Here is a 267,490-nt window from a genome sequence, read left to right as displayed (position 1 = left end):
CTGTGAAATGGGGTAGTGTCCTGTGGCTACCACGGGGAAACATCCCATGTCATCATCACTTCTTCATTTATTGTTGTTGTTGTTGTTGTTCCTGAGGTCGATCGGGATATAATGGAACAACCTTTCCCTGTTGGAGGCCTCTATAGCGCAGTGCGTCGAGCTGTCTCCGGGAAAGGTGCGGGGCCTCCGATAAGAATTCTATGCAACGTTCTAGGCCTCTGTCTGACGATTCTTCTCTGAAGACGTTTGCTTCTTTCTCAATGATGGACAGTTTTCGGAAGCGGTTGGGTATGGACACGATATCATGCACCCTAAAGACTCTGGTGACATGGCCTCCCCAGAAAATTGGCGGTCAATAACTCTCTTGAACTGCGATTATGAGGTTGTGACCTCCGTGCTAGCCAGCAGAATGCAAAGTGTGCTTCCGTCGGTAATCCGCCACTCTCAGTCCTGTTCTATGAGCGGACGCATAATGTATGACACTTTGTCAGGCAGAGGGAGCTTTGTGAGGGACGTTCTACACTATGCTATCCCCTACGCCTTAGATGGCTGCGTGTTCTCGCTCAACTAGAAGAAAGCGTTCGACAGTGTTCCCCACCCATATGTGGTTCTTGTGCTGGAGACTTATGGCTTCCCGGAATGGTTCCGCAGTGCTGTTCACAAGTAGTATCACAATCGTCGCAGCAGCCTGTACCTCGTGCACCGTTTCTCTCGAGAGTTTTGTGTGACCAGGGGGAGATTTGTACAGTAACCTGAGTAGTGTATTTCAGTTATGTATCTTAAATACTTTTGCGAGCAACTTGGTACCTTGCAACTACTTTCAGTGGCTTTTTAAATGACTTCTACTCACTTTCCAAGTTACTTTGAAGATACTTCTCTGTGCGTGACACGGATGTCGAGCGAACTATTCTTTTTTGTCTCGGCAATGCACTTTGTGCGGAACATATGCTTCAGGGTCTGAGATATTTGGGATATTCACTTCCCTGTTGGGAAGGGGTAGCGTGTAGCGCCTCGCGTTTGAGAGCATACATGAGGCGATGTGTTGTCCTGAAGAGTATGCGGGTAAACCATTGAAACCCCTATCAGGTAGGATAGAAGAGCCTTGGCGAAAGCCGTACCGAAAGACGCGTAAAATATTAACTATCTATGAGGTTCAAGTAAAGATAGGGAGAAAAACGACCCGTCGTTTCTGTATGGTATTTGTTCGAATCTATGTCGAGCGCCTGTTCAGTATTGTGAGTAATGTGTTTTAACAAGCCGGGCCCGGCTATCGGACAGTAATTTTAGAAAGCACCTGCTCGTGTGAGCCAATAAAGCTGTTTGCTAATGCAATTTTCGACTTCGCGCTCTTCGTATTTCTTTGATAGCGAATGTTAACTGTGACGTCAACGTACCTTGAAAGTAACGAGTTACATTTAAGAGTATTTAATACTGTACCTTAAATACTTTTCAAGATTTGGTATTTGGTAACCCAGTAAGTTCCCCCCACCCTCGGCACTCAGTAACTTAACTTAAAGGGACCTTGGAGAGATTCCCGAATCATCTTGGGCCGCGGTGGAAAATGACTCTCAAGGAGGCCCGTTCTCTGAGATTTGTTCGATTTCTGCCATATTGCATTTGTAGAGGAGATGGTGTTCCTCCACATGAGTGCTAACCGGCGATGATGGGATGTCCCAACGGGCAGATGGTCGCGGCCTCACGCTAGGATGGTGCCGGTAGAACTGGCTTCCAGGCGCAGTATAGTGCGTGGCACCAGAGGTGCGTCGTTGTTCACGGGCCGCCACATCACTCCCCCACCCCCCTCAGACGCGGAGCGGTGCATGCGGTTACGGTCCGCGTCGATATCATGAAGAGGAGAATGAGGACGCGGCAGCAGCTGCGGGATGGCGTGAACAAGAGCGCTGCGATCCGGGCGGGTCCAGAGATGAGGTGTGGGTACTAAGGGGTTGGTGCTTGAGCAGTTGCTGATTGCGCTGAGTGGCTTCTGAGTGCGTTGAATGATTGTTGCAGATCGTTCATTGTTGTTGAGTGGGCGACAGTACCGCGACCGGTACGAGTGAGTGAATTCACGCACTCGTACCGGTCGCGGTACTGTCGCCCACTCAACTAATGCCAGTTGTCGCCAGAGAATATCCGGGGAGGACCATCGTGCAGCAGGTGGAGCCCGGAAAGTGAGGTTGCTGTGATCCCCCTGCGGAACAGGGGTCCCAGTGCAACTTACATGAAGGTGGTTCGCTGCTAGTTTGCCGAAAAATTTAGGATGATGAATGGCCGAATTACGCCGAACATGGTTATCGTTGTTCGGGTAAGCAAATGTATAGAGGAGATGACGTCCCTCTACATGAGTCCTGACCGGTGATGATGGAATGCAGATGCAGATGTTCGTGGCCTCACGCTAGGACGGTGCCGGTAGAACTGGCTGCCAGGCCGCCACACGTTCAACGCGGGCCCATCCATGTGCGCGCGTGTGTGTGGGCGCAGTTCGCGCGCTAAAAAGCTCCTAGCAGCTGTTCGACACTCCCCCCACAAGCAGCCTGACGTCACTTGCATCATTTGCTCGCACGAATGTTACATGAAAGCAATCTGCCAGTGGGGATTGTTACTTCCTTCTGACGTTGCATCGAGTTTCTCTGTCGCTTCGGCTGCGGTCGCGTCGCAGCAGTCGCCCTTCTTTTGGCGTGCTTTTTAGTTAATTCTAATCAATGCCCGATTCACACTCGGTGAATGTATTCGCGCTCAGGAATGCATTACGTTTGCCTACAGATGTTTCGTGGATTACATCATGGTCCCTTTAGATACTTTCTCTGGTACATATTATCTTTTAGAAGTGTGCCAGGGAAGGTAGGTACATCTAGGCTGTCATGACTAGCCTTATTCGCCCTATACGTATTGATCCTTTGTTCTCGAATATAGACACCAACGATCATATCCACGGCCTAGCTATACCTCGTTTTGGCGGTTGGAATGTGGCTGCCTATGCAGACGACGTGACGGGATGCGATCACCGATGTGTTATGTGCCTACGAATCTTGTCCGCTGCTCTCTGATGGGCAAGTAAACTATCAATCGTCTAACTTCATGCCTCCTAGGAGCTCAGCGCCGTATACATACCCATATTCTGCAACGCACTACATCGCTGAAAAATTTGAGTGTATTTTCTTTAGAGACGTGGCCCGGCAGCTGAGAATGGACAAGGGCTCCTGACGAACTAACGGCGAAATGTGAAAACGCAAGATCCTACGTATATGATGTTAAGTATCGTGAGCGAGCATATGTTGTCCGTAGTATTTGTCATGCCGCTTGTGGCATCTCAGGCGCGTTTGTATCGCTTCCCATGTAGTTATTGCCAGAATACGCACGTCATCTTGTCCTTCTTTTGGATGGAACGGAAAGGGCCGATTTCTCCCGCAGTGCTCTCCTTGCCCGAGTTTGAAGGCAGGATTGACTTGCTGTATTTCGACCTTATGGATCGCAGCACTGCCTTAAGCGCCACGTTGCATACCCTCCTGTGCAGAGAAGGCACACTTGCGAAAGCGTCACTGCAATATTGGACTGAACCACTTGCAGGACGTTCTGCTACAGGTCCTACCGCCGGTCTACCATGTCGCAAGCAACGGCCCAGCGTTTCCACACCGCTGTTGATGCCCTGAGAAAGATGACAGGAGCTGAACTCTGACAAGCCCTGTTTTCCAGCGCAAAAAGAAAAAGGAACAGCGCTGCTTTCTAGCATTATGGAGAAAAGTGCTCTGTGTGAGAACAGGCCTTTGGCCTGGCATCGTTGGATCAGGCGTGCGGTGCGATCTGCAACACATAGTCATAGTGTGTAGTGTAGTTGTGTGCGTTAGTTACCAGCAAGAGCGCGAGGCTCTGGAGCACGATATGCTTTAAATCGATCACCAGCCATCGATCTATCATACGCTCCTCGTCCCTTCTGGAACTCCACGACAAGACCTGCCTCTCGTGCAAATTGTAGCAGACTAATGTAATCTAATCAGAATTACCTCATCACCCTTCAGGTGGAAATGGGGCAGAGGCCAGCAATGATGACGGAAAACATTTTTCACATCATCATCATCTCTGTGTGTATACGCACACGCATGTGTATGTGTCGTGGAACGCCGTAAAAGCATGAAGCGTTCCGTGAAGTTTTGTCGCCAAATCGTTCTTGCGTGACTCAGTACAATACAGTACAATCTCCACAATGTTCCGTTATACAAAAGAAGTAATAGTGAGTGCTTGTGAGTACGTGTGGGATACTTCCGTGTGATTCACTTTGGGCGGATGTACTGGCGCAGTCCAAAGTCCAGGCAGAATTTATTAGATACGTACAGACGTATCTCGGTATCTGTTAATAACTGACGAAATATTCGACGCCAACTTAAGAAAACGCCGCCAGGGTTGTCCTGTCGCAAGCATCAGGTATTGTCAGCGACTCTTGCTTACGAGTCACTCGACTTCCTCTCGCAACAGGAAACTTATATTGGCAACAACGATGATTCGAAGGGCAGTTAAGGCACTCTCGGTAGTCCACGTCTTCCTCTTTGGGCATGAAAATCCGGATTTTTGCCTGCAATGAAAAACGAACAGATTTATCACAACTAATGGTCAAACTGTACATTTCCCCAATTGACTTAACGCAGGCGACATAGGCTGGAGGACACATATTAGAGTTAGGTGTTTCGAAAGAGGCTGGACTGCTGACAGCAAGCGCCATGTTTCAGCACGTTTCTCCTCTCTCATTCTTCCGGAGTTGTGAGAAAAATTCCTGTCCATGCCAATTCCATGCACTAATGGGAGCACAAAGCACGCCCAAATATAATTCTTCACCGTACCACCAGACCCACGTGCTATACCGAAAGTCGAAAATTTCCAAGAAACAGGGAATAGAATGGGGACGGCAGTATCGAATAAGATTGATTGATTGATTGATTGGGGTTTTTTGGCGCAAAAGCGACAAAGGCCATAGAGCGCCAAAAACAGTGTGTATGTGAATCAATATGAGAGTAAAAATTAAAAGTAAAATGATGACATTAAGAACAAAACATTGTGTATCGTGTAAAATGAAATACTAAGAAGTAAAAATTTTACAACGTGCCAGCCAAGCCAATATCCTGTAGGAAGTTAAAAACAGTCTCGAACTGAACGTATCGAATAAGAAATAGCGTCTAAGAATTCACATGCGAGGTTGTGATGAGTTACGCAAGGTGCAAGAATACGCTGTATGCACATACTTGGTTGCGATGTTGACTCTATGAACCACCGTGGTATGTCTGAGGAGCTGCCAAATATCTCGGACGCAGGAACCCCGAGGAAGTTTATAGGTATGTTCTGTTGCTGGAGGTTTGTTACCACGAAGGTACGGGAGCTTTTCTGGGATTTTTCATCTTCGAGAGTATCTGGCTTCTCTACACGGGTTGCACTGACTGGTGCCTGGGGATTAACGTGCAGTTTAGAAACGATGCATTTATAATACAAATACTGGACATTCACAACAAGAGACCCTGAACAGTGTGACCTGCACAGAATGGATTTTTACGCCAGTACACGCACTGAAACACTTGTAAAAAATAAGCATGCAACGAAATATGCATTGCAATGGCTCTGTCTGGCCGACACTGCATAACAATATCATCTTACGTACCTGGGTAGGTTTGCATTCCGCATTGGGAAGAACCCAGGTCACAAGAATCCCGCAGAGAGCTACAGTTATCAACAGTTTTGTATCCATTTTCTGCAACGTGCCTAGGAAGAGGGGGAGAGAAGAGACAGCATACATATTAGCTGAAAATGTATGAGTGCAGCGCGCAATCCTGGTGCGCAAGAGACCTTTCAATCCCGCGGGTTAGAAAAGCTTCCTCCATGGGTGACGTGACGTTCTGCTGCCCAATAGCGAAGCGCGCGCGCCTTCTTTTATCTTTCCTTCCGTTTGTAGTTGTATTTTGCGTTACCCGTACTGCGTCACGACATGTCGCTCTCGTTAGCAGACGATTATCGGCAGCCAATAGAAAGCAGTCCACTGACTTGACGTCACCGCACGCCTAGCGAAATCCCCGTTCTTGTAAACTCATTTTCTCAGGAAATCCGCTGTTTCCAAAGGAAATATTTTGCGTACCCAGCCCCTGAGCGCAGCATGTTGATATCATATGGTAAAAAAGAAACAAACATGTTCGAAGTACCCTCCATGCTCATTTAAGTCTGCGTGCGACCCACATACTTTGAATTTAATTATCGTGTGTTCCCTTTTCTGTTCGCGACATCCAAATTAAAATTTTAAACTGGGTCATTCCTTCATAGCTGTTTGTTGCTACACAGACCGCATTCGTGGTTACTCATTAAGAAAGAAAATATATCATGGTTACTCATATCGCGATAATGTATACAGCAGAATGTATTACCTTAATATACGAAAAGTATCTATTTATATGGCCAGCCTAACATTCTCTCGAAGAGAGTGCGTAACTACAAGACGGCTAATTACCTAAAATTCATTAGGTGCCTCTTTAATTAGGGGATTTCATGCAAAAGAGACAATTCTAGTTGAAAGCTATTCCATTTATAAAGAACCCTGAAACTAACGTGCATGTGCCTTGAAAAGTTGAAATATCCATCTCTGAATTTTGTTAGCGCATCAGCCGAAACCTTGCCGGTCGGGAGCGCAGGGGACAAAGCACACATTCCAATCCAGAGGGTCACGTGCTTTGGAACAATGGAGGTCGTTGGAGTAAGTGCTCCCCAGCTGGCCAGTTCAACCGCTTCGCGGTCCAGGTATGGGCCTCTGTCTGCGAGTGTAACGCGTTCCTTAGGTGGTTTGGTTTCGGATCATTCGTATACCGCAAATCGGAGACGAATATCACAGGAAAAAAAAAAAAAAGATGTTTTTTAACGAGGGTTGTCTCCCTTTCCGCTATCTAGCTTTTGCCTGAAATTCTCTAGTTAAAGAGTTGCTTAACGAATTTTAAGTACATAGCCATCTGGTAGCAACATATAGTCTCTTCGAGAGGATGACTGCCTGGCCGTATAACACAACTGCAAAAGCGACATCTATGCTACTCTCATAGCTTTTTTATTGAAAAAAATCTGTAAAGGATAAAAAACAAAACGCCCTGTATATGATTAACTATACCATAAGACAATTAAATTGTGCCTGCAGCGATGACATAGGACCGTGAAAAAGTGACCGTGAAAAATCACTTCTCTGGCTTGATGAGCCAAGTGTAACGAAGGTAAAAAGTGCGCAGGACGAGACAAGGTACCAAACTGTACAATATGAGAGAGAGAGAGAGAGAGAGAGAGAAAGAGTAAAACAACGAGTAATTACAACTTTTAGTCCCCTAGACAGCTATTACTCCCTATTTTAGTTCCCTAGCCCCGACGTTTACTCCCCAGGACTGCAAATTGTCATTGAACTTCGCGAATGGTCTTCCGAATTCAGTCTACGTAAATATGTGCTCCTGGTCAATTTGATGCCATAAGGTGTATAACTCAGTCAACTTAGAAATTTTCCACACATAGGAAGAAACAGTTAACGCTTCTTTCTTCGCGATCTGTGCCCGATGTACGTTCGCAAGATTTTATATCGCTCGATATATCACGGTTGACGGTTTGATTCAAAGCATTTTCATGCATGCACATGAATACCTGGGACTTTTACAACAGAACGTGCAATCCAGTCCACTCTGTGACATTCATTTACTCCCGAAAGGGACTATTTCTTGTGGAAATCCATTTAGTCCCCAAAAGGAGTAAAATTACTCCTTTTTTCCTTAGAGCGTATAATATATTATTTCAGCTCTTGCCACATGTAACGTAAAACAGTTCATTCAGCGCATAATAAAAACAAGTTTTTCCCTTCAAAATGCGTCTCAAAAGCTTACCTTCAACGCAAGAGTTGAGAGCTACGTAGACACTTAACACGGTGTTCACGCATCAGCCAAGGTGTGGCTTATATGCGATACACGCGTACGCTCCCGTAATCATTCACTCCCGATTCTGAGTGCGTGGCATCCGGGCAGTAACAAACGCAAGAGTTGTATGACGTCACATATTAAATAAATTACCAGCTGCTTAACCAGATGATGAGATGCGTGAGGAACATTTTCTAGATGAATAACGGTTTACGGTGAAGCTCAGCGTCATAGCATTGGAGCGAAACGTTTTCGACATCCATTCTCTCTTACCCTGTCAATGAGTCATAAAGCTTTACGAGGCACCGCTGTGAAAGAAGAACAGTCTGGACCTAATTTACATGACGAGCAATACGTGGGTTTATAACGCGCTCACTTAAACGAAGCGTTGACGCGACGAACCTGTTCGGAAAACTTCTGTCGTTGCTCAACGATGTCCCTCAAGTAACGGAGAACAAGAAGGTGCTGCTCGTTCGTTCTTGAGCACCAAACGGCTCTGCTCACGTGTTACGACACGTCTTTATCACAGCGTGACGCGTTTTACGCATGCTACAAAGTTGATCCTATGATTACTACTTGGCATCCACGAAATGACCCGCCACGTAGCAGGAACAGGAAAGATGTCTAAGTGCATATATCATTTGCGTTGTTTGCATATGCTCCAAGCTTGAAACAGTGACTCGACTCCTCAGGTATATTTATGCTTCTTACGTTCGTTGACATTTTGATGTCACTGTCAACGCCGTTCCTTTTGTGCGTATTTCAGGGGACTTCTATTTTCGTTTTTTTTTTGTCTTCTTTTTCACTTGTTTCACGTGCACACTGCTGAGGAGATCAGCATATGCTAGAGGGAACATTTTTCCAAAATGGACTATGTCCTACATTACAGCAGAAACCTGCTGCTGGCCGATCTCACGTCAGTTCAGGTAGGGAGGTCCCATTGACCTCTTGGATTTTTATTTTTTTATATTTAGAATCTTATTGTACATGATAACTAACAAGGGTAAAATGAAAAAGTTTTACGGAATAGTTTTCGCGCAAAAAAAAATCCAGAAAATCCGGCCCTGAATTCGAGTCTTTCAGTTTTGCCGTGTTTGCACGCGTATATCTCCTGAGTCTTAAAAGATACTGCAGTGAAACTTTTTTATGCTTTGGCATGCCTACGGGCCAGCAGTCCGAGCGCAAATTTTGGCGCGCAGGAGCAACGCTCTGTGATATAAAAAATGGCGAACATGCTCTCTCGTGCGGTTTTGTTCCAACTTCGACGCATGATTTCTCTGACTGTAGACATTCCTCGCTACTCTATTTGGTATCACTTCACTCAGCTTTGCACTTTCATTTGGTATATATATCGTGCGTACACCCCCTACAGGTATCGGCTGAAACAGGCAAATGTTAAGCTATATTTCGAAAAAACAAGGATTTTGAGCGTCTGTTTCTCGAAAAGGACCCTTTTTATTTGTTTTATATTTTGCCAGGACACGGCCCGATGTTAGACCTTTCATTTTACATAGAAAAATTCTGCTTCAAAGGGCGTACACTGACGATTAGCGCGTTAAAACGTGGCCCTAGGCTGCGTGCGTACGTGTGAGCAGTGAGTTGTGATACACTACAGGTTAATTTTGGGGGCCAAAAATACCAATCCGACATGTGCTATAGCTCAACTGTGAAAATATACTAGACGCTGTTATCCCCTAGAGGAACTTTCATATGGAATACCAGTCGCGAGCAAATGCCAATGAGAGAAAAGCCAGATAATGGAATACGTTGCTCTCATTCATTGTTTCCCATGAAACAACAAGCAGTAAAACAAGCTACGGTAAAAGAAGGAGAGCATTTCAACAGTCACCGCTGTGGAGGTCCTTTGCTGGAGCTAGCAGTCGCCGAGGTGTCATCGGAATCTATAGTTTTAAGATATCCGATAGTGCAACGGCGACCACCACCAAAAGACGTGGTTTAACAAACCAGCAACACAAATTGCACGTGTGCAAGTCTTTCGAAATTGAACTGTCTCTTAAAACTGCAGCTAATATAGAGTACCCCTGTGCAGAATGTGTTGTACGTTTGAGTTCCAAGAAGGAAGAAAAAAAAAGGAACAAAGACCGAGTCGAACTGCTGCTCTAAGAGATTGTTCGTGTACCAAGTGCGGACTGCCCTCCGACCAAGCCCGCCAGGAAAGCTAAACAAGGCAGTGAACATGAGAAGCGAAGGGGAGAGCTTTGAACCGGCTGTGCGGAAGCGTGTGAAGAAGAGTCACCCGGCTTGGGTCGAATACCAGATACTCCACACAGAGTATACTTCCAGAATAATCTGTGAGACATATCCTCGCAAGTGCTCATTCTTTCGTGCGTTTGAGCGTATGGGTGTTCGGTAGTTTCAGTGAACTGTTTGCAGCCGGAACATTGAGATGGTCGAAAGAGGTCTACCGAAATAGGGAAATTACCTTTTCAGTGTTGACTCACTCCACTTTTAGAACAACTTGCAGCATTCCTTTTGCTAAAATTTGTGTTTTTACCTCAAGTTTTTTTTAGGCCAGCAGGATCAGCATGCGCTTATACTCGGTGACTGCGCTGCAAAGCGTACGTCGCGAGTATACCGCAGAAAAAGAAAAGAAAAAAAAAGAAAAGAAATATTTCTTCAGTTTATCAAAAAAAAAAAAACAACTTCCTGATTTTTTCTCCACGCATAAATGAGGAGTTCTTCTACAGTTCTATGTGAAGCGCATATTTCTAGCTTGTTATCGACATCGAAAATTTTAACCCTGAAATGTGGGCTTCTTAAGGATTTCCGCGAATTTACGAATTTTTTACAACACCTGGATCGTTGAGAAAGAGTTTAACACTTTTTCACTATAGGCAACTCCTGAGGGGCTTCACACCTGCAAAATTTCGTTTTGGTAGATGCCGTAGTTATTTTGATAAAAAATGTCAAAGTTCGGCAAATCTTGAAGTGTTTCCCAGGATCTCGCAAATTCAAAATTTTGTTCTAGACTATTGAAATTCAGCCAGCTGGTGATATTGTCCTTCCACAAAACACGTTTCAATTTTGGGTTTCTTCGGTGCAGTGGAACGCTCACAACTCGCTTCCAGAGGGGGCACGGTTTTTGTTCCAAGCGCGAAATTCAGAGCCCCCTAGCGCCGGAACGCGTCGCTACTTGAGGATAATATTTTGGATTTGGGATACATCTACCAGCACAATGAACTCTGATTTTTTTCGTAAAAACCGGCGGGGGTCGAGCAGCATCGCTGGATCACTTGGCGTGGAATGACCCACCTGAAAGGTGTATACCTTCATAGTCCTTACAGGCACTTACTTTATACACCCTTTTAGTGCCTAGGACCATCCTTATTGATGCGCAGAAATCCCATGTCCGTTTCCCGTTGAGTAATTGGGTCGTGCTTTCAGCATGCGCTTCGTAATCATTCATGCGCTTCCGTGTCGGAACTGTTGATCGCGGCATATAGTCACCAAATGGCGCTCTGTCATACGTCTATAAATAGGGACAGACAGAGAGAGGACAAAAGCAACGAGATATATTGCAGGTTCTAAGACTCGGCGACTGAGATTAACACAAGACAGGCGAAGTCGCACTTCACCTGTCAACTTCAACGACTTCACCAGCCTTGTCTTTGCGTTTAGCTTCGTCTTCGTCAACCAGCTCAATATGCGATATTGCAGGTATAGCTCACCATATTGCAGGCTAGCAAGTGCGTGGAGAGCCCGGGTTTGCTTTTCCAGAACGGAAGGTTTCCGGGTAATACAGTGCGTGTTCTCTATTTTAGTGCTTTTGTTTATTTAGTGCTTCGATGCCTGCTTTCTGTATTTTAGTTCGCTTATATACTTAACTTCCACTTATTTATATTAACGTATTATTCCAAGTACTGTAGTATCAGGGCGTAGTGTATATGGTACACAGGGTGTTCATTTTTACCCATTATGAATTTTTTTATAAAAAAGCTATGAAAGTTACACAGATGCTTCTTTTGCGCGTGAGTTTTACGGCCAGGCTGACACTTTTTGTGAGACATTGCGCAACTGCCAGATGATTAATTAACTACAACACCTTAATTACTTTTACTTTTACAGCGGTAGGTGTTCGCGGGAGATGATTTAATTTTTTGCAAGTATTTTTTTATTAATTATTTTTTGCAATTTGTTTTAATTTTTACAAAGCATTGACAATATTTTTTAGCAAATGCTACGAATGCCTGCTGCTTAACGGCTCGTAAATATATAAACTGAATCAGATTACATAATTTGTATTTAGATAGGCACAGGCGGTCACCTGTGCTGTGATTGCTCATAGTAGTATTATATCCTGACTGAGTTCCAGGGGTTTGCCCAGTATTTTCATCTCTGTGGTGTGCTAGGATTCCATATAGGGGTTGTGATACTCCTTTCAGTTGGCTACTGTTATGTATCTTCGTAAAAAATAAATGCATATAAGAAACTTTTTGGGGTGCTGCAAGATTTGTTTTGTTTTGTTTTCTCGTTTTCTTGAGGCGAGGAGGAGCTGTTCACTTTTTATGTGACTTTTGTTGTCTGCAGCAACACACGCACACATACATTGGATGGTGATGGGGTGGGTCTGCAGCTCCATATGACCACTTAAAAAAGAATAAACTGTGAGCATGAAACACAAAAGCCGTTCGGCCTCATACTCTGCTTCATCATACAACATTTAAAAGCCAATCTCTACAAACTGTAACATGAAATAATTATTCAGTACCAACAGAGGTAACAGTGTAATAAAGCTCAAGAATCGTTTAGTTGGAGACCCAAAAAGACAAACCCAACTCCTCGTGTTGTGTGTCGCAGTATCACAACGTGTGTGTGTCTTTAATAATAATATTTGTGGTCCTCCGTCGCGAGACAACTGTGATCATTTTAAATTTACTTATCAACTTACCAACAACTGTGATCATTGATGAACTTACGAACAACATGATTATCAAGGTCATGTGCATCCGCCGATCGCATGCGTTGTTTTGATGGTTGTTTCCGACGAAGGAGATAGAAAGCATATCTGGATAAATTACTTCTAAAATGTAATTAGCAGTGATGGCCACTAACTACTTCTACAGTAGTTTAACTATAACTACTAACTACTTCGTGATGGAGTAGTTTAACTAGTAGTTCAACTACTTTTCAGGGGAGTAGTTAAAACTACTTCTTTAACTACTGCATTGTAGTTTAACTACACCTATAACTACTTAACGCTGTCCATCAACACCAATCCCTTGTAGTGTTCTTGGACTCCTAAATATGAATCACAAGCAATGATAAACTTTGGCTCAAGCCACTGCTACGACCGTGAAACACAAAGCTTGCAGCGGGATTCTTTCTGTGCCTACGCGATAAACTGAGTTGCATAATTTTTCACAGCAAATGAGGCTTCACTGGACAACGGTGTTGCGGATTTAAATCTGGGGATTTGATTTAAATCCACCAAAGGGCTCGTGGATTTGATTTGGGATTTGGTTTACGGGGAAAATATGGCGACGATTTGGATCTGGATTGAATCACATTTTTGACAGATGATTTGGATTTGGATTGAATCACAATTTTGGCAGATGATTTGAATTTGGATTGAATCACGTTTTTTTTTTTTCGACGGAATTGGATGTGTATTTGGTCAAGCTCCTGAAGGGAAATGGTTGGATTTTGACCGCTACGAAATTTGACGTTGACGGGCGGGCAGATTCTTTGTCAGTCGTAACTGAGGCCGTCTCTGTAATTACGTTTTTACAAGACATTTGGCTGAATTGCATTTCACATATATTTACTAATTGCGTATTTGACAAATATGTTACTCCGATATCCAGGTGAAAATAAAATGTTAGTGTCAATCTTCGCATCGCTATGTGGGCTGTTCATACTCTTCGCTGCAGGTGAGATTTATATGTGTTTATACCATGTCACGGGTCTTATCCAGCAAATGCATTCAGTAATTGTACCTCGTAGACATGGTCAGCTGCATGCTACAGTTATTTCGGGAACTTTAGCCCCCCGGATTCGTTGACGGATTTGATGAATCCTGATTTAAAACCGAATTTGATTTAGCACACCAAAAACAAATCCGGATTTAAAATGATATTTGTCGCCTCAAGTTTAAATCCGGACTTGATTTGGATTTGATTTGCGGTGTTCCGAAAAACATGGATTTGATTTAAATCCGATTTGACTTGTTAAATCCGTAACACTGCTGGACAAGCATTAAAAGTGAAGATTTAGTACACATGCACGACGCAATTGCTCTGCACCTCCGTTCTCATCAAACAAGTAGCTCAAGGTAAAAGTCGGAAGCACAAGCTTGCGGCAAAATCGGAAGTAGTTTGCGCCTTCAGTAACCTAACTACTGTAGTTAACTACTTAAAATAATAGTTTAAGTAGTAGTTGCCACTACATTTCTGCAAGTAGTTGGTAACTACTTTTTAACTACAATCTGGTAGTTTAACTAGTAGTTTAACTACATGTAGTTAACTACTGGCCATCACTGGTAATTAGATTACATTACGTTAAGTAAATTACGTTACCCATTACTGCAACTGAAATGTAATCAAATTACATTACAATCACCACGTAAAAGTAATGACATTACAAAGTCATCACTGCGAGCTTAATAGTAACGATTTTGAGGTTGTGGGATTGCTGACGCTGTTCCCTCGTATGGCTAAGGAGCCTACGCCAAGTAGATTCTTCCTTCCAAAGAATTCCCAAGCAGCACAATGTACTGAAAGTCGAGCGCAATAGGGGTGGACGGTATGTGTCTTACCAATGTTCTTCAGTTTCGCGAGTCTGTTCAAGACCTTCCAGCTACCCATCCACCCCTATTGCACTCGACTTTCAGTACATTGTGCTGCTTGGGTTACAGTTTCGTGGAAAACGGGCTCACAATCGTTGCATTCTCAGATGTGCTCGACGTTCGCTTGAGATATGCGTCCTTTGAATGATAAGCTGGTGCTCTTTCATTGATGCACATTGAACTCTGTCCTACATAGCACGTGCCACACTTAAGGAGGGCATAATACACAACAGACTTGCAGCAGGAAACGACTGGGTTACGGTTAACGCTGCAGCCTTTGAAAACAGAAGAAACCTCACGAAACGCGGAAATAGCGAAGTTACACTTACACGACCAAAACACCAGCGTACACTTGTTTTTTCCCCAACGGTACTCTCCCCCTATCACATGATATCTTGATGTGACGTGCCGCGACGGGTGATCTATTCCACACATCATCCCCCCTCTTTTGCACCAGTTGGCTTTAAATTGCAATTAGCTCAAAATCTGCTACGTCGGTTCTCTCCAATATTCCATACTTAACAAGTTAATTAGCAGATTTTAGTTGATTAGTCACCGGGCAGTTGCACAATGGCTCATAAAAAAGTATCCGACTTCCCGTAGAGCCAACCTGCAAAAACGGCATCTGCGTATCTTTCATAGCTTTTTAAAATAAAAAGTGTGTAAGGGATAAAAATTAACACAAGAGGGACAGACACACAAAACGGGGTAGTTAGTACAAGTTCATATCGGTATACCGCAGCAATAGACGCGTGCAAAGGAGTTAGCGCATAAAAGTGCAGGTGGTTTGTCCCTTTTATGTCCTAACTCCTTTGTCCGCGTCTATTGCTGCAGTAAGCCGATATAAAAATGAACACCCTGTACAGTGTACATAAAATTTTGTAATACTATAATATACTATAGTAATACACGCATGAGCAAACTTTCATATTGGGCAACATGTGCCTGTTTCACGAAATATATACCGAGACAGACATCGTTGTTGTGGAAGTGGTACATAAACATATATATATACGTCATGATTGCGAGACTTTGCTACCACCTCACGCTTTACTACACATCGCGCGTTCAAAGTGATCTATGGTGCTGATCGCTGACTGAACTGAACTCAGTGATCTGGCTTTTGTGAACACACACTTCTCGGTAGCGAAGTATATCTCATACGTTGAGGTGGCTTGGTGACTCACACTACGATCACTTCAGGTAGTACCACTCCTGCTTTATTGGCCATGAAGTAATCTTATCTACGTCATTATAACAATGAGTGATACTATTGAAAGCAAGTTTCTCGTCAGGTGTCCGTATATAAGTCAAGCTCATTTACAACGAAAGTCAGGGGACAGCAAAAAAAATTCGCAGTAAAGGTATTTTCGTTAAAAAGGATGTCCATTGTTGGACCTATAGGGCTCCAGCGGGACCGCAAAAAAATTTGCTGTGGTGGTATTTTCGTTAAAAAGGTGTTCGCTATAAAGGAGTTTGACTGTAGTTGTAACGGAAGCATGCAAGCGCGAACCACGTTTCCTGTGATGTGTCTAAGAACCGACTTGCTAACAGGTCGTTTTATGATACGAATTTTCCCTTAAAAGCCAGACGGGACAATAAAAAAATAGTTTTGGATGTGCCTTACCGTTTAGTGCTTTTCCTCCCCGGCGTGTGGGACCTTTCCCATGTCGGCGTATTCGTTCAGAAATTCCTCTTCCTAGCCAATACTGAAAACTCAAACGATCGCTTGGATGTTGGATAACTACATATGTGAGGCGTAAGTAATAGCCTGTGAAGCAGAAACGTTCGCGACGCTTTGTCAATTGAGAAAAGAGTGCCAACAAGCGACGCTCAGTTAAGAATGAATTCAAGTTCATTATATAGGCTACAAACAGGAAGGGGGCGTGTTGCTGTTATCTTTGAAGACTGCGCAGGAAGCTCCAGGCTTGAACTGGCAATGATCGGCAACAGGCAAGCCTAAAAGCCTGTTGCGTATATAGCGATTTGCGATTCGCCGCGATATCGAAGTATAGGAGGCGCTGCAGGCGCGCGCCGTTAGTGTGGATAACGCGAGGCAGCTGCACGCGGTTTTGTATGTTTCTACGAGTTTTTTGAAACTTTCGCAAAGACTTTTCGTTTCTTTATTTTATTTTATTTTTTTTTTTGCGTGTTCGGGTGCACGACTTATTGTACTGAAGCAGGTGTAAGCTTTGGTAATTCCAGGGAAACGTTGCACTGTTGAAGTGGAAAACTGAAAGGGACCTTCGAAGCACAGTGAGCTGTGCAACAAACACTTCACTAATGATGACTTTCTACAGAAGAGGAAGAAGGGCAACAAACAACGTTTACGACCTCAAATTTAAAAGTAATTTCATCGTTGCGAGCACGTTTTCATACATGCTCTTGAGATGAAGCTTTTACGAGTGTCCTTAATAATCCTCCTCACCTTCGGCTGCTTTTCTTAGATCTGGACCATCGACGGCTATGAAAAAACTGCGATCCCTTCGCAAAATCTGCCCAAAAGACGGCAGCGGACAGCGGAGTCGGCAGACATCAGGTACATGCGAACACCACCACACTCGCGTTGACGGCTTTCATTTTTTATTCATAATGAACGTTTTGTTATTTCGTTGCTTTTTGACCTGCAGGTACGTGCAGGTTTTGCCCAGAAACAGCTGCAAGCGGACGAGTACAGAGCATAAGGATGACACCATTCAGTACATATGGCGCTTCATGCTCACCTAGGTTGTAACTATCATTGTTATTACACTATAACAATAATAGTTATTGAGCATGCAGGCTGCGCAAGAGATTCAGGCTTTGATTTGGCACATTCATTAAGAAGCCTGATGGAACAGACATTCATGTCATGCTGTTAAAAGTTTGTTATTAGATGACCACACTGATGAAATGTACTGCGACTTTGCACTAGCGAGCAGTGGCGATGCATCGACTGAAGTATGTAAGTTTTTGCGGTATCAGCCCACATAACTATAGAAATATTTATTTATTTATTTGTGCCCACCATATGAACACGAATATTTCCGGGTACCTAGTACGTTCCCTCTTTTGGTCTTTTCTCTTTTTTTCAATGTGCCCACGTCTTCGTGTCCACATAGAACGTAGAATTCTAGAGGCTAAAAGCGTAAAGGTATTAATAGCAAAAAAATTCTGGGCAACTTCTAGCAGTGTTTGAGAACGTCTTGTGTCTTCTCTGTAGTCTTGTGAAAAAGTCCCAGTCAGTATTTTCAGATTTCTGGAGCCGTTAAACTCAAATCACCCCATAAATCTTGTACTATAAATCCTGCATCCAGTAATTATCTCAAAATAGGGTCATGTTTCATGCCAGTCATGTGTAACCAATTTTGAAGATATCCTATATTTTTATTTTATTTATTTATTTTATTTATTTATTGTTAAGTAATAAATTATAACAACAGTCACGATAATAACAGTAACAATAATGAATTAACAATGTGACTGGGAGGCCAGACAGTTCAGACAAGTGCAAAATTTAAAGTACAAAATAATATGATGATTATTTTCGTTGCGAGGAAAGGTGATGCGCTGCTGCCGATTTGAAGGATGAATGATCATGGATTGGATGCGGTTCCCTCGGGCAATGAATTCCAAAGTTTGATGGCGCGCTGGTAGAAGGAGTGAAAGAATGCGTTTGTGTGACAGAAAAATGGCTCGCACTTGTAGGAATGGTTGACACGCCTGCTCGTATAATGAGCTTGGCGAATCTAGGAGGTTAGGGGCACAGAAGAACGGAAAAGGTTATGAAATAAATCTAGTGTTTGAATAGTTCGGCGGTGCTCTAAAGGGTCGAGTTCAAAAGTGCATTTCAGACCGGTGACGCTATATAGTGGAAGAGGAGTAGTCATTGGCGATGAATCGAACGGCACGATTTTGGGCGGATTCGATGGATCGAGACAGGAAGGATTGGTGAGGATGCGAGATACATGAGGCGAATTCCAGTTTTGGACGGATGAGCGTTGCATACGCCAAACGCTTCACTTGGGGAGATGCATGACGGAGATTGCGTCTGAGGTACCCTAGACATCGGTTCGAATCATTGATAACATGGTTAATATGAGCATGCCATCGGAGGGTTGACGTAATGTGAAGACCGAGGTACTTATGACATGAACTGTTAGTGATAGGTGATTTGTATAGTATTTTATTTAGGATACTGTTGGTTCACAAGTGGACCGTTACAGGTGGCTGGACTGCAAAACTGCAACAAAATTATACGACAAAAGGGCAAGGGTGCAGGCCAGCTGGTACATGGTGAAAAAATTTGGAACCCGAGAAAGGGACAGAGGAGGGACGACACGACACGTTCTCGAGAACGTGTCGTGTCGTCCCTCCTCTGTCCCTTTCTCGGGTTCCAAATTTTTTCACAAAATTATACGAGTACATATCCACTTGGTTCACAATGGCGGTCGGAAGGCTCTTCCATTCACGTATTGTTTCTGGATAAAACGTGGATAAAAATTTAAAGTCATCCGTACGAGCTACGATGTCCTTTAAATTTCGATTATGCTTGTGTCTAGAAATGTGACAATCCGGGATCAAACGCGAAGAAAGCTGGGTTCTTTTCATCAACTGAAACAAATATTTACAGCGCTGTAACTTGAAATATTGTTCGACTCGTAGCAAATTAGCCTTGCGACATAAACCTGATGCAGATATTGTTGTGCGATAATCTGCAAAAATAAATCTGACAGCCTTCTTCTGAACCTTTTCTAAGTTATTTTTACGTATGACAAGGTGGGGCACTATATACAACGTGACACATATGTAATGGCGGAAACAAATTGTTGAACAGTGTTTTACGAAAAAAAAAATGGTGTGTGAGTGAAATATGCCAACGGAACTTGTCACACATTAAGTTGTAGAAACAACAACTTTATTACAGGATGATGACTGGGGAGTTTCATCGCCAGGGGCGACACTATACCTCATTGCTGGTGGTGATGCGGGGAATGAAATAATGAGCCCCTTCACAATAAGGATCAAAGTCCTATGGCATACAGAAAGGTGAAGAGAGGTTTGAGGGCAGAGCATTGGTGGGCTGGATGCGGCCAGGGACCAAGCAATTTTGTGAGAGAGTGGAGGAGAGAGTCTATAGCTCGTTAAGGGATCCGAAGCGTACGGTTCGGGAAGGTTGGTAGTGTGGGCAACGGAGAAGAATGTGCTCTAGATCTTCTACAGCACCGCAGTGACTGAAGTAGGGAGAGTCAACTTGCCTCAGGCGGTAACGCCACTGTGCTGTGAAAGCCACATCCAGGCGCATTCGATGAACTAATGCGGTATCTTGACGTTGTAGAGTTATGGATACCGTCTAAAATTACAGTTCAGGGGAGCATGCGCAAACATGAAATTACCCAAGTGGAATGCAATCGGAAATAGCAAATAAACTGAAAGGTGAAATTGTTCCTGGTAACGCTAATGCGGCGCATCCGCCCGGTCTAAACTAGGAGCAGTTCATGGAGCGGCCGCATAGTGGCGACGCTGTTCGATCTCGCGGCGAATACAGCGCTAGTAAATAGCGCGATATTTTCCTCCTCGCAGTGCTCGAAACCGCCAAAAAATTAGCGCTTGCGGGAGTCGAGCTCGCGTCAACTTTTTCAGCGCTATTATTAGCACTACTTTCGTGTTAGCCAATCCGGAGGCTCTTCAGTAATGACGTCGCGGAAGTCGTGGAGTGTTTCGTTTCTGCAATTCACGGCACGGCGACCGCATTGAAACCGGCGAGTCTGTCACCCAAATTGTCTGGTAATTTTTGTTCAGTCAGTTGATCGAAGTTGTTAGTTTGCATGCTGTCGAACTCCGGAGGTCGAAAATCATAACGTCGAACTATCAGAAGGCTGAAAGCCAAAACGCCGCAAAATCAGAACGCCGAAAGCCAAAAGGCCGGAAAGTCATAAAACCGAACGAACAGAAGGCCGGAAGCCAAAAGACCGAAAAATCAGAACGCGGAACTGTCATAAGGCCGAAAGCTAAAAGGAATCGAAATGAAAATCAGAAGGCTGAAAATGAAAAAGAAGGTGAACACAGGAGTGAATGACCACAGAATGGGATTGTTCTTTTCATAAGATTATGAAAAAGTTTTGTGGCTCTTGTACATACCTGGGCAAATTACTTCAAAAATGTAATTAAATTACATTACTCATTACTCCAGCTAGAATTTAATTAAATTACGTTACTCATTACCGCAACTGAAATGTAATGAAATTACGTCGCAATTACTACGAAAAGTAATGACATTACAAAGTCGTTACTTTGCCATTATTTGCATACATGTTCCCGAGTTTTGTGGAAGGCACAAGGGGCAAAAACACAAAAGTTTACGAAACTTTCCTTCCCCTAAATTCGGAGAAATGTATGCTGACAATGTAACAACAGTTACGTAGCTTGTACTCTTCTAATTGTCTCTTGTACATGTCTGGCTAGTGTGCCACGTATGAGGCATCGTTCCACAATGTAGAGACGGAGATGACACAAGGTATCACGACAACAGGAAGATTGTCTGGAGGATGGGGCCCGCGACCAATATTTCTCTAAGGCTACAAAGCGTTGACCTGAAGAACGTTTGTTTGTGGGTGTATATACCCTAACTAAGGTAATTGGCTCGTCGAAGGGAACTCACGTACCCCGTGCTGATTGAGTGCGCCACCGTTCATAGTGGGCGTTGGAATTCTTTTAACTCGCCGGTCCCCACCTCTCTGCCAAGTGCAAACACAGAACACACACTCGATTCTTTTGCAAAAAAGTAATGAGTATTGTCATTAAAATTACTGCTCAAATTTAATTAAATTACATTATAAATTACATAATGTAAAAAGCATAGATTGAAAAGTTACCCGTCAAAAAGAACTCGTTACAAGTTAAGTTACCGTGTGCAAAATGTAGCTAAGTTAATAACGAAGTTCTTCAGCCTGAAATGTAACTCGCAGTTACTGAGTTACTTAAAAAAAAGAACGAGTTACTTCCAAGTTACTTCGGACAAAGTAACTTGGAAGTAACTCGTTCTTTTTTTTAAGTAACTCCAAGTTACTTCGGACAAAGTGTCTGGAATTCCTTTCCTTAGGTGATCTGGGGTAGCCGGCCCTCGTGATGAGGGCTACAATCCCCATTTTTTTCTTTCTTTCAATCCATCAATCAATCCAATCCTACTTCGGACAAAAAATAGCATTACGCAGGTGCAGCGCGCGTGAGCAGTTGAGTTAGACCTTGAGTTGCCTGCGGAGGAGTGCAACACGCTTAGATCGTTTTCGTTTATGTCCAACAATAGACCTCTCCCTGTTTGTAAACAAATGACGACATAGTGTTCGACAGTGCCAAAATTTTGTGGAATTGAAATACGCTCGAAGCTAGAGATGAATAAGGTCGCGCCCGAAAGCCACGCTCTTGAGGGGATCACGATATGGCCCCTTAAAGGGACGCGACCCTAGGTCCTACTTTTCTTTCAATGTGAGGCAGCGACCAAGTGCCCGTTCGTGGAACCCAACCCTCTCCCTCCGATTTGTTTCGGTTTCAGACTGCCTACCAATGTCATGATGACGTTCCTCTAATAGAGGTATATTTGAACGCTTTACATCTTTACTCCCTGTGGGCGCACAATGATTCAGCTTCATTGCAATGGCAGCGGTTCTTACTTCTTGAATAAAATACTGTCATTAATTGAATATCACGTTTTATGGTAAAAAATGCCATGGAGGAACCGGAGAGAAAGCGAGAAAATATGTGGATGTGAGTGAAAAGCGAGTTAAAAGTAACTTGGAACTTAACTTAAGTTACCTTGGCAAAGTTACCTGAAAAAGGAACGAGTTCCTCTGAAAGTTACCACGGCGCAAAAGTATCGAGTTAAGTTACAAGTTACCAAAAAAAGGAACTTAGTTACAGTAACGAGTTACTTGTAACGAGTTACCTCGAACTCTGGTAAAAAGTAATGCATTGCATTACAAATTACCAGGGGGCTTAATCGCTTCATCGTCGTTACGGTCGTTACAAGCTAACGAGTGGCGGGAAATTCAAAAAGGTGGGCACGTGACACATTGCGCGTGACGTGTACCACGGCCTTCTCGTATCGCGCGAAGAGGCCGTGCACGTGTTTTATCACGTGCCCACCTTTTTAAATTTCCCGCCCTCCTTTTTGAATTTCCCGAGACTCGTTAGCTTGTAACGACCGTAACGACGATGAAGCGATAAGCCCCCAGGAAAGGTAATTCATTACAGTAATGACATTACTACCCAGGAATGCTCTTGTACTTGAAATCAAATAATTGGAATGTATAGCATTTGGTGCTCAGAAACAGACTGACCAGAGAGAGAGAGAGAGAAAGAACAGCAACAATAATCTGCGATGTGTTTACTACAAAAAGTTCGTGTCTGGCGGGTGAATGGAATGCCACTGAATGTACTCTAGAGGAGATGGTGCTTCTCTACGTTTGAAGCTTCCCCTTTTTTGTATACGTATATTCCAACCCAAACCCTAATTGCTGTCCCGAACGTGATTTGAACAAGCAACAGTCTGAACCACTTGCTCCGCAGAATAAACTTGCATAGGATCTCTATGACCAAGTCGCTTGCAACTTTATGTACCGTTCTCTTTCAAGACGTGTATGTCACCCTTGTCCCCTGACTCAGGAGTACATGCTATGATTTCTTCCAGAATGGTAAGTCACTTGTCCCCAGACCTCGGCAAAAAATCTCATGAGCGCGATAGCTCATGATACGAACAATCACGATTGCCGATCGTATCGAGTGTGAGAGTCCTACGTCCAACTCGTTTCACTCAGCATGGCAGCACCTATGCAATAATCTGGTATCACGTCGACATTGAAACGCGATTATTGTGATCGCGCTCACGCTGCAGCGAGATATCGTGCACTTTCTTTTCTTCGTCACCAGGGTTGCCAGATAGCAAAGGCAGCGTGTAGCCAAATTTTTAGCTCAAGTAGCCAAAATGTAGCCAACTTGGCATATTTTATGTAGCCAAAAAGTAGCCAACGGTTCACGGCGTTCGGGCTGTCGTATGACAACGGTTTTGGACAACGTGAAATAGGTATATATACGCCAGTTATCGTCGCTGTAATATACTTACAACGGCGAAGAAATGGAAAAAAAATCGTAATATTTATAAGAAGGGCTAGACGTAGAATGCGTGAAAAGTTGCCCATGCACGCGGTTGTTTAAGTGCAGAGCAGCTGGCTGTGACCAAATTTCAGGTTACCAATGGCCACAGTCACGCAGAAAACGTCGATCGAATGCGTTCGAAATGAAGCATTCCTACAATATAACAGAGCGAGTGTTTGGGCTGGTTGGTACATATTTCAATTAAAAAGAATTAAAGACCCCCAGTGCTGGGAAGCCAAGGACGGAGAATAAAAACGGCAAGGACCGGCACTGAACTGCAACCAAGTGATTTTTTTTTTATTTTCCGAGCAAGCCAAAGCAGACACCCCTCTCACCCCCCCAAGGGAACAACAAACGAGAGCGCGTTACGCCAAAACATGTTCAACATCTGCCCCCCCCCCCCCTCCCTATCTGTTGTTTCGAGTGCTGATAAATTCTTCAATTTTCGTGGTATAATCAATAGATGCTATACTTACGCAACTATCCCCTTCTTCCCGGATAAACTTAGCGTCCTGATGCCTACCCAGCACTCGTTTTTTTTATTCCTATTTAAATCCTGCAATATTTCGTTTGCCCTTTCTTTTTGGTTCTTTGCATTCACCTTAGCCTCCGAAGAACCAGTGAGACAGAGCTCTTCAGTTGATATGTTAAATCAATGAGAAGAAACAGTGAAACAGAGCTCGAGCAGACGCGAGAGAAACAGAGAGGAAAAAAGAAATAGAGCAGGAGAAGGGAAGGGGAGGCCATGCGCAAAGGAACATCGAGAAAGCTTGGTTGCTACTATATCCAATGACATCATGCGTGCGGTGACTTTTTTGCCGGCATGGCATCACGAGGTACTGGGACTCAGCTGGTCGTGGTGTGGTGTGGTGTGCGGGCGCCGATATTTTTGGGGTAGTAGAAAGAGACGCAGTATGTTGAGGACTGTGAGAAATGTATTTCAAAAACTCTCAGATACACTCGCTTGGGCGATGTGCGATTGCTCAGTAGGAACTCAGAAAAGTAGCCAAAAAATAGCCAAGTAGCCAACTCCGCTTTTAAGACGCCAAACCAAACCGAAAGGAGCCCAATTTGGCTACAAGTAGCCCAATCTGGCAACCCTGGCACCTCACACAGTGACACTAACGGGAACCACTGTAGGACTCAGAACGAAATGAGTTCCCTTCAGCACCATTATCGTGTGAGTCCGCACTCATCTTGTCGCCAGGTCGCAGTTTTTTTCTACATCCATCTGACGGTGATGCTCAAAGTGCTACTAGACTGACGCACTTGCTTTCGGTGCGTTTTGCATAAGGACATTTTGATTTCTATTTTTGTCGGTCAAAGTAAAGAGTAAATGCTGTAAATGTGTGGTACATAAACGGGTACCTGTGCGTCTATGTTGGAACCGCGCCTGCCACATACTCACTGTTATGTTCAGTAGGTGATTTGGGCTGGCACTGGTGGGTATGAGCGTTGATTTGGCCAAATCACTCATGTCACCCGTGCATTCAGTTTTATTGATTAGTTGCTTTGTGAGTACTTCGCCTACCACCCATCAGTGGCCTTTGATGGCCATATTTTATATGGGAAGACAATAGGCGTGAAGTGTAGCAGGAACGTCCTATGTACACTTCGAACGCTCTGAACCAGTTCTCAATCTTCAACTTTCACGTGTGTTTGTTTGTTTGTTTTACTACAAGCGTAGCTCGGAACTTATATCGGCTAAAGGCGGCATAGCTACCTGACACGGTCTGACCACCGTAGCACGACAATGTAGCGACCTTTGTCGTTATATTTGAAGTTCGCGCGCTCCAAACAGGGTGTGCGTAGGCTCGCGCAAGGGCTCGTGGCGAATCTCTGTTCGTAGTGACGCTTTCTTGACTTGTGTATCAACAATAATGTAGCAATAACGTGCGTACGCCTTCCTCACTCTCTGCATGTGCACGAACACCTGTGGCACAATAAAATTGTTACTTGTTAATCTGCCGCACTGCAGAGAACGTCAAGATAAGCCGCTGTACCTCAACAACTGACGTGTTGTTCACAGTGACGCTAATGTTTTCCGTCGGACCTTGAGATTGCTTGTCTGAAGAACCAAGCTGATAAACATACTGTTGCCATTTTCACGCGATACGGCACGCAATAGATTACATGGGCTGCTTCGAGGAAATCCAAGCAGCACAACCCAAGCAGCAAAATGTACTGAAAGTCGGGTGCAATAGGGGTGGACGGGTAAGTGGAAGGCCTTGAACAGACTCGTGAAACTAAGGAACATCGATAAGACACATACCGTCCACCCCTATTGCACTCGACTTTCAGTACATGGTGCTGCTTGGGAATGTACTGAAAGTCGAGTGCAATAGGGGTGGCCGGGATGTGTTTTATCAATGTTCTTTAGTTTCACAAGTCTGTTCAAGGCCTTCCACCTACCCGTCCACCCCTATTGCACTCGACTTTCAGTACATGGTGCTGCTTGGGAAGATTCTTCCACCTCACACCCGCGCCTGTCTTCGCAGAACGTATTTTGATCGGGTCGAATCGTTATCACATATGTGAGCGAAGGTGGCACTTGGAGTAAGCTCTTAGCCTATTCTTTTCAGGTTTTATGTCAAGCCATGACCTCAAGACTGAACGCGACCCAGCGAAACAACTACGCATACGAATAAAACAACAACTCCGCGATCACCTCTCCGCGGCCATTTTGAGCAGAGCCCTGATTAGGAGGGGGTTCGGACTCGCTCAAAAAAGCGTGACCACGCGGGAGCCGCCATCCGTTGGTCATGGAAGGCGTTGCCTTCCGTTGGCTGCTTCATTCCGCTAAACTTGACGTGCTCGTTTTCCTAAATCCATCACTTGCTATCTAAAGTCGGCGTACTATATAGCAGTGGACATTTTCCAGCAGCAGTGGACAAGCAGTGGACATTTTCCCACTACATCACTTGCTTGTGTGCTGCCGTTCGTTCGTGACTTTCTTATCACGAAACTCGACAAACCAGAGCATGGAATGGCGGGTGGTTTCGTTTTTGCAATTTCCGGTTCCTGTTGGTTCGCAGAGCAGCATGAAAATGGCGGTTCACTATGTGTATCCATTGATCTCTATAGTATAGACCGTTTACAGCAGCCAGTTGCTTCGGGCGCTAATAGATGGCGCCACAGTAGCCACGCCATTGCTTGCCTTCTGCGAGTGCCCGTGTGCCTTTGCCTATGTGAGTGCTTCCGATCTTTTTTGCCGTTGTGCTACAGTTATGTGCAAAATCTGGAAAAGCAGAGAAAAGACTTGTTCCGTGATTGAGTGTAGAAAATGTGACAGAGATCTGATTGTGTGGGACGAAGCTGTTTGTTAAACTCACGAGCCGTGGCTATCCGCAACTTTCAGCGACTACAGAGGGCAATTCGCGTTTCTCAAAATGGCGGCGGAGAGGTGATCGCGGAGTTATGTTTTATCCGTATGCGCAGTTGTTTCGCTGGGCCGCGTTCAGTCGTGAGGTTCAGTATGTTCTTCATCTTGGTTCTTCAGACAAACAGTCTCAAAAGTCCGCCGCAAAACATTAGTGTCACCACGGTGGTGTCACTGTGGACAACACGTCACTTGTTGAGGTAAGCCGACTTATCGTGACGTTCTCTGCAGTGCGGCAGATTAACAAGTAACAATTTTATTGTGCCACAGGTGTTAATGCAGAGCGTGAACAAGGCGTACGCACGTTACACAAGTAAGTGGTCCCTGCCTGACCATGACAGTAACTGTACAGACAACTTTTATACTTTCTTATATTCCAAAGACTACCTTCGTCCTTGCCCATTGGTCTTCCTAATTGATGTCATGCTACCTTGTTTGCTTCGAGACGCTGTAATGAATATTTTTTGTTACAGCGTAGGCATCAACAATGTTGTTGTTGTTGGACTCTCCTCTACGGATATGGAGCAACGGTAGGGAAAAATGTCCAAGACTAATACCTAATTGAACCTGCAAAGGCAATATTCTTGTGCAATGTCAACCAAGCTCCGGCAGTACAACTCGACAACAGACAACTTGAAGACATTCAACATGATTTCAGCAAAGCATCTCCGTGCTTCGCTCTACATAGCCTTGCGCAAGAAAAGATCCTTTAATCCAACCATGCGTCAGCTAACCTGAGGACCACCCACACTAACGATACTGACAGTGCGAATAGTGAAGCCTTCATGAGTAACATATTATCTTACTTCGTATCTAGTGTTGTAAACAAACAGTTTTCTGTCAAGTAGCATTTTACGACATTGGTCATTTTAAAATTTATAAATGCTCACTACAAAAGGCAGCAACCCCTGTCTGTTATGTTTATGAGAGTAATGCTGCCAAACAACAACTTTATTGCGAGATGATGGATGGGGAGTTTCATCGTCAGGGGCGATACCCGCCAGAACCCAATGCCATCTGCAACACCAAAGGAACAATAACAAATAAAAACATACTATGACCTGGGGTGATTCACCACTGTAGAGAAGCACACTACCCCATTACACGCCAAAGGAATCTCTATGTCAAGTCACTATATCAGTCTCCTTATTCAAAGGTTGAAGCGCAGCTCATAGTTGTTAAAAGGGATGACCAATACATTACTGAAATGACCAGAAAGTGATGCGATGTGTACTTCTCTCACATTCTCCCTCACGTGTCATCATTTCATGTGTCACAGGTACTGTGCGAGTACAATACCTAACAACAGTTTTTAGCTCTAATACAAATATTATTTGTGTTTGAGGCGTGAGAATTACCACTGCAATGTTTTTGATTATTTATATTATTTATTCAAGTCACCAGTGTACCAGGGCTTCATATAGTTATTATGAGAAGTGCAATATTTTGTTGTAGCCTGCTTTGCAAATAAATTTGGAATATTTCAGCAGCTCTTTATATTGAACAAAAAGAAAAACTCTGTGGCTTTTTGTGACTGAAGAAAGCATAAAACTTGTTTTGCAATGTTTATTTGTATTTTTGTTTTTGTTAAGCACTATCTACACATATGCACATCTAACGAACGCCAGCAGGAATGCTAGATGACACACAGGCGATAAAAGTACAAAGAGCAACAGAATGGATTTATTTGCAAATAAGCTATACATTTTGCAGTACGTCGGTGCGGGAAATGTCTTCATTTTAGCTCCTGACGAATGCAAAGCTCCTGCTGCAACATACACCGTCCACTTAAACTTTTAATAACTTAGCTCTAAATAGACAACCCGTTCTCTTACGATTGGTAGCTTGTGCTGATCGGTTCACGTGCGAACGAGTGTAAACTGACTCGTCCAACAACGGCGCAGTTGACGCACTGTGGAACACATCTTCCTGCTTTTAACTGACATTATTATTATTATTATTTCCGTGTTCAGGCTTCTTCTTTTCCTATTTTTTCGTTAGTCTATCGCGATCTTGCTTTCAGCAACTATGTGGCTGGCGTAGAGCCGTGGACGCAAGTAACGATCGCCTCGAATGCAAGCTTGAAGCGGGAGTCACCGCTGAGCTAAAACCAATCTCGCCCGCGTGGCGGCGACACTGTAGCTGAAAGTTGCGGATACAAAGACTGCCCGCGTTCCATGTGCAATGCACGGGTTTCCACGAAGAGAGAAAAACAAGCTGATTCGACAAGGGTAGGTATGGAATCTTCAGAGGAAGGATTTCAAAGCAGGAAAGCCAGCGAGTTTAAGTAATGCAACCCTCAAAGTGGCGCAGCATTTCTGTGTGAGCCCCAAACTCTGCTGTAGGCGTCGGCTGCTGCTTGTGAGAATAAACTTCCCCCGTAGTAGCAGGGGTCACGTTCCTTGCAGTTGAACGGTTCCGTGTACATGCCTTGTCAGTGCACGAAGCACTCGTGAGCCCCTTGTCTGTCCCTTCTACAACCTTGATGAGCAGTGTACAAATATGACTGCACCTGCTGCTCAAACCCGCTATACATGTGCATGTTGCCGCCAAAGTGGGCCCGAAGCGAGTCTCTGTACTGCACGTTCTGCTCCCTGTTTGTGTCGACCTGATGTCGGCCTTTAAAATTCATTCACCATCGTTCCGCTGGCACAGTACTACACCGACATGGCCGCTGTCAAACAGCTTCGTTCCCTTTGCAAATTCTCTGTAGTTCAGCGCAGGCTTTCTGCGTCCCTCTAGCTCGTTGATCATGTGGTTGCACACATCTGAAATCGACTTCATCTACTACTTCATCTACTTCATAACATAACAACCCTTACATGCATATATGCATACATGCATATATTGATACGGGCAGCACAGCGTGGAGATGGCAATGATTTAATGACCGAATGATAATGCGCGTGACATGCGCCCGCCGCTGCTAACACCACCGTCGTCGTCGTCGTAACAATATGAGAAGGATATATCTTTCTCAGGTAGTTTACCCCAACCATTGCGATAAAAAGCAAGAAATCACGATCTTACGATATTACATTATGAACGTACCCACAACGTAACGTATGCGCAACAGAAGAAGAGAAAACGCCGAAATATGTAGTAACTGGATCGTAGTAGGGCCGATCATGTGGGACGCACGAGGACAGAAATATCACTCTAAATGAAGCTAATGCACTTACCTGACCGTTCAAGTTTCGGCCAAAGCCTCGTGTCATCCTTCCATCCGGAATTCATTGCAAAAAGTTCGGGGAAGGCGTCTCTGGGTTGCACCGCCGTACTACGAGCGCCGTGCCAACAGGCATCCGAAAGAGAAAGCAAGCAGTGGCGCGCAAGGTCACGTGCGCTAAGATGGCGGCTCCCAGATACCTTTGCTGTAAACGGTCTATCAGAGCCGTATATTAAAATGGAGTCTGGCCATTGGGAGGAGTCACAAAAAGAGGCTCGACCTGTCAATCACAGTTTCGCTCCTCTGATTGGTTTGCTTTTTACCAAGGGGGGCGCCATGACACCATACTGCCACCCAAAATGGCAACGAAAACAAACACTGTGAAGCGGGGATTTCGTGACAAAACGTTTTCACAGACTAACCTGATTTTACGCTGCAAATGTACATCCTAATATAAATTTCTCGGAAATCAGTTTGAACTTATGCTCATCCATCGATAACTAACTGAAAATAATACGTTTTGTCGCCGGTGTTTCGGTGTCGCCAGTATTTTCGATGCTAATTATATTTTTGCAGCGTTATGATAACGTTCAACAGCGTGCAGCAAGAAACTACAACAGTGACGCTAATATTTAGTGGTATGAAACCATGGTACCAAAGTGGCAACACACAAAAATTATTCATCTGAATTTACAAAGGAACTCCCAACATTGTCTGAGCTTGGCATATGTACCAAAGTATCTAGCTTCTGTTTCCTTTTTGCTGTAGTACCAATAAAGGTAGTTGGGAAGCCCCAACAAGGTCTCAGATATCTCCTGCAATATCTCCATGTAGAACAGAACACACAAAACTACATGTCTAGGTGTGCTTGCCTGCCGGAACGAGAAGACATAACATCATTGAATTATCTCCACAATTCCAGCGAGATTCAAAGACAAATCAGACAGCCAGTTCGTTCATTACATACATGTCAGGTAGATGTTCCGCACGGACGGAATCAGGGGTTTTGCAGAGAAGCTACTTTCGCGACATCGTGTTCACTATGCTGTTGGCGAAGACCACACCCACGGAATAAAGAAGCAATTCAATGAATTGGCTTAATGGATATAAATGCTAAACGCTGATTTCCGATTGATTTAATGTGATCGAGTTCAAACACACATCACAGTTCAAAGTTAACAGTTCAAAGAATACAAAAACCAATTGAAGGAATTGGCCTACAGTATCAATAAAACAACAACTTTATTTCTAAGGTTAATAATGGAGAGTTTCGTCGCTAGGGGCGATGCTCTACCCCATTGCTGACCGGGCGTCATTTTCAAGGTTTTAGCCGTTTTCAAGGTATGTAGTCAATGTGTGAGACATTCACGTTCCTACTACGTAGTTATCCATGTTTTTACCCGTCTTTGCAGGCAACAGGTCTGTTGATAGGGAGAATGCAAGGCTGCTGTCAGACCGCAACCATTGGCGCTGTGTGTAAAGGGTGTAAAGGTATGCGTATACATCGATGCGTACTTCACAGTGACATGCTGCTGAAACAGTGTTTTTGAAATTGCGTTTCTTGCAGGTTAAGCGCACATGACTCGGCAGGCAGGGGAGTCCGTATTCGTGATGAGACGGCGAAAACTGAATCGCGCCGAGGTTGGGTGGCGTTATTTTTGCGCACGAAAGGCAAGCTGGACGGGACATCGCAAATCTCCAGGTGTATACGAGACACAGTGCAGCATGATCGCCGATTGTCTCAGTGCTTCAACATTTTTTTCGTCGTCGCAGTTCGGACATCGCGGGTACATGCCTTTGAGTTTACCCCTTGTGAACTGATGCTGTGTCTGTTCATGGACAGCATGTTTTCAAACCCATGTAAGCGCTCAATAACCAGTTGCGGAAAAATTCTTGTCATGTTACGCTGATATAATACCTGGTGAAGTGATACGATGCTATGACGCTCAGTTTCATACGAAATAAAGTGTTTGATCTCATGTTGCTTGTTTGTACCACTGATATGCACTGTTGTGTGGTGTTGATGTAATGTTCAGAGAACTACAGTAAGACTGGCTAAGGCACGGGGAAAAGGTCCAATAGAGGTCCGTCAAAGGCCGTCACTGACGTACGACGGACTTCTCTGGGACGCGCGCGGATGTTATTATGCCACTTCTGAGTACATCCCAAGTATGTCATCTTATGATTCAGGATGTTCTTAGGATGTTTTAATCGTCCTGAGTGTAACATTCTTTGGACGTCCTTGGGACATCGGTGGTTTACTGGGTTCCTACGGTGGACGCCATTGCCTACATCGGCTCGTTCCCCAGTTTGTCATCCCACGTGACTGCACAGGGTTGGCAACAAACGGAGCAGCCAAGCAGCTCCGCTGTAGTTAGGGGCCTGAAATCCGTCCACTAACACTGTCCGTCACCAATGAATGGCTGCGCCCGGGCGGTCACGTTCGGGGATAGGAGAATCCCATTGACGGCGCGCCAAGTACGTTCTCTAGGTTCTTCCTATATTTACTCTATGCTGATTTGAGCTCTGAGAAACGCTAAACGCCCTCTATAGTTGGTGAAAGTTGCGGATGGTAGCACCCGTTGCGGGGTAGCGACAAGTTGAAGATCTGGCGCGCTTCGTTCTCAAACAGGAGTAATTTTAACTGGTGGCGGTGTTGGTTGGGCTGGGCCAGAGGGCGCTCCTGTTTACGGAAGTCAGCGCCACTTGTGACGATAGTGCGAAGTTTTCCAAAGTAGCGTGTTCTCACATCACGCACATGGTATGTGCTGTGTGGGTATGAGAGCATGGTATGAGTGCATGGTATGGGTGCATGGTATGAGAGCCGATGGAGTAGTAAACAATGTTTATGGGAGCCGGTTGCTAGAAAGCTATGGTATCAGATTGTGGAATATGCTGCCATCCGAGTTAAAATACGGCAAGCATTTTGTGCGCAGTTTACGTCGCTATGTGATGAACAGCTCAACCAGTCTTTTATTTTGCTGTAAAATTGTAGTGTAAGAGTATGTGGGTAATACTTTTAATGTCGTTTCACTGCTTTTCAGTGTCTTTCTATGCGGCTGTGAACTAATGTTATTGAGGATGAGCTGTGGGAGTCAATACTAGCCTGTGCTAATGACACCCATAATTCCATCCCTAAGCTTTATATTTAGAAATTTTAATTCAATTCAAACAATAAACAATTCAAACAATAAAATGAATAGAGTGAGCACTATGGATACCTGTCAGTAGCCAGTAGTCGGCCCTTTTTATGATCGTAACATTCCCCGTTTTCCCTCTTTGGTTACTCGAAACCAAGGTAACCAAGGTAACATTTATCACATAGCCGTGACTGTTTCGGAAGAGAAGAATATGGGAGTCAGATCAGAAGTCATCAGAACAAAAACTTTAAAGGTGTTGCGACACCTTCTCTGATCTGTTGAAGCAATTAGGGTTCTTCGTTTTCGGGTTTTATGATTTTTCAAATTCGGGAGGGAAAATTCGGGTGCTATTTAAACACCAGAATTCAGGGAGAAATCGGGCGCTATGATCTCTGTTTGATATGTCACCGGGGAATTTTCAGGTGAAACGAGAGGCATATGAAACAAGCCACTGCTGTGACGAGAAACAATAGTTTCCGCTCGGAACTGAGGCAGTGAATGACCGCGGTATTCGAACACTTGCCCGAGCTCCACAAAAGCTCGTCTTTGATTCCTGCAGGAGGGAATCATAAAAGGAGGACAAATAGGCTGTCACAAATACCTCTCTTTCCTGATATTATGATTCACTTTTCCGACGGTTTACCGAGAACGACAAGTTGAAGGATCACAAGGATTTCGGGTAGATATCGGGTTTTACCCGAATTCCTGAAAATTTGTTCGGGGGGGAGCTATCGTGAAAAATCGGGTTTAACCCGAAAACGAAGAACCCTAAGCATAATATATATGCATCGTACTCATTATGAGAATTCTCATAATGAGTACGATGCATATATATTATGCTTAGGGTTCTTCGTTTTCGGGTTAAACCCGATTTTTCACGATAGCTCTCCCCCGAACAAATTTTCCGCCAGCAGCTGCCACCAGCAGCTTTCACACCGTTTTCACCGTTTAGCAGGTTTCACCGTTAAAAAAATAATTTTTCCTCTCGCTAGATTGGTTCGGAAAATAGGCGCAGCCGCAAAACGACGACCCACAGTGTGACCTCACGGACCCCTCTCCCCCATTTGGCTTTGGAGCACCAAGCACAGAGCGGCTTGTAGGCAGAGAAACACAACCGTTCCGTTCGAGTGTACCTCCCCACTCGCTACCAGTTTGCTGCGTCATTTTCCTCGCTTTAGTAAATCTAAATACGCCTCCGGGGTCGAGAGCACATAGAGCAGAGGCGGGCTGGTACCTGGCCTGAGCATGGAAGCAGTCGGGTACGGGCTAGGCCCGGGCGGCGTAGGACCTGGGCCGGGCCGGGCCCGGGCTGGGAATCTATAGAAGACGTCGGGCCCGGGCCGGCTGCGGGCCGTAGCAGCCGGGCCTGGGGCGGGCACGGGCCTGAAGATTAGGCCCGTGTAGTGCTCTAAGGTATACACATCAATAGCTCTGAGGCTCCTTCACCCAAATCTGATATCTACACTCTAAAAAATAAAACTCCTTTTTAGGTGTAATTGGGGTGTATTTGGGGTGTATCAATTGTTTTACTCCCTTATTACACCCTCAGGAAAAAGAATACACCCTGTTTTTGGTCTGAAATGGGTGTAATATGTGTATATCCCGCTCTGCAGGGTGTAATTTCGAGAATTGGTGTGAAAAAGGTGTAATGGCCATCAAATTTCTAACGTTTCGCTACGACAGGTCTGGCAACAGTGTGCTGTTTACTCTGTGTTCTCCAGCTATGGCGGTTGGAGTTAGTTGTGGAAGTTTTCGTGTTCTTTGGGGAGGTCGTTTGGTGAACTACAGGTCATTTGACCATCTGAGTTTAGTATGACACTGCAAGGATTATGGTTCCGGGTCTCGAACGGATGCAAGCAACAGATGCGCCGTGCCCATCGGATCGAGTAACTTGTCCGAGCGTCTTGCTGCAGAGTGCTGTTTGGTAAGTGTTGTCGGTGTATTTTGTCTTGTCTGTTGATTGAGGTGCCTTTGAAGCGGGTATTTTGAGATTATGTTTGAACCTTAAGTGAAATGCACGGATTAGATCAAAGAACAGTGCGCGTCGTGTTGTGTCGTCGCGCGTCACACGTGGTCGTTAGGCAAAGTCAAGGGGTATACGTAACAAACGAAGTTGGTGCAATTTGTGGTAGCAAGTAAGGCAGCTGGCAAGAGTCACAACTCAAGAGGCGAGAGTAGCGGGCAATGAAACCACGAGGCCACAACCCTCTGATTTCCGGTCAGATGTGCTGAGTCAATGGCTGTGCGCGTCTTCTGAACAAGGCCCTGGCAAGTTTGCGTGTTGGCGATGTCAGAATGGTGTAATTGGTAATACACTTGACCAGAAATCAGAGAGGTATGGGTTCGGGTCTCGCTACCGACACTTCGCTGACTCTTTACCGATTGCAGCTTTGTAGGGACATTGGTCTTTTAACTACACTATGATTGTGTGCTTCTTAATTTCTACGTCATTTTAGTATAATCGTCTGATTTTTAACTAGTCACAATATTACCATGGTTTTGGCGTATTATAGCTTAAGTTGCTTTTGCGCCAATAAAATTCAATCATCATCATCATTTATCGATTGTCTTACTTTCTATGTTGAGCTGCTTGCATGTTGACGAGGGCTGTGTTTGTGTATACTCTTAATTCTTCTCTAGCCTCAGCCATCTGCGTAACTGTCATGTAATTTGTATTTCGCCCTTAATTTGATTAAGACATTTCACAGTTCATTTTTTCTTTCACTACAGAGGCAGGACTTCTCTTGGCCTCACCGTAATACCTTCATCTTGGTCGACATGTTGGTGGACACTTTTATGTTTTGTATTGTGCGGTGACTATTGGTGTTGTTATTGCAGTGCATGCAGTGTATTATAGGTAATCCGAATAAAGAATATGCCTGTTAATTTAACCGTTGTGTTTCTGTTGCCCTCGGTATAACACCCTTACTGAAGGGTGTTGTCTTGTCTGAGGGTGTAGACATACACCAAAAAGGGAGTCAGTTAGGGTACGGCTAGATTACACCAAAAGAGGTGTTCAGAGAACACCCTTTCTGAGGGGTGTAGTTTTGCCAGAGGGTGTATATATACACCAAAAAGGGAGTCAGTTAGGGTATCGTCAAATTACACCCAAAAAGGAGTTATATTTTTTAGAGTGTAGGCGCTTCACGACATATTTAAGAGGAACTCATAAAGGGGATCTGTAGTGCGATGTTGCATGATGTCACCGTATTCTGTGTCAAGCACCAGAGACTCGCAGAGCAACCCACACAAAGGAAGGAAGAGAGAAATGACAGCGGTAGCTGTGGTTCGTGAACAATCCAAGGGACATCTATGAGTGCCTGGTGCAAACATTACGTGACGAGTGCCGTATCATACCCATGTCTTGGTAAATTACTTCTAAAATGTAATTAGATTACATTACGTTAAGTAAATTACGTTACCCATTACTGCAACTGAAATGTAATGAAATTATATTACAATTACTACGAAAAAGCAATGACGTTACAAAGTCATTACTGCGAGCTTAATCGTAACGATTTTGAGGGTGTGGGATTGCTGACGCTGTTCCCTTGTATGGCTATCTCAATAGACCCACGAAGGAGCCTACGCCAAGTAGCTTCTTCCTTCCAAAGAATTACAGTTTCAGGGAAAACGAGCCAATAATTGTTGCCATTCTTAGATGTGCTCGACAAGTACGCTCGACATACGCGTTCTTTGAATGATAAGCTGGTGCTCTCTAAGTCTTTCATTGATGCACATTGAACTCTGTCCCACATAGCACGTGCCACACTCAAGAGAGACATAATACACAACAGACTTGCACACACCTGGGTAATAATGTCATTACTGTAATGGAATTACAGTAATGAATGGTATTTTCTGGTAATTTGTAATGTGATGCGTTACGTTTGACATCATGTATTTGTAACGTAATTTAATTACATTTGGGAAGTAATTTTAACGACACTGCTCATTACTTTTTACAAAAGAATCGAGTGTGTGTTCCATATTGCAACTTCGCGGTGAGAGAGTCGGAACATGGAAAGGTTTTCTTGCTAAACAGGCTTTCCCTCGTTTCTTTCCCTGTTTTCAAAGGCCGCAGTGTTAATCAACGTAACCCAGTCGTTTCCCGTCGCAAGTCTGTTGGGTACTACGCCCCGCAAGGATTCCATGCCATTACATCCAACGTACGCAACGGACTTCGATCGTTATTGTGAAGGGGCTCGTTATTTTATTCCCCCCATTCCATCCAGCAATGGGGTAGAGTATCGCCTGTGGCGATGAAACTCCCCACTCTCCAAGGTCGAAAATAAAGTTGTTGTTGTTACATCCAACGTGCCGTTACATCCAAAAACGATCCGTTACGTTCAACATGCTGTTACATCCATTGTGTCACTACATCCAACGAGACGTTACATCCATTTTTGGTCACTACATCCATGTTTCATTTCATCCAACGAGCCAGTACATCCAACGAGTCATCACATCCATCGGGCCAGTACGTCCAAGGAGCCAATACATCCACGACAGAGAACACTCGGTCAGTGTTCTCGCCGGAGTTCTGTGCTTGTTACGTAGCTCCTTCCATCGACCACCTCAAACGCGGCTCATGCCAACATCGCGGTTCTGCGCTTTATTGTCGCACCTACGTCAGTGGCCCGCAAGTGTTGAGCACTCTAAGAAAAAAGGGCGTGAAAAGGTGATAACTTCTATAGCTACCACCTAGGTCAACATAGCGTCTGATAAACGGTGTAAAAAGGTGGTAAACTCAATTATCATATATCCAAATTACTACAGAAGGGCGTACTCCCCCGTCGCTCACCGAATCAGAAGCGGTAACCCTATCATTCATATGTAGCAGGTACAACTTTGCAACCTTTTAGGCACGACATATGCGACAACTATTACCTCCTGAAAGGTGTAACTGCTTCACCCTTTTTCTGAGAGTGAGATAGTTAATTCCTTAGTTGTTTTCAAACTTAGGAGGAGAGCCTGTAGGTCAGTGATCCCCGTGAGAATGTCGCTGTTCTGCACTTTATTGCCAGTGACCTCCTTCACATATGAGATAGCGTCGTGTGTAAATCACGTGGTGCGAATACAGGGATGGGAAGGTGCGCACACTGGGTCACCTGATTCCGGGAAAAACTACGGGCTGACCGACCCAGAAAGGGGGGGGGGTATATAAGTTTAATGAACAGGAGGTGGCGTCCACGCAGGGAGAGGTCAGCCCGACCTATGTCGTCTTGCTACACCCTGGTACAGCAAACAAGAAAAAAGAAAAACAACCGCAGGGCTTCGTCGCAGTGGATGCGAGCGCGGTTCTCAGCTTATACAGCGTAACCCTCAGCTGGGTGTCATGTAGGTATCGCAGTGGAGCCCTGGTAACGGCTCCCTGCTGTTTGCGTGCGACGGGGCCGAGAAGCACGGCGAACCGTGTCCCAGGCGTTGGAGGCGATCGGCGACGACAGCGCGGGCTGCACAGTACTCCGAGCAGATTAATAGGGGGATTTCGACGTCTGCTATTGCGCCAGCTAGCTGAGCGACGCTTTCCGACCCTGCACAAGTATTGCGGTGTATATGCGACGTTGAGTCGGAGCCGATGGAGCAGCGCATCTTCTGAGTGGACGAGCTGCTGGGATGGAGTGAATTGCATTGCCGGCTCAATTGACTGGATATATACGCATTGGCGCGTACAGCGTCTTCGGCAGAAACGGGTTATTGTTGCTGCCTGGTCGATTCAACGGAGAATCATTCCTCCGATTCAGACACTCCACCCCGCGCACCGAAATGATTGTCTTGTGCGGAGATAGCGACTTGAAAGCGCTTTTGACGGCCGAGTAAGTGTTTCGGGACGGAAAATTTAAGTATAAATCACCAGAATTCATGAATCCCGTGCAGTTGTACACCCTTCATGTGTTGATACGAGGAGTGTGTCACCTTGCGGCGTTTGCGCTGACCAAGCGACGTGACACAGCCGCCATGAATAAATGTTTGGTGTAATGCGTGACGCACTCCTACACCGTTTCAGCCACATGGGAACACTAGAAACCTCAGGTCACTGGATGTTCCACTTCGAAGTTGCTGCTAAGAATGCAGCAATGACAGTGTTCAGAGCTGACCGTGCGAATCAGCCGACAAAAATAAGTGACTGCGCCTTTCATTGTGCGAAGGCGATAAATGAAAAGCGGGAAGATTGCTTGAGGACCGTCTGCAGGACAATGAAGAAGTACGAGAGTGGTTCAGCGTGGTAGGGCATCTGTCCTTCCTTCCCGAACATTTCCCTCTCCCGTTCAGCGAGCATTTTATTTCCAATCCACCTCAGCAAGTATCTCCTCTTCAGAGCCCTCTGCTGCAGCACTTCATATCCTACTTCCGTAATTTTGGCTAACATCCGTTCCCGTCCGTGACGTATGGGGCCACTTTGGTAACTTCGGACTACGCACCATGAATGTGGTTGAGGGGTGGCAGAATGGACTCCTTGACCAACTCCCGAACTAGCACCCGAGTCTCGCGGAACTGCTTGCATTTTTCCAGAAGGTGCAGGAAGCCGTAAAGTACAGCCTGCGGCTTCTGCTGTGCGACCCTGCAGCGCTCAAGCTACAAGCACCACGAATCCGCGAGAGGAACGCCCTACATTCTAAAAAATATAACTCCTTTTTTGGGTGTAATTTCACGATACCCTAACTCACTCCCTTTTTGGTGTATATATACACCCTCTGGCAAAACTACAGCCTTCAGAAAGGGTGTTTTCTGAACACCTCTTTTGGTGTAATATAGCGGTACCCTAACTGACTCCCTTTTTGGTGTATGTCCACACCCTCAGGCAAGACAACTCCCTTCAGTATCGTATGCCGAGGGCAACAGAAACACAACGGTTAAAATAACAGGCATATTCTTTATTTGGATTACCTATATTACACTGCATGCACTGCCATAGGAATTACATAGTCACCGCACGATGCAAAACATAAAAGTGTCCACAAACATGTCGACCAAGATGAAGGTATTACGGTGAGGCCGGCCAAGAGAAGTCCTGCCTCTGTAGTGAAAGAAAAAATGACCTGTAAAATACCTTCAAATTAAGGGCGAACCACAAATTACATGATAGTTACACAGATGGCTGAGGCTAGAGAAGAATTAAGAGTATACACAAACACAGCCCTCGTCAACATGCAAGCAGCTCAACATAGAAAGTAAGGCAATCGATAAATGATGATGATGATTGAATTTTATTGGCGCAAAAATACGCCAAAACCATGGTAATATTGTGACTAGTTAAAAATCAGACGATTATACTAAAATAACGTAGAAATTAAGACGCACACAATCATAGTCTACTTAAAGGGCCAATGTCCCTACAAAGCTGCAATCGGTAAAATGTCAGCGAAGTGTCGGTAGCGCGACCCGAACCCATACCTCTTTGATTTATGGTCAAGTGCATTACCAATTACACCATTCTGACATCGCCAACACACAACTTCCCAGGGCCTCGTTCAGAAGACGCGCACAGCCATTGACTCAGCACATCTGACCGGAAAACTGAGGGTTGTGGCCTTGTGGTTTCATTGCCCGCTACCACTTGCCTCTTGAGTTGTTGACTCTTGCCAGCTGCTTTAAGGACCTCCAGAATGTCTGTGCTTATATAATGCACAAAAGCTGTCGGTGATTGGTCATGGTTATGTACCTCCAATAGTTAACCTCGAAAAGTAATGATGCTTCCAAAAGGTTTGCAGCCTCCTTTAGCAAACTGCCGTGTAGTGTTTTTTGCAGAAGCAGGCGTACAAAAGTTACCAGTTATCAGATGATAAATCAATCGAGAAGTGAGCAACTGCCTCTTTGAATGTCTTCTAATGTAGCAGTAATAACACGATACCTGAAGAACTGTTCTTCATTGGTCTGTTCTGCTGTGGCATACTGAAATAAGTGATGAACACATTTCAGTTTCTTCTATGCCTGCATGTGAATCCAGGTGAAATGTGTTCAGTGTAGTGCAACATTTCTATGCCTTGACAGTATCCACACAACAGCTGCAAGACACTAATGCACTTTTTGATCAGTCCTATTGGACTGTTTAATATGCCTGGAGATCAGACACGCTGCGAAGGGATGATGCCAGGAAGAGATGCCGCGATGGTTGATAAACACGCCAGATGTATAACGCCCCTCAATTTATCCATCGGGGCTCGCAACAACCATCTAGCATGTTATTGCTCTTACTGTGCAATGACGGAGGCGCTTACAGTGTGTATCACAGGAGATGACACTCATAATAAGATTGAAGATGCACGTTGACGTTCACGGCTAGTTCGGCCATCCGCACGCTCGCTCGGTCCCTTGGATTGGTATATGGATTTTGTCCAGTGGCACATGTCGATGTCACTCCCTTTGACCACACTTTGACGGAGTTTTTTACGCTTGCGACTGCGGAGGGAATCTCTGGGTTCCTGCTCCTCTCAACAGTGGGAAACCTAGCGCAAATTTTGGTCCACTGTTGCCACTGCGGAGGGTATCTCTGGGTCCTGCTCCTCTCAACAGTGGGAAATCTATGGCAAATTAGTCCACTGTTGTCACTCAGGAGGGAATCTCTGCGTTCCTGCTCCTCTCAACAGTGGGAAATCTAGGGCAAATTAGTCCACTGTTGTCACTGCGGAGGGAATCTCTGGGTTCGTGCTCCTCTCAACAGTGCGAAATCTAGGGCAAATTAGTCCACTGTTGTCACTGCGGAGGGAATCTCTGGGTTCCTGCTCCTCTCAACAGTCGGAAATCTAGGGCAAATTAGTCCACTGTTGTCACTGTGAAGGGAATCTCTGTGTTCCTGCTCCTCTCAACAGTGGGAAATCTAGCGCAAATTTTAGCCCACTGTTGTCACTGCGGAGGGAATCTCTGGGTTCCTGCTCCTCTCAACAGTGGGAAATCTAGGGCAAATTAGTCCACTGTTGTCACAGAGGAGGGAATCTCTGGGTTCCTGCTCTTCTCAACAGTGAGAAACCTAGCGCAAATTTTATTCCACTGTTGTCACTGCGGAGGGAATCTCTGGGTTCCTGCTCCTCTCAACAGTGGGAAATCTAGGGCAAATTAGTCCACTGTTGTCACTGAGGAGGGAATCTCTGGGTTCCTGCTCCTCTCAACTGTGGGAAACCTAGCGCAAATTTTAGTCCACTGTTGTCACTGAGGAGGGAATCTCTGGGTTCCTGCTCCTCTCAACTGTGGGAAACCTAGCGCAAATTTTAGTCCACTGTTGTCACTGCGGAGGGAACCTCTGGGTTCCTGCTCCTCTCAACAGTGGGAAATCTAGGGCAAATTACTCCACTGATATCACTGAGGAGGGAACCTCTGGGTTCCTGCTCCTCTCAACAGTAGGAAATCTAGGTCAAATTAGTCCACTGTTGTCATAGAGGAGGGAATCTCTGGGTTCCTGCTCCTCTGAACAGTGGGAAACCTAGCGCAAATTTTAGTCCACTGTTGTCACTGCGGAGGGCATCTCTAGGTTCCTGCTCCTCTCAACAGTGGGAAATCTAGGGCATATTAGTCCACTCTTGTCACTGAGGAGGGAATCTCTGGGTTCTTGCTCCTCAACAGTGGGAAATCTGGAGCAAATTAGTTAGGGAGATGTTAGTGGCAGAAAGGCATATTGAGGACGTAGCAAATTACAGTAGGGACATTGAGACTTACAATGAGAACATGGGGACTTACGATGAGGACATGCCGACTTACTGCTTTAGGAAAGGTCTTACTGCTACACGTCTCACAGCTACATGCCTTACTGTATATGCCTTACCGCGCTGCATGCCACACCACTGTGATGTTGCACTCTTGCAACTGCGGAGGGAATCTTCGAGTTCATGCTCCTCTCAACAGTGTGAAATCTAGGGCTAATTAGTCCACTGTTGTCACTGCGGAGGGAATCTCAGGGTTCCTGCTCCTCTCAACAGTGGGAAACCTCGCGCAAATTTTAGTCCACTGTTGTCACTGCGGAGGGAATCTCTGGGTTCCTGCTCCTCTCAACAGTGGGAAACCTAGCGCAAATTTTATTCCACTGTTGTCACTGCGGAAGGAATGTCTGGGTTCCTGCTCCTCTCAAAAGTGGGAAACCTAGCCATAGCAGCGAGCTCCGAGGCAGCGAAATGTTCAGGCTGTCAGGAACATGTTTTGCAGCTACAGCGCGCTATTAACCAAGCTCCTCCATCATCTGACCCCGACATGGATGCAGACTTCACGTTTGCAGAACTCAAGGCGGCCCTGGCGTTTTCTCTGAAAAAATCGTCACCTGGTCCGGGCTTGGTCACCTATGCTGAGCTCTGCAACCTGAATGACACCTGCCTTTTGGTCCTCTTAGAGATCTACAACAAATCATGGAGGGATGGACAAGTCCCTGCTCAGTGGAAGGAGGCCCTAGTGGTCCCCATACTGAAACCGGGAAAACACCCCTTGGATCTGGCGTCTTTTCGCCCTGTCAGCCTTACCAGCTGCATAGGCAAAGTCCTGGAGCGCATGGTGCTGCACAAGCTCGAGCGGTGGCTTGAGAGATGATCTGTTTTTCCCCAGGAAATATCAGGCTTCCGTAGACATCGTAGTTCAATGGATTCGGTGATGGATTTGGTCTCTGCTGTTGAGGGAGCGAAAGCCCGGAGGCAAATCGTGATGGCTGTCTTCCTGGACGTCATGCGGGCATATGACACCGTAAGTCACCCCAGTGTTCTTCATGCGTTACTCTGGTCTCGAGTGCCTGGGAAAGCACTTGCATGGCTTTCCGCCTTCCTGAGCCACAGGAAAATTTTTTGTCAGAACAGGCGAGGGTGCCACAGAGAAGACTGCTGAACCGCAGGGTGTCCCGCAACGAATTGTCCTAAACCCGTTATTATTTAATATTGTCATGGTTGACCTCAAGGAATGTCTACCGAGGAGAGTAAATCTCTCCATATATACGGACGATGTGTGTACCTGGACTGTCGGTAAGTCTCGACCGGTTATTCAACATCGGCTGCAAAGAGCATCAACAACTTCTTCTTGAACGCGGGGATGGATATCTCCACCGAAAAAAGCGCTGTCCTTACTTTTACTCGAAGAGAGATGCGGAGGTTCCAACTTCGGATTGGCGACTGCCCCCTCATACAAGTCAAGTTTCACAGGTTCCTGGGTGTTATCCTGGACCGCAACCTCTCGTGGAGAAGGCACATTGACTTCATCATCTCAAAAGGCTCAGCGCTGGGGGAATGTGGTTCGCCACTTTGCCGGGGTGCGCTGGGGCTGCACTGAGCGGGATCTTCTTGTGCTCCACAAAACTCTGGTTCGCGGCTCCCTGCTATACAGCTTGCCCGTATTGCACGGTATATCAGCCACGTCTGAACACAAGCTTCGGTGTACACTGGCACGCAGCCTGCGGACGTGCCTTGGTGTCCCGCGCAGCGCTGGGACGCGGATGGTGATCGCCGACGCCGGAGAAATACCTATCGATGTCCTTCGCCGAATGGAAACCATCCGACACTACTTACGGTTGCTCGCTCACCACCGGCGCCATCCTCTGGTTCAAAAGCTATGTGGCGGAAGAACAGTAAACTCTCGCTGTGTGTTACAGCAACATCTGGACGCACCTCTAGCTTTACTGTTGCCCCGACCGCCCTTCAGTGACACCATGGACACAGCCGAGCCCATCCCTCTCGACACACATCCTTGGCCTCTTGGGGCCGAAGAGCCAGATCCCCGTTCCGGCTCTCAAGAAGTCTACTTTGGAAATGATTGATACAAAGTACAGAGGCCGCACGGCTGTGTTCACAGAGGGTTCGTCTACGTCGGTGGCTCCTCCGCTCCCTTTGTCATACCGGAGGAGTTACTATCATGTGGGTTTCGCCTGTCACATCGCACTTCGTCGACCCTTGCGGAGCTGCATGCTATCTTGCTATCTGTCTCCAACTACCCTCCTCGCTCCTGACTGGGTGATATGCACTGACTCAAAATCATCCCTGCAATGTGTAGGAAGCATGGGCATCCGCGGCTCGTTGGCCCCGGTGGTAGTTAGTATCCTGGCGGGGCTCAAGGTTCTCGGCGAACAGGGACACCGGGTGATCCTACAGTGGGTCCCCGGCCACACCGGCATTCAGGGCAACGAAGAGGCAGATTTGGCGGCTGCTGCGGCCCACCTTATCTCCAGAGCCGTGCCCATTATCCTCTCCAACGGAGATAGGCGCTCCTACTTGTCTGCGTTGGTGTCACCCTCGGCAGGCCAGCAATGGCTCCATGACATCACTCAGTGGTCGCTCCTCCATGCAGTGGACCAGTCATTATCATTTAAGATGCCAGGTGGCTTCCCTCGCAACTTTACGACACTCTTGCGGCGTCTACGACTCAACGTCGCCTTCACCCCTGTGTTTCAGTGCTAACCTGGGTTACAGTAACACGGCGCTGTGCCTAGCTTGCCACACCCCAGCTACGATCCTCCATATCATCGAGGACTGTGACCCGTACACGTGTGAACGCCGGGTGCTTCGACGCCAACTTGAACTCCTTGACCATAGACCATTCAGCTTGTCCAAAGTACTTGGCCCATGGAGCTCCCCTGCGCATCAGACCCGGGCTCTTCGCTCCCTTTTTGCTTTCATGCAAGCCACTGGACTCCTCGAAGAGCTCTAAGCAGAACTCCGACCTGTCGTCGCTTCACTTTCACCATAATTCATCCTCACGTATTAACCACTGTGAAGTGGGGTACGGTCCTGTGGCTACACTCTAAATCGTTTCACACCTTTAAAGGTGTAAAATAGGTGTATTAACAAAGATCACACCCCTTTCACACCCTACAACTTTGTTTTGGAAGTTCCTGAGTGTGTAACGTTGGTGTACTCCACCATCAGGTGAAATATGGTGATAGTGTGTCGCCTGTGTGTAGAAAGTTAGTATGTTTCTTTTCGTTTACATGAACGAAGGTAACTACATAAAACAACAGGGAACAGGAAGCTACATTACAACAGTGCATGGCCTGGATTTACAACAAGTCTACCATCTGGTAATGCATACAGATTTAGAAGGTCTGTTGAGATAGTGCTTAAATTTCTTAAAACATGTTGCTCCTGATTGCAAGACAGAGCAAATACATGATAGTGCTCATCACACTCAACTGTAGTTAATGTTTGTATGAGAAAAATGGTATCAGAGTTAATAACATGTATGCCTGCAGTCTCAATAAACACGGGTAAGTCCTCCTCTGAAGATTCTTTGGCAACAACAGCCAACAGCAAATGTGTTATCATTATCAACTGCACTTTTCACATAGACTATAGATTCTGTGTGAATCTCCTTGGAACCATCAGTAGATGTGGCATTTCTGATGAAGGGCTGCGACCCCACATACATTTGATAAAATTGATGTCTTCTTGCTAATGAAAGGGTTATGTTCTTGAAATGTCGAGTTTTTCTAGCAACATCTTTAAAATGCTGGTGTTTCCCTTCGAAACGCTTACAACCATACAGATAGGAAAGGACCAAACATCATGATGACTCGCGGATAATGAACAACATAATGCATTTTACAGTGGTTATATATTTGTGGGTACAACACTGCGAAGCCTTGAAGAAACGAATACATGCAGCGTTCTAAGTAATGAACATGCTTATGGGGGAGGTGCCTGCTCATGAGAAGGTCTACAGTTTCACGAAAAGCTATATACAGCTGCCATGCTTCATTGCCATGCACAGCTGCCACGCCATACATGATTATCTGTATGTCGGCTGTGCATGTTTACACACATATTTAATCACCTTGATGTGCATACATATATGGACCTCAATGCGATTATACGCAATATGCTGGTAATTGTGAATACACAGTTACCAGATTATTGCCACAAACCCAGCAGCTTTATTCGGCGTTACACCCTTTACACCCCAATTGCTATGAGGGTGTTAACATATACCTTAAAAGGTGTGCGCCATGAACATTTTGATTTACACCCTTTAAGGTGTAAAACGATTTAGAGTGTACCACGGGGAAACATCCCATGTCATCATCACGTCGTCAGTTATTGTTGTTGTTGTTGTACTTACTTTGTAACACACTGCGCAGTCCAAGAAAAGCCGACAGTTCTCTTATGTCATTTGTGTTAAAAACAGGTGGTTCAATTGTAAGATCAACCTGTTTGTAACACATGATTTATTGGAGTGCTGTCATTTTTTTTTTCTTCTTGACAGCGCTTCGTGTTAGAGATTATTTCTACAGTTAGCGTGGGCTACGTACACTCACGTTGGGTGGGCCGGCTGCTGTTTCAAACACGTTGATTATTCAAACACTTCTCGTATCACAGCAGGCTCGTACTCAAAGAGCCAAGTAGCTGTCAGTAAAACAATAGAGTAACGTCAAAAGAACGCGACAAGGATAACTTTTAAGCCCTGCGGCCTACGATTCTTTGTAAGTTGAGCTCAGTATTCTTGGTAACAAGCATCCGTTCTGGCATAGTGTGTTACGGCGGGGGCAATGGACATAAACGTGCAAAGGCAAAAGGGGGATCCGCCGCCGTAACCTACAGCACAACCTCAGGACTTTCTCGCTTACTCTTTTATGCGTGTGCGTGTGTGGTAAGAAGAGAGAAAACACCGAAAAGTCTTCACTGTTACCGGGCATCTTACTTCCTAACTTAATACCACGTCCAGCTAGCGCAGTCTTTCTGCAATGAACATGGTAAGAGATATACGTTCTTTCTTGTCGGGAATCCTAACCAGTATGACGCTTTGACTGCTTGGATCTCTCGACTCGCCTATCACGTGACCGGTTGGATCTCCTGACTTGATGGATCTCTTGAGTCGTTGGATCTCTTGACTGAGTTGGGACTCTTGACGCTTTGGATCTTTTGACTCGCCCGTCACGTGACTGGTTGGATCCCCTGACTCGATGGATCTCTTGACTCGTTGGATCTCTTGACCGGAAGCGTTAGTAATCCGGGCTTTTCCTCCTGTCAGCCTTCTTACCTTCCATCGCCCCCATGGCGACCCAGATTTTTTGGATGTTACGTCCGTCGTGTCGTTACATCCACCGTGTTATTACATCGATCATGCCGTTACGTCCAACGAGTTGTTACATCCATCGTGCCATTACGTCCATCGATGGATGTAACCGCACGGTGTATGTAACAGCTCGTTGGATGTAATGGTACCGAGTGTGGCACGTGCTATGTAGGACAGAGTTCAATGTGCATCAATGAGGAACGCATGGAATCATTCGAAGGAAGCATATTTCGAGCGAACTTGTCGAACACATCTGAGAATGCAACAATGGTGAGCCCGTGTTCCCCGAAACTAATTTTTTGGGAGGAAGAAGCTACTTGGTGTAGGCTCCTTCGTGAGTCTATTGGGATAGCCATACAAGGGAACAGCGTCAGCAATCCCACAACCTGAAAATCGTTACGATTAAGCTCGCTGTAATGACTTTGTAACGTCATTACTTTTTCGTAGTAATTGTAATGTATTTCATTACATTTCTGTTGCAGTAATGTAATTTAATTTAATTACCTGGGTAATGTAATTTAATTAAATTCGAATCGGAGTATTGAGTAATGTAATTTAATTACATTTTAGAAGTAATTTACCCAGGTATGGACTTGAAGCAGGAAACGACGGGGTTACGGTGATTAACACTGCAGCCTTTGAAAACAGGGAAAGAAACAGGGGAAAGCCTGTTTAGCTTGAAAACGTTTCATGTTCCGACTCCTGTACCGCGAAGTGCTAACATGGAACACACACTCGATTCTTTTTGCAAAAAGTAATGAGTAGTGTCATTAAAATTACTTCTCAAATGTAATTAAATTACATTACAAATTACATGATGTCAAAAGTAATGCATTACATTACAAATTACCAGAAAATGTAGTTCATTACAGTAATGACTGTAATGACAGTAATGACTGACAGTAATGACATTACTACCCAGGTATGATGATAACCGGGACCGCGAAGAAGTGGTGTGCCAACTTACAGCGTGGTGATTTTGACACCAAAGACACCGGAGGATCAGGTAGACCTCTAACGGCATCAACACCTGAAATTGCTGGTCGCATCCATGGCTTCTTCAGCAGATCGGCGAATCTCGGATAAAACACTTGCGCAGACCTTAGACATATCCAGACAATAATTGGATTTGTAATGCGCCATTTGAGAAAAGATTGGCGCCGCCGTGCAGCCAATTCGCAAAATAAAGTGGCTGGCATGAACGGTTGTCATGTTCTCTTCGTATCAACACTCAGAGAAAAATCTATACCTCTAGAGTTATAGATCTCCTGCTCAATAATTTAGCCTTTCTTAGGTATTATTTTATACCCCGCTTACAGGTATAAAAAATAGTCCTCAACAAAGGGCTATATGCCATACCTTTAGGGGAACAGATCTAAACCCCTGTGAGTGTCTGCACGACTACCATCATGGTATTAAATCACACCTAGGTGATATACATTTTTAGAGGAGGGAACTAGAAAAATCACCTTTGGAGGGAAGAATAGTTTATGACATACACACCGAAACTACAAGCACACACAAACGCATATGGTTGTGAAGTAGAAAGCAAAGCTCTTGGACATTACTCCCCATGTAAAAAAAAGAAAATGCGGAGTTAAAAACTAACGAAAAATCTCAAGGCACAAGATCACTCTGCGCAGTGGATATACATTTACAGAGCAACAAATACTGATATACCGATGGCGACTTGACAAACTGTGGAGCAGCTTTCGTCTGGTACGCAACTCTAAGGGTGAGGACATCTAGATTTAACATTCCAGCTATACAGATATAATGTAGCCATAAACTAACCATGTGGATCCGGATAGTACTGTACTGATGTCTGTGTTTCGTAATTGAATCTCAATTTAACTTAGCTGATACCGCCTCAAGAAAAAATAATAATGATGTGACAGAGCACGTTGCGGAAGTAAGGGTATAAAAAACCATAAAGGTATAAAAAAAACAGACGGTATAAGCAGCCTCATCTAGTATACCGTGAAAGGCATAGTCTGGTAATCTACTCCTGGTGCCTTGTATAAACGCGTATGCTACGTTCGCCCTCCTTTATACCTCTTTCATGCCCTTGAGAAGGGTTGGACGTATAATAGGAAATGTGTACCTCTTTTATACCCCCCAAAGGTATACATCTGAAGCAGAAGGTATAAAAGAGGTATAAGAGCTCATTTTATACCTTATTTATACATTTTTTTCTAACAGTGAGCAATTGACATGCAAGGCTATCGTGGTTCTAATACTACGACCGTGGAGCCCCAGGAAGCAACACCATCCACTTAGGACACTCATTCCTTCATCACAACAACAACAACATATATATTCTGATGATGGAGTGGGGAGGTTTTCCACTCTAGGAATGGAACGCTACCCCATAGCTAGGGGGTCTAATATGAGTGGTGACGATGATGAGCGATGACGAGCTCGAGGAAGATCGTAAGCAAATACAGGACTTTGCGTGCGCCGGGTCTTCTACTTTCACGGCAAGCGAAGAAGCGATTTCCACTTACGACGAAGGAATACATTTACAACATTGATGTCAACGAGCTGCCAAATAACAGTAATGTGCGACTTTTTAAAGCACTTGCTACTTTTTCTGCCTGCCACCGATGAGGAACTGCATAAACCATATGTTGCCATGCCGATGTGAAGTAGCGACGCAGACCAGTGCACGACGATTTTTACCGTGCAGCTAGGATATAACTATACTGTTTTCTAACGTTGGGGGTGTTCGACCTTCGGCAGTTTTGCATGATTGCAGTTATTCCGGTTGTTTTCGATCCCAAGGGGCTTAATAGCTTCATCATCGTTACGGTTGTCACGAGCCAACGAGTGGCGGGAAATTCAAAAGGCGGTCTTCTCATTTCTGGATGTGACATCTGTATATGCTGCTACAAACGTAGAAACGTCTACCAGACCGTAAAAGTGGGCTCGAAGTACTTGAGGGGCAACTTATAAGGACTGTACGACAAACTGGTGGCGCCGCGATGCGGCCTCCGGAGAAAGTACCTGGCGTGATAGCCGCCGAGTAGCTACCTTTCTTTACATGTGAAATGCGAGCGTCTTTCTTTGCCACACTGTAATTGTTGCATGGCTAACCGTGCAAGCACCTAAAAGAACTCTGCACTGGGGATCAGATGTTTAATTTCTCGTGATTTCTATGCTTACAATACCACCGAGAGACCTGCAGCGAACAGTGTTCGTAACGCGCGTTCGGCCCTTGCATGACCTGTGCACCACATCAGCGAATGTATTATATTTCTTTTGTTCTAGTTTCGATGAATGAGGACCTGTATGATTTAAGGCTGGTTTAGAGTCCGACGGAGCGGGGCGTAACGACGCGCGGCGCACCGCTGTGCATCGCGAGCCGCAGCCGGTGAGTTCGACGACACTCGGCGAAACCCGGCGCGGCGTCAACGCGCGACTACGCCAGCCGCCGCCGGGGGAGTAGAACAAGGCTCACATCTGGCGGTGGCCAGCGGGCTGTGCACGGCATGGGACTCGCATTTCTCAACATGGCGGCGCCCATTGAGCTTTTGATCGAAACTGGAAAGGAACATCAGTGCCTATATAATAAATGACGGATGGACTATAGAGACAAGCAAAAGAAGGAGAGAAACTGGAAAGACTTGCGACTTTCTTATTTAATTCAGTGTTCATGTTCGGGGGTACCAAATGTATTACAGTAATACAAACATAACAACGCCAACGATGGGAACACGGATTGTCTTTAGTCGGAGTCCAGGGTACAGATACAGATATGACTGCTTTCCCACTACGAAATGTGAAAATCTCCGGCGCTGTTTTCGTTGCGCTGCGCCGAATAGCGTCGGACTATGATCCCGGTAGGATGAGGAAGCGTGGCGTAGCGAACGCTGGTTGTCGGCGCGCAACGCGGGCGGCGATGGGTGAAGACTACGTCGGACTCTAAACCAGCCTTTACAGTTGCCAATTTCATGACGGTGACATGGCGCTGGAGACTATATTGCCACGAATCATCATCGAGAAACTTCCAGGGCAGGCGGAACGGTACATCTCATCCCGGCGCATGCTGAAGAAGAAGCAAGAAGCTTCCAGACACATCGCCTGCTCTCTGGCAAACGCACGTGCTGTTTCTAGACTTTTTGGCGCGACGCTTAAATGCCTGTGCGCTCCAAGCTGGAGCATTCATTCTTTGGACTCAGTTGTGTTCAGAGAGCTATCACTCTTGTATTTTGCTACCAAGTAGTCTAATAAACCGTTCGCTGTTTATTCGACGACTCGCCGACCCATCTCGTTTCGTGACAATATCAATAGCGTTAAATGCACCGACCAAACTGCAACTCATTTCGAGATAATGATTGAGGTGATTCATCGCCAGTGCCCAGGGCCGATATTGCTCCCGGTAATTTGGTTGACGAACCTCACAGTGAAGACGGATGTTGTACGTCGTCCAAAAAGCACGTCGTATTTACGCACCGACCATTTCACAACTGTCATGCCGCAAGCCCACGATGGTAGCCGGTAGAAAAAAATGCATATATCTTTTTCTGTCGGGGTCTCTTTGACATTATTTGTATCTGGAAAACTGGAAAAACTGCAGCACAAGTTCAGACAATACGTTGTGACCAGACGTGTTTATTTCCGTGGATAAAATGGACGCACGATGTAGGTTTCAGTGACGTAGCTATTTGCGCAGTAATGTGACAAAATGACGAAAGGAATACGAGACTCAGTCAGAAACATGATGTGACAAGTGGCTGAAGTCCGAGAAATGTACCTCTATAGTCTTTGGTGGCAAAGCAGGATTTTATGAGACGTCAAATAACCATCTTCTCAACAAACTACTGTAGCGGGCCGTGGACAACGACGAAGATGGCCACGCGCCTGGAGCACCTGCCTCAGTTCCACCGGCGCGGCCACCGTCATAGCCTCTCCGTGGCATACCATCACCGTCGGTCGGGGCTCATGTAGAGGAACTCCACCTCCTCTACATCTGTTCGGGTCACCAAAATGACGAGACAGCAAGCAAGGTCTGTTCCAGCCAGAGGCTACGTCTGGACTGATTTATTGTTTGGCCAGCGGAACGATCGCGGCACAAGATGATCGGGGCAGATGACGATGAGCTGATGACTGCAGCGGTGCTGCTACAGCCCCCCCCCCCCCCCAGCGTAGCGGTTGTAGAAGTGAAGGGTGCGGAGAGGAGAGGCCCAGTGGACGCGTGCGCCTAGGCGGGAGTGGTGAAGACGTTGGCCGCGGAAACAGTGGAAACATCTTCGATGAAGGCGGGCTTGACGCGGTCCGCGGAGACCACCTGGTGGCGGCCAGCGACGTCCACGGTGAAGTGTTTGGACGAGCGGCTGACGACTCGGTACGGGCCGTCGTAAGGGTGCTGCAGGCACGTACGAGAGCCGTCGTGGCGGACAGAAACATGGGAGCTGGTGTCGAGGTCTGGGTCTCGATAGGCATGTCGGGTAGACGGAGGGCGGGGTGGCGTCGGGCGCAGGTCTTGCATGGTGGCACGCAGGCGGTCGGCCAAATCGGGTGTCACGGCATCCGACGCCACGGCACGCACCAGTCGGCGTCTCGGCAGTCCTCACGGCTACGCAGCCTCGCTTCCTGGGACCATACGAGCCCTCGTTCCCGTGCCGGTTGCGGCACCCCAGACAACGACTTCAGCGACTTCGCCCCTCATCGACCTCTTCCTGCCACGTGCGCTGTGCCGTGCCATGGACATGTCCAGCAGCTCGCGTCATCCACGGTCGCTCTTGCTTCTCCCTCCTGTGTCGAAGTGATTCTTCGATCTTTCTTGTCGCCGCTCCGCGTCTGAGGGGGGAGCACTGTAGCGGGCCGTGGACAACGACGAAGATTGCCATGCGCACGGGGCACCTGCCTCAGTTCCACCGGCGCGGCCATGGAGATAGGCCACCGTCATCGCCTCTCCGTGGCATACCATCACCGTCGGTCGGGGCACCTGTCTCAGTTCCACCGGCGCGACCATGGCGATAGGCCACCGTCATCGCCTCTCCGTGGCATACCATCACCGTCGGTCGGGGCTCATGTAGAGGAACTCCACCCCCTCTACACCACTTACAGGTGTTTTCACACAGGCAGACGTGAGTGACTGCTTCTGTGCAGTTTGTCTCCATTCTCTCGTTCGCGCGTCTGAAAGGTTCAACATTATTTGCACTTTGAAAATCAGCCCTTCTAATTACGGTGGTCTCCACGCAAACTACGGTTCCAATTGAGAATCCATAAAACGGGCGGTGTGGTATCACGTCGGATACCTTCAAGACCGCCACTGACGGCGCTGTGCGCTGTCCTCACGGAGCAGCGCGCCCTCTTGTCGCACCGTGCCTATAGGCGGTCTGCAGAGGGGCCGCCATGCCGCCATGTGGGAGACAACCGCAAACGCGCTGGGGGTCGTACAGCTTAGGAGAAAAGGTCACAGAACACCGGGGTGTCGCATTTCTCCATTGGAGCGACACCCTATCAGTATAGAGGAGTTGACATACATACTAAGATATGGATAGAAGAGCCGATCACCCGTTTCTTATTTTATCTCTTCCTCACACTAGCAGGAGGCCGTTTTGGGAATGGCATACGTTAGTGCGGTGTTCCGTAAACTTTTGTCCCAAGCTGCACGCGACGGCTGCATTGAGGGACAGGAAAATTCAGAAGGAGTGATCCAACTACCATGTTCATCCATCACCGTGTTTCATGAAAAAAGAGTGTGGATGCTTCTCGACACACACAATGACATGCTCGAAATTATCTCTGCGGAAATCCACGGCGTTCGGATGCCCGACGCAGCTGCCATTCATGCCCAGGGCGCCCGACACTTCTGAACTGCGCCGGCCACCCTTAGTATGAATGACAGCTGCGAAGTCTGCACTTTCTATTCTCTTCTACTCTCTTTCTTGCGACGGAAGGAGAATTCAACATTGTGGTGGAAATTTTAGGTTAACCCTGGGTTAGGCATTCAACACGTCCTCATCGACTGCCCTCTATACAGTTCGGAGAGAGCAATGTTCCAGCCCCAACTAACCCGCATAAACAAGAAGACGCTCAGCCTTGCCCAGTCTTGCGTCCTTGTTCAGCCTTGCCCAGTGTTGCGTCCTGTGCAGCACCGTCATTGACTGCACTCATTCTGTCTGTTCTTGCCGTCTATTAGCCTCCTTCAACTCCTCTGACCTCAGAGCTTTTGCCAGGAATGCGGAGATGTGATCTTCACAGCACTACATCTCCGGTGGCCAACCGGATGAACTACTATCCCCCATCAGTCATGGGGCACCCGCGTGTGTGATCTCATTCGTGTGTCACGTGCCTGTGCGAGTGTGTACGCCTCATCTTTTTCACCGTCATTCCACACCCACATGCACTGAGGGATGGTGCCACAGTTGCTGCGGTGAATCACCTCATCCCATCGTCATTCATCTAATTGTTGTTGTTGTTGTTGGGTTAACTGCTTTGAAATTTTTTTTGCCACCAAAAGTGTTAAAATGAAAAGGATTTTGCGATTTTCTTCTTTTGGCAATTGACATTTCTAATTTTGACTCGCATTTTTTTTTTTAAGCAAGTTCAGATCAGTGATACACAATAAAAATCACAAGATATGCTGCTGTACTAGCTATCCGACAAAAACAGACGTCAAACTTAATACTTTTAGACAGTTTTTAGAGACCTTACAGCAAAACTATGAGAAGGTTGGTAAGAAAATAATGGTACCGTGGTGTTCCACGTAAAGTTTGTCTGCGCAGTGTGGCGACATGTTGCACGTGCCACAGGGTGAGTAAGAAGGCCACAAAAAATGAAAAAAGCGTGCACGGGTAGATCGAGCTACACTGGCTAGGTGAACTCGAAAGTTAACAAAGTGATCATAACACTTTTTAATCCATCACCTTGTACTGTTGCAATAGGAACACTGCCATTTTTGCATTCCATGTGCGAGAATTTTATATATGAAAATTGTCGCTTGAGTAAGCGCATGTTGCACTTGGCCACGTGCAATGAGGTAGGGTACCGCACCGCCGCGGTGGGTAAAATACCCCATCTCATCGTCATCATTTATTGTTATTGTTGTCGCCTGAAGTGACGCGTTGTGGAAAGAGTGACTTCCTACTTTTCTAGTTCAGTTAAGCGCATTAGTTGCGCATTAGTTAAGCGCATTGAAGCGCATTACTTGTTGCTGTTGCTTAGTTCAATTAACGCGTGAGATCAGCACAATCTGCCGTAGTGAATAGGAAGGGCTTTGTGAGTGCAAGTCAGCGGTACCACTTTCTTGTGTGGTGTAGACTATTCTCAAGAGTTAAACTACCCGCTCTAGAGATATGAGCAATCTTCCTTTCTGGGAGACCCAGTCGAGTTCGAGCGACACGAAACAGCGCCATCCAATCACAGGATTCCACGTCAAGAGATCCAACGAGTCAAGAGATCCATCGAGTCAAGAGATCCAACGATGGGTCTCTTGACTCCGGGGATCTCTTGACCCGTTGGACCTCTTGACTCGTCTGAGGGTTCGCCAGGCTTGGACCTTTTGTCCCCTTTGTGTTACGTTGTTAACTCTAGCATCGCTAAGCAGAAATTACTCGCATCGAAATACAAGGGGCTCGTTTTACGTGCGGTATAAATAGAATACAAATGCAGGTGGCAAATCAACATCTGATTCTTATTGACTTAGTTACTTACTTTGTAACACATAGCGCAGCCCAAGAAAAGCCGGCAGTTCTCTTATGTAATTTCTGTTAAAGACAGGTGGTTGCACTGTAAGATTCACCATCTCTTTTTTTTTACTTTGCATTAAACATATCCCCCCCCCCCTCAACCTGTTTGTAACACAGGATTTATAGAAGTGCTGTCATTTTTTTTTTTTTCGACAGCGCTTTGTGTTAGAGATTATTTCTACAGTTAGCGTGGGCTACGTACACTCACATTGGGTGGGCCGCTGTTTCAAACACGTTGATTATTCAAACACTTCTCGTATGACAGCAGGCTCGTAGTCGAAGAGCCAAGTCGCTGTTGTGGACAGACGTTCTAGATGGCGGAACCGTCTGATCATGGACTCTCTCAGGGTACGAAAGATAGCTCCACATGCCCGAACATCTGTTTGTGTGTGTGTGTGTTTCTGTATCAAGTTTTCCTTCAATTTTTCCCGCCGTCCACAAAATGACAAAGACAGCAGTATAACCTGCATTTTGGGGTTGAGGTCAATGAACGTGACAGGTCAATGTTGATTGGAAAGCACAGTCAGACAGTATTTTCCCGCACAGTCAGTAAAAGAATAGAATAACGTGATAAGGGTGGGGGCCAATGAAAAGAACGCGACAAGGATAAGTTTTAAGCCCTGCCCCTGCGGTCTACGATTCTTTGTAAGTTGAGGTCAATATTCTTGGTAACAAGCATCCGTTCTGGCATAGCGTGTTACAGCGCTAGGGGCAATGAACATAAAAGTGCAAAGGCAAAAGGGGGACTCCCCGATGTAACCTACAGCACAACCGTAGGATGTTCTCGCTTACTTTTTTTTTTGTGCGCGTGCGTGTGTGGCAAGAAGAGAGAAAACACCGAAAAGTCTTCACTGTTACCGGGCATATTACTTCCTAACTTAATACTATGTACAACTCAATCGTTCTGCAATGAACATGGTAAGGGATAGACTTTCTTTTTTGTCGGGAATTCTGACCAGTATCACGCTTTGACTGGTTGGATCTCTTGACTCGCCTTTTACGTGACCGGTTGGATCTCCTGACTCGATGGATCTCTTGACTGGGTTGGAACTCTTGACGCTTTGGATCTTTTGACTCGGCTGTCACGTGACCGGTTGGATCTCCTGACTCGATGGATCTCTTGACTCGTTGGATCTCTTGACTGGAAGCGCAATCATAGTGTTATTATAAATATATTGTTTCCATTTTATCACTATCAATGGGGAGGGAAACCAAAGGGCATTTTTAGCTTTTGTAATAATCCCGGGTCTTCCAACGGGTGTGCTCACCAATTTGGAAGTGATCATATAAAGTGATCCCAACAATCAGGTTACCCGCGAAAGCCGAGGGTTGTTGTTGAAAATTGTTGCTGATTATTGTTGAAAAAGAAACAATTTCTCACGGGTTCAAGAGTCTTGACAAATGGAGAAACATCTGTCGAGCTGCAACCCGCTGCATGTCAAGCTATTGAGGCGGTTTGCCTGAATGCCGTCAACGCAAGTGAGGTGTGTGGTAAAAATTACACACGTTTCACCCTTACGAAGAAACGCCCGCTCGAAAACTGGACACACTATATCTAATATGAAGCAATCTTACGAGAACGCTTGCACGAAACACGCATTCAAACGGGCGCAACGTCGTCTGCTAGCGCTGAACGTCTCCCGGAGCATTTGCGCAGTTTCTCCGCCATGGGAACAAGCAGCACCTATACGCGCTGCACACCGCCTATGGACTGTCGTTTCATTCTTCGACGCCTCGTCCTCGTCGCCTCGTGACGCCCCTGGCTCGTTCCCAGAATTGCGGGACACCCCCTCTTAAAGGTGGCGTGACCTGCGTACTCCCTGCCCTCCATTGAAGCAATGGATTCCGTCTGGTTTTGTTAGAATATCCGTTGACCCCGAGCTTTAGAAAAAAAGTGTCTACACTTAGGTGTTTCTATAAGATGTCCCTCGATAGTGTACAAGTGGAATGGAAGCGCAAAAGCGTCACAGTTTTTATCCTGGGACACCTATTTTCGCCGTATTGACCCTGTTATCCTTGTGCCAGTTAGGTCAAATCAAATCAAGTAAAATCGCCGTGTAGGCTTCATGGCAGAATGCATTAGCGTTTTTCTTGTATTTTGCGAAACCAATGGGCTCCCCAGAGAGTGTCTATGTCAGGCATAAAAGCTGAACCTGTCTTCTGCGCTTTGCGACTTTATACGCAACTGTAGGATGCTCCTTTTCTTTTCCTTCTTTTTTTTTTTTTTTTTGCCCCACGACGAATGAAGTGACGACGAGTTTGGTGTGGTTTCCGACGCGTTTGCGTTCTTGATCTCTGTGGATGATAATCTCATGTAGTATAGACTCAGTGGTGTAGGTGTCGGGACGGGCTTTTGCTGTCTCGGGTTCGATCCGCGGACCACTCCGTTTTCGTATTACTCCGCTTTCTTTTATAAAGAGAGTTCCGAGAATAACAGCATGCGGGACTGCCACAGTTTTCTTCCTGTATGGATTAATAATGGCACTATCGCATAAACAATTTCTGTTCTGTTTAGCTTTAATTGCGGTAATGCTGACCTTCGCCCAGTACGCTTAATGTGTGAAATGTAGACCACTTTCCATTGCATGCCGACCTACTTCACCTACTTCACCACCTTGTGACATACTTTGCAAAGGAACAATAGTAGACGAAGAATCTTTAATTACTGGCTGGCTTTGCAACGGGAAGGGGGTCGAAATTCCTGTTTCTCTCTCTTTTTTATGTATTTTGCTCGTCCACCCTTCACATTGCGCAGGCCTTCCCGCGCCTTGTAATCCAAGTGTCATAACAAGTAATGCACGTGTCACGGAGACTGCTTTGCAGGTGGACTAATCATTCCAGCGCCTATGGGACGAGTGGGAAAAACGTGCATCCCCCTTGTTTGTTACACGGTGCATTCTTCATGTAGATCTTCATGTATCGCCTGGAGAACGAGTTTTGTGTCATATCAAAGCCAGTTGAGAAAGTTGCCGCTACGCAAGTCGGCCTCGCCGACACGCGATTCCACAAATCAGGAGCAGTTTTGGTGTACGTTGATTATCTGCTGTCCGCCGTGGTGTAGGCCTAGCCAATGCCACCCGCTACTCAGTTTGAGCTCGAGACCCCTGCACTAAAGGAAATCTTTTGCTTATAATACTCACCAACATTTTTGGTCTGGTAGTAATATGATCGCGTTAAGAGTAAGTTCATAGGCGGCAAATGATCCTGTACGTGGCAAGAATGCTCATGCTGAATGACATTTTTTATATATACCAGTGAATGGTACGAGATTTGTAATACACTGCATGTGTTGATTTTATTCTTGAATTCTTTTTGTTCTTTGAATGAATTATTTTTATTATTTATTCTTGGGCCATGTAACGCAGCATGTAGAGACAGCCATTATCCCTTGATGTCTTTACGGGGGGGGGGGGGGGTATATGTTTAACGGGGTATGTCTTTACGGCATGCAGCTCTACTACTGTGTTATCAAGGGATCATATTCACGAACAGAACAGCATCACCAAGGGTGCTTCAGTACATTTTTGTAAGCACTCAACATTTTCGTTCCTCAAAATAATTGAGAACACAAAGTAAATGCGTAAAATGGATGCTTGTGTGGTTCTTGCTTGATATAGTGTCTTAAGTTGCTATCATTTTCTATGGGATATTTTGTCACTGCACTCATTGGACCTGTTGCTCTTAGTCACGCATTTTCGGACGCTTCTGAATACGCAGTCATAGTGTACTGATGGACTGCATTCATGCAGGTATCATCTCAATTACTGTAGTCTCATATTGGGTGGGTGCTTCCCTTCTTCTAGGTAACTAGTTTTGTGTTAGGATTAACACATGCTTGCTACTACATGCCTGAAAGATCTACCGATAGAACGTAAGTATTTGCTAGATGTCCTGGAAATAACCACCACATCCTAGAAACACCGTTACCCTGTCACTATACTGGGCGGTCAATATGAACATGGCATTTGCTCGGAGGCCGCAACCACTTTCCATCTGTTAGGCTAGCGTTTTCCAAACTTCTCGTTATGTCAGACCCCCCAAACCACTGAAAATCCATTCGAGGACCTCTGTTTAGTATACGATGATGCTGACAGAAATAAAGGACATGATGACAGAACAGGAAATCAAGCAAAAACAATGCACCGCCATGTAGGAAATGAGAAGGTAGTATATTTCTGCCTTCTTTGGTATCGTATATCAATATCGTCCCCCTCCCCCCCCCCCCCCAGGGTAGAGTATCGCCCCTGGCGATGACACCCCCCATTCAGCATCTCGTAATAAAGTTGTTGTTATTGTTGTCCCCCTCAGAGATGACGTAACCAGCAATCGGCAAGACGGTCTTCGGGTTATCTTCAATCGTCGCGGATCACTCAGAACACTTTCGGCGACCCCCGGGCGTCCTCGGACCACACTTCAGTAACCACTATGTTAGGCTATCTTCTTTTCTTGAAGTTGGTTCAGCGAAAATCCACGTCGAACGAGCCATATCAAGATTGAAATGATAATGAAGGTGTTATAATAAACCGTGAGTGCTATATGAGTTGCAATTTCAGTATGGGGGCAGGGTATGGGAAACATAGAGAAGTTCCACAGCAAAATGATCATTCAACATCTACATTACCGCACCTGGTTAGGTGGTGCGTACAGCGTTTATTTATTATTTTTTTTTACTGTGCGGTCTACACTCTAAGGAAAAAAAAAGGTTGAAAAGGGGTTGAAACGGCGCACTTCTTCCCAGACAACTTTTTTCCAGCCTACTGGAGGCATGAGTGCGGCGTTTCTACTCCTCTCTCCGGCTATCTCTTCTCAGCGGTAAAAGATATGTCGGTGCATTGCCATGTGTGGGGTAGAAATGAAAGGCCGAAACATACTGCGAAGAGCCCTACGTCATCGCGATAACCAAGTTAGCCTCCGTCTTCCTCAGCACACTCACAGAGCTACCAAGGACGCCGATAAGGACGTTCGAGCCTGCGGGCCACGTTTCTTTTTCTTTCTCCTTTTCCAAACAATGATGTGTTTACTAAAAAAAAGCTCTGTGTCTGGTGAAAATGCAGTAGGCGTAGGCTGTGATTCTTTGCGCGTGAACAGCTCACAACTGTCAAGGTATACTGTCACCGTAACATCCTGCGCCTGCGTGCAAAAAGGGGTGGAAGAGAGTGGGAACAGACGTGATCTCGTGCTCAGACTCGACGACGCGTTCCTGACCGACGGCGAACTCTGCCATGAAGGTGCTAGTTAGTTATGGTGGGCGAAAAGCGGTAGTGTCGGGGGGAGCTGACAACCACAGTGAAAGACACAATTGGTGCCGCTGCCGCGCTACTGATCATACCAGAGAAAGAACTAAAGAAGAAGAGACCAACGGTCAGCTACTTTGTATGTTCGAAAAACGTTCAGGTAAGTATATCAATTCACTTATCGTTCAATCTGTGCATGACTGTGCAGACGAAGGGAAGAAACTGCGTCACTTTAGGCCGTCAGTTCGTTCCAGACAGTCATGCATACCGCATGCAACGAATCTAGTAATGAACATTATAACACGTTACGGCGAAAGAATGGCGGTGGTGTCCTGCGATGGCAACTCAACGGTACTCCGCCTGAGGGAAGATGAACTATTGTGGTAGCACCTTACAGTGAGTAGTGTCGTGTACTTTTTTTCGTGATAAGTGCTTGACGTAGCCATCACCTATATTATGGTCAGTTCTTCACTGATGGCGCGCTATGTAGTGTCGCAGTGGGATAATTATGCTGTCTTTCGTTCCTTGCAGATCTACGATGACGACTTTGACATCTGTGTGGAAACAGCACAAACAGGTAGTTTTCGTGGCGCGTATAGCTCCCACCTTGTTTCCTTTTACTACGAACTTACCATTTGTACGCCTTCGTGACACGTTTTGTTCGTTCAGATTAGGGAAGAATGCAATGCACTCACAGGGACTGTCATTGAAACTGCCTTGGACAGAGTTCTGCAGGACATTTCGGAAGCGGCTTTGAGGTACAGTCGAAAGAAGCGCCAATTGGAAGCGTTCTTTGAAGCCTTTAGAGTCTGAACATGGTGACGGTAAGATGATTTGTCCTCCGAGATAGTCTACAGATAATTCGGACGTTTCGCGGCTTTATGGCTTCCACAGCGCATATGCATTGCGACACATGCAGAGTGTTTGTTTAATTCTTGCGTAATGTCGGGTGAATATTCATATTGTGATTATGTATATGTGCAGCAATGATAGTCACTCCTTGTGGTCCTCAGTATGGCACATGAAAGGTACGAGTCCTTCATGCGCGCCCCAGGTGGGTACGTATGGCGTTCGTTCTTATTGTACATCGCAAAAGGTTTTGTTCTGTAGCTATGGAAACGAGCTTTGCATTTTTCGTACTTTATTACTGATGTCTCTAGATAACGTCCGGCTGAAAATACTTGGGAGATTTTGTCTATGTATTCTGGTAACTTTCTAGGTAAAGAACGAAGATGTCTGTCATGGGGTGTGCTTTTCCCGGGAAGTATTCCATCCGGAGCGAATGCTGTTATACCTGCAGAAAGAGACCCTTAGGGTGTCCAGCTTGAAGGAGCCTGTGAGGACCCTCGTCGTGCTTTACTGGCTTATGGACATCGAATTAATGCCCAAGCCCCCTTCTACACTGCAAGTGCTCTACAAATTAATGAATGTACCCCTCGCATTGCTGAGCCCATGTGATAAAGCTGCTGTGTCTTGATTGGAATAGATTGTGCAATAAAATAAAGATTTGTACTTTGTAACAGCCTTTTCTGTGTGCTTTCATTCCTTCGGAACAGTGCACCCCAACAAGAGGGAACAGTTCTAATTACAAGAGCAGAAGAGTTCTATCCATACGGTGGCAGATGCTTCTCTCGAAATGTGTGAAATACCCTTCCCCGCCGGCAAACGTATATCTTTGCTAAGGTAGAAAACATACCTCTCTTACAGTGTTAAGATTCGAACCACTTGGATAGAACTGCTTCATTCAGGAGTGGAAATATATTGCCCTGTAGGGCAGATCACTTCTACCAAGGGTAGAACGTCCCACCACAAAAGGTATAGCATTTATCTCCAACGCGGAGGCAAATTTCGCTTCCTCGAGGTAGACGTAGCTCTCCCATGAGGTATAACACATATGCCTTAAGGGGCATAATACTCAGCCGTGTACGGGTAGAACTCTTCAACAAAGAGGGTAGAGCTGCCACCCCACTATGGGGTAGGTCTGTTTTACCCCTGGGGTAGAAGTGGCAGGGTAGAACTGCTTCTACGCCTCATTTTCTACCCCAAAACGGTTGAAAATTTGGGACAACGCACTTCTATCCCAAAAGGTAAAAAAAAAAAAACATTTTTTCCTTAGAGTGATAGAGAGTGTAGACTATTGCCGTATAGCTGTTGGACCACAAGAGCAGAACAGTGAAGCAGGAAATGGTACAACAATTTTACCTTCACATCTATATTTACCAGTACAGTAAAAATGTTCAACTGGAGTAAAATTGTTCTGCCAGCGGCTGTACTGCGCGAACAGAAACATTTCTTGCCTGCGGTTCTACCCGCAAAGGATTACACCATTTGTCTTTCTTGGAGTGCGGTTACCGCAATCACCACAACCGTCACCGGTTCCATTTCCTGTGAAGGGTGACATTTAGGAAGCTCTCCAAATTCCGAAGCAAGAGAGAGAGAGAGAGAGAGAAACTAAAAGAAGTCAGACGTCGGCCGTTGAGCATGTGCAGCTTTGTGGTATTCAAGCAGACGTTTCCTCTGAGGTAACACACTAAATTTCCCTACTGGGGGGATGTGTAGGAATAAAGGAAAAAAAAGGGGAAAGGTCAGCCAAACGGGACGCCGGGTTGCTATTCCGCAAAGAAAAAAATCAAATATCAATGAAAGAAGAGGAAAATAAAAATCCCTAGTGGGTATTGTTGTGTGCCTTGGGTTTTTCACCACCACCACCCAAGGCACACAACAATACCCAGTAGGGATTTTTATTTTTTCACGACCACCACCTTCCTGGGTTTTCCTCAGACGCTTTCAGACATATGTCGGTACAGTTCCCTTAGAAGTCGGCCCAGGACGCACATTCCCCCAGGGCGTCAGTCGTGACGTTGCCCACCTACGTGAGGCCGACAACGGCAAGCCCTTTCACCATCACTACCACCACCACCAACAACAACAACAATAACAGCAACGCTACCGGAGAAAACGAAGGAGAGGAAGTCGATGGAGAAACGCGCAGGGACCCTTCCGTCCATTCACGAAGCATGGACAGAAGGGCCCCTTCGCGTGCGCTTAACACTCAGGGCGAAGCGAGAATCCGGGCCTGAGAGTCTCGGACATTCTATTAGTTTGTGCAGTCCTGTAAAGACGCAGTTGTTTGACTCGTAATAAAGTGCTCCATGCAACATATTGGCGCAGCCGACACCGAACTCCTGCAATGAACCTCCATCCTCCACCTGTATTCATACCGGTTCCTGGCAAACCTTCAGTACCATGGGAGGAGGGGTACCCGATGTTCGAGACCTGCACCACGTCTTGCTTAAAAGACACTTTCAGCAACGAACGCAAGCTCTGCATCCTACTCAGCTGCATCGGCGCCGAAGGCCAGAAGCGGCATTTCTATCTACCTGATACTGCTGCTTCGAGAGAGATAAGGTCCCTCACGACACAAACTTCTGCTCAGTCGGATACACCGTCACGAGATGTGCCACATCCTTCTTCGACAGGTACAGCATCAGAAGCCACGGGTGACCCGCCAACTGATCCTTACACTGCGGCGGTGGCAAAGCTCAAGGCTCGCTTCACGTCAAGTATCAACAGAACCGCCGAGCGCTACAAATTTCGTTCTCGCGCTCAATTTCCTGACGAAAACGTGGACGAGTATATCTCTGCCCTTAGGAAACTTGCTTCCACTTGCAGTTTTGGTGGCCTCACCAACGAAATTATTTGCGATCAACTAGTCGAGAAGACCTACGGAGATAAGGGATCGCTTCCTGTTAGAGCCCGACCTGAAGTTGGATTATAGCTGAAGCTGTCATTGTTCCTCGGCAGGTTGAACAGGGCATGCACGAATCAGACTTACTTACTGGCGCGAGCCATCCTCAAGTTTCTGCTATACGATGGAATACTCCCGCACCAGCGGCAGCCAGATGTTAGATGTGGGTCCAGCAGCCACATTGCAAACAGTGATTCATGCACAACCAAGGACAAGATTTGTCGCAGGTGTCACAACAGGGGACACATTGAGTCCGTCTGCCGCGGAAGAGCACCCCAATCTCAGAGAGTTTGTCAGCTTGAAGCTCCAATATTTGCGGTCACATCCACTACGGCTTCAGCTCTTTTTTGCCAATTCGAAGTGGATCGTGTCGCGTTGAGGATGATGGTCGACACAGGAACGCCTGTCTCCTTGCTGCCAATTTCGCTGTACGGGGCGGACTCCGGACCACGCAGGTCGAGTTGAAAACCTGTTCTCAGAAAGCGATTCCAGTTCACGGCACGTTCACGGCATTGGTCACTTTTGCTAACCGTTCGGAAGTCTGCACATTATACGTCGTCGCATCGGGCACTTCTATTCTGGGCATCGACACCCTACGTGCGTTCGCCATAAAACTGAAGTTTGGTCAGCAGCGATGTTTCAGAGTCGCTGGCTCAAGTCAGCCATCTAGATGCGACCGCACCAGCACGGAGAGGACTACGTTCGGGCATGCGACGCCTCCAGCAAGGGTTGAGGATTGGGCTAGTTGGTAATGAGACATCTGAACTGAAAGCGCAAGATACACGGACAAAGAACGGAGAAACAGACAGGACGGGCGCTAACTTCCAACTAAGTTTATTGAAGAAAATGAGTAAGAAAGCATAAACCCCTTCACAGCACACGGTGTCACATTCTGGGCGCACCGGTTCTGAGCACACCGGTTCTGAGGAAGATCAGTTCCTTTTCGGTTAGAGATACAGAAGGTGTGCTAACGCATACATCTTGATGGTTATTTATCTTTTCTGCTTCTATTATTTCCCTTGTTAGTTTAGTCTTGTTTCTTGCGATGATATGGCAGTCTCGATAGATGGGTTCACATCCATGAGTGTTACAATGATAAGCCAACCACCCCTCTTTTTTCTTGTTGTTCACATGGTTCCGGTGTTCGCGCAAGCGATCATTGATACATCGCCCTGTTTGGCCTATATAACATTTTCCTGCTTGGCCTATATACCAGCTGACAAAGAAGGAGGTTTCGCACTCTTCTCGAAAGACTTGTTCAAAGAGAAAGGTGATAGTGCCATAAACTCTGTATTTAATTGTCACAGAGAAGTCTCCATATCACGCCTAAAAAAGAATGCTGTACAGTTTTGCCAGCAACATGAGCTAAAAAACGTTTTGAAGAGTATTTCGAACGCATCGAAAGACTTTTTGGATGTATTTTTTAGTGCCAAGACTCACAAGCCCGAGATGCCGTTTAGGGTAATACTATCAGAGAGGGGTACTTGGCAGAAAGCTCTTGGCTTGTTTCTCCAGGAGAAGCTAAAATTTCTTGATATCGAGGATCCTTTTCTTGTTAAAAACTCGGAAGAAGTTCTTGATTTTGCTCGCTCTCAGTCTGAGGGTAAGCTTTATGCTTTTTCTGTAGACATCAAAGATTTGTATTACTCCCTGCCCCATGACATGTTGATTTCTTGTGTTGAAGCTAACATTGACTGCTTTGGGATTGTCGCTTTTCAGAACACAGCTGGCTTATCTGCTTCAGGCTTTGTACAGCTTCTAATTATGTATCTTAAATCTACATACATTCACTGGGATGGGAAACCGTTTCTACAGAAGAAATGAGTTTGTATCGGATCTTGCATAGCCCCAGTGCTCAGTGATCTCTTGTTGGCAGATGTAGATAAGTCCATGTCAAGTATTCTACATAGTGAGGGTGTCATAAAAACGTTCCGTTTTGTAGATGACTATCTGTTAGTCATCAGAGGGAATGTTACCAACCCTGAGTCCCAAGCACTGAACATCATATCCAAGGTTCAAACTTTCTTGAGCCCATTAGAGCTTACACATGAGTTTCCAGTTAACAGTTCTATCAAGTTTTTGGACATTACTCTCACCTTCAATCAAGACCATATGTGTTGGGCGTACTGCCCGCGAGCAAACAAACCACTCCTTCCTTACGAGTCTGCGCATTCAAAGTTAGTTAAAAGAGGGATTATCAAGTACTGCCTACGTAATGTGTTGCAGAAGTCTTGCCCGCATCAAATGGCAGAGTGTCTTCAACGACAAACCGAGAGGTTGCATAGAGCAGGTTACCCAACGCATGTTGTGGTATCTGTAGCTGAAGCCTTGCTCAGGCAAATTCGAGCTCATGGCCCTAATCAAATGACGGCACCCGACCCCGACAGAGGGAGAGTAGTTGTCATTCCCTACCTGCATAACATCTCGCACCGCCTAAAAAAGATTGGTGAAAGGGCAGGAGCAAGGGTTGTCTTCCCGGCCCCAGAAAAGCTAAGTAAGCACAGTAAGTTGCGTTGTCCCTAGGCTACGCACACATGCAGTACCAAGCACAGAAATCCCTTTGTTCCCTGTGATGAAGGAGTGGTGTATAAGTTACCACTCACTTGTGGAAAATGTTATATAGGCCAAACAGGGCGATGTATCAATGATCGCTTGCGCGAACACCGGAACCATGTGAACAACAAGAAAAAAGAGGGGTGGTTGGCTTATCATTGTAACACTCATGGATGTGAACCCATCTATCGAGATTGCCATATCATCGCAAGAAACAAGACTAAACTAACAAGGGAAATAATAGAAGCAGAAAAGATAAATAACCATCAAGATGTATGCGTTAGCACACCTTCTGTATCTCTAACCGAAAAGGAACTGATCTTCCTCAGAACCGGTGTGCTCAGAACCGGTGCGCCCAGAATGTGACACGTGTGCTGTGAAGGGGTTTATGCTTTCTTACTCATTTTCTTCAATAAACTTAGTTGGAAGTTAGCGCCCGTCCTGTCTGTTTCTCCGTTCTTTGTCCGTGTATCTTGCGCTTTCAGTTCAGATGCCTCCAGCAAAGCGAACAAGACCGCTGTCACAAGACCAGCTTCACCTCACTCAGTGACATTTCCTACCGCACCTTGTAAACAAATTGGGCTCGACTTCGTTGGACCGTTTGGTAACCTACCGTTATGGTGTCGTTTCGCATTCACAGCCGTAGACTACAGAAAATGACCTGAGGCTCAGCTAACACAGAATGGCACGGCGCAAACGGTCACTGATTTTCTAAGGCAGTTCGCAAGAGCCCTAGTAACACAAAATGTCGTCGGAACATTGTTGCAATGTAGCCCCCAAACGTTGTCAAAATGTGGCTAATGTCCTTTTGACGCTATATCCTAGTGAGGTTACATGCGAACATTGCTCCAACATTGCCACAATGTTTCAATTAGACTTGCAACGTTGCTGCAATGATACTGCCACATAATGACAACATGTTTTCAACATTGTTCCAACTTTGCTGCAACATGACAACTGCAGCATTCCACATAAAGGCAACGTTATGACACCATTTAGGTAATATGGCAAGAGGTTGGCGGCGGTATTGTGCGCTATGTATTTCTTCTTTCTTTTTTGCCTCGGATCACAGATGCATACTCACTGCAAACATTTGCACGCTACTTGCAGTCGACATAGCTCTGCAAATCCCCGCTTCACTTACTGGGGTGGGGCTAGGGGAGACCGCTCGGGTATCCCGTTTGGATATGGAGGTACCGTCATCAACCAGTAGCCTCTATTTACGAACAGGATGGGGCACATATACTGGGGCGTCTTGCAAGCCGATGTGCTGGTTAGACTTTTGGTGGTAGTAACAGTCCACAGATGCCGCTGTACGCCCCTATTGTTATTGGTATGTTTAGGGTCGCTGCCCTACATGGCAGGAAATGTGGAGTTCCCGGAGTTTGCCGCAGCAAATAATCATGATTTTAAATGAGAGGTGCTGAAAGCGCCCCTCATATTTCGATAACATGCACGATTCCCCTCCCCCGTCAGACAAAACTATCAAAACTTGATGAGTTGGGACAGTTGGTACATGCACTTGTTAAAGCTGCAGCCGAGAGCAATGGTGTGCCCTGTTGTACGGTGCTTCTTCTTCATGTCCGTTGCCCTTAGCTGCAACTTTAGCAAGCAAAAACTGTCCATCATTATAGAAAAGTCCACATTACGAAAAAAAAGAAAGAACAAGGAACAATACAAAACCCAGTGACATTTTACACTCTATGTTCGTTCGAATTATTATTTCATTTACTGGACTCATTCATCAGGTGGACCTTGTTTGTTTGGTGGACCTTTTTTTTGCATGGTTTTTCTTATTTGCCTCTTCGTCATCTTGAAATTGGGTTTTCTACTGCGTTTTCTATTCATGAGTTCTGAAGTAGCTGACGCGAACATCTCCATATTTTTTATATCTCAATCAATCAAACAACATGTTACAACACTATGACAGCATATTTATAACGGGCAAGCACATTCCTCTAAAGTGCATAATTTTACTATATAATGTTTCCTTACATGCAGATTTTATAGCTATGGTAATATGCTCATGTTTTTTTTTTTTTCAACTCTCTTTTCAACTCAGGTAACAAAAGGCGAGAATCACTGACATAATGCATTACACATATACATTTAATGACGCTTTACAAGGACAATGCACTGTTATAAAGCTAAAAAACAAACTATGCAAGATTTTTCTGTTATGGAAAAAAGAAAATTATTGTGGTGGCGATGATTGAAAATAGGTCTGCACCGAATGAGGCATTTTTTCAAGAAAGAGATAACATTTCCTTGAGTTTGAGGAACATGCAATATGAATCGCGTGTTCCTCAAACTGGAGGAAATGTTACCTAAATGTTATCTCGTTTGCACCATTCTAATTTGCTCATTGAAGCGTTTCTTGTTGCATTTCGTTCTCCTTCCTGCAGCCTCAGTAGGCTTCTTTGAAACCTACGTCCGTTTTTGCAGCATTTGCAGCTCTCTTTTCCACAGCTTTTCAGAGCTCTAGGACCTGCTCCGTCACAGTCCGATTTTTGGGCTACTTTCTCTGTGAGGTCTGTGCAGGTTGCAAACTTGTCTCCTGTTTCACAGCTGTCTGTCCCATATGCTGGGGTGCTGCAGCAATTGTTTCTGTACTATCTGGCAGTTAGTGTTGTAGTGATGTTGGCTCGTAGCGCCACCGCTGTCAATAAAAGGGCGTGCATGTGCGAGAAGTGGACGAAGTTCCAGGTTGGAACTCGTGCACTAGCGCATTCCGCTTGGTTCCAGAAGCTAGGCTTGGACTGGACTTCTGTATGCTTCCGGGACTCGTAGTAGCCCTCCAGGAAGGTTCTCACAGTGGCGACGAGCTGGACGACGAAACCCCGGCCACTCCTGTTGTCCTTCGAAGAATTTGTACTGACATGCCTACGTACGGGAAACTGGAGCCGTTCGAGGATGGCACCGACTGGTCCGAGTACCGAGAACAACTGGAGCAATACTTCTCTGCGAACGATGTCCCAGCTGAGAAGCAGAGGGCAGTTTTTTTGAGTTGCTGCGGTACGAGAACATACTCAACCCTGCGAAGTCTCCTAGCTCCAGCAAAGCCAGCGGATGCAGAATTGGCCACGATTTTCGAAACGTTGGACAGGCACTTTGCGCCGAAATCTTCAGAGGTCCTAGCACGTTTCAAGTTTAACTCCCGCGCACGCAGGGAAGGGGAGTCCATCAGTGACTTCATCGCCTCGCTACAGCGTCTGACGGAAGGCTGCGATTACGGTACTTTCCAGAATACCATGCTTCGTGACCGTCTCGTTTGCGGGATTAACGACGTCGCAATGCAAACCCGGCTGCTAGAGACCCCGGATCTCACTTGGGAAGCCGCGAAGAAGACAGTGCTCGCCATCGAGTCTGCGAGGAGGGACTCGACAGAGATGACGAAGACTGAAGAAACAACTGCAGCTACTTGCGCCATTAGGGTTGCACAGCCCCAGCCGCAGCGTGCCTGCCACCACTGCAACGGTAGACATCCACCGGATCGCTGCCGGTTTGCGGAGGCTACGTGCTATCGTTGCAACAGGAAGGGACACTTGGCACGAGCGGCACTGTACCTACGGATCGTTGCGAGGCTGAAGGAAGTAAACAGAGGCAGGCCTTTATGGGACATAAGGATGGACGGCGTCGACGACAGGGACAGGGAGCCCTCCAGGAAGGTTCTCACAAGTGTACAATTGGAATCTTGAAGATGCACAAGAATGCGTGAAGTATGCAGAGAGATGACACATTACTGAGGAAGATGCCTAGATGTTACATCTGTAATTGCTTGCAACTCTGCGCCAACCATTGCCATGTATGCTAGGGTTTTCGCTCCTGATTCGGAGATAGAGGGGGGCATACGCCTTTTTGTGTTTTTGTGTCAATTTGGATATATGATATATGGATATTTGGATATATATAACAGGCAAAGTGACTTTTGGAAGCACGCTTGAATAGAACTAGCAAAGGGGTAAAGTTGCTATGTGGAGATGCGTGTACTAATTTTGACTTCCCGGCAAAGAATAACAAGTTGCTCGCATTTACTTTTCAGGAAGTAGTAAAAAATGCATTTAACGCAATGCTATGCTTGAAAAAAGCCAACGAGGTTGTAAACTTATGTGAAGCGAAAGTGACTTTGGCAGCACGCTATAGTGGACCGCCGCCTTTCATCACGTGACACGGATCAGTAGGCGAAGTGGGACTGTCTGCAGCATACATTAGTCCAAATGGGACCCCCTTGAGTTGGAAGTTGGTGAACCTCCTAAGGGATTGCGAGATAATCGGCTAAAGAGCATTAGGCGAAATGGGAGTAGGCGAAGTGGGAAGACACGTCTTCTCTGGCTTCTTTTGTCCTCGATACGCCGACACTATCCTCCCAGAAGTTTATCAACTGCGTCGTCATGGCATCTGACCAAACGAAGTGTTTTCTACTGCACGGCAGCTCACTTATTGCCTCCGACGACGCTGCAGTACCTGAAGTGGAGTCCGCCATATTGCTTTCCGGTTGACTCTACCGTGGTTGAGGAGCTCAGTCGAAACTCAACCGTGTGCAGTCAACCACGGTTGACGCTGCCGTGCAACACACTCAGTTCTGCTGAGTTCAACCGTGGTCCACTCAACCGTGGTTGAGAGCGCTAGTGTAACTAGGGTATTTGAGACAAGGTTGCCCGTATTAAAACTACGGGGTGGATTTTTGTCTGTCAAATGAGCAAGCAGTATATAAATTGTATGCCTGCTGTTTTACATTGCATTTAAAACCATACAAGAAGTGACTACTACCCGTTCCGCAGCGCAGCAGCAATTACATCATAATATATATACATCGTTACATCATGATTACATCATATATATTTCGGGTTGTTTATAGGCAGGCGATCCAAAAAATAAAATTACTATTATTATTATACGTCAACTTTCAGATTTTAACGTCTTTAAATCTGCACAGTGTCGTCTTCGACAGGATGTCTCATGATGTGCGTACGTGTCTACCCTTCTTAGTAAATTCCACTGGGTTGCAACGTACGCTCGTGACGAGAAGGATAATTATTATTAATTCGCTTCGCATGTCATCTTACTCTACCACAGGAAAAAGTCTCGTCGTTTAATTCGTCTCTGATCAAGCTCATAATCGCATATCTTAGAACACCTATGCCGCTCAACCTTCTAAGAACTACGTATCGTTACAAACAAGCTTTTCCACAGGGGAAATCAGGTAAAGAACCACGATAGCACATTTGAAATAGCAGCTTTCCCTCCGCTTCCGTTCTATTCGGTTACTGAAGCTGAGGGAGTTTGGGACACTGCGGGAAAACAGGTTCTCTTTTTCTTTCTCGTTTTTCTAGTTCCTATAAGGATACGTCGTTGTTGCTCCGTAGGTGGAGGCAGAAACTCGACCGGGAGATGTGAGGTTCAGGTAATTGACAGTTCATGCTCGCGAATACAGACAATTTACTTGTTCACGAGTGAAATTAAGGTTAATACATTATGCTGCAGTATGCGACATCTAGCCCATTCTTCCCTGTACAACTTGAAATAGAATTGACTTAACGCACCTCTGACCAGCGGAGCAGGGGGATAGAGAACGAGCAGCATTTAGAAGAAATGAAGGGAAAGAGTGTTTCGGCTGTTCCACTGGAGTTACAGGGGTGTCTGTCGCTAGCCACAGCGTCTCTGCGTCGTTCTCTTGTTTCATGGATCTTCACCAACCTGCCCAAGTCTACACCATTGTGCAGTTTCTTCTCGGAACATTTCGCATTTTGTAGCTCTCGTCAGACCGACTACGTTCTGAGCTCGGGGTCTCTCTTTTTCAACGCTTGGTCTGTGTGCGTCTGCCTTGTCTCTCGTCTCAACATCGTTTTCTTGTTTCATGGATCTGCATGAACTTGCCCAAGTCTACACCACTGAGGAGAAATAGGATTCTCTCCCCACCTATCCCCGTCCGCGAGACAGTGCTCGCAAACGCAGAGCCGAAGACGGTTCCGCGCCGTTCTGTTCCCGGTTACTTGGCCATTTGCCACCACGTGGCGGTTCCGTGCAATGCGGTGCAGAGCCGTATATTAAAAGGGAATCTGGCCATTGGGAGGAGTCACAAAAAGAGGCTCGACCTGTCAATCAGAGTTTCGCTCCTCTGATTGGGTTGCTTTTTACCAAGGGTGTCGCCATGACAGCATACTGCCACCCAAAATGGCGACGAAAACAAACAGTGGTGAAGCGGGGATTTCGTGACAAAAGATTTTCACAGACTGCTCTGATTTTACGCTAGAAATGTACATTCTCAAAGAACAAGAACTTTATTTTCAGACATCGCCTTTCTTTCTTCACTTCTTTCGTCTTCATCATCTTTCCTCACCTTATAGCGTTTGGCACATCCCGCTGCTACTTGGTTCTATAAGTCCGGTCCGTAGGATTATTGCGCGCAACTCCAGTGCTGCAAACACAAAATGTTTAGGCACCTTCCCCTGAAGAAGACGGCGACGACCACCATGGGCACCCTTTCATCCCTAAAATAGCGTTTCCTTAAAGGTACTGTAAAGCAGCACCGATCAGATGTCATTTAGTGTGGCTATTCGATAGTCCAAGCCACCAGGACAAAAACTGCGCAAGTTTCATTCCAATCGACGGTGCAATTAATTAGAAAATTACAATTAAAGATTACGGGCAACACTGTACTGGGTATTCGAAATGAATTCGTACTCCCGATACATACGGCGGCAACCACATTGCATGCGTATAACACTGGGCTCGACATAACGATCCACCACAATCCACCATAAAAATACGCCCCTGTAATAAACACAACGATCCACATCTGAGGATAAACGGATAAGCGAACTGAAATGAAATGCTGAGCCGTTGAAAAAAATGTGTCAGACATTCAAGAAGCCGGACAGCGTCGGGACTTGTTTGTTCACAGAGATTCACAGAGAGAGTTTGTCCGTTCGAAAGAGGCCGCGAACAGAAGGAGCGCGCAGGCGCAGCAGAGAAGTAGGGAGAGCCTCCATCGAGCAGCGGCCGGCGCTGGTTTACTTTGCAAAAACAGGGGTTAACAGGTTAAACTGTTAACATGGGTTTCAGAATGCATAGGTAAACAGGAAAACTAATAATATGGTTACTAAAATAACGAAGTTCCGATGTAATAGTGTGTAATACCAATTTTCAGTGTTGCCCGCTGTACAGGGGGTTGTTTGACACCAGGCGTCGCACCGCTCCACTACGCCGCATTTTTCATGGCAAATTAAAAATATTTAGAGCGCGTTGTCGGTCGTATGGTTCCGCATATGGTATTTAGAAGCAGCAAAGTCTATAGTCACATCGCCGGCATACCATGCTTGCCTACTGCTTTACAGTACCTTTAACGGGACCGACATTTCTGTTCTGAAACCGACTTCCAACAACATTGATGGATGACTTGCTGCATTTAACAGGTGCGATGGTAGCATGGAGGCTAACACCGTCGCTCTTTACGTTACGGTCTCGCTATGACTTGATACCTCTATACCACGAAGATGACCTATGACGTAAACGTGGTAGAACGCACAAGAAACACAAGGAACAGACAAGGACAACGTTCAACCATAACAATTGGATGGTGTCATTTCCTTGAGGTTGAGGAGGTGGTACAGACAGGGACACAAACACAAGGATAGACAGTACCAGTCTGCCCTACCACTACCTCAAGCTAAAGGAAATTATACCGTCCACATCGCTGCACCAGCTTGCTTTTATTTTAATGCTCTGCACATCGTTGTAGCAACCGGTTTAATCGGAAATAACCAGGAAAGTCCTGTGACACAAAAGCAAGCTCTATTGGGGAGAAAGGACGTGCACTCTATTGTCTTGCATGCCGACCAATGCTTTGCCATCGTGCTCAGGAACTCTTCGGACGACCAGCATGCAAGAAGATCGACGCTCAACACGAGCCTCCTGAACGAGACGTATACGTATACGTCGTACAACGAAGACGTACTACACCTCTGCGTCTAAAGTCGACCCGTGCATGATCGATTTCGACAAGATCAAGCACATCTTGCGGGACATATCTCAGGGCGTGTTTCAACTTCTCATCACGAAGTCCTCCGGTGGCATTCAGGATGCCGCGCAACTCTGTCTGATGCCCGGACTTCTCGTATACGTCATGTCCTTTCCACCCCTACACTTGGGATGACTTCGCTTTACGACAGCCCAAAGTCCGTCCAACATGACCTCTCCCGCTAGTTGCATCTCCTGATCTTTAAACGTCGGCACTGAGAGACCTCAGTCAGCAACAGTGAGCAACCTGTCGCCGCCGCCTCAGCCCACTGATGCTCATGTCGTGCGGCACTCACCGTCTCCAGTAGTCGCTGATCGAACTCCAAGTCGCCCGGATGACACAGCCATGCCGAAGAATTCGAAAAAAAAAGCATAAAGCAGGCTTCACCTTTTCATGTTCCCATAGAGTCCATGTATTATGAATCTAAAGTCATCAAGTAGTTGCGTACTCTATTCGAGAGTATGCAAGGCTGGCCGTGGGGCTCAACTGCAAAAACACTATGCTGTTCTCACAGCTGTTTTTATCCAAAATCTACGGGAAAAAAAAAACACCCTATATATCAATCCGCTTTTCATTTGCTAACCTGTGTTGAGTTGCCGTAGATTCACCTTTGAGTGCTCGTATTGCTTTTATGCCTGTTTTGTTGTGTCCTGTTTAATTCGTCTACTGGACGCGCGGACCAGAACGCCCTAACGTGGGCTTTAGCAGTCGCAGAGAAAAAATAAAATCAGTCAATGAGTCAATGGCGTACACGGACATATCGGCCGTCTGCAAACAACGGATACACGAAGCTAGGCACGAATGTATAATGCATCTTCGACCGGCAAGAGAATTATAGTGACTTTCATTTGTTTCTTTCGAGCACAACGATGCTGCTACTCTTAAGTTTTCTCATGGTATTACGTTGGTGAGAGCTACTACCGACATCTATCATACTAACAATCACTCAAGTTGGTAATGAGAAAGAGAATATCCCCGGAGTAGTGGTGTCGACACGACTCCAGCACGACGTGCGACGTTGATGTTCCGCGCAGTAAATTCGCTGGTCATAGGAACTAGGTAACCCGAAAGTCTGATGCGAATGAATATTCTGCAAGGCGGCAACACACACTACAGTAACAACGTCAAAATAGAAGATGTCATTTATTGAAAGCCTTTGACTGACAAAATCAACAAATGTGCTTATATTTTGAAATATCTATATGGTTAACCATGTGACACGGCCAACAATAGATTCTCTGTACATGATATACGACAAATGAAGTTTTTTTTTTTTTTCTCTACCTTTCCAGAAAGAGTGCGGCGTCAGGCGATAAAAGAGTTCTCGTCATGGCCGCCTTTCAGTCTTCCACATAATCGCACGCTCGAGAATGCTTGAAATGATTTTATTTGATTGCAATGTCGCGTACGACACCTAAAAGAAGATGGCAACCCTATAGGTTCAGGGGGTTGTTACCCTCTGAACTGCTACGGCATGCGAAAGAAATGGTGATGCAAGATACATCAATTGAAACGGGGTTGCACCGCGGCCTATTACTACGCACAACTGAGGCAATGCAAGAAAGTTTCAGCTACATCAACGGCCCTTTAACCTTTTTTGTACTGCATGCCTCTGATGGGTTGTTTCCCTGTTCCATCACTCGAAGAAAAGCGGGAATAATTTCAGCCTCCGCGCATTGTTTTTGCAGGATCCGCATATCTTTTGATTCTAGTCTGTTATTGTTCGCATTTTAAGTGTGTTTTAGACAGATTGTTCTTGTGTAGTGTGTAACAGTTTAGCTTCGTTGAAAGTTCATCATTGTTCATTTGTTTCTGCCGTGTGAAGTTTGTCGCATGCTGCCGACTTACATTCTGCACAAGCATACTGCGAGATATTATTCCTTCCGTTCTTAGAGTGGCCTGGAACCAGGTGAGAAAGGGTGGCTACATTTCAGCGAATGGCTGAGTGAGGACAGGAATAGTAAACGCAGCATGAGGACCAGTCACTGAGTGAGCAAGCAATTTGTTTTGTAAATCGTAGGGGTACTGTACATCGCCGTCGTCTTCTTGGTGCCTCTGTACTGTCCTCGCAGGTTCGGTTCTACAACTGTGGCGGTGGGGTTCCTAGAAGTGGTGCCTGTTGGAGGATGACTCGTCCACAGACCGTCTTCCGCGTGGAGCGTAGAACAAGGGAGTGTTATCTGTTTAAAAAAAAGAGGAATAGGAAAGCTAATTACAACTGATGTACTGCGAATTGCAACAAGCTGCACATAAGGAGTGTGTAGCTGCGTTTACATGAACGCGACAAAAGTGTATCGTATTAAGGTTTTCGCAACAAATCCTCTCAGGTCCTTCGCAGTTGTAACAAAACAGAAAAAGAAACCAATCCTCTCCGACAGGGCCCCATCAATCAATCCTCCGGTCATGATAGGTGCGAGGAGGTGGGAAAACTCGACACGATACGTTTCTGTCGCGTTCATGTAACCGCGGCCTATACACGAGAAAATTGAGAGTATAAAGCTAGAAATTGCACAATTGCATAATGTACTGCCACCGTGAATATGACAATGATATAATGATAATGATAATGAATATGACCGTGAATATATACATCAAACGACGGCAATGATGTTTGGTTTGTATATTAAGAGCCAGTAAAAATGCAGTATTTTATGAGAGTGACGTGCCGAGCCGCAGTGGTCGATCAATTCATTGAACCTCTCGAACAGTAACAACAAGTGTCCCCCGCCGTGTGCAGATATCTGTACAATATCTTCATGTTACTGCACACATCTAGCAGCTCTCTCATCTGGGCGACGGACGAGTATCGCATCAAGGTGAAAAACCGGGCGTGTTGGTGTTGATCTTGCATGACGAACTAGCACTGGGAACGGGACAGAGAGAGGAGACGACAGGACAGGTGCTAGACTTCCAACGAACAAGACAAGGACAAGAAAAAGGATGACGAGTGTGTGGATGACACATTAACCTTCTGAGTGTCATATTTAAAGACGGTACTATGTTGCCAATAAATTCTTTCGTTGGAAGTCTAGCACCTGTCCTGTCGTCTCCTCTCTCTGTCCCGTTCCCAGTGCTAGTTCGTCATGCGAGTATCGCATGGCTGAGAGGAGACCGTCGTTCCATTCTTCGACGTCTAGTGGCACCCCTGGCTTCGCAACGCCAAATAGAGTTCCCCGAGAACTGCGTCAATGTCCCGTGATTTGCCCGCTGGTAGGCAAAACAAACACACGGGGTCATATACGCCAGAACACGCGAATAGTTCCAAGTGTTGCTGGCACCCACTATTGTGATGCTTCAGCCGCTGCAATGTTTACGTAACACGGGGAACTCTATACTGACAACTGACATTCTCCCCTCCCACCTCCATCTATGCTCGCAAGAATTGATCCAACGCTCGCTTTCCGGGTGGCACGTTAACAGCTCTCGTCAAGACGCTACATTAATTCATCGGATGCGACTCGATGTGGCTTTTGCAGTTTGGTGCCGTTACTGCTTGCGAAAAGTTGACTCTCCTACATGCCGTCACTGCGGTGCTCTGGAAGAACTAGGGCACATTCTTATCTTCATTGCCAGTACTATGAACCTTTCCGCCGATCCATACTTTCAGTGTCTCTATATCGACTGGAGTATTGCCCTATCGCTATGTCAATATTGCTTGGTCCATGGCCAAATCCAACCCCTCAACGCTCTTCCCTCAAAGGACTTCTGGACTCTTTGGACTCTGTAGGACTTCGGTCCTTACTGTGGGGCGACTCAATATTGCATTTCACCACATTACCGCCAACAATAGGTTAGGTTATCTCGCCTCTGGCGATGAAGCTCCCCGCTCATCATCATTTAAACAAAGGTATGTAGTTTGTTAAGTGGGCTAAAAGTGACCCGCGTTCGAATCATGTAGGCTGAAACACTGGCTGTGCTATCTGTGTGTATTCACTGGGTTTTCCTTGGCCACTTTTAGACCAGTGTTTGCACAGTTGCCCATGAAGTCGGCACAGAGCACAAGGTGTCCCGTTTGCGGTTCGACACGTTATTGGCTGGCAAACCACTCGTTAAGTTAGCGATAGCACCACCAGAAACTAGACTGAACGGAAGGATTCAATACTCCAGAGCCCTTTCGCACTCTTCCCAGACGACCTAATGCGTATTCATGACCCGTTCATGTACGTATACATAGAGTTCATTCACTGACGTCACCCCTCCAGAGGGCACTAGCTTCGAAGAGGCGAAATCGCCGCCATGATGTAGGTCCCTCGAAGTTTGGTTCCGGTTTTCGTTCATTGCCATGTGCTTTTTAGAGGACTATTAACGTTGAAAACATGAAAATTACATGGGTTGCTGTACAAATAATATTTACACAGTACAGTAACTCTGAAACACCAAATGTACTGCGAATGCGAAGTGCGTGAAGGCACGGACTGTCAACCCATAGACCTACAATAATGGCGGCAAATTTGCTAGCGACTGTGGCGCTCTCCTGTGGATGACGTCATGCGAATAAAACCTGTACAGCTGATAAGTTTGAAATTGAAGCAGAAGTTGAACGCACCCGACTGTCGTTTTCCGCGCATTCCGAAGAACCCGGAGCCCCTCTTTCCCTGCAGTACGGCTCTACGTAGTTGTGCAATGAAGGAGTCGACACTTGTGGGCGCCAGGAGCCTCTTGCCCCGCATGGCATGGAAAGCCCGCTTCTCCATCAGGCTACTGTCTCCTCCCCACAAGGCGTCGTCTTCCTTCTTTCCCCGCATGGCGTGGAATGCTCGTTTCTCGTCCTCGAGCCTGCTTCTTTCGTGTCCCCAAGCAGGCTGACCATCGAGTATCAAGTCGTTCAGTTCCACCTGGTCCATCTCGCTTGTGCCATCAGGACCCTCCTGCGAGAAAAGCGATCAAATCAATCAATACAGCTATAAAAAAATAACAATTTAGATCTCTGTTCCGTTATATTTCCAAGCAGGGTGAAACGAACCGAGGAACAAATATCAGTACATGTATGACTAGCATGTTATTAAAAAACCAACGGGACCGAGTGTAAGTTGTGACACAAGCACTGCTCAAAATTCAATGTGTAATAAATGTTCCTCCATGAATGCCACTCCATGTAACTACGTCGGTAAGTCATGAATGTAACACTGAGCGATCAAACGTTATAGGAACATCAAACCCCGTACAAGCTTGCAGGTTGATGAAAACTCAAACAAGAATGCTTTTTTAACGAGTGTTGAGCTCGCAGGTATTTTTGGAAATCTTTTTTAGGCACGACCGTGAATAAAGCCCATTTGCCCAGCATTTTTGTTGTGTACTATACTGTCACGACTGAAAAGAAAGGCTACATCATGTATTCTAATCAGCATTCTTTATTCTACCCGAAGGATGACGTGAGTGTTATGACATAACGTATACTGCGCCTAACTTACCATTACAGAGCAAAAGCAATAGCCAGGACTTGGTTGTGTTTTGTGAGGTGTGTCACGGTTGTACAAAACGAGTTCCGGTGTATTGTTTCAGTACATATATCAATTATGACGTTGGAGAATGTCACAATATACGGTGCGGAGACTGTGGCATGCGGGTCTTTCCTAGCATACGTTATTGATTCGATACCTCACAGGTTACAAAAAAAGAAAAGAATCAATGACTCACGCATTATTAGAAAAAAGAAAAAAAAACATTAAGAGCACAGCGAGGCCACTCATGCAATTTTTCCTTGTGTCGGTATGTCCTAAGGCTACCGAATGTGGAAACTGTCTTCACGGTCATTAGAAAATTCAATTGCAGTTTCATTCAAAAAAAGATTTCATCTTGTTCGCTATTCCTATATTTAGATTAAATAAAATATGTTGTTCGTATTGGGTGCCACACCTTATTTAAAGGACACATTCGTGCTTCGATGAAAAGCGATAATCCCTCCAGGGAAGGGAATGGCCCTGTCATCCTTTGTAATGGAACCATAATAATGATTCGCGGGAATATTTGCATATAAAACGTGAAAGTCGGAACTTCATATGAGGTAGCACCTATAGAACCCATTGAGGGGAACCTGCACAGCAATAAAAGCCTTCTGCATTTTGATCGGGAACGAAAGTGAAAATATTCCTTCAGGCGTCTACACACACGGAGGATTAGATTGCACCTCGACAGTGCTTTCTCCGCGATCTCGGAAGTCGAAGATTTAGACATGCCAAAACGTGCGATACTACAACAATGACTTCAAAGATGGGCTAGTCCTGTGACAATAAGAAGGCTCCAATGCTATTACGCTGGGACAAATAATTTTTGATCAAGGACGAAGGGTGATGCATCTAAAGTTATCTCTCGACGCTTCCGTTGGTTCACCTTGCCGCAGTCGACTTTGACGTCACACCACGGACACCACCACGCGGTCGACACCGACAAGATTATTTGTTAACATTGTGAATAGTTTAAAGGGATGGTCGCATCCTGAAACCCACCCATGAAACCGATACTACTATATGTTCGACATCGGCTAACAATGTAATTTTTTCTTCCGAAGAATGCTTCGATGCTAAATAAACCAATTTCAAACGTAAGCGCTGCTTTCGCAGCTGCAGAGGCTCCGGCGGCGTGACGTCACTCCATAGGTGGAGGAGTGAGAGGGTGGCGTTCAGTGGAGAAAGGCGCCGTCCAGACGCCCCATAACTCTGTGAGATGACCGCGCGGCCAGGGTCGCACCCTCATTGGTTCTTTGGCGTTACGCTTCAGGATTTTCCAGAGAGGGAATTGCTGCATACTCTCAACATCCGGCGTCTGCTCATGTCATGTGTTCCATGGAATAGCAGAGAAACTACGCCATTCTTTGGCGTGGGATTTTCGATACCGTGGTCCACTAGTGGCAGTGGTCCACGAGAAACACAATGATCTTATAGTTTCGAAATGGACTGGAACGGACGCGACCTTCCCTTTAAAGTAGCGTGGAAGGGCTTGAAAAAGAAAACATGTCAAGAGGAGAAGGAAGCAGGATTACATGCCCTGGGTTACGTATTCGCACAAAGAGTACGATGCAGCGCACAGTCCTGGTGCGCAAGGGAGCTTTCAATTGGGAGAGGGGTGTCAGAAAAGCCGTTTCCCTCGGCCGCCAGTTCCCGACGTCACGTCTTCCGCCCAATAGCAAGGCGTGCGTCGTCTTTTTTCCTGTTTTCTTTTTTGCGGTTGCGTTTGCCGTTTCCGTCTGACAGCCCACTGATTCAATCTGAATAGCCTTCGCAGTGCATTGAATACGTGCTCGCTGCTCCGGAGCACGAGTGTTCGGCACTCCGGTAGTTACGCTAGTGCTCTGAGTTTTGTATGCGAGCGCGCTCTTCACGCCCCAGCTTTTGGATGGCGCACGAAAAAGGGGTATCATGCTTCGTCACGTGACCTCTTCCTTCCTCTCCACGAAAACGAAGAAAGAGAACGCAGGACGGTGGGGCGGCAGCAGAACGGAGAGAGTAGAAAAAAGAGAAAGAGAGAAAACGGCAGCATAGCGAGCGTGTTCGGCGTCCAAGTGCCGTTTATTATCTGCTCCAGGGGCACGGAACTCGGAGCGCCCGCGAACGACTAAGAGGGCAGCTACTTAACGCGCCCATTGAGTCTGAGGCTCGAACTCAACTTTTATGCAAAGGGGCCCTGACGTCACAACACATCAGGAGGAGCTGGGAGAGATTACCACCGATGCGCACACTCTTAAACTAATGTTCTCCGGAAGTGCGCCCCTCCCAAAGGAAATATTCTTCGTGACAGTACCGGAAGGTAACATAAGGACAGGTTCATAATACGCGGTAAAAAGAAAAAAAAAGATCGATGTGCCTTCCATGCTTCATTAGCTGCGGGGGCATGCAGAATATAAGCCACGACTCAACAGCAGTCGTGTTTTCTAGACCTACCGTAATATATGGCGTGACCGAATGCACGCATGGCACGCATGTGGTACATGCGAATAAATAGGTGGTCCGCGTGGTAGGTACCCTAATTTGTTCTGCCTGTTGTGGAATTTTGTCGCCTCACCTTAGGATATGCATGCAGTATACGGGCTGCGTTACAACTTCTGACTGTTTGCTTGCATTGTGGACGGTGTGATCGCTCGTTTACGGAAATGTTAAAAGTTTCATCTTAGTGCCATGTAGGCCTGAGCCCAAATCCTATAGCGCTGTGTGTGTTGTTTCTATTGTGTTCGATAGGGTGAATTTGAGCGTATCAGGTTTAGGCCCTCGTGGCGGCAGTAATTGCTTTCTGTAGACAACAATCTATCGTGGTAGATCATGTGTAAACACATGCCCTGTGCAGCGTCTTTGTATTAAAATACCACGAGGAGAAGGTGTGCTGACTCAGTCGAGACCAGTGATATACATTAATAACTAACTAAATAAGAGCTAACTAAAGCTAACCAAATGACGTAATGTTGCTGTATGGTATTTGCAAATACTAAACTAAACGTAATCTAAAGCGGATAGCTAAATAACTTTTTCGTAGTTAACTACAAAACCCCGGCAGCGGCTGGTTTCGATACACCGTGAGCCACGTCGGCGAAGAACAAATACAAGGCGATCAAGAACAGTTGCATCATACTGATTGGAAAAATGTTCCGCCAGTGAACTTGTTAGATGCATACGTAGATTTTGTGCTGTTCAGAACATAAAATCTTTTGGAAACTGAATACCACCTACAATACCATCTACACTGGGATTCAAAATGATTGCAGCAAACTTTCAGGATATTCTCGGAAACATCTTTCTGATCGTGAGCCAGATATTGGGGAGCTCTGGTGAAACTTCGAAGAACCATATCGACAGCAATCAATACCCAGATAAGACTCTGAGTTGCACAACGTTGTGACTCACAGTTGTGTAGGATACCCTCACGTTAGCAATGTTCTGCTAGGACTTTCTAATAATACTTCGTGTGGCGTGCGTGACTTGACATGGCGTTATCATTAATTAACTGATGTTCTTGTTATTGTGGAATGGGTGTGGTGAAACATCTCACTGCTGCAGGGTTACTGAATCTTGTACGTGCCGACCATGCTTGCTTCCTTTGAGACAACGGTTCGAGCACGTTCGGAGGCTCCCCAAAGCGGTCGTGAGGATATTCGCGCGGGGGTAAGAATACGGCGTAGAAAGCAGAATAAAGAAAGAAGCTATAAAATATGGTACCCTAATTCCTCGAATCCCCACAGGATTTGAGGAATTCAGGACGTTGCGAATTTGCACGAGATATAACACATCTGCATTTTACCGATCGTGCGGGGTGTGCTCAACCGGCTCCCGAAATTCTCTATCACACCTCACCTCCGCACCTTACCAGACTACATGATGGTCGCGATCCTTTCATGCCACTCTTTTCTGAAGGAATCGTAGTGAGCATGTGTGCGTTCGAGGCATCAAAATTTGACATTATACAGCAATATATTGCATGGTTTCGTTTTGCACCAAGTTCCTAATGAAATCTCATCAATTTCAAAAGGTTCTGAAACCAAGTACTATATAAGTGAGTTTCAATCGCAAGCAAACCTTTCTTGAAGAAAGATGAGAGTCCTACAGCTGGCTAACCTTTTCAGTGACTTTCATCTTTCATCGTTAATTTCTTAGGCAACTTGAGGCCTTGTATGTGATTGTCCCTTCTATGTTGTTCCAGCCTCAGAACATCAGTTCTCTCACTTTCTTGAAGAGTCATCAATAAGAAGTTTTTTTGCACAGGTTTCGGGAGAATGATTCTTATTTTGTGGAATGCGTATGGATATCAAAATGTGACATTACAGCAATATATTGCATGGTGTCGTTTTGCACCTAGTTCCTAACCAAATCTAATCAATTTCAACAGATTCTGCAACCAAGTACTATACATGGTGTCCCAGAAAACGTGTCATTGAATTATAATAAAAAAAACTACACCACCTAGAGTCATGCGGTCAACGGCATTTGTTCTTACTGGATTTTTGCCACCTCCTGATGTGAATGTTGTGTAACGTAAGTATAATTATGTACATTTTTGCTAGTTTAAGTCGGAAATTTGCCAAGTAAAGGTCACTTTTTTACCCCACTAACGTGAAGAGCGTGTCTAATTTACTCAAATTAATGATAATTGACAGGGATATTCAGGAGCTATACCATCGGAAAAAATAGCCGAACATCATGCTTTACGGAGCTCCCACAGGATAGCGCACGATGAATTTTTCAGCGCAATTTTTGTCAGTCCGACGAAAGGAGGTTGGAAACCCAGCCCACCCCGGCATCGCAGAAAGAGATAACGCGGGCATGGCTTATCGCGTGCGGCTTTCGCTGGGATAATGCTTTCCCTCTCCCAATTTTATGAACTGTTACTTTTTCTACTATCATTCTCTGGGCTGGCTTTGGAACCTCCTTTCATCGGACTGCGAGCGATTGCGCTCAAAAAGTCATCGCGCGTTACGGTCCGGTGCTCCGAAATGCATGATGTTCGGCTATTTTTTCCGGTACGACAGCTCCTCAATATTCCTGTCAATTATCATTAATTTGAGTAAATTCGGCATGCTCTTCACATTGATGGGATAAAAAAGTGACATTTACTTGGCAAATTTCAGAGTTCAGTTCGCAAAAATTTACATAATTAAACTTGGGTTACATGACATGCACATCAGGAGGTGGCAAAAACCCAGTAAGAACAAATGCCGTTGACCGCATGATTCTATGTGCCGTAGCTGTTTCATTAAAATTCAATGACACGTTTTCTGGAACACCCTGTATAAGTGAATTTCAATAGCAAGCAAACCTTTCTTGAAGAGTCATCAATAAGAAGTTTTTTGCACAGGTTTCGGGAAAGTGGTTCGGATTTTGGTGGAATGCGTATGTTCTGGTTTGTAGAAACCATTTCATGAAGTCTACTTTCGTCAAGAGTCTTCATTATTTAGGCGATATGGATAACTCACCTGACACACTATGCCTTCTGTTACGAGTGTGACTAGAAGAACGACGGAACACAGCGCCGCAACTTTCCACTCGCAGGGCTCCATTCTGCATGTAAAATGTTTGAGTCATGTTAGAGACACAATGGCATACGGTAACAATACGCAGATAACATCACATACACACACTTTTGCTTGCAGGCAAGTGTCGCAAGTTCCGAAACAAGGTATATCAGCACACTTGAAACTGCCTGCAGACGGGTAGAAAATCCAGCGAAACGGTAAGGAAGTATGAAGTGCCTCAGGGCCAGAGCCGCCGACATTTCGAACAGAAACTGTTCTTCTTCTGGGGTCGAAAGAGAATACGAACTGTGGCAGCGAAGAACAGCATGTCTCTTAGAGTGTGAAAATACACGGCAGGCGAATTCTGCATTGATTTACTTGTTGTTTCTACCTCCTTGTTTGTTTGTTTGTTTTCTTGTACGTTTAACGTTTCGCCTCAGCTGTTTCCCACAAGGAAACAAAAGTACAGCAGCGCTATGCTTCGGACACATATTTGTGCAACGCTGCAATTTACCACAAGTACAAGAATTTGTTGAACCGTCTGTTTAACACCTGTCATCTCTAAAATGCATCGAGCCACTGTCATATCTAAAATGCCTTTGCGTCAATGGCGTAGACTAGGCGTGACATTAATGGAATATTACATAAAACTACACTTTTGAGATAACGTCGCATTTACCAGCGGAAGCCTAGCAGTTATAAGCAACCTCGCTGATGATTCCGGACAAGTTTTCTCCCACAGGTTAACTATGCCTACATCTCTACAGGCGTCCGTGATTGTCTTAGGCGGGGCTCATGGCGCTTGCGAGTCACAAAAAGTAGTGCATGCTTCAAGCTGCTGCTTGTACAGTGATCATATCGCGAAAACACTCGTCGGAGACGGACTTACTTAGAGCGCGTTTGCGTGTTTTAAAGCAAGCACATAAAATGTCCGCGTTAACAAAACATCTGCATCGGCTTCCCCATCTGCATGCCGCGCTCTCAATGTGCGGACTACATTATCCGCTTGTGGAGACTGACCCCTGTGACTGTAGCTCTTATGTTGTCTATGAGTACGTGCCCGTGCAGCTACAGAGGCTATGTTTCATTTGTATATATATATATATATATATAGCTCCCCTCACAAGTACTGCTTGGGACACGGTTGTCTGAAATCAGCACCCCGTGGTTTATCCCATCTCCAACCTCCGGGTTTTGCAAGCTCATTTATTTCAAGTAATTAAGAAACACGTGCAGCATATGGCCCTCCTTTAAATATAATATTGAAACAGCATTTTCGATGGCAACCAAGGAAATATGGGCTGCAGAACTACTGACAGGCAATTTCAGAGTGAGACAACCGTGTCGCGAGTAGTACATTGCACTTGCTGTAGAGTACTTCTCGGTGTAGATCGAAACGAACCCCGTTATGCATCGGTACGCTAGCGTCAACGAAATTTGTTTTAAAAGAACAAACACACACGATGAAGCGCATAGAGAAATGGTATTAAGTCACACAATCCCCGTGTGAATCGTCACACGTGAAATGACTGTATCGAAAAAAGCCAGTTTGTCTCTGTTTGTCTTTCTAGCAGCGCGATACATGAATCGTGTAGCTTCACGAATTCTTCGGTAAACGAACCATAACACCGTGTTTTTATTGCCGACGCATGGAAATGAGAGGCCTGCGTTTATGTATTGTCAAGTTACAAATACCGACGTTGCTATTTCCGTAGTCAGAGAAACATAAAGTACGTCTGCTTACACGAACTAATCTTCAGTAGCTATATACACGAATAACCTTCAAACATTGAGAGTGGACAGAATCGCATGCTTCGGTTGTTAGGCGCGAAAGGGAGCAACGTGCATTCAGTTCTCTTTTGTTTGGGCGCGTGACACTCGCAGATGTCGGGAAGCCTACTCGTTACGAAAGGATCGCTGGAGGATGACGAAGAATGAGATGTCCCCCGAGGAAAGTTCCTGTGCACATCTCGGTCCAGCAGCGACCGAGTTGCTTGAGAATGTGCGATGCAGTAAATCGAGTCGTAAGGCAAGTGATGGACGCCCGTAAGGCTGCGTTCACATGGGCCAACTCTCTACATCAACTCCAACCACCGTCCTATGACCAACTTCGCATTCACACGTACGAACTGGGCAGTTCCAACCACCGACCAATTTTGCGTCTGCTCGTTCGACGATAGGGCTATATTCTGTTAAAAAAGAAAAGTTTGTATCGATATTCGCTTGTGCTCTTCTGCGAAAGAGATGTGTACAAGCTTCGTTCTTTACCAAACTGTTCACGATTCATAATTAATTCACAGGAAGTGCAGAACGTTAGAACTTTCATCGTCGTCGAGAATAGACTTCTTCCTCGTCGCTCGGAAGACTCCGGAGGACGCGTGCCGGAAAGACGTCACGTATAGATCACGTGTCAGTGCTCCTCGTTGTGATTGGCTATAGAACACCACCAACTCTCTGGAGTTTTCGTAGTTTTCTTCCGGCAACCGATTCTGAGCAACTCGAGTTGGTCGTGGTGGGTGGTGTCGGCCGCCTCGGACCGTAGATGGTGGAGATTTGATCGTAGCTGGTGGAGAAAGTTGGCAGTGTGAACGCAGCCTCAAGCAATCTCCTCCGGATTCCTTTTACGTTGCCAGGTGAAAGGGCTCGCCGTTGTCGGCCTCACAGAGGTGGGCAACGTCACGACTGACGCCCTGGGGGAATGTGCGTCCTGGGCCGACTTCTAAGGGAACTGTGCCGACATATGTCTGAAAGCGTCTGAGGAAAACCCAGGAAAAACCCGAGACAGCACAGCCTGCACCGGGATTCGAACCCGGGTACCTCCCTAACCACTAGCGCTAACCATTGAGCCACGCACGCACTTGCACTGCCATTCAAAAATTAGAAAAAGGAAGCCAAAACGCGCACTGCGAAAGGGTCCAAGAACTGCTGACAACATCGGGACAAAAGACGAGGTTGGGTTGATTGGTTGGGTTGACGAGGTTTAAAAAGGAAAAATATGGAGATGTTGGCACAACTCTACATAGGGCTGGCTACTCCAGTATGCTTAGGGTGGCGAGGTCTTGCTACCAGGATTCTAGAGCGATGTTTGTTCTACGAAAGGCCTAAGGAAGGAGATCACAGAGTGGAACAGATGTCGATATGCAGCTGGCAAGTCACCGAGTACTTCCTTGAGCTCAAGAAGGACGTTGTCGTGTCAGCACAATGCATTCCGCAGCACTTCACGACTTGCTGCGAATCGCTCCCAGATGAGCAGTATGTGCTCACTGTCCTCTGACACTCTGCATTGAATGCAGTTTAGTGAGGGAGCTATCCGTATAAGTGTAGAAACGCGCGGCCGCGAGGAACGAGCTTTGGACTGACGTAGCATTGTCATGTTTGTGTGTTATTGTACGATGCTAAGTTCTTTGATTAAAGTTAGTAATCCCAAAATGACTAGCCGTCCTGTTTCTTCGAGAAACTAACGGCACTATCATTTTTGTGCGAAAAAGATGTTCGAATCAGAAACAAATCAAATGCAATCTAGGGATATGCTATGTATCTGTCAAAAATATAAACGAAATTACACTTGGTTTATAAACCAAGTGAATAATGTTTGTAGGTTTATGAATGTAAACCTAATGTGGGTATACCTACGCGTATATTACAACAGCATGCTCACAACCCACAGGATTACATCTCGCAATCAGAATAAGCATGCCGGTACCACCGCAGCGTTTCTGCATTCTGTTCCACTGGCCATGGACAAGATCAACAGCGCTGGCTACGAAGTTCCCCTGAAAATGTGTTTTAACTACTCATAACTACATGAGCTAAAATGACAGATATTCTGCTGACGCAGAACACATTGTCTCTGCATAATAGCGAGAATTATTTATAAAATACATTTAGGCAGCTACGGGTCAGTTGAGACCAATCACCGGCAGGATCTGTCATATTCTATCGCATTTTATTAGTTGGTTGATTTTAGCGAAACAAAAAACACGGAGGCGCTGTATTCACGAGTACCAGGGTGACTTAATTGTCTTTCGAAAAAAAGGAAAGAAAGAGCGTCAAATCGATTATTTTTCTGGGTCTTATGAAATGATGTACAGAAAGAGTCGTCTCGCTTAGCTGCGGTGGTGACGCATGCATTATGTGATTTCCCCTGCAATAGTAAGTTTATCTTCCTAATGCGCATTATATGTTTCTGCACCTGCATCGCACAATCAAATCTTGATTCCGTGCCACTACATCCAACGTGCCATTACATCCATCGCGCCGGTACATCCAAAAACGAGCTGTTACGTCCAACATGCTGTTACATCCATTGTGCCGTTACATCCAACGAGACGTTGCATCCATTTTTGGCCACTACATCCACGGGTCATTACATCCAACGAGCCAGTACATCCAACGAGTCATCACATCCATCGGGCCAGTACGTCCAACGAGCCATTACATCCACGGACACAGAATACTCGGTCAATGTTTTCGTCGCTGTTCTGTGCTTGTTACGCAGCGCCTTCCATCGACCATCTCAAATGCGGTTCATTCCAACATCGCTGTTCTGTACTTTTTTGTCGCACCTACGTCAGTGGCCAGGAAGTCTTGAGGTCGTTAATTCCTTAGTTGTTTTTGAAACTTAGGAAACTTAGTTGCTTTGAAACTGAGTGGTCCCCGTGCGGATGTCGCGGTTCTGTGCTTTATTGCCAATGGTCTCCTTCACCTATGAGAGAGCGTCCTGGGTGTGAATCACGTGCTGTGAATACCAGATAAGGTGGGGAAGGTGCGCACACCTGGTCACCTGAATCCGGGAAAAACTACGGGTTGACCCAGAAACGGGTTATTGTTGCTGCCTGGACGATTCCAGAGACTCCACACCGGACAGCGAAATGATCGTCTTGTGCGGAGATAGCGACTTAGAAGCGCTTTTGTCGGCCGAGTAATTGTTTTGGGACGGAAACTTTAAGCATAGCTCACCAGAATTCATGAATCCCGTTGTACACCCTTCATGTCTCGATACGAGGAGAGTGTCACTCTGTGGTGTTTGCTCTCACCAGGCGACGTGACACAGCCGCCCATGAATAAACCCATGGTGTAATTCGTGACACACTCCCACACCGTTTCAGCCACTTGGGAACACTACAAAGCTCAGGTTACTGGATGTTTCACTTCGAAGTTGCAGCTATGAATGCAGCAGTGACGGTGTTCAGCGCTGTACGTGTGAATCAGCCCATAAAAATAAGTGCCTGCGCCTTTCATTATGCGACGGCGATAAATGAAAAGCGGGGCTAGCTTTGCTTGAGAACCGTCTGCAGGACAATGAAGAAGTACGAGAGTGGTTCAGGACGGTAAGGCACCTGCCCTTCCTCCCCGAACATTTCCGTCTCCCGTTCAGCGAGGATTTTATTTCCAATCCACCTCAGCAAGTATCACCTCTTCTGAGCGCTCTGCTGCGGCACTTCATATCCTACTTCCACAATTTTGGCTGACATACGTTCCCGTCCGTGACGTATAGGACCACTTTGGCAACTACGGAGCACGCACCGCGAATGTGGTTGAGGGTTGGCACAATGGACTCCATTGAAAAAAAAAAAGCGGGAAAAGGTTAGTCAGGCATAGGCCGACTTGCTATTCCTTCCATAAAAAGAAAACGAGAAAAAAAGAAAGAAAGGAAACACACACACAGCAACCGCCTGCGGATTGTAGTCGTCTTGAACACAGGCAGGTGACCTGTTCACTCCTGTCATTCCTAATCCGAGCTTCTCCTCCCGTCGACCTTCTTACCTCCCATCGCCTCCATGGCGACCCAGATTTTTTGGCCTTTACGTCCATCGTGTCGTTACATCCATCGTGTCGTTACATCCATCGTGTCATTACATCCATCATGCTGTTACGTCCAACGCGTCGTTACATCCATACCATGCTATTACATCCAACGAGCTGTTACATCCATCGTGCCATTACGTCCATCGATGGATGTAACGACACGATGGATGTGACAGCTCGTTGGACGTAATGGCCCCGTACCTCAAAGATTCGGGCTACGGAGTGCCAAGCTTACACCCTATAGCAAAATATAATTTTTTAACATGTTCCGCACAACGTCTGTTACAAGAACAGTCATCGTAGCCTGAAAATTGATTGGAGGAACAACCGCCTTTTAGCGCGGTGCCTAGCGTGCCCGAAGACAAGTACTTTTGAAACGCTGAGCGGACGGCCGTCAACTGCGGCCAGTTTCGACTGTAGAAGGCGACGAGCTTCTGTGTATCGTACGCAGGACATGAAAATGTACACGCGTACAGCGTTTCAAAAGTACTTGGGCCCTGGAATCACACTGTCAGACACCGGGCGTTCTCCGTCATAGTGAAATTTTTCCGGGACATTGATGCAGACAACAAGTTTTGAGCCTATGTGTGTTTTGTGGGTTTCTGTTCGACTGTTCCCGTGTTGCGTGTTTGCGCGTTCTGTGACATCTCAGTGTGTGTGTACTTGCTTTCTGTCGGAATCACCACCACCACCACCACTATTCATCATCATCAGCATCATCATCGCCATCATCCTGCTCACCTTCATTGGCATCATCATTCCAGGAGTTTTCCACCAAAGTAACTGGTGCAAGTGATGTGGAGTTGCGGGCCTCACATTAGTGAAGCCAAAATTTCCATTTTATTTATTTTTTCCTTAAAACCAAACCAAGCCAACAAGAGCGCGCTTTGCAAGCAATTGCTTTTTTTTTTTTTTTTTTTTCTGGTATAGCACGTTGCGGTTCCGAGGCGATTAAACCTCACTTGAAGAAATTTTTCGGTGAATGGTTCTTTCTCGGGCATATGTCCACGCATTTGCGATGCTGCATCACCCAATAGTGTTTCCCATCGCGTCACACGAGCTATTTCCTACTGAATGGACAGCTGGACAGTAATGGACGATAGGCACAAGGAATGGAAGAAGTACAAATAAAAGCCGTTTCTACACATCCGCTGATATCTGCTCGTAGGTGTCCGGAAGGAAGTAATATCGTAGCCTGGGGAAGAGTTGGGAAAGGGGTGTTTGTCACAGCAGGCGTCTAACGCAAGAGAGCCACTTTTACCGGACCCCCCGCGCACACTATACAGCGCAAACACTGACGCGTATATATAGGAGCAAAGGATATGCCCTCGAAAATCTTCACTTTTCTAAGTGACCTCAACATTAGTTGTTTAAGACGCAGATAGCACGTGGTAATACGTGTTAAGGTGGCTTGCTATCAGTGCGCAGGTAACGGAGGAAAATGAAATATGATACCGGCGAGGCATCCGCACATAGCCGTCGCCGTCGAACCGACGTGACCCTGCTTGTGTTCGGACTAACGAGATGTAAAAGTCATCTATAAAATTCTGCGACAGAAAATTGGCACTTAAAGTGCGCAGGGGGGCTCTGCTGTTTTTTTAGTCCATACAAGATATCGTGCCAGACGAACGCTATGTACTCCGGACACGTCCTGATCATACGTCAAGTCAAGTGACCATAAAAATGGCAAGATCACTGACTGGTGGTCTAAACGTTTGTTAGGAACGGGAATGCTGTTTCTGTTCGTCGTTTTATAACGTCTTTCGATCTCAGTGGTAGTTATTTTTTTTTTTAACTGATGTCCTCTAAGCAAAACAAAGGCTTGCGAATGCGGTCCCGTAATCCTGGCCGGGCAGAGCGAAGTGATAACGGCGTGCCAAGACTCATTGTGGTGGAAGGTGCAACGTGTGATTTACACCAGCAAGATACGCTCTTGAAATGACGTTACTGTCATGGTTGAGTGCCAAGAGACAATGCGGGTACGTGGGTCAGTGGCATCGATACGGGCATCAAGGCGGCAGAGAACCTTATATATATTCGGCGGCAGACGTGAGGGATCTTGAACCGGACCAGGCTGCTACCACCGGACATCTTTAACATCATCCGCTTCATGTATCTTTTGACCTTCACATATTTTCCAGGCATCCTTTCAACTGCTGAGCCGTACTGTCTCAAGTCTTGGTGTTCCAACTTCACGTTTGCATTATATCAACCTCCGCAACGCTGGGATTCCGCTTGATTGTCACCTGGGTTCATCTGCATGGAATTCGTTTCACCACTCACTCGCATTAAACCGTTTTATGGTAGTTTCTGTGCACCAGTTCCTGATCGTGTCACGCTGTGTTGTCACGTGTCCCAACCTTCAGTGATGGTTGCTTTGACCAACCACCCCATACAATAACGTCACAGCTACGTTTGCAGCGGAATATCGGCCAGCTCCAAAAGAAAATATAAACATGGATGTGGGCATGGCAAGACGGCGATTTTGCCAAAGCGACCGCTCGAGGGTAGTTGTAAACATGGGGGGAGGGGGGGGGGCTATACTTCCTGGGCCTATACTACTTGTTATCCTGCCCTTTCCGACCCACAAGTCCCGTTCAGTCATGACCAGAATTTAACATCCACGATTCACAGCAGATAGTGAGGCTCATTCTGTCCCGGTTGAAGAACCTTGCACACGTCACAAATAGGAAAGTGCCAAATTGTTCACCGATACGGGAATCCTGTGTGTCGTTTCTGCGCTTTTAAAAACTCCTACCAGTTGACTTTGTCATTTTTTGATGGAAAAAACAAAAAGACTGCAATCAAGCCGATGTCTTAACCCTCCAGCAATACATAATTACCCAAGGTTTACCGCACTCGTACTGTTCTGGTGTGCCGATCCTCTGGACCTCAAATACATGTGTGACATTACGGCTGTCAGCAGATGCGGGATTTCCCTGCACGGTGCCAGTTGACTTGGCTTCCTTTTATCCTGGCTACCAGCTTGGAGGGAGGTCTTCTCATTGATCTGTAACTCTACAGCACTCTTTTTCATTTGGTGTTGTGCAGCCTTTCTTTCTCGGCCGATAGATCGCTTTCGCGTTTTCGAACTTACAACGGCGTCACAGTGTGTACATTTCACTGCTCTCAAGAGATGGACTTCACTCATGTCCGTAAACTCAGTACGGAGAGTTCCGTACAACGTGGAGTTTCCTTTTAAGCTTCCATACTTTACGCAGGAGCCTGTCCTGTGAACGTGTTGTCCATGGCCCCGCCTCTTCGATGTTGTAACATAATACGATGGAGAAAATGAAAATATGACAGCTACTTGGTGACAGATGACTGGTACGTGGCTATCGGATCGCTGCCTTTTTGCAGTATGCCTCAATTCCCCCGCGGGCCCAGCGAAGAGTCGTGACTGTGGTTTCGGCATCGGGATTAAACAATAAAAAAACAGAAAGAAACTCCACACATGCGAGTTGTGTCTCACGTACGCCGAATTCCTCCGATTTATTTTATCCTTCCATATTTTATTCACAAAAATATATCGCGGGGGTATTCGCACTGCTTCGTGACAGCTCACGTTTCTAATTACATAGGGACATGCGCTTCCTTCTCCGCTCAAGCCGTAGTAAATGGTTTTCGCAACGACACGAACTGACGAAAAAGGTGTATTCAATTGTGATGTGTATAAGCAACAGTGTGGGCGAGTTTCGTGTCAGTGATGTGTATATACTTTATAATTATAAGCACAGTTGCGCGAAACGTCTTCTTCAGTGTGGAACATCTGCTGAATGACTAAGCAATTTAGGTTATTATTCGAATGTAACGTTGTTATTAATAATCACTTACAGCTGTGCCTACACTCTAAAAAATAAAACTCATTTTTTGATGTAATTGGGGTGTATCAATTGCTTTACTCCCTTATTGCACCCTCAAGAAAAAGAATACACCCTGTTTTTGGTCTGAAATGGGTGTAATATGTGTATGTTTCGCTCTACAGGGTGTAATTTCGGAGAATTGGTGTAAAAAAGGTGTAGTGGCCATCAAATTTCTAATGCTCGCTACGACAGGTCTGGCAACACTGTGCTGTTTACTGTGTGTTCTCCAGCTATGGCGGTTGGAGTAAGTTGTGGCAGTTTTCGTGTTCTTTGGGGAGGTCGTTTGGTGAACAAAAGATGGTCATTTCCATTTCCGATGGTCATTTAACCATCTGAGTTTAGTATGACACTGCAAGGATTATGGTTCCGGGTCTCGAACGGATGCAAGCAACAGATGCGCCGTGCGCATCGGATCGAGTAGCTTGTCCGAGCGTCTCGCTGCAGCGTGCTGTTTGGTAAGTGTTGTCAGTGTATTTTGTCTTGTCTGGTTGATTGAGGTGCCTTTGAAGCGGGCATTAAGCGGGCTTTGAAGCGTATATTAAATGTATGCATATTGTTTGGTTAACAATAAACTCTATTTGATTGATTGATTGAAAAAAAAGTGCCTCAGGACGAGAGCCGCCGATATTTCGAACACAGACTGTTCTTCTTGTGGACCCAGAAGAAGAAGAAGTATACAGTCTCTGTTCGAAACATCGGCGGCTCTCGTCCTGAGGCACTTCCCTTCATACTTCATTACCGGCCTGCTGGGTTTGCTACCCGTTTACAAGAATAGGAAAGAAATTCCTAGTAACTTGGTGAAGGGCGGAAACTCGTCCTGATAGCTGCGGGGCACGATTATTAAATGACAAATAGTGTAAGGAACAGAGAATAATTTGTCCCTTGATGTGAAAAAAATCAAGTGGCCACACAACAGGGGACCCACCGAAAAACATATTAGAGGGACGCAAGTTAGCTGGTGTAAACGGGACTAAGCTAACACACCCTGAGGGTAAACGGGACGACGACAAACCTCCAACCACACTGTGCTGCAGCAACGTGTTCATGGTACACCGTGGTGTCGTTTCTTTTTTCGCTTTCATTCGGTGAGCGAGGTGAAACAGTCACCTGCCGCGGCTACTATACAGAAACTGGGCGAAACCGTCGAAACTGGGCGAAGAACGTCGAGGCTCATTCGAGGGTCGAAAAGCGGTTCGGCGACAACTAGTATATACAGGGTGCGTCACGTAAAATGTCATTTGACCCTTGTAATTTGCGGTCCCTTGTAATTTGTCAGGTGGCTAGTGATATGACCTCCTCACGCCGCTGTTTTGCGGCCGACTTAGTGCGTCGCTGACAAATGCGCAAATAAAAACCTCAATTTTCGGACGACCTTTCTGGATATAACCGCCGTACTACGTAACGTATTTTGCAGCGGGTTTGGCTAATTCAACCACGGCCTATCTGATTTAGCAAGAAAAACGTTACATTGACTAGGCAAATTTCCGGGTTCAATTAAAAAAATTAAATTATTTAAATTACAAGTCGTCGGAATTATTTTAAGTAGGTGGCAAATTGAGTGGCCGGAAGGCAGCCGCTTACCCCATATTTTTCTGTTGTGCCGTTTTTTACAAGGGTCAAATGACACGTTACGTGACGCACCCTGTATAATAGACCTACAAAAATTAGTTTGAAGCATACATTCGTCTTTGACAAAGGCAGCACTTTTTCTCCCATCAAAGAAGTGCCAATTTCCAGTTTGTACAGAGTACAAATACGCTTTGACAACATAAGTCGACGTTGAGCATTTCTTTTTGGCTAATCAGTTAATCCCTAATCAGCCAATCGATATTCAGCGGAGACACACGCAATCCCGAAATCAGATGTTGGTCGTTTGTTATCGCTCTCGATTCATAATTTTCCCCATTTCACTCTGAACTGCCGCAAGCTTGAGCAATCTCTCCCTTCTTTCAATAAACAAACTCAAAAGAACAAAATCAACAGGTTTGTAAAGTAAGACTTATCCAGCAATTTATTCTGAAAGGTGTCAGCATTGATTCGGCATACGTATGCTTGTCAGATGGCTCTTAGCACTTTTTTTAGGCGCCTAAAACTAACCTTTTTAGTGCCTGAACATCGGGCCTCTAGTTATCAGCATTTGTGAGGCTGCTGTACACAAGCATGAAAGTGCAGATAACAAATAGGCGGTGACCGCGAAGAAGAGTGCCAAATGCCGACGTGTTGGCTAGCTGAGCTCAAGATCGCGGGTTCGATCCCAGCCAAGGACGGTAACAATGTGGGGGAAGTAAACATTGCTTCCAGCACCCTGTGTCGGAGGTTTTCGACGCACGTCAAAAGAACCCCAGGTGGTCGAAATTAGCCACAATCCTACCCTGCGGCACGTACATTACGTCGCCACACAAATAGACCGACTCGCCTTACGTGTAAATCAACTCCCAATTTGAATTTGAATTTAGTGCCAGGTGAAGAAAGTATTTACATGGATAAAGTAAGATAAGTAGAAAAGAAAAAAGTATGGAGAGATTGAATTTGGCACCCGACCAATTCTGCTACTCAAAAAAAAAAGAAAACAGTAACGTCGATGTTACTTACGCAAGACATATCCAAGTACCAAAGTAAGAAACAATAAGTGTATGTGCAATTCAGGCAGAACGTGATCTTTCAGGTTACTCCATGCAACACTGAGGTTTGTGAGAAGGGCAACGCAGGGCACCCTCAACATGCCCGCGTATTTTGCGGAACGTGCGTGTCATCCCCACGAAAGTGGTGCAACGTGATCTGTTACCTTCTCCCGGTCCACTGCGTAGAAGGCATTTTCAGGTTGCCATGTATCTGCTGTTGTAGCAGGCATTCTCACATTACTCCAATTATCTGCGCCATGCCATGAGAGCACGAACGTTCGCGCTTTTTTCTTCTTCTTTGCTGTCGAAGCTTCTTTCATTATGCAGACAATCGCACATTGCGCGCTCCTGCAGGTAACGCCATACAACTGTACATAATAAAGTCAAGCTGTTCGTTGTGTAATTTGGAGAAGGTCCACAATCCTCGGTGCTAAGCACAAAATCGAGAAGTATGCCCGTGAAAATACAGTTTAGCGCGAGATATAAAGCTCAGACGGCACGTATGACACGGGCGCAACAGTCGGAGTCAGATCATAAATATGCCGAATGAATAACCAATACGCGTGACGTCTATATAGGCCAACCCACCTTATGTGTAAATCTACTCCAATTACGCGTGACGTCCCAGCACGAGGATGGCAGTTTTTGTTTTCCCAAGGCTGATTATGTTATGTACTTCTTCAACCTTACAAAAAAGGTAGTTGTTCTTTTTCATCAATATAGTGAGAAAGCCAAGTACTAGCTTACCACCTATCTTGCCTTCCGTGGCCTAACAGTCTCACCGGCGACGAAAAGTTGCAATGGCGTTCTCGCGCAAATGCTTCCGCAGGTATCCGCTCTACCTTGACGGCTCCCCTCTGACTTTCGCCACTTCATGCTGATACCTGGGTATAATACTTGATCGCGACCTAACGTGGTCCCGCCATGTGAAGATGATTACCACAAAGGCGGCTGCCTCAGTTCACGTCCTCAGACGTATTGCTGGTGCGTCCTGGGGCCCGTCTTGCTCTGACCTTCATCGCGTCCATCCGGCCCTCGTGTTGGGGACACTGCGCTACAGCCTCCCTATCTTGCATGCCCTCAGCCAAACACAGGAGCGCGAGCTACTTAACATCCAGGCCCGCGGCCTTCGCATTTGTCTGGGAGTACCACGAACATCAGAGACTTACTGTACTCTTGCTGAAGCACGGGAGACGCCTGTCCCCCTTCTGCGGGATGCTGATACACTTCGAGTATATTCTCGCTATCTCACCAGTCACCTTTACCACTATCGTTGCCATATTGACGACGAATGCCGTGACTTAGCTTTCGGCAAGGCCATCGCCCGCCTGAAGGATCATCTCCCTTCCTCCTCAACCACTCCCAACTATGCGCCAGCAATCTGGACCCTTGCGCGTCCTGATATCTGGTCCACCATCCCCGGTCTTCAGCGCAAGCGTGACACTCCCGCACTTGTAGCCTTCCAACTCGCTCTCCATTTTCTGCACTCCACGTATCAGAACCATCGCCAGGTATACACGGACGGGTCAGTCACGACAGACAGCTCGGATGCTGCATTCTATATCCCTGACAGTGCCTTTCAGTAAGCTTTTGTCCTCCCATACCCAAATGGCTTCTATGGAAGCAAAACTCCTCGGCATCCTGTCGGCTCTACAGCACCTGCTTGGTCTGCCGGCTGTACAGCGGGTTGTTCTGACTGACAGCAAGGCTTCACTGGATCTGCTGCTCTCGTTTCGCTCCTGCACCATATGCACTCTCCACACGCTCATACCACAAGCACTGACACAACTCGCGGCAACTGGTCATTTTGTGGCGCTTCACCGGATCCCGGGACACGTAGGCCTTCTTGGTAACACCCGCGCAGACACAATAGCAAGAGACGCAACATCTACCAGAGCTCTCCCTGCCACCCCTCTGGCCCTAACGATCTCTGTCTGCTCCCTGCACATTCGCCGGTGGTGCTGTGTCCGTACCCGGCAGTTCCGAGCGGACTCTACCTCATATCATCATTTCGTACGTCTCATTGACCCACTGCAGGACTTTACTATTGCCTGCCGGTGCAATAGAGCTGAAGAATCCCTCCTCCACCGTCTTCGAATGAATGTTGCACGGACACCCTCACTCCTGTATAAAATGCGCCAGACGAACTTTCCCAATTGCGCAACTTGTTGTGTGGAAGCCGACATGGAGCACTGCCTCCTGTCCTGTAACCGGTACCTCTCACAAAGACTCGTCTTCCAACGCCACTTGCGACGACTTGGCTACCCTAACGTCTCTTTGGCCACCCTGATGGGCCCGGTCCTGCACAATCAGGGGGCAGTTACGACTGCCCTCTTGAGCTTTCTCCGTGCCACCGGCCTCTCGACCAGCCTCTAAGGCCCTTTTGTGTATCTGTCTGTATGTATGTGCGTGTTTCTTTTCTCTCTTTTTTTATTCGTTTTCTTTCTTTCTTTTCGTTTTCTTTCCTTTTTTCGTTTTCTTTCCTTTTTTTTCGTTTTCTTTCCATTTTTTTCGTTTTCTTTCCTGTTTTCGTTTTCTTTCTTTCTTTTCGTTTTCTTTCCTTTTTTCGTTTTCTTTCCTTTTTTTCGTTTTCTTTCCATTTTTTTCGTTTTCTTTCCTGTTTTCGTTTTCTTTCCATTTTTTTCGTTTTCTTTCCTGTTTTCGTTTTCTTCTTCTGTTTCGTTTTCTTCCTGTTTTTTCGTTTTCTTTTTATGAAAGGAATAGCAACTCGGTCTATGCCTGACTAACCTTTCCTCGTTTTTTTTTTCAATAAACATATCCCCCCCCCCCCCCCCCGAAGCACTAGCGATTTCACTCGGTTGTTTTTGTCGCATCCACTGGTACAAGCTGAAGCTATTAACTTCCTGTGTATCACCTCGGAACTGCGCGTTTTTTTTAATTACCCATGCACGTGACATTCGAGACAATCTGTTTCGGGGCTGCTGCTTATTTCTGTCACACGTTTCATTTGAAAGCTGTCGCGGGGCTGGCTTCCATTATAACTCGCACTAAATCACGGATCTCAGCAATATCGTCTCCGCTATGACCACCGGCGCCACCGCATAGCCTTAAGCAGTATTTTACTTATCGGTCCGGGTGCCTTTACCACTAATGGACTTTGTTCTCTTTGTATTATGAACAGCCTCGCCAGTTTTTTTCTCACCAGTTGCTACACTCCAAGGAGATACATCGTCCATATGTTTTATGCGGCACTGGAGTTCGTCTTCATACTCCTTGAGGAGAGAAACTCCCTAACTTCATGATACTTCAAATCTTACAGGGTAAAAATGGTCACTTATGTTGAGTAGCAATATCCTTCAAGCACGAGTCCGAAGCTTCTTCCGGAAAAGACGGTGAGAAGCCGGGTTACGACCACTGATCTCTATCTATCAGATCAGTGACTGACGTCTTATTTATAACCCAAAGTACCTCCCATGGATGTTCCGCTGTAGAATAACTGCCATCGGGCAAGTTTTTGTGTTCCAACGCTTCCCAGCTAATGTATTGTCACACATTCCACAGTTTTTCCACAGTCCAAGTGTCGAGAAAGGAAGGCGAACCACTACGGACGCAACTACCAAACGTTGTTAAACTTCTTCGAATTGTACTCACAATACCTGTGACATCCTGCACGTCAGAAAGATATTTAAAAACGTCTACTGTAGGCTATGCAAGTATGTCAGCTGTCTAGGCAGATCCCCTGTTTGCCTCTTTCCCCTTTTGCCCATGAAGTGGCCTCATTGGTCCCTCTCCCAAATAATGGGGTTGAAGCTTCCTTGTAGCTGCTTTGTGAGAGGACAGCCACTTCGTCACCAATATTCCGTATTGCCAAACTTTCCCCTGCGCAGAGACAAACTGTCGTAGCGAATTACCCCCTTTGCTGTAGAACCTAGAACGCAGGTTTATATCAATGCAATCAACCGCCCTGTAATTCAATCGGCATAACGTATAGCAAAGTGTCCCCCCCCCCCCCTATATCTAGCAGGGTCACCCCCATATTTAGCAGAGATTCCAGCGATGCCACGCCGTAGAATATGTCTTATGATCCTGACCGATAAGGCCCCTTCACCTATTTTGCTGTCCTTTGCTTTTCCACTGGGTGAATATCAGGTGCCTTGTTTAACTGCACAGAAAGCAGCGACGCGAATATAAACAAAGGTGTGGTTGTTGCAACGCAGGAACAGTAACTTTATATGTGGCGCATTCAAACGCTTTCTATTCTCAGCTGTATCAAAACGAATCGAACCAAAGCAAATTAAAGTGAAGCGAAGCTGGCGTTTTTCAACAGGAGAAAGTTCATGTGAGCTGTTTCCCTTCGCAGTATCGAGCAAAAACCATAATGATGGGCGGCATCACGAAAAACGCCTTCCAACACAGTTCTCAATCCCGAGGCTTCTCACTGGCTATCGAAGAGTATGCGGCACGAAGACAACTAGCTAGATAACCGCAAGCTAGCTTGCATTCATGCCATTCTATCAGTTGCGAAGCCCACGTACAAACTGTCGCTAACTCAAGCACAGCGATTCAAGCTGACCAAACTACCATAGGTTAATTTAGTTTGGTTTAATTAGGATAAGAAGGTTAATTTTAAGCTGATTTACCTCTCTTCACATTTATGTCAAAACCTAACGACTTCCCACGAATAATGCGAGCGAGTGGAAATTAAAACATTTTGCACGATATGTGCAGCAACTCTGCCGATGCCTCCTGTCCGGAACGAGTAGTACCCAGTGTGCAGATTGGCCGGTGGGTTGGACGTAAGGCTTTGTTGTACCTTTATTGCCGGGTGCGCTACCTGGCGATATGGCGGCCTGGGATCGTGTGCCCGACGTCATATAGCCTTGTTCAACTTAAGAAGGAAAATAAATCTAGTTCGTCAACTACATACGCCGTTGGAGATAAGGAGACGCAATACCGCCCCAGGAGAAATAATGTAGCGCCACCTTTAGGAGAGCGCACTTTCTGCCGCAGCGTATACTGTCATGCAGCCAGTCTTAATAGCCAATACGGAAGCAGAGTGACTATGATGGATTACATTATCTGGCGCAGGAGGGAGCGTGACCTCTTTGTGTACAGCCATCCTATCTGCGACGCAGTAATATTTTGAGAGCTGGCGGACTAGATCTCTTTTCCTTCTTAAATTGAACACGGATAGGAGCTGTGCAGACATCTGCACATCTTCCTTTCGGAGCACGTAAGGAAAACCCAGGAAAAACACATAGATTGTAAATTACGGCCGGTACTGAGATTCGATTCGCACGCGTGTCACCTCCCTCAGTCACGGCACGGCTGCCACTTCTTCCACTTTGAGGCGGCGCGGCAGAGAAATGGCGCCTCACCGTGTTTAGCGAAAAATAACCGAAAAATAAACGTGTCTCGCTGACGCATTCATTTTGAACTTTATCTCGCTTGAAATCCGAGGGTAGCTAGTGAGCGTTTCTTCTTCGTTGTTCCTGAGAAGAAAGAAAAAGTAATCGAAGCGCCCGTCTCGGCTTGTAACACTTGAAGTATGTTGAACTATCCAAAATGCACCCCAGATATGAAGTACTGCCTTCTCGTGCTCGTGTGCGTTTCGGCAAACGGCTAATGCGCTTTTCTACTTAGACGTCCAATTCATCAGCAGGTCGAAGATGAAAAGCGCAGTTTTAAGTGCAATAACATTATCTTTTGTGAGTGCGGTTACGACGTTAATGTCTCAAGAAGCTTAGGGGGCTGTTCTTCATATTCCTTCGAAATGTGTGCATGCCGTCATCATTCTTACTTCATGCTTTACGGTAAGTCATTTATAGTGCATGTAGCTTCGCATAATTCCCGCATAACTTTTTGCGAGATTCGTGATCTTATGTTAGACTAAATGACCTGGACGTGCTTCGTCTTGAATTGGAGTGCTGTCTCGGACACGTAGCGATTGTAAGAATTCGAATAAATTACCATAATGGGACTGAATCACTTCCGCGCCTGGCACTGCCGAGGGCAGTGCTATGATATTGCTGTGGTGTCTTCCCGTCTTCGTACGTATGTTGATGACGCTAAAGTGGCTCCTTATTGACCTATGCAGGATTCCATCTGCAGTTACTTGTTCCTGCATTCCGTTCAACATTTTTCTGTATCACTGTGTCGTCTACCCAACATTACCCCCCCCCCCCCCCCCGTATCACTGTGTTTGATTAAGACTGCATAAAGCGGAGGAAGGGAGGGAAAAACTCCGCAATTTTGCGACCAGTATTGTGAACTTAATACAACTACATTTGGTTTAGGTCCGGAATTAAATTCACGTGAAAGTGACTGTGGATTTGATTTGGATTTGGTTAAAGGTCAATGAAACGGTGGGATTTGGACATGAATTGAATCATGTTTTTGCAGCTGGGTTTCGATTCAAATAAAACCATGCACGATAAATGACCCATAATCATTCTCCAGAGCTTTCGCTTTGCTGTTTCCATTCTTTTAAATAATATCAAACGCTATTCGGGTTATGTGCTGCATCTCTCTGTGTCAATCAATCACGCAATTATTCATCGCTCGCTGCTCTGAGTGTGAAATACTTGTTACGCTACTGCTGTTATCTGAGATAGTTATAATGGCGGTCGATTCCGAGTCATTTTTACATCTCGAGGACAACACTAAGTTTTTCAATTGTGCTTTTTCAGAGAGCCGACTTTCCGGACTCGGTAGCGGATTCGACAAATCCAGATTTAAAATAGGATTTCGTTTGACATAGAAAATATAAATCCGGATTCAAAACGATTTGATTTACCGAGGGCAATTTAAATCCAGGCTCGATTTAGATTGGATTTATTGTCGCGAGCAAAACTGGGATTTGATTTGAATCTGATCTGTGTCGACAAATTCACATCACCGCTTGCGACAAAATGGCTCGATAAGAACATCTGATTATGTCTCCTCCTAAATCCAAAAAAACAGTCAAAAAGAACAAGAAGAAAGGTATCACGAAAAGTGCCGGTTACCTGGAAATATTTAAAAACAAAGGCAATCTAACGCAAAGTTGAAGTACAAGGAAGTGCGTTCCTTGAGTGCTGAGGTAACGGCGCTTCTGGTCGCGAAGGGCGTTCCTGCGTCGCCATGTCATGCATATATGCACCCTCTCAGAATATCATGCAGATTGGTGGTTCTCCTGTCGACACGCTGCGTACCCCATCGCCCTTCTATTTTTCTTCATAAAATATTCGCCGCCTGTGCGTCAAATTGAGCTTGCAACACCCGACCTGTTCTGACACGGTGGCGGAAACACTTATTGCCTGGAACGAGATGGTAACTTCGGGGCACGTTTTACGCTACCGTGTGAACCGTGAAGGGGTGGTCTGGATATTTTGAGCGCGCAGAATGAGGTTGGTCGCGTCAGATGGGTGTCAAGGTACGTAAGGTGATTCCAGTGGAGTAAGGTGTGAGGAGACCCACAAAACTTGGTCTCCGTCGAAACATTTTACTTTCATCAACGAAATTGCATCACTGATGTGCTCTGTGCCGTTGATAGGCCCTCCGCTAGCTCTTGTATTGAATCTAAAATTTAGACCTTCCAGCGTCGTGACTTTGCCACATGTCAAGTTGAAAGGGGAGTACGTGCCGTTCCATGCTATAGGTTTTGGCCAGTTCACACATAAGTGAAGCCCGCATGGGCACAAAGTGTGTTGATGACACGCTGTGGCAATGCCCTTCACCGGTCACTCAAGACGACGTCGTCGCAGTAAGACATTATTGCGGATTATAAAATGCCTAGAATTTCATTCACGTAAAATATTAATGAACTCATGTTGGCGGTCATAATCTTGGTTGTTTATCGACCGCGACCAGTTGCATGTATAGGGCTCACCAAAGGCCATCTTTCAACGGTATTGCTGTTGGATTTGAATGGAGCACCCAATATATTGTCAATATTGTCAATATAATTGTCGAATGAATGTCATTTGAGTTTTTTTTTTCTTTTTCTTGTAACACGTAGAAGTATACTGAAATAATTCCCGACTTTCTGCGCCTTTTTTTTTTTGCACTCATTCTATTCCATTCAAGCTCCTTTTGTGGCAAAAAAAAATTAGCTACCGTTTCTCCTATAAAATTATCGTATTAGATGGTGAAACCGCTGCCTCGAGTGTGGTTATCACTTTCGTTTGATTAGTTTCCTCTTTTGTTTCTGCGTGAATGTTAATTTTTTTTTCTGGGCATCTAGCGCATTTAATTTCTCAATTCATCCGCCAAGTTTACACCACTTGGAAATTTCCCATGGAAGTCATACGTGCGACTCCCAAATACAGCTTCTTTGCTCTCCCAACTGTGCACCATTAGCCATGGTAGAGGTAAGGCAGAAAGAATTTAGCTAATAAACGTGACCCATTGGAAGTCGGGAATCGTGCTCAAGTGCGGGCTCTTCAGAGCGAAACGAAGAGTGACAGCATTATCTAGTCCGTGGTGGAACTCAATCCCTTGTCCTCGTTAGATGAGTTTGTGGCGAATTTGCTAGAGTTTGAGTTGATTAGTTTGACATAGGCTAGTAAGAGCCCGATAAGCATAGTATCGATGTTGCGCTATTCCAAATACTTTCTTTTCTACGAAAGCCGTTGAAAGTGACTCGAGTGGCGTTGCCATTCTTACTTCCACCGAGGAAATTCTATTTGTTACCCGCGCTGCGATTTTTCACATGGCGTAGAATCAACTGCAGCACTTTTTTTTCCTTGTTTACCTATTTAATATTTTAGTAACTGATCCACCGCTGAATTCTTTCTGCATATTTTTTTTTTATTTCTCAATCAATCGATCGACCTTTCTGCTGCCTTTTCTCTTTCATCTGTCATTCTGCTCGATGGTACCAATCAGGGTTGCGGAGTTGCCATTCCGGAGTTGGAATGATTCCGGAATGATTCCAGATTTATCAGAGCCCGGAATGGAATTGGAATGGAATGGCGGAAACTGCCCTGAATGGAATGGAATTAGGCATTTTTTTCGCAGGCGGAATGGAATTGGAATGGACTGATCTGGGTGCCACACGGTCAAGGGCGAAATAACCTTGTCTTTTTGCTTTTTCCGTGATGTGTAATTTATTGTCAATCTATTGTCAATCTATTGTCAATCTCCTCTAGCACAGTGTTTCCCAAAGTGTGGTCCGCGGACCCCTGGGGGTCCGCGACCGTCTCTCACATTTCAGTGAGGATTTTCGTCCCCACGAACACGCGCTCGTACATGCTGCCCGATTTCCAAACACCCAGAACTTCCAAAACTGCTACAAGCATGCTTCAACGGCTAGCTTCTAATTTCTGATAGAAAAGTCCTGCAATGCACGTTTGTCAGCGTCATACACATACAAACAAGACGAAGAAACTAGACCGGAATCGTTTCTGAAGCTGTATCGAAAGCACGCAGCAGCTGACGAGGTTGCTGGTTATGCACTGGCTAGCATGGGAAATACAGTGCGTCATATCGTTTTGCTTCGAGTTCGAACTGACTGAGAGTGTTCCTGTGTTTAGCGCATTTTATATTTGGCAGCCTGCGGACCTCTTGCAGCGATGGTGGCACTACAGATGATATCTCGCACTGAACGCGGCGTTGGAAGTCAACTTCGCTTCTGTCTAGACAGTCACTTGACCATGTTTATGCCTGCACAAATGTAATTTCGTACCTTGTTATACCCTGTCGCGCATATTAAACACGGTCTGCAATGCTGTGTTCCACAGCGCGTATCCCGGTATATTTGTGTGTGTGTGTGGGGGGGGGGGGGGGGGTCCGTGAATTAGTTCTCATCGCTCCCGGGGGTCCGTCACCGCCAAAAGTTTGGGAAACGCTGCTCTAGCACTGCTGGGCTACCCAGCACGGTTACCGATCCCTTTTCTTTTATTGATGGAATTAAAGGAATGCAATGGGGTTGCCAAGCCATTCCAGGAGTGGTAATTGTCAATACCTTTTCATTCCGAGGAATTGAAAGGAATGGAATTATCACAAATCTCCATTCCTCGGAATGGAATTGGAATGGAATGAGTGATCCCATACCGCAACCCTGGTACCAACTGACTTCAAGCTAGTGGCCGACTGACTAGCCCATGAGTCTTTCTGTGTCCTGTCTGTGTTGTAGAACTTTCGGCTTCTTCCCTTCATAAAGAACGATTCAGTCAACAGTGTTACGCTTGCGGTGGTTTCCTGGACCCGTGAGGACTAAGGACATGAGAGGATGTTGTCGATACTTAAAGTGCCACTACGGACTAAATCTCTTGTCGTCAGAATTCAACTGAATGTATGCCATTCCAATTCACGTGTCTTACCACTCCATTCTCCCATAATATCTGTGGGACAACTATGGTACCTCTTCCTGTTTACCAGCTCGCGCGACTCAGTGGTTAGCGTGCTGGCAATGGCACATCGAGGCTGGGAGGTACCCGTGTTCGAATCCCAGTGCCGGCTGTACTGTCTGGGGGTTTTCCTGGGTTTTCCTCAGACGCTGTCAGACATATGTCGGCACAGTTCCCTTAAAAGTCGGCCCCGGGGCCCCGATCTTGAGCTTTCACATAGCCTGCGGACTTGCACATAAAGTTCGCGTGCTCCAAAGCCGCTTTGGCTCGTTGTGGCGCAAGTGCTCGTGGGGAATCACGGGCCGAAGTGATGCATTTAACGCGCCTTATGGGATAACGAAAAGTTCGGGCCCCAGGACGCACATTCCCCCAGAGCGTCAAGTGCGGTTTGCACTGTTGCGTTCCAATGCGTGCAAATGCTAGCGCTGCGGGTTGCCGTGGTAACCAACTTGCGCGTCGCCCTGCGAAACAAATTCAGTCATAGGCGGCGCTTCAGGTAGAAGAAGAAGAAGAATGTCAACGCATGCGCATGCAGCTGCACGCACGTATTCGAATGCAATAATGTGAACCGTGCTTTATTCGCGACGTTGTCCACCTCTGTGGGTCCGCCAACAGCGAGCCCTTTCAGAAGCACCACCACCAGCACCTCTTCCTGTACAAACTAACCATTACTTTGTACCCCCGGAATAAGTAAGTAAATAAAAAATAATCATGATCATCTTTCTCTATGTGACACGAATGTACCATGAAACAGCACGAGGGTTCGTGCGAAAGCACAAGGAGCGTTTAAGACGTTCTAAGTCTAAGTATGACGCGATGGGACTGACGGTATTGAAATGTTCCATGATCTCGTGTCGCGCCGGGCGGGTCGGTCGCTGAATTGAAGTCGCCGCTGAGGAAATGTGCCGCAAAACGGGCGACGTGGATATGAGTGACCAATAAGCGTGTGACGTTTCCCCAGGTTGCTACGGAATTGGGCATTAGTACTGGGTCCGTAGAAACGATCTCGCACGGAGATTTGGGTATGTCCAAGGTCTGTTCGCGTTGGGTGTCCCAAATGTTGACACGTCAGAAATGTATAAAAATAGAGTGCCATGTTGCCATGAAATGTTAGCCACGAGGAACGCTGATGAAAGCTGCCTTTACGAGCGGTTGGTAACTAGGGGTGAGACCTGAATTTACCACTGGGGTCCCGAGAGCAAGCTGTAATGAGCATGGCCTGGGCGCACAAGACAGCCTCTGCGGGAAAAATCATGGCGATATTTTTTGGGGAAATGAAAATGACGTTCTGCTGATTGATTACCTACCGCCCAAAACTAGCACAACAAGGACCTATTATGCCCAGGTGCTGCTTTGGTAGCGTGAGGCCATCTAAAAGAAGGGCCAAGGTCAATTGAGCAACCAAAAAAAAATCGCTACTTCATGAGAATGCGCCAGCCCATACGTCCGACGCTGCACAAAGACCCAGTTCGGAAATGCAAATTCGAAAGAAAAAAAGAAAAAGATGCTCTTGCTCCTAGAGTTCTCGCTTATATGTTAGGCTAAGAACTTACTGAACGCCCCTCGTATGATGTCACAGTGTGCGTAATCTAGCATCCACCATCGCATACTCAGCCTTCCAACGTGGGGCGGGCAGCGGAGACCGGGGATGTACGCGCGCTGTTGCTAGGGCACCGACGCCATATAGTTCACGATGACGCCACCTTCTCTTGTAGAATCCTGAAACTATGAAGCTTTGAGGCTTCTTTCGAAAATTCATGGACGCCTCGCTTCATACAAAGCGAAAAAAAAAAATTTAGACCGATGACATTTGAAGAAAGATGTGCCCAACGGGGGAATGTAGTAGACCAAGCATTGAAAACGATACGATACCACTGACATAGTCATACATTGCACCAGGGATCTGTGCAGCAACAACTTCATATCTTAGTAAAGTGTTTGAGTTCTTCAGCAGAAATGAGGGAATGCGGGAGAGAGTAACCCAGAGCAATTTATCGAAGCCGCCCAGTCACGGTGGTTTCGACACCGGTTTCTCGCACGTAAAGCTCCTTCCATTAGTCTATTCTATGGCGGTAGGTCGAGCACTGAGAGAGTCAACGCCGCGAAGCTGTACGCTATGCGTTATGGTCAGCGTAACACGCGAGACCATGCTGAAGTAATCCTGGGCCTTTGATGGCTCAGAAGCGATCTTTGCTTGGTACAGCGCTCGATGGAGCCATTAGAGAAGCCGTCTCCGTACTTCTCCAGACTTTCCCAGTTGTCTCGTTCCGAAAAACGACAGACTGGATTATAAGTAGCTGAACACGTTACGGTCGCATATCCTATTCCGTCCAAGCTGAGTTGACCACCTACATGGCGAGGAGTGCCAGCGCATTCGCGATGGTTTGCTCTTAGTTGATATTTTCAATGCGTTCTCGCGGCTGCAAAACATGTTCCAGTGGTGGAATGGGGCTATTCGAATATACGAGGCTCTCTTTTGAACTAAGCCAGTGGGCGTCGCGTTAGGTGATGCTTGAATTAAGCCACGAGTGACATCACGGACGTGGAAGCATTCTTAGTCGTTTTGCGTGTGTCTGACTCGCTGTACAGTAATACTGTTAATGGAATGGAGGCTGCGGTTTTGACGGTTAATACTTGCTCGCTTCAAGAATATTTGGACTGACGGAATATTTGGACGAACACGAACGTATACAGGGTGTTTCACCTAAAGTGATAAAAAATTATAGCTGCAACGTACTCTCCGGATGATTGTGGGACTTTCGGCAATTACCTTCTGGAAACTTTTGCCTCCATTTAGGAAGGCTTTGGACAACTTGTAATTGAGGGAAATTAATTTTTTCAATTGAACTTTGAAAATCGCCAATCGAACCTCACTTTTTTTTACAGAAATATGAAGTCCTCCAGGGATACCCGTAGACCCAACAAAACTATGCACAGTATCACAACAGAAATAGTCGAAAAGAATTAGTAAAAATTACGCTTTATCCCCGCATGCTTGATTTTCGCAAAGAAGCGCGCGTGAAATGTGCGTCAAGTGGAGGAAGTGTCGCCGCCTTCATTTGTTTTGCCTTCTTTGTGGCACTGGTATGACGGTTGTTTTTGTTTTCCTTGTGACAATTGTGACAAGACGGTTGTCACCACAGCATCAAGGTCAAAGCGGAGGGGAAGAAAGGTAAAACAAGAGGCGGGAACACTTCCTCCTCTCCCCACAGATTCCATGCGCTCTTCTTTGCGACAATCAAGCAGGCGGGGCTAAAGCGGAATTTTTGCTATTGTTTTTCGAGTATTCCTGTTGCGATGTTGAGTGTAGTTTTTGGTGGGTCTGTGGTTGTCCGTGGAGGACTTCATATATCTGTAAAAAAAAAGTGAGATTCGCTTGGCAATTTTCAAAGTGCAATTGAAAAAAATTAATTTCCCTCAATTAAAAGTTGTCCAAAGCCTTCCTAAATGGAGGCAAAAGTTTCCAGAAGGTAATTGCCGAAAGTCCCACAATCATCCGGAGAGTACGTTGCAGCTATAATTTTTTATCACTTTAGGTGAAACACCCTGTAAACGTTCGTGTTCGTGAAGCTCTTGGAAGCATATTGTTGCCAATTGTGTATGTTGTTCACTAAACATCAGGGCCGGCCCTACGTTTATCGACACTAATGGAGAGACGAGGGACCGTTCCAACTTTACCCGGCCGAACTTTACATTGGGACGGCTACGTAGCCTTGTTTCCGCCATACTACCGCAACACACGCAGGAAACTGGTATTGCGAGCCGAATAATGTGTGACACGTTAATCGCCACGACACGCCTTGTGCGACGCGCACGTAAAATAGCGGTTGAGAGACGGGCTTACCCATAAGGACAGATTAAAAAAAAGCACTGAAAGCGGTGTATGCACAACCCGCAGAGAATTCTGCATTCTGTGTTCACTACTCCAGCTCTCTGCCTTTTCTTGGACAAATCATTCGAATATAATAGCGCACTGAATGTGTAGAGACGCGTTCTCTTTTAAGCAACCGCTTTGCGGGATAGCAACAGTGGTTTTTGCGGCATATTTTCGCCAAATCAATGAAAACGCAGTTGTCTTCTGGTAGACACGGCGAAGACGTTGTAACAGTCGAAATACTCTAAAACAGCATTTGAGTTCGTCATAGTAAAAAAAAAAAAAAAAAGTACACAACCGTGGCGCACATGCGTTTCGACATTACAACAACACGTCTGTTGAGTCACAGAGAAAAGCTCCCACGCTCACTCTGCAACTCGCACATCCGAGATGAATACGCCGACGACTTCCATCTAGCAGATTTGCATCCTCCATCATAAAAAGAAACGCAATACGCTGCCGAGCAAGATACCCTCTGGATATATCCTCCAACAAACGAACCTCGAGGTCTCTTTCATTTGTTCCACCATCATGCGCACGAACCTCAATCTCTGTTCACGTACACCCCCGTCTTCTTGGTTCGTAGTGGAGAATCAAAGGTGGATCCCAACGTCGTTTTCTCTTCCGCGGAAATATCATTTGGAAAATGAATAAAAGCACGGGGTTCATATTTGCTTTCCTTTTCTTCTTCCCAATCACTGCTTTGTCTCGAGACGGTTGTACCGAATGAGGAGAGCATCATATTGGAAGACGTCGATAGAGTACGAAACATACATAACGATAACACACAAGGAGGTGGAGGGCACATCCGGAGATATCTGGCCAAATCGAGGGTCGGCCTCTAATGATTCGCTGCTCCCACCAATTCCTTGTCATTCGCTCGATTCATAGAGACCCGATCACGGTTCTGTTCTGAAGTGGATCTCTCTCGAGAGAGCCCTAAAGGAGAAAATGAACGGTTGTTAAACAGGTCTCAGAAATGAATGGGTGCAGAGGGCGTCCTTTGCGTCGTTCTATTGAACTTCGTGTGTATACTGTTTCGTGAGCTCGAGACAGATTGATGTGAAACGCAAGATAAACGCAAGATAAACAGCGGGGATTTGCTCCAGAAATTGATTGTGCCGATCTAAATCCAGAAATTGATTGTGGCGAGTTATGATCAAAAGTTATAGAACTACGCTGTTTGGAATCATCGCGCGTGTTGTGGGTCACCGGCCCTGGTCACAACTTCAGCGACAGCTGCTTAGGGAGCGTCGTTCGCACATTTTGCATCGACTAATACAACGTACCTACGAATAGCAGCGGTGGTCTGTTCACGATCGAAGCAGCGTTGCGTAGATTAACTTTGCGTCCCTGAACGTTCCCCAACGGTCACAGGCTCGTTAAGCAGGGTTTAATACGTGTTCTGTAAATGGGGAAGACGTGTCTGGAAGACTTATGCACGTAACCATGATATTGCTGGTGCATTCGATTTGTTTCATGCAAACAACCATGGCTTCAGAGGATATGCTGCTCTTTGACCCAAACAGAAGAGATACTCCCGTGATGTTCCTGGGGATGTCCTTTCACGGAAATTCGGATCTACCTCGGAGACAGACATTTTTCCGACGGACGTCCCCCACATCACCGAGTGGCCACGGTTCGGACTTCCCACATATATCCGTCGTTTGTTCTCACGGGATGTTACAAGGAGACGGCTGGACGTTGCACAGACTTACTTATGTACGCGTGCATCTGTCTGTACTGAGCTACAGGGGTGTGCGGAGGTACAAACATCTGTATAGGAGAAAGACATTTCTCCAGCGTTTTGCATAGAAATTAGCATTTTTCTTTATTCCATTTTGTTTCAACCCCAGCCACCGCACCTTTCATTTTCTGTTGCTCCTGTCCGTTTGTTTCTCGTATATCCCATGACGGACAACGAGCGCGGTGTTTTTAAAAGCAATAAGAAAGAAATATAAAAGCTCCTTGTCCAAACAGGGAGAACTGATAGTATATATTGCTTGTGTGCGAGCTTCCGCACATTCGAGACTCCTGCTCGCCTCTTAATCGAAATGATGGGTGAGGTGTCTAAGCTTAACTCGATTACGCACACAAACAAGAACGAAGTGAGATATTGTGAGAGTATTAACTCGCAATCAACGCAACGTCTGTGTTTCTTACAGTTTTTGGTTTCAGACATTCAGTTGGTACATCGAAAGTATAGGACTTCGCAGTGCTACATCACCGCCCGTTTCTCTCTCTTCCGCAATAAATAATCCGTTTCACATCCCGTAAGGGATCGAATTCGGAAAATTCTTGAAACAGACGTGACGGGAAACACGCGGATACACGACCAATTACGTCCGTGTATGAAGCTCCCAATGATGTCCGACGGATATCGATTTCCGGATAGGGATCTTGGGATCCATTTCGGACGTCTACAGGAGAAAGTGTTCTGTCTGGGGTCACGCTTGGGACATGTTCACATCTGACTGACCATGAAGAAAACGTGGCATCTGCATGCGAGACAAGAATAAAGCACGAAAAGGGACAGTCTGAAGCTGCCAACTGATCCTGAGGTTATAATTGTATATCACTGGGAGTTATATGCAAAACTGCATTCAACAGAACGTTGTATTTTTTTGTTGTAAGATGAACGATGAAAACTAAGCGCATGCTCGTACCCGGTTTAGGTTTCACGGTGACGTAAACATAAGGTACCGCACCTTTGCTGACGTCACAACTGCGTGCGTCCGAGATAAATATGATTGAGAACTCCGATACATTTTGCGATGGTAACCGAAACAAGTGAGTTTTCTGATAGTTCTAGATAGTTGTATATATATTTTTTTTTGTTTAAAAAAGATGTGAACAAGTCGGAACTTTTAAAAGCATACGTGAAACATGCTAATGATGATTCGTGGCTCTACGTCGATTGCAAGGACAACTAGTAGTATGCGTAATTCTTTCGAAAAATCGCATTTTATCTAACATGTTATTGCACGCAGAAGAGTGGGAAATTCAGCAGTTTAGCGAAGGTATAGATTGAAGCAAGAGCCTCGCAGGTTGGGAGCCACCATTATTTCGGATTGTTTTTTTCTGCTGAAAAACAAAACAAAAAGAAAACAAACAAAGAAGGACCAAACCTAACTCATTTAAGCGTACTCGAGTGTCAAAAATTACACGTCTACCATATCCTTGATCAGGGATGGGCAGTAATACTCATATTTTGTATTATAATACTAATACATAATACTTCCTAGAAATCGGTATTATAATGCAGATACAAATACATTTCAAAAATGAGTATTATAATACATAATACTAACATGTCTGTGTATTACACGAGTAATACTTGTAATACATTGGTACTCGCGGAGAAAGAAAGGAAAAGAACCGAAGAATTACTTAGATATATGGCCCATTACTTATCGCGACAATCATTCTCCAGTGACGATTTATTCACGCTTACATTTTTGCACGTGGCCTGATCTTTCCGAATAAGATCAGATAGCGCTGATCAATTCGATCACAGTGAACGACTTGCTCTCACTGTGGCAGAGCCCTGATTTCATCCACTCTGGACGATAAAATGTGGGCCGTTCAAAAACCTGTGACTGTCCATAGTGCAACCGCGTGCAGGGGTGACAGGCTGCACTAGACGCACTCTTTCATAAGGCAAAGGGCTGGCACTGGTATGACTCATCCTTACGGATTGTGAAGTGGAAGGAATGCGAGGAAACCTCGAGTAACCTCTGGCCCCAAAGTCACTCGCTTTGGGATAATTTGGGGCAGGGGAGCACTGTAATAGGAGCCTTGTTCCTGTTCAAATGTTTGTGGCCGTGGTGGGCAGTATCGCAGATACATGTATCTTCGATACATTTTGTGTATCGGTATTAGGTACCGCGTGCCAAAAATGAGAGTATTGGAGTATCGGTATCGAAAATACATTTTTAGTGTATCGTGTATTTTAACGATACTCGATATTAAAAAAAGACGCAAATATTGAGGTTGTTGTGAGACTTAGGGTCGGCGGCGCTCGCTCAGGCGGTAGTACAAGCCAGGCCGCAGCGGCGTAGACATGTCGACCATAAATTCGTTCGAAGCTTACGTCCGCGCGCGCGCGCTCCATCGTCAAGGTCGCCCGGAGAGGAGGCCCTGGGCCCTGCCCTGGGACGCGCTCGTGGCGCGCGCGGCTTCTAGTTGGTTCCAGAAGAACCTCTTCCGTCTCTTTGTACGGCGAGCGCGCCGAAAACGCCTTGCACAGGACCAACCTCACGGCTTCTGGAACTGCGCTGCCCGATGTCCCCCTCCTCAGTGCGCAAGAGCACGTCCACTTGACTTGAAGTGTGGATTCCGCGTCTGCCATGCGGAAAGAATAACCGCCGGCTTAGCTTGAGCACTGTAACCCGTTCTACAGGTCACAATTCACAACGGCCAACTAAGAAAATCAAGTCAGAGGCTACCGGGTAAGTACTGCAGCTAGTACCAAACGATAAAAGCAGCAGAAAAAAAGTTGTCAATGTATAGTCAAGTGCTCACAGACCGGTACGCACGAAGAACATTGTCTTAAAGAATTGTTTTTTTGCTAGGCTGCTTATGGATGCGATCGTTTCAACGTACCCATGGCTTCAGTCTAAAGTTCTAACAAGACTAGCTGCTTAGACAGTGCAGCTTCATTAAATCCGTGCGGTCGGATACGTTCAAGCCCTGTCAGAAAAAGTGCGCTATAAAAATACACTAACTGCTCTAGAAATAACGAATAAATGTTTTTACTTCCCTAATCATATTACCAGTTTATTATATTGTTATTTCAGTGATGTAAACTTCGCGAATCATAACACCAGATTTATTATATTGTGATTTCAGTAATATAAACTTCGCTAATCATAACACCAGCTGTATTATATTCGGGATTTCAGTTATATATGGAAGTATCGACGATACGGTACCGAGTATCTGTATCGAAAATCAATTTTGGTTCTGTATCTTGTATCGGTATCGGAAATACAATTTTTGAGGGTATCGAGTATCGGCATCGAATATACTTTTTTGAAATATCTTGCCCCGCCCTGGTTAGTGGGACACGAAAAATTACTGATAAAGTACACCGGTGACACTTTGCAGGTCGAACTTACGACCTCTGCGAAAGTATTACAAATTCAAAAGTATTATAATACATGTAATACCTCGTTTTGTGTATTATAATACAGATACAAATACATTTCAAAAATGAGTATTATAGTACAAAGTATTACTATTACTGCCCATCCCTGCCCTTGATACAGCTTGATCCGGAATTTAGCGCGCAGTACGCGAGAAGTGTGTGTGTGTGTGATTTTCTTCCATGCATTTCTTGTTTGTCCCATCCTGTGCAGAGTGGAGAAGGTCCTCGAGATAAATAGATGCAGTACGTGCTTCAGACGCATTAGGAAGGAAATGATCCGCCCTCACAAACGGCCCATATTTCACTCTACCTCGATGCAAGCTTCTTATCCTTTTTAAAGCCCTACGTGTACGCAAAGAGCCCTTGGTCTTGCTATGAGTGCGCAGGAATACTAAACACACGAACTGTCGAGTTTCGTTAGCGTCTCGCATACCGCGTGTCGCCTGCAAGTGTGGGCGGTTGTCTTTGTTCGCTGTGTTTGAGGGAAGTGCCGAAGAATAAGGGCTGCAAGTAAATATCGCGTAATTGGCGATTCATTCAATTGAGAGTTGTGAGTTTCTGAAAGACGAAAGATGCAGGGATATGCAAATAGTTCGGAAGTGTCCAAAGAGCGAAGAAGCATCCCATATAAGCATACTGCAATTCTTGAGATGATGCTGAAATTCAAAGGCTTGCATCAGTTAAATATGGGCAGATGAACAGCACGTTGTGCACGCTGCACTGCACTGCACGCTGCGTGTGTGCAGCTAAACTGGCGGTGTAAAAGGCGGGATAGCTGGAATGTGAGTGACTGTGAGGGAATGAACAAGCAGCCAAAGAACACAGAAACGGAGAGACACAACGAACACGAGTACTGCACACAACTTAAGGTTTTATTGATAAACATTTGTTTACAAAAAAGAAAAGAAACAAAAAAAAAAAAAAACGAAACAGGTACACTGGAATAGGTCAGTGGATAAAACAGGTCTCACTTTGTTTGCAAATATCGAGTCTGATACTGTAACAATCGCACCGACCGCATGCTAACGCAACGGTCCTGCACAAGGCTGTTGATAAGGGATGCCTCAAAACGTTCTCTACCCAAGCAGCACAATGTACTGAAAGTCGAGTGCAATAGGGGTGGACGGTATGTGTCTTATCAATGTTCTTTACTTTCACGAGTCTGTTCAAGGCCTTCCAGCTACCCGTCCACCCCTATCGCACTCAACTTTAAGTACACTTTGCTGCTTGGGTAGTTAACATGATCCGCAAGGAATGCTTGAACAGGGGAATTCTGAAAGGCAGGGGTGAAACAGCAATCTCTGCAATGTAAAGGCAAGTGGCCAAAGGGAGTGCTGTTCGTAAGGGAACGAGGCACCTAGCTACCAGTCTGGCTTATGGCTATATGCCTTGCAGCAAGCTAAGCGGAGATGAAGCAGCCTCCATTGTGCAAAAGCCTCAGTGTGGGCACAAACATAAGAACGACACTAATACACGACTCAGTTGTGTCAAGACTATGGAGTCTTGTGTTCATGTCCTGTTTCTGTTTATGCCCAGACCTATTGCACTGTGGAGCTTGCCCACCAGCTGGCCTGCGTCTACGCTATATACTGTCAGTCGACTAGACCTTGATTGCAATCGACAAGCTTATCTTTATGCCGTATCTTGCAACGGGAGTCGCTTTCTGTGTTGTTTATCTTCTTGCACAAAGATTCTAATTTAAAATGAGCAGGTAGTGTGATAGGACCACCATATATTTGCCCAGCCTTTTTGAAGCTGTGGGAACGTCCACGTATATAAGAGGAATGTATAGTTAACATGGCATTCAAAGCGGCTCTTTTTAGATCGTGTGAGTACACGTTACCGGAATCCACTTTGGCACAAGCTGAGAGACAGCGCCAATGTGGGTACTCTGAGACACTCACGGTGGCGGTCTTGCCGGGATTAGGGTTATGCTAAAGAAACCCATGAAAAGGCTTCCCAGAAATCCAGTTGCATTCCTTATAGTATACATGGAGTTTCTCATGCACAGCTTGAAAGAAAAAGTAAGGCAAAGATACGCTGTTCCTATCACACTACCTGCTCCTATAAAGTTAGAATCTTTGTCCGGGAAGATAAACAACGTAGCAGGCGGCTCCCGTGGCAAGATACGGCATAAAGATAAGTTTGTCGATTGCCACCAAGGTGTATTCTACTGCATCCCCCTAACTTGTGGCAAAACATATAGCCATAAACCAAACTGGTAGCCGAGGTGCCTCATCCGTTACTAACAGCACCCCGTCTGGCCACTTGCCTTTCTTGCATTCTTTGCGGATCAAGTTTATAATACATTTTGAAGGCATCCATTATCAACAGCCTTGGGGAGGACCGTTGCGTTAGCATGCCATCGGTGCGATTGTTAAACCGTGAGATTCAATAACTGCGACCAAACTGACCCAAGCAGTGCAAAACGCGAGTGCACAGGGGTGGCAGCGTAGATCAAGATTGTTCCTCTTCATGGGCAGCTCTGAGAAATGAAGCACCACGCTGATAAGACACCTGCCGGCCACCCCCATGTACTGCAGCTTTCAATACATTGTGCTGCTTGGAGATACCTGCTCTAATTCCTGATCTTTCTGATCAGGATTCTGATTCTTTTTGTGTGTGTGTGTGTGTTATAAACGAACGTCTAGCTATAACACGTACTCGTGTCCATCGTGTCTCTCCGTCTCTATGTCATTTGGCTAGTTGTTCATTCCCTCACATGTAAAATCAAGATATTTTTCCTTCGTGTGTTACGTACTCTTTAGCTTATTTTGTTACTCACAAGCCTTAGTATCGTGCATAGCATTGCTGACGTCGCTCATACTACACTGACGACACAAAAACTAAAACACCAGTGCGAAACTGGCACTGCGTAAACATTATAGCCCTGACACACAATAGCTTTGAAACGCGGTTTGCCGGTCTGTATTAAGTTACTGGACATCAGGTTACACTGGGCTCCACCAGGGTGTATTGCGTCAAAGGCCGTATAATGCCAAAAATATACTCGAAGTATTGTGTTGCATTGTCTATAACGATGTGTCATGCTGTTGCCTGATACAGCATAGTTATCCTAACAAACATACTTTTCATCTTTTTTTTTTCATATGTAAGGTCGCAACATGAAGTAACAAGGTCAGGACATGAGAAAACGTCGTGGTTTGATCCCAGAAATACGTACGTTCTCTGCATGGTTCAGCAATGGTTGAAGACTATTTATCAATCATACAGAATAGATGACAATATATTTCTTGCATTCGAAATCGAAGAGAATTTAAACTGTATAACTCATCGCGCTACTAACTGAACGCTTACATAAATTTCACGTATACGAATACATAAAACTTAACCGAGATAGGCCTAATTGAAAGTCAAAGACTATATCGAGGATCAAAGACTGCACGTAGTTCGCATTCCGAATATTTTTTTTTTTTGTCCACGCCATCACTGCTTCGCACAAGCAGCTCTTACAAAGTTCACAAAGTAGTAAGTCACTATTGAAACGTTACTACTATGCCCACCTGGTAAATAAACACTGCGTTTCGCTTACAGACTTACACTATATTCCCACAGTTCAACGTAGTACAGGTAATTGTTATTTCACATAACGCCGCACCTCACAACATAAAGGTTGAAGTTTAAATCCATTTACGCGATCTTAATTTATATTTCTGTTCATGCCACAGTCACAGAGTCTGTTGAAAGGCAATAAAAAATCACTGAAATTTCAAGGCAGATTATGATATCGAATGTACTGCGTCTGGCGTGACAATGAAAGGATTAAAGGTGCAAGCTTCAAACTCGACCAAATCTTCGAAAGATTTGGTTCCGATACCCTGCACAATGTTTTGTGTAATATTCAGGACAGAAAGATTAACACAACACAGCCGCCTGTCCGTCTGTGACAGCTCACTATGAAGAGTGCTTTCACTGCACTCGCATAATGTGCGCAGGAGAAGCACCCGTCTCCATACCCGGCTCTCTCAGCGAGCGACGTAATGCTGCTGTGCTGTTTGGTGTGATGACAGTGAAGCGAACCTTTGGTGGTGGTGGGGTGCTACTTCCGGGCGGTCTGCATGCTTGAAGCGACTCTTATTGAACGTCACCCCCCCCCCCCCCAGCAATCACAAACTTACTCTCTGCGTCACCAGTTCAGACCACACCGAACTAGAACGACGTTGTAGGGACGTATAGGGGACGTTTCGACAGAAATACATCTCCTCGATAAAACCGATAGTGTGTTGTCATCGAACTGCGGGCTCTAGCGATACTTCAGAAGGCTAAGTGACCATTATCTGATTACAAGCTTACTGTACCAGGGTACAAGGCCTAATAAACAGGGACACAACATTTTATTATGGATCCATGGAGGAATACGGCGCAATTTGCCCGTATACAGTCACGTAGACACTTTATAACGATTCACAGGAATAAGGTACATGCAGTATGATGCATAATCGCATAATCGTAACGACTCACAGAAGGTGTTTAATAGGCATTTACGATTTATTCCATATTTGTATACCTTATCTAGACCCTTTTTTACGCGCAGTCTGTCCCCTCCTTAATTTAACGCAAGCTCAAATCCTTACGTCGTACTGTCGAATTGCTTATAATATATACGTCTTCCATCGAAGTGACCATTGTGCGTTAAAAAGGAGGAACTGATTCTCGAAAGAAACCTTTCATTTCCGTTCTTTCGCCACGAATGAACGGTAGTGAACCCATGCGGGAAGAAACCATGGCGTGGTCGTGACTTCGTAAAATACCGCAATGAAAAGCGCCACTCGAGCGTGCCGTACTTTGTGCCGTCCAAGTGGGCTCCGGAAAAAGAACATAGAGCTCCTGCCGCCGTAAATTGCGCTCAGGATCAATATCCGATTTGGCATCTGTACGACAGGAAGGTTCACGGCGCCTTATCTTCGATGAGGGCTGACTGGCAAGGATAAAGCGGAGCTGCCTGCTATCAAGCCATGTGTCTTGACACTCGTGGATTCCAACGCGCGGTTCCCTAAAGCTCTAGGATTTAGAAAGAAAGGTGACGCCGCCGGTTGCCAAGTTTGTTCCGCGTTCGGACGAGTCGAGCTAGAACTCACCTCTCGGCTTCCGTGTGTCGCAAGGGGAGAACTGAAATTACACCGTAAACTAAGCTGGGGGACGTAAGCTCGTGAGAGGACCAAAGCTATGGTTAGCGCGACCTGGAAGTGCGTAATCCTGGCAGCCGTTAATTTGGAAATGAAAAAAAGATTGCAGCAATGTATTGTATGGGCCGTGTCGAAACCCCAAATTGGAGAGGATGCAGTTGCTGCAAGATAAAGGTTATTCGAGTGCAATGTTGCGTGAATATGGCGTTCCGTTCGCGTTTTGCTTTTAGCGAAATACGTGAAACAATGTCAGGAGGAAAAGGCGGTGTCAGCGACGGAAACGGCCTGATACATTCTTATTTAGAGAGGCTTCTTTTATGAAGAATTTGACTGGTAAAGTTCATAACAAAGAGAGGCAGGTGCGACCTTTTGCAAAACGGTGTCACGTTCGTAAACCCGATGCAAAAGCTATAGGAGGAACGGAGAACAGATCGTATTTTTCTGTGTATAATCGCCTGGAAACTGCCAGCACCGCATCGCTGTGTTTTCAAGGGCCCTAGCTCTCGCGGTATCCGTAGACACTTACAAAACCAATAATGACATTATATGCGATTAACAAAAGTAATGACAGCGACGAAGAAACTGAAGTCCACGCCATTCGAAAATGAGGCCCCTGCAATTTTGATTGGTCGATTTAAGCCAGCGAGGAGACTGTTACGTACAGGAAGGTAGGTGAAAATTGCTGGATGTTCACAAACAAACTTTCTCTTTTCCCTGTAAAACACAGGGAGAACAGAAAGTTTGTTTGTTACGCGATGGAAGGACTAGCCATCACAGAATGAAAGGTACATACAAGAATGAGGAATGAGGTACATAGTAGTACAGTAGGTACATAGTAGGTACGTAGTGGGTACATAGTACAGGAATGAGGTACACACTTCTACAGTTTGATGACCTTTATAGCGCATGTATAGCACCTGATATATGTCTCAGTGTACAACAGGTCAACACGAAACCCTTGTCTACTCAAATTATTATTGTAAAGACCTCCGTTCTGCCTCACCTACTGCGCATCACGCACCATAATGCAACCAAAACGACACACCGTGCCTTGAACACCATGCCTGTTCTTCGTGCGTGCAGGGCTTGAAGTTGACACAACTCCTGTAAAAGCATCGAAAACATAATACTGCGTGCGGACCGATCTCTCTGCACTGCGGTTGTTACGTTGCCGGTGCCAATGTTTGTGGTATATCGCAGTCATGCAAACAGTTCCTTCTTGCAACCCGAAAATGCCAGTGCCCTCCTTCTTTTTTTCAGTCACAGGGACGTACTGATATGCCTTGTACGTGCGGACGGTTGATGGTATATCTGTCAGGTCAGCCACGCCCAAGAGATGTGCCGTAGTATAGATGCACAGGCACACATGTGTATGACGCAGTAGCCGTTCCTGCCACAAGGAATGGACGTGATTCCACAGTGGGATCTCCCATCTGCCAGAACCGAGTTCACGTTGCGTTTAGAGCACGTAAGTTGGTTGTGAGAAAAAAGCATGAAATGAAGCGAGGAAGCGTTTTCCCAGAAGGACGTTTCCTAGGAGCCGTCTTAGATGCTGGTGTCAAACCAGCTAGCGTGCAAACTTCATCTTTTTTTTTTCTTTCTTCCTTTTCCTATCAATTGAGATCCGGGCTTTGGGCTCTGTTGAGTTTGGGTTATGCTTCAAAGTGCATAAAGACGTAACACTAAGTAAATAACAACCGTGGAGTGACACACTGGGTATTATCCCAGTTCAGTTAACAGAAGGGTGTGTTTGAAGAGAACGAACGTGATTACCAGTTTCACTTTTCGTTGGAACAGTGCGCCTCCCCTCATACCTTTCTCCATGGTTCAAATCGCCGCACCGGCTGTGCTGTCTGAGGTTTTCCCTTGGTTTTGCGGCAGATTTTCGAGACTAATGTCGACACAGTTCCCCCTGAAGTCGGCCCAGGAAGGTGTGAAGCCTCCTGAAGTTCCTCCTGATCCCCTTGTCCCCCACCCGCCCATCCTTCCTGCTGTCCACTCTCCATGTGTCCACGCCTGTACGCCGCTCATAGCTACATTTGCTTCGCGGAGCTAACACGGAATTAAAAAAAAAAAGGTCGTGCTGAAGACTGGCAGATTGTGGGTTCGAATCCTACCACCGGCTTCCTTCTCTGAGGTTTCTCGGCAGGCATTCTATACGAATGGCGGCACAGTCCCTCTTGAAGTCTACCCAGGACGCATACTAACCACCTGTCTCCCACTGCTTCCTGCCGTCCTCTCTTCGCCTGTCCAGGGGGCTTAATCACTTGCACGTTTTAGCAGCTAACGAGAGGCGGGGCACTCGTCGAGAACGGCACGTGATAAAACACGTGCACGGCGCTCTTCGCGCGATTTCATGGAGGGCGTGGGATACGTCATGCGCAATGTGTCACGTGCACATCTTTTTTAATTTCCCGCCCGCGTTTTTGAATTTCCCGCCGCTCGTTATCTCATAACGACCGTAACGACGATGAAGCGATTAAGCCCCCAGGTCTGTGCGCAGCTAATAGTCACAGTTGCTTCGCGGCGCTAACACGAAATAAAAAAAATCCCACTACATGATGCCTTTCAGCTGCTGGGAACCACGTTCGACGACCGAAATTAGCTAAAATTATTTAACCTCGGCAGCAATGCTTCACCCACGTTCGTTACTGAATCCCACATTACACTAAAAAGAGAAACACTAGAATAAAGCTGTTTTCCGTGAAATGACCATGGATAAATTTTATCGTGTTTCCATGATCTCTCTGTGTTCCTATCCGCACAACACTCTCGGGTCTCACATCTCCATATTTTTTATATCTCAATCAATCAATCATCTCATACACTACAGCATTGGTCACGTTGCTCACTATCACATAGTGCTATGCGTTTCGCAAAACGTTGAAAAGTAAACTGATGCACGCAACGAGACTGGATAGGTTCTGAGATATCAGAAGAGAATTACGTTATTTTCGTCACATTCAGCGGGGCTTAACTTACGAGAGTAGTTGAAATCGCGGAGCATCGTGAATGGCAAAAGAATGAAACAAACCGCAAAAATCGTTTTTTCGATGTTTCACTTTCCCCGCTAATGTTGAACATTTTCCATTTTATTGAAAGTAGCGGTAGCGGAGAAGGAATCCGCCGCTGCCTGAATTTGTAGCGGGAATAGTTTTTCCGCTAAGAGTTTAAAGTAATGCAGGATCTTTACCCCGCTACTAAAGAAAGAAAAAAAGAGAAGGCGAATACGAATACTAGTAGCGCCACTAGGTGCAACACTGGCAAATGCTGATGTTGTTGCTGGATCATAACCCCGTCACACCAACGGCAGAATGATTGATTGATTGATTTGATTTGATTTTAAGCAAAAATAAAATTGTGATTTTGACTTCCCTAGTGTGAGGCAACTCCACATACAGAAATAGCGTTGCCTCAGATAAATATGGCTAACACAATCATGATGACAATTACTTAAGAGGATGTAATCATTCTATGTATAGCTGCCGACTTGCCGTGCCTTGTCAGTAGAAGCTTGAAAGTCTATGACGGGATGCAAGTCATTAGCAAGGCGTTCGACTGCAGGGCTTAATTACGGTGTCTTTGCAGGAAAGTGCCGTTGAGGAGAGAGCGTGGCCATCACGGGAACCCGCCTAGCAGGCGAATAATGACGGGGCGTCGGGGCCGCGCGTTTGCGCCCCAGAGGCCGCTGGTACGGTCGGAGGTCCTTGATTCGAATTGCTTGTCGCTTCATAAGGGTACTCGCAACGAACGTTTTCCAAGGTTTTCCCTGTTGGATGACAGCGGCGGAGGAGTGACTAACGACATTGAAACGAGCTCGGAAATTAGACTTCGATTCTGACGCATGAGTCTTCGAATGAATAAGGTTTCGGCAGCAATGTTTGGACCTGCTAGGTCTATAGTTCAGCAAGGTTGTAGCTTGTTGTGCTTGTTTTTGTATGAGTATATATTGGTATGAATTGATAGATGACGTGTTTTAGACGTTTCCTTCTCCCTCTCTTTCTCTGCACGTCAATCAAAACCGGGACTCCAGGCGTCACGCGGCTGCGCGTGAGCCGTGAAAACAGTTTCAGCAGGCCGGGATTTCAAAGAAACGACACGATTTGTCACCGCGCGGGGGCTCGTGACGGATCCCCACTATCCCCCCCCCCCACCACCACCACCACCACCACCACCACCGCAGCGTAGCTATCCCTTTATCGCGCGATACGGAATAACGAAAAGTTAAGCATCGAGCCCGTGGTTCTCTACGCATTTTCTGATGCTAGCCAGCATGCCTGTGGTGCAGCAGTCCATGTCAACACGGATGATCAGGAAGGAGTTGTCATCATCAAGCACATCTTTATTGGCAGCGAATACCCGAGTTGCGCGCCATTAAAACAGCTCACATTTCCGAGACCTGAGCTCACGGGAGCTCCTACAGCAGCAATATTGGTCAGCTATATTAGAACACAACTTTACGACTGCGACGTGGACTGTCGTTTTAGGACTGACTCTTCCATAGTAGTTTCCTGGATGAAACTGAGCCAGCTCGCTGGAATCAGTTCGTGGCGAATCGCGTTGCTGAGATACGACCGTTGGCGAACCCTCTGAAGTGGAGACACTGCAGCGGTGAAGATAATCCGGCTGACCTACTTACCACTGCACACTGCCTAGTGACTGAAGATCTCTGGTGGAATGGCCCCAAGTGGCTCAAAAACGATACGTCAGAGTGGCCGAATGACACCGGTATAAATCTCAATACGGACGTCGGATTACGGAACACGTCAGCAGCAGTCAAAATGCATGCCATTGAAGTGGTGTCTAGACTCTCTACACTATTTCAGACATCCAGAGGTATAACTTTTTGGGCAAGCTCCTGGATGTAACTGACGTACGTCTTGCAGTTTGTGCGAAAGTATTGTAAGGACCCCCAGTGACGAACTGCGGGAGCACCGTCTGCAAATGAGATAAAAGTTGCCAAGGTGCACTGGTACAAGGTTCAAGACGGTGCGTTCATCTCTAAAGTCAAAAGCAGTACTCCTGCGTTAAAGGACCTCCAATCAGATGAACGGGGAACTTTGCGGGTAAAAGGTAGTCTGCAACGTATTGAAGATGCGCGTCAAGTGAAGCACCAGATCATCTTGCCTCCGGACAACCTTAGTAGTTTACAAACCTCACCAGCGAGTTTTTAGAGGAGCACGGGAGGAGTTCTGGATATAAGGAACTCGCCTAGCACTAAAAAAGTGCGCATTGTGTGCCAGATTTAGACCTCGGCCAGTGGTTGTACCCACAGCTTCTCTTCCACGGTTCATGGTTACTGGAGGTGATCCCTTATCGAAACAGTCGGAGCGGATTTTTCGGGACTGCTGTCTGAAAGAAACAGCAGCGCCCAATTTTATATTGCACAGTTAACGTGTGTCACAGTTGTCCGCGTCATCCACCTTAAACGTATCGTCATTGATCGCAGAAGCATTCCTCATGAGTTTCAAAAGGTTCGTGGCCAGAAGAGGATTGCCAACCACCTCTGACAAAGAGCGGAAAAGTAACTTCGCGCTCTTTGGAAAGCCACCAGGAACAGGTTACCTGTTATCTTGCACACCACAACATTAACTGGAAACATATCGTTCCCGGTGCACCGTGGTGGAGAGGATGGTGAGAGAGGCTATAGTTAGTACCGTGAAGAACACCCTTGCAAAAGTTCTGAGCAAGGCGATTTTAGGATTCGAAAGGTGCGTACTCAATATGCCAATCGGCAAGACCGATCGGCATAGTGCAGGCACCTTTTCCACCAAGGGCGAGCTGACACGAAGAATGCTACATCGCCAAGCACTGATGCAGACATTCTGGGAACGGTGGAAGCACGACTGTCTGTAGCAACTGCTGTCAGCCCACACCATTTTAGTGCCGCAGCCACGTAGTAAGTAGAAGGCGATGTGATTCTGACAGCCAGCAAAATGCCCAGACCTGGACATAGCACGTATTATCTTAGTTTCCGTCGAACAAGATAATCCTGTCAGGTCAAGCCTCGTAAAACACCAAAGGGGCAAGGTTCCAAAGACCACTGTTCTGCGCTTGTGCCACCTTGAAATCTTGAAATATGGCCATATCACATTTCGCCGCGTCACGCATTCATTATTTGCCCTTCCATTAAACCGTTCACCCGCATCTTCCTTCTCTCTCCTAAATTTTATCCTAGTGTATTGGCACTTTGATTTTCGGTATTGTGATGACCATAGGCAGTAGATGCAGGTTTTCCATAATTTAAAACTAACTGATCTTATACTTGAATTATAACCTCAACATTACTAGTAAACACGACCCTAATATGTGACTCATCTCGTATAAACTGTTTTTATTATCAAGTAGGAGAACTACCAATAAGTTGGCATAAACTGGCCCATATAATCTGTGTATTGGTGTATTGTCATCAAATAGATAATGAAACGCACAAAAAATAACAGTTAGAAAGGGTACACTTGCAGCAAAGAAGCAATTGAACCAATTATGTTCACTGTCCCCCGTATTCTCGTCATATCACGAAGACACGTTCGCAGTTTTAGGCAGAATTGCATGCAGCCGTAGCGCGAATGTCAAACCGCAAGGGCTGCTGAGCAAGTGAAACTGTGTCACGTCACATCGTTCGTAATATGACCCTAAACGCGTAATTTCTCCGTTCGCCTGGTTCTGCGTCGGTTCGCTGGCGGAATGTGCATTTAATTGCACGTGGTTTACGGAGTAGCAGTAGTCGTCGTGAGCGAGAGAGAAAGAGAGGAACTTAATTTTGGCTATGCATTACCGGGTCGTATAGAGTGCACCGCATTAAGCTGGTCAATGGCATCGTGGAATGCGCTGAGCCGTCGCCCTTGAAGCTGTAAAACTTATTTTAACCTTCAATTATTTGCATTCTGTCAAGTTATTGAATTTACGTGTGGGAACCAATGTGCGTGGGTATACACTTGTCGATGTACGTACTGTACTGACAAAATTGACTTAGAAGAGCTGAGGCCCTCATCTAGCTTGATAGAACTAGAGCGCTTCGTCGACGTTTTTATAAACTATTTGCTGATCGAGATCAATGGTTGTGACTCTTTATATTCAACAGCTCGAAAGCTGCGGTGACCATGAGGCGTAGACACAAGTGATGTGGCACACTGGGTTGGAGGAGTATAACATTTTTTTTTAGCTATGTATACTAGTTTTCCACCTCCAACGATGCAAATGGAAAAGAAACGCGAAAACTCGAAAGCTCGCGTGTGGAGTTCGCGAAGCTGACCCTGCATAATGGAGTAAAACTTCTCAAGCAGCCACTTATACATTGTTTAATTGTTATTTGGCACACTTCATTATCGGAAAGCTCGCCGTTTGATCGCGGGCTTGGTCCCGGCCGATGGCGGTAGCAGTGTGGGTGCGGTAAACATAGCTTCCAGCAGTGTGTAGGAGGTTTCTGGTGCACGTTAAACGAACCCCAAGTGGTCGAAATTATCCACCGTCCTACCCTGCAGAACCTGCATGTAGCCACACAAATAAAGGCCGACTCACCTTAAAATCTACGTAATCTCATGTAAACCACACGTAAATCTACTCTCAATTAGTATAATTAGAAAAGTTCATGTATTTGCGTTTCATATCCGATGCCGTTTTGTTATACGGCGACGGCGATATGCTGTCGAAGAGACCTGTCTTCACCCCCAATCTTCACCCCCAATGTGAGAGGGGTAAAGAGCACACTGTCGCCTCTTGCGTCCTGGAATAAGATTAACAGAAAATGCAACCCAAGATAAGGGCAGTTCCGATAGCGTCGCCCGATACACGTGTCTTTGTTTTATTTCCGCAAGTTAAAGCTCATCTTCGACGCATGAGGGGCCACTGTGGCGGCATCTTCGACGCATGAGGCTCCTTCACCATCTTACATGCGGGGTGAAGGAAAGACGCGTCGCCGAGAATGCGCAATGAAGAAAATAAAGAAAAAATGGTGTTCCTTCACGAATTTTTGCGGACGATCTACCGAACGGATTTTTGTTCTGAAAACGGCTACGATATCAGGTGACCGAAAGGAACAGATGTTCTCATTGGGACAACTTCGTAGCTTTTATAATTAAAAGTTATAATAAAAAGTTATAATTAAAAAGTTAATTATTGAAAGTTAATTAAGACATTGTCTTATGAGTTTGTTAATGCCCTCCTAAGGAGTGCCCTTCAGCATGTGCTATATTGCAATTGATTTCATCTCGGAAAAAGTGATAGATATACTTTTAAAAAATATGTTCACATTTGGCTGGGACACCCTGTATATATACAGGGTGTTTCACGAAAAATGAGCCAAAGTTTAAAAATAGAATGGGTCATCTCACACCAAAAAGACGGACTGCATAGTGTTACCAGTGGTGTGAGTATACTCAAACTATTTTTTGTTTTGTAGTTAATTAAATAGTAAAATTAATTAGTCAGTCTTTTTTAATTATAAGGATTAGAGCCAAAATGTCAATGAGAAAGTTGTAGCGGGCGATACAAGGACACGAAACCCGTTGACTGCGCCTTTGTACCTCTAACGGATCCTTTTTTCCCGGCTCCAAAGACTAACTTTCGGGTTAGCGAAAAATCGACGCGGGACCTGTCGCAGTTTCTCGAATGAATTTCAGTGTTTCCTATACCTAAACACCGATGGATGCCCTGGATTGTGCACTTGAGGTCCAAGTAATTAAATTTTCCACTTGAACCGAAAACCGAAGACACCCCCCAGCCCACCCCTCCGGAGCATTATTTTACAGTTTCGTCCCGTTCAGGGTTCTGGTTCCCCCAAAATAACCACGAAACCTCGAGCAACAGTCGAATAAATGTTGAAACACCTGGCAGCGTGAAATTATAGGTACTGTTCCCAGATGTCAGGAAAGCGTTTTTATTGTTTCATTGCTATACTACCCCGCAAGTAATGTGCCATTTAGTTATGTGCATTAAACGTACTCTATTAGAATCTGAATCAGGAACCCTCTTCTGTCCGCGCAGTTACCCATTGTTTTCTAACCCATAATTCTCACCGATGCACTATAGAGCAAAAGGAAGATAGAACGAAAAATGAAACCGTAAGTCGCTAGAACCATTAAGAAAGCCTTCCTGACTTTTCAGCACCTACCGAAATCCTTAATGCTTTTCCACCCGAAATATCTCCTCTCTACAGTTCTTTCCCTCATCCGCGTTTCACGCTCTCCCCACGGTGACAGGTGACAGTCCATTGTGTTTTGTACTTCTTCGGGTCGGGAATCGAAAGCCTAGTGGCGTCTTTGACACATACACCTTTGGACAGACGGAGGATTTGCTCTGGCTTGATTCATTTTTCCTCCATATCTCTTAAGCGGCCACGATGAAAGGAGCGCAGGACGTCACATTGAGTGTTAGTGGATGGTTTAACGTTCATACTTCATCCAGGTGCCGCTCTCCAGGGCACGAGGGCTCTCCATGCACGGCATTTTCTATCCATCATTTTTTCCGTTCTTGTGACAGGAGGAGGCGCACGCTACAGTGATCGATGCTTTAATAGAGTCTTGGGAAGTGAATTAGTTACCCTCATCCCCCCCATTAGTTACCCTAGTCATCGCCTACTGAGCAATTAAGCAATAACTGTAATTAATAGCGCTTTCATAAGGAGCAACTTTCATGCTGAGTACCAGTCGGCGACAGGTAGCCAAAGAAGACACGATGAGTTTCTCAAATTGGGGAGAATACGAAGTTGTACAGTAACTGTAAGTACATCGTTAAGCTACTTTACAATTCGTTGTTTATCTCTTTAATTTCAGAAACTAGTCACATCTTCGTTCACTATACCTTTTGCTGACTGGTATTCAACGTGAAAGCTGCACCCTTAGGACGGGTTATTAATTACATTTAGAGATTCATTGCGCTGTAAGTGATTGCTTGTAACTAAGTTACTTCTCAAGACTGCAGTAAGGCACATCGAGCTTCAATGACGCATCGGAAATGTGGTTAGGACGAATATAAGAAGAAGAAAAAAGAGCAACTCGAGAAAATTGCTCTTTGATCCTATAATTTGCTTCAGAGAAAATCATGAACGAATGTTCTAAAAATGAGTGGAGAAAAACGAGACGAAAAAAATATGGAATTTGAAGTGACTGTTGAGGGCGTTGTAAAATAATCGCGTTAACTTTTACGTGAAAGTGGGCAAGAGGAGGATTTTTGAAATATAATTGGATTGAATGATGGCTATTGTCCACCACCGGGAAAGGTAGAGCCAATGATGTCAGGTCAAGAGCGGTGGAAGAACTCTCGTTATTCCCGTATTTCCGATTTAGGAAGAAAGAAAAAAGCTACAATTGAAGTGCGCGGAAATGTCAAGTATGAGGCATATCTGAAGATCCCATGGTAAAACGTCCGAAAAAGGAAAGAAACGCAGAAGGAAAACCTGACAATGATTCCATAATCATCTCTGCAGGAAGGGCCCCAACATGTAATGACATGCTTGGATACATTAGTCGGATGTCACTCTCCTTGCGGTGTTTCTATTTGGAAGGATTGGGTTCCCCTACGGCCATGACATGTTACTATATAGGTTTCCGGAGAGCAGGCTGTGCTGCACTCACAGGGGTGGCACAAGGTTGAAATTTTGTAACCACCCTCAAGCGGTCGCTTGTGGCAAAATCACCATCTGGTCCTGGTCCGTCTCGGGAAACGTCATCTTAGGGTCATGCGACCTTGTTTATGTTCCGTTTTCGCACTGGCCGACATTCCCTTGTCATTGTCACCATAATGTCATTACATGAACGTATTTTGCTGTTGTACGTTGCGTGGTGCTCGGCGTACTTGTTTGTTCTTGCGAATTCTCGGTGCATCACATCGGCTGAGTGGGCCCCCGTACCGGCGTCGTTATAGCATCGTTGTGAATATCGAGCAGTACGGGGCCACATACGCAAGCCGACCTGTTTATCAGCAAGCATATTGGATAAAATTAGTGGTATAGATCGAAAGACGTTACAAAACGACGCAACGCACAGAAACGGCATAGTCGCATTGTTTACAAACCGTACGGCCGCTAGTTACGGGCGCCACCATTTTCATAGTCACGTTTATGACGACGTTCGCGGTGACGTCAGGCCAGAACCTGTCCAGAATGCATTGCGTTCCCCCGGTCCATGGTGTGGTATGTGGCGGGCGGGAGGACCTCGATATTCCCGGTTGCGGAATCCCCGATCTTGAAATTCACGTTCTTGAAGCAAGGAAAATCAAGGAGAATGCTGGTTTGCTTCGTAAGATGATATGCCGTGTTTAAGTTAAAACGCGGCATCACTATTTAACCACTTAAATTCACCGGTTTTCGATGTTTATCTGTGTCGTTTTAGCGAACGAAAGCTACATATTGGCGGCCGTTCACTCTTAAACCCGTACCTTTTATTGTAACTTTTAGAAACATGTAACTTCTGTATAGACGTAGATTTCGAGATTTCTTATAGGTTACACCACTGTAACGTATATTTAGAGGTTAAAAGCGACCAAAGTCATGTCTTTACAACACGAATAGAAGTTACATCTCGGAAAAAACAAAAACATCTTGTTGTAACTTATAAATGTACCTTCTACTCCGACACTGTAACTTCTAAGCGAAATCTCCAACGATAATCTCTTTGTTAGTTTCTTATCGTTTGTTTTCCTTTTGTTTTTCAGCATAATGCCGCGTTTCAGCCTCCCATTCGAGACGACAGTTGCGAATCTACGCTGTTATTTTTTATCTGTTTCAGCGTCACCTATACGTCGACTACATGTTATCAATGCTGTATGAACACAGATTATAAGTTCGCAGTCTGAAATACAGATAGTATGTTTCTTTCTAAAGGGTGGAAAACAATTGTCAATGCCGCAACCACCAAGATTTCCGATTTCGCTGCGTAGCCGAGCCTGGTCTAGGTCTATCCACACTGAGAGCGGTTTCCTTGAAACGCTCAACGCTCGTCGTCCGTCCGTTAACAAGCGTAATCTGTTTTAATCAGTGGTTTTCCTCGCGTTTATCATAGTATCGTCAGGAACACCGGAAAAGCTATATGTCGCTAGCAAACAAGTATATTTTCGGTGTTCTGAGGGGAAAGTGTAGTGAGTGCGAAGATTGCAAAGAATATATAACCGAAAACGAACGTCACCACCGCAGCCCTAATTCACACACTTCATACACTGGGTAAGTGTACATTTTGTGCTAGGTACGTGCGTTATTTTCATAGCAAGAGCTCTTAGCGCATCTTTGTTGTGATTATGACAAGCGTTTTGCGGTCCTGCATATGAACGCCACTTACGCTTGCTACTTTTCTGCTCTTACTTGGTCGCCAAGTCAATACACCGGCGTGCATTTTGCGAGCTGCGGATATATGCATCGAGATATATAATTCGCAGCTTCCTACTTGTTGTATTCTTACGATATTCTAAGACTCAATCGCGGAGTGAACGCCTTCCCGCATTTATGCTGATTTGTACCTTGTGCTTTGTACGGATTTGAATGGTTCCGTAAATGTTACTCTCATTGCCCAAACTTTTGTTCCCAGGATCCCACATGCAGGTTCACATACCGTCACCAGCGCAATGCAGTACCTCACAAACTCGTCCCAGAGCGCCTCCAACGCTGATAACGCAGTAATGTAGTGTCTCCTGCGTTACTGTACACTCATATTCCTCAAGGTTGTGTGCGTTTTATGTAATACTGTATTGCCATTTGCGCTCGCCTCTGCAACACGAATGTGGAATAAATTTTTTTCTGCTGCAATTCTCCATTTCGTTGGGTGTGTTCAGCTTAGCAAACATAGGTCAGTTGTTTTGACTCGCTAGCTTCCTCGCACTTTTATGCATTGCTTCTCACTTAGAAGATAGTTCTTTTTTCCACATACATGGTAAAGCGACCATGGTTTCTCCTCACATCAGAATCGCACTAGTGCACAATGTGTCACCTCTCTACAGACTTCTGTTTTTGTAATATACATATGTTCAAGATCTCCTTTTCTGCTGGTTCATTTTGGTACCTTGGTGTGTTCTGTAAATGTCTGCCGATATCCCACGCACAGGGTGTTTGTTTTTATTCGCATCACACCAGCGCTCATTTGACAGGTGGGTTATGTTAATTTTCGCAAATTAACCCATCCGTAGTTACAAACATTTCCGACATTTCCTGACGCATATGTTTGTAACTACGGATCGACTAATTAGCAAAAATTCACATAACCCACCTGCCAAATGAGCGCTACTCTGTTGCGAATAAAAATGAACATCCTGTATAAAAAGCCGCACGTTGGCGTAACCTTTACGGGCAGGTGCTGGATTGAAGGCCGTAACCTCTAATTAGTGGGTTTCCTTGTAACTTTTATAAAAGGGGTCGCTCAGAGGGTACCTGGTAGCTTCTGAAATAGAGGGTAAAATATTGCGATTTTTTACCCTTTACTAAAGGGTACGGAGTTAAGAGTGTTAGGCTTAGGCGGACACGACGGAACAGCACGGTGGTTAGTTTATTACTGGGTTAGTCCAAGTTCGGTGTGTGCATTTTTATGTTCATGCTAGTCTAAGTTCGCGGTCGGCAGTTTCGCGCGCGCGACTGTGCATTTTATAATCAGATAACATTAATTTACAGCAGTTTTTTTTTTTTGCAATGGGGATTTTGATCACTTTAGTGCGAAGTACACCCGTGGAGGGCACCACTGTGGCTGTACTGTACTGTATATGAAGGTATCGATGGTACACAGATGTTTTCGACGAAAAAAAAAAGTTTTTTTTTATTTGTAATATGCACGTTATGGAAAGGCACATAGTCCAGACCAAAGCCTGCCTACCCTCACATGGATGGACCTTCCACCCGGGAGGGTTCGTCGTGTGCTTTTGTCGTCCCATCAAATGCAGTCGCACCGTGGATATCGTCTCTCACATCGTACGTCATCAACATCCATTCTACTCTCTCTAGAGAGTAGGCCATTCTACTCTCTCTGCAGCAGATATCTCCCAACTTCCTCCGCGTGCCTGGGTGGTTCTACACCGATTCACGGGCTGCTCTGCAATATGTGGCTACCATGGGGCTTCGTGGGTCGCTAGCCTCCATCGTAGTAGACATTCTCCACCAAGTTCAGCATTTACATGATGAAGGTCATCATATATCCCTGCAGTGGATTGCAGGTCACTGCGGTCTAAGAGGCAATGAGGAGGCTGACAGAGTAGCAACGGCTGCCCACGAGTCCCCGACAGCCGTGCCCATTGTGCTGTCAAGAGGTGACAGAAGGGCCCTACTAACTGCATGGTTTCAACCCTCGGCTCTGCAGCAATGGCGCCGGGACATCACGGCTCAATCTCTCATGTATTCGGTAGACCCAAATCTGTCGTTTTCTTTCCCTGCTCGTCTGTTACGCCATTTTATCTCCCTCCTGCGTATACTCCGGCTCAATGTGGCTTTCACCCCGCAGTTCAAGTGCATGATCAGATGCTGTGACACCGGCCTCTGTTCCACCTGCGGTGTCGTGGCGACCGCACACCACATTCTTATGTAATGTGCACCCTACTGCCCGCAAAGGCGGATATTGTGTGATGAGCTTGCCTGTATCCGCAAGACGCCGCTCACCTAGCTGCACTCATTGGCCCCTATGAAGATCCTGTGCTCCATCGTCGGGTTCTTCACCTGTTCATGGACTTCCTGTCGTCCACTGGATTGCTCCAGACGCTTTAGTTCTTTCTTGTATTTTCATCCTTCCTTCATCATCTTCACATAACGTTCCACGTGCAATGGGGTAGGGTACCGCACCACCGCGGTGAAACACCCCATCTCATCGTCATCATTTATTGTTGTTGTTGTTGTACCCTCACATGCTCTTCCACTGAGGAAAAATAATTGTGCAGCGCGTCCTTTGAACAAGCGTCTAACCAATTCGTTTATCAAAAGGACACGCAGTGCATAGAGCATTGCGAGACCGCAGCCATCCACTTCGCGCATCTCGTTCTATCTGTGGCCGTCGGCGATGTTGACGGTATAATGCGAATTTTGTTATAAGCCGCACTCATTACGAGGGGAATACACGGGATTGCGTGACATTGTCAGTTTCGAGAGCCCGCAAATCAACTTCTCCCCCGGCATTCATTTTGTGTAGAGGCCCGAGCGAGCTCTGCTTTGTTTTTCCTCACAGTTGCCGTGCCAACGAACGTTTGTTCTATTTTATTTCTCTCAAACCTAACGTCGTGTTGTCGGAGGCAAGGGCGTCAGCCTCATTTTGACCGAAAAATCGCCTACGAAACACACGGTCCCCTGTGGGAATGCATTTCAGTTCGATTGGTTCAGCAAAGCACAGGCAGAGAAGGACTACACGAGATACGGAATTCTGGAACGTTCTAGCGCCTTAAATAATTTTTTTTAAAATATTGATGTCGTACTATATAGTTTATTCATCGACTTTATATTGTTACCGCACGTCCGACAACGTATGCCCATGTACACATGTAGCCATGTGCCCATGAATGCGCATGCACCTTCGTCTTACCGAATCGAACTAAACTAAACTAGGTCCGCTTTCATGAAAGACATGTCGAGTCATGGGTAATGCTCAATAGTCGGGACCTCATGGCGTATAGTGACAGAAAAGTCTCATAACATAAAAGCGTGTAAGAGCGAAGCCTACGTAAATGCTTCATGTACGCGTTTACGAATGTCATGGCCCATAGATTCAAAGAACATACAGAAGGCGATGAAAGATGGATGTCACTGAAAAGGTTAGCCAGCTGTAGGACTCGAACTCACATGTTTTGGATTACCTGTCCAGGGCTCTACCAATTGAGCTAACCTAACACGCCTTCTCAGCGACTTCCAGGGTGCGTCATCTGAAGGGACAAACCAGTCACTCTCTCTCACTCATCCTCCTTTCACTCTTACATTTTTGTCACACTCATACACACATTCATACGACAGGGATCGACGCAAGCGGTAATTGTTGAACAAGAGAGAACTGATGTTCTGAGGCTGGAACAACATAGAAGGGACAATCACATACAAGGCCTCAAGTTGCCTAAGAAATTAACGATGAAAGATGGAAGTCACTGAAAAGGTTAGCCAGCTGTAGGAATCCAGAAGATGTGGGTTCGAGCCCTACAGCTGGCTAACAATTTCAGTGACTTCCATCTTTCATCATTAATTTCTTAGGCAACTTGAGGCCTTGTATGTGATTGTCCCTTCTATGTTGTTCCAGCCTCAGAACATCAGTTCTCTCTTGTTCAACAATTGCCGCTTGCGTCGATCCCTGTCGTATGAATGTGTGTATGAGTGTGCAAAAATGTAAGAGTGAAAGGAGGATGAGTGAGAGAGAGTGACTGATTTGTCCCTTCAGATGACGCACCCTGGAAGTCGCTGAGAAGGCGTGTTAGCTTAGCTCAATTGGTAGAGCCCTGGGCCGGTAATCCAGAAGATGTGGGTTCGAGTCCCACAGCTGGCTAACCTTTTCGGTGACTCCCATCTTTCATCGTTAATTTCTTAGGCAACTTGAGGCCTTGTATGTGATTGTCCCTTCTATGTTGTTCCAGCCTCAGAACATCAGTTCTCTCTTATACAGAAGACGCTTTCGCCTTATACAATGCGTACGGCCTTTTCTATGTAACACGTACGGGAACCGGTCACGAAGTTCACTTTTTCTCCAAAGTATCTGGCTAATTCGGAAGCACACACAAAGGTTGCAGTCCTCTACCTAATTTTGTAAGCGAGACTGAATGGCCACAAAAACGGAGGGCTCCGTTTGCTATTCTGTTACTCTAGCAAAGAGCTGCACGCTCCGACGCTTTTCAAATATTTCTACGTCAATTTCACTGAGTGATTCTGAAAGGGTGGTTTCAGCTGCCTCATGGGTGTAGTTGGGCTTCGTTATGCGTATCTACGTCCTTTATAAAGCAGACCTCATCTCTTTTTCACTCTTTTCTTTATCGGTCGCTTTATTTGATCGGGCCGCTATGGGACTCGCGCTCTGTAATTACTAACTCAATTACGCGGTTTCGTTCATTTTCGTATGGCGCAAAAAGTAAGAATCTACGAGCACAGTGTTCAACTTGCACCGTAGCTCCCGTGAGGGATGACGTGAAGTGCCGATAGCGGAACTCGGTTGATGTGACGAGGCATGGAATAATATAAGAGTTATTGCTACTGGAGGGTAGAAACTTCCAATAAAACAATCGCTTCCAATTTTCCGGTTACAACCGGAGAAGAATATATCTCTGTATGGCTATACGGCACACACGTCGAGGTCAATAGATGATTGCTGCACATATTAATCCGCAGAATTGTCTCCAGCCTGGGTCGATGTGTCCTACGCGTACTCCCTGATTAAACTTGCTGCGGACGACAATGCTAGATATTGTCTTCTCCACGTCTTGGAGATGGAATTGAAAAGACTGAATTACGGCGCGATCGTCGTATAAAAGAATAAGACGAAAATAAGCGTTGTAAATGTGCACACATGTAGTACATACAGAATATGGAGAATGACCTTTTAATTCTTTTGCATGTCTTTCTGGTTCATTGCACTATCTACACGGAGAGGAAAAAAAAAAAAAAACATTACCGACCATCAAAGAGAGGTATCTGCATAGGACGACTAACCGAAAAGTATACGGAGTTTATTTATTTTTCAACAGTAAGGAAGTAAATGTACAACAATAAAAAAAAGTGAAATAACTATAAATTTAGGACTTAGTCACCGTCGACGTAGCCTTCTTCACCAAGCGTTGTTTCACTTCACCAAGCTTTCAAGCTTCACCAAGCGTTGTTTCCACAGTGCGAAACAGTTTTCTTCGGAAACAGGAAAGTTCTGTCTCGTCACATACGCTTGTATCTCAGGAATATCCTGAAATTTCTATTGAAACTTCATTTTCATTTTCTTTTCTTTTTTTGCAACTGTTGAGTCACAGACACGATTCCACTCTGTGGCTTTTGTTCGTCCTCCCAAAAATCAAAATGCAGTTGAACGGAAAAAGATTTCAGGATGGTCAGCAAATACAAACGAATGTGACGGGACAGTTCTTTGCGGTTTCGAAAAACGTTTCAAACAGCACTGGGCTAAGTATGAAGTTTCCGAAGGGGACCAGCTCGATGGTGACTATACGTTTCACATTTGTAGGTATTTTATTCTTGTTTACAACTTTTTTTTTTACTAGTGATTGTATACTAGGGGCTTATGCGTGATTTCAAATTGTATCTGGAACAGGAAAGCTACAGCATTGCGGGAGAGAACGCCCTCTTCGATAGCTCAGTCTGTACTGTGTTGGCTTGCCGCCCTTAGGATCGCGGGTTCAAACCCGGCCGAGGACGGTAGCAATGTGGGAGAGGTAAACGGTGCTTCCAGCACCCTGTGTAGGAGATTTCCGGCGCGCGTCAAAAATAACCCCAGGCGGTTGAAGCTATCCTCAGTCCTCCCTGCGGCACGTGCAACATGTCTCCATATTATAGGTAGACAATCCTTACGTGTAACGTCACGGCACCATTGGTTAGTGGGAGATATCAAATGAGACAACGAGAAACACACACAATAAAAGGACTAACGGCGAGATTTTGCTATCTTACCATGTTACGTTACATGCCAAAGCAGGCATTTCCCCGTTCTCTACCATGTTGTTCATAAGACAAGAACCTGGCTTACCAAGCGCTCTTAACAGGGCTAAATATTTACGATGCAAGCCTTCATAGGCTGGTGGAAAGTTAACTGAAGACCGCACAAACAATAGGATTGTGAATTCCTTTCTTTTTTTGAAGGGCGTGGATGACGCGCTTTGGTGTGCATCCGAACGTAGCGCGGGTTGCGTAACATTGTTGCATCATATTTGGCAACAACAACAACAGATAAATTAATGATGAGCATATTTGTCAACATTTGTTCAAGAAGTGCGGTAATTTCTGCCTAGGGGATACGTGCCGTGTTTACGCATTGCAAGGGCTCGTGAAAATGCGTCGAACCGGTGCATAATCGCAACATTTGCCGGCATCCTGTGTCGTCCTCGACAGAGAGAGAGAGAGAGAGCCCATGTAGTGTGTCGGAACGCGGAATGTGTCGGAATGTTCTCCTTTGTCGGCGAAACGTACAACTTTTGAATGACAGCGTTCAGAAAGAGGGGCGAGTATCAAAGCCCATTGTCGGCTGTGCGCCACATACTGTAACGCCGAAATTCGTGGATTTAAAATGCTACTCCCACCCCTGCTAGATTATACCCTGCTGATCAACGTGCACTACATACTGAGATTTGTGGATTTGAAACGCTACTCCCACGAAGCCCTGGTAGTTCGCAAAGATGCCAAAGCTCTCGTGCACTTGCCACGAATTACAATTCAGTTATCTTATGCCCCCTCACGCTCTTCTTCTTATTTCTAAGCTTGTACCTCAGAACGTCGATTTGCCATTTATTTTACAATGATAGTTAGCGCTGCACTGCTGGTACAGCTCCGGTCAAACTTAATAATAACACTGCAAAAAATGTGGTCTCGTTCCCGAGCGTGACGACAGCAAACCTTGGGGACATCAGGAAATCTTAATGGAACAAAATTATTCTGTTAGTTTAACGCAAGGATTTTGTTCAGGTAACATTTCCCCAGTGCCCCAAAGAATTCTGTTATAGCGCTGGGAAAATGAGACGGAATTCTTCCCGGTGTTATTATTAAGGTTGACTGGAGCTGTACCGATTTATTCAATGGGATGCACTAAATTTTCCACAGTGTTAAGAAAGTTGGAACAATAAGTGTCCCTCCCACTAGTATACATCATCCAAACTAATTATATTAATCTGCCACGCATCAGTGAAACTTTAATTCTCTCCCGCACTCACCACTCCTGCTATTCTAGCCTTTATTTCACAACATATGATTGTGAACTATATTCGAATGTTAATTATCGTCGCATTGATCGTTGTCTAGGCTAAGGTTCCTCCAAAAGGATTGCATGATAATTAGATATAATCCGAAAATTCTCTATGGGGACCGTCTTTTTTTTTTCTTTTTAGCACTATGCTTAACATCAAGGAAAGCTGCACTATCCTCCTGCATTTCTAACTTTCGTACTGTAGTGCATAGTACTACAGTACACTACAGTACTTTCGTACTGTAGTGCCACATTGGCACTTCGCGTTCTATAAAAGTATCGAAAAGAAAACATAAATTAAACAATCAGGTCCAGCTATTACGACACCAGCGGCATGCCCGAGCGGGATAAGGTGTTCCGCTCGTTAGTGGTAGCCAACGTCCTGCTGAAGACTGGGAGGTGGTGTGTTCGAATCTTACCACCGTCTGTGCTGTCCGAGATTTTCCCCGGGTTTTCCGAAGACTTTCCAGACGAACGTCGGCACGGTTGCCCCTGAAGTCGGCCCAGGACGCATGCTAACCCTCCTGTCTCCCACTCATTCCTGCTGTTCCTCTCCCCATCTGTACGCTGCTATTATTTGCCCTGAACTGTAGAAACTACCACCGATCCCCAACTACCCCGCCTCTCTACGCTTGCGCAGTTGCCTTGAGGCGCCAACACGGCAGAAAAAAGGAAAGGTATTACGACACTGTCTGGTAACTTACTGGTACGTTACTCCGGGATGTACACCTCGTTGCGCGAATCCTGTTCCCGAACTTCAAGGATCCTTTTCGGGTAAGCAGTGATGTAATCTCCATTCCTACCACCTGTTGGCGGCAATGGCAGAATCGACCCTGTATTCCGGCTCACATCCATTACACGGACCATCGTAACGTCCTACTTGCTGATCCTTTTTTTTTCCTCCCTAATTCTGCAGTAAACATTGTCTCTGTTTGCGGAGGTTCGCCCGAATTGATTCCCATTCCTATCTGCCCGATTTTCTCACGAGCGCCCAAGTGTGTAGTAACTGACCTCTGGTGCTAGCTATTTGCCCAGTATCGAAGGCTCACTTCAGACAGGGAGCACAGTGGAGTGACTCATAGTTCCAAGCCGGTTCTCTTTCTTTATTGCGCCGATCAGGACGGTCCACCGGGAGGAGTATTGGATATATATGCTCTATCGTGCAGCGTAGTTCTGATGTTCGCTAATGGAAACAAAGAAAGTGTCTCTTCTGTATCCGGTTGGGCGATTGCATATTCCTTTCCCCCTCGCTTCTGTCACCCGTGCAGGAAACATCGCTCTGCATTTGTGGAGAAGCCGTTAACACAGTGCAGCGCTGGTTATTATTGGCAGTCTGGTACCTGCGAATCATTTTATCGGTGTAGGCTACTCTCTGTTGAAGAGCTCTTGATACTGTTGATCCTTCAATAGTGTGTCGGGGATTTGTGTTGGAGTATTTGCTTGAAAATGAAAATATTCGGAAGGACATTCATATAAGGAAGTGTAAAAACCTTCTCATATTTCTCTGCAGGAATATGTTCCAGTTGAGATCGGAGGTGTAGTGGAAACTAGTGGAAAGAATGGACAGAACTGTACAAAGTTACACATTCATCTGTAAAGCTCGTCTGAAGCTATCCGCTCCAGCACCTTACTGCGAACCATTGGCCCGCTAATGGTTGTGCCGCGCAGCGAGGCGTCGTCGTCGCTTAATCGGCTGCAGTTGAATGTGGCACGAACTCCGCTCTTCCCGTTTAAGGTGAGCCAACTCTCTTCTCCTCTTTGCCCCACGTGTCATATAGAAGCGGACGTGCGACACATCCTCCTCGACTGCCAGCGGTACGGGGGACACCGGTCCAGGCTCCGGCGCCGTCTCGCCCATCTGGGATACTCAGAGCTTACTGTTTAGGTACTACTTGACCCTGCTCAGCACACTGAGGTCACACCTGCGCTGCTACGGTCCCTTTGGGACGCTGGACTCGTGGGTGATGTCTCACTGCACTGCCTGCCTGAACAGCGACTTGCGCAGGAGCAGTCTTCCTTTTATAGGGAATGGGTGACTCTTGTATGACAAACTTTCCCCCCGTTTCTTTTATCATTAAGCCAGTGTTGTATGTAGCGTCGTTACATATAACGCCGTTATCGTAATCGATACTTATTTCGGTATCGAAGTGCGGATCGCGATACTCGTACTTTAAATTTGTATCTGAAAAGTATTTCCGTTTCAAGTTGACGGTAACGCGATCTCCGTGTCGTTACCGATACTCTTATAGTGCCCCACCTTTGCTTCAACGGACACAATTCTTTTATTGATTGTCACTGACCCGCCCAGCGCGGACAGTGACAAGGACAGGTTTCCGAATGTTCACTCTGTCTTCAGAAAAGTGAAAACAGCAGTTCCCTCTCCGCGTATTTTAACTTTTTATATCCCCCCTCCCTCTAGTGCTGCAGCGGAACGTCCGTTCAGTATCTGTGCAGACACGCTTACAGGAAAGCGCAGTAGAATGACAGGCGAAAACTTTGACCACCAGCTATTGCTAACAGTTAACCAACGTGTCTAAGCTGTATGATAACTGTTTTCTTTTGTGCTTTTATGTCGCAACACTGTCTTCTCCCGATTCGATCTTACCCAAATGGAATGTTCACTTAGGCGAGATTTCGATGTTGCAGATTTCACGTAATTTCTTCGAATTGTCAGCCGAAGTATCCGGTAAAGTATTGGAAACGATAGCAGTACTTCGTTACTTCAAGAAGGAAGTATCGATACCGGTGTTTCGCTACTTTTTATCCAAGTAACGAGCATCGGTATCGCGACACCGTATTTCGATAACGGGTACAACACTGCATTTGAATATGCCCCTGTAAAGCGTGCTTTTTCTGCAGTGTTGTATGGCACTGCAAGAAAAGTGCCTTCATTTATACTTACTCTCCCCGCCACTTTCTCCGCAGTGCGTTTTACGACGTAGCAGAGGCATCAAATTAGTTTTAAAGAGACGGGCGCATCCGGAAACCCATCTATTAAACCGATACCAGTATGTAAGGCATCGTCCGACAATCTAGTTTGCTAATTTTAGTGTTTAGATATTAAATACACGAATTTATAAGATCAGCGGTGCTTCACACCTCACCAATGGACAACAACAACCACAAATACATGATGACGATGCTGATGACGTCATCAATGGAATCAATGCTGAGCCAACATGAAGTCCGAAGCCATGACGTACGTCGTCTCAAGCATTATACGGAAATTTTACATTCCACCACTCGTTAGAAAGTCGTTCAAAAGTAGCGACATCAATATTATTTCTAAATTAATATGAGCATTTCATGTATCACGTAAGCTCACCGGACAAAAATTAGTCACCTGGGACAGAGACGGATGTAGGAGCCATCAATTTTCAACAATTCTGCCATCAAAGAATTACGCAGGTCAGCCAGATTGCGTGGATGCTAGTCGTGACGTTTGACGCGTTGTTCCAAGGTAGTCCCCCAGAGTTTCATTCAAATCGGGTGATTTTGAGGGCCAGTCTAAGTGTGTGACTGTCCCTGAATGCTCATCATACCAATCAGTCACAGTTTTAGCCCAATGAACTCGGCAAGTGTCATCCTGGAATACCGGGAAGAGAATGTTATGTCAAAACCTCGTTGTCCAACAGTTCAACGTAGACACACTGGTTCAAACTGCCTGTCACCTCAACCAATAGGGGCCCAAATTCGCGTAATTACAACATCCTCAGGACATTACAGAGCCTACTCCAGTCTGCACGACACCATGCACGCAGTCCTCGTTGACGGCGGGTCCGCGAAGAGGTCCGCGATGAACACGACGCTGAGCATCATTCACAGACAGGCAGAAATATGACTCGTCTGACTAGATCACACATTTCCAGTCCTTCCACAATCCAATGTCTGTGTTTTTTCGCCCACTGTAACCCAACAACTTTGTGAGCCGAAGTGAGCAGAGGCCTCTTGCAGTTCGCAGTTCGCTTCGAAGTGTTCTTTCAGAAATGGGTTGTGTGGGGCCAGCGTTTATGTCCTGCAGCAATTCCTACCTCGAAGCTAAGTGACTTTTAGCCCCGGGTCGCAAAACAACACGGCGGTCTCGGTCTGTCAGTCTTCTTTCGGCCAGAATTCTGACGGGAAGTTCCTGTGGCCTGCGACTTTCGCCATTTCTGGTAGACCCGTATGACCGTGCGCGTTGATACACGTGCAAATTTCACTACTACTTTCACGGGATGGACCTTGGCACGCCCTAAGGCAATCACCTATTTTTGCCCTTCTGAAAAGTCTGCTTCGTGTCCCATATGATTTGATTTCATTTCATTTTAAAATAGAGATTTTGGCTTCACTATAGTGTGAGGCCCGCAACTCCATATCACTTGCACCAGTTACATTTTTGGAAAACTCCTGCGATGGTGATGCCAGTGAAGAGGATGATGATGGCGATGACGATGATTAGTGGTGATGGTGATAGAAAAGAATTGCAAACACACACTGAGTCCCATATGCCAAACAGACATGTGACAGCGAAACAGAGAGACAGTGCTATGTAACACATCTGTGCAAGCTATAAAGCCCGTCCCACAATTCCAACGTTGTCATCTTCCCATCATCCTCATTGAACACCATCTACAGCCACCTGTGTATAGCTATGACACGCCAAATGACTAAGTTTTCGTCCGGTAAGCTTATTATCGTGCGAGCCTGATTATTCGAAGCATAAACGGTAACATGGAAAGCGCGCCTAAAAGGTCTGACGCGAACCACTACATGTCCGAACAACCTATGTATCTATACAGGTGCGCAAAGCCCTTTCGTATGATTAGTATTTTGTTGTGTGTGGGTGTGTGCGTGTGCGACTCAAACTCTTGTTTTTCTCGCCTTCTTTCAAACTTGCGTCGCCCAAAGAGTTGTAAGTGGTATTAACATCCACAAACCCCGTTATAGAACAGGTGCCTAAGTGCCGACCACGTCGAAACTGCCAAACTTTATAAACGTCGTATCTCATCCCATATACTGGATGGAAGAAGATCAGCGCTACGCTATCCTTTATTGGACGATTCACGGCCAAAAATAAACCGTAAAGGCGTAGCGCGAGAAAGCTAGGTTGCTCCATCGATCTCTCAACTGCGGCGCATTGAACAAGAAAGACGTTATCTTGTCTGTTCATGGTGCACGGTTACCGCAGAATAAATCGCAGATGGTTCAAGGTGTTTGTTTTTAGAACTTAACACACGAGATGGAGCGGAAGCATTATCGAAAGGTACGTGTTTTCTTGGATGCATTGATTGGAATTAATCTTGAGGCTTGTGAAGCGCTGTTTCATGCGGCGGTACCACTCAAGAATTTATGCATGTACTTATGGAGGACTTTTGTCGGGTTAAACCCGAATCAGTCCGGTATCCCCCCCCCCTTCCCCCGAACTGATCGCCGACCAATTCTGGTTAAATCCGATTTCTTCAGAAATTCTATTCACTATGAAATCCTCCAGTGACGTTTCCACTGACGACGAACAAAGGTTGCCACGTGTAACACATGTAATAGTGGGTCACACGTTCCCAGAAATACACCCATGTGTGTATTTCTGGTAACCGACAAAAAAAAAAAAAAAAAAGGAAAGGACTAAATAGACAAGAGGAGAAACAAAAACACCCGATAACACCTAAGGGCACAACTATTGCAGATTTCTTTGGGAATTACATATTTAAAAATAGCGCATAATCCCCCCCCCCCCCCGAATCTGAGAAAGGCATTTAACCCGAAAAAGTCAGTGGCCTACAGTATACAGTATACTCCACAGTAGAAGCGGAATGGGCTATTGGAGACTGGGGGGTGGTACCGGGCACTTCAAAACGTATACGAGTAAATGGCATGGAACTTCGCCCTCGAATGCACTTTCTACATATACCGACTAATCCCATCGCTTTGTCATCCTTATCTTTGACGGTGTACAGGAGTTCGTGGCTCTGTAATAATAATTGAGTAAATTTACACGTAAGGTGAGTTCACTTGCACTTGAGCGGCTACATGGTGCGCGTGACGCATGATAGGGCTAAGGAAAATATCGACCACCTGGTGTTCTTTAACGTGCTCCGGAAGTCTGGTGCTAGAAGCAATGTGTGCCTCCCCCGCGTTGCTACCGTCCCCTGCCGGGATCAAACCCGCGATCTTGAGTTCAGCACGCTACCAACAACTGCGTTATCGAGCTAAGAGCTATTGAGACTTGTGGATCCGGCCGGCTGCAAGTCCGTCCCTAGTTGTCACGAAGTATGTCAAAAGGTGACCATGGGGAAAAACAAGCTAATTCAATGCATATATACGTCTTTCTTTTTGTACCACTCAAACTCAAAGTCAGAGAAACAGTTTCGCTATTCATTTAGCGGAGTATATAAGACAGAAACGTGATCGTTGAAGTTACGAGTTAGTCACCTTTGATTCCATTTGATATTCCCGCAGTTGAGAAGCTTCACCTTCGGCAAGGCCAGACAGGAAAGTTTGGAGAGCGATACTTCGGGCGGTAATGTAATCAAGTGTATCATTTCTATAGAGGAGCTACGGTTTGCTCTTTCCTGGGCTGCATTATTTATTCCGACGCTTTTCAGCTCATGGACATCCAGAACAGCACCTAACTCTGAATAAACGTACACAACACCATCGTTGTTGCATTCGTTAGCATGGGCCGCACGCGGGACAGCGAATTTAAATTAGTAGAGGAAGTCCGCGCTTGCCACTTGTCCCGTTCCCGGTTGGGTGTGGACTCTGCTAATCAGTTCACATTGCGGTAGATATAGTGGCGCAGCTGTACATCGGATGCCACATGACTTGAATGCTATTATCTTACACTGCCGAGTCGGATGTGCATCTCGAGACATGGGCTGGCTGGTACCTAAACAAACAAGCCCGTTGGTGCCAGCGGACCAGTTTGTTTAACGTGGCGTTCCTGGCATAAACGTTGTCGTGCGATGAGATGATATTAGTGAGTTTTAGCATACTGCACGATGTCGCGTATGTGTACGTAAGGGATAGTGTGGTGGTGCAGCGCAATGCGCAAACCTCTGTTTGTGTCTTGCGCGTGCACATAACCACCAACGCTATCCCTTGCGTATGTAATGGTGATAGCGTACGATATACTAAAACTCACTATTGAATCGAAATATTGAAGTGCTTAGCTACGTATTCGTGGAGCTTACTCTTCTACCCCGTTTCTCAAACGCGTGTGTCACATTTTGCTCTACTGCTACATTTTTTTCCGTGATTCGCGGTGAAACATGGCGTAACCCATACTGGAGGATGCAGGCACCAGGACATAAATAAATAATCTTTCCGCTTGCTGGATGGCAGCAACGCCACGATTTATCTTCGCCGGAACAGAATTCCGTTTCCACGTGGGAAATTCGTCCGGGAGCCACATCCAAACAATTATATTGCGCACAAATATAAAACACGTATTCGCAGTCCCAAGACAGCAGAACTGCGGTGCACAGAAGCCGCAGCCTGAAGCCTTGCACTAGCATATCAAGTCATCGGTTCCTCCACGAAGAACACAAGACTCAAATACACAGTCACTGAGAGGCCAATGGAACTAATGACGCGGCGGAGCACCAATTTATTATGCGCAATTATGCGAGTAACTGCGCACGCTAATTTTCGTGCAGAATTCATGAATTACTCATCTCAAGCGACGCCGCGTCAATAAGTGGAGCTGATAAACGAGGCTCCAGAGGACGTTACTATGAACAACTTCCCTCCGCAACTGCTGATATACTTATAATCAACGTGGAGAGAATGCGTTCGTGTGCCTTTAAGTGAAAGCCGAGTGTTCTTACTTTCCCGCGGCCCAGAGGTGGTTTACGTTCCGCTTGGACACGCCTGGCGTTGAAACTTTGTTACTACACGCGCCATTATTTAAAAAAAAAGAAGCATCAGGTCGTTCAAAGAGTATCAAATGAACACTTAAAAAGAAGACAGAAGTGAAGGTAGTTCCGAATTATATATCCCCGCGAATCTGTCTTATCGCGTGTGAAGTGTGTATCCGACAAACGGCTTCGTGAAAACGAAAACAACAGCAGTGATCTCATAAAGGTCATCTGTCGTACTGTGAAATGTCTATTGGACGAGCATCATGTCCGGTTTCACTTGTTGATCCTGATATGTACCCCAGCGCACGTGCATGACAGATATGTAATACATAGCTACATAGCACATACATAGCATCAACTCCTCTCAACGGCGCTCCTGTGCGGACCAGTTGCATTCTTCTGAAGCGCGTCGCCCTCACAATGATATTTTCCTTACATTACGCAGTCACAATTGTTTTGCGAGGACTTTGAAAAATTCTCCTCTGCGCCGTCCTTTCATCGCGCAAAGGAATGTCGCTGAATTCCGAATTGCGTCCCAGAGTTCAACAACTTGGCTGACATTCGCAGGTAATAAGGTATGAAAACTGAAGCAAAAAATCGAAATATTCGCTAGTCATTGCCGCTCAGCATGCACCTGGAATTCACCAGATTGCATTCCTCGATTCAGCTTTCGCACATCGCGTTTACTGTTTCAATTTCTGCGTTTCACGTCCACCTCTAAAAGCGTTTCATACCGAATTCTTTCAAATGCGATATAATTTCTTTGACGCACTTTTGGGGCCTCGGTGTAGCAGGCAGCGTGTCCGCCTGCCGATACCAAGATCGCGGGTTCGAACCCGGCCGAGGACGGTGGCAACTCGGTGGAAGGGTACACGTTGCTCAGACACGCCGTCTTCCGCGAGGGACATTAAATGTGGTGTGACAACGTGGGTCGACATTTCGGCGCACGCCAAAGAACCCTCATCTCTCCTCTCCTCTCATCCTGAACATCATCCCACATGTATCAACATCAGACACACGAGAAGCTGCGTGATTGATTGATTGATTGAGATATGGGGAATACGAGAAGCTGAATTTGCAAGCACATCATATGAAACGTATGTGAACCGGAAATTGCCACTCCGTTACCCATTCAGTACGCTCCCAGTAAGGCCCATCGAAGCGAGCCCGCCAAATAGGTTTTTCGTGTTCGTCCACAGTTACGATGGGAATCATTATCCTGCACTACAACTGCTGGCTAATTATCTTACCCGGGAGCCGCTAAAACCAAGGTTACGTTGGTGTACCGCAAATAACACGTGAGACAATCCAGGCTGATTGTTATCTTCCGCCTACGCATATGAACCTTTTTGTTTGTTTGTGTTTGCGGTATTATCGCTCCGTTCATAGCGCATCAAACGACCGACGTGCGTGAGCCTCATAGGGAGATAGCACAGTACGTTCTACATGAGCGATGTGTAGACCACGGATAGAGAGAGAGAGAGAGAAAGAGAGAGAGGGGGGCAATTGTTTACCAGAGCTCTCGTTCACTCCGTGGATCCGTGTTCTGTGCTGGTAAGCAAAGCGGTGCTCGGACGATGTGCTCGTTGACAGGACGTAATACGATTTCCGTGACGACAGTGTTTATTTAGAGTATGATGCGTGAGAATAAGGAGGAATAAGGAGTTTTCGTACAACGACTACACGTTACGCGTTAGACTCCGTGCTACTTTATTAGTACGTTAGCATTAGAACGGTCATGCGAACGAAAACCCGGTGTCGTCCGTCCGTGTACGGAACAGCGGGAAGGGTGAGGATCTCGTGAGGTTGGCGTGAGGCTAAAATTCGCTGTGTAGTTGGCGTTTGCTCCTGGGCACGTTCGGACATGTGTAGTACGTGAGTGTGTGCGTGCGTGGTTTATAAAATTGGATGTGGCCCCTTCTACGAGCGGTGTAGATGACCGCTCACAAGAGCGTGGCCGAAAGAATGCCGAGGCTATGCTGCGACGTCGTGAAGCCGAAACAGAGGAACAACGAAAGGACGGTTTCTAACACGTCTAATGCTAATGCATTTCCGCCGCATTAATTACATTAATCGTCCTTCAATTTTTCTTCTCTTCGCGAATCTACCAAAAGAAGTGCCGTATCTCTATAACACGTACAGCAGTTTATCATTTTCCTCAGGTAAGGAAAGGCAAGGCCCCTCGATCGCTCTTCCCGCTTGGAGAGGGCAAATACACCTTGGGGTAGTAGGATCCAATGAGCTACCATTCAGGGCATATTACAGCACGGCTTGTTCTTTAATGTTTTCTAACCAATCGAAGTCGTACAGAAGGAAAATTTCTTAAATTTTACGTCTCTTTACACGACTCGCCCCTTTAGAAACGTAGTGCTACAGGCCGAAACAAGGGAGGGGTGAAGTATAGACCCTTCGGGGAACCCCCGCCCTGTCGCGCCCCTAGCGTGGAAATGTGTAGACTGTATCGTCACGTGTTTTCTTTTGTTCTCTCCACACATCCGCAGGCTGTTCGTGCGGAGCAGAGAGGAGTGATCGAGGGGCCGTGGGCAAGGTAAGGCGGAGGAAGAAAAATATGGTAATGTTGGCTTCCAGCACTGAGAAGCAGCTGGCTACTCCAAATCGCTCATATGCGAAAGTAAATAAGTGAATAATACTTCACAGTTAGATACTGCAGCTAATTCACTTGATCATTCGTTCGCCCATTCGGTCAATCATCACATTCCTCTGTCAGACATATGTCGGCACAGTTACCTTAGAAGTCGGTCCAGGACGCACATTCTCCGAGAGCGTGACCCATACGTAGTGATGCAAAACTACCGATAGTTGTGTCGATACTATCGATAGTCGTATGAGAATCGAACTATCGATAGTAAGAAACCTGGTTACTAAGTGCTATGGATAGTAGGATAAGGTGGTCTATGTTGAAGACAGTTGAACTATTTTGTTAATAGCAGTCAGAATAATCGCATAAATTGTACCAGAATTCGTTAACTGAATCCCCAAACCTTTCAGAAGTGATCCACAAATTACTGTGGTGCTAAACCAGATATTTATTTCGTAGGAGCCAAAAATGACAGGCTACATATTTTCATCAACTTACCCCACCCTATGGGTAAGTTAGGGACATAAAAGTCTTTTTTGGAGAAGGAGTCTTTTGTTTGGGCCAGCCGAAACGGTCAGCCACGAGTAGTGCACATGGAAACACAGGGCAATGATAGAGCATCATAACGGTGAGGTCATATTTTATTAGCCGAGGAGCAGAAATTAGCAAATTGGAAGTCAATGCTCGCGAAAGTTACAGGTAGGACAAAAAAAAAGGCCTCTCTTACCTCAACCACACCTGCAAAACAACGCCTCACGTCTTTCTAAAAAGCCACGTGCAGAACGTCAACACGTTACTTCAAAGTCCAGACACCGACTGTGCTCACACTGGTGTCACAGACGAGAAAAAAAATATTGCCAAGAAAATGCCACGCGAAAAACCCAAAGTGTCCTCAACTTGCCCCAGTCTCGAAGTGCCCTATTTACCCTATACTATGGATAGTATGGAGCGTCAGCTATCGGAAAACTATCGGGGAGCAGATAAAAATAGAAAAAAATGCCTCACTCCTACAAGTTTTATAATACAACTCAGAGCAGCTTTACCTCCCACGATGACCTAGAGCTTCTGATTACACTCAAACCAACCACGAGGTCACGTGATACTTTCTAAATGAGATTGATTGCGGCATTGCACTCTCATGAGTGCGATGATTATGATGAGCACCTTCTTTCGTTGGTTGCTGTCCATCATCCATACCTTACAGCTAAACGGAAAGAACTTGTGTCGCACGTGATTCTGTTTTCGTTGTCACTGTGACAGTGCGAAAACTAGGACGGGAACGAAACCATCGATAGTGAGATCCAAATCTAGCTATCGACAGTAAAGAAAAACAAAGGAACCGTGATATCGATAGTCGATTATCGTAAAACTATCTATAGTCGACAATCGATAGTTTCTTCACTATCCGTCGATAGTCTAATATCGATAGTTCTTAGACACTATCGTTGTTTTGAAAAAAAAATCGGTAATATCGATAGTCAATTTATCGATAGTTTTCCATCACTATGCTACGGGTAGCAGTTCCATCATCACCACCTCTTCCTTCTCCCCTGTAAACTTTAGGGGGGGGGGTACATTAAGAAAAAAAAAGGGTCGGCCAAGGACGGAGGGTAACTTTATGGTATTAGAAGTATACTATGATGAAGTATTCGTTACCTGATATGACTTCCAATTATTGTCGACAACATGGTCTACCAAGAATAACGTTTCATATGAGCATGCAAAACTGCAGGTATGACAGCTATTTATATCTCCAAACACGAGAGACGAAAATTCAATCTATGAATGGAGCCTGCCCTATATCGTGTTGCACAGTATGGAAGCAATTCTATAGCTGGATATCCTGTAAGGGTTGCCGCAGGTTCAGGTTGTATACTGCTATACCGCTATCCGTTTGCTTGAGCATTTATTTTGTAAACGCGCTCTGCTGCACCCACCCTCTATAGGCGTTGTATGCCTAGAGGAGCGGATCAAGATACCACGAGATTTACGAGAGTCATTAAAAAGGACCAAAGAGAAATTCAGCTGCGCAAACAGTTCATTGCGTTACCCGAGGATATAGGAACTAAGAAGAGAAGAAACCATATATCTTGCTGCAGGATTCCTATTCTACCCCTCGCTAGTTCGTTATAGCGTGCAATACCCGCGAAGAACAGGCATACCCATAGTCGGTGCAACGCAAAATAATTCTTTGCTGCAATCAATTACTTTCCAGAGAAGATGAGCGGTTGTCAGAGGGTCGCCGCTATCTAACCGCTAAATGTTTTTCTTTAAGTCAGCACATCTCGATAAATTTACAGCTGACGCTTGTAGCAGTTAAGTGTTTTGAAAAGCCGATTCCCACAGCTATATACATTTAGTTAAACATGAAAGAACTGATGTTCTGAGGCTGGAATCGTTAATTTTCAAACATTCAGGCAAGGAGCAAAATTAGGGATATCAGCCCCTCTTGAAAGCTTGGTGTATAGGGTTTATTCACTGACGTCACCTCGCCGCCATACTGTAGGTCCCTCGAAGTTATGTTCCCGCATTCGTTCGCTGCCATATGTGTATTGTTGACTCTATGAGATGAGCCACAGAAGATTGTGTACTCATCTTCCTAAACTTTCCCTAACCACTTATCCCGCTTGTTACCCCACTTGTTATTCGTACCTTGCTTATTTCTATCCTTGAGTCAACAACTGAGTCATGGATCTTAGCCACCAGCTCGCTTGCTTTTTAACCATTTTAACTGAGACAAGCTTTATGGATGACAGTTAACGTCGAAAACATGGAAATTACTTGGATATGCTACAAATCACATCATACGAGGGGTGTTCAAGTCAAACCGGGACTTTTCATTTTTCGCAAAAGTGAAATGAACCTACAGGCGAGAAATTAGTTTTATTTTTCAACGTAATCTCCAGCTGCACTAATGCACTTGCCCCAGCGTTTCACGAGGACTTGGATGCCAGCAGCGTAGAAATCCTTACCGGCGCGTAGCAGCCATGATCGGACTGCATTCTTGACCTCGTCGTCGCAGCTGAAGTGGCGGCCCCCAGGAACGCCTTCAGTGGCCCGAAGAGATGGAAATCGCTGGGGGCGAGGTATGGACTGTAAGGGGGACGTGGCAGCAACTCCCAGCCAAGTTCCTGTAAGGTGCGTGTCGTGAGATGCGCGGTTTGCGGGCGTGCATTGTCCTGTAGGAGGGGGACTCCTTTGTTGATGAGGCCCGGCTTTCCGAAACTGGAGGTGTTCATGAATGATAGTGTTCAACGTTCCCACAGAAAGATCCGTCTTTCGAGCCAGTTCGAGACATGTTATCCGTCGGTCCTTGAGGATCAGGCGCTCCACAAGTTGGATGTTCTCAGGAACTCTGACATTGGGCTCTGAGCTGTCCCGGCCGGGATCGTCCTGCACTGATGTACGGCCGTCTCGGAACCGTTTGCACTACTCAAACGCTTTGCTGCGGCTAAGTGTATTGTGGCCATACTAAGCCTGAAGTCTTCTGCGGATTTCAGATGACTTTACGCCTTCATTCACGAGAAACTTCATGACAATTTGCTGTTCGATGTGCGCGCACACCTCGTTGTCGGCCATCTTGTCCAGCACGTGCCTTCTGTTTTGCCCAAACTTTGGACCACCACGTAGTGAACGCGGAGGCCTGTCGCGTGTGACAATGACGAAAACGAAGTATCGCGATCCATTTGTACACTCAGGAGACAGAAAGTCCCGGTTTGACTTGAACGCCCCTCGTACAATAAATTTGAAACATAAAATATACGGTGAGTCCGACATGGGTGACGGCTTGGATGGGACCTACAATATGGCGACCGGTGGCAGCACATCTGCCTGCTAGTCACAGTGGCTGTCTCCTACGGATGACGTCATATGAATAAACCCTGTAGGGCTGTTGCAGCAAGGTTTGCAGAGAGCCATTTCGGGCCCAAGCGGCCACGGATCCAAAAGTAGGCAATTTCATGAGCGGGTTCTGCATGGCGTTTCAAGCGGTATGGCGCCAAGGAAAGCTACACAACCTGTAGGAAATCCACAGAAAAAGCGGTGCATCTTGCCAAGCGCGAACAACTCGAGACCATATATTTGAAAGTGCCGGCGTCGTCTGCTAAACAACCACGCTTTGCATAATTTCGCGTGCTGACGTTGCTGCTCACTCGCGCCACCTGGCACGCAGAAACAGGTATACCAGATGGGGCCACAAGGTATAACTGCTCGTCGTGATGCTGGTCGAGAGAATGTTTATTCGCGCGCAACTGTCTAGCTTCATCTCCCCTTGCGTCAGTTTCAGTACCCTGTCCTAACTCTCATCTTCCTGTACCTCCTCCCGTCCGCCGGTGACGTGATATCTGCTTCCAGGCGGTGCGCAAGTTGAACCAGGCGGATAATTGAAGACCCACTGGCTAATCGTCACGACCTCGAATCAGTCGTGTGACACGACCGAGTCGCCAGAGCATCCGGGGCATCCCCGTCTCGTTGATCACGACGACGTCACTCAGCTTCAGCTGCGTTTTAGAATTGTCCCGGGCAAGATGAGTGCTCCGAAGCTGCAAAAGGTATTCTTTGCGCCACCTTGACCAGAACTGCAGGCGCGTCTGCTCCATCACTCCGAACTACCGCCGAAGCTCCAACGCGTTGTGCGGCGCAGCGACCTTTCACGGGTCCGAAAGAGTTGCTGACCTTCGCCCGATTAAGAAGTGCAAAGGCGTTACAGGATCGAGATTGTCCACTTCTGAGGAGACATACGTCAATGGCCGACAGTTGGTGATGGACTCCACCTCTCTGACCGCGGTAGTTAAATCTTCGAAGTTCAAACATCGTCTTCCGAGGCATTTTCTCACAGCTTCTTTGATGGACCGGATTATTCTTTCCCACCACCCACCCCACAAAGGCGCCCGTTCAACTATGAATCTCCACTGAATACGGTTGCTAGCGGCGAAGTCATCGATATCAGGTGAGTAGAGTATGGATAGGAGGCGGGCGGTATGGTGGAAGGTGCGGGCATTATCGGACATCACGACAGATGGCGAATCTTGCCTTGCGATGAATCGTCGGAACGCAGGCAGGAAATTGGTGCGTGGGCATTCCAGATGCCAACTCCAAGAGTATCGCGCGTGTGACGCCACAGGTGAAAAGAACGATGTATGCCGTTAGCTTGCTGTGTCCGGCATCTGATACGTAGAGAAGTCCCTGGATCCCGATCCCGACCACATCAAAAGGGGACGTTCGGATGATACTTTCTCTTGGAAGGGGAACCACGGGCGTCGTTTCTGGCGAAAGCCGATCACGTCTGCATTGCAGGCACGTATGCAAGACGCGACGAACAGTCTGGCGGCCTTTGAGCGACCAGTATCTTTGACGTAGCTCTGTGAAGGTCTCTGATGTCCCTGCGTGGTGCAACCGTCGACGCACGTCCAAGATCAACCGATCTGTGAAGCGATGCTTGGATGGTAGCAGGATGAGATTTCGAATATCGTTGCCTTCGTCCATCTGCTGTAGTCGTCCTCCCACTCTCAGCAGTGAATTGTGGCCCAAGCATGGACGGAAGGCCAGTATTGATGACGAACGAGATACAGGAACCGGCGTCTTAAGGTCTGCCACTTCGTTCTGGAACGCTTCGTTTTGTGTGTCTCGTATTCAGAAACGTTCATTAAACGCTAACGTCAGTTCTTCCGCTGTGAGCGGTCCGGTGCGTCTCGTTTGCCGATGGCGCAGATTGTGGATGTACCTGCGTACGTGCGCGGTGATCCTCAAAGGACGGTTAAGGGAGCTGTAGTCTTCCAGCCGAAGCAGCGGACAGCGGTTGTCCGTACTGACCACACAGCAAGCCTCCTCTACGTTGAATATCGCATCGTCGGCTCCCTGAGATGCTGATGTGCTATCTGCTTGTGATAGCCACGGTGGCCCCCTCCACCATAGCTCACTGGCGATGAGACACTCGGCGGACACTCCTTTCATTAGCAGATCCGCAGGTTGACCTTACCATCGCAGTGGTTCCATTGTTCTGGGCTTGTAAAGGATTTAATTTCCCGTACCTGTTCCACCACGAACTGTGGCCATTTGCGGGAAGCGCTATGCACCCAATGTAGGGCGATCCTATAGAATATGTCCAGAAGACTGTCTGTTCGTGCGCGACCACTCACTTACTCCACTGACTATCGACCCCTATTAAGCATCGTTCATCACCTCATCATCAGGACACATCCCATCGTGCCCATTGTGCCTTGGGGTAGTGGGCCGCACCTTATGTGGCGAATTTCCCCATTCATCACCATTAATTTATCTGTTGTTGTTGTTGTTCAGGCGCGACATGCAGTGGTTTGCGGATACGATGCGAGATGCGTGCGGCCAGTAGGCATCCCAGAAGCTGCAGCGGAGCAATTCGACCCTTGGCGATCAACAGACGGACCCTGGTGCAACGATCGCTCTTCTGGGCGCGAGCCTACACAACGGCGCCATATGCCCGTGGGCTGGCATCCGCAAAGAAATGAAGGTCCAGGAATTGGTCTCGTGGTCCGATTGCCAACCTTGGTAGACGTATCTGTGAGAGAGACAACAAGCAAGTCACCCATTTGTTCCAAGCCTCCTGCACGTGTAGCTCGATTGGCGTGTCCCAAGATTGGTTCTGCTTCCATTGTGTCTTGGAACAGCAGCCGAGCAACCACTGTGAAGGGTAGAACAATGTCAAATAGGTCGTAGAGCCGTGAAAATGCTTGTAACACTACCCGTTTGGTGGGTGGAGAGTCCTTGACAAATGCATGGACCGACTCGGCGGGTATCGATATGTCGTCCAGCTGCCTGTTCCATGGCACGCCTAGAATCCACAATATACTGCCTGCGCCGGCGACGGTGTCGTACGCTGTTTTATTGTCGTGGGTAAACTGGTCCTGAAGGACGGGGTAATTTGAAGCGTCGTCGAAGATCCTCATCGTGCTTCGACGATCCAGTCAGTCAGAGCGAAGGATCTTCGACGACGCTGGAGGTACAAGAACGCGACGATCGACTGTTTCTGGCGAAGATGGCGTAGGGAATACCTCAATGAATCAAGGTCCGCCCACATGGTGCCACCCTCATCGTCAAATGGGCTTCGTGAAGGTGACGTAGTTTTGCTGAAAAAAGACAGTCTTCCTAGGCATATGTGGAAAATGGCACGAGTGACTGAAACCTACAAGGGTAGAGATGGTAAGGTTAGATCGTGCAAAATAGTAGTGCCTTGTACCGGGGAGATGAGACGTGTCGTCCAACATCTCTACCCAGTCGAACTTGTAGAGGAATGATCGTGCCCGATCATTGCGGGCGAGGATGTTGAAGCATTTGAATGTGTGTGAATATGTATATGCTACAGTGAGTTTGCAATGGACACAGTAAGAAAAACGACGTTGTGACGACGACGGAAGAAGAGAAAAAGGACACGTGAAGCGTGACAGTATTCTATGGCCCGCCATAAGTATTCCATAATATTGAACGTGTACAGCTTCGTTTTCATGCTGAGCAGTCAGTAAAGTTTTAGTTTTCTCCAACGTAATCTATACTGAGTAGCAATCACCTGGTGCTTCTTTAACGCCACTGTTAGCGCCCTTGAAATCCTCGCAACGGCATATCATGCGTCACGTTTGTCAAACCGACTTTAGTTTTGCTATACCGTCAGTTCCACTTGGTGAATCGAAGAAGAGGAGCTCGTCAATCATGATCTTGTTGAGGAGTCATTTCGAAACATAAACTAATTTCATACAACGTTCGCGTGACAGTACCGCGGCAGTGCTGGGAGCTGTGACAAATCACCGCACTTTGGTGTGCACTTGTTTGCGCTCAATGCAGCTACGTTCTTCTTCACTGTGCAGAAATAATGTGTGAGCCTTGCTTGAATAATTTGCTATAGAAATGGCACGGCATACAGTGTTTACGCTATATAGCGTGCCATTGCCACGAACTTGGGAGCTTCTTTTTCCCGCTAAACGCCAAATGAATAAATAAACAAAATTTCGCAAACATTATAGATGCCGAGGAAAGCCGCCATATGCTTGTTAAGAAATCAGTGCCGCATGCACGAAACCTTACTTATTTAGTCAGATAAGCGGGCAAGAATCTCATGCTTTGCTTTTCAATGTTTCGTTTCCTGAGACTAATCAAATTGCAGTGTGCCCCATTCTTCGTAAACATGTCCTCAATCGTTTTTTTTTGTTTGTTTTTTAGTTCGACAGTTAAGCCCACAATCGACAGTTAAGTCCAGAACGTACGCGGGCAAGAGCGTTATCGTTACACTACAAGTTTTTGTGGAGGTAGAGGATGTTGTCGACAGACTCCTTCTTCTGGCTATCCCCCCCCCCCCCCCTTAAGCTTTGGGAACGTGATTGTGCAAGATGTGAGGAGTTTGGAGCAACGTGATATAAGGCTTTGACAAAGTTCTAGACGGTCGAATCATACGCGTAATACACACTGTCCTTTGTTTGTTTAGCAAATATATGCACACAGGAATAACGCAAGCACGTGAACAAGCATATGAACTAACAGTCCTGCACTGTGTGGAATTAGCTGCGTGTCCCAGTAGAACCGGGTACAGGATGTCGGCCCGGGTCTGCCCCGCTCCGCGGTGCTGGCGTATTTTGTTGGCAGGGGACCGGGCCGTGCAGGGGGTCTACTGTGGTTACCCCACGCTCTAAGAGAAGAGGAGTAATTTTACTCCTTTTGGAGACTAAATGCATTGCCGCAAAAAAATGGTCCCTTTCGGGAGTTAATGCACGGGAGTAAATGAATGTCACAGAGTGGAGACTGCATATCACGCTCTATTCTAAGAGTCCCAGGTACATAATTCGTGTGCATGCATTAAAATACTTTTAATCAAACCGTCAACCGTGACATATCGGGTGACATAAAATCTTGCGACATACATAGGGCATAATTTGCGAATAAAGAAGCGTTAACTCTTTCTTACTCTGCGTGGGTGGAAAATTGCTAAGTTGGTTGAGTTATAAAGCCTTATATGCCATCAAATTGACCAAGAGGGCATATTTACGTAAACTGTTGCATTTTGCATTCTGAAGACCATTCGCGAAGTTTAGTGACTATTTGCAGTCCTGGGGAGTAAATGTCGGGTTTAGGGTATTAAAATGGGGGAGTGATTGCAATCTAGGGGACTATAAGCCTCAATTACTTCCCATTTTACTCCTTGTTTTCTTAGTGTGCAGACGCGTAGGAGAAAACGATATCCGAAGGGTACCACGCCTGAAAGAGCCTGGCTACTTGTAGGGAAACTGCCTCCTCCATTCGGGGTTATCCTGTAACAAACATTTCAGTTGGCAAGTGAGCACTTGTGGTTGGCGTTCTTTGTGTTCCTGTGTTCTGTACCCCGCTCTTCGTTCCTGGTATGCGATGAAGTTCTATTTTGAGACGACTCAGAACGCGCCACCAACTATAGTTCTGGTTAAGTTCTGTTTTCAGACGACTGAGTACACGCCACCAACAATTCCATCTTGTTCGAGAACGCAGCTAAATCTTTGAAAGGGGACGTGCATTGAGTTACGGCGAAATGAAATGGTTTGTGGAGCAAACGAAACCGTCATGCATTGTCTAATTAAGATTAACGCCGCAAAAAGCGAATAAATATTGATTAATGGCCCGTTTATGTCCCACCTGTTCTCGCGCACATTTGAGAAATTTATTCGGATGGGTTCCCCGATGGATTGCCTCCCATCCGGTTTGTGGAAAGCCAATGCGGTGTGAAGTTAAGACAAAATAAATAACGGAAATTATTGCACCACACTCGCAGACATAAGACCGAAAAGGTATAACGGTAACTTTCGCAGTCATATTGACGCCATGGTCATTGGCCAACGTGGTCGTTGGCACGCTCCTTAAAACAGAGATGGGGGGGGGGGGGGGGTCGAAGTAGCTTGCTTAAAACATAATCTGACCTCATGACACGCTAAAGGCAAGCCACATTGCACAGCATGGGCACGTTAAGTAATCTTTAAGTAATCGCTCTGTAACGATACACTCTTAAGAATGAACTTCACCACATAGCACGCACTTAGCTAATCATCATTCCAAATGACATCGTTCTCGCCCCTGATTTGTTGAAAACGGGAGGCGTACGCCTTTTTTTGCAGTACCACTATGCAGTAAATAATTGATGCGAAAAGGCGTACGTCTTCCGTTTTCAACAAATCAGGGGCGGCAACGATCTCTGTGTGCACTTCACTCCCATACGCCTGCAGCCTTCGCTCGCGGCACTGAACAACCGTCCGTTAATATTATGTCGGTGTTGGACGCTTGGCCATCATGCGCTGATACATTTTCTTGGTCATATTGGGACAGAGGTAAACAAATCAAGTTGGCTTTCCGTTCACTCTAAAAACCGAACTTCACCGCACAGCACGCCGTGAGCTGACCGCATTGCCACAAATGATAGGGTTAGGGTGATTGCTTCTGATTCGAAGAGAGAGAAGGGTGTACACTTTTTGTGTCAATTATATGATAATTCACACAAAAAGGCGTACGCCCCACTCTCTCTTCGAATCAGAAGCGATAACCCTATCAGCGCGCTGTGCGGTGAAGTTCGGTTTTTAGAGTGTTCTCCTTGGTGTACCAGCAACTGATGAGCGCACCCGTCGCATGTACCTTTCTTGAATAATAATTTGGTGCCACTTCTTTATGATTTTTGCTTCTGTGCTTTAGCATGCAAACTCTAAGGGCTATGGAGCAACGGCATCCATGTGGACAGAGCATACATTGCCGCCTTGCTTTTCTCGTTTTTGCCATTTCTCCTATATTTGGTAGACAGTTACTTAGAAAACTTTTCTGTCGGTCTGATTCACATAAAATTTATTACAGAAGATAAACGGCACGGAAACTCTTCTGTGTGTTCTGCAGGCGTGTTTACCAACATAAAAGGTGAAGGCGCTTTGAACAACATCATGCGGGATCCAGTCGTGAAACACGCTAAATGGGAAATAAGAACGCATATATGTGGTCGAAATGGGTGGAATATTTTTTTGTCTCAACACCGTCTCGTTTTAAACGGATGTTTAATTGTAATGTTCCCGCTATAACTCTTAAAACCACGCAAACCACTGCACATAATAATGCCGTTATCTCTCCCGATCTGTAGAAAGCGAGTGACGTAAGACTCTTTGGTAATTTGGTAATTAATATAATTGCATAAGTGTCACAAAAAGCGCACGCATCCTGTTTTCAACAAATCAGCGAAGAGAATGATGTGATGCGGGGTGATCGTTGGCTAGAATCGTACTATGTGGTGAAGTAGGGTAAGGCGGGGCAAGATGAGACACGGGGCAAGACGCGGTATGTTTTTTTGCTCGGCGCCGCCTGTGTAAGCGTGCTGTTACTCCATGCGCTTGAAACTTCACTCATAGGTGGCTCTGCATGTCCGCTTTATTGCACATGGAATATGTCTGGATTGATGCATGCGTTTAAGAGAGAGAGAGAAAAAAAAAGCAGAACTGATACTTCTGCCTGGAATGTAAAGACCCGCCGAAAAGGCGCGATTTTCGGCAGTCTTTTTACTTATCTCTGTGCACAGCAGCGTTTCGCAGGCTTATTCTGTCAATGCAAGTTCACATCCTATTTCTTTATTCATCCATCTAGGTATATACAAAATATGTGCACTCTTGGATATCCGCTGTCGAACAGAAAAATTAATGCAACCGATTATATGCACGGGGCAAAACTGGACAATGTAATGTAATTTAAATTTAATGCACTCCAGAAACGGATAAGTAAACTATTAGTTGGCTTTATCCTTATTCCTCAGAGATTTCTTTTTTTTTTTGCATATTGCCTAGGATTTTCCATCACATTTTCCTGTTTCCTAGGATATTATGAGCAACTAGCGACATATCAGACTGGCGGTGCCTTGCTTGCCAAGGACGGTGGAGCAAAATAGCCGGGTTCTGTGTGGTTTTATTGCACATCATGTGGGCGGTGGGCTCACGGGGGTTGTGTAGGGGCCCACGCGTTTTACATTGTCTGCTTGATTGCAAAAACTAATTTGTATAGTTCATTACCACGGCTTGGCTCATCTTGCCCCACGCGATGTCTCCTCTTGCCCCCTAGGGTTGGGGCAAGATGAGACAACCTGCATTTTTGAATTTCTTGTTCTGTGTGTGTGTGTTTTTTTTTTAGACCGGCTACGTCCGTTCTCCATTTACAGGTCCAAAGATCCCGGAGAATGTGCCTATTGGCTTGATTTTTTTAATCGAAAAATGCAATTTACATGTTCAATTGCTAATTTCTGTCTCATCTTGCCCCACCTTCCCCTATATGCGTTCTCCCCGACGGACTCACGAACCCTCTACGCCTCTCCACCCTTCATTTTACTCTTTTTTTTTTTTTCTCTAGTCGTGACAATTACGGCGAGCGGCCAACAACGGCGAGCGGTTTCAGACATTACCCCCCCCCCCTCCATCTCTCAGCTTTAATAGTGATACGTTATAATGTTGAAGCATTATTCTCCGCTGAGCATAGGTAGTACGGCTCCAATACCACAGCAGGCTTCGGGCAAAACATATCATGATTCTGCTGTGAGCGGAGCCTTTCTACACGCCCAGTATCCAATTCTCTTGATACAGAAAAATCGCCTTCTCCCGAGAAATGGATGGCACTACGCCTAGGGAGTACAGGAGACCATTGCTTGCTTTAGCTCTCTTCCCATAGACTGTTCAGGCGGTGGCACGCCCCAGTGTCCAGTTATGTGGGTCCAGAAAAATGGCTTTCTGTAGAAGGAAGAATGGCAGAACGCTAGTTGGTACAAGGGTTCATCGCTCCACATTATATCAATAGTGTTGGGCTTCGCATTGTCTTCGGGTCGGGGCTGTTGTGATGGCAGTGGGTGATGGTGGTAGATTGACTATCCGTTGACTGGTTGTCATGACTGTGATGGCGACGCGCTTACCGCCAATTAACTCTCAGCCGCCCCTGTTCTGTTTTTATCTCGCGGAGTTCACATTCTCTCGTTGACTGGGGAGGACATTGCACGTGACCGAGGTGATGCGTTATTCACGCACGCACGCACGGGTTACAAGATGAGATTACAAGTGCGAACGGTTTAGATTGTCTTGGTGCTCTTTAGTGCTACCATCCAATCGGACAGCATGTTAGTCATCATATAAAGAATTGAGAAAAACATTGTGTGAAAAAGAATTGAGAAAGAATTGTGAATTGAGAAAAATTGAGATGGTCTACACTATCAGAGTAGAACGCCTCCGTATAACGAACGCTCCTATAGTCAGTCATCGTTGTACGTGCATCATGTTGTCTCTCCTTAGTTTGTTGGAAATGGAATTCGTACACCTTTATGTGACACTTATGTACCCATATTAATTGTCACAAAAAGGCGTACGCAACACTAATCGGGAGTGATAACGGTATCATATTTTGAGCAATAGTTGGCATCCAGAGTATTGTGCGGTGAAGTTCTGTTTTAGGAATGCAGACCGAATAACGGTACGAGTACCGATGGAAGCGTCTGTAAATAATCTGTGCAACTTCACGTCAAGGAGATGTGGAAGGTGTGGAATTCTGTCACGGCAGCAAACATGTAACGACAGGGGAACTCAACTGGAACATATCATCCGAACACGCCTCTCTAGAAACGTAATTAGGACATGCAGTGCTGGAGAGCGCGTTATTGGAGGCCCAGAAACCGTTTACACCGCCTATTGATTTTGCAGAGCAAAAATGTAATGATCGTCTCTTCGGCGGCTGTGATTACCCCGCTGAAAATCTCTCTGGCAAATTTACGAAGAAAAAGGAAGGAAGAGACGCTTGATGAGGAAAAGGAAGCAAAACGTCGTTCCAGGTTGCGGGATCAATGACAGAAGAAGAGAGTCTTCGCCGCACGTACGACCAAGCACGTAAACTTATTTCTGCTCCTTAGGTTTCCCGCACAACGAGCAAGTCTTTAGAGACGACGGGATGCTGTGACCAAAGCACTGATGGAAGTCCATACCGGTCTGATAAGCTCGCTACATAATTCAGGTAACTTTCGCGTGATTTATCGTACTCAATCTACTCTTAAGTGCATTTTCGTTGCTGTTTGATGTGAACAGTATTCGACTTGTGCACATTTGCTCTCGTTTTCAGTGCTTTCGGCAAGAATTCGTTAGCAGAAACATTTGTAAGCATGGAAAATGAAGGTCAGAGACGTGCAATGTCTTTTTGTTGTTGTAACGTCTGATCTGTTGAAAACGGAACGCGTACGCCCTTTCTTCACAATTAAGCAGTTACGTTCGTTGTCACAAAAAGACGTACATCCTGCACCCGCCACAAATCAGGACTGATGACTGTATGATTCTGTGCAATGATTGGCCTTCGGTGTGTTATGTGGTAAATCTATATCTTAAGGTCCTTTCACCATCACCACCACCACCTATATCTTAAGGGCACGGTTCCGGAAGTTAAGAGTGTTGAATAAAGCGAGAACAGAAATAATTTCCACTGTGTAATTTAGAATATTTATGTTTTGCTGTTCACCTTATCACTTTTTTATAGCTATAATTTTTCTGTAAAGCTTTGAAGAGTGCAGCGTTTCTCGGCAAGAAAATAATTTTCATGTCATGTCTGCGTAGCAAAAGACGAAGAGAACTTATACAAAGTTTGCTCCCCATACATTTTTTTCTGGCTGTTCTGCTATCTCAAAGCGGTGCTTTTGGGGGCGGCTTCACGGCCGCCCAGCCCCCAGAGGTCCACACGGAATTTGGCCTCAGGACGTCTCTGCCTTGGCGTACACAATTCGAAGGTTTATTTTGGCGCTCATATCCCGATAAACTACCTCGTAGTCGGGGAATGCACTTCCCTGAGTTTTGGGAACAGAAGGACAACAAGACTCAGATCAGAACTCAAACCAGTATGAAATCTTTGTAGTTCGTAAAACGTTCGAAAGACGTTATTCTTTTTGCCAGAGAGGCAATATAAGCCTGCACATGTACAGCAGAAATTGAATGGACTGGAACAGGTGGAGTCGAAAATAGACAAAACAAGAAGACCGTGTTGGTTAAAAGTAAACATACTGAACGAACGCTAAGAAACACTTGGAAAGAACACACACAGAACTAGCGTTCCCGTGTGTGTGCATTCCCGTGTGTGTTCTGTTCGTGTGTTCCCTAGCATTCGTTCAGTGTGAGTCGAAAAGCAAGGAGTCAGCCCCGGCGACGCAGGGTTAGTTTAGGCGTAAAAGACAAAAGAAAAAATAATAATTGATATTGCTTCCCTTTATCTAGTCTTCACATCAATATTTTTGCACCGGTTAGGCTCCGCTTCAGAAACACAACTTCACCGCATAATGAGTGTCACGTCTACACTCTTACAACAGAACTTCACCGCATAGCACGCTCTTAGCCAACCATGATCTCGAATGACATCGTTCTCTCTCCTCGGATTTGCTGGAAACGGGAGGCGTACGCCATTTTGGAGGCAATTATGAAGGGCATAAGAGTTCACAAAAAGGGCGTACGCCTCCCATTTTAAGCAAGTCAGGGGAAAGACCGATGTCATTCGAGTTGAGGCCTACACTCTTACAAATGAACTTCACCGCATAGCAGGCTTCTAGCCAACCATCGTCTCCAGTGATACCGTTATCTGCCCTGATTTGTTGAAAACGGGAGGCGTACGCTATGCGGTGAAGCCCATTTCTAACTAATATAATAAGATCATGAGCGACGCCACAGCGGTCGGTCTGTGGATTGCTTTTGCCCACCTGAGGGTTCTTTAACATGCGATGAAAGCTCATCACACGTCACCCCGTATTTAACCTCCCTCGCGGAAGACTGCGTGTCTAAGCAACTTGTACCCTGTCACCAAGTTGCTGGCGTCCTCGGCCGGGTTCGAACCCGCGATCTCGGGATCAGAAGGCGAACACGCTACCAACTGAGCCACCGAGGCCGGTTCATTTCTAACAATGTAGAACATAGTAGGCGCCGGTCGCACTTTGGTGCGACGGTCAACGGAGCCGTCGGTGAACTGATTACCAGCGTGTGCTGTGGGTGCACGTCGCTAATAACGTCCACCACAGCTGCTTTGGCTTCGAGAGGGCTGGATGTCGTCCACTTTTTTAGGCAGGGGATGGAAGCATATGCGCGCGCTATTGGCTCGCACCACGGCAAGTCATACGGACTTATTGGCTCTTACTGGATTTTCCTCAGACGCTTTCAGACATATGTCGGTCCACCACACACATTCCCCCAGGGCGTTAGTCGTTTACTTTGCCCACCTTTGTGTTGTGAGGCCGACAACGGCGAGCCTTTTCACCACCACCATTGGCCCGAAGAAGGTGCGGAGGAGGATACGGTCACGGTGCAATACGGTTAGCCGACCAAGAGCTGTGTTAGTGTTGTCCTGTAATATGTCAGGAAGCTACCACGACTCTCCGATAGGGCGATCTTATCTATTAGCCGGAGTGCTACGCGTTCTGAATGAATGGAGACAGGTTGCCCCGTTGACACTATAGGTATGTCTGGGTGACACGCTAGCGAAGGTGGGGATTCCAAGAGCTGGTCCAACACCTGCCCGATGGAGTCGCTCCAAGGCCTACAACGTATTTTCGATGTAATGAAGGCTGCAGCCCCATGCCTTACCCGCGATTCTTCCCAGAATGTTTCGAGTTTTCTTTCCGTGAGTGACAATGTCGGTGACTTGCTCCGCCACGTCAATTGTAATGCCGAGGTATCAGCAAGATTTGCATCTTGGGATAGGGATGCCACTGACGCTGAGCCCCTGGAAGTCCTTTCCAACATGATTCCCCCGTGGAATGCAGACGAGGCACTGGGACTTCTCAGGTGCTAGTTTCAATCCCTACTAGATACATCTGCACTGATTGAAACAAGAGCGACTTTCGCCGAATCACGGATTACTCCCCTGTTCCACCCTATTATGCGGAGATCGATATCGTCTTCGTAGATCGTCAGGTGTGGTGAATACGGAGTAGGTCCAACACTTTTGTGAATTCCAGTCATGATTAAATTGAATAGATTTGGAGAGAGCACACTGCCCCAAGGGACTTCACGTTGAAGGACGCCTGGAGCTTGTGTCCGCCGACAGCAACGCCGTAATATCTGTCCGACAGGAAGTCAATAAGATGCCAACAGGCGTCCATATGGTGTCTGTTATGGCGTGCAGGCATGCCGAACGTGTGACAGAATGATATGGCTTTGTCAGGTCCAAGAAGAGAGCCCCAGCATGAAATAATTAGATTTCTTTGCCTGTCGCAGTCCCGTTCTCACATGAGCTAGTGTGTCCATTCTCCCTCTACCTTTCCGGAATGCTGCAATGTATTCTGCGAAGAAGTGGCCGTGCTGCAGAGTCCACGCAAGTCTCTCTTTGTATAATCCTTCCGGATAACTTGCCGGCACAGGAAGCAAGGGCTATGGGACAGTATGAAGATCCGATGACTTGACCTTCTTCAAGACCAGGATAACCCTTGCGTGCTTCCAGTCTCGTGGAATGCAGCCAAAGGTCCGGACATTGTGAAAAATATCAAGAAGACTCTTACGCTGACCTTCGTCAGATTCATCAGCGCTTGCCGTCAGGCCCAACAGCGCGTCGGCGCTTTGATCCTTTGATTGCTTGGGCAGCTCCATCATGGTGATCTCATCCTCTGTGGAGTCGCGCATCCCATAGGAACCATAGCGTACACAGGAGGACGGTCAGCGTCGGACGCTAGTTTGGCTACTTCGTCCGCACACGTTTCTGCTAGTTCAGCTGGATCCTTTTTAGACGATACTGAAAGTGCAACGAGTTAGTTAGAAAGGTCCGGGAGGTCTTCAATTGCTAAGGAATCTACTAAGGGAACTTCATCTCATAACGGGCTCCCAGCGAACCATCGTTTTTAATGATATCGTTCTACATTTCTAAGCACCTTGCATGCATGTTATTGGGTGATAAAAAGGCGTACGCCGCACTTTTCTCATCAAAAGCGATAACGGGATCGTTCTGTGCCGTGGTGGGCCTTGGGCACGTCATGTCGCTAAGTGCGCTCTGAAAACCGAACTTGACAACGAAACACTCAAAGGGTAAACCACTGAACAGAATGGTACTGTTATACTGTCATAGCTCCTGATTTGTGGAGGAAGTAGAGCGTACCTCATTGTGTTACCAGTGGCATATATATGCAAGTTTCTAAAGAATAAAACACCCTTAAATTTTTAACAATCAGGACAAGAAACTATATAAATCGGAATGATAACTGGCTAGGAGCGCTTTATATAGCAAACTTCGGTTTAGATTCACGCCGTACTGCGTGTAGGATTCATACTTTTTTTTTGCACTGCGAGTATTTACCGACACACTGCATTTTCGTTACCTTGAAGTTCGGAGCTTATTCACGTGCAGCAAAAACAGTGTCTCCCCTCACCTTACATTCAACTTCGCCGGCTGTTCCGTAATAAATTCCAACTCGTACGACGCCGAGCCGATTTCGTTCTGCGCGTTTGACAGCACACAAGCCTCGCTTCTGCCTCGATCGTTTTTGCTTATCTTTTCAGAGATTGCTTACGTTGTATTTAGAAACAGATGTTTCCCACTAGCGTTTCACAATGCTCAAACTCGATAAAAAAAATTTAAAGCTTCGGTAGCGTACCCATACTGCGATTGACAAGGGCCTTTGGGTAGGTATTTGCCTGAAGACGATGTGCAGGCTCAGGAAATGATATCGACGGGACTAGACTGGAATATTTACTCGCGCAGATATTTTGTGGTATGCAATTTTACAACTTCAACTTCGTCTTCTGCACCATGTCGTGGTGGTCGTCGTGTTGCTGGTGAAAGAGGTCGCCGTTGTCGGCCTCACCAAGGTGGGCAACGTCGCGACTAACGCTCTGGGGGAAATGTGCATCCTGGGCCGACTTCTAAGGGAACCATCTGAGGAAAACACAAGAAAAAACCCAGACAACACAGCCGGCACTGGGATTTGGACCTGGGTACCTCCCAGTCATGACGCCTCCCTGCCAGCACGCTAACCATGTCGAATGGCCTTTAGCCACAAAGGGTTACTGGCCAGGGCTGCTGGGTTCAGTGGTTAGCGTGCTGGCCATGTCACCAGTCGAAACCAGTGGGACGTTCGAATGCCGGTGCCGACTGTTCTGTCTTGGTTTTCTTCCTTGATTTTCCTCGGACGATTTGAAGCACATGTCGGCACAGTTCCTTTAGAAGTCGGACCATGACGCACATTCCCCCTCAGTTCCGTGAGGTCGACAACGGCGAGCCCCCCCCCCCCCCATCCCCATCCCCCCACCGTCGACTACGTGACAAGCTAGATAGAGAAGGTAATGGTGGTGGTGGTCTTGTGTCCTCGTGAAGTGGGAAAGTGTCACTGTCCCGCGCCTCTGAAAATCGCTTTTAGCTGACTTGCTAGAACCTTACTACAGGCGAGGTAATACTCTAGATTTTGTAGCTTCTAACTCTAACTTAAGTTACTTACTTACATAGTTACATGGTTACTTTCATAGCCTGATGTTACGGGTAATTTGGCATTGAGAATAAGAGGCAAAACTTATGTCCTCGCTCTTCCTTTATTTGACCCACATTTCTTCACGGCGATCGAGATATCGAATTATTTTTCAGCATTCCTTTTAATTAGTGTTGCCTTCTTGTTTCTTTTGATGACCTTCAACCTACTCGCAAATATACCCGGTAGTGATCCACTTCTACAGAACTGAACAGTCCCTTCGGCATGGTTGTATTTCTCTCTCTCTCTCTGTCTTTCGGTCTTCTAAGAACAAGCGCGCCGGTCTCATGCTATCCCGAAAATGTCACTGTGCCAGGATACCAGTCTTTAAACTCGCTATACACGACGTGTGGTAATGGATGAAAATAAATAAACATTGGCGCGAAAAGCACACGACGTGTGTTTGTCAGCAAACTGCCTTCCTACAATACGTTCACGCCCGTGCGCATCAGGTCATCAAGAGCATCGCGTCCACCATTAAGAGTGTATCACCACGTATGGCGACGCCCTGTATGTAATAAAATATTCTGCACAGAAATGGAAGTCGTTTCGTTCGCCGCTGCACTCTGTTTCTTTGCTGTCTGATTGCTCGCCACGGCACTTTGCCACGAAGCTTCGTCTCGGCGGTCCGCCTAATGTGCAGTACTGGTTTAGGGTCCTGCAGAGGTACGATCCGCAAGGATACATGCCTCATCCTATCCAGTTTGCTATTGTTAGACCACGGATCTCCCTGGTTTGTATTTTTTTTTTTTCTTGGGTAAGCCGTATTTGCATGGTTTGGGTGCGTATATCAGTGCAATAGACGACGCCTATACTATAGAGCTGTGGTGCACAGACTCTTCTCTGGCCACTCCGCTCGGCCCAGTACGACATCCCACACAGCGGTCTGTCACCAAAGCAATGTTGACGTTCCTCAGCGACACAGGTCTCATGCACAGCCTGTGGACTCAAGTCTTGTCATCTCATTCATCAGTGCCCCACCCTCACCTCTCACCCTCATGCACATTACCCTAATCTTTTTAAAAATATTATTTGTCTTTAATCTATCTTCATCCTTCTTTCACCTTTTGTTAGTTTACCCTTTATTTCCTAATTATTTTCTTTGTATATTTTGCGGAATAGCAAGCCGACATACCGTTTGGCTGACCTTGCCTCCTTTTTTTCCCTTTGTTCTAATAAATTCCCCAATGGCGATAGTGGGAGATCAAAAAAGCATGACGATATTTAAAAAGCGCATATTTAAAAAGATAGATAAAAAATCTTGCCTTTTCTTACGGCAGTGTACCTATTGCTCAAATTCACAATATTGTGACCGGCGGACTGGTATGTGGAAAGAGGTAATCGAGAACAGGGTGAGATAGTGTTAGGGCAGTTCCTGGGCTAAGGTGACCGCAGGAATCCTGATGCACCCCTTCTGAAATCTATTGAACGGCCGTTGAGACTCTGTGCCGCAGCGAGATCGGAGACCCGTGCCTCAGAACGCCAAGCGTATGGTGGATGCACCCGTGACATGCTATGGGAAGTCAAAAATTCTAAAGGTACTACTAAGTAGTGCTTAAGAAGTGGTGAACACCGATTCTCAGCGGAAAGCTATCCTAAAAGAAAAACGTCAAACCTTCTGCCACGAGACCTTCGCAGTATGCTATAATAATATAATTGGGGGTTTACGTCGCGAGACAACTGAGATCTCGCAGTATGCTACCACCTACAATGTGTTACTTTCCATTCTCTACTCATTTCTTAATAGCGTTGAGGAGTTAGTAGGCAGACGAGACGTCGTATCGCTCAAAAATAAGCGTATTTCAAAGGTGGTGCTGCTTACTCCACTGCATTTTTTTAAATTTTTGTTTCATATTTGCATGCATATTTCAATGATTTTTAGTGCATATAAATCAGCGGTCTGGTTATTACCGTTTACAGAAGCAGATTTGTGAACATTTTCTTCTGAACGCTTGCATTGAGACAGCGAGTAGTATGAAGTGTTTCATGTTTGATACTATTGTACGCAATGCATTTCAAGTTTGTACGAGGGCTTACGTGGGACTCAACCGTAGCAAACGGCCGCAAACTGCTAATCCACATATGCGATTTGACATGCCGCTCAAATGCAGAGCCTGAGATTTCACATTATAACACATTTGAAAACTGAACTTACTGAATTACTGAAGGATGTGAGTATGAATGTTGTGGGAACAGCGTGGCCTAACACTTCGCTCTTGTGATCAACACGAGCCTCTCAAAACGAGCTCTGTATAGAAGGAATTTCACCGCTATTTGACTGAAGCACGTATGTGTAGCAAGGCACTCAAGGTATAAAACACTGCTGCAAGCATTAAAGGGAGAGTCTGACGCTGTCGACTGATTGTGAGATTTCAGTTGTATTCGACTATCGGTTACGTGTAATGCCAACTGCAAAATTTCATACATCAGAACGTCATAGTGTTTGAAATACTCAAGAAAAATGAACGGCATCCGGCTTCAGTTTTACACTGACGTAAGTATTAGACAGAGATGAGGAAGTCACTCGACAAAAGGAACTCGTTACCATAACTTACTGTGCAAAAAATTTTTACAAAAAAACGAATTTACAGGTAATAAAAATGAACTAGACACACACACACCTAAGTTGGATGATGATGATGATGAAGTGGGCGATTCACCGCCATTGAGGCGGCACACTGCCCTAATGAACTTAAGTTCCTAAAGTACTTTGGCAAACTAATGAGTTACTTCCAAGATACTTGTTACCCAATATACACTTTTATGTTAGTGACTTTTCTATAATCAATTCAGATCTTGATCTCACAATGGGCGGTGCAAGACGTTTTATAGTAGTTTCGATATACGAAAACTATACCACTATTTGATATGACGAAAGAAGCGTGCCCTTATGTACTTCTTTCGGGAGGCATTTGATGATTTTGATCTCACAATAAGAGTCTCAAACGGCGCACAAAGTAGCCATTGCATGCCAAAACAGAGTTTGTAGCGCGTTCGCCGCGCAACAACGAGGGAGCGGAGTCAAACACGCCGTGCACGTACGACCGGCGTGCACGTGCTGTCGTCTCATTAGAGAGGGAGGACGCAGCTTGCGATGTTTGTAGGCCAGAATGGGAACAAAAGGAACTTCAAACTTACCCCAAGTTACTTTGAAGAAGTTAGCTAAAAAAGGAACCAGTTACTCGTAATGAGTCACTCTCAACGCTGGTATTAGGTATCGAACCTTGGTGACGTTACAAGGGTACGCGACCGAGATAAAGGTGATTGAGGACTATTGCAAGACGTAATCATCAACTTTTGTCTGCAGTCAGTGGCGTGATTGCTTAGCATGGCTTGGCCAGCGAAAACGCTTGCTATCAAATTCAGTTGCAAATAACTGGCTGCTACCTTAATCAAAATATTTTGCGCAGTGCCTGTTAGCACGGTGACACTGAGTACCATAGGAGGACATGCGATAGCGTTTGTTTAGCTTTGGGTTTGGTTCGTACTGTTCGCTTTAACAAAACGCTATCAGGTGCCTTTTAACAAAATAAAAGTTATCTTTCAAATTCATGTGATAGAGACTGAAAGTTTTGTTTAAATTGTTAACGTGTTCGCGTAGTGTGTCACTAAGACACCGGTCAATTAAAAAACAAGAACAAATCCAATGCTTCGGAACTTTGCAATCACATACAATCCTGACCTAATTGTTACCCTAAATTCACTGAGGCCAGACTCCAACTTTCTTGTAAAGATCAGTTATTCCGAACTCTTCTTGAATTACCCCTCATTGCACCCCCCCTTTCCTCCCTTTTTTCGGTGTTCTAATAAATATATTGCTCCCTTCATTGCCGCCCTACAAGACTGTGTACGTCAGCCAATCATTGTTCTCCTCGATGGGCCGATCGCCCTACTTAACCCAGATCGACCGGGTTAGCCACCTGGACTTTCTTGCCTCGTTTCGGTATCCTGTTCTGTGGAGCCTCGTCGAACAGTTGTATCTTGTTTGTGTTTCGTTTAGACGTGGTATTGCTGGTTTTGAGGCCATCTTGTCCACTTCGTGCGTGTTCATCCCCTCGTTAATCTTTCCTCAGACTCAGGAATATGGTGCCATCTTCATATCTCATGTGCATTTGCGTACAAGGCGCCGTCGTACTGCCTAACCTAATAAGCATTGTAGGGATTGAATGACCATCTTGTAACTCAAGAGTCTCCTTGCATAAGTGGTACATTCCCTCAGATTGTGAATGCTGTTATGCACGAGCGCTGAACACTGTCGTGAGCGAGAGACTGATTACACGCTGATATTGAAAATTGTTGAAAATTGGGCTGCTCGGTAGTTCATACTTTAAAAGTGAAGAAGCTTCGCCAAGATCAGGACATTTTTCAGGACATGGGATTGTCCAAACTATGCTTTGTGGTGTGTCGTCTTTTTTGTTTGTTTCCCGCCACGAGGCTTTTAAAGTATGCTGATATTGACGATGATAATTGATAACACGAGTGACAGCAAGAGAAATATGAAAAGTTCTGCAGCAATTTAGCGACTGTTAGTAGATCATTATCCGGTAGCCCGGTAGGCTACCTCGTCTACCGCACCCTATCAGCAGATAAGATTCTGAGTCACGCTCTCTGTCATGGGTTCCGGTAGGTACCCAGGCAGCACAATGTACTGAAAGTCGAGTGCAATAGGGGTGGACGGTATGTGTCTTATCAATGATCTTTAGTTTTGGGAGTCTGTTCAAGGCCTTCCACCTACCCGTCCACCCCTATTGCACCCGACTTTCAGTACATTGTGCTGCTTGGGTACTTGGCTGTGTGATCACACACACAAGTCATCACCTCTCAGTTCTTCATACTTTCTCACCAATTAATTTTGAACAGTTTTAGAAACTGAAAGGCGACGACCCACAACGTTCGCAAAGAACAAAGTTGGAGTCGGCTCCGGATTGGTGGACAGACATCACGTGATATTGAAGTAAAACGTAGCGCATTTGAGACCGGTTACTACGTAATTACTATTCGACTTTTTTTTTTTTTGAAGAACAGCAATTCTTGAGAAGTTCAGCTTAAGCTATTACCGGTTGTAACACCCGAGTTCCGTGGGTAACATCTCATTACGGCCGAAGTCTCATTACGGCCCGAGTCTCATTACGGCCGAAAGTCTCATTACGGCCGAAAATCCTTTAATCCCCAAGTGTCTCGTTACGGCCAAAGTCTCAATACGGCCGAAGATGTCTCATAACGGCCAAAAAGAAAAAAGAAGCATCCACCACATTAGCTGTGTATATACTGTGTTTTATGCTTTCCAAAATGTGTCCGAGGCGGTGTGCCCCCACGGCTTGTGTCACACACAATGGTTCATGCACACAATATTGCGACAGTGTTTCATGCATCCCTCGTGAAAAATGTTTTTGTTGTCATATGTGTCACACGATATTTGTATGTGTTACGCCATTTTCTCTCAGTATTCAAGCAACATCCTACTCGTTGGTTCTGTGAGCGAACTGTGTGTGTGTTCTGAAAAGTACTCCACAAGGGAGCCCACTGGGAGCTCCAGGAGCCATATGACCTATGACCATGATCTTCTCCCCCACTAGCTGCCTTCTACAATTTACGTCCACCTGAAATTTAAAAAAAGTACATAAGGCACAGAACAAAATGACATATGATTTTGTTTGATGATGACCATGAGACATATGCTGTCAAGCAGACTTTTTTTTCCATATATTCAAAACATATTCAAGAATTATGGACAACAATGACAATTACGTCATAATGATGAGCTGCATAGCCAGGAAAGTATTTCAGGAGGTGTTTTATGAGGCTTGACATGGGGTGGAGGAGTCGCCCTCGTCAGTGCTTTACCCAGACCCCCCTACACCCCCTAAGTTTTTTTGCCTGTGCACCCCCTACAGGGGGTGCCCTTGTGATTTCAGCTTCAGATACGTCTGTAATGATATGTTAAGCTGTAATGACGTAACTATAATGATGACCTCCCCCCACAATTTTTTCTAACACCCCTCTTGTGCTTGGGTTTCTGGATAAACCACTGCCCCTCGTTCATTTTCGTGGGGCACTACATTAGGGCTTATGCCACTGCACTGATGTCACAATGTTATAAGTGTGTGTCACTCTGGGCATTCGGAATTCCTCTAAGCTACAATATGTAAATTCAGAATACCCGAAGGGTAAGCATCAAATGTTACCTGCAGGCTTCATGCTGAAACGCGTGTACGCAAAACACTTCCGCCGTGGTGGGCGACGTCGTTAGTGTAATCATACACGCAAGACAATTGCGGGCACATGGAGTAGTGGCAGCAACCTCAAAACGATACATTTTCTTGTTATATATGAGTAATCAAAAATATACATTCCCACATGTTTCGTTTTGTCGTTTGCAGGAAGCGCTAGTAAGGGAACAGCACTTGATTGGTCACATGCAAGCCACAATGCGAAAGGTGCCGATATTTCGATTACGCGATCCAAAATTAAAAGTCTACAACCATGCACACTTCCCCATGCAACTACTTCCCCAGCATCGTGAGACACGACACCCATGAAATGACACCATGTATTCACGTATAATGTAATGTGAAATGATATGCAGGAATGAAAAAGATGCCAACATACCTGTAGTCCAGTGTCCCATAAGCTTGATTCGATTTTCTGGCAGCTACCGTGAAGAGCAAATGCACGCCATTTTCATTGCTGTTAATTTCGCAAACGCCAAGCAATCCCACGTGACCTCCTTTGGATCAGTGAAAAGTGAAAATTACTCGCGACATGAACATATATGTTCATCTCAGCGCAAATCACGTTTTGCATGCTATAGAAGGGAGGGGGATAAATACTGTTCCTTTTGTGTTTTGATATCTTGTTGTTTTGCTACTCTCACTTTGGAGTTCGGATGGTGTCTAGCAACGTTGGGTACCTCGTTTCTTGTGTGAGCGAGTGGTTGCTGTTTACGACGTGTTCATATATCGATTTGTAGTGCTGTAATGTGCAAATTAGCGGACTTTATAGCGGCTCTCTATTTTCCGTCGTTGTCTTTCGAGCAGCGCCTGTTGTTCCGGTAAAAATCGAGTTGAATGAATCGCCACAGCCCCAACGTAGATCGCGCAGTGTTGACCAAGTCCAGCAGGAATTCTGGTGAGTAATGCTTTCGTAGGTTGTCTGGATTAGTAGTGTGCTGTCCACACATAGTTGGATTCTCATACGAGTAATTTAAATGAATCAAACAGCCGAAGTGCCTGTAATAGATGTAACTCGGTATCTGTTTGTAGGTTTGCGTTGTTTCTAGTTGGTTGCGCGTTTAGGAACAACACATTTATTCGAAGACGATAAGATACCGACAATGCATCACCGTACAGCAGCATTTACTCGTATCATTGTGAGCCATATTTAATTTGTTAAAATTTGTCTTCGTATTTCTTCAAAAATAAAAGCGCAAGTCGGCGTACTTGAATTGATCTCCTTGAACTGCTTACGTCGAACGTCTGCAAATGTTGTACTTATGTGCCTTCGCGCACCATACTAGGCACAAAAGCATATCTGGTTAGAATAAATACTTCAAGAGGAAGTCATTCAAATACATTGTTATTTATAGCTGGTTTTCCATTCCAGGCATGGTATGTGGCTGCACGGAGGATTCCGAAAAAGAAAAACAACAACATGGCTAATAGGATGTTGCTGCCCAGGGAGTCCTGGCCGAAGAGGTGAGCTGTTAAGATCATCATAAGGTTCTGTTGTGAAGTGAGAAATTTTGTAGTAGTGCACAAATGTTAATTAGTGCACTACCTTTATAAAAAAGAAACCAGAAATGGGAAGTTATGCATACATCATTTCATGAATTGTAATGTATCACTATTTGATATTCACATGTTCCCATTAAAGGAATGAACTACTGAACCTATAGTCATATCATGGTCATGCTCTGTGTTTACCTGGAAGTCACATTTTTAAGGCTTGTCATTCTTTTGTCTAGATGAAGATTTATGTTAACCTTGTATGAAATAACAGACACGTATCAACACATGTGCAGCTTGTGCACGTTAAAACCAGCCATGTAGAGACAAATGCTTGTGTTTTTTTTTTTTTTTTAAATATTCTAGCCTATTCATGGTTGCTCTTCGCTTCTTGCAGGTTTACTCATTCCAGAAGCAAGAATTGTACAATTGTAAGGCGAATGGAAATAAACTGACATCGACTGAGATAGGTGTTCCGTCTTGGCCAGTGACTGTAGGATGGCTCCAAAAGCGTCACAACAAAGCCAATATTCATCTAGCTCTCTACAAGTAGCTAACTCCACATAGTAGCCTGCTTCAATGCAACTTCAATACTACCTTGTGGGAGTACACATTACACAATATGTTGCGTTGTGCTGTGGTATGATAACATACCGTTTGTCTCGCAATATGTGTATATAAATATGATAAGGGCCCTAAGGGCACAGTGCATGCCTTATACCCTGCTGAATATATATCCATACCTGGCTGTGACATTGCATATCAATGCAGGTTACAATACACATTTTCACATTTGGCCGTTATGAGACATCTTTGGCCGTAATGAGACTGCCTTCGGCCGTATTGAGACTTTGGCCGTAATGAGACACTTGGGGATTAAAGGATTATCGGCCGTATTGAGACTTTCGGCCGTATTGAGACATCGGCCGTAATGAGACTTCGGCCGTAATGAGATACAATCAGTTCCGTGCCAGCGTGGTGGCCTTCGCCATCTGTTGGCCTTGCTTTCTCTCCGCGTCTCTGTGTCGTCTGCTCGCTGTGTCGGTGCTGTTTGCAAAACCTCGCATTCAAGTGATTTAAACCAATGTGTGGTTTGCGTCCTTGTGTTCCGGAATACACAAACCGCGCACCTTCGCAATGAAATGGTTACTGCACTCGCCAGAAACGCACTATCCTGCCTGATGTATCGTCTAGTTTCTTGCGTTCTTAATTGATGGCGCGCGAGTCGCCTCATGGTTGGGGCACTTCTGGGGCCCGCTGGCTTGCTTTGCTTTGCGATCTTTGAAATTCGACTGTTGAAAGAATGCTCAATACACAGCAGAACTATTATGTATCTGAAGCGTCCAGGTTACAAGCTTTCAGAAAACCATACGGTTTCTACACGTTTGCCTTTACAGTTACAGTTTACTTTACAGTTACTTTAAGTTATATAGAGAACCTTACACTGCTCCGTTCAGATGACGTTGGATAGGGTATCAAAGAAGGAACACTCCACTGTTTATATAGACTTCACTTGATGCCGTGGACAGCACCCTATATGTAAATCAGTTTGGAAGTAATCTTGCTTCATACCGCATGCTTGATGTTTGCAGATTGTCGGAGGTTAGAACAGTCGTGGATTTTGCTGCTTATCCCCAGTGCTCTTCATAATATAGCTGTCCCACAATGCAGTTGACGTCACATAGTTCTATAGTACTTACGGATCTGCATTCGATGTGCCCCCAAATAACAAGTTAAGTGAACCAACAACAGGACATTATTTGTACTTGCGTAACAATGAGCCCCACACAAAGGCTCATGAACTACGCCGCAGAACAGGAATGTCTGGCTTTGTTGGCAGCACAATGGCTGCTGTCCGTCCTTCTTGGCGAAGATCTAAGGGGACGAGCGTACCTTTGGTAATTTATTGTTACGGTTTCGGCGACCGACCTTTTTATTTTTTCTGTTTTCCGTATTAGCGCCGCGAAGCAACTGCGGCGGTGAGCGCCGTAGAGATGTGGACAGATGGGGAGAGGACCGCAGGAAAAAGTGGGTGACGGGGAGGGGGGTTAGTATGCGTCCTGGACCGAGTTTAGGGGGAACTGTGGCGACATTCGTCTGGAAATTCTGCCGGAAAACCCAGGCAAAACATCAGACAGAACCAGCCGGAGGCTGCAACACACAGCTAATTAACTAATTAACTTTCGTACACGATGTTCATTACAGAGTGAGTGTTCAATCGCTTTGCGTTTTTTAATTTTTTTTTTAAATTGCAGATAACGCGAGTCTCTAGGGAACCTCGATATCAGAAGGGTTATACACAGAAATAATGAACGTTATGGTTTCAGATGTCTTACATTTTAAATGCTAGTGCCAGAAATTAGGAGATTAGAACCTCACTCAACTTTGGCCCGGCTGTTCCGAGGCCATTACTGAAGTACGCCCTGACGCTGCCGACTCGTCTAATGACCCTAACAAATTATCATAGCAACTTTGCGTGCGTGCGGTCAGCCCGTCTCTTGGTATTTCCACAATAGAAACGCTGCTCGCTGTTTCTCATTAAAAATACAGAATCTACATTAACCGTGTAGGCACATTTATCACGATCCGACATAAAAGCAGTGCGTGGTGCACCACATAGCGTTCCCTTTTCGCGTTTTGCACTCAGATTGTTGCGCATCTGTATACTGGTTACGATACCACAATCCGGACGCACATGTTATCTGCGCGTGCATGCGGATGTCTAGACACACTGGTGTGAAGGAGCACCGCGTTGTGTGTCTGCAACTCTGCATCATCTGACCTTCCCCAACGGCAAGCCCTGTACGTCGCCGACTAATGCAGCTTGGGTGCAGCGCAACGTCCGCGGCTGCCCTCCTTTGTCCCGTCCCTCGGCCTAACCATAATAACCAAACAAACAAACAAACAAACAAACCACGCACAGTCCTGCTCCATCCAGCCTCTGACCGAGCTTTCTCGTGCTATGTTGTGCCTGTGCTGCTCTAACTGTTTGATCTAATCATACAAAATTTGTCGTTGCTTATTTGATTGTTTATTTTTTGGAATAGCAAGCCGGACTCAGTCCGACTGACCTTTCGTATTTTTCTTCCTTCTCCTTCTCCTAATACACATATCCCCCCTTTTGACATTATCAGTTTTTCGCCAAAGCATTTTTTTTTTTCATCCTATGAAGTTCAAAAAATATTTTCTACTTGCGCAACCGCAATTTTTTTTTTTTTTTAGCTCCACCTTTGATCAGTCAGCGTAGCGCTAAGGCGTAGAGATGTTTGAAGCTACCGTAGCACTGAAGCGTCAGTTTGGGAAGTGAAGGCAAAGAAAGCGAAGTTGTACATAAAGAAAAGTGCGGCGCACATCTAAAGCAATCAATAGGAGGTATTAAATCAACCAGAGAGCGGCTCGCGTCGAGCAGTAGCCTGAGTTTAGCTATACAGTAGGGTAAAGGGTATGTACAATTGAGCACGAGAGACAGAACAATGATCCAGCGCGAACAGTGCCAACATGCAAAGCCATGCTGCGCTTCGCACGAAAGCACAGATACCTGTTCGATACGCCGGCGGCTCGTGGCTTTGAGATTCCCATCTACCACCAAGATGGTAGAACGTTATCTGCATGTTTTCCGCTCCCTCTTTCTCTTACTGCTTTTCCTGTATCTTCGATCGTGTCGTGTTCCTATCGTTGGAATAATGCGAACGTGTTCACTTTTCTTTTTGCTAAGAACAACCTGTACCGCATCGATATGACAAATACTCATATCGCATGTAGTAGGAACGATTGTTATTCTGTATGCAATACAGTAATATTCCATCATGCGACGACCGAACATTTCTTCTGGATGCATCATCACGACAACGCTGGTCACGATGAGCTAAAAGCGCCGTTTTTATGGAGAATGCCACACAGGGCAAATATTCGTGCGCTTTTAATGTCGATACTTGCGTCATTATGGAAATGTCTCAATGTTTGCATTTCATCCGCAGCAGGCCTCGTCCTGAGACAGGGGTGGATTCAGGGATGGGGTGGGGTGTTTCTTTTTCGCAGCGCGCAATGGGGAGGGTAGAGGAGGGTAAACTAACGCTTAACCGAACGTTTTGCCCCACCCCCCTCCCCCCTTCCTGATTAGCCACTGCTCTGAGAACGGGAATACATAAACATCAGTTCGAAATGAGTGTCTGACACTCCTGCACGCACTATCGTCATCCTATTCAGACTGAAAGAATTAGGAGCGAAAACAGTTTGCCGTATTGTCCGGTGTATAGCTCTCGCGTTACACGCGTATACAACGTGTCCGGAACAGGCAGCGTATGTTATGCTTAGGAATATATTCTGGCAGACGTCTCTAAGCAGACGTCGCGCAGCTTCTTGCTTCGCGTCCTTGTCTAAACCCTTAGCTTAGGAGTTATTCTCATTGCTTTGAGTGGCGTGTTCCAGAAATTTTTGAGAACTGTGTTGTAGACGGCGAGCACAACAGACAGGAGCGACGTACACAAAGGTAGCGCGGTGGGTCCAGGGAGCGTGGGACAGGGGCGGATTTAAGGGTCTGTCATGGGGGGGAGGGGGGTCTTAAGGAAATTTCGTGCTTTGCGGCACACCATCATCCAGGAGATAGGGTGTTCTATCTCCTCAGCCTCTATCAGCCGTATGGGGGCGGTCGCCCCCCACCCCTTAAGTCCGCCCCTGCGTTGGGGTGTCAGTCATCTGCAACGCGTTTGACTAGACTGGCGATGTTGAAGAGAGTGTGAAAAATGCGAGGCGTATAGAAACAAATACTGGCGACACGGCCGAGGTTTACTGCGACACCCACTTGTCGGGTCGGTGTTAATTGCTTCAGCTAACACAGCGTAAGAAGGTAGTCGTAGTCGACGCTTATGCTACTGTGGATACTAACTGCGCTGTTGAGTTTACAATGCCGATATTTTCACTTGCGGGGAGCGCGTTATGCATCGATGCGCGTTGTACACCGAACTCTTAAAAAGATATCCGTTAATTTTCGGGGGTGCGCGTTATACGTACATCGATGTGCGTTCTGCATCGGAAAATACGGTAGTTTTCATGCCCTCTAGCGTAGAATCTTTTATCGTGTAACGTAGAAACACTTTACTGGTAACAATGCCTCGATCCATTGCTGGAGACGGATACTCGCATTAGGATTTCGAAACATGCATTTTCTTGACAGGCGAAGCACTGGAAAGCACTTGTTCTGCTTCCAATAGAAAATGCGCAGTTCCTCACTTTTTATTTCCGCACACTCGTGCGACATTCACTTTACTCCTTCGTTACCGCTTCTTTCATCTTACTTGTTTACATCTTAATTTTGAGCGCTCAGCTTTAAGCGTCATGGAGTAGAGTAGACAGATCCACGGTTGTGGAACCAGCAACTCCAGATTTTTCTCCGCAGATCTGTTCCATTCCAGAAAATGCGTCGGAGAGTCCCACACAGCAGCCCCGCTTTTACTGCTCAGAAACTGTAGTACCTGAAAAATTGTGCGCATACGCTGACTCGCTCTTCCAAGCTGAATCGAGCTGATTTGATTTACCTAGTTTTGGTTAGTTTACTTTCTACTTATATCCTTGCGGAATAGCAAGTCACTATAAAGAAAAAAATGGGGATGTAAGTCGCGACGAAGTCGAACTGGCTACCCCAGGACGCTTGCACAGAGAAAATACAAACAGATGAACGAGTTGAAGTGATGAAGTTCAACATGTAGTTCAACACTTTCAACCAAGCCAGTTTAAAATGCCGGAATCGCTGAGGGCACACGCTCAGAAAGTCATAGAATGTACGTAGAAAATCTGCGTGCCCTCAGCGCCTTGCCGGACGACAGTTTCGCGATGTCGAAGGCTCGGGAGTTCGCACGAGAGAGGCTCGCCTCTAAAACCTTTCGAGTGTCAACGTGAACGTCAAAGTGTCAAGGAGAAGACGGTACGTTGTGCGGTACATTGAGCCGTAGCCTATGTAGGGCAGTCGTCGTTTGCCGCGTGAATGAAGGTGGTGCTCGGAAGCGTAACTCTGGGTCGACCTTGTAAAGAAGCAAATGCCGAGCAGATACTGTTAGCCAGGAGGTGCTGCACATCGCAACTGCCTAAACTCGCTCTCGGGTTCGCCGTCACTCTCTTTATTTCTCTTATAATTACACAGTTGAAGAGAAGAGCAACGAGTGATTAAGTTTATATTGTCCGCCTTTTTTTCGTTACTTCTTTTTGAGAGGGTGGATATTAAAGATATTAGCGCGCTAGGGAATCGTTTTGGCGCATACTTCTCGCGAACGGTATCGCGGAGGGCCAATAGGAAGAGGGAGTTATTCGGAATGGAATCCTGTGGTTCGGCAACGACATAACCGTGCGCGAACCGTTTGAGTGAACAACAACAACAACAAATACACTGATGATGATGAATGGGGAAATTGGCCACCTGGGTTCGTTGTGTCAATAAGGCTCACTATTGTTGCTTTGCAATGCTGTCTCGCCGACGGTCCCTTTCAGACTGTTAAAAGCGATGGAGCTATCCAGAATCCAGATCGAGGGCAAATCCTGATTGTTAATGTCAGGTGAGAGCCAAGCATCAACCGCGGCGTCCAGCTGTCGTTGAGAAGATGAATATGAAGGTATTCATTATACACGGTCGTCGGTCGCCACAGCACTTTGTTCAAGATGATCTGTGTGAATATGCTTCTTGTAAACTTTGACAGCCTCTATACCTGCTGTTCAGGGCCTACGCTGGTATACGCAGTGGAGTTTTACCAGAGGCTCTGAATCGTCAGTGCTTTTTTAGCATCACCATGGAGGGCATCGTCACCTCGTTGTAAAGCTTATCCTTATGTTTTAACTAAATTACCGCTAGCAATGGGGGTAGGGTATCTTTCCGTGGCGATTCCGTAGCGATGATATGGCGACACCAATCAACATCAAAATAAAGTAGTTGTTGGCATCACTACGACGCGCAAAATACTTACAAAAGTCTCGCGGACGGTCCGTTTTGTGCACATGCACTAGCTTGTCAGCGCCCTACTGTTCCTTTCAATGGAATATACCTCACGAACGGTTTTATAGGATGACTGATATTCGACTTCTCCCAGATGGGCATATACGTTACTAGTACACACGAGGCCCTATTGAGTTTGGTATTCAGCATCTAACTCAGATTGAATATGCCTACCAGTACCAGAAAAAACAAACAAAATAAATATTGTCATAGTGGCTGAGTGGGACATATGAATTGTAGCCATGTTGCCACTGTCAAACAACATATAACGAACTTTTGATGAAGCATTAAAGTTCCCCTGGTTCCTTGGTAGCCGGACCTCTCTACCATAAGCGTACTGGAGTAGCCGGCCCAATGTAGAGTTGGGCCGACATCTCCATATTTTCCTTTTTTTTTACCAACCAACCATTAAAGCTCAAACCAAACAATGAAAACAAGTGCGAGAAAACGATTACAGGCTGTGCCACATGGCTGGCGCTCCACGAGAACAAAGTTGTGTTACTGAGCCATGGCTGAGACATTCCGAAGTTTTTACAATATGTTGGATTAGACTTGAAGCTGACAACGTGCCCCTCAAAGCAGTTTGAACAATTTCGGGACAGAATAAAGCAAGCGAAGTTCTGAACGCGTTCCTTGGAAGCATTAAAGAACACCGTCACCGATAAAATAGTCTTGCTCAGTGGGATCGTACTCCCGATGTTATCACAATCTGAATGAAGAATTAAATGGAAATTAGTTGTAGATGAGTTCATGAGTAGCGAGAATTAAGACGGAGGACATGTATTACCGCCAATTGAACACACGAATGTGCGGGGTCCGGAATTCTCGTAGATATCCACGTCTAACATTTCGCGGGGACATATATAAAGAAAATGTATTACATTAACCTGATGACACAGGAGGTAGGCTTTCCAGCGCATTATAATCACCTAAACGGTTTTTTCGCCCGAAAGTGACTCGGAAAGTTAATGCAACCGGCGCTGTGTGATAGACGTATTTCCTTTGAAGAACCCATGGGAGCGACGCTGTCCCAACCGACGGTGTGCACTTTGAAGTGATTCTACCTTCATCAACGGGATACTTGTTATGTTACTACACTATACACTCTAGGACCACCCTCGGACGGCCACATTAGCAGTCTAAAATGTGGATGTTATACGGGTTCGCGAAAGACGTTTCGCCCAACTCGACAACTCTTTGGCACTTATCTGCAAAGCATATTGCAGCATAAAGGAGTCTTCGTACAGGACCAAGCATCACAGATGGTTCTATGTATAGTTCTATGGGCGAAGTTCTGTAGGAAGAATTAGATACATTTTGCATGTTTAGAGTGCTTTCGTGGTTTTTAATTAATTTCAAATTCTTATCTATGTTCGTCCTCGTCAAATTTAGCGTATGCGGTCCTGCGTACTGAGTTTCTGTCAACTGCCTTCCAATGGCATTTTCCATCTCTAATTTGTATTGATGTACATGTACGATTGAAGAGGATTGAGAACTGTGGAAACGCTACAGTACCACTGTTTACCATACAGTATTCATAATTTGTGCTTTCTTTCTTTGCAATAGATATGGGGTATCCTGGCGGCTGACGTATTCGGTGCCATCCCGTTAATTAACACTTCAGCAGTGCTGGCGTTCTATGTATAACGCATTGACATCAAGGATGTGACGGCGATATCACTTGGAAATTGGTTAGCCTCATTGCAGCTCTGTGAAGAACGCTGGAGATTCATCCGGACGTCTCCACAAGCGAATTTTAGGTAACTTTAATTCAGTTGCTGGGAGGATTACTCTGCATTGAGTCACTCTAGCAATCACATTTTCGGACCGGCATCGGGTGTTGCTGGCAAATTCAATTTACTGCACGTGCGTTAAACGTCACAAGCCACATGCTACGTTTGCCTGAATTGAACTTCGAAAACTCTCTCTATTCCCATGCAACACGAGAAAAACCGTCATGGTGCTATTCAGGAAGCCGCAAGTAAACTTGAAGCCTTACTTTGTCAACCAAACGAACTAACGCAAAGAAAGTGTTTCGAACTCTCTGGAGCTTTGAAACAGAACTCCCTTGAGGATCGAGAAGCCCCGCGCGTGCTAAAGCAGCGAAGACTCACCTTGCTTCCTGTGTCTGTGCGTCCGTGTGTCGATGGCAACTCTGTGCGAACGGGGTTTGTCGTGATCACTGTTTGCCAAGCCACTTCTTTATCAGCCGTGTCCCATTGGTCCACTTGCGTTTTTATCCCACGCGCCCCCATTAACATACGGGGATTTCTCACGTCACACGTGACGTCGCGAAAGCAGCGCCGCCTGCCTGCCAATCGATTTTTGTATCCCAGGCGCGAAATTTTCGTTCGAACCTGGGTCCGGCCACATGAGACTCCGCCCTGGGTATCGGCGCGTTTTGCTTGTTGCGTCGTCAAAAGCAAAAGGACGTGCGCTTCGGACACCCTGCGTGCATCTTTATTTTTGATGGCGCTAGAGGAACGTGATACCTTGATAAGCGTGGTTCATTATGTCATGCATGGCTTGTACTGCATGCTAGCCCATTGAAAACTCTTATTGTTTTACATCTTATTGGCAAGATACATGCGCGTTGAAGAATCCCCAACGTCGAGTCCTGGCGTTAGAGAAGCGAGAGCATAAGCTATTCCTTGTTGGTTCTTGTAATCACGTGACCTCTTCCGCAGACCCTCACCTCACTGACGTGGATATATAGATGCCTGCCGCGATGTCACAGTCGGACGAGACATGGTATTTGAGGTGCGGTTTTTCTTTCGAATCTAACAACAACAGCTAACAACAATGTCTAACAACAACAGCAAATACATTGAGAATAAAGAACGTTAGTAGACTATTGATAACCTGGGCCCGATTGGATTCTGAAGTACCGTGTCTATACTGCAGACACCCATCAAACTGATAAGGTTCTGAGGCATGCACGGAGCCATTGGTTCCTGTAGGTGCGGTAGCGTCACTGTGACGTTATCATCGGCCTACTAACACTAGTGCTAGTAGACCACTGATAACGTGGTTTCCCAAGTACCGTGTCTATAGGGCATCCAAGCAACGATACGATAACTAATAGGCGCGATAAATTCACGGTGATGTCATCAGAGTGTGTTAGCAGACCGTTGTAAGTAAATAAGTAAGTATTATCTAAAAAAAGGAGAAAGAGAACAGTCTTGGAGCAGGGTGGCTGCCACTATCACTGCCACTATACCGTTGTAACGTTACCGTGAAGGAGTTATCGTACCTACCGGACCCAATGACAGCGCACGTGACTCAGATTGGGTGCGGTATAGATGGGATACTTCGAAGACCTCGTTATCAGCAGTTTCTCTCTCTCTCTCTCTTTTCTTTTTTTTTTTTCCTGTTTGCGCTGCGAAGGAACTCTGTTATGAACTGCCTACTAACAACCAACGATCGAAAACACTCAATATTATAACGATGCCACCCCGTTGCTTGTATGTTAATGTTATGAATTCTGTGAAAATGTATGGGATGTACACATGTTTTACAGAGTAGCCCAGCCTGCTGGGCAGCATCAGCCCCACCTCATCGTCGTCTCTTTGTGTGTGCCTGTGTGTCACAGGGGATATATGTCAAACTCAAACGGCGAAAACCCGTATTTTACATCTACACGGCACAACATGGGGATTGAAGTGTCACAACCTCATTAAGTTAAGCCAGTGGCATTAATTCTTGATAATAGAATTATTTTTGCGTTACGTTTAGGTATATTGCTATTGGGGATGAGCTGGACTGAAAGTTCTTCTGTTTAGCGCGCCTTGCTATTTGCTCTTCGACCCTCCCCCAGCTTCTTGCTGTGTAGTCCTTTGGGGTTGATATTGAATATGAGAGACATTTAAAAGAGAAATGTGCATACTTCGTTTAGTTAATAGATCAGTTGGTCGGACAAAAATATCAGGGAGAAATCGACTCATCACGGGTGAGCGCCACCGATGTTGATCTATAGCGGCCGAACCAAATAACAGCTGGTGTTAACATAAATGACACACTGTGTGTACGTGAACTCTAAAAACGGAACATCAAATAATCAAATAATGTCATCATTGTTCGAGCCTGAACCATACATCAAGTTTTTTAAAGAACTGATGAAACGCTTATTAATTCGTTCCCTCCAAGTAGCTGAGCAGTTAAAGCACACTGTTATACCATAGCTTAACACAGAATAACCAAGAGACTGTAATATCATCCTCCGAATGACATAAGGTGTGTAACTTAATAATAATAATAATAAATAAATAAATATTTTTTTTATTCCTTGTCTTTCAAATCAAGATACAAAGCAGGCACGCCTAAGCCGAAGGGCTTGTGACGCTGGGCCTGGAGGCAATCAACGGCAAGACAACTAAGCACACAATTTAGCTAGGAAGTACAAACCAAATACAACTACATGGTACATTAATTAAGCACAATTATATAATTGACGCAGTAACCTTTTCAAATGTGACTTTCACTGAATCGTTAAAAACTGAGAAGGAAGATCGTTAAAAACACGAGGGACATGACATGCTCTACGAAAAAGCCCATGCCTAGTGAAAGAGAATGGTACAACAAAATTAAATGATTTTGTTCTCATTGAACGGTTTACCGCGAATAAGATATTTTGAAGGAAGATTCCCAAAAGTGATTTAGTACAGTTGTGGATTTAAAAAGATTACCAAAAGATAAGAAAGACTGATCTCGAAAAAGGTCCCCAGAATACCCCATGCAGCAATTTCTATAAGCAACACTTTTGAGGCAGCTTCTAAGAATGTTGTTAACCTTAATTTTCCAAGTTTCACTGCAATGTGGGAACAATGTTATTCCATATCGTAATATAGTGTAGCCGACTGCATCTAACACTGACCTACGAACTCTCGAAGGAGCTACATACCTAAAAGAAAAAAGTACGCAGGATGTTTGTCGCGGTCTCTTACATACATACGATAACTGAGAATTCCATGTCATGTCCGAATCAAAATACAAGCCAAGGTACTTCATAGTTAGTGAATACGTCAATGGTTGTGAGCCAGGTAAAACAATAGAGCATGTGTTATCAAAGGTATTAGAGGGATTGCGGAAGCAGATGAGCTGGGTTTTGTCGAAGTTCAACTGTATAGCGCTTTTAGAGAACCAGTTACAAACATTAGTGGCATCAACCTGTAGCAACCGAATGTCCTCACGTTGAGATGCGTGTACCGCTACCAATAAAGTGTCGTCGGCATATTGAAATAATTTACAAAACTTCAAAACACGGAATAGATCATTCACATAGAAATTAAATAATAAGGGAGCTAATACCGAACCTTCTGGAACACCAATGTCTACTGATACAACATTACTAAATGCACCACCCACAAAAACCACCTGAGTTCGATTACTTAAAAAAATTTACGAACCAAGAGTATATACAACCTCTGAACCCGTAAGCATAGAGAAGACGCAAAAGAATATCATGGGATATGGTCTCGAACGCCCTCGAAAGGTTCGAAGATAATCCAACAGCGAACTGCCTCTTTTCTAAAGCACTATAAAGATAGGTCGCTAAGGTTCTCCAAAAGCATTATTCTACCACGAACTTCAATGAAGCCGAACTGATTGTCGGAAAAAAGCTTAAAGCGGGCAGCAAAGTTATTCATTATCGAGAATATAAATTTTTCCATAATTAATGCAAGAACCGTGACAATAGATATTGATCGATAATTCTTAACATCATCACGCTTGCCTTTCTTAAAGACAGGCCTAATCACCGCTCGCTTTAGTTAAACAGGTACGTGACCAGTGGAAAAAAATGCCATTTAAAATAGAAAGCCGGATATGTTTAATAACATGAATATTTCTTTTGATGTCAATTGACCGTATATGCCATCGCACCCAGGGCTTCTTGTATTAGAGAGTTTGTTTACAATAAACAACAGATCATCCATTTGAAACACGGGAAACAAATAATAATAATAATATCTCTAGTAACGTGCCCAAGAACAGCCAAAGCCTTGGTATTGGCGCACGTAGACATTGCAGTACTTACACATATACACAGATTAGGCAAAACATAACATGTTCAGAAACATGAACATAACAGGAAGATATTCACATTGATACATACAGTACAGACGTAGTGATGTACAGTACATGGCACTAAAAGGGAAGGGAAAAAAACTGTACAACTTCACATGTTATTGAGTGAACACCAGAGGAGAGCTTTGAAGACGTTTGTAGGGGGTTAAAGATATCAAGAGAGGGGTGAACTGCATCTGTCATTTGTTGCATACGTGCGATCGGATTTGCAGGCATATGGTGGGATAGGTACAATATATTCGTGTGTCTGTTTACGTTGACAGGTACGACGATATGAAGCTGATGCAATAAAGATGGTGTACCGAGAAAACTGTGTAAGATCTTATAACAGAGCATAATATCATGAAAACGGCGTCGCGTTCAGCGTGGTTCGAGATTAAGAAATGACATTATATCCCTATAGACATACATTCTAAAGTCAGGGCTGGTTCTCAAAAATACGCTTTGCACAATGTGTAGAAATTTTTTCGGGACAGATTCAATGCGTGACGAGTCAGTGCAGGAAAGAGAGTTCCACACTGGAGACGCGTATTCCAGTCGCGGTAAAATTAAGGAACGATGCAGGTGAAGAAATACAGAGTGCGTGGAAAAGATTTTGCATGTATATGTGAGCAAGCCAAGAATTATGAGAGCTGAAGAGTGTACCTATAGGAAACATGATCATGAAAACGCAGCTGGGAGTCGAAAACGATCCCTAAATCCTTCACGCTTGATGGCATCGGAACACATATATGCATTGCATATTATGTTAGGTTTTCTTGAGTAAGTCACGTGTTTCGTCTTCATTGGATAATTGGATTGGATAATAATAATAGTAATAATAACCTATAATCAAACTCAAACTCAAGGGACATCACCGCAACACGAACGGTCCTACCACTTTTTGTGACTATTAACATAAACGTGCAATGTTTTACAAGATTTTTCATTTTGAAGAGCTCGGTTTCGTAGAGTTCTTTTCTTATAGGAAGTACACTATCGACAGTAAAGCCTGAAAGAGAATGCGCATCCCGCTTTTTATGTTCCTCACACTCAATAGACTATTTTCGACGAGAAACGAAAAAAAATCGGTCTGTACCTGTCCCAAAAAATATATTATCATAACGACAACTTGCGATCTCGCTTTATATTTCCACCTACATACATATCAAATCGCGCTGACCATCGTCCAAGAAGTACACATTCCATCTTGTTCAACCAAATCTCACGCTGACTCCTTTTTCTACCGTACCGGCATCGACTGGAACCACCTCCCCGGTTCACTGACATCAATTTCGCCCATCGCTCAGTTGAAAAGTGTCATTAGTGATTATATAATATTATAATAAGCATTGTTGTTCTGATATAATTGTTGTATTTTGTATTCAAATTTTTCTATTTTGTGTAACCCGTTTACTTCAACCACCACTCCCCTCTGTAACGCTAGCGCCCTGAGGGTATTTAAATAAATAAATAAATAGATTCTGTAAATACGCACATCTGCATTTACGGGATTAGTAAGGTCGCCTATCTGATTCAGCGATGCACGTGAACACAAAAACTAAACTTTAAACTCCCTCTGCTTTTCAACAACGAGAATATCTTGTTCGCCTCACCCGTGCTGATTACTTCGATCCCATGGATCGCTAGGAGTTCAAACTGAAAATAGCTGCGGGCACGTGCGGAATGCACCTCTGAAATGACTTCCGTCTTTCATAGTACAAAAATACTAAAGTTCGGTTCCTGATTCTTGTTTTAAACGCATAGTAACGTCTGCGTACTGCAACATAGCAAATAGCCGGGGGAACATTCCTAAATAAATATATCAATATTTTTAGTACTTTTCTGGCTTTTCACTCTCTGGGCCCCAGTACTCCATTTGTATCGTAAGAGTGCTTGTATTTTTACTAACAATACACTTCAGGATCTTCATCAAAAGATCGCGATAAAGATCTTGCAGCTTTGTTGACATAAGGACATTTCTGTGAAATGTAGCCTGGTTGAGAATATTCTGTATTCAGCTTTTGTCGCCGTTATTATAGCGTTGGACTGCACACACAAGGTCCTGCATGCGCTGTGCAAAAGCAATAAAGCGCGTGCGGAATCTCAATTCTTCTCTCTTCTCCTATCGGTCAAGGATGCCTCAAGAATACAGCGTTATAAAGTTAGTCAATCGTGACTCACAGTGTCCGAGCAGTTACAGACTCGCCTGCTACTATATGTCTGTTCTAGAAGTGAGGTAGCGCTGTAAACGCTGTCGCTTTTTTTCTCTCTTTCTCTTTACGCCGTTTTTCAACATCTACTGCTGTGTAAATAGGAGAGACACAGCAGCCTGGGTCCTCAGTCGTTCAATCATCAAGCGGCTGCGTTGAAAGCGCTCCTACGTTTCCTTGAAGAAACGCATCTGATTGACATTTTGTGGCACTTTCTGGTCCCAAAGTGTCCCCTCGTTTGTGACAAGTGTTCCCACTAGTTCGGGGTGTTTGTCACCCGTCCCCCAGCTACTGGGTTCTCTCCCTTTTTCTATTTTTCATTTTTTTAATTTCAACTAACTGCAGCTAAGTGGCCAGGGGTAGCCAGTCTGACTTTGTCGTGACTTAAATCGCACATTTTTTTTATTTTTCTATCACATTACATCACTTTTCATACTGTGCGCGTTGACGCCTACAATTTTTGCTTCACACAGCTCCTAATGGTTTGAAAGGATACTCTTATATGTGTTATTTCGCTTAATAAATCAACCCCTCCTCAACGACTCGGCACGCAAAATATAAATGCCGTGAACATGATTCGCATTCTCCAAGAGTAGATGGTGTCATGTAAATGTCAGATGATGAGCAGTAGAGGGACTGTGCGACAAACTGGTGGCGCCGCGATGCGGCCTCCGGAGAAAGTACCTTGCGTGATAGCCGCCGGGTAGCCAGCTTTGTTTACATGTGAAGTGCGGGTATCTTTTTTTGCCACAGCATCGCTAACTGTCGCTAACTGTGCCAGCACCTAAAAGAACTCTTCATTAGGGACCAGATGCTTCATTTCTCGTGATTTCTACGCTTCCAATACCACCGAAGTCACTAGACTCGCAGCGAATAGCGTTTCTGACGCGCGTTCTGCCGTTGCATGAGGTGTGCACAACATGAGCGAATATAATATATTTCTTTTGTTCTAGTTTCAATGAAACTGAATGAGGACCTGCAAAATGATCAATGATTTACAGTTGCCACTCCCGTGACGGTGAAACGCCGCTGGATACTATATCACCGTCAAATGCACCGACCAAACGGCAACCTATTTCGAGATAATGATTGAGGTGTTTCATCGCCAGTGCCCAGAGCCGATATTGCTCCCGGTATGACGAGTCTCACAGTGAGAACAGAAGTTCTACGTTGTCCAAAAGGTTTAGTATTTACTCACCGACCATTTCACAGCTGTCGTCCCGCAAGCTTACGGCGGTAGCCGAGGTAAAAACTCATAGACTTTCTTCTTTGAGGATCTCTTTAGAGTTATTGTATCTGAAGATACTGGGAAAACTGCAGTACAAGTTCAGGCAATAAGTTGTGACCCCACGTGCTTATTTGTATGGATAAAACGGACGCACGATGTAAATTTCAGTGACGAAGCTATGTGTTGTTGACTTGGTTGGTATGACGAAGTTGTTGACTTGGTTGGGGAAAATAAAGCAAATCAGTAAATTAAGGATATAGGGAGTGGTAGGCTAAAAGATAAGGAAGATGGGCTCACTAATTTTGTGACTCATCTAATCAGTCAACAATACAACGAAGCTATGTGTGTGCAAAGACGACGAAAGGAATACACGTATATAGCCTTCGCTAGCAAGCCATTTTATGAGGAGTCAAATAACCATCCTCTCGACGTATCACTTACAGGTGTTCTGACCGGGCAGGACGGGAGTGGCTGTTCTCCTTCCGTACTGTTAGATGCATTATAAATACGGTGGTTGCTTCTGTGCAGTTTGTCTCCATTCTCTTCGTTCGCGCCCCAGAAAGGTTCCACATTATTTGCACTTCGAAAATTAGCCCTTCTAATTACGGAGGTCGCCACGCAAGCTACGGTTCCACTTGAGAATGCATAGAATGGGCGGCGTGGTATCACGTCGGATACTTCAAAGATCGCCACTGGCGGAGCTGTCGCGACGGAGCAGCGCGCCCTCTTTAGGTGTCGCACGGTCCCTATAGCGTCTCAGGAACAGCATTCCGCCCCACGTTGTACGACAGCTGCTGCTCCGGTTAGGAGACTGAAAGCGACATCACCTCGAAGGAGCAATGTTGCCAGACAGAATGCAGATTGCGCAGACAGTAACGTGATGCTTGTCAAAAGTAGTAATTTTATCTATTATTAATTATTATTACTTATGATTTTTATTTACTGTGGGCGAGTACCATGTGAGGCACGTATATTGTTACGACATAAAAAATATTATGAAGACACGGCTGGTAAAATTCATAGTGCCACTTTAATTTTCACCAATCACGTAGCGGGGTAGCGTTCCACTCCTAGAGTGGAAAACCTCCCGACTTCATCATCACAATATATATGTTGTTATTGTTCACCAATCACGTAAGGTTTTCACACGAGAAACATGTGCCTTGTCCTTGACATTTGACCTTTCCTCATATACTTTGCACGATAGGTAACAATTACGTCATGACAGAGGATGTGAACATATAAGAGGTTCAAACGAACGTCAGAAAGTAGGAACAAGCTCCCCAGTTATATCACATCGCTTATTCTCGGGCAAGTGCAATCATGCTCTGCAGGTAGTTTTGTGAATAATGTATTTCAGCAAAAATAGTTGTTTGTACAGTAACTTTTTACGAGCCTTACTAAGATTTCACAGTATTTTGACCTGATGTTGTGGTAACTATGTCCACCGGTACAGGTGCTTTCAACTGAATATCGCGGAGCCCCTTCACTGGTTATTTAAATGTAGGGATTTAAGCCACGACAAAGTCAGACTGACCGAGTCCGGCTATTGAGCATGCATTGAAGCGATACTGGCAGAAAAAGCGTAATTGAAGTTTGGGAATCTGTCATAGCCGGTACTATTCTCAAGCCAAAGTTTAGTTTAGCTTATTCCCCTTAACGAAAGTGTGGCGACCCGAGACAGAAATTCACTGAGCAGCTTGACAAGGTCCCGGGCCAAAATAAATATCTTGTCCTGACGTGAATGTATGACTATAAAACAACTTTACACAAAATTAGAAACATTGTAGAATTCACACATTTGATTGCGCATTTCTTAGCGACCAAAAGGTCAAAACAATGCTGCACCATGCACTGCACAGTGCAAACATAATGAATCACAATCTTGCCTCTTCGTGACAGTGCCCTTTTTTTTTCTTTATCACATCACCATCACCATCTTGGCGACAATACTCCGGGGAAGGTTAATGAAAATACCTAATTGCAATGGTTGTTTTTTTCTTGGTCCTTCGACCATGGGCCGAGCAATTTTCTTCTATTTAAAGGCCGAGAGTACAATCAAGTCTGCTTCCCTAAATAATGTTACGTTGTCTCCTGTTTTTAATGTCGGTCACGCTACGCACTGTAGCACGCACCGCCGCAACCGGACCCCTGTGCAGGTCTTTTCATGTTACCGACCTATCGCAAAAAGCGAGCATAACAGTAAAGTAACATGCGCCATTTCCTCTCTCATTGACAGGTCACCAAGGTCTTTCATTTTAGTTTTGTACCTATGTATTTGGATGATGTTACTTTTCAGAAAATCAAAGCCACAAATCAAATCAAAGTGTACAGTGCTGGACAAAAGTTTACGGAACTCGCGAGCGGTGTATTTTCTTCTCGGTGACCCTAGCGGCGAGCGGAAGCGGACCAGTTCACTCGTTCTGAGGGTTGGGCGAGTGCGCTGGTTGCGACACACTGCGGTAGTTTCGGTATCGCTTGAATGTGCCGGCGAAGTGTTTTGGATTGGTGCCGCTACCGTCGCGCTCCCTCTGAACGAATGAACGAGACCGCTTCCGCCCGCCGCTAGCCTGTCGCACCGAGGAGAAAATACACCGCTCGCGTGTTCCGTAAACTTTTGTCCAGCACTCTTCAAAGAGGTGCAGGACTTCGGAAACTTAACTTAAGGAATTAAGGAAAACGCGTGCTGCCCCCGTAACGATGCAGGGGATTTACAGCTGGGAACACGAGGGCGCATCAACCAACACCACTTGGAGACAAAGCCTGATCGCTTGAGCGACGTGACGTAACAATAAAGAGTCCACCAACCACGACAGCGCTTTCAGCGCCGTAGCTACTGAGACGAGAGCTACGAGACTCAGACACCACCTGTATAGCCGCGGAAAGCCTGTGTTTCAAAATCCTCTTCGGCGATTCGCTGATACCTTGGCTGCTGGCTGCGACGGTTGGCTGACCCTTGGCTGACCCTGTATATCTACGTGCGAAGGAGTGATAAAAGTATTAAGCAGTATTCTTGGAAGTTGCATCAACCTTTCAGCACGTGATTACGTGACGTGTTACGAGGAGGGGAAGTAATATCTATGAGCCAAGCGGCTGGAGAAGGAAGGCCATCCTACCTTGCGTGGTGCTTCTAAATTTCGCTTATTATTCACACTTTTTGCCAGGTTAGCCTGTGGTAAATATACCGGGTGTTTCAGTTAAATCCCCGGGCTAAATACTTCGCAAACGGGTGCACCAATCGACCAACTTTCTTTTTTACAAGTATCTGTGCGATACCACCTACAAGCTGCGCACCGTGTGAATGAGTGGCAGGCGCTCATTATTTAAATAAAAATTCAAATGAGTTTCGTAAAAAACAACTTCTAAAGCAGGGCGCTGTCGACATTAAAATAGGTACTATACCCCTTTTGGGACCTTCAGTGGACACCTTTTACAGAAAAATCGGCCACCGAAGCGGGTCATTTGTCGCTGTAATTAATTGGTATATTATATAAAACAAACCCCCGGTATATATTATATAAAACACCCTGAAACACCCGGTATATATTATATAACCTAAACGTAAATATTCTTATGGCTGCGTTACTGCCAAGTATGTCCGTGATTCATAGAACGTAGTAGTAGTACAATTACATTAACTGTGTTTCAAGAGTGCTACATTCCGAGTGTCTTCGGTTCCCTATAGGACCAACTAATGCAACAATAATCGGCGGCCTGTGTCAGCTAAACAACAAAAATAATTACCACTCTCAGCAAAAAAAAAAAAAAAGGTGAGAGAGAGAGAAAAAGATGTGCAACGGTTCATTGGGTGTCGCCATTACTCTCGAAGGAACGAAATCAATCACAAATGTCGTATGGTCGGGCAGTGCCGTTGATGGCTTAAGCACGAAAATACATAGGCGATTTCTTTTTGTTATGCGCGTTGTTTCACATTTACTTCGTTCTTGAATATTTCCCCACAGCATAGCTAATCAATGAGAAACTTCCCAAGGTCGCCGGTTCAAACCCGGCCGAGGACGGTGGCAAGTTGATGGAGGGGTACAAGTTGCTTAGACACGCCGTCTTCCGCGAGTGACATTAAATGTGGTGTGCCGTGTTTCGAGATTTCGGCGCACGTTGAAGTGGGCCTCCGCAGCAAAATCACCGCAAAGGTTACGCATATCAGTAACCTTACGGATGTCATGAACATGTGTACGAAATATCTGGTTCCAAAACTGAGCAGATATTATTCGAACAAATTTATTACCAAGCGAGCGCTTCGTCTCCGTGAAGCGAGAGGGTACTGAAAGCAACACACTGCTGACATCATGCGGCATCCGGCAATTTCCAGCAAGGGAGAATGCAGGCTTCGTAGCAGACGACAACGCTATGCAGCGCCAGCAGCGCTAAGCAGCGCCAGCAATATACCTCTACTAATTTGGTAGTCACGGTAGTGCTGCTTATCGCGTAGTGGAAAGTTACGGCTCAGTGAATGTCATAATCGAACTGTGGCCCAGAGCAGCATAGACACGGATGAGGAAAGAAGTAGACGACACTACTCAGTGAATGCCGTGTGTCCTGGAGAAGCGTCGCTCGTCTGACAAGTGACAGCCCGCAAGTGGCTCGTAGTCGGTATCCAATGGGTCGACGCGAAGACTCCAAATGACACCCAGGAGACCATCGCGAAGCAACGCTCCAATACAGTGAAGGGATGGTTAAGTAGCAAACGTGCATGATAACGAACCCCGAGAGGAGGAACAAGAAGAGACACAAGCACACCACGCTGTGTGTATAAGTCCCTTTTTGTCCCTCGCCTCGGGGTTCGTTATCATGGCTCCAATAAAGTCGGCATCATGTGCGTCTTCGTGTTTTCCAGGGTGCTGTTGCTGATATATCCTTGGCATCGAATGCGTATATCCGGCTTTGATGTTGAAACGCTCGTAACCGAATCTTGCACTGCAAATTTGTACCTTTGTCATGCATAGATGACCGCCTATATCATATCTAAATTAGTTTTGTGTGGATCCTCAAAGAAAAGTACGACATATCTCCGAGAAGGACAAGAAGTGCCTTTATGCTCCCCGCCGAACAGTTATCCTAACATTCAGGACCAACGCCGAGCTTCAAGAGTTCGTACCTATTGAATTCAACCAGCATCCTGTTCGGAGGTATGTGGGGTGCCATTCCAGCTGCAACTGCTCCCTACCTAAAACCGCTGCCTACAACTGCTAACGGATCGGATTAGGCTAATACTGCGCTATTCCCGTAGCACAACTCAGTAAGATCTGTGCCTGGACACATAAACTGGAACTTACTGCAAAGCGAAAAGCTACGTGCACAAAGTGCGGTGGCCACGCAGTTTGTGGCATGCACTATACGTCACGAAATCATGCATGCGCCTCAGAAAGATGTTCTTCACACTGCGAGGGGGTGTCGAAGTAGCTTGCCGTTGTTGGTCGCACACGAGTGGGCATCGTCACGACTATAGCAACAACAACAACAACAACAACAAAAAGAAACAACAAAAGAACGACAAGAGAGTTGGATGTGTTCAAAGTGAGTGCGCGGTATGCGTGTCGGCATGTTCCAGCACTAAAGACGGGTACGTTTGCTCTCATGGTGAGCCGCACAGGGTGTCTAACCGAACTGCCACTGCATTTTTTGTTTTTGTTTTTTCTTCTTCTTCGAATAACTGGATGGTTTCTGGAGCTATGTGGTCTTCGTGTAGGGTATCTGCAACTCCGTTTCTTTTAAACTTCAGCGTAATTGCGAACACGTCACGGGCCCCGATTTTGAACTCTCCTATATAGCAATCGTTATCGTTATATTGAAAGTTCGCGTGCTCCTAAGCCGTTTTGATAGGCTCGCGCGAGGGCTCGTGGCGAATCACGTGCGCGCGTGCGTGCGCGGGCGCGTTATGGCATAACGACAAGTTGAAGATCGGGCCCCAACGTGCGACGCTCTGACATGAGCGTCACTGTTCTTCTTTTCTGTTCACTTTTTCTTGTGTAACAGGCGGCTACGCGCTCGATGATATGACGGGTTGCTGCGACAATGGCGGTTAGAAGGCTGCAGGGGTTGGGACTGCATTGCTGGGGCTTCTATCCTTGGGTAGGCTGGCTTGACGCGGTCCAGTGACACAATACGTTTTCACTGGCGGTGTTCAGCGTGATTGCTTTGTCTACTGAAGACAAGACACTGCACGGTCCATCATGATGAAGTGCAGGGAGCTTGCGCATAGCATCATGACATATGAAAACGTGAGTAGAAGACGTAATATTTTAGAGGACGAATACCTTGTCGGAAGGCAGTTGTCGTAGTGGTGTGTTATTAAGTCTCTCAAAGAAGAGTCACGGGCCTTGAACCCTCTTAGACGGAAGAATAGCCGTGTCGGATCGCGGTCGGGGCCCAGAAGGTTGCAGGTAGGCGCAATGTTGGCGAAAAGTCCAGCTCGGTAGCAGAGTATGAAAGGCCCTGCTTCAATGCGGAGCGAATGTACGACAAGACTAAGGGTAGGTGTTGTTGTGAGTTGTTGCGATTGACAATAGTCACTGTGGTATTCGGATCCGCGAGTGACTGACAGTGTATAAGGCTTGGAAAGCGGAAGAACGTAACGACAAGAGTAGGCTAGGTTGTGGTGTCCCACCAGCGATGTTGCAGACAATGTCTTAAGAGGAAAGAGATGAAGAAATTTTCATCAGGCGGACAGCGTGTTTGTCCTGGTCCGCAAGAGACCACGCTGCGCTCAGTCCTGTCTTGCGCGGCAGCGAGAGTGTCGCAGTTGATTAGGAACAGCTTCGTAGGAACAGGTGGGAACAGGTAGGAACAGGTTCTGGCTGTTATGGATGCACAGCACTGGACAAAAGTTTACGAAACACTCTCCGGCGTATTCCTTCCTCAGAGTGACGCGCTAGCAGCGAATGGTACCGCACGGACTTGCACACAGCTGACTGGGTTACCTAGGCACATGTCTAAGTTCGTCCGGTCGCATTCTCTGCTAGCGTGTCACTCTGAGGGAGGAATGCGCCGAAGCGTGTTCCGTAGAATTTTGTCCAGCACCATACCAGCATTTTTAGCAACATTGTTTATTGCCGTTTACCTGAGCTCAAAAATGCTCGCCTGAACTCTTCTTTACCACCGCGGTACCCCCACTTGGCACAGATGTAACTTTCCTTTTTTTTTTGTTTCGGGCCTTTGCTGAGAATATGGCCGACCCGGTCCTATGTCTCTTGTTGCTAAAAAAATGTGGCTAAAAAATCATCATCCTCTGAATTATTCCCGTATTTGAACAGCTATCAGGGTTGTCGTCCTGTTTTCAATGAGGCGAAATCTATTATTGCCTGCAAAGACGACACTTGGCGAATCCTACTCGAAACTGCCATTATCAATCACCGCAAAGGATGCCATCAGCAAACCTTCACTAGTTATCTCCCCTTCGCCCTATGGCCTCATTAATCCATCTGAGATAATTTAGCTTCCTTTTTCCTCCTACCTTCATTTCCCCTCCGTTCCGGCACTGTAGCGTGTCATAGCCATTCATTCACCAGAGGTCGAAACGGTAGCCACTATGTATGCTATATACCTTCACTTGCCATGACACACACACACACAAACGATAAAAAAATCACAGTTCTGAATGTTCTGAACGCGCTTCTTGCCTTCGTAACTCTCAGTGTCAATTTAAAACCCCAAAGGGGACACTTGAGATGCGAGGGCATTTATGACCTCCTTCAATCGCAATATTTAGACCACTTTACTGTTTGCAAACAAGAGGCGCTATCTGCACATGCGCGGGGTTCGTGTGGGCAAAACACACTGAACGCAGCGTGCAAATGTTTTTTTATTCCGTGTTAGCGCCGCGAAGCAACTGTGGCTATGAGCGGCGTACAGACGTGGACAGATGGAGAGAGGACAGCAGGAAGGAGTGGGGGATAAGCAGTTAGTTTGCGTTCTGTGCCGACTTCAGGGGGAACTGTGCCGACATTCGTCGGGAAAGTCATCGGAAAACCCGGGGAAAACCTCAGACAGCACAGTCGGTGGTAGGATTCGAACCCACCACCTCCCAGTCCTCAGCACGACCTGTAGCATGCGAATGCTTTCCGCAAGTGCGACATCGGCTATGTTGCACTGCTACTCCGATTTCGACTGTCTCCTTCCATAATGCCCGAATAATTTAGAGCTCCGAAAGAATCAGACAAGTGCTGCTACAAGACGAAGTTGAAACGGTATACAACATGACGATCCGTTTGCGCCGCACATCGATCAGTGGATAGTCCAACCACAAAACATGCCGCCGATCACAATCGCATTGTAGTTCGCCGAGCCGGTTCACCGCTGATACTGTACAAGCGTACAAGTCGCTGTAAGTGTACAAATTACTTCACCTGAGGCGAGAATGCTTGATCTGGGCGTTTCTGGAAACTGAAACTGCGTTACGCGGACACTGATGTCTGGAAAGTATCTTCGCATCCTTTTTCCATCGGGGTGTATAGCCGAACGATACACGGCTTTGCGCGATGCCCACTTTGCATGAAAACACCGATCACTCCATCTGAAAACCACAGCTGTTTTGCCCATACTGAGCAGATGCGCTGCTTACTACAGCGTCTAGAGTGTGACGTCAGGCTCGCAAACTATTCTATACTCTCCTCGAACTTTTAGCTGCTGGCAACATTCGTCTTTGAACCCCCAACAGCCCCGTCTTCTCAAAGTTGCGGTATTGCTGAGACGGCTGTGCTTACAGTGCTGGACACGCTCCGGGGCATTCCTTCCTCAGAGTAACACGCTAGGAGCGAATGGGACCGTATAGACTTACAGACATGTGCCTAGGTAACCCAGTCACCCAGTTTGTATTTGCTTGTACTCGCTATTTGCATTCGCTGCTAGCGTGTGTCTGAGGAAGGAATGCGCCGGAGCGTGTTCCGTAAACTTTTGTCCAACACTGTACCGCTTTCATCCATACCTCTTCGTTCCTCCGACATGTACTGCTTGCGACACACTTGTCTGACATCTCCAGGCCCCGTAAAAGCGGGTTACCGAACCAAGTTGCTATGCTACCATCGCCTTCGCGTCACTATCGTTCCCCTGGTGGCGGCGGGGCTACGCAGCGCCACCAGACGGGAGAGATGGCGACCCGATAATCACGCGTCGTCTGCTACCTCCAAATGTGTCGACGGGAAAGCGCTTTCCTCGCTTATGTTTCAAAAACAGCAAACAGGAACAAAAGAAAACAGGTTACAATTCCCATTCCACTTCGCATTCCGAAGAAAGCGCTGTCCCCTCGACGCATTTGGAGCTAGCAGACGACGCGGGGTTATCGGATCGCCATCTCTTCCGTCTGGTGGCGCTGCGCAGTCCCGCCGCCCAGAGCCGTTTATAGGGAGAGTTTGGCCATTAGGAGGAGCCTAACTTGAAGCGCGTCATGCAACGTCACGGCTAAGCCACCTTCCTCGCAGTGCTCTATTGTTGTCCCGTTGTCAGCCGGTCGCCGACGCCATATTGATGCAGATCGTTGTTTACGATGCAAGGAGGGAAGACACGTGCGTACATTGTCCTTCGAAAGCCCTTCGTTCTTGAACTCTTTCAGTTTGGCAACAAAACCCCCCTTTATCAGAGGCGGCTGTGGGTCATAAGCCGGTTATTCCTGTAGATTGCATTCATTGCGACAACAAAGCTGACGGACAGCATCAATATGGCGCGCATCAGATGGCTGATTAGCGGATTCTGCTTGGATTCAGTCTTTTTGGGCGGCGCAACGACGACTCTGACGTCAAAATAGGCTCCACCCACGAGGCGGCAAAAGATCAGAGAATGGCCAAACTCTCCCTATAAATGGCTCTGCCGCCGCCCAGAGCCGTATATTAAAAGGGAGTCTGGCCATTAATGGGTCATGCCTATACCTGAAGCTCCACCCACTTTTTCAGCTTTCCAACCAATGAAGACTTCAAATATGGGGCGCTATCAATGAGCCTATCCTCACTATTTGGCCCCCTATCCAACATGGGCAGCGCCATTTTGGGTGGCAAGTGGATGGGATGGGATTGAAATGGATACCTCTCGCAATCTGCAAAAGTAGTGGATTGTTGGTGCAAATTTGATAAGCGCCACCTAGGGAGAGTAAGGCACGTCGGGAATTGTCGTCTGCTTCCGTCGTTCTACCGCTGCCGGCAGAACCACCTGCTGGGACACATTCTGTTGTCGGTATGATTTTTAAACAAATCTACATGAATAGTTGAAATATAAGAGGCAAGAATGTTTATATCCATGAAATCCAGCTGTTAAATATAAGATTGTACAGCACAGCGCCGTTTTTGTTATGATTTCGTTGTGATCGCCGTGTTCACTAGGCCTAACGCCGGCGACAAAACGTATTATTTTCAGTTAGATAGCGATGGATGAGCATAAGTTGAAACTGATTTCCGAGAAATTTATATTGGGATGTACATTTGCAGCGTAAAATCAGGTTAGTCTGTGAAATTTTTTTTTCACGAAATCCCCGCTTCACTGTGTTTGTTTTCGTCGCCATTTTGGGTGGCAGTATGGTGTCATGGCGACCCCCTTGGTAAAAAGCAAACCAATCAGAGGAGCGAAACTGTGATTGACAGGTCGAGCCTCTTTTTGTGACTCCTCCCAATGGTCAGACTCCCTTTTAATATACGGCTCTGCCGCCGCCTAGAGTCACTGTACCCGGGGGAAGCGTATCGCATTCGCTTTCCCCGTGCGGCCGCCTTGCTCATTCGCCGAGGCCCGTCACGTGGTGCGTTTTCCTCCTCTTTGCTTCCAGCCTCCCGCCGGGTCTACCGGGAACGCAATAGCTGGAACGCATGTCAGCGCCGCTCTTGGTTTTTTGTACGTGAAATGGATATCAGAGAGCTGAGGAACTACGAACAACCATGTCTGGATGTTGTGCTGCAACGGGACAGCTTCAGGCAAAGCATTTTTCTGCATTCCGACGGGCAAAAGTGACGAGACGCGTAGATCGGCACAGAACCTGCCGGAAGAACTTCGCGCCTACGAATAACACACGCTTGAGCGAGGTAAATTTCGTGACGTGTTTATTTTTCATTGCAGAACCTTTGCACACAGTATTGAATAACAGTTCAACTGTGCGAAGAACAGCCGGGCGTATCAAAGTAGTGCTTGTTGGATCTTGCCATTGCGTTCCTTGTCCTGCGGCGCTAACAAAACGCCATTAACAGAACCACTTCACACGCGACGACTTCGAGGACAAGGAAATTCGAAAGAAGTTGAAGTGGACGGCAGTCCCAAGCAGTTTTGCATACCGGACACCTACGAGGCTGAGGAAGGCTCCTGTCCCCCGTTCTTCGCACGCAGAGTTCTCCGAGGAGTCACCAAAAGACTTGCACACTGAAGTTGATGACAACCTAGTGTAAGATTAAGGGGCAGTGGATGATGGTAATGCGTCGAAATATATGTAGATATCCACTATGAAATTTATTGAAACTTATGAAAACTATTCCTAAATATTGAAAGTTATGAAAACTATTCCTAAATATTGAAAGTTATGAAAACTATTCCTAAATATTGAGCTGTAATTGTAAGTGAATCAACTTTGCAGAGGAAGTCAACACCGTCACAAATTTCTGTCACCAGAGCATCGAGGAATATGCACAGGAAAAACCTGCAGACAAGTCATGTAATGGTCCCCTCGACGAGGTCGCAGTCTTAAAAGAAATGAGCAAAGGCTGAGACGGAATGTAGTGACTTGAAGCTCACGGTCTACTCCTCATTTAAGATCAACTACTTGCGTTGGAGCGGGGGATTGGAAGAACAATCCACAGCACTTTACATGCGCGTGGAAAAAAAAGTTGGCATTCACATAGCCATTGAACGTGTGAAATAGGAATTTAATTGCGAAGAGATGATAACAAAACTGGTGGAGGTTATTTATGTCGACCTCAAGCTGCACACACGAGCACTATAGTTTTATGTCCACAAAACAAGTGAACTAAAAGAAAAAAACAAACTGATCTATAGAGCGCAAACGAGACTCGACGATGCCTTTTAGAGGCGAACACGCGCCAACATAAATCGTCTGTTAGCTACAGTATGCAACAAACTATACTGTAGTGACGCTTGTGCCCTGTTTCATTAAGTATTAGCCGAGTGCCACCACAGGAAGTCACAAAATTTTTGGTGCACAGCCGCGAAATCAACGCGATGTAACACTGACTACAGCTATCCTAACACGCGATCCGTGGCGGCTTGGAAGCAATCTGGCTGCCGGAGCAGACGACGCGGAGCGGTTGCGGTACTCTTCCCCGGTACAGTGACTCTAGCGCCGCCACCAGGGGAACGGAAGTAACGCGAAGGCGACGGTAGCACAGCAACTTGGTACGGTAACCCGCTTTTACGGGAGCTGGAGATATCAGACAAGTGTGTCGCAAGCAGTACATTCTAAAAGCGAAATACGTCCGCGATTACGAACACCCAGTGAAAGAGTTGCGTGAGGCCATTGTCGATGGCTATAGGAATCGCAGACCAAAGGTTGGGGTGGACAATGAATTACAGGCCTCAAGGTGATAGAAGAGTGCAGAGAGCGAACAGCAGACAAACCTTAATGGTACTAGATTTCTCGAAATAAAACTGAAGCTCGGAAACGGAGCTTTTTCCTCTCTCTCTTATTCTAAAGGAACAATACATGAGACAACATACGAGGGGTATTCAAGTCAAACCGCGACTTTTCATTTTTCGGAAAAGTAAAATGAACTTACAGGCGAGAAATTAGTTTTATTTTTCAACATAATCTCCAGGTGCACTAATGCACCTGTCCTAGGGTTTCACAAGGGCTTGGATGCCAGCAGCGTAGAAATCCTTACCGGCGCGTAGCAGCCATGATCGGACCGCATTCTTGACCTCGTCGTCGCAGCTGAAGTGGCGGCCCCCAAGGAACGCCTTCAGTGGCCCGAAGAGATGGAAATCTCTGAAGGCGAGGTCTGGACTGTAAAGGGGATGTGGAAGCAACTTACAGCCAAGTTCCTGGAAGGTGCAGGTCGTGACGTGCACGGTATGCGGGCGTCCATTGTCCTGTAGGAGGAGGACTCCTTTGGTGATGAGGCCCGGCCGCTTTTGCTTCATCGCCTTATGCACATCCCTGAGAACCTGGCAGTAATATGCACTATTGATGGTGGTACCACTGGGCAGAAAATCAACATGAACAACGCCAGCCTTGTCCGAGAAAACCGTGGTCATGACCTTACCCGCAGACGGGGTGCTTCGGAACTTCTTGGGAGCTGGCGAGCCCGGATGCTTCCACTGTTTTGATGCACGTTTAGACTGAGGAGTGAAATGGTACACCCACGTTTCATCGCACGTGATGATCAGATCAAGGAACGGCTATGCTTCAGTGTCGAAACGGTACCTTAGCTCTTCGGAGATTTCCAGTCTTCTCTGCCGGTCAAACACGGAGAGCTGCCTCGGGACCCAACGGGCACTAACTTTCCGAAACCGGAGGTGTTCATGAATGATAGTGTTCAACGTTCCCACAGAAAGGTCCGTCTTTCGAGCCAGTTCGAGACGTGTTATCCGTCGGTCCTTGAGGATCAGGCGCTCCACAAGTTGGATGTTCTCAGGAACTCTGACACTGGGCTCTGAGCCGCCCCGGCCGGGATCGTCCTGCACTGATGTACGGCTGTCTCGGAACCGTTTGCACCACTCAAACGCTTTGCTGCGGCTAAGTATATCGTGGCCATACTGAGACTGAAGTCTTCTGTGAATTTCAGTTGTCTTTACGCCTTCATTCACGAGAAACTTCATGACAATTCGCTTTTCTACGTGCGCGCTCACCTCGTTGTTGGCCATCTTGTCCAGCATCTTTTTTTTTTTTTCTGTTTTGCACAAACTTTGGACCACCACGTGGTGAACGCGGAGGTCTGTCGCATGTGAAAATGACGAAAAAGAAGTAGCGCGAGCCATTTGTACACTCAGGAGACGGAAAGTCCCGGTTTGACTTGAACACGTAGATTTCGTTAAGCAGTGATGGCAAGTAGTTAACTACATGTATTTAAACTACTAGTTAAACTACCTGATTGTAGTTAAAAAGTAGTTATCAACTACTTGCAGAAATGTAGTGGCAACTACTAGTTAAACTACTATTTTAAGTAGTTCACTACAGTAGTTAGGTTACTGAAGGCGCCAACTACTTCCGATTTTGCTGCAAGCTTTACGGCACGATTGTGCTTCCGACTTTTACCTTGAGCTACTTGTTTGATGAGAACGAAGAAGCAGAGCAACTGTGTCGTGCATGTGTACTAAATCTTCACTTTTAATCCTTGTCTAGTGAAGCCCCATTTTCTGTGAAATAATTCTGCAACTTAGTTTATGGCGTAGGCAGAGAAAGAATCACGCCGCAAGCTTTGTATTTGGCGATCGTAGCAATGGCTTGGGCATAAGTTTATCACGATTAAAAGCGTTAAAACCCCAATGCCAGGGAGCTAAAAAGACAGACACAGACATATGCAGTGTGCATGCGTCTGTGTCTGTCTTTTTAGCTCCGCGGCACTGGGGTTTTAACGCTTTTAATCATGATTCCAGAAAACCGAACAGCTCAATTTTTAACCCTTTTTCATAAGCTTATCATTGCTTGTGATTCATATTTAGGTGTCCAAGGACACTAGGGATTGTTGTTGACGGACAACGTTAAGTACTACTACAACTACATTGCAGTAGTTAAAGAAGTAGTTTTAACTACTCCCCTGAAAAGTAGTTGAACTACTAGTTAAACTACTCAATCGCAAAGTAGTTAGTAGTTATAGTTAAACTACTGTAGAAGTAGTTAGTGGCCATCACTGTCGTTAAGTACTGATATTGTTATTGATAGAAAAAAGTAACATGCTGTTGCACTGTTCTATGCTGGCTGATCGCAGTGGCTTGGTCGGACTGAGCCTCAGGAGTCCCTTCGTTGTGCTATCTTTCTGCAACATTTTTAGTTCATCGCCGTAAGCCAATGGCTGTTCCCGTATTTTTCAGAAGATACCCGCTAACCCTGTCGTTCCTTTTCTTTTTTAGATTGGTTTCCGCCGTATCCAACTTCCGGAATAGCTGCAGCATCCTCGCAGCTTGCAGAAAGGAGATGCCCTTCCCTACTGCAGATAATAAACTTAGCTGCGTTTAGGGAACTGTTATTGGGCACATTGGGCTACGGCCCTTTCATGGTGTCCTGCAAATGAAGAGGCTTCGCGCTGAGAGTACAATGATCTAATGAGCTCTGCATAACAGTTACTCTGTATGTCATACAGGGCTATGTATAGTGGCGGAAAAATTAAAGTTTTCGCACGAGAAAAGGCGAAGTGCTGAATGTTGTTTCATTTTTTCTTTTCTTTTTGTGAAGATGCGCTGCCGGCAGCCACGGTCACTTCTCTAACCTTACAGGGATAATATACGAAAAACGCTTACGAATCCCATTTACTGGTCCTATTTACGTTCAAATAATGTATTTTCGTATCACGTTTCAGTATACTGCTCGCGTCACAAGCGATTCGCATTGCTACATAGTCGTAGCAGTATTTTGTCGCACAGAAACACAATAAAAAAATAAGAGGTCTTCAACTGGAGCAATTCTTCCATCGCCTGTGCTCTGGTCCAATGCCATGAGATGAGAAAGAAGGAAAGAGGAATGAAAAAAAGAGAACGGCGACTTCGCAGAGGAATGTGTTTGCGCCCTGCGTTTTGACGTATTGCGAGATGTTATGCAAACAGGAAAGGTAAACGGATTCGGCAGCTTATATGATCGTCCTGCCACGCCAGTACCTCCAGTGCACGCGCAAGTTCAGATGAACTGGGAGCTGAATGCATATAAAATTCAGATTTAGCCTTTCTTAACACCTGCCTTGTATTGCTTCTATCGTATACGTTATGTACTTATGGAGCTTCCCCAACAAAAACTTTACGTTGATGTGATGAATTGGGAGCTCCCCCATGTACACAAGCCCGAACTCACAACAGCACATATTGCAATGGTGTTGATCGCTTTTGGTTATTCTTTTGTCAGAATGGGTTCTCGAATGAAGATTGCGACTATGAGAGAGAGAGATTATGCGTTTAATGGCACAAAGGCGACTATGAGGTCGCACACACGTTTCTGCTGGTACAGGTCTAATAGCTCCAAGCATGCATATTGCTGTACGCATATAGCTGCAAATTCAATGGATACTGTAATGAATACTCACCGTACTGGAAAGGAAGAAAGCAGCAGGCAACTTTTTGGTTGACATTTCACATTTAATTTTTCGCCCAAACTAAAGTAAAGTAGACTGACGTAAGGGCTATCATTGTGTAAGCGGATTGCCGGCTACTTATCTAACACAGTAAGAGTCGCCCAGATATAGTTTGCATTTGCGCTGTATTAATGATAAGCGCCGCCAAAATACAACGCGAAGTACACAAGACAATACTCGTATCTACAACCGACGTGGAACTACACCACCTCGCTTGTGACGCCTATGTGCAAGTGTCTCACATCGCATGTATTCTCCCAAAGTATTGTTTCCCTACTTGAAGTGGGAGTATCACAAAATTATTTTCACTTTTAAGAGGTAGGACGTCATAGGGTACGCAATCTGCAATGTGTCTGGCAACATTGCTCCTCGAATGTCGATTTCCGTCTTCTCACTATGGCTTCTGGCAGGATTGTAACGTTGGGCGAAGAGCGGAGACGCTCGAGCTGTTCCGTAGGACAGATCATAATGATAAAAAGCAATGATAGCCAGGGACAAGGCCGCCATTCCTTTTTATCATTATGTTCTGTTATCAACAACCCCGCGTTGCGGTGCTCGTTCTATAGGAAAGAGCTAGAGTCCAGAAATCCCGAGGACGTCACCTGTGGTGCTCTTGGAGAATCCGAAACGATGATGTTTTCCGGCTCCTTTCGAAAATTCGTAGTATGCACTGACGACATTGCTATTCTCAGTCCTTGAACGAGGCTGATTTAGGATACGAAACAAAATAAATATTTTTTTTAATCCGTAGTGACTCTTCAAAGGGACGGTCGCATCTGTTCCAGTCGGTTTCGACACTATAGTGTCATTTTATTCCTCCTGGACCACTGACCACGGTATCGAAAACCCCATGTGAAATAGTGGCGTAGTTTGGCTGTTATGCGATGGAATACGTAGATGACAAAAGCAGGCGTCGGATGTTGAGAGTATTCCGGAATTCCGTCTCTGGAAAAAAACGAGAAAACGCCATTCCCTAATGGCCAATGAGGGCACGAACTTGAGAAGACGAATGCCGCAACCGTGCGGGCGTTGGTATGTGCGGAAACCGCCTGCGGGTTCCGTGGCTCTCAAGATATCGGCGCTGACGACGCTGTCAACGCGCTGCAGACTGCGTGGGAGGCTGGAAGGAAACAAAAGCGTGACGCAGTCACTGTTGACCACCTGATTGGCCGACGATGTAAGGCATGCCGCTAAAAATCGCGAATTGCGGTCGAGGGGAAGCGGAACGCGGAGGCGGCTTCTCCCGCAGCGCGGCAAGAATTTACCGCCCCGCATACGTGTTACCGCGCGCATTTGCCACATGTGGGTACGCGGCCAATGAGTTCAGCCGCCTACCCACATGCGGAGGAATGAGCGCGGAAACGAGAGTGCGGCGCGCTAAACTCTTGCCACGGGGCGGCAAAAGCCGCCTCCGCTTTCGGTCGACGACTTTTGACGGATGCCGCACATCCTCGGCCAACCAGGAGGTCAACGGAAGTTGTGTGACGTTCTTTCTTCCGGTCTCCTGCACGCAGAGCATTGACGGTGTCGTTGGCTGGACGGTATGTCGTAGCGGCAGTGGCGGATCCAGGGGGGGGGGGGGGGGGGCGATCGCTCCCAAACGTCAGATTATACATTGGATTTCCCTCTCTACCCTCCCCCACCACGCGCTCCGAGGCCCCCTCCCCCAAAAAAAGAAACCGACCCCCCCCCCCAAAAAAAAACATCAAAAATCAAAAAAGACGATGGTGTTGATTTGCCCCTGCGTAGCGAGGCTACCGTTTCTCAAGCGGCGAATTTATGAAAGCAATAAAATGTCATTACTGCCTTCATTATAACGCGTTGCATTAAAATAACTTTTCGGTCTGTTACTGGCATAAAATTCGAGAGTGCAGCTATGCAAAGTGTAAAATATTGACTGCCATTGTGTCAGGAACGTGAAAGCTAGATATTGTTCATAAGAAAAGAGTGCGCTGTCGCAACAGTCAGTGTGAAGAGCAACTGACCAGCGGAGCAACTGTCCGTGATCTGTGCCAGCCAGAGCAGAACTGGGGCACGAGCATTTATTCACCTGAGCATGCCTGAATCAGGTATAGATGCGTTGCATATAATGCTGTGGGTGAAAGAGCATGACGACGAAAGCAGCTTCAGCAGTTTCGGACCATTACGCGGGACAACGGCTTTGCGTTTGACCGAAGAAGGTCAATGAGAGGCTGAATGATGGCCGCGCAGTTGGCGATAAACCTGAGGTGAAAGTACACCACTTCAAGGAATCGTGGGAGTTGACGGATCGTTGTTGACTGTGGAAATTTCTTGATTGCCTTGGCTTTGTGTTCGAGAGGGCGGATGCTGGCTGCGGTCACGTAACGGCCGAGAAACTCGAGCTCAGACACACCGAAAAGACTCTTGTTCGCGTTAACCACCAGACCATACTCCTAAAGCAAGTGGAGAAGCTGTCCGAGACGCTGTTCATGTTGCTGATGCGACGCGCTGAAGACCAAGAGATCGTCGATGTAGGCAACGACAAAGTTCAGGCCTCGAATTACTTCATTGATGAATGCATCGAGGTAAACTAGCACTTCAAACGAGGGCAGACAAGAGAAGACAAACACTGTGCTAGACTTGCAAGAAACATAAAATTTATTGCGAACCAAACAGGCTCCTTTTATGAATACCCCTGATGTTATCTTTCACGTGTCACATTTCAGTGTACATGTCAAGCCCCTTTATCCCACTACTCCAGGAACAATATGTCTTTATCATATAACGTCACGGATGCCTGGCTGACGCATAGTGCTTGAGTTGTAGACTCCCAATCGTTGGGTCGTGTACTGCGACAGTGGCCCATACTCATCGTGCGCTTAGATGGTGTATGGCGCCCTTCTTGTTCACGAGGCTGTTGTCCAGGACGGTCACGAGGTTAGGTTCCAGTGGGTGCTCAGCCACTGCGGTATCCCTGGCAATGAAAAGGCTGACTGTCTCGCTACAGGGGCACATAGTATGCGCCGATATCGTGCTATTCCATTCACAGCGCACGACGCAGGTCGACTACTACACAGCGTCACGTACGACGTTTCTCGTCGACTGTGGTTTGCAGACAGTACACGTAACCTGAATGTTCTACCACAGATGGACCCCAACCTAAGATTTTTCATACTTCGCGGCGTACCCCAATGGCTCCAATCCTGCTACCTCACATTTCCCTGAAAATCACGGCTAGTTGAGGTGCGTCATCCTGGCATCCGGGACATCATGCAGAATCATCGACCCTCTCTTCCCTCGAAAGATCTTCCCTGTGTTATGCAGACAGTGCTCCATCGGTTACGCACGGGATCTGCGTTCACGAACTCGCAACTGTTCAAGATCGGCTCCAGGGAGGACTCCAGTTGCGGTCACTGTAATCATCTGGAGAATATCGCCCATATCCTGACAGAATGCCGTGCATACCATACTATGCGGGAAGCTCATCTTCCCCACGCCAGGCCTGGCATACTGACGGACATCCTCTTCCCCGAAGGTTCTTATGCAGAACGACTTTTAAAAAAACCCGCCGCCTCGTGCACTTTCTTCAAGAAACAGGCCTCGCGGAAAGACCACTCGAGCGCACCTCTCATCTACAGTGTGCCTCCGTCCCATGAGTATCGGTCAGCCTCCCTATGCCTCACTTTGAAATCGTCAACTCCCCTCTCCCCCCCCCTTTTTTTTTGCTATAGTCGTGACGATGCCCACTTGAGTGCGGCCAGCAACGACAAGCTACCTTGACACCCCCCCCCCCCCTCGACACCCCCCTCCCTCCCTTGAAAATCTCCAAACTTGAATAATGAGTATCAGGTAATTGAGGATGTAGTTACATACTCTCTTCGATAACATGTTCGCCTTGCCGTATAACCCACCGGAGAAAATCGCATAGTACGCTGTCGTCATAGCATATTTTATTTTAAAAAACAAACCTGCATCAAGTAGCCCCACGGGCCCGCACAAATTCTGAAATGTGTACGAAGGCTACGCAAAATGGAAGTTGAGATTGTCGTAGCATTAACTGGAAATAGAACATGTTCAAAATCATTCCTACCTGCCAGCTTTAAAGGTTTTTCCGAAAATAGTAACGCCGGCAGTAGGCGTCCCTTCAGTCACCTGTATCGCGACATCAAATGAATAACCTTCCAACCAATGATCACCAGGACACCTCTACTTCTCTGTAAAATGGGCCTTCTCCAGTCGCCCAAATGCCCCACTTGCGCTGTTGAAGCTGATGTGCCACACCTTCTCCTCGACTGTCACAGATTCGACACCCCTCGAGCCACGCTGAGACGACGCCTACTCGAGCTGCGGTGCGCGGACTTTTCTCTGGCCACTCTGCTCGGCCCAGTACGAGATCACACACAGCAGTCTGTGACCAAAGCAGTTCTGACTTCCTTGAGAGACTCAGGTCTGATGAACAGCCTGTGAACTCAGTCGTGAAATCTCATTCTTCTTCTGTGCCCCACTCTCACCTTCAACGCATTAACCTCATGCTTTCTTTTTAAAGTCATCTTCTGTGATTCATCTCATCATTGTTTCACCGTTTGTTAGTAATCTTTTTTTTGTCATCTTTGTCTTTAATCTACCTCATCCTTCTTTCATCATCTGGTAGTTTTTCGTTTTTTCCTACTTCTTTTTCTTTTTCTTTATTTCTTATTTCTTAATTTTATTTATTTATTTATTATTCCTTCCTATTTCTTTCTTTCTTTCTTTAATTCTTATCTTTTCTTTTTATTTATTTATTATTATTTCTTATTTCTGGAATAGCAAGCCGACGTCCCGTTTGGCTGACCTTTCCCCGTTTTTTTCCCCTTTTCGTCTAATAAATATATCCCCCCCCCCCCCCCCAATGATCAAAACACTGCTCATAAATGACATTGGTGGCACATTGCGTTGACGTCGATTATAGACGTATACACGTATTTCAAATCGCTTTTCTTTTTTTTTTCATTCGCTTCTTTCTTCTCTTTCTTTTCTTTCTTTTTTTTTTTTTTTTTTGAGGCGTGCATGTATTACACATACTTGCACATATCGTGTCAAGCAAGGTTTGGGAACTAAATTTAACAGAAGCGGTGTTAGGTTACTGTGACTTGCTTGTGTTACGCTCGATGTGAATAGAGGCAGGGCCGGCGAGAGGGTGGGGCAGCCGGGGATGGCGCTCAGGGGCCCGATCCTCTTCAGGGGCCCGCGGGACCCAAGGCCTATCGTAATCCTGTAGAAAATAAACACTTGGACTGTGGTATCGAGACGTGAGCAGGGCGCCCGGACACGACCCATCCCCGGGGCCGTAATTTCTCTATGCCGGCGCTGAATAGAGGACGACAAATGGCGTATATTGTACAGACATCTTGTATCTTTTGACATGGTGGAACTGCTTATAGGAGCATAGATGTAGCAAAGTTAGACAGAGACGCGTTCATGTGTGCGAATGTGCGAACTTGTGGAGGCGGCCGCGGAATTACGACTCGATTATTGAAAGAATTGTGAGTGGTAGCTAAAGCATGTGCGTCATTTTTCTATAACTGAGGAGTGAGGAGCACGTCCTGCCCCTTGGATGTAATGCAGGAGGTGCACTGACCCGCCGCTAGGAGAGCGAGAATGCGGCAACCGCCCTGTCACATGGGAGTACGACACAGTGCTACGAGTGAATAATGCATCTCGGAGTACTTTACCTGGCAGAAGAGAGCAACAGCCCGTGTTATGTTACTTTTTGGGACTGAATTGAACTGACAGGGATTGGGTTTGAATGCCTAGTATTTGGTCACCATAGCCTTGTTATTTCGTCCCGGTATTTCACTTCATCAGGGCGCTGGCATTCTGTTGACGCACTTAGTCCTACGAGAAAAGGAACTGCTTATTTCTCTTTTCCCGAGTCAAATACTCCGCGTAACGATTCAAAATAATGGCGATTACCACCAAAGTGGTGTTGGTAAGTAACAACCGGTTCAGCCATAACTATAGCACCATCTATTAAATCATATTCAGTGCTAAAACATAGTGTATGTTCACGGGATACCATTTGTGGCGACACAGACATGGCAAGGTTTCGACAGGCGAACGTGCTTCCGCAAAAGGAAGCATAGTCGCTGTCACCAGCAGGAATGTGTCGTCATTACGTGATATTTATTACTGCGTTCCGGTAATCCTCGCATTACCGAGGAGAGGTGGATTGTTTGCGGGGCACCTTTGTTGTTGTCGCCCTCCCATTGTGGGCGAATCTGACATAAATGGGTGGCAGTTCCGCAAGCCTGCTGCCCTAGGAGACATAATGTCGTAGCTCTGTGTCGTGTACTATATTAAATATAATGCATGTCTGTAGTAGGGCATGCTACTGTAGTATTTTAGGTGTTGGCACTTCTCTAGTTCCCTCTTCCGGGACCAATGAAGACACTTCTACTGTAAACCTGAAAAGAGGGATGAAAAACCAAACTAGAACTAGAAAGTGTCTTCTAGTTCTCAAGAACTATATACAGGACACTTTTCATGGAATGTCGCCCTCCTCCTCTGCCAGGTGTATCGCAAAGCAATTTACAAATCAACGTCCAATGCCCTTTCTGAACATCCTAACACCTACTTTTCAGCTACACGCTGTTTTTGCATTGACTATACGAGTACATAAAAAAATACCCTATACACTTTAAGAAAATAAGGACGTTACATGTTTTAAGTTACTGAGTTCACTGCTGTATGGTGCAGCTATACGTTCCATTCTGAAGTGTACAAGTTTTAACGTTAAAAGTTGTAACGTGCAGAAGTTGTAGAAGTCTGAAGTGCTGTAACATGTTGGTTTGGTGAGCTCAAGATCGCGGGTTCGATCCCAGCCGAGGACGGTAGCAATATGGGCGAGGTAAACATTGCTCCCAGCGTCGTGTGTCCAAGCTTTCCCCCGCACGTTAAAGAGCCATACGGGGGTTGAAATTATCCGTGGTCCTACCCTGCGGCACGTGACGCATATTAGTCACACGAATGTGGGCCTGCTCATCTTACCTGTAAATATACTCGCAATTATTAATATTGTAGAAAATACGCTGCTCTCAAGGGTGTAATAATCTAACACAAATAATTTATCGTAGGATTTTCTTTACTTTTTTTTTTTCTCTGTCCTATTCCACCTAAGCAGTTTCCTACTGTCTTTCTTGCTTACATGCTCACATCACATTTGACTATTGACTACCATTTTGAAAGTCGCCTTCATCTAGCGCTCGCTTTCATGGGGTGAAACCTACTTGCAGGATGGCAACGCCAATCGAAAGAACGTTCACTTGCACGGTGGTGCACTGGCGTGCACAAGGAAACGTGCTTCGAGTGTTTCAGTCACAACTCGTACCGGAAGAGACGCTTTTCAGTAAACGTTGCAATGGGAGTCGTGAGGCGCACATCTTGTCGCATAATTGTTGCGTGGTAACGTACGCAGTACGCTGTATTGTTGGCTGCTGTAAACATAATTTTTACGTGATGCAGAGTTCCAAAACAGCAAAGAAATTATCATTTTGACACCTATGATGCATGAGGTGTAAACAAGCTTCGAAAGAAGAGAAACAGTGTGTCTCTCTTCACACACACTGTAAATACACTTAAAGTGTGACTGCGAATCTTAACGGAACAAAGTGAATCACGGAAGAATACGTTGGGGAAAGCAGTGTAAATAAAGACGAGGACAGAAAGAGGTGAAAGAGAAACACAGCAACCCTGTATTTAGGCTTGGACATGACGAGTCAATACGAAAAGCGTGTCGGATCAGCAGGCCTCTCTACGGTGGACTCTATAGGCTGCACACTTGATGTCCTCTGTGGTCACGTGGTACCCTCTGTCACGTGACCCTGCTCTACTCTGGAGTTCGTTTTGGAACGCAGCCTATAGCATGTTATTCGCCTGCACACCCTGAAGCTTCTCATCCCGGCAGGTAGGTAATGGCGATGACCAGAAGGCCTTGTACACACCTACTGACTTATACACACCTATTGAAGGTTCATCCTCGTTGTGCTAGGCGAACGCGTCTGCTTGATGCGACTGTGTGGCTATGTGCCTTCTACCCACTGCCTCCTTCGCCACTGCTTGGATAGTTATATTAAGTAAACAAAGCAAGGAATACGAAAGGAAATTGCTTTCTTTTGTACTGCCTTCTATTTGTGTTCTTGCACTATTGTCCTAATTTAACGATTGCTATTTTATGATTATATTATTATTACGATTGTTATTTTGTTTACGATTATTATTTATTTTATTATTACTACGATTTACCGCTCTACGATTATTTTATTTTATGATTTTCCGATTAGGGTGTTACCATTATTATATGATTTATTATTTTACCATTTGCTACTCTACTTTTTACTGCTACTTACTATTACTACTTTTTACTATTCATTTTAAGTGATGTTTAACGGCGTCCCTTTCCGCAGCGCGTCCGGGCGAGAACCAAGCACATAAAATATAGCTTCTTCGATTACAGTTAAAATACCTATCACCAGCACTGGTATAGAAAAGGAGCGTGTTGAGTCTCATGTAAGAGATAAGGTTTGCTCCTCATCGGCGAACTTGCCTGGTGTTGATAACTTCATGAAAACTGTAGAAGGATGTGATTTCTTTACTTTTTCATGTTTTGTCGGAGAGATAAGGCGTTACACGGTTCTCTCACAGCTACTTTTCCAGCCACGGAATTCCCGCGGTGATGCAATAAGGCTATTCGCGTTTTGCAAGACCTGTAGGTCTTTCCGCGCATATTCTTGTAGGTCGCATCTAAACTCCAACATGGCAGACGTATCCAGCTTGTCGCTTGGTTTCGATTTTGAGATTCCTGACCTCCAATGTTGTTTGTCGATGCGTTGAAGGCGAACGAATATTAAACGCTGCTCATATACTTCTGGCAGGCGTAACCGAGTTATCCAAAGAGAAGCTATAGTTTAGAAGCTATAGAAGCTATAGCGTATTATTTGCGTAGTTCCGGCGTGTGTGATCAACTACATTTCGTGATGGTAAATTTCACGTTTACCGGTTCCGAGGCCGAAATAACAAGCAGCGAGTGTCCTGCGCTGCAGGGATGTCAAACACGTGCAAGCACACGACAACTGTGCCGCTGCTTTCATACAGGTAAGAGAGAGAGAGAGAGAAATACATGGTGACGATGATATGGGGATGACTACAGGTAAGATCTTCTAAGTGTGTAGCGCGTGTACGAATGTAGTCTAGAATTTACAGGGTAACGTTGCAATACCAGTGTGTCACTGGTACGCACGTTTTTGGGAAACCTTATCGAAACGTCGCATTCTTTCTGCATTATTTTCCAAGTGATTTGACGCGCTGATTCAAATGCACAGTTACAAAACTGACTATCGCTACGTCTTGCGCTTTGTTACACATAACGACTACTCAAGCATTAAACAAACTTCTTCTGTTTCGCCTCGACAAGGTTGTGCTTCCCTTCAGCTGCACAGATCTTGATTATATTTGGGGAAAACGTTCATCAGATATGTAGGCAGTACCGCCAACACCTCCTATTAAGCCTGCGCCCCACGTGACACAGCGTCACACACGAAGGCCTGCTGTGGATGCTACTATGACGTCAATGAAAGAGAGAACAAGAGAAAAGCACGAAGCAGCTCGCAAAGCTCACGCAGGCCTCCGTGAGTAGGCCAGTGCGCAGGCCTTCTATTATCTAGGAGGTGTTGGTACCGCTCTGAGGGTTCTGCCACATCACAAGCACTGCTGATGTAGCAGGTTTGCCGATTTTGAGTCGCTCTATCCATCTCTTCCGACGATGCGTTAAAGTGGGCGGCATTGCATGTGTGGATGGAAGAGAACGCGGAAAGACAAACTGCTGTCCCTTCGGCGCGCAGAGTCGCATTGTGGCACACAAGAAAAGTCGTTTCGTTTAGATTTCTGGTCTTTGTCTGCAGTGTTCCCTTCATCCATGATTTGAACAGCAAAATGCAGGTGCAGCTCAGCGACCCATGCGAAAAGCAGCAACTTCCCCCCAAGTGAACGCGAGGTCGGCCGTGTGAACCTGGATCGGCTAGTTCAGTGTTTCACCGTTGTGCGGCGTTGCTTTCATGGAAACCGCGAATACCTATCCCCGTTCTCCCGTGGACGTCGCCATATTGAAAGCGCAGCGCCGTCTAGCCGGGGGAGCACGTTGAAAACTGTTTACCGCCTAAGCCAGAGAGAAGGAAAGCAGGAAAGCACTTTGGCCGTATGCTTTCTCCTGGTGTCGCTTTCCTGCTTGCTGGTTTGAGCAGGCTGCAGAAGCGCTGGGTGTGAGGCTGGCTGCAAAACGGTGTATACAAGAATTGTCAAATTCCCCCCTAATACATGAAGCAAACAAAGCTGCAATCATTTCCCGAGCGGGCGCGCTCAAGGGTATTGAATGTTTTTGTTTGAAATCCAACTTTCCTATATGCGCCACGTTGCAAGCCATTCTTCCGTGCATATTCCTTCTAAACAATGTAGGTAACACTGGCAAGGCAGCGAAATTCATTCATTTCGTTCATTTAGTTTTATTGCATTTCACGGGGAAATTGCATTCAGGTGCAACAGGGAAAGAATCCCTGACTAGGCGCCTGACCCAATATTCCAAATCTCTCATACAATCTGCCGAACACAAGAAAGCAATCCAATAGGTCCTAACGAACGACTACGTCACTGTCTTCTATATAGAGTTGAGCGGAACAGTGGTACGGAAATTAAAGAAAGCGAACATTGTGGAAGCTTTCATTGAGGAAGGACTTGCGTTTGAGTAAACGTAATGTCCGGATTTTTATTCTGGAATACGCTACGCCAATTTGTCTCTGCGCAGGGGAGAGGTTAGATGAAACCACATGACAATGTGTCTGTCCAATCACAAGGCAGTAATATGGGGGTATTTACAGACCGGCATGGGTCCACAAATGAAAGCACGTGCGTCCCACATCGAAATACTGCCTCCTTATTTGCGAGAGGGACCAGTGAAGTGGCTCCACTGGAAAGAAGGGAAAGAGGGAAACTGGGAAGCTGCGCAGACAGCTGACCTACTTGCATAGCTCATAGATTCTGCTCGAATATTACAAAGGCCCTAAAAGAGCACCACTTCCTTTCAATAAACATATATTCCCCCCCCCCCCCCCCACCAATCTATACACAGTCTTCAGGGATTCCGTCTCTCGGAATAGCAAGACCTGTCTCAAAATTCAGTATCACGCATGTGGACGCATTATCGTGCAGAGTTGAGTTGAGTTGAGTTTGAATGTAAAAAAAAGGGGGAAGGAAAGGAAAGAAATGATGGTGCCGGGTTTCGGTGCTTGCTGTGTACTCGAATATCTGTAGGATTCCTCTACCCAAGCGCTTTCAGCAGTGTTCCTCCAAGTGCCGGTATTTACAACACTGTAACTCACCATTGCGCACCTGCGACAACGCCCCGGTCTGCGTACAGATGTATTGTGTAGCAAAATTACTTGCTTGTATGCACGCAAGTTGAATGGGTTTGTTCGGTGGGCGCGTTTGGCGCATTTTTAGACAGTTGTCAGTTAGCTGTGTACGCCTCCAATTCTATCTTCACTTTATAGACTATTTCACAAACACTTACACAACATGCATGATTACTCGTAGGAGTCGCAAACTTTTCACGAAACCGGCTATCATAATACATGGCGCGTATGACATTGACGGTAGGCTTCACCCCAAAACTTCAGTTCAGCAGATGAAGCACCCATTACATGTTGAAAATGTGGAATCTAAATGGAATTTTAAAAGCAATGAGATCCCCGTGCTAGGCACATACAAAAGGACGACACACACACTCCGCTGCCTCTCTCTCTCTCTCTGTGTCTGCGTGTGTGTGTCGTCCTTTTGTTTGTGCCCAGCACGGGCACATGCAATTAATTATTGCTTTTAAAATGACGTCCCAAACTGCCACAGTTTTAACCCTCTTCTAAATAGAACCTCGAAGATCCCAGTTCACCCACAGAAATTGATTAAAAGCTTCGCTGTGACACAGGCAACGGGCCATTAGCGTACGAATAATGCAAAGCGCTGTCAGCGGAATGTGTTGCACGCACGGTGGAAAGTAACTATTCTGAGGCTGGAATACACAGACAGACAAACACAACACATGCCTCAATGCCGTAGAACGATGCTTTCTACCATTCGTGCTGCATGCGCTCTTAGGTTTCCAATACATTATTCTAAGCGTCTAGGGGCCGGAGCATGAAATACGGTACATGTGCCTTCATCTATCTGTAGCCAGCTTTACGTTGTGACCTGAACTCTGGGTCGTGCGGTGCAAACCAGCCTCTATTCGCTCTGTTTAACCTTTTTAAATATTCTGTACATTCCCGAAAGGATTCTTCAGTGCAGCCGTTGACGACACTGTTTTGTCTATCCCCCTGCATTTTTTGTTTCCTTCTTTTTTTTTTTTTTTTGCTGTCTGTTCGCATTAATTATCTGTTTCTTTTCGTAGGGTTCGCCATCTGAGCCCACGATCGCGGGTTCGGTCCCGGCCGAGGACGCCAGCAACTTGGTGGCAGGGTACGAGTTGCTTAGACACGCCGTCTTCAGCGAGGGGCGTTAAATACAGGGGTGCTGTGTTCTCAGCTTTCATCGCACGTTAAAGAACTTTCAGGTAGGCAAAAGCAATCCACAGACCGACCGCTGTGGCGTCGCTCACGATCTCAGTTGTCTCGCGACGGAAACCCCAAATTATAATACGTATATCTCTTTTCGTAGGCTGCTTGTGCCTTGTCCTGATCTGTCGATTTAAACATCGCCGTCATAAGATTTATGTATTTATTACGTATTAGCGCCGCGAAGCAACTGTGACTATGAGCGGCGTACAGATGTGGACAGATGGAGAGACGACAGCAGGAAGGAGTGGGGGACAGGGGGTTAGTATGCGTCCTGGGCCGACTTCAGGGGGAACTGTGCCGATCGACATTCGTCTGGAAAGTCATCGGAAAACCTAGGAAAAACATCAGGCAGCGCAGCCGGTGGTAGGGTTCGAACCCACCTCCTCCCAGTCTTCAGCACGACCTTGGCTACCACCAACGAGCAGGACGCCCTAACCCGCTCGGCCGTGCCGCTGGTGCCGTTATAAGAGGAGTCAAATAACGCAGACCGTTGGGTTAGTTCGTGTTCAATGGCAAAGCTGCAAAAAAAACGCTGCAAAGTGTTACAAAACGGACAGCGGAGGGACAAACAGAAAGGCGCTCGTTTCTGTTTGTCCCTCCGCTGTCCGTTTTGTAACACTTTGCAGCGTTTCTTGCACCTTTGCTATAAGAGGAGCTCAAATTCTGAAGAGTTGCAGAAATGAAGCTTGTTATTATTATTGTTATTATCCCTTGTTATCGCCGCTAAGTAACTGTGGCTATGAGCATCGTACGGACCAGGACAGATGGAGAGAGGACAGCAGCAAGGAGTGGGGGACACACTTCGATGGGAACAGTGCGGACCTGTACCCCCTACCTGGTGATGGTGATAGTAGTGATGATGACCGACCCACACAAATCGTGCAAATCCGGGGAGAGATAATGGTATACGTTTGGGGGTTGAAGGGGGGGGTCCAGTGTGACGATCGTGAAAGTTCTTGAAGTTACCGACGTCTATGTAAGCAGCATCCTGGAATAGTTATGACATTATGAGCTTTTCAAACTACGCGGGCTCACCGATTATGACACCCCCATACAAAATCGCCATAGTAAACGTTCAAATATTAACTAGGTTTCCATCTTTCACCTTGCTGTGTGTTTTTGTGTGCCGTGTTTTTGCCTACCGTTCTGTTGCTATCTCACTGACTCCAATGACTATCGACCCCTATGTAGCATCGTTCATCACCTCATCATCAGGACACATCTCATCCTGCCCATTGTGACTTGGAGTAGTGGGCCGCACATTATGTGGGGAATTTCCCCATTCATCACCATTAATTTATCTGTTGCTGTTTGTTTGTTTGTTTGTTTGTTTGTTTGTTTGTTTGTTTGTTTGTTTGTTTGTTTGTTTGTTTGTTTGTTTGTTTGTTTGTTTGTTTGTTTGTTTGTTTGTTTGTTTGTTTGTTTGTTTGTTTGTTTGTTTGTTTGTTTGTTTGTTTGTAACGAAAAAAAGAGAGGAGATATTAAACTCGTATCACGACTTGTTCTGCTACTCCTCACATAAATTCTCACCCCCCCCCCCCTCTCCACACCCCAAAAATAATTCTCATGTGCTCTACTCGCAAGTTTGCTATTCACTATGCACATGTTCGCTATTCAGAGGTCCACTATTCAATAGTCAGAATTTTTTTTTGATTGGGTGTTAGCGCCGCGAAGCAACTGTGGCTATGAGCGACGTACAGATGTGGACAGACGGAGAGAGGATAGCAGGAAGGAGTGGGGGACAGAGGGGTTAGTATGCGTCCTGGGCCGACTTCAGGGGGAACTGTGCCGACATTCGTCTGGAAAGTCTTCGGAAAACCCAGGGAAAACCTCAGACACCACAGCCGGCGGTAGGATTCGAACCCACCACCTCCCAGTCTACAGCACGACCTTGGTTACCACCAACGAGCGGACGCCTTAGCCCACTCGGCCATGCCGCTGGTATAGTCAGAAGTCAATAGTAGTTATTGTTGTTGTTGCTGTGTGCACTGGTATGTGCGTGTGGGCGAAGGGAAGGCAGGAGCGGAGAAGGTTTTCGTATCGAGCCCCGCCCCCCCCCCCCCCCCCCCCTACCTTGGAGGTGCTACGTCACTGGTGCCGACATTGGTCTGGAAAGTCTGCCGGGCAGTCTTTCCAGACGAATGTAATGAGGCGTAGGTCAGTTTAAAAAAATAAGAATTTCGATTTAAATTGAATGAATTAACTTTTACGACAATGCGATAAGTTTCTTTCACACCAGGTCTAACATCAGATCGTGTACACAGGAGCGGAACACCACAACCAAAAAAGGGTTTCTAAGCTGTAGGATATTTATCTTGCCTATTATTTGTATTTTAATTGCACCAAATAATAATCGTGGAATGTCGAAACTTAGTCAAGTAACGGTCAACACAATGAAAATATTGAAACTACTGCGTCTGTTATCGTATACAAGCTTTCATGCAGCAGACATAATTTCATCAGGTTCATTTCATCACCTGATGAGGTGCAGTCCACTCTACGAAAACTTGTGCGATAACAAACACGGTAGTTTCAATATTGTTATCTTGTCATCGCCAAATAACAAGAAAGAAAACGTTTTCCGTGGATGTGGTTGTCCTCTGCTTTTATTTACCCTAGTATAAAGACGTCTTGCCCTCGAACACTTGCGTATCACAAATATTGGGGAAGTTTGTGCCGTACAAACTGCAAAATTTGCATTTAGGTATCAAGAGGATGCGTGTGCGCTGCAGATCCTCTTCCGGTGCATGCAAATAGCTGTACATTACTTGGGAGGTGTCGACATAGTGGCGTATGTGCATTTGGTAGCGAATGAATCCCTCAATCGATTCCTTCTTTGCAATACCACGAATTCACTCCGGGGGGTATGAAATGGGCCAAACACAGAGACGCAACTTCTGACACACGCATCTAAATGTCAAGCAAAATTTCCGTACGTACTGAATAATAGCTTTTCCGTTTCTGCGGGTGGGCGAGTTATTTTCTGTTTGCGGCCTGCGTCCCACTTCCAAGAAATATATATTTTTAAAGGCGATCGCTTTATAGGGCCAATCACAGTGTATAGGTCCTCCCTTGGCTTGATAGGGCAATGTGACACCACGTGACCGTATCGCTCCCACCACGTGATCGTCAGAGTACGTTTGGAGTGCGCTCATGTTGTGTAACCAGCACGGTAACAATTCAAAAATAAATAAATGATTTCAAAGAATATTGAAGGGTTTCCAATAAAAATTGAATGGCACTTGAAAAATAGTTTAGGGGTAAATTTACCGCCAAGATGGTACTGCTACTGCGTTCAAAGGCGTTTGGCACAATGCCCAAAGTTGTAGCCAATTTTTTGTTTCTCTTTCTCTTGCTTTAGTTCCTCTTAGCCTGTTTGTGCATATGATGTGTGCTGTTCATTGTTTAAACGTTAGCCTGACCGATTTCTAGAGTGAAGTCCTGTTTGCAAATAAGGCTTTCGAGGTAAATTTATTTGTCCATGTCACGGTTTCGTCTTCTTTTCGCGAAATGACATTGAAATAACGAAAATCTGCAAACTAACTCTGCCAGGCTCCTTCTCTTCTAAACAGAACTAAACTAAACAACAAAGCTCCGGCTAGTGTTCCCTAGTCTCTGCACAAATATTGCCTCTTCCGTAATCGGAGTTCCTGTGCGTGCCTCTTCCGTTTTAAACCCACCACAGAAATGGTAATGCAATTCAGCGTGCTGTTCTTTCTTGGTATTCGCTTCGAAGAACCGCAAATGCTATAATCGTATGATTGATGGCTAAAAGATGCATTTTAAATCAATACGCAACTGCATTTCCGAGACTTGTTTCAAGAAAACCTGTCAAGCCCAGGAGCAGATAATTGTGTGTTTGTGATTCGGAGTTTCGTTTTCCCTTTCTTCCACCAATGTTCTACCTGGAACGTCTGTAGAAAATGAAACAAGGAAAAGCAATCTGGAATACCAAAATGGATACCTCAAATGATTCATGGTTGTATAATTACGACCCGCTTTACTGGATTTCACGGCGTTATTACATTTGCCATGCGCCCCAAGCAGCACGCCAATATTGGTCCAATATTGGTCCAATATTGAACCCATATGGGCTGCCAAGATTGCCAATATTGGACCAATATGGGGAGCGCAACCAGGCTCCATATTGGACAAATTTGGGCTGCCCATATTGGCAAGCCCATTTTGCGCCAATATTGCCAACATTTCTGTGATAATGCCAACGGGGAGTCCGTGTAATAATAAAGCATTATCCGGTTTAATATCCACCACTGATGTTACTTCTCTCTTCTTTTTGCTTTTTCATTTCTGCAGGCCTCACGATCCATGTTGAATACAATTTCAAAAAAAAAAAAAAAAAGAGAGAAGAAAACTGCATCGCCCTAAAAACGAAGAACAGGTGCTACGCCCGTCTTGCTGAAGGACACAAGCCAGTGGAGTGCAGCTGTAGCTTCCACAGTTTCGCCACGAAAACCACCGCCCCCCTTGACCACGTGATCATCAGTAACGAATCACGACAAAGTAGCCGGAAAACGGCGCCAAAAAGCGCGCGCTGGCTGATTGGAACTGCGCATGTGCGCTGCGTGCCCTCCCCACACCCTCTCACTCGAATTATCTCCCCCCCCCCCCTGTTCCGAGCGCTTCGCCAGGCCATCTGTTAATATCATCGGGAAGCAGAAAATGAAAATCCAGAAGACGAAGGAATTCACATGTACAAATTTATTGACACGGTAAACATATAAACAAGAAGCAACATTTGAATGCAAGTAAATCTACACGATTATTACAGAATACTGCAGACTAAATAAAGAATAAATAGTGCCGAGCAACAGAAAGCGTGACTATCATATTATACCATCCTTAAGGGAACCTATTCGGTTTGGAGAAAGTAGATATTATTATACACATATATAGCACGTGATGAGTCGCAGAAGCCATCCGCTTCATCCCAGCACAACTGTCGAATTTTCTGGTGACAGGGGCCAATGCTCGCGGATCGCAGGGCCACGAACAGCTGTCGGTGTCTGAATGAAAAAAAAAAAAAAAGGAACCTGTTAACGATATGGTAAACCCGAGCACAGGCAACGTTAATTGGCTGAATACGCTCTGTAAGACATGCTATGGTTACGCGCCTAATGTCGACTAATGACAAAATTCGAGGAGCCCTGCGTACGCGATGCACGATGTTTTCCTTTTCATACACACCAGTGTATTAAACATCAGACACATTCAAATAGCGGAACAAAACACAACAAGTAACGCCACGCAGAATCATCAACCAGATCATGACTGATAACCGGCAGAAAGTGATGTAATACGGGACAAGGAGTACCTCCATGCACACAGTTAGGCGACAGTATTAAAAGTCTGATCACTGACATGCATCATACGTTTGTCTGCTTACCTTCCATTCAGGCGTTCGTCCATGGCTCGAACATCTTCGAAATCCACAAAACGAAATCACCGTCTGCTCGACGCCAGCTACACAACGGTCAGACGGGTCGGCGCCTCGGAGAAACGAACGCGGGCGAATCCACCGGTTAAATGAGCCTCAGCCAATCATGATCGAGAAAGGTCACGTGGGGGACCGGAGCCAATGGAAAGTAAATAGCCGGAATTTGGCGGGAAATGCCAGCGGCGACACTATTGTCGCGGCGGCGAAACCCGCTTACTCTGCCTCCTCTGCACAAGCAGTCCCACGGAATTTCCAATGCCAAACATCCCCCAGAAGCCTTCAGTGGGATAACCAAAAATGTAATTATAATAATGGTACTGTGATGTTACGCGTAAGGTTTGTCTGCGCAGTGTCTGCGCACAAAGGAGCGAAACACTTTCGTGATGGTGACGGACATACGCCAGAGCAACTCACACTGCTTGCAGCAACTTGAAAGCACTTAACTTTACACAAGAGCCATCCCTTCCTATCAAACATTGTGTTATTTACTTGACCTGCCGCAATTCCGTTATCTTTACAGGAACCAGCGACATTTTAGCCCGTATGAAACGTCCGGTCAGACTGTCGCGCATGCGCATTAGTTCTAGGACGCGTGATTTCGCTCAAACGACCACCTTCGCTCTCAGTCGGCACGACCGATTGGCATGGTATCGCGAAGCAAGATGGCGGCTGCCTCCAGAACGTGGAAAGTTGAGTTGTCGAGTTCTAGTGAACGTTACAATGGGATTGCCACGGATGTTGACTGTTTCGAGCAATGTGTATCATCTGCGGGAAGTTGTTGGATGTAACGACGTACTGAATTGGGCATTTCACACGCTTCAACGTCCAATCTTGCCGTGCTGCTTGGGCATTTGTGCAACACGGGTGCGTACCATTTTCTGTATTTTCAGTCAATATCGGGTGTACACGGGCAATATGGGGCCCATATTTCCAGGATTTTCTCAATATTGACTCAAACTTGGCAATACGGGGCCAATATAGCCCAGTTTCAGCCAATATGGGGGAAATCTTGGCGAAACGGGCCCCATATTGGACCCATTATCGCCAATGACCAGCCAATATGCCCAATATTGTGTGATGCTTGGGGCACAACGTGCTGGTTTTGTTATCAGAACTACGCATAGACATATGGGCAGGAGCGGTGTGCATAAGCTTTACGACACGTAGCTTATCAAACAGTCCTGCACAGATATGCTACGCTGTATACAGGGTGGTCCACCAACCATGATAGAAATTCATATTAAAAAACGTAGGCCCCGGAGAGACATGCGGTCAAGGGATTTTTTACAGTAACTTTTGCCACATATTGGTACATATTTATTTCATTTCAGTTGACGGAAAGTTAATTTCTTGAATTGAACTTCGAAATTTCCTAAGGCAACCTAACGTTTTCTTTGCGGAAATGGGTTCCCCGTGGTCATTTTACTCAGTATAGCACATAATACCACTCATAAAGTCATAATGCAATGGCAATTGCCGAAACAAATTCGCCGAAAATCCGTGGAAATGAGCCCCTGGCTCCGCCTTTCTTTTTTTTTTTTTGACGGCTCGTAGTTTGAGCGCAAAGCGGCGAAGAAAGGAGGTTAGATTGACACGCCACAAGAGGGGGGAAAGGGTTACAAGCCTTACCCACGAAACAAACACGCACAGTGGGGCGAAAATCAGAGCTATCTTATCAAAAATGAGGTCACCCGACGGCTTGTAACCCTTTCCCCTCTCGTGTGGCGTGTCAATGTAACCTCCTTTCTTTGCAGCTTTGCGGTCAAACCAAGGTATATCTAAACTGGTAGCGAAAACTAGCAAAAATACCAAATCAGACCCATCGGCAAGGCCACCAGCAAGAGGCGCGAGCGACCCTGGGTGTTGACAGTAGAGGTACGGTTGTAAACAGAAAAACTTTGCAACATGGGCGTCGCTTGTGTGTGTACTAATAGGTTATTCATAATTTCAATGTAGAAAAAACTTTCTGTTGGCCCGCTCGTGCACATATACGAGATCATCTACCACTCAGTACATTCCCGTATCCTGCTCCTTTGCGCATGTGTCACAGTTAGGGGTGTTTATCCGTGCGTCTCTGTATCCGTACCGTGTGTCCGTGCATTGTAATACGGAGTTCGTACACTCTTTGGGTCAAACAGGAAGCGACGTTCACATCTCCGTGCTGTAGACCAAGATTAACACGTGTGAACAGGTGAATACAATGCATCCCCTGTTGCTGGGCCCGCGAAAAAAAAAATATTTCGTCATGGGACGAGCGGCCATGATAGTGTGAGTGTTAGCAGGAATCAACTGTGCACCAACGAAGCCGTGTTTTGTTGCGATGGACCTATAACGGCCACTCATTGAATAAATGCAAATGTCTAATCACTAGGTGTACGTATAGCTCTGGGTGAGAAATGGGCCTTATGTGAGCCTTCCTAATTTCTGTATGGTCATCACGGTGCCTTTCTGTTTGGAGTTGTCAAAATCTGTGATAACCGTATGTATTTGGAATTTATATGATTCATTAAACCTGATATGCTTTATTTTTCTGTGTTCCCGTCTCGTATTGTTGACTGGGCGCGGAAAAGGGAATACAGAGCAAGTGAAGTGGGCCAATGTAAACGTGCATGGCTAATTATGCACTAATTATTATTCATACTAGTGACGTCATCTGTGACGTCATTTATTTACAATCGTAGTAGTCCGCGCAACGGATGGATGGCGCTGACCGTCTCAATCATGACGTCATTCTGAAGACACAGGGGCCTATGGGAGTTGCGCTACCTGTTTAAATATACCTTGGTCAAACTACGAGCCGTCAAAAAAGAGGCAGAGCCAAGGGCTCATTTCCACGGATTTTCGGCGAATTTATTTCGGCAATTGCCATTGCATTATGAGTGGGATTATGTGCTATACTGAGTAAAATGACCACGGGGTACCCATTTCCGCAAAGAAAACGTTAGGTTGCCTTGGGAAATTTCAGAGTTCAATTCAAGAAATTAACTTTCCGTCAATTGAAGTGAAATAAAAATGTTGCCATATGCCAATATGTGGCAAAGGCTATTGGCAGAAAAAAATCCCTTGACCGCATGTCTCTCCGGGGCCGACGTTTTTTACTATGAATATCTATCATTGTTGGTGGACCACCCCGTAGAGTGTGGTCTGGCCCACGCTTGTAGACCGCCGCGCGCGTGTCACTTGACACGTCACGCCAACTCATGTCATACCCCAAAGCATTCCACAGTCATTGGGAGTAAGTCAGTGACAAGTATCTAGTTCTAGATTCGGTAACTAGTTACTTTTCTTGAAAATGTGACTGTTAACTGTAACTAGTTACTGCGTTAGTGTGAACTCTTCCAAAATCTTGTGAAAGCAAGAGCAGCCTCATGTTGTGTTTGAATGATTTCTGGGTTTAATGAAGCTCTTCGTGTTGTTCAACACCGGAATTTCACCAAGTGCACCAGTCGAAGCACTGTTCAGTGTTGAAAGGGACATCTTTGGGCTCAAGCGTGGGAAGATTAGTGATAAAAATAATAATAATAATTGTTATTGAAATGAAACTCATTAAGATTACACTTAAGAATGCCGTACGTCTTTGAAAATAAAGTACATGGTGGGTGCTCTAAAACGTCAGTCGTATTTTCGTGCATGACGTGATACTTCCTTGACCGATGCCTCGTTCACGCGCAGACTTCCGCTGCCTCAGTGTAAAGAATTTATGCCAAAGAAACCTACGAAAAAATTGTGATTAATAAGCGCTATATAACAAAATAAATACGACCACGCAAACTTTCGTCTCAATCTGTTGTAATTGGAGACTGACTGACTGACTGTTCAGGATGAACGAAGCAGGTTTAATGAGAAAGGAACGAATGTGTGCTAGAGCGCCTGCACTAGTGCGCATGCTCCTAAAAAGGGGCGTCGGTTGTCGGCTTCTTCCAACACTCTCTCTCGACAATCAGCCCTAAACGACGCTCATAAGGTCCCTGAGCCCCTGGAACCGTGGTTTCGGAAGAGGTTTGGTAAAGATGTCCACGACCATGTCCCTGTTTTTATAGTACTGGAGTTTGACAACGTTTCTGTCAACTAAGTCTCTCAGGTGGTGGTGCCGTACGTCGATGTGCTTGGTCCGTGCGCGTGACGCCTTCACTGATCGAGAGCTTGACGCAGCCTTGGTTGTCTTCATTGCTCTTCACGCAGCGTTGGTTGTCATACAGGTCGGCTCGTCGTTCCTATAGCCGAAGTCAGCTAGCAGCTGTCGAAGCCACAGCACCTCCTGTGAAGCGTGTGCGGCCGACACGTATTCTGTTTCCGTGGAGGAAGGAGTTGCCGAAGTCTGTTCCTTGCTGGACCAAGACACAGGACTAGTCCCCAACCATACAAAGTATCCGCTGGTTGACTTCCTGTCGGTGACGTCTCCTGCCCAGTCTGCATCTGCGTAACAGACAAGCCTTGCTTTCGACTCCCCTGAGAGCCGCAACTTGTAATCGACGGTTTGCTTAAGGTATCTCGCCGCCGGAGTAAGGTAGACCGCCGGAAGCCACCAGGTCTCTACCGGTACAGCCCACTTTTGTACGCCTTCCTATCCTTCTGGAAAGAAGAGACCAAGTCCCCCCTCAAGTCCTCCGAGCCCATTTTCATGCTCTGGTAGACGAGACGTTTTCTACGTTTACGGCAGTATATACCGATGGCGCATCCCGAAACAACCAGTCCGCCTCAGCATTCGTCATACCATCCCAAGGCGTAGTGCACGGGAGACGCCTTTCACATCCAACCTCCTCCACAGCTTCGGAACTCTATGCCATCCTTTTCTCTCTACAACACATCGCCGATTTTACACCGCGGGAATGGGCAGTCTTCACAGACTCCAAATCTGCACTTCAAGCAATTGAAAATTCCGGCATACGAGGCCCATCCGCACCCCTATATCACAGATGTGTTAATGGCTTACCACACTATCTACGCAGCAGGCCAGAGGCTAGTTCTCGAGTGGGTTCCAGCCCATTGTGGTGTCGTGGCGAACGAGCAGGCCGACAGCGCCGCAGAAGCAGCACTCTCGTATCGGAAACGGACCAGTATTGTTCTGCTGAGAGGAGACCGCCGTTCAATTCTCCGACGCCTAGTGACACCCCTGGCTTCCCGCCAATAGACAACCGACATTCTTCCCCCCTCTATGTTGAGCAGAGTTGATCCAACGCTCGCTTTCCGCATGCCACGAAACACCCCTCGTCAAGATGTTGCATTAATCCACCGAATGCGTCTCGATGTGGCCTTTACAGCTCAGTGGCGTTACCGCTTGAGACAAGTTGACTCTTCCACCTGCTGCCACTGTGGTGTGCTTGAGGATCTGGAGCATATTCATCTTCATTGCTCCCACTACCAACCTTCCCGAACCACACTCTCAGAGTCTCTTCGTCAGCTGCACTCTCGCCCGTTCTCCCTATCGAAATTGCTTGGTCCCTGGCCTAATCCAGCCCAGCAACGCTCTGCGCTCAAAGCTCTTCTGACATTTCTGAACACCATCGGACTTCGATCGTTATTGTGACGGGGCTCGTTATTTTATTCCCCACATTCCCACCAGCAATGGGGTAGAGTATATCGCCTGTGGCGATGAACCTCCCCACTCTCCAAAGCCAAAATAAAGTTGTTGTTGTTCGTCTCAATCCATCGGCATAGCGCATAGGAAATGCACGGAGACGAAAGTTTGTGTGGTCGTATTAATTTGTTTTGCGCAGTGCATGGCAACCACGATTTTTTCGTGCGGTAGCCTGTCTCTCAAGTAGATAGCGTCACGCGCGAAAATGTGACTGACCTTTTATAGCACCCACCCTGTACTGTTTGCCTGTGCACCTACGGTTGTCCGTCCTGACTTGTACGCAAAGTAACTGTATAGTAACTGCGTTACTTAACCTTAACTGCAACTAGTTACTTTGAGAAAGCAGTAACATTAGTTGTAGCTAAGTTGGTTGTAGCTGTAGCTAAGGCCAGTGGCCAGTGGTAAGGGGCTAAGGTAAGGTGTAGGTGGCTAAGGCTAAGGCCAGGCTAAGGTAGCTGTAGCTAAGGCCAGGTTCTTTTAATAAGCGAGCGTCGAAAGGCTCTCGGTGGCACTGAGGATGACAGACGCAGTCTGACCGTCTGACATTGCCCCCGAATGGAGATCCGGTGTCATCTTGTTGACGGGAAATGTTTGAGTATGGCTTAAAGTCTGGACACATGAGGTCACGGTGGAGCGGCGGCGGCGGAGATCGGGTAAAGGCTGGAGGAGGAAGGTGACCTGGGAAGCAACAGCAGCGAAGCACTTCGAAGATACGCGCTAGAGTCCACTATACTGACACATGAACCCCAGTCTACGCGGGGGAGAGCACAGTGGTGTGCCTTGTAGCTGTGGCAGTGACCAGAAATCGAATGCAGAGAGTATAGGCTCGTATCCCCCTGCTGGTGCATTTTCATCGACTGCCATTATTTAATTGATACATCCTGTGCCAGGTGCTACGCCGGTGGTGACTGCGAAGTACTAGACAGAGCTCAAGTGAAATGCATGTTACTATATGCTAATTATACTTCGTTGGACGACTGTCACAATCCGCACGCAAAAGCAAATCGGCTCGTCCGTACCTCTGGTTTTGCAGTAAAGCTACCGTGAGCTTTCCCAGGAATTTTTCTAAGGGGGGCAAGGTGCTTCCGGGGGTAGGGGGCACAGCATGCAACCCCATCACATATTTTCCTGGAGATGGATGCTGCGGACGGTGCGGATGTTCAGAGGTTCACATTACTATGATAGATCTGAGAAAAATCATGACAACCCACATGAATAAAGGAAGGGAGTTGCCTCAGGACAGAAGCCGCCGATATTTCGAACAGAGACTGTTCTTCTTCTGGGCTCCGTCCTCATCATTGGCATGGTATTTAAAGGGTTAGGTGTGATGTGTTTAAAGGTTCATGCGAATTGTGGGTCAACAGCCCGGAGGGGAGAAAGGTTCCGTACGGGCTTCTACGGCCGGAGTGAATGGCTGCTTTGTTAGAGTGTGGAGGGGATTATATGAACGTTGTGATCTCCTCCACACTCCGTTGTGATCCCCTCCACATTCTAACAAAGCAGCCATTCACTCCGGCCGTAGAAGCCCGTACGGAACCTTTCTCCCCTCCGGGCTGTTGACCCACAATTCGCATGAACATTTAAACACGTCACACCTAACCCTTTAAATACCATGCCAATGATGAGGACGGTGCCCAGAAGAAGAACAGTCCCTGTTCCAAATATCGGCGGCTTCTGTCCTGAGGCAACTCCCTTCCTACATCTCTACCGGTTCGCTGGATTTCTACCCATCTACACATGAATAAAGAGTTTTCACAAGTGACTTTGAAGCTCCGGGAGGGGGGGGGGGGCACGTCCCCCCTTGCGACCGTCTCGGTATACTCATGAAAGCTACCGCTAATGGGTCTAGGCATTATACACTGCATTCATTTCACTTCGTTTCTCAACTTCCTACAACAGACTTCTAGAAGCGGCGACCACTTCTGCCGTTATTGAGAGCTAAACAAGCACGCAGCTGACAAACAGGCTACCGTGCTCCACACGGCTTACTGCTTACCACGACGTCCAGACGCGTCGCCCACATCTGTGGCTGCATACTAATGGGGCCTCTGTGCGAAATTTACATTGTAGGGCTTGCGTATGTGATAAAGGAACCGCGTTTTGTGCATTCAGTGGCTGTACTGTCGTCTTGTAGTCACCGACGGTCTACGTCTTCCCCATAAAAACGGTCACTTCACAGGCGAGCTCAAAGGAAAGTCGATATCTTGTATTGAGTGCGCTCGCCTACAGATTTGGAGCGCATGGCTATTTTAAGAAATGATACTATACGTATGTAGCGCGCATCTTGCCCGTTAAGATGAACGCTTCGGTATTGGGAGACAGTCACTGTAGCGAGAGAGAGAGAGAGAGAAAACGATTTTATTATTCTATGTGCGTAGTGGGGAAGAGGACAAAGAAACGTTTCTGTGTGATCCAATGTGTTATCGTTTCAGGTAAATATTCCCAATGTGGAGTTTTGGTACACTAGTGGAGCACTCCCCTGATCAAGTACATGCAGTCGCCTTATGGACACCATGAGCTTTAGAGTAGATAATCATGCGTTAGATTAGATTATGAAGTAGAACAGCATTGTACACAGGAAACAGCGAGAAAGAAACCCACATATCGTAGTTGAACCGAAAGACGCCTAAATATGAATATTTGCATAATTAAGCAAATATGCATAAGAGCAACATCGGGTTTCGCCCAAAGCGAATTGTTGCGGGAACTTACATACGCGTTCAACAATGTAAATATATTTTTGTGACGGAATTATGCACAAGTAAATTACTATTTGTACCTTTTTAATTTCGAGATATCCCCATTTACTGAATCCTGTGAGCAGTACGTAACCATTAACCGTCTTTAATCGTCTGTTTCAAGACAGCGCCAGAACTTTCAAATATTTACGCAGTGGCAACTGCTTTCTGTTGCGTTGATGAGAACCATTATCCTGTTGCGTTGATGAGGAAGACAATATGCACATTATGGCACGCGTTCTAATGTGGCAGTGAAAACACATAACAGCTTATGACATAGATACATGGGGGAGGGGGGGTGATCAACTTAACCAGGAATTGATTATATCTGTACAGTGGAAGAAGAATCACAGACTCATTAACCAATCCATTAGTTCACAAACATAATAAACCGTTTCGAAACGTTTCCTGCTGCACCGTTTCATGATGAAGATGTCCGTTACCAGTCAGAGTCTCAGTCTGAGTTACCATTTTCATATTTTTCTTTCTATTTCTAATCTGATGCTATAGGTAGATGGTCGGAGCATCCCGGGGGAGCAGGATTTCATTCAGTTCTACCATACAACTCCTCTAGCATTCAAGACATCTGTGGTTTACGCGCAACGCAACAACACGCAACCGTCCCTTGGGACGTCCTGAATGATCTCGGACAGATGATAAAGCGCATGGCTTTTGCGCCTTTCACGAAACCGATCTTACGTAGCAGCCAGTTCGTCTACGCGGACACTCTTTGCAATATTTGCAGACGCTCTTCGGAGCATGTGGAGCGTTGTTTTGGATATGTCCCTGGAGACCCGTTAGAAGACCGGACCGATGATTTAACATAATCTCCCAGGCCATAGTGGTTTGAAGTATACGTTAAATGATCATATGTTTACTCAGTATATTAGGGGGTTTTGTAAGGGTGACTTCAGCTAAACAGGTGGTTCAGTCGCTAGACTGACCGAAACAGCAGCAAAAAAACTTATCTGTGACACTTAGAAACTTGCAAATTTACGTAAGCCCATGCGTAAGTACATGCGTAATACATGCGCTTTTTGTTTATGATGAACAAAAAAAAAAAAACGTGAGGTTGACGTGGCAAACTTCGGAGTTCGATTCAGAAAATTCAATTTCTTGCGAATGAAGTAGATAAAAACTTTCGGAAACCATGACGACAGCTCCCTTGAGATAAATAGCGTTCACCGCATAATTTTTACGCAAGTAGATTTTGGAATACGATTTTTTAACCCGTCGGGTGCAACATCCTGTGCATACCCTGCGTGCGGCAGCGTCGACGCAGAAGATGTTGGGGTGAACAAACGTCACACGGTACGGATATCATCCTGCAGTGGATTCCCTCACATGTTGGAGTCAGCGACAATGAGTACTTGGAACAGAAAGCCGTATCAGGAGAAAAGACAATCCAATCAGGACATACGAGCACTTTCACGGTGCATCGACCGGACGGACGATGTATCCAAGCTGTGATGCACGATATCCACTTCCCAATCTGCCGGTTATAACTGAAGCATGCAAATGCAACAAGAGCGGGATAAACTCCAGAGCATCCAGAGACGTAGAATCGGCGCTGTTTTCTGTCTCTCTGCATCGATTATACAGTTCTTCTTTTCTCGGGACGTCCATCAGGAGTAATCTAATCACCTTCATGGAATAAACCGCGCCGCGCTTGTTGTTGATAGTGCGAAGACGAGCTTCCATAATAAATGTGCATGAAATGCGTTTTAAAGGCGCGGAAAACCCTCAAATGGTCTTAGCGGGAGCCGCAGCGCAAAGCTGATGCATTCATTATTGCTCCGCTCAGGGCTGAGTGTCTCTTCTTCCGTCAAGACAACGCCTCGGAATTTTTTCAACAACTTTCAATTCATCACCGCTTTTCCTGCGACGGTTCGTGTTTTTTATTCCAATCATGTAGAAGATTTCTTTGTCTGTACGATGATTCTAACTTCATGTATCGAGGGCGAGGGTCGCTTTTATTACCTCCCAAGCAGCACAGCATCTTGGCCCGATATTGGTCCAATATTGGCAATACCGGCGCACTATTGGTCCAATATTGGCAATACCGGCGCAATATTGGTCCTCTATTGCCAGTATTGGACCTATATGGGCCAAGATGTTGTACTGCTTGGGATGCTTTCATGGCAGCACGTTCTGAAAATCAGAGTGCACTGACATTTCGATCTCCACCTGCTTTCGGGTAACAAGACTGCAAATGAAAGCCAGTTGTACCTGCCGAAAAAGTGACGACACAATAAGCGAACTTCCTTGAAGTCTGTATAGTTTCCGCAGTATTTCTGTCGACCCTTGAAAAGTGTTCTCTAGCTCAGCCTTGCAACTTCTGCACGATTACTTTCCGCGGCAACTTCAAAGCGTGGCTCCCTCTAGAGCCATTTGCATATCACACTAACCACGTCAGTGACCGCTAGGCGAGAAGAGCACAGAAGTATATTGACAAAGGGCGGTGTTGCTTGCATGTTCTCAAGCTATTCTGCTCTGAAAACATTGAGTGGAGCTCTGAGAAACAAAATCGCGAATTCCTATTGTCTGTCATTCTAAGTCAGAAGTCATGGGACAACAGGTATGTCATCCAGTTGTACACTTTATGGTAAGCTCAGGTTGGGTTTTTGCATATGGAAATTTGTAATTGATGTGCACAACGTACAGTCATGGCACACACCCATTAAGGACACAACTGAGTCGGCGTTGTTCCTCCGAAATGTCATGATGCAATATGTTGTGCAGGCATCCGAAAATGCTACCTAGTCATACAGTGCATGTGCGGATCAGTTGAATACAGAGCTTGTTGCATGCACCTCATCGAACTACAAAGAGAATAACATAGTAATAACGCAACCTCGCTATTCGTGTCATTGTCTGACACTAAGGTGTTCCGGGCAACGACTGGTGACACCACCACGTGATTTTCTACGGTCCGCATGTCCGCGATGTCACTGCGCATGAAGTCACGGTGACGTTTCAATGACGCTTTTGATTGGCTGGAAGAAGCATGTGCTCGCCCCATAAAGGTAAACAACAACAACAACAAAAAAAAAAGAGGTAAGTTCCGAGTGCTATTCTCGAAGGGCTACGGTAGCTCTGATTCCCACGTCAAAATCTCAATTTTTCTTTCGAGGTGATCTTGGTTCATTGACGAAAGGCGACAAGAGGCTATGTGCTGAAGAACAATCGGACTTCTGAAGAAGTTCGTTCGTGTCACACCAATCATCTTCATCGTCATACTTGTTTTTGCTTAGGAGAGTATGTAGATGACTCCGGGTCGCAAGAAACGAGGCGTGTGAAGCATGAAAATATAAATCTGACCAGATTGAAGACAGATTTTATTGCAAGAAATACCTATGTACTGAATCAGTGTTCAAAAACGGGGCTGTTGGTGTGTATCCAAGAAAGCAGCGTCGTCGCATCCGTGTCTTTCTTGTCTGCGTCTTTAACGAGTGCTAAACGAATATGTAGACATAAGTAAAGTTTCAGTGTTATTGTTCGCGTAGTAAACTGCCACAGAGCGGGATTACTATGCCCGCGTAGGAGATGCCATGAAGGAGATTCCTTTGGCACTGCATTGTGTTACAAATATTTTTACATATTACCGTTTTCCGTGGCATCGAATGTCGTCTAGATCGAAGTGGTGGTTGCATACAATTTGATCGTGTGTCGCCCATGGGCACTCCCTTTCTCCCGCTTTCGGAACTACAAAACATGGACACTTCATCTAGGTGCAATGAAGCACAGTCAGAGACACACCAGGTGTTTACTATTGTGCCGCTGAACAAAAAGCAAAACCCGCGAATCGTATGGTATACCCTCTACTGTTTACATGCTGTTCACACATATTTCGAGAAGGGCCCCTTGATAACGCGGTCCGCCCCCGGGTGGGCCGTGTCTTGGAATGCGCGGCCCGTAAAACGGTCGTCGGGGCAACATCGCTTGCGGTGTTGTTTCCGGGAAGATTTTTTCTAAAGATCTTTCTAAAGAGCAGTTGCGGCCTCCGCGAATCGGAACACAACGTATGAGCGCGCGCAATCATTTCAAGTCATCGCCTGCTGTTTTGATGCGCAGAAAACAAGTAGTTCCGTTTGTTTGCTTCGATGCAGTTCGCTTTCCAACGACTCCAAGTGGACGCGTCCACGTATTCTTGAAGCCTTGTTTTATGTTCTTCGATTTTGAATGCGTAGAACAAGGCCTCGGATGTCACAGTGGGTTGGGTTGCATTGCTCTCAAGGCGCCTACGCTTTCGTTTAGAATGCCACACGTGAACGTGACGACGCGTTGACATGCTTCGGTTCTACTGAAGGAAGCAACCTACGTAGAAGTAATTAGATAGCGTTAGCAAGTTGATGACGTGAAGCCTATACAGGGAAAAGAAAATCCGTAGGGACGAGGCGTACGAACACCGCGGATTTATTGGGTCGTTAAATGCTCAAGTAGAGGCAGAAAGCTGGTACATAATCCAAAGGATTACGTTGAGTCTTATGGCCGTGTTGCTTTTCGATGTAGTTGCGGTGAGTGCTGAGCTCTATGTCGGGAGCTGAATGATCTCGAGGCTCACGGTAGAGATGCTCGAACATTAAGAGGTATTCCAGGTAATACTCGAGTGCCTATTTTACTGGAATCGAGGATACAAGAAAGTGAGAAGAATATATCCGTTGCATATTTGAATACGACTCGTTGTTGTGGTATTCTGGTGCTCATCCAGAAAAATAATACAATGTCGAAGAATTTATTGAACTCTCAGAACAAACTGAGAAATATTCTGCCATTGACCTGGCGTGTATATATATATACGTTAGTTGAGTTGAGTTGAAACTTGAAAGAAAGGAGAAAAAATTGAGAGAGGCACTCATTACGAGAGCCGACTACTCCAGATCACCTAGAAAAACAAAAATGGCAAATTGCAATAAGAATAATGAACAATGAATGACAGAGACAGTCAGTCACTCACACAGAGGGTCACACTGTGTCCACTAACTTGGAGTGTGCACAAAATCGCACAAACGCCTGCATGGTATAATTGATGGGCCGGTGACCAAGGGCGCGGAAACTTAACATCAAAGGGTCTGCCATCCAGCTGAGCTAAAGAAGCTTGTCGACACACACACGCACACACATAAATGGGATGATGATGTGGTGGGTCATTCTCCGTCGTTATGGCGGTACACTGCGCCCATTGCGCTTGTGGAAAGGACGAGAAAGTGATGATGATGGAAAGGTGTCCTATTAGAGTTCGTCCATTAGTTCAGTGCTGGAGTCCAGTGTGTTATAGACACAACCGGTGCATGCCGTGGACAGGATAATAAAATGTGTTCAGTGTCCTCGATACTCCCACAGGTGCCACAGTTAGGTGAATCTGCCTTCCCAAGCTCGTATTGCCAACTGTATTGCCTTCCCAAGCTTGTGAAGAAGACGTCCGTTGTAGGGCACATTGAGGCGGGGCCGGTGGTACAGTGACGAAGCTGCCCACCTTTTGACAATCGCATATGACGGTGCGCAGTACCCGCACACATTCTTCATGCGCTCGCTCATGAATATACTTGCCGGCGCCTGTTCCCTCTTTCGTCAAAAATTCGATGACGGCACGATGCTTGACGCTGTATTTTCGCTTCGTCATTGCCACCGAGTGATCTCCAACGCGGCAAGATCGAGAGAAGAGAGCCACGTGTCTCGTAACTATCGCCTAAATTATGATACAACATGGATGCACCGTCGTAACACCGTATCCATTCCACGTATCTATCGATTGCCGATATCTCTTCGAGGCTTGTGTTGAGTTCGTCTGTTTATGTGTTTCAGCCACAGAACATGCGGTTACTTCCTATTGTGGGAATAGTAACAACTGAGCAACATCGGATGATGTCGGAATTTCTACGAGCCGTATCTGTGTCGTCTTCCTTTACTGTACTGAAATGTTCGTTGGCGAAGTGTTTGTTACACACCATCGCTAAGGAACGTCCCGTCGCTACGACTGGCTTTTTCGACGTCTGCAATCTTCTGTATTTAATGTTTTAAAGTAACTTGACGCTTTGTTGTTTCTAGTGATGTCGCAAACTTTTCGCGAACTTGTGGTTCGCAGTCGAACCCGCTGGTTCGCGAGGTCCAACAAACTTTCGGATTTCGGCTTAATCGCCTGCACACGTTACGAGCAAACGAGGTGCACCAGAAGGGCACGTGATAAAACGTGTGCACGGTGCTCTTCGCGCGATATGTGAAGAGCATGGTGTACGTCACGAGCAATGTGTCAAGTGCCCATCTTTTTGAATTTCCCGCCACTCGTTAGCTCGGAACGACCGTAACGACGATAAGGCGATTAAGCCCCCAGATTCGCCAAGGTCCGCAAAGGTCCGCAGACTTTGCCTTTCTCATGAAAAGTTGAAAATGCTGTGACTGATATGGCCCTTAAAACTGAAATGTACGACAAAACATTGGTGTGGCTAGTCAGTACAAGTTCACGATGAAACGAGTGCAGCACGAAGAGGGCCCAAGAAAGAACGACACCACTAGCAACTACGGAAGGTTTATTGAAAACGACAGTTCTTATCATGGGCGCCAGCAGTGGGGGGGGAGCAGGGCAGAATGTTTGGCATTCTTGCAGGAGTTTTGCGCCCGCAACTACATTGTCTTGGCTCAGAAACCCTACCTTAGTGGAAGTCAAGGGGGGGGCAAGGGCCCCCTTGCCACCCCCACCCCCTGTGACGGCGCCCATGGTTCTTATAACCACTACCACAGGAAGTGAAATAGAGATTTTAAAGATGCACCGGCATCTCTCAAATCTGCCCCTTGTGTCGTGTGTCTGCGTCTGCTTCGGAATAGTTTGAAATCGCATGTTATGATGACGAGCGACGCACAGGAAGACACGGTTGTTTTCCGATGGCGTCTCGGTCCCTCCAGCAGGTGGGTCGCATTACACTTTCTTTTCTTTTTTTTTTTTTTCGATTTCAGGGTTCCAATCCACCTTGCTAGTCTAATAAATACATATGGCACCCAGGAAAATATAGAACGTCATAATCCAAACGTACCACAAGTACCTGGCGACTTTCAACTGGTAAAACATATGATTCCGCTTCCGGCAAGGAGATCGGTGCGCATGCGCAGTCGAAGTGGACCTTCTGCGAACTTTTTCGAATTTTCTGAGGAAAAAGCGCGAACTTTTGCGAGCTCGAACCTCGAAAGGTTCGTGACTTCACTAGTTGTGTCCGTCCTTCGGTGTTTCCAGCCTCAGAACGACTTTCCATCATGCGGAACAGCGGACACTTTGTTCCACAATCGCTTCGAACGCTATACAGATGGTATGATGCGGATGATGCTATGCGGGTGATGATGGATTGCTCGCTAGATCATCCAACGAGCAATCCACACTATTCGAAGCGCCCGCAGCGTCACCCATAGACCGTCCTCCTCGCCAATACCGTCTCTGCTGCGACTGCAGGCAACGAGGAGCCAGCACGCGCGCGGCGCAGCCAGGCGCCGGAACTTCCCATAGCCGCAACGGTCAGGGGAAAATGGCGGGACTTCAAACCACGTGATTTCCAGAAGCCATTCACAGCGCTTCTCGGCTCGCAGGTCCAGAGTGAAGTGCGCATGCGCAGACCGACCGCTATTCACAACATTCTCCCCTTCTCTCCTTGGGTTTTTCGTTTGCTCTCGCTCCGCCGGCTTCGCGAATTTTCCTTCCGTGCTTGCTAGTAACATTGGAACGTGTTGCACAAAAGTTGAGGAACGAAAAGCGATGAAGGTTTATGAATCACAAATTTATTTGCTTGAATGATGTGTCTAAAAAAAGTAACGCTACATACACATGACGACGTGGCCTTCACAGCACAGTGGCGCTACCGCTTGAGACAAGTTAACTCTCCCCACTGCAGTCACTGCCGTGCTGTTGAAGATCTCGAGCACATTCTTCTCCATTGCCCACACTACCACCCTTCCCGCTCCGTACTCTCCGCCTCCCTCAACGAGCTAGACTCCCGTCCCCTCTTGCTTGGCCCCTGGCCGCATCCAGCTCACCAACGCTCTGTCCTCAAGTCTCTCTTCGCGCTTTTGGACGCCACAGGACTTCGATCCTCATTGTGACGGGACCCATTCCTTCATTCCCCGCTTCACCTCCAGCAATGGGGTAGAGTATCGCACCCGGCGATGAAACTCCCCACCCATAATCCTGAAATAAAGTTGTTGTTGTGCGTCTTATTTTTAATTCCGTGTCAGCGCCGCGAAGCAACTGTGGCTATGAGCGGCGTACACATGCAGAAGATGGAGAGAGGACAGCAGGAAGGAGTGGGGGACAGGGAGGTTTGTATGCGTCCTGGGCCGACTTCCGGGGGAACTGTGCCGACATTCGTCTGGAAAGTCTTCGGAAGACCCAGCGAAAACATCGGACAGCACAGCCGGTGGTAGGGTTCGAACGCACCACCTCCCAGTCTTCAGCACGACCTTGACTACCACCAACGAACCCGCTCGGCCATGCCGCTGGTCACATGTCTTGTGACAGGCTTCACTGGAGCATTATGTCTTTCAATACTGAAGAGCAGTTTAAGGAAATCGCAGTCCACATATCCAATAAGTGCAGCAAAAGTTTCTGGTGATGGCCACGGGAACGCTGATCTGCTTCTTTTTCGCCAACATGGGAGGCTGTTCTTTTCAACCCAACTCTGGCACGAGCGGCAATTCAGTCCACAGTTTATTATTGAGAGCTGAGTTTACCAAGTCATTCAGCTCGCGGTGTTGTGCGTAGGCAATACAAGCCGATTTACTATTTGAACATCGAAGCACGCGTGTCAGAAACCTTCGTAGATCACATCAAATGAATGGCTGCGATGTGAGAGACATCTAGTGGCATCCAAACTCTACAGGTTACGGCACCGCACTATGAAACGCCTCAAACGCTAGTGAGTAACTTGTAATACACTTCACACGATATACCCGCATTTGTTTCCATGTGTGGAAAGTACCAAACCTGTCTTACCGTTCATCGACCGGAAATTGAAAGCACTGCCGACTTCCACAAGAATAATTTCTACATCCCTTGGCGGTGCAAAGATTTTACTGCGGTATCCTTCACTTTTCCGTTGTTGTGTTGATCAGATGGATCAGTCAATCGGCCGTTCACGGTAGTAGCCACAATTTAAATCGTAAGCCATTGAAGCCTCCCGCAAGAGTCCGCCAGTACTGAAATTAACGGTCGGAGCAGACACACAAGCAAAAGCAAGTAGACCCGAACAAGCGTAGCTGGACATGTCTCCCGTCTCCAACGTCTCTCCTCAATCAAATGATTCTCATGCAATTGGCGCGAAGAACACTGACATCAATGGTCTGATGACCAATCAGCATCATAACAGCTCTTCTCGGCTTTTGCGCCAGGGCGACATTGTTGTCGAAGCGGCGCTTTCAGTTGAGCTTCCCACGGCTGGCGCAACTCTTCACCTAACTTGCGACCTGTGACCAGTCACCTGACATGTGAAGCGGCAACCGCCGCTGCGCCACTGTTCCTCCGAGGCACGTGACGCCAACGTCACAACCAACATGACTATCCGAAATGACTATGTCGTGTTCAACTTAAGAAGTAAAGGAAATCTAGTCCGTCAGCTCTCAAAATATTACTGCGCGGCGGATAGGATGTCTGGACACAGTGAAGTCGCGCTGCCTCCTTGCGCCAAATAATGTAATCCGTCATACTTACTCAGCTTCCAACATTCCTTCATACATTTAAAACGGCTCGCGATCAACCCTAGTTTATAGTGACAAGGAAGGGGAAGAGAGCCATGCTGGTGTGGTGTAACGGTAGCATACCTGACCGGAAATCAGGAACGTGTAGTTCGAGTCCTGGCGTCAGCATCTTTTTCCTGAGTTGTCTGATTTCAAGGACCACGTGTTCTAGCACTAACTGTGCTTCGCATAGTTTATTGTTGCACTCAAATAATATTTACGTCAGACATATCGTGCAAACTGCTACTAAATAGCGCAAGTGACACAGCGTGATATGTTATTGAAATTCAATAACATGAACCAGAGCTGGGCCCTAACCTGATTTTGGAGGAATAACCGGCAGTAATTGGGTTTAATCCGAATAATCATACCATACTTATAGGACTGGCGGTGCCTTGTAGCCTACACAGGTGCCCTCGTTTACTTCGCTTAATGTATGGTCTTATGGTCCTCGACATCTTCTGAAAGATGCTGAATGCCTTTTTGAATATTCGGCATTTTCTGAAAAATAGATCCCCTCTATTCCGAGTATACCAGTAGCAATGCAAAGTGTCGGAGAGCGATTTCTTTCCTTGTCACACACAACACACACCACCAAAAAGGACACACACCAAAAAAGAGGAAATCCTGATTTTCTGCGAGGAACTGTTCTTTGTTGTCGTGCGCGATTACCCCTTAATGGGTTATCTAAAAAGTATTCACACTGTGTCCTGCTTGCATGGTGTTATCCTCACTTGGTATTGAGCTTCCTTGAGGGTTCTTGGTCTGGTGCGGTGACACAAACACAGACATACATTGGATGATGATGAGGTGGGCGATTACGGTGTGGTGAAAAAACAACTGCTATGCCAGCTTCTAGTGTTAATATACAGGGCTTTTTTTTTCTTATCCTTCACAGAACTTTTAAAACTATGCGAGCTACTTAGATGCAGTTTTGACAGGTGGGTTATTCGACCAGGCGGATATCCTATCGGAAAGTGTTAGCATCTAACCGGACAACTAATTACCTAAAATTCATTAACTTGTTCATTAGATGTTTTCGTTAAAATGCGGGACAGCAGAATTAGAGCCAGCCATAATTTAAATCCATGCTCTTTTTCGAATACCCCGAAACGGGCCTTTCGTATACAAATCGCCAAATTTTGTTACGCAAATGAGCCCGAACTGAAACCACGCACTTCTCGAGCGCAAAAGAGGGAAAGGCGGTCGCGTCGGAGCATGTTTTGAGGCGACCGAGCTGATTCGAATAAACGCTGATCTGTTGGCCAGATACACCGCTTTCCGGCCCTCTCTCAACAACAACAACAACAAGTCCAAGCGATGTTGGTTCTGCGCTCGAGGAGTTCGTAATCCTGGTTTCGCCTCATTTGCGTGCCAAAGTTGGCCGATTGATGTCTCAAAGTACGAGCTCGTTTCGGGGTTTTGGAGAAAGAGGGTGGATTCAAATAATGGTTGTCTCCAGTTCTGCGGTCTCGTATTTTCCCGAGATCATCTAATTAAAAAGTTAATTACGAGCTCCAGTGGCATACTCGTTAGGATGGTCGCTGTCCACGCCAAGACCGGGAAGTGACTCGGGTTCGAGTCCCCGCACCGGGGACACATTTCTCTCTGAAGTCGGCCCAGGATGCAAACTTAACCCCCTCTCCCCCACTCCATCCTGCTGTCCTCTCTCCATGTGTCCACGTCTGTACGCCGCTCATACTCACAGTTGCTTCGCGGCGCTCACACGGAATTAAAAAAAAAGAAAAAGCCAGATTTTACTGTGCGAAATAGATGCCGAATAGATGCCCGCCAAAATTTTGACGAAATTTAGAAACCCTAGGGGATACATACCAATTCCATTCACCCTATCTCCTTTCTCGCATCATTTGGAATTTTCTACTTGGTGCGATTATGGGATGGAATCACAATTTCCACGTAAAAAATTTCCTTTGGCTCCACTTACGCGCTCGCGAGCCATACAAAACGTTCTTCGACGAATATTGAAAACATCCCATGGTCCGATTACAATCCGGAAATTTTGTGAACGCCGTTTAGTTTCTAGGAATGGCACGTGGACTCACGGCTCGAATACCAAGACGCCTCCCGGCCGTACATTGTAAAGATTGAGATGCTTCGAGCGTGCCAAGATAAGCCACGTAACGCCAACTGTGTTGAGCAAGTACGGGCTCCGGCGACTGACTCAGTGTCCACCACTTGCGCAGTGTAGACCGTTTACAAACGGGTCACGTTCGTTCGTTCGTTCGTTCTGTGTTCCTGTGTCGGAGCTACCCTTCAGTCAATGACTAATGGCCGCAGCAACGTGCCCGTGTGTAATATTGTGTTTTTGATTCTGTAGATTTCAAGCGTGACCCCCCTTTTACGATGTGCGTGTGTGTCCCAAAATGTGTTGCATGGTGGGAGGTTTAAGTTTATGTCTAGTACAGAGAATCTGTCATTGATACGGAGGCGTGGAGAACGTTTTGTTCTCACATATACTGCTTCACGCTGCTTCTGCGGGTGGGCCAAGCACTTGTTAACGCTTCCCTTGTATGGATAGTTGTATTTAATAGACGTTACATTGCGCACCATATTGACAACCTACAGAAAAGTGTATTATTTGTATATTAGCATATTGTGGCGAAGATTTTTTTTTTCCTAGTAAGAAAGATTCAAGCACTATAGTTGGATATCGACGTGACGGGTACGACTATATGTGTTATGCAGTAAATTAGCTGAGCCACAAAGTTGGAAGTGAATCTGGAAAGGGCGTCGTATTCTCGTTGTTATCCAACTTGTTACTGCCACTTATCATCCATTTATACGTATATTCGTTTCTGGCTACTCATTCGTCTAGGCCAGACCTTGTAAGCTCTCGAGAGTTCGGGAATTCGTATTTTGTTTCGTGCGGTTTTCGTGGCATCGCTTAAGGAGTTGCTGACGGCGTGCACCGTAGGTTGAGCCTAGCTGAATTGAGCCTATAGATCGTTACGCTATAATGAGTATGAAAACACAAGGTAAACAGGGACGCGTGTGCAAGCTCTTACAGCTTCTGCTATTATAGCCATTATGGATTTCATCACCTTACTACGTGGCCGAATGGGTTATCCACAAACTGCCGACGGAATTCGGCATCGGCAGCTGTAAATGTTACTGCACTGGAGCAGCAGTAGGGGCGGAATCACGCTGTGCCGTTCGGCCGTCACGCTGGGTTTCTGCGCGCCGACGTTTATGTTCGACTTCGGCCAGTGTAAAGCTACAATCCCACTGCCGAGCGCGCGCTCTCGAAGCGGCGAACAGAGAAGGTTCGCCGTACTCTCGAGATTTACCGACGACGATGGTGGAAGCGAGACCACCGTGCCCGCTACGAGCCCTCGTCTTGTTCTTCACTTTGATCCGTTGGTCGCTGCCGTCCGCCGTTTTCAGTCGCGTAAGGAGCGACTGCTTGGCCGGCGTGAGAGAACGGGCCTCCGGCGTGCTCCAAATGACGTTTCTACCGTTGCGGGCGCCGTTGCGGGCTCCCGCCCGGCAGTGCGAACGCTCCTACGGCCCCTCCTTCGGCAGCAACGGCAGTGCGCTTTGCCGCACGCGACTTCGTCGAACAAGTGACGTAGCTGCGTCGCGTCCTCAGAACCTTGCACTGCGCGAAGCGACAACAGCTTATCGATGTGCTCGGCTGCAAGGAGATCGGTCCGTCCGAACTGCTGCCTCAGGGCGCCAACAGCTGTCTGGTAATTAGCTTCACTAAGGCTGATCCCATCAAGGGCGCGCTTTGCCTCATCGGTAACGTAACGCAGGAGATACTTAAACGTTTCGACTGGAGCCAGCGCACCGTTGTTGTGGATCGTTGCCTGCAAGTGTTCCCAGAACCTGGCTCAGTCTTGGAACTTCCCTCCGAACTTTGGAACCTGCAGCTTCGGCAAGGAAGCAGAACGGCTGGTTGATTCTCTGTGACTGGAATCGCCTAGCGCGGCGGACGGCGCAACCGGCGGTGTGAGCTGTCCTGCCGTTCGAAGGACCCGTCTCGCGCGCGTGATGGCCGCTTCGAGCTGCTGCTCGTATTCCAGGATGCTTTGGACTTCCTGGTCATACTGCTCTTCGCCGGTCAGCGCCAGAATCTGACTGTCTAAGTCTTGCAGCGTAGCCTTCCTCGCCACTAAGTACTCGACGTCGACTTCAACATCCTCGAGGGAAACCTCCCCGTGCGGGGTTCATGTAGACGATTGATGGTACGAGTGACTGTTGCTCGGGTCCCGGCTCGGGACCGCTTCAGGCCGTCTAACAGGTCAACGGACATCGAGAAGGGTCGCCCCTCCCGGGTTTCGGCACCAAATATGTTTCGAATCGGACCCAAGAATTCGTGACCGACAGTTCTGATGCCTTCTACCAAACTAAAACATTTTTTATTTCTCTCGTGCTCCTCGTCTTCGTCCTACCGCTGAGCCTAAGAGCCGTGTCCTCCTCCTCTTTTCTCTACAGTGGTTACGAAGAACATCGCTCGCCTGACCTTGTCGCACGTGAGAAAGCGTTACGCGCATTGGCAACTATTCCTAGTGTGGTGGAGTACAAAGCACCGTTCCTACTACACTTACGTGAGGCATATTTTTATTAATACGAATGCACGGGAAACACGAATATAGACATATCAAATTTTTGACATCTATCCTTGTATTTCCAGAAGTGATGCGGGTTCTAGAGCTGTACAAGTTTCATTCCAGATCTCCAACTTAATATATCGGACGAGATAACGTCCAAGGTGCCCCTCACATAAGAATTCATTTGCAGTTCACACCATTCTAAACGGTAATCAACCCACAACGAAGGCACCACGTACAGCATTGAATTTTGTAGAAACACACACGTGTTCACGTGTACTTTTCACTACTGACTTACTTATTAATTGTTCGTTTACCTTTACCATTATGATGCTGTATCGCGGGAGAAAGATCAATTTCCTCTCGGGCTAAGCATCTGGTTGTGACGTTGCTGAACGTTGTTGGACTTCGCACAGCGTGTGTCTCGTGTTATGAGAAGGGGGTATGAGGCAACTGTACGTAGAAGCTTTGGTAATTCGAATTTTCGACTCTTGCACCGCTTACAACATTGCCCTCATTTAGCTGTATGACAAGAAAAAAAACAAAAAAAACACGCGTGTATAACACGCGTTCCTTCGGCTGTGGCATAAGGCAGAAATGACATGTCACAGCGGGTAGCTTTCAGATGTTTTCGCCGTACAGTTACCGTTCGGCCCGCTACTTTCGGGTGGTCGTCGTAGGACAACGCTGCAGGAGAACGTAGACAAAGAACCATAGCGTTCGTACGCGACGGCTGCTTCTCACCGAGCGTGCTTTTACGGCTCAGATATAAAATGTCAAATGGTCTGCAAATGACGCTAGATATATAACGCTCTATGAAATCTATTCCTTTTGGCGTTGAGGCGGCCTGAGCGTAAACAAGAAAGACAGCACATTCGATAGAGCAAATGACTTCCAAAGAATCAGGGAAGCTTTTTTCACTAATCCGCAGTCGCGCGGACTAACGCTTTGTGCATATCCCAGTTACTTGCAAACGCGTATACAGTCGTCTACTCGGCCTGAGAGTGTTCGAAACAAGAGGAAAATACGAAGAGTAGAGGGCCTGAAGGACAGACGACTACATTAAAGAAGTACGTTTTTTGAACTAGTTATGTAAGGAGTTCGAGAGAGCTGTGCCTGCTTTTTGGAACAGTAAACCTTTGTTGTTCATGGGACGGGTCCGTCTCATTTCCAACTTAGTCCAACGCCACTAGTACGTCACCGCAAGGTTCAGAACAAGCGAAACGGGTCACTGGTACCAGTGCCACTGGATCATCGAGACTTCTTTGCCTGAATGAAGTTTCCTACATCGAATATACAGATGTCCCTCTCATCCCTCTTCTAAAGCGCTACACGGACCCAGATTTATCGGCCCGTCCGTGACACGACCCTGACCTGACACCTACGATGTGGTCCATTCTATCGGTCCTGGAGCCAGAGCAATTGTGAAGTCCGAATCAAACTCACGGGCCGGGTCGGGTTGGAGGTTCCAGACCAGCCCGGACCCGTGTAGTGATCGACTTTTCAGGCTCGTGTGGCGTTAAGGCCTCGCCTAAGCAACAAGAATGTTGAATCATCACTCTTTCTCGAATGGGGGCGTTGAAGACCGTCTTATCATTCGATGATACCGCCGCGAACAACAGCGGCTGTCTTGAAGTGGCAGGTTGAAGATGTGCACCTACAAAGATGCAATGGCACAAGAGCTTGTAGGACACGGACACACAGACATACTTCAGGAGCGATAGACTTTGTAAAAAAATGAGACTCGGATGTACGGATACTTGTTGTGTACCTCGGTTCAGCTAGAAATGCTTGCACCAGCACTACTGCCATTTTCCCGTTTGTGCAAAGAGAAGCCAGGTCTGACTGGTGTGCTACAACATCATATAGAAACCGGCGACATAAGGCCTTGGAGGTGCAATCCTCGGCCGCTTAGAGCCCAGAAGCGCAACTTGCGCGACGTTGCGCTGAACGAAATGATCGAAACGGGCGCTGTGAGAGGCTGAGAACTTCGCGCAGCCCGTGGGCTTTTCCGGTAGTGCTCGCCCCGAAGAAAGACGGAATTGCAAGTTTGTGCGTAGGCTACCGCCGGCCGAAGGAGGTGACGGTGAGAGACAAGGCGTACATGATTGGCGTACAAGGCGTGCAATTCTACAGTTCACACAATTCTGGACTGCCGTCGAAGATTACTGCAGATTTCGATAGTACAGTCGACCCGCGTTTATCCGGACGGCTCCGTTTCCTGTGAAAATGTCCGGGAGTTCTTGGAGATCAAGGATTCTGCCGAGAAGTGCACCCTGTCATGTGGTACTGGCGACAACTACGCTTACAATAGGCCTTTTAACATTACAGAACTTTTAAGAGCACTGAGCGTTTCCAAACAGACAGCTCCAGGGCCAGATCGCATCACGTACTCTATGCTGCAGCATTTAACACCTTCATCGCCAGAAGCTCTTATATGCTTCTTTAACTCTGTCTCGAATGAGGGCCGCCTCCCGTCCCGCTGGAAGGAGGCGATCGTCATTCCACTACTAAAACCAGGGAAAAGTCCTTCCAGTCCTAGCAGTTACAGGCCTATTGCCCTTACCAGTTGCTTAGGAAAAACTTTTGAACGTATGGTGAACTGCAGACGTATGTACTACCTTGAAGAAAATGAATGCCTAGACCGATATCAGTGTGGCTTTAGAACTGCATGCTCAACAAGAGACCAGCTATTGCGTTTGGAGACGGTTATTAGGGAGGCCTTTGCCAGACGGCAGCATTGTACGATACCGCCTGCGGTACGGCATCCTTCGTGACCTACACTCTTTTGGGATACGTGGTCAGCTCTTCCGTTGCGTTGCAAACTTTCTTCAGGGGAGAACGTTTAGTGTGCAGCTGGGAACTGTACAGTCCCGCCTGTTCACACAAGAGAATGGAGTCCCGCAGGGGTCTGTTCTAAGCGTAACACTCTTTATTGTAAAGATGAACTCTGTCGTCCATGCAATTCCACCGTCTGTCACGTACTCCTTATATGTGGATGACATTCAAATATCCTGTTCTTCCACAAGCGTTTCTAGGCGTGAGAGACAGCTCCAGCTCACCATAAACAAACTTTCAGACTGGTCCACCAAAACGGTTTCAAGTTTTCCCCTGAGAAAACTGTTTGTCTTCCATTTTCAAGAGTGAGGGGTGTGTTTCCTGAGCCCACACTCAGAATGAATGGCCAGGATATTACTGTCATGCCTGAACACAAATTCCTTGGTGTCATCTTTGACCAAAAGCTCAATTTTGTGTCCCACATAAAAAATCTCATAGTCAAGTCAATGAAGGCCTTAAATATACTCAAGATCTTGTCGCACAGGTCTTGGGGTGCAGACCGGGAAGTCCTGCGTCGTATTTATATTTCCGTCATTCGCTCAAAGCTTGACTACGGGTCTTTGATTTATGGCTCTGCACGGAGGTCTGCTCTGACGGTTTTTGACCCAGTTCACCACCAGGGTCTCCGTCTGGTTTTGGTGGCTTTTCGAACATCTCCAGTTCAAAGCTTGTATGCAGAGTGCAATGAATGGTCGCTCGAAAAACGGAGGTTTTACCTTGCCTCTACATATGCAATGAAAGTGAGATCTTACCCGCAGTTCCCTTCTCTAGCCTGTGCCACAGAAACCCGTTTCCAGCAGTTGTTTTTGAACAGACCTTCTGTCGTCCCTCCTTTTAGTATGCGACTGTCCCTGGAAATGGAAGCTTACGGCTTCCCTGACCAGGGCAGGGTGACTCTATATAGTAAGTGGTGGGAGGCTTCCCCCATGGCAGCCACCACCAACACACAACACCTCGTTATTAAAATATAAAAAGCAAGAAACTTCTACAGTTGTGCTCCAGCAGGAGTTCTTATCATTAAAGGACAGTTTTGGAGACCATGTTGCCCTTTACACGGATGGCTCTAAAACGGGCTCAAAGGTTCCATGTGCAATGGTCACAGGCACGTCTGCTGTGTCTCGCCGTCTGCCAAACACTTTTTCCATTTTCAGTGCAGAGGTATACGCTGTGATCATTGCTTTTAATCATGTGTTACACTCTCACATTGACACGTCAGTCGTGTACACCGATTCCCTGAGCTGTCTACAAGCTATATGTAGCTTACGGAAACAAAAGAACCCGTTTGTGCAACAGGCCCAGCATTTATTCAGCCAAATTACAAACAAAGGTTTCTCTCTAACACTCTGACTAACTAATAAACTCCATCTAACCAAACATGACATAGGCAAGCCCACACATGCTTTCAGTAACCGGCTTCACGAAATTCTGTCAGCTCGGCTATGTATTGGCTACACCTACCTGACACACGGATTCCTTCTACGGGAGGAGGATCCACCCCAGTGTGCGCCTTGCAGGGAACCGCTTTCAGTTTTGCATATTCTGATAATGTGCCCACTGCACGAAGCTCACCGTTGCCGCCACTTTCCCCTCTTTTACAAACAAAACATTCCCTTCAATCGAGCCCTTTTGCTGGGTGATGAGCCCCTGGTTACTTTTAATTGTGTATACAATTTTTTAAATGATGTTGGTTGCATCAAGTACCTTTAAACTAAATTAACGCTTTTAATAAACGCTGGGGCCATCGGCCCCCTCCGGAGTTTGGTGAGTGGCGACACCACGGACCCCAGCCCCAAAGTATTATCCGTGCCATGCTAAAGGGATGTGAGATGAAGGTAGAAGCCTCGAACGGTGTCGGTCTTGGTCAAGCTATTGCCCATGTGTTTTCCTTAACACTCCGGGACCTTCCCACATGTAGCGTGGGTAACTTCTTGGATCGCTTATTTGCTACACACATTATATTGGTAAAAATTCGTCACCTTCAACAATAGGAGCCGCAAAGCGTCTCTGGACCGAAGTATACAATACAACTTCTAAAAACTTTACAGCAAAGGATATCGTTTTTGCAGCAGCTGGGGATGACAAAGAAAAGGCAGTACCCATGGGTAAATTGTCACTGTTCTTCATTGAGTAGGCGATGGCATCGTTGTCTAACATGTACCAGAAATCAAGCGCTTGAAATCACATGACTTGTTAATAATGTGCACCTAGCAGACTGTGACACGATCCTGAACAGACATGACATGCTGGGCAAAAGAACATCACAAGACACTTGACACCTTTTGCGGCGTCATATCTGTGTCTGGACGTATTGACATGCCTGTCGAGTAAATTTCTATGAACATGAAGGAGCAGGACGTCATAGACGTACGTAAAATAAAAATCGGGAAGAACAACGAATATCTTACAACCGGAAATGTCACCCTTGCTTTTAACCGTCCTACTTTACCTCCAAAGCTGAAAAATAGGATTTCTGTCAGCCCATACATTCCAAGCCCCTTGCACTGCTTCCGTTGTAACAGGTTTGGGCACGCTGCGGACACGTGCCGTGGCTCTTCTTGCTGCGCACGATGTGGTCAGTCAGGCCACGAGACTGTAGCAGTCAACGAGCGCCGCCATGGACGTTTCCTCACGGCGCGTACCTCGCGCATGATTTTCTATCGAGCGCGCGTATCATCTATTCTTTCAGTTGTGGCCTGGCTGCCACATTAAACACTTCGCATTCAGCGTTGTCTGTACCCTACAGTTTGTCCTTCTGTACCCTACAGTTTGGTGACCCGAACTTGAACACCTCAGACGCGGAGCGGTGGAGAGCTAGCGGTTGAGGTCCGCGTCGATGCAAGAAGAGGAGGAAGACGGGCGACACGTGGAACAGGGACGGCTGCACTTGCGTCTGGTGCTGAGTTGGCAGAAGTGGCGGGATGAATGGTGCGGACAAGAGCTGGCCGGGAGGGTTCCAGGGGCGGGCCGAAGCGGAGAGCAGAGTAGGCAGGTATGCAAAACGTAATGCTGGATGGGGCGACAGAACTGCGACCGGTTCGTGAGAGGTGAGCTCGTAGTGTCGCCAAGAAGAGTGCCGGGGAGGACCATCGCGAAGCACGGGGAGACCGGGAGTAGAACTCGGTGGCCTCCGTGTGGGTCCCTGGTGGAACGTTGCTCCCGGTGGCTCTTGAGCACCATTGGATGGGCTGCCAGCACCCTCTATCGAAGCCTGGTGGGAAGGCGAGGCTGGCAGGGTTCTTAGACCGCTAGCGTAGCAGATGTGGTGGTGCGGTCGAAAGCGGTGTACCGCGACCGGTACAGGAGCTTGATGCTCGGGAAGGTGCCGCTGGTGGAATCCCAAGGAGTGCCATCACGAAGCGTGCGGCGACGTGACGTGTGCGACCATGGCGACGTGAGCTGGGTAGATGAGTAAGGTGGGTAGAACCATGGTGTTCCGCGGTCGGGCGTTGCGATGAGTGGAGCCGCGGTGGATTGACGTCATCGCTTAGCGGTTCCTCGGTAGAACAATGCACCGTACCTTCAGAGATGGCTTCGGAGGTGGGCTTGCAGAAATTTGGGATGCTACTGGGCCGAATTATGCCGAACATGGTGTTCGTTGTTCGGGCCACCAAATGTAGAGGAGGTGGTGTTCCTCTACATGAGTCCTGACCAGCGATGGTGGAATGTCCCAGCGAGCAGATGGTCGTGGCCTCACGCTAGGACGGTGCCGGTAGAACTTCCGTGCCAACGCCGTAGCGCGTGGCAGCAGAGGCACGTCTTCGTCATCACACACAGGCCGCCACAAGACGAAAGAATGCAGAGGGGACGATTGCTGTGTCAACTGTTCTGCTAATTACCCCTCATATTCCCTATCATGACCAAAATGGAAATTTGAGAAAGAGGTGCTCCATGTTAAAGTAACCCAGAACCTCAGCTATCCTGAAGCAAATACAAAAATAATCTCTTTTTCTTTGTAGCAACGTGACAGAAAAGCAAAAGACGGTCGCGCTTTACACCCAAACAGATCCAGTAACACCAGCACATTCAAAGTCAAAGAGGGCAGCGAAAATGGGGCTTCCACCTTCAGAAATTTCCGTGGCGCCGTCGTCAGCGGCGCCTCGTGTGTCATCATCCCACTTGGAAATGAGTGCAATGGAGTACGATAATGACACGAGCTCGGAGCACTCCTTCGTGACAACGAGCTCACGCACTCATAGGAAACAGAAAGTAGTCTGTCAGTTTGTGGGTTATTCCTTGACAAGGACCTTGCGGAAGCTGGGACAAAGCCTGCGAGCCAACGCGTAACTGTCACCAACATATCATGAGACGTCGTCCTCCCACAACGCAGCATTTCCTCTTGTGCATCCTATTTCTTATCTGCATAATGGCCCACACCTTTTTGTAGTGCAACTTACATTTGCAAAACTAGACGACATTCACGATCTTGCTGACAGATATGTTGCTTCCGGTATGCTTCTATCTGCAAGAGACTTACCTTAGACCCCCAAAGTTTTTATGCTTTCAGACGGTGGAACGGTTTTCGGAATCGTATAGCCATGACACGAGCTTCAGGTGGTGTACCCATGTTAACACTGAAAGTCTCTCCAGCAAAATATATTCCACTCTTGACAACTCTAGAGGCTGTAGCTGTCAAGATTTGTCTCAGCAAGCTTTTAAATGTATGTTCCTTGTACCTATACCAGCACCAGTGGTGGAGGAAAAACAGGGTAGCAGGGCCTAGGTAACAGTTTTGTGCCGAGCAACTGGTCCGTCGGGAGTGGAAATTTGATGAAAACTGTGGTGGTGCGGAGGCGTTGTCGAGAAAGGCAGGCTTCAACCGGTCAATGGAGACTGATTCTGGGCGCCCACGGATGTCAGTTATAAATGTCTTCCTGAGGCGCCGCAAAACTTGATAGGGACCGGAATATGGTAGTTCAGGGGACTTGCGTGGCCTGTCGGTACATACGTAGAAAAACGTGAGAAGGGAAGTGAAGCTCTGCGTGCACGAAAGGTGGTGTAGAGGCGGAGGCTCGAGTTGGCGTGAACTGGAGCGAGAAGAGTGCAGTACGGAGGTCGGAGGTAAAGGTTGACTGGTCGGGGGACGGGGTAGTGGGAGGGATGAACACATCGGCTGGAAGTCGGAGAGTTGTCCCGTAGACGAGCTCAGCCGAGGAGCAACCAAGGTCTGACTTAAATGCTGCTCGAATTCCAAGTAGGACTAGTGGCAGCTGCTTCTTCCAGATATGCCGCGCGCTGGTTTTTGCCATGAGGGCTTGCTTTAGGTGACGGTGGAATCGTTCCACTATTTATTTTATTTATTTATTTATTAATAATACCTCAAGGGCCCTTGCGGGCATTACATGAGGGTACATAGTTGGCATACGGAAAAAATTTATTGATGCACAGCAAACATCAGGAGAACATAAATGTACCTAGATGATTTCGAAATGTGTCTGTATTATCGATGACGGCCAAGGCTTTGGGAAGGTCATTCCAATCTTTGCTGCTGCGGGCGCAGTAATCCGTTCGAGGCGGGATGATAAGCTAAACTCCGGAGACGAGTGGTGCCGAGGAGTCGCGTGAAAACAGCGAAAAGGGCACTTCCGAAGCATGGACCTCTGTCTGTTACAACTTCGGCGGGCACTCCGAAACGGGATACCCATGTCCCGATAAAAGTGGTTGCCACCGTTCGAGCGGTGCAATCTGGCATGGGGGCTGCCCCGAGCCAACGCGTGTACCTGTCGACGCAGGTGAGGAGGTAGCGATCGCCTTCAGAGGTTGGCAAGGGTCCTACGACGTCGACATCCACTTTACTGAATCGGTCGCGGAGTGGCAAAAAGTGGAGAGGGGTGAAACGGCGTGCCGGTGGCATTTGGTCGTCTGACAGGGTACACAAGCACGTACCCAACGGCGAATGTCTTGCCGTGCTCCTGGCCAAACGAAGCGTTGCATGATTAGCTTGATTGAAGCACGACTGCCGGGGTGAGAGAGTCCGTGAAGGCTGTCAAAGACAAGTTTGCGTAAAGCGGCCGGAACAACGGGCCTATATAGGCTCCGCTTGACGCAGCTGGACGATCTCGTCATCCTGCACTTGTTCCTTAGCGATGAGATTGAGGGTGAGGACTGGAGGACGAGTTACCACGTGCACGCGACTTCGCTACGGCGTTGTTGACTCCTTTGAGGTGACGGATGTCAGTCGAAAACTCCGCAAGGAAAGCTAAATGGCGGATCTCCCTTGGTGTGTAATTTGGGCTGGCTGAAGTGAAAGCGGAAACAAGAGGCTTGTGATCGAACCAGATAATGAAGTTTCTGCCTTCCAAAAAATGACAAAAATGGCGAACGGCGCAGTACGCCGCCAAGAGTTCTTTCCCGAAGGCGCTTCATTTGGTCTCAGCCTGAGTCAACTTGTGGGATAAAAAGGCATGCGTGCTGTGGACTTCCTGTGTCAAGGCTGCCTCGAGAGCATTATTCGAGGCGTCCACTACGAGAGATGTCGGAGCATCATGACTATAATAGCTGAGCATTGTTGCGGTCGCGAGAGCGTTCTTCACGGCATCAAATGCAGCTTGCGAGGAGTCGGACCACTGCACAGACGCCGCACCGGAGGACGGGGCAGTCTTGAGTAGGTCTTCGAGGGGGTGGCCAAGCACTGTGCACGCAGGGAGGAAACGCCTGTAGAAGTTTACCAGTCCGAGGAAGCGGCGCAGTTGCTTGACGGAATCAAGACAGGGATACTCCTGGACTGCCTGAGCTTTCTTCGAAAGCGGGGATATTCCGGCAGCGGAGATGTGGTGCCCAAGGAATTCGAGGGAGTCCTTACCAAATTCGCATTTTTGTACATTGATGACTATACCGTGCTCCTGCAACCGGGCGAAAAGTAGTCGGAGGTGCTCCAAGTGCTGTTCTTCAGTTTCGCTAGTGACAAGAATATCGTCCATATAGGCAAAAGCGAAAGGAAGTCCTCGCAAAACCGTATCGATAAACCTCTGTAACGTTTGAGCGGCGTTCCTCAATCCAAACGGCATCCGGAGGAATTCAAGAAGTCCGAAAGGCGTCGTGATAGCTGTTCTGTGGACATCATCCAGCGCTACGGGTATTTGATGACAAGCCTTGAGAAGGTCGATTTTGCTGAAGTAGTTCGCACCGGCGAAGTTCACGGTGAAATCCTGAATGTTTGGAAGAGGGTAGCGATCAGGCTTCGTTATGACATTCAGCGCTCTGTCATCCCTGCAGGGCCTCCAATTAGAGCCCTGCACCATCCGCGGATGGAAGCGGATATCCGCGGATATCCGCAATATACTTGCGGATTCGGATGAAAATTTAGCACTTTCTGCGGTGTGGGGATCGGATGCGGATGGCTCGAGGTCGGATGCGGATCGGATGCGGATACGAAGGCAGCGGATCGGATGCGGATATACCGCGTGCTTTCATTTTTCCACCCACAATTTATTTGTATTGCGCGCCGACAGCGAGCGCATGCTCTGGTTCACCTTTGACCATGCACGGCGCCAAGACGGGAGAGGAGGCATTCAGGCGTCTCGAACCGCGCGAGCGCCGACGAGGTAGCGTTCTACGCGTTCCAGAAGTCTCTCCATATCGCGTTTGTTGAAAGGTTTACCTTTGCTTGTCGTCATGACTGAGTCCTTCCGTGACAGCATGGAGGCATCCGAAATTATACCAACATGCTTCCGGCGGTCTTTACGCGTCTTTCGAAATGTGCGGATTTTTGCGGATCGGATGCGGATGGTGCGTTTTGCTCAGCGGATCGGATGCGGATGTAAACTGTTGTGTATGGTGCGGATGCGGATCGGATGTGGATAACGTGTGCGCGGATGCGGGTCGGATGCGGATGCCAAAAACCTCATCCGCGCAGGGCTCTACCTCCAATCACCAGTTTTCACAGTTCGCACTATTGTCCTTGTCACGCCCTAAAAACTCCAATCATCATAATCATCATCATCCTTTTCTCCGCCTTCGTCAGTTTTTTAGTCCTCGCACTTGGATTTTGTCGCTTTTGACAGTGCACCACCAACCAGACCGGATGATTTTAACCGTGTTTAACAATCTCTGACCCTCAAGCGCGGACATGCTTAAGGAAAAATCGCACGAGAGGATAATACTTCTGTAGCTTATAATAATATAATAACATCGAAAGCTGCAGAAGTCACTGTCATAGGGTGATATCCACATCTGCGATTTCTCCTCGCCACAGAGACAAGTAGCACCGTTGTTTGAGGAGAGCCGTGGAAAATGCTTACGACACACCTGCATAGCATACCTGACATATTGTGGAGTCCAGCACTGATTGCACTGATGGCGAGTTTTCCCTTTACTTCGTATATAATAAACTTCGACAGTGACAATTCTGTCTTGAAAGCAAAAATAACCACACGGAGTTTATTAGGAGACAGGCATGAGAAGCCTGTCGAAATAATCTGCTCAGCAAACCAGCGACTGACGAGGGAAGCCTTTGAATAAATGATGTTTAAACATATACCTGCTGACGCCACTCCGCCGGGAGGGGTGCTGTGACCCAAAGCAGATTAGTTTCGTTTCAGAAAGAAAGATATAGCAGAAATAATGGAGGAACGACAAGAAATAAACGAGAGCCACACGGAGAATTTCACCCTTTTTTATTATTGCATCGCTCAAGCAATCGTGATAGCTTTCTCTTTTTGTCGCGCTGCTAGCATCATGCACAGACCTCATTACAAGCTGTGTATTACAATGACCCCATGCAATGGTTGCAGTGAGCATGCGTTATTTTACCTGGCGATTTTGTCCGTGGAATGACGTTGGAAAGTTATCGTGTTGCCCCGTATTCTTTACTTCCTGCAATGTTGTTAGGATTGGACAATGCGTTATCTAGGTTTGCAGTTTGACAGGCAGATTTTTCCAGTGCGATTTGCGGGCCACATACGAAAACACCATGCAAGCAGGTCAGCTGTCTGCGCAGCACCCCTGTTTCCTACTCTCTTCTATTGTTCATGGTGTAACCTCTCCCAAATAAGGGGGGTAACAGCAAACAGCTTAACGTGACGAGGCACATCTGGTTTCTTCTGTGAGAGAGAGAGAGAGAGATTATGGTTTTAATGGCACAAAGGGCAACAAAGGCCATAGAGCGCCAAAACTACGGTGAGTGTGAGAGAGATGGTGTGATGGTGTGTGAGTGATGGTTTCTTCTGTGAACCAACGCGGAGAACTATGCCGATCAACGAATACCCCCTTATTGCTGCCTTGTGATTGGACCGACACTTCGTCACGTTGTTGCTCCAAACTTTGCAAACTGTCGTAGCGTATTCTTAAAGCGATAGCCTTGTGGTTCCACCAGCGCCCATAGACGTCAGGGTCCGTCCGTAAGGTTTCTTCTTCCGTAACATTTGTGGAAAGAAAAGCAGGGAAGAAAGAAGATGAGAGTGAAAAGAAGAGGGAAGAAGAAGCAACAACTGGTATCGA

At 46.2% G+C, this 267,490-nt stretch overlaps 2 protein-coding genes and 3 long non-coding RNA genes across 6 annotated transcripts; 2 read left to right on the top strand and 3 right to left on the bottom strand.

Moving 5' to 3' along the window:
* Nucleotides 1-4,284: 4,284 nt before the first annotated feature.
* Nucleotides 4,285-16,663, bottom strand: LOC135384016 (uncharacterized). Of its 2 annotated transcripts, none has more exons than XM_064613270.1 (4): nucleotides 16,337-16,663; nucleotides 5,642-5,742; nucleotides 5,232-5,430; nucleotides 4,285-4,567 (listed from the first exon to the last, which is right to left on the bottom strand). In XM_064613270.1, the coding sequence occupies exons 1-4, from the start codon at nucleotides 16,566-16,568 to the stop codon at nucleotides 4,509-4,511; spliced, it is 591 nt and encodes a 196-aa protein (XP_064469340.1). In that variant the 5' UTR covers nucleotides 16,569-16,663; the 3' UTR covers nucleotides 4,285-4,508. The 2 variants fall into 2 exon arrangements, with proteins under 2 accessions (XP_064469340.1, XP_064469341.1); XM_064613271.1 differs by lacking the exon at nucleotides 16,337-16,663 and adding an exon at nucleotides 7,875-7,980.
* A 61,211-nt stretch (nucleotides 16,664-77,874) lies between these two features.
* LOC135384014 (uncharacterized) lies at nucleotides 77,875-191,051 on the bottom strand. Its single transcript, XM_064613269.1, has 4 exons — nucleotides 190,962-191,051; nucleotides 87,645-87,729; nucleotides 81,297-81,618; nucleotides 77,875-78,930 (listed from the first exon to the last, which is right to left on the bottom strand). Exons 2-4 carry the CDS (start codon nucleotides 87,726-87,728, stop codon nucleotides 78,854-78,856), a joined length of 483 nt encoding a protein of 160 aa, XP_064469339.1. The 5' UTR covers nucleotide 87,729; nucleotides 190,962-191,051; the 3' UTR covers nucleotides 77,875-78,853.
* On the top strand, nucleotides 110,853-213,401 carry LOC135384015 (uncharacterized). The gene is made up of 3 exons (XR_010420210.1): nucleotides 110,853-110,957; nucleotides 145,768-145,992; nucleotides 213,358-213,401. It is a non-coding gene; the product is annotated as an uncharacterized LOC135384015 (long non-coding RNA).
* Nucleotides 179,376-180,784, bottom strand: LOC135384013 (uncharacterized). Its single transcript, XR_010420209.1, has 3 exons — nucleotides 180,754-180,784; nucleotides 180,330-180,445; nucleotides 179,376-179,744 (listed from the first exon to the last, which is right to left on the bottom strand). It is a non-coding gene; the product is annotated as an uncharacterized LOC135384013 (long non-coding RNA).
* Nucleotides 181,030-182,337, top strand: LOC135384012 (uncharacterized). The gene is made up of 3 exons (XR_010420208.1): nucleotides 181,030-181,272; nucleotides 181,747-181,838; nucleotides 182,266-182,337. It is a non-coding gene; the product is annotated as an uncharacterized LOC135384012 (long non-coding RNA).
* Nucleotides 213,402-267,490: the final 54,089 nt, after the last annotated feature.

This window comes from Ornithodoros turicata, chromosome 2 (assembly GCF_037126465.1).
Source record: "Ornithodoros turicata isolate Travis chromosome 2, ASM3712646v1, whole genome shotgun sequence".
Lineage (NCBI taxonomy): Eukaryota > Metazoa > Arthropoda > Arachnida > Ixodida > Argasidae > Ornithodoros > Ornithodoros turicata.
This window is presented reverse-complemented; position numbering and strand designations above follow the sequence as displayed.

Excerpts from the sequence above, each read along its gene's own strand:
- LOC135384014 (XM_064613269.1), bottom strand. The coding sequence starts at position 87,728 with ATGGAGCCCTGCGAGTGGAAAGTTGCGGCGCTGTGTTCCGTCGTTCTT. Across the intron at positions 81,619-87,644 it reads CAGAAGGCATAGTGTGTCAG|GAGGGTCCTGATGGCACAAG; the intron begins GTGAGTTATCCA and ends CTTTTCTCGCAG. Across the intron at positions 78,931-81,296 it reads GCGCGGAAAACGACAGTCGG|ATAACACTCCCTTGTTCTAC; the intron begins GTGCGTTCAACT and ends TTTTTTAAACAG.
- LOC135384016 (XM_064613270.1), bottom strand. The coding sequence starts at position 16,568 with ATGAACTTGAATTCATTCTTAACTGAGCGTCGCTTGTTGGCACTCTTT. Across the intron at positions 5,743-16,336 it reads GGGAGGAAAAGCACTAAACG|GCACGTTGCAGAAAATGGAT; the intron begins GTAAGGCACATC and ends CCCTCTTCCTAG. Across the intron at positions 5,431-5,641 it reads CGGAATGCAAACCTACCCAG|GCACCAGTCAGTGCAACCCG; the intron begins GTACGTAAGATG and ends GTTAATCCCCAG.